The sequence below is a fragment of the Calypte anna genome, chromosome 1 (genome assembly GCF_003957555.1).
Source record: "Calypte anna isolate BGI_N300 chromosome 1, bCalAnn1_v1.p, whole genome shotgun sequence".
Classification (NCBI taxonomy): Eukaryota; Metazoa; Chordata; class Aves; order Apodiformes; family Trochilidae; genus Calypte; species Calypte anna.
In genome coordinates this window covers 156,126,577-156,414,934 of record NC_044244.1, presented here as the reverse complement: position 1 = coordinate 156,414,934, position 288,358 = coordinate 156,126,577, and the positions used below count along the sequence as shown (strand labels likewise).

Here is a 288,358-nt window from a genome sequence, read left to right as displayed (position 1 = left end):
CCGTGAGACCAAGTGAGGACAAGGGAGTTGCTGTTCTCCCCTTCTTCCTCTTGAGCTCCGTCCCCGGCTGCCCCTGTGCTGCCGCACAGCACCTGGAGCTGGTCCAGGGCCAGGACAAGCTTGGGGCGTGGGGCTCCGCCACGTCTGTAAAGAAGAGTGACAAGCAGTGTCCTGGAGTCAGCCCAGCCCGGGGGCTCCCCTCTGGCATCCTCCTGCCACGGGCATGGCCATGAGCGCATCCCCCAGCAGGGTGCCAGGGGCCCGGGGCTGCTCCTTGGCTGTCCCTGCCCTTGTGCCCTGTGCCAGGAGCAGGGCTTGGGAGCAAAGGCAGATGGGCTCCAGGAGCCTTACTTGGGCTTGGCGATGACCAAAACATCGCTCAAGAGGAAGAGGTCCCTTTCCCTCGTCTCACGGCCCCAGGTCACCCTCACGCGCTGTCGGAGCAGCACCTCGAGGGAGCGGATGGGCACGCGCTCCCGCTTGCTCCTACAGAGCAGACGGTGTCGGGCATGAGGGAGGCGGCTGCTGCGGGGCCCCAAGGGCTGTGCCGGCGTGTTCCCGGGTCACAGGGGGAGCCTACCTGGACCCATGGCTGCAGTTCAGCTGTCCCATCCTAAAAGCGTTGGGAAAAGCCTCGCCTGGGACACACTGGTGGGTTGAGGGCAGTGCCCAATGGCCCAAGCGAGGCTGCCAAGTGCGTCGCGATGTCAGAGAGCTGCGGGGCTAGAGCGTGGCTCTCACCAGTGCTGCTCCCTGCCTGCACAACACTCTCTCTGCAGGCACTGTGCCCGTTGCCAGGGGTGTCACCACTGGGACCCCAATGGCTCAACAGAGCCCTTGGAAAACAGAACCATGGAACCGTGGAACCATGGAATGCACTGGGTTGGAAGGGACCTTTAAAGGTGACGTAGTCCAGTCATCCTGAACTGATCAGGGACAGTATTAAACCGATCAGCTTTTGTAGAGAAACAAGATAAACCAGGTGCCTCGAGTTGCCAAAGAGTGGGTGTGAGTCCACCTGTGCCTGTTTAGGGCAGGCCCCCTATTACCAGGGGGCCAATAAAGGTGGGACACACACCCATAAGGAGGGAGCTCTCTCTGGTGTGAGGCATGGAGAGGCCAGCAGCTTGTTGAGTCCCAGGAGCAAGAAAGGCTCTTTCCACTAACATCTGGTGGAGAATGCGGGCATAGATCTCTGTCTAGCCTGTGCTTCCGACGAATCAGGAAAGAGGGAAGCCACGATAAGGATTCTCTCTTTGGAAACCCCTGAGCAGAGGGAAGCCAGGAGGATGGAATCCCATGAGGAAGGGTTAAAACCCACGTATGGAATCCCATGAGGAAGGGTTAAAACCCGTAATCCCATGAGGAAGCAGAAACCCATGAGGAACCAGCAAGCTCTTTGGAAACCCCTGAGCAGAGGGAAGCCAAGATAAGGATTCTCTCTCTGGAAACCCCTGAGCAGAGGGAAGCCAAGAGAAGAGCTGATACAGGAGGGAGAAGAACAACTCAAGTTGGAAAGGCAGAGACTTCGTGAAAAGTGCCTGGGCTGACATTGAACTGTTTGCCTAAGCTGCAGCAGTGTATGTTTGTGTCAGTTGAAGCTAGGGTTAAATCCCGTAAGCTATAAGTGCATGTTTGTATGTTTAAGTGTAATGTTCAGTGTTGTGTCAGTCTTACAAGCTAGGGTTAAATCCCGTAAGCTATAAGTGTAAAATGTTTAAATGTTTGTAAAAATCCTGTAATCAGTGTTGTATATTTGTAAGCTAGGGTTAAATCCCGTAAGCTGTAAGTGTATCCTGTAATCAGCGTTAAAATGTTTGTAAGCTAGGGCAAACTGGGGTAAGAAAAATAAGGGGGGGGGGGAATGTAGAGAAACAAGATAAACCAGGTGCCTCAAGTTGCCAAAGAGTGGGTGTGAGTCCACCTGTGCCTGGTTAGGGCAGGCCCCCTATTACCAGGGGGCCAATAAAGGTGGGACACACACCCACAAGGAGGGAGCTCACTCTGGTGCGAGGCATGGAGAGGCCAGCAGCTTGTTGAGCCCCAGGAGCAAGAAAGGCTCTTCCCGCTACAAGCTTTAGAACCATGTTGGCTGGAAAAAGACTTTGAGGATCATCAAGTCCAACTGGCTTCACCCAGCCCAGTGCCCAGTCTACCACTAACCCATGTCTCTGAGCACAAGGAACACGCATTTCCAATACCTCCAGGGATGACTCCAGTACCTGCCTGGGAAGCCTTTTCCAGTGTCTGAAATATCTTTTGGTGAAAAATGCTTCCTTGGAACAAACTGTGCAAAACTGTGGCAAAACTTGAGGCCCTCTCCCTCTTGTTCTCCAGCTTGTTACTGCAGAAGAATTAGTTAACGGTCTATACGGGACCTAAAAAATAGTCTTCTTTTAGAAACAATGTTTTTTTGCAGTGCTTTATTTTCTCCATTCTGTTACATCTGCTTTTTTCCACCTCAGAAGTGCCTCCTTACTTAGGACTTGCTTATGTTTGAGATCGCAGGATATCTTTCTGTTGAAAAGGAACTGGAGCATCCCTTTGTCAGTCAAATTCCACACTACATTCTCATTTCCAAAATGCTTGCGGTTTTCCTTTCCTTACTAATGAAAATTGCCAGATTTTGTGTATTGCTCCCCCGCAGGTGCTGGGACCCTGTATCAATCTGAAGGGGTGTGGCCCAGCATTACTTTGTGCAGTTGAGCTAAAAATCTGTGCCAAATTGTATCACAACCCAGCAATGGGTATAGTGGGGGAGACTGACTTGACATCTATTGTCTGCAGATGGTTGTGACCAACAGGAAACAAATGAGAAAAACATAGGTAGCTGATATTTCTGGTCTTTGACATCTCAGGAAGACATTTTAGCACTAAAAGTCTCCCCAATAGACAAAAAGATTCTATCTTTTTTTAACAGAATTCGCTCAGGAAAGAATTGAGAAAAAACCTGGAGTACCTGAGAGCTAGTGAAAAGGCAGGGTCCCATGCTGCAAAGCAAGGCCAACCAAAGATAGCAATGAGACAAGGCCTGCTGCCAGAAAAATAAAGATGAGGCGAGGCTCATTGCCAGGTAAGATAGTAAGGAATTTGGAGGACACCTTCTCTGAACAAAGGGATTATGCATTCTATCAACTTTTGGCCTTACCCAGGATCTGCCAGTGTGGGAGAGTGCAGTGTCTTGTAAGCAATGTCTGTAGTTGGAAAAGCCATGGTCATTTTTTTCTTGTATCTTGCTTTTAAAACCCTCTGCAGTATAAAAGAGCACTGCTGATGAATAAAATCAGACGGATTACCACAGAGTACATGTCTCGCCTGGCCTCAAACTTTTTTCTCCTTTTTTTTTCCTTACTGCATTTGCAATAGAAATGTAACACATCCTAATTCTCAGTTATAGAACAATGTAGTAGCGGAAAGACATTATCACCTATTTTTTCATTATAAGATGTAGGTACATAACCAGGAAGGTTTTTGTTGGTGGCTTTTTTTTTTTTTCTTTTTTTTTAGGTGCTGGTGGCAAGAGAGGCTTCTTTGAAATCCACCTCAGTGACAGGAAATGTCATTGAAGTTACACATTGTATACATTATCCCTCCTGGCTGTTCAGTTTTCTGGTTTCTAAATGAATCTTCAAGTAGTTTCCTCTGGATGCTTACAATCAGCTGACCAACCAGAGCTGATGAGCTGCTAGGAAATGTTTTGTCATGGTGTCTGAGTTTTTTGCTTTTGCATGATTTCATGAAAATTTCAGAAAGGACAATTTTTTATTTATTTATTGTTTTATTCTTCCTTTTTCCAATTTTCCAGTGGTTTCAAATTTACAAATTTACCATTTGTAAATTTCCTGTTTGCCAATATATGTTTCAGATATAATTGCAGCAACCCTCAGTGCTGCCACTGCAGTTTTTACAGTTTACCTGGTGTGGGCTAAGGAACAAAAATTCACATGTACACAACTACAAATCACAGCCCCATCTCGATGCTGGCAGGGATAGGTGCCCCAGGGCCCCTTGCAGCAGGGCCGACTCAGGAGAGGGCTCCACGGCTCTTCCCAGCACCCAATGGATATGGATTCTAGAGAGCAGGTGGAGAGATGGTGGTGAAGGAGCACGGGGGAACAGCGGCAAAGCGAGGAACGGGAGAGAGAGAGGAGGGGCTGGGTTCTGTCTGAGCTTCATGGAGTATGGGCAGGGAATGGGAGGGGATAGACCCCTCTGTGTTCCACCTCTCTCCGAGTCTGAGAGCCCAGTGTCAAACAGGGAGCTGAAGGACCCCTAAAACACCAAGAACCTCCTTCTCTCTGTCCCCCCCATTAAGAGATTCAGCTCCTGTGATACCCTGGGCTCCCTGCCTGGGCTGTCCAACAGGGAGCTGAGGCCCAAAAGATCCCCAAGAATCTCCTTGTCTCACTGCCCCTCATTAAGAGGTTTAACTCTGCTGATACCCTGAGCTCCCTGTCCAGAGTATCAAGCAGAGGGCTGAGGGCCCCAAAGACCACCAAGGATTTCCTTCTCTCCTGGCCCTGCTTTAAGGCGTTCAGCTCCTGTGATACCCTGTGTCTCCCTGCCCAGGCTGTCAAACAGGGAGCTGAAGGACCTGAAAACCACCGAGGAGTTTTTATCTCACTCCCCCTCATTAAGAGGTTTAACTCAGCTGATACACTGGGTGCTTCCCTGTCAGGGGTGTCAAACAAGGAGCTGAGGGTCCCCAAGAGCACCAAGGAGCCCCTTCTCTCCTTGCCCTGCTTTATATCACTGCCCTCCCTGCACTCTCTATGGACTATCAGCTCCTCCATGGAGTCTGTGAACTCCCTGCTGAAACTCCTGACAGGGAAGAATCAGGAGCTGGTGGGTGTCCAGGCAGAGGGGGAACAGGGCATAGATCCCCATGGGTGTGATGATGGTGGTGAAGAGCAGCAGCCCTGTGAAGCAAGGCAGTAACACGTCCACAGGACTGGGCAGGAGCACCCGGCAGAGACCAGACGCTGGGGACAGCTGCCCATGGGCAGGGAGTCCATGGCCCTGTGGGCACGAAGCACTGCGGGGCTAGGGGGGCCTGCAGTGGAACTCACCTTTCTCTGTCTCTCCCCCTCTCTGTTTCATTCTCTCTCTCTCTTTCTCACAAAAGCCTTGCCAAATTTCACTGGGTCACATCATATTGCTTGCAGTATTTGCTGTCCACCCAATAAAACTTTCTATCTGTACCCAACCCCTCGTGGCTGGACTTTTTTCTTGCACAATCTGAATAATAAATTACATCGACCCCAGGGTGGATAGTAACAGAAGGGAAGGCAAGTTAATTTTCAAGAAGCAAGCTTAGTTTGTCCAAGAAAAGAGGAAGATGAGAAAGAGAAGGAAGAGATGGAAAATAGATGTCTTGAAAAGGGAAGAGATGAAAAGAACTGTTGGAGAGAGCGCTGGGAGGGAGGTACTGTGGGTCTAAGGAAGGAGGTGGGGTGGGCTTGAGGCATTGAATACTCAGACATTACAAGACTAAGAGTAGAGTAGCAAAGATACAGAACATTACTTTTCCCATGTGAGGAAGCCACCTGCTGGGACTTCGACTGTCAAGTATTTTTGTTTGGAGGAGCAGGAGTTAATCTGATGTTTTATTGACATTTTGTAACAAACAGCTTGTTTCTCTCTCTCTCTCTCATTGGTTTGCTACCCATTAAAAAATCACAGTTCATTCCTATAGAAAGAAAAGAGAGAGCATGGTGACAGAGAGAGAGTGACACTGGTGACAGTTTGACAGTTTCATGGATCCTTTTACCCCTCAGTCTCTTAATGTTCATGGATCCTTTTACCATAATTTTTATCAAGTTTTGATGGTCCTGCAGACTGGCTCTCCAGAGCTTTACTTCCACTTGCCTTTCAGATGGTGGGAGGTCAGATGAGTAGGACCCACCATCCTCCTGTGAAGCACCATATGATGTCCAAAGCCATGCACAGGATAGGGGTGAGGATGACACAGCTGTAACAAGCACCTGCTTTGGGCCATTGTCCCAGTTCTTTCTTTAGGAATACAGGGAGTACTGTCCTGCTGCAGTGTCCTATGTGCCAATGCACAAGCTGAACCCAAACTCCTCTTCAAAAAGCAACGAAGGAACCTTCTCCTGGGAAGGAACTGCTCATACAGCCTGTTCATACAACTGTTCAACAGCCTGGGCATTTCAAATCAAATAAACACTCATAAAGCATAAGACAAATGACACGATATAAAGCTTGAAAGCTGAAGTTAGATCCCAAACAGACTGCTTGCATGCAGTTACATCAACAGGAAACATGATTAATACTGGTGTGGGTGACAGAGCACTGGCACAGGCTGCCCAGAGAGCCTGTGGAGTCTCCTTCTCTAGAGACTTTCAGAACCCACCTGGATGGGTATCTGTGTCTCTGTGAGGTTGACAGTGCCAATCTTCTTCTTCCATCATGGAGCAGTGTGTTTTGAAACATGTCATCACCTCCCTCATCTCATGCAGATCTATAGGCTCCCTATATTTTAATATCCTTACTTCTTGCATTAAGTTTTCACATGAATAAGAACTTTTTGTTTTAAAACTTTCCTTTTTAGGACTATTGGGTCACATTATAAAAAAACAAACAAAACAAACCACAAAACAACGCATTCTGTCTCTCTTGATTGAAACAGAAAACGTCTCAGATATGGGAGCTCAGATCAGAGCCTCTCTTTGTCTGATCTGAGCAGAAATTTGAGTGAGCCCTTGTAAGTTGGAAACTAATGAGTGCCTGCAATCTTATCAGTCCACTTTAAAAGGTTGTAAGGACAAGTTCAGGTGGCTTTTTGTGTGAGAAAATCTAACCAGGATCATTGTACATCTGTGCAGAGTGCAAGTCCTGATCATGAGATGCTCTCTAGCCCAATGCAGATGGGGAAAGTCTGGTGTTAGTGAACTGCCTGGAAAAGGACTGATGGGCAAGAGCTCCTCACAGCATTGTAACCTCTCCCATCTCAGCTGAGAGAGGAGGAGAGGTCTCTTTGCATGAGACCTCTCTGAGGAGGCATCTCCTGTTTCATCTTCGCAAGAAGGTTTTCCTGGTTACTGGAATGGATGGGGCCAGGATGAGAAGGCTGAATGGACTGGTGCAAGCAGCACCCAGGATCTTTGCTGATGTTGGGTGTGATAGTGCCAGCACCCATTTCCCAGACACCCTTCCTCTCTCAGCACGTGGGGAACACACACAGATTTCAAGCCAGAAGAAAGAGCTGTGAGTCATGTTTACTGTGTGCTTATTTTCAGTAAGAAAATCAGAACTGCACATTTCACAGGCATCTAGTCCTTAGCATAATGCAGAGCATGACCAGTGAGAGGGCACCATGGCCACAGTGGTCATGATCATGCATTCCAGTTTGCTCCAGTAGGAAGAAAACATGCATAGGGATGAGGGAACATGTTTCAGCTCCCTTGCTGCCCTTGTGTTGCTGTCCCTTGATGAAGTAATGGTATGGGAACATTAGTTCTCATATATCAGCATATTGGTTTTCGGGTTTTCTTTTGTTTTGGTTTTGGTTTATTCTCCTGAGGAAAAAAGGAGTCTTCCCCATTTTTGCCAGATGATAGAGAATAATTTTCAACTCATCAGCTACATTTCAGGTGAGATTTGAAGTGTCTCTCCTCTTGGTAACTTAGCAGTTCTTTCTATCCTCCAGCTGACAAGAAAAAACTCTTCTTTCTACAAATAGCAGCTCCCGGAGGATCTCTGTACTTTTCTCTTCCTAACAGGGTATGGTATGATAACGTAGCCAAGAGGTTTAGGCCTTTCACACTGAAGGTGATGAAGTACGAAAGCATAGCAAGGTAAAAGAAATATTGACTAGTGGCCTCTGTGGTGGGCAAGAAAGTAGTGATTTTCTTTCCCAAATCAGAAGAAGCAATTACATCCTCAGTTCTTTCTCCTTCTCAAGATCTTCTCTTAGATGCAGGTTTTTGCACAGGTTTCCCATTTAAAAAAAAAAATACTGGGAGAAACAAAAGTCTCACAGAAGAGCAACCCTTGCATAACCTTTCTGTCTTCCTGGACAGCCAAATATCAGAGAGACAGAGAAGTGAAACACAGAGGAGGAGAGAGAAAGGAACTCATACAAAGCCTGAGACTGGCCAGACATATATTTGACACTTTATTTCTGTAAAGAAACACAAAGAGCTTCCAGAATATATACTTAGCAATGCAAAGAAAAAATATTTTAACTGAAAAGTATTTGCATTTTTTTAAGGTGCAGTTCCTCTCTGAATGGATGGACACAGATATCCCACCCAGCCTCTACCCCATCATAATAACCCCAGCACTTCTTCACATCCCTAGTGCACCCCAAGGCAACAAGAGGCAGCAGTGCTGTCCTTCTCTTAGCCAAATGCAGGGGTTGAGGCACCCACAGGTTCTTCAGATTTCTCTTAGCTGGGCCAGTAGCCTGGAGCTCCTTTCCACCCAGGCATCAGTGTTCATTGCAAGGGTGGTAACACAAGTGTCTTTGAAACTCCCTCCTCTCTTCCAGTTTGTTTTGACATGGGCCAAAAGGACAAAAATTTAACAGGGAAAGGGAGGGGATGTCTAAGGAACAGTTAGTGAGTTCTTATTAAAAAAAAAAAAAGAGAGATTAAATGCACACTCGAAATCTTAACATTATCAAAACTATATTAAAATTATTGGAACAAACAGCTGAAAGAACATGAAACAACTATTTTCTGAATTAAAAAACAACTAAACCAGAACTCCTAAAATTGTTCCCATATTGGCTTAAGGAGAGGAAAGGGAGCCTAAGACACTACATTTGTAACAAAGTCTATTCAAAAAAGCATAAAGAATGACTTTTGTCACTCTTTATGCTTTCTTACTAATCTAGCTGAAAATACACTCTTGACTAATCTTGTGAAACAAAACAAAACGAGATAACTAGAACTGGTACATGAACATGAAACAACTCTTTCCTAAATTCTAAAATGACTAAACAAGAACTCATATGATTATATCTCTGCAGGCTTAAGGGGAGGAAAGGGAGCTCAGGCTGTTCAGCATAAATGCAGTCCTTCCTAGCAGTGAAGACTGCTGGCCAGAGCAGAAGGGCACCGGGTGTCTCTCCTTGCAGCCGCCGAGGTGGTGCTGGGGCTGCATCCTGCGCCTCGAGGCCCAGGTGTCAGAGCTCATCCAGGGAATCCAAGCATGGGAAATCGGCACCTACAAGCAGAGATTCAGAAAGTGCTGAAGAAACCAGGAGAGCAGGAACAAGAGTGACTTTGTCTTCCAGTCTTCAGGAAGTCCCAAGTAAAATGGCAGAAGCATCAGTGCTGCTTTGGGCCCTTCCTTCTCAAGATGTGGGGTACCCTCAGACCCTGGCAAATTGACCAACATGTGAAGTGTCCCCATGCCAGGCAGAAGGGCTTGGCATGGAGCCCCTTGGAAGATGGGATGTGCTCTTTTCCAAAGAGCAAGCAAAAATCTGGCCTGCATTGGGTCAAAGAGCCCAAGGTGGTGAGTCTTGTCACCTTGCTGGGGCGTGTGCTCCGCCTTGCACAAACAGAGCTTCAGCAAGTGCACAGTGAAAACTGCCAGCAGTGGAGTGGGAAGTTTCTCCTGACAGACACATTCTCCCAAGGGAGGTGCATGCTTCCTCTCTGGGACCATCTCTGTGCACCTTGGAAATAGTTCCCAAAGAACTGCAGAGCAGTGTTCAGAGCTTTGAAAGGCAGACAGCAGAACCTGTTACACACCTGAGCTGCATGAAGTTCCTCTTGCCCGCTTGGATCTCCTTAGCAGCCTATGGATCCTGGAGAGCTCTGGTTTCACCCTCCTGCTCTTCTCACCCAGTCTCCTGTGGTGCCTGACTCTCCACATGTTGGCTTTCTGAGGAGAGTGCAGGCACCTGCAATGGAAGTGCTGAAGTTAAGAGCTGGGGAGGAGCTACCTGCCTGACTGCTGCCTAACACAGAGACCCCTTGGATGAGTTTGCTCAGCACAGCCGAGTCACTTCCAGTGGGATCACCCCACCAAGTGTGATGGCCAACATGCATCAGCCTTATCAACCTGCACTTGTGCAGAGCTGCAGGCTGCTGAATGTCCTTGCTTGTCCCTGGGGCAGCAGGCCCACTTGCTGAGGGTGGAGGCTTTTCCTGTCATGCTGTTTGGGAACCTCACATACCTCTGATGTTTCTCCTTCTGCCTCTGCAGCAGCCTCCTCAAAGAGTTCCCTGTGGTGGTCAATGAGGTACTCCACCAGCTGCATCACCTGCATGGAAAAAAGCAGTGGTTTCCAGGTTTCCAGGATCTGTCTGAAAATGCCATTCCCAGCCCTGAACACAAAGCTTCAGCTGTGGGGCTGCTCTGAGCAGCAGCTCCAACACAGCCTTTCCTGAAGAGAGGAGGCAGCCAGGTGCCTCTCAGCAGCCAAGCTCAGGTGTGCCCAGAAGCCTGTGGCTGCCTGGGGAACACAACGTACCTTCCCTGTCACCTGCAGCAGCACATCCAGGGGAAGGGTCTGCTCCTGGGGTGGGCTGAGGAGGCTTGGCCCCAGGCAGATGGCCAGGTGGCCAGCAGTCATGCTGGTGGTGTCTGCATTCCTGCTGATGTCTCCAAGCAGGGCCAGCAAGCTCCTGAGGAGCTGGAGGTTGGCCTCAGGCAACTTGCTGGCCACCCTGAGGGAGCAGGAACACAACATTACCAAAGGGGATGTTGTCAGCCACACAACTCTCCCAGCCTCATCTCAGCCAGGAGCGGCCAAGGGAAGGCTCCCTGGCCAGCCATGGTCTGCAGCAAAGAGACCACCTCACTGAGATAGCCCTCCCTGCTCTTCTGCCAACATTCCCTGCCTGGAGCAGCCCCACTGCCTCTGGGAATAGGTGCCAGGAGAGAAAGGCTTCCCTGTGCCCTATGCTCCTTCCCGCACACCCCCAGCCCACAGCAGCAAGACAAGAGGTGGCTGACAGATAACACAGCTTTGGCCACGAGGCCATCACTCTCCAGGCAAGTCCCTGGCTCTGCAGTCCCTGTGGAGGGAGCAGGCAGGCTGCTCGCCACACTCACTCCTTCATTGCTGCCAGCCCCTCCTGACTGCTGGTCTTCTGCAGGGCTCTCATCCACTCCTCGTAGAGCTCTTCCTGAAGGAGCTTGGAGGGGATGTTGCGGAGGAAGTCCTGCAATGCCAAGGGCTGTGGCTGAGGCGGAGGCTTTGGCCATCGCTGCCCGGAGGGAGCACAGGCGGCATCCCCAGTTCTCTGGCCGACTCGGAGCAGGCTCCCAGCTTTGGGCTGCAGCTCTGGCAGGTGCCCATCAGCAGCCAAAGAGCCAGGAGCTGCTGGGCTCCATCTCAGCAGTGCTCACCTTCAAGATGGCAGCCAGCAGGTGCACAGGATGGCTCCCAAGGGGGACTTCTGCTCCGCTGTTGAGGGCCTTTCTCAGCTGGCGGCAGGCACGCTTTTCGGCCGCCAGCCGGAAGATCCCCTCCGTGGATGGCCCTTGCTGGTGCAGGAGCGCCAGCAGGTCCTGCAGCAGGGGAGAGAAGAGAAGAGAGCTGGGCAGATCTGGCTGGGTTGCATTGGGTTAAGAGGGAGAGATGGCTGGAGGGGGGACCGTGGGCAGGAGAAATCTTGGTACACTCTGCTGGGGACACCACCTCTGCAGAGGAGCCAGAGGGATGGATGGGGATCCTCTGGCCAGGTTTGCTCACCTGGATGGGCTGGGGCAGCGTGCCGTCCTGGCTGCAGAGAGCTGCCAAGGGCTGCCCAAAGAGAGCAGCACTGCTGCCAGAGCCCCAGCCTGGGGCTGCCAGGCAGGCACTGCTGTCTTTGGGCGCCTCTGCAGCGGCCGAGGTCCCTCGCCGCCCAAAGAGCCGGGGCAGCCCCCACCTCCTCCTCCGGCTCCCGCCTGCTGCCAAGGGAAAGAGAGCAAAGAGCCCTGGAGGAGAAGCACTGGGAACTGCTGATCCCAGAGCCCCTCGCAGCGCTCTCCTCCCACACCCCACCAAGGGCAGGGGAGAGGCAACGTTTGGGAAGAAGGGGCATGGCTGGGCAGCTCTCTGCTGCTGCTGCAGGGCCGTGGGGATGGGGCCGTGGAGAGAAGGGCCACCCTGTGTCTGTCTGCTCCAAACTCACCAGCCACATGATCGTCTTTCCCTCCACTGCCAGAGGGGATGGGAGGTGGCTGCTGCTCTGTACCAGCCTGCAAGAAATGTGCTGTGCTCACTGAGCAGCCCCAGAGCAGAAAGGGCCATCAGGGAACTTCATCAGTCCCTGGCCCTGTGTGGGAGAGAGGTGGGGACAGCTGACATCCCTCCCCAACCCATCCGGACCTTTGCCTGCTCCTCCAGCAGCCTCTCCAGCCTGCTGGTGTTGAGTGTCTTCTCCTGGGCAAGGGGAAGAGAGCAGAAGGTGAGAAGCAATGCAACCAGAGCTCTGGCGGGGGATGGAGCAGTTCCTGGGGAGAGACGGGAGACAGGAGGGACACTCACAGCGTTGAGGCCACTCAGCACCTTCAGCAGGAGGTTGATGGAGGGCAGCTGGGTCACCTTGGGTCCCTCTCCTTCTTCTGGTATACTGTGCGTGGGCAAGAGGCAGACCAAGAGATGTGTGAGACACACCATTTCCCTGTCCTGCCAGCCCAGGGAGCACTCCCAAGAAGCAGAGAGATGGCACTCAGAAGTGCAGCACAGAGCAGTGGCAGTGGTGAGGACAGGGATGGGAGTAAGCTGGAGTCCCACAGCCACGTGAAGCAGCTCAGCCAACTCTGCCCACTCAAGAGCTGCCCACAGGCATGAGGGCATGTATCCCCAGAGCAAGGAGCAGTCTTTTGTACAGCTGCAGGTGGAGCTTTCCTCTCAGGACGTGACCACGTCCACCCAAGGCTTCGCTGCCAGGCAGAGCTTACCCAAGGAAGGCGCTGACCCAGAGTTCCTTCAGCATCCAGGAGCTGCAGAAAGAAACAGCCCCAGTGTCCCACTGCACCTGCAGGCTGGGGGCAGGGGCGGGTGCCCTATCCCGTGGGGAAGGCCACAGAGGCAGGACAAAGCCCCGTGGGGCAGGACATGTCAGCCAGACTCACGGGAAGGTGACGATGCAGGAGCCATGGGACCAGGTGAGGACAAGGGAGTTGGTGTTCTTCCCTTCTTCCTCTTGAGCTCCGTCCCCGGCTGCCCCTGTGCTGCCACACAGCACCTGGAGCTGGTCCAGGGCCAGGACAAGCTTGGGGCGCGGGGCTCCGCCACGTCTGCAAAGAAGAGTGACAAGCAGTGACCCAGAGGCAGCCCAGCCCGGGGACTCCCCTCTGGCATCCTCCTGCTACGGGCATGGCCATGAGCGCATCCCCCAGTAGGGTGCCAGGGGCCCGGGGCTGCTCCTTGGCTGTCCCTGCCCTTGTGCCCTGTGCCAGGAGCAGGGCTTGGGAGCAAAGGCAGATGGGCTCCAGGAGCCTTACTTGGGCTTGGCGATGACCAAAACATCGCTCAAGAGGAAGAGGTCCCTTTCCCTCGTCTCACGGCCCCAGGTCACCCTCACGCGCTGTCGGAGCAGCACCTCGAGGGAGCGGATGGGCACGCGCTCCCGCTTGCTCCTGCAGAGCAGACGGTGTCGGGCGTGAGGGAGGCGGCTGCTGCGGGGCCCCAAGGGCTGTGCCGGCATGTTCCCGGGTCACAGGGGGAGCCTACCTGGAGCCATGGCTGCAGTTCAGTTGTCCCATCCTAAACACGCTGGGAAAAGCCTCGCCTGGGACACACTGTGTGGCTGAGGGCAGTGCCCAATGGCCCAAGCGAGGCTGCCAAGGGCGTCGCAATGCCAGAGAGCTGCGGGGCTAGAGCGTGGCTCTCACCAGTGCTGCTCCCTGCCTGCACAACACTCTCTCTGCAGGCACTGTGCCCGTTGCCAGGGGTGTCACCACTGGGACCCCAATGGCGCAACAGAGCCCTTGGAAAACAGAACCATGGAACCGTGGAACCATGGAACGCACTGGGTTGGAAGGGACCTTTAAAGGTGACGTAGTCCAGTCACCCTGCACTGATCAGGGACAGCTTTAAACCGATCAGCTTTAAAACCATGTTGGCTGGAAAAAGACTTTGAGGATCATCAAGTCCAACTGGCTTAACCCAGCCCAGTGCCCAGTCTACCACTAACCCATATCCCTGAGCACCAGGGACACGCATTTCAAATAACTCCAAGGACAACTCCAGCACCTGCTTGGGAAGACTTTTTGTGAAAAGTCTGTTGGTGAAAAAATGTTTCCAAGGAGCAGATCAAAAAAACCTGTTGCATAACTTGAGGCCATCTCCCTCTTGTTCTCCAAGCTATTACTGCAGAAGTATATGTTAAGGGTCTATACTGGACCTAAAAAATAGTCTTTTTTTAGAAACAGTGTTTTTTAAATTTATTTATTTTTCTCCATTTCGTTACATCTGCTTTTTTCCACCTTAAAAATACCTGCTTACTTAGGACTTGCTCTTGTTTGAGATGGTAGGATATCTTTGTGTTGAAAAGGAACTGGAGCATCCCTTTGTCAATCAAATTCCACACTACATTCTCATTTCCAAAATGCTTGCAGTTTTCCTTTACTTACTAATGAAAATTACCATATTTTCTATATTGCTTCTCCCCTGCAGCTGCTGGGACCTTCAAAAAGCAACGAAGGAACCTTCTCCTGGGAAGGAACTGTTCATACAGACTGTTCAACAATCTTGGGCAAAGACCCAGCTTGCAGTGCTTGTCTCTGAGACAGCTCTCTTTTTCTGGGCTTAAAATAATGTCTGGTTTGAAGCAAGATCTCTTCAGAAGAATTATCTTCTCTGAGCATCTCCCTGATGATTTATGCAAGTGAGAATACTTTGGCTGTCTGCAAGGCTTTGGTTATTTTAACTTCCTCCTTTAACTGCTTTTTTTTCCCCTATTTTTTTTCAATTCATCTAGTTTCTTTTTCATTTCCTTTCTCTTTTTATTTGTCTATGATTTTCTCCAGTGAGGAGAATGGGATTTCATCTGGGGATGTAATAATGGGTAAATTTATCAGTTATTTTTACTTTCTGACACTGGATTGTGTCTCACAGTCATAAATGTTTTATTCATTTTTGTGTTGGAGACAGTTAACTATTTATACATAGAATGTGTAAGACAGCTACAGAATACCTCATAAGGCATGACCCCCATGAAGGGCCTTAAGTGTTAAATATGGCTGAATGGACAGGCTAAGGTTTATGGCAAGAAATGTGGAGCTGAATTTCTTTGACTGTGCAGTACTCTGAGATTTTCGAACCATAGCTCCTTCAGATAACACAGTCACCTTCCAGTGTTTTCTGTTACCTGCCTACCAGAATGAGCTTTGCATTGGCTGAGTGCTGGCTTCATCTGATGCGACCCAACAGATAATATTTTTAAATACTTTTAGAAATTTATATTGGGTTTTGGATGTCATGTTTGGAAAGGTTTTGTGGGGTCAAAGGCCTACCAAGTATTGCCAGCAGGACCCAAGATACATAAGAAAGAGAAAACCGAACTTCCTCAGTCACAAAAAGTAGTAGGCTGCTGGCTGCTTATATAAGTTCTGTTGAAACTCACTGAATCACACAGAAAGGAGAACACTGGGGAAACCTGTTGGAGTAAAAATCCACCCTTTTTGGAAACAGTGGGACCTTCCCCTGGAAACAAAAGATGCTTCTTAATATTAAAATCCAAAAAATACAAATCTAGGTAATTTAGCTTGACTGCTGCGAGTAGAAAAAAACATTAAATATATATATATATAACCAATGTTATATATCCTTTGATTCCTAACAAGCTGTGGGAGAGGAGCGGAGCTGTGCTTGATAAGTAGAGCAGATGTGCTTTGTGCTGACAAGAGCACTAACTTTGCCTGCACAGAAGGAGATGGAAAGTTACAAGAAGGCTGTGGAAGAATACAAGAGAACATTTGGGAGGGGGACCCTGGGGTAGGGAGTGGGGGGGACGCTCAGCTATAAAATGCAGCTTGTGATTTGATAAACTTTGATTCAGATTGTCTCAGTTTGGAGATACACTGGGTCCGTGTTTCATCGCGCCACAAATGTCACCCAAATCAGGACTTGAACAAAGCAGACAAGAATAAAGCAGCTTATCATCCATACCAGCGTCAAATCTTGGCTGAACTTAAGGGATCTGTGAGAGAGAGAAAATTTTGGTGAACACTATCAACTGCCTCACTGCAGGAGAGGAGGCAAGCAGCTGAGAACAAAAATGGGGAGTTATATTACAAGGGAACAGAACAATGTTTTAACTGTGCTTGGACATATATTGGGAAAACAAGGGATTTAGACAGCAGAGACTTGAAGCATTTGCTTTTATGGGCCAAGGAACAGGAGCCTTCCTTGAACACACAGAACATATACAATCCAGAGAATTGGGACAAAATCAGGGTCCGATTGTAGGATCTAGCAACGTGGTATGACAAAACTGCTAATACGTTGCTGGGACCCTGGAGAACACTCTATGAAGCCTTAAAAAGCTACGTGGGCTCTAAGCCTCCTAACCGACTGCTCCGCGGTATCAGAAGCAGCCCAGTTGCCACAGTCTGATGAGACTGCAGCCTTGAAGTGTGACACCAATCCCGCCGACCCTGACCAGGTGTGGGATCAGCTTATCCCTGTCTTTGGCACAGTGGTGTTAGATCCACTGGAGATGCCCTAAGAGCATTTTGATGATCCTTTTGCTCCACGAGGGACAGACCCAAAGCAGGAGGCGGAGCTCTTTTCCCCTGATCCCTGTGATCGCTGGGCTGTGGTATGGCAGAAAGCCCAAGACATGGGGGATTTAGTCAAACTGCAAACCATTCCTGTGATATATAGCCCCAATCAGCAAAATCCTAAGTGGAAGCCTCTCAGTTACAAGGCCATAAAAGAGCTGCACAGAGCAGTTAAAGAGAACGGCTTGTCTGCTCCTTTTACAATCGGTCTGCTGGAGGAAATTGCAGACTCCTGTTTTCTTACTCCTTATGACTGGAGAACTCTCACCCATATTACCATGACCTCTACGCAGTTTATGATCTTTGTCATGGAACGGCCTTAACAGGTGAGGGACGCTTTCTAGCGCCCTTGGCACAAGCCACCATCCCACCTGAGGGGCTTGCTCAGCTCACCAGACTAGCCCTGAAGGTTTCCAGAGGAGAGATCTCCACTCATTTCTTTCCTTAATATAAGGCAGGGGGCGACTGAACTTTACACGGAATTCTTAGACCATTTGAAAGAGGGGTTTGAGATACAATTGCGTAACACAGAGGCCCGTGATATACTGTTTAAACAGCTCGCAGTTGAAAATGCTAATGTTGATTGTCAGAAAATATTAAGCCCCTTGCAAGGCCAGAATCCTACTATCACTGAAATGATGAAGGCCTGCCAGAATGTCGGGTCCATTTCGCACACCACAACTCTGCTCGCTGAGGCTTTTGCGGCTCTAAACTTGCAACAGGGTCCCTGTTATTCCCGTAGAAAACAGGGTCATTTCATTTTAGACAAAAAAATCCGTTTTCACAGGCTAACAAAACAAAAAAAGAGCCTGGCATATGCCCCGTTGCAGAAAAGGAAAGCATTTGCCAGTGTCTGCCGCTCAAAGTTTGATAAGGACGGATGCCCCCTCCCTCTTCATCGAAACCAGGGGAAGAGCAGATGGGGGGCAATGACACGAGCAGCCCCTCAAGAGGCGCTGGCAGTGGAAGCTGATTGTGTGCCAGCAGAACCAGGAGTGCAGGGCTGGACCTGGCTGCCTCTCACACAATCCAACTTAGTAACACCAGAGTACAGACTGTCCCTGCTGGCATTTGTGGACCTTTGAGGAACGGCATGAGGGAGATCTCTGTTGATGGGTCTGTAACTCTGTTACTAGGCAAGCCCTCTGTGCTTCCAGGACTGATTGATTCTGGTTTAACCTGTGAAATACAGATAATGCTCTGGACCCATAGTCCTCCTCGTACTGTACCAGCAGGCGAAAAGATCGCCCAGCTCATGTATTGTAGAACGGACTCTAAAATCCGGAGAGAAGCCAGCTTTGGTTCCACTGGAATGCCTCAAGATGTCCTGCTCCTAACGATCACACCACCTGAGGCCGCTGCTGCAACGTAAATTGCGCCATTCTCTGACTCACGGTACGGCGTCTCTTATGGGTATTCCCCGTAGTGGTGCGGACGGCACCGTAGTCGCCTCAGCTCAGCGGGCGCCTGGTGCGGCCCTGGGGGGGGGGTGGTGGTTCTGTGGCGCCACGGCCCCTCGAGAAAGCAAAGCTCTGCTTTTGATTTATGGACTTTTGATTTATGGACCTGGCTACAATCAGGACGTTTGTTTTGCCTTTGCCTTCTACTTTATGGGGCAGAGACTGTCTTGCGCAATGGGGTTTGAAACTGGGGGCGGGTTTTTAATAGGGGCTGCTGGCACGCAGCACGCACGCTCCGGCCCTTGGGTGGACGACCCCGGTTTGGGTGATCAGTGGCCCCTGTCAAAGGAGAAGCTGCGTCATCTCCCAACCCTGGTTTCTGAACAACTGCATGCAGGTCATGTCGTCCTCTCCACAAGCCCCTGGAATACCCCAATATTTGTGATTCAAAAAGAAAAAGTGGGAAGTGGAGGCTCTTACAGGATCTGCCCTGCGGTAATAGAACCCATGAGGTGCTGCAACCTGGTGTACCCTCCCCAGCAATGATACCGCAGGACTGGTCACTATTAATCATAGACCTACAAGAGTGCTTCTTTACAATAAATACCCTTGAATTCTCAGGATGCTCCACATTTTACCTTTTCTGTTCCCTCCATAAATGCCTCAGCCCCTCATGATCAATATCACTGGACGGTCCTGCCTCAAGGCATGCATAACAGTCCCACCATCTGTCAATGGTTTGTTGCCAAGGTACAAGACCAGTTTCCAAGTACAGTCATTTATTATTATATGGACGATATTTTGATAGCAGCAAAAAAGCAAAAACAAGTAGATGATGCTCTTACAGCAGTTGTTACAAACATACAAACAGCAGGACTTTATGTCGCACCTGAAAAAATTTGAAACATGGCTCCATGGCAGTATCTTGGTTGAAGGATACAAAATAAAATAAAAAAAATGGTCTGCAAAAAATAAAGCTTGCAGCAAGCATGCGAACTCTCAATGACCTTCAGAGACTACAATGGGAATAAAACCCCCTTAATTGTTCTGGCAGGGGTCTTTTTATCCCATCAGTTTGCAAAGACTGCTGTCACTAGACAGGAGCTCATAGCCATGGTGATAGAGCAAAGTCACTCCCGTTTACTATTTTTGATGCGTTGTGACCCTGCCACTATTTTTCTACCTTTTACACAGCAACAAATCAATTGGCTCTTACAACCATCCCTGGCTGATTTTAATGGGTGCCTAAGTAATAATTTCTCTCTTCACTGGTTTTTTTAATCCCTGGTTGACTTAGGGCCTGCCTTAGATCTTAACGTCAGCTCTGTTCCACTATGACAGGCCTTAAATTTATTTACAGATGGGTCAGGCCAAACTGGAAAATCAGTCATTGTTTGGAGGGACAAGCAGGGGCATTGGCAAAATGATATTCAAACAGTGCCTGGCTCCCCCCAGAGAGCAGAGCCAGCAGCAGTCGTGAGATGTTTCAGATGTTTTTCTCAAGCTATTAATATTGTCCCTAACTCTGCCTACATAGCAGGTATTGTCACTAGGCTGGAAGGTGCTTATCTAAGGGAGATTGCTAATCCCCGTCTTTTGCCTTGCTAAAGAAGCTTCAGTATTTGTTAAATCATTGCACTGCTCCTTATTTTGTGATTCATGCCCATTCTCATACTAACCTTCCCGGCCCTGTAGTAGAAGGCAATAAGATTGCTGAGCTTTTAGTAGCTATGGTTCGGGTGCCAGATTTATTTCAACAAGCACACTTGTCACATGAGTTTTATCATCAGAGTACCCATGTGCTTAAATGCTCTTTTTGTCTCACTCAGGAGCAGGCACGTCAAATTATTGCTGCATGTCCTGGTTGTCAGCTTTTGCTGCCTTTACCACATTTAGGCACTAATCTGTGAGATTTAAGTCCCTTACAGATCTGGCAAAGAGATGCCACACACATTAGGGACTTCGGCTATCTAAAATATGTTCATGTTTATTGACACTTTTTTACCCTGTATCTTTGTGTCTGCTCATACTGGTGAAAAATCTCATGATGTTAAAAGACATTTTTTAGCCTCATTTGCAGTTCTTGGTGTTCCAGCACAAGTCAAAACGGACAATGGGCCAGCATAAAAGTCAAAATTCTGCTCTTGAATTTTTTCATCAATGGGGTATCACACATGTCACTGGATTCTGTCACTACCTGACTGGCAAGCCATTAATGAATGAGCACATGATACTTTAAAAGCCATATTAACAAAACAAAAAAGGGGAAGCCTGGGATATTCCCCCCCAGGAACGCTTACAAAAAGCTCTCTATGTCTTAAACTTTTTAAACCAAACAGAAAATTATGTGACCCCAACAGAAAAACACTTTAGAAAGATGCTAAGTATACAGCAAGGGAAAGCTTATGTTAAAATTCAGGACCTTAATACTCATTTATGGGAAGGCCCATTCCCTTTAATAGCCTGGGGGCGAGGGTATGCTTGTGTTTCCACAGATTCTGGACCTAACTGGATTCAAGCAAGATATGTGAGACCAGCGTGACCTCCTATCTTGTCATTATCACTGCTCTCCCAGCAGAAGGACTAACATTCTTTTGTCTTTCTGTGCACCCCAAGGAGAATGTTTGGGTAGCCTGGACCAATGTAATAGGCCAGGATTTTTTGTGCCTTTTGGTGGCCACACCAGCAAACCCTTTCAGTACATGTTTGGTGGGCCTTCCCATAGACAATTGGGCTGTGCCCCAGCACCAGTCCCTCTTCCCTTTTGAACATAGTAAACCTACTGACACCTGGGATAGAAAGGCATCCCATCTGCCTTTTATCACAATGGAGCCCCAGGAAACTGTTTTATTAGGTTTAAATGTATGTATTATTGATTGTTTTTTAATTGTGCAGGCAAAAATCAATCCTTAGTTCAGAATGTTAATTCATCACTGCTTGTATATAGAAATGCAACTGCATGGTGTAAATACAGTTGGGCTAAAATTTCTCACTCTTTTAACACTCCTATTGCTTTACCTAGAAGTATTGTTCTGATCTGCAGTGACCATGTGTGGCCTTATATTCCTTCTCATCAGAGAGGAGGACCTTGCAGATTAGGTTGTTTGATTCTATTAGCAGCAGATATTTCTCTGCTTTTCCGTTATACACAAATTCACCATTTCCGCGGGGCAAAGCAGTCTATACGCATTTTTGAGGCTGACTGTAAGGATACAGTTACCTTTTGGAACGCTACTGAAGTTACTGCTGCTTCATTTTTTATTCCTGGAGTTGCTGTCGCACAAGCACTAACAACTGTTGGCTTGCCAAACAAAATAATGCAACATCTAACACACTTTCTGCTTTGTTGCTTGATACAGATTCAGTAAAACATGCTACTTTTACACAAAAATTGAGCAGCCATTTATTTTTTATTCCTTGCTCAGGAACATGGCTGTGAGGATTTTGATGGCTTGTGTTGTGTGACCCTCTCTGATCATAAAAGCGTTCAAACTTGAAGGACCTCACCCAAAAACTTGAGGTTGAAAATGGTTGGAGCCCTTTTGCAGGGTTGCTGAGGGGAATCACTGCGTTGGGAGGTTTGGTTTATTGATTTTTCTATATCTTTTAGTTTGTACTCCATGTATAAACTTAAGCAAATTCTTACCACCCGAGCCCTTAAGGAGGTTATTCTGACATGCTTGCAAAGCAAAGAAGGGAGAGATGTGGAAAGTGATAAAGATGTTATCAGAATGGCAATTCTGCAAAGTCCTTGGAGCAAAAGCAATGATCCTTTGATTCCTAACAAGCTGTGGGAGCAGAGCTGAGCTGTGCTTGATAAGGAGCTCAGAGCACACAAAGAGCACACAAAGATGTGCTTTGTGCTCCTAAGAACACTAACTTTGCCTGCACAGAAGGAGCTGGAAAGTTACAAGGAGGCTGTGGAAGAATACAAGAGAACATTCGGGAGGGAGGCATATTGGGGGGCGGAGGAGGCTCAGCTATAAAATCTAGGTTTTGAGTTAATAAACTTTATTCAGATTGCCTCAGCTTGGAGATACACTGGATCCATGTTTCAGCGTGCCAAATACACATTCTCTTTCCAGTGCAACTAGAGATGCCTGCAATGGAATTGCTGAAGCTAACAGGTGGCAAGGATCTACTTGTCTAACTGCAGCCTAACACATCCAACAGATCCCTCAGTGCAGCCGAGTCAGTTCCAGTGGGATCACCCCACCAAGTGTGATGGCCAACATGCATCAGCCTTATCAACCTGCACTTGTGCAGAGCTGCAGGCTGCTGGATGTCCTCGCTTGTCCCTGGGGCAGCAGGCCCACTTGCTGAGGGTGGAGGCTTTTCCTGTCATGCTGTTTGGGAACCTCACATACCTCTGATGTTTCTCCTTCTGCCTCCGGTGCAGCAGCCTCCTCCTCAAAGAGTTCCCTGTGGTTGTCAATGAGGAACTCCACCAGCTGCATCACCTGCATGGAAAAAAACAGTGGTTTCCAGGTTTCCAGGATCTGTCTGAAAACAGAGCAAATGCCGTTCCTAGCCCTCCTCACCAGGCTTCTAAACACAAAGCTGCAGCTGTGGGGCTGCTCTGAGCAGCAGCTCCAACACAGCCTTTCCTGAAGAGAGGAGGCAACCAGGTGCCTCTGAGCAGCCAAGCTCAGGTGTGCCCAGAAGCCTGTGGCTGCCTGGGGAACACAACGTACCTTCCCTGTCACCTGCAGCAGCACATCCAGGGGAAGGGTCTGCTCCTGGGGTGGGCTGAGGAGGCTTGGCCCCAGGCAGATGGCCAGGTGGCCAGCAGTCATGCTGGTGGTGTCTGCATGCCTGCTGATGTCTCCAAGCAGGGCCAGCAAGCTCCTGAGGAGCTGGAGGTTGGCCTCAGGCAACTTGCTGGCCACCCTGAGGGAGCAGGAACACATTACCAAAGCTGTGGCAGCCACACAACTCTCCCAGCCTCATCTCAGCCACGTGCAGCCTAGGGAAGGCTCCCTGGTGAGACATGGGCTACAGCAGAGAGGCCACCTCTGCTGAGATAGCCCTCCCTGCTCTTCTGCCAACATTCCCTGCCTGGAACAGCCCCACTGCCTCTGGGAAGAGATGCAAGGAGAGAAAGGCTTCCCTGTGCCCTATGCTCCTTCCCCCCACCCCCATCCCACAGCAGCAAGACAAGAGGTGGCTGACAGAAAACACAGCTTTGGCCACGAGGCCATCACTCTCCAGGCAAGTCCCTGGCTCTGCAGTCCCTGTGGAGGGAGCAGGCAGGCTGCTCGCCACACTCACTCCTTCAGTGCTGCCAGCCCCTCCTGCCTGCTGGTCTTCTGCAGGGCTCTCATCCATTCCTCGTAGAGCTCTTCCTGGAGGAGCTTGGAGGGGATGTCGCGGAGGAAGTCCTGAAATGCCAAGGGCTGTGGCTGAGGCGGAGGCTTTGGCCACTGCTGCCCAGAGGGAGCACAGGCAGCATCCCCAGTGCTCTGGCCGACTCGGAGCAGCACCTCGAGGGAGCAGACGGGCATGCGCTCCTGCTTGTTCCTGCAGAGCAGATGGTGCTGGGCATGAGGGAGGCGGCTGCTGTGGGGTCCTAAGGGATGAACCATAGAATCATGGAATGCACTGGGTTGTAAGGGACCTTTAAAGTTGATATAGTCCAGTCACTCTGCACTGATTAGGGACAGCTTTAAACCAATCAGTTTAAGCCAATCGACTGTATTTCTTTACTGATGCTGTTAGAACTTTTGCTGGCAGGCATAGTTGCTATTTATTCCTAAACATTAAAAATAAAATGGTGCCACTGTTGTGTGAGCAAAAAAAAATGTTCCAGAATCACATGATTAATTAGCAATCACTTTTATTTCATCTTTTTTTGCAGTAGTAAGTACAGCAGCATCGTTTACAGGAGCAAGCACTTCCAATGCAGTAAGGGTAGGGCTTCACTACCAGAAGACAGTCAGGGAGGCTGTAGATAGGATGCCTGGCCATGCCTTTGACTTCTCCAGGTCTACAGACTGTTTTCAGTCCATGAGTCTGAGGTCAAGTGAGGCTGGCTGGCTCATGTCTGCTTTGCTAATGGCTTAGGAGCCATTAGGTTGTCTTGCAGATAAAGCTAACTGAAGCAATCCAATACAGAAACAAAACACAAGATTGAAGCTTAAGCCATGTAGATAATTAGAGGTCTAAAACCAGAGCTGACCACTTCACACTTTGGCTTATCAGAACAGACATGCCAAACAGAACATCTGACTCCAAACAGGAGTTTGGGGGCTGGACTGGAGAAGGAGGGGAGCAGGGACAGTGTGACAGCAGCTGCTGTAACTTGCTTGACAGGGATGAGGAAAGGAATGGCTTGCTGGAAACACAAAGCAGGAATAAGCCACAAGACTTGGCCTTCATCATGAGTGTGATGAGGTACATCAAGCATGGTCATCCTCTCCTTTTTTGCATGTATTGTAAATGACTGTGACAAAAGCAGAACTAGTCAAGCCAAGAAATGTCATCTGTGTGGCCTCTGTTAGACCCAGAGTACTCAAGTGAAGGATGAATTAGGACTCTGGAGCTCCAAGACAGTAAGATGAAAGACAGAAGTATAAACTGAGAAAATAAGTGAATTAAAATATTTTTCTTGGAAAGGGTGAGATGTGAATCACTGAGATCAGCGGTTTCAAGGCATGCTAAAACTAGAGGCCTGAACAATCATTAAAGCATTTCTGTCAGCTTCTTTATTATATAAATATAGATCTGTTTTTATCTTTAGTTAGGACTCCTCAAATGGGACATCTAAGTAACCTGATGGACTCTATATTTGGTGCAGTCTCAACAAAATAAAGAAAATCCCTGGTTGGGCTCAGTTCTGTTCAATATCTTTATTGATGATTTAGATGAGGGGATTGAGTCCATCATCAGCAAATTTGCAGATGACACTAAGCTGGGGGGGAGTGTGGATCAGCTGGAAGGCAGGAGGGCTCTGCAGAGGGACCTGGACAGACTGGAGAGTTGGGCTGATTCCAATGGGATGAGGTTTAACATGGCCAAGTGCCGGGTCCTGCACTTTGGCCACAACAACCCCATGCAGCGCTACAGGCTGGGGACAGAGTGGCTGAGAGCAGCCAGGCAGAAAGGGACCTGGGAGTCTGGATTGACAGGAAGCTGAACATGAGCCAGCAGTGTGCCCAGGTGGCCAAGAAGGCCAATGGCATCCTGGCCTGTATCAGGAATAATGTGGCCAGCAGGTCCAAGGAAGTGATTCTGCCCCTGTACTCAGCCCTGGTGAGGCCACACCTCGAGTACTGTGTCCAGTACTCAAGCACAGACCCTATGAGGAGAGGCTGAAGGAGCTGGGGGTGTTCAGCCTGAAGAAGAGGCAGCTCAGGGGAGACCTCATCGCTCTCTACAACTCCCTGAAAGGAGGGTGTAGCCAGGGGGGGGTTGGTCTCTTTTGCCAGACGACTTTCAACAAGACAAGAGGGCATGGTCTTAAGTTGTGCTAGGGGAAGTTTAGGTTAGATATTAGAAAGAATTTCTTTACAGAGAGTGATCAGGCATTGGAATGGGCTGCCCACTGAAGTGGTGGATTCTCCATCCCTGGAGATATTTAAAAAGAGACTGGATGTGGATGTGGCACTCAGTGCCATGGTCTGGTAACTGCAGCGGTAGTGGATCAAGGGTTGGACTCAATGATCTCTGAGGTCCCTTCCAACTCAGCCAATTCTATGATTCTATGATTCTATACACCCTGAAAAGGTATACTCGTCAAACTGGAGACACTGGGAAGTTCCCCCCTGGCATTTAATTCTTGTAAGTAAGGGTGTCTTATGCAATGTGTTTTTCAGAAGAAGAGGTTTGGTTGAGAAGTGGTATTTTTGCGAATCAGCTGAGGAAGTTATTTCTTCCACAAGGGCAGACAGAAGTGGTAGAAGGAAATGAGCGGAGTATGTTAACCCAAGGGTCACAGCCAGGGACTGAGAAAGTCTTGAGTGAAATTTAATTAAATGAAGACACACACAGAGGCCTGTATGAGTTGCAGACCCATCTTCAGGATTTTGTTAGCATCTTGCTCTTCCCTAATCCATCTATGAGCTATTGCTGCCCTTCCCATTGAATGATCCCTATGATAGAAATACACCTCTCTTCAATCAGGCAGTCACACCTGCGTGTCACAGTGCTGAATCAGGATCACAGGGGCTCTAGAAATATGTGACCAACAACAAAACTTCAGAGCAAAAAGTACATGAAGCACAGTGGGTCCTATAGAAGGCACAGAAAACGATTAATTTATGATGTGTCTGCAGACTTCAACATTCTCACACGCAGATGGAAAGAAGATGCAGAATGAGGAACAAGCTGAAAAATAAATCATGGTACATGTCATAAGAGGCTGTCAATGCAGCCTTCTGACTAGTTAGCTCACAGAGGAAGTGAACTCTTTTGAAGTTTCCTCTCTCTCTTTAATCAGTCCCTTTAGAACAAGCAGATCCCAGCTTCAAAGGTAGCAGTCCTTGCCAAAGAAGAAAGCTGCCTGCTCCTCAAACAGAAGATGGCAGCTTTATGTCCCCTAGTGGTGGTTCCCACATGAGGCTGCACAGCATCAGCAGGGTGGACGGGATTACATGGCAAGTTCTGTGCTCAGATTTCTTTGAAGAGCTTAAAGGCTCTCCCTAAATTGTTATTGATCCTCTCCATTTACCAAGACTTCCAAGGCCTTGAAAAAATGCTTCCTAAAGCATGTTTCTTAGCTTGATGCCTCGCATGTGAAATCTAAATGAATTCACAGACTTCCTGCATTTGAACTGTTTTGTCTAGTTTTTTAAGTTTCTTAGATAATGAAGTTTTATTAATTAAATGAAGTGGTATATTTTCTTAATAAATGCCTGTAATTTTTTTCTTTCTTTTGTCTGTTCTTCCTATGAGGCTTTTCCCAGAACTTCCCTATAGTAAAGGGAGTAGAGAGTTTTGTATTGAAAAGCTGTGCTACTTAGTTTGTCCACAAAATACTTCCCTAGAGAACATATTTAGTAACAGCACTTACTGACTAGTGAGAGACAGAAGGTTAAATGCATGTCAGTATCTTCCAAATGTGATTAATTGATTCTGCATCCTGCCATCTCTGAAAAAGTTTTCCAAAAAAGAGAAACAAAACAAAACAAAAAAGGCCTGGATAGAGCACATATCTGTTTCATTTTAACTCCACTCTCACAGTTCTGCAGTTTGAATATCAACATCACTTATACTTCAACAAAAATAAATTGTTTGTTTTCCTTCTGCTATATTAGTGAAATTGTATATCTCAGCACACACATTTCCCAGTTGGTAACCTTACTTCCAGTACATGCAGCTGTATTTCCATCATGGTTGAGCAAATACTTGCAAGTGTTGCAGTCACATTTGTGGTCTGAATCATAAGCTTGGGAACCACCTCTGAAGTCAGACTTATTCTCCTGGGCTTATTTTCATGGTATATTTAAGGACCAGTTATGCTAATCTAGGAAGTTCTTCAGAATACAGAGCAGATCATGAACAGTGTGTCCGAAAATGTGTCCATGGACAGTGAGTTCACAGATGCTTCTCTGGTCCTCAACAAAATATTAGTCAAGGAGCAGTCTTAGAATCTGACACTGTTCTTGATAGAGCCTTTTTTCCAAGTAGCACTGAGTTCAATTAGAGATGGTTCAGGCAGGATGGGTGAACTTTGTAAATCATAAAGTGAGAAAAAGGGACAGATGGAATTAATTTCAAGAGACCACCATCCAATCCACCTCTTCACAGTCAGGATAAGAAACCTTGCACTAAGCCTGGCAGACATCAGTGTAATACACTGGTAAATGGTTCCAGTGAAGGAAATTCCACAATATTCTTATGTGAAGTGGTTTAATGTTTCAGTACCCATCATGCTGTAAAGGGTTGTTCTTGGTTGTGTGGGGTTTTTTTCATATAAACCAAGAATCTTTGATAGATACTTACCATATTTCGCTTTGTCTTCTTTCTCAGTGAATACAACAAAGCTGCTCAACATCGTCTTCTTCCTAAAAGATACAGATTGTATCTCTGTATCATGTACCTGTATATGGCACACTTTCTCATTAAAGGTAGGCCAGTCTGAAGGTTAGCTGCTCCCAGAGTGAACCACCCTACTTTTTTCCCCATTCAGGCAGCCCTTGAGTGATTGTGGTGAATCAGTTCAGAGGATGGAGTGAAGAAACTTTCAGTTCTCTATTAAATTCAGGTTTGAGCTGACTTAGTTCATCAAATCAAGCCTCAGGGAAGGCATCAGAAAAGTGCCAGTGGCTGGACTGGATTAGCTGTGTTGTGAAACAGCACAACTACTCTTTTATAGGCTAAATATATCTCCTTATGCCTCTTTCACAGGCCATGCTTTCTAAGTCTATTATTGGTTTTAAGCTCCTCTGAATCCTCTCCATTTTTTTACTGTATCTTGTAAATACATGGTGCGTTTAACATATTTTTTAATCTAAAGATTGTTCAAACTTTAAGACTTGGTTATGAGCAAGCAAGTCATCAAATAAGATTCATTGGTATTCATATGCTCTTCTGCCCATTTTTCCATGCTTAAGTGTGTGCTTACCTACCTACTGTGACTTTACCTACCTGTGTAATAATTGTGTCCACAACTGGATCAATAAACACAAGTATGTCACCCTGTTCTGTGTTTTTCACTTTAAGGAAGGTCATTCTGATCTCTACCCTCCCCTCTGTGGTCATTGCTCATGTGCCAGCTCATCATGATTAATTTCAATTTAGGACATAATCCAAACTGGAGACCTTTTGGCCAGGTCTCTCCACTACAGGCTTCCTTGTAATGTAATGAGATAGAGGAAAGAACCCCACTTACCTCTGTTTGCTCTCTCTCTTGTGAGAGCCTAGTGTTCATCTGAGACTTATCTTTGCATATCCATACATTTCTTGGGCACTGACCAAAATTTTGTTACAACTCAGAATCAGATTCTCCAACTCAACTTCCTTTCTCAGCCTTGTACTTTTTTTCTTGAATGCCCCTGAAGCTTCAGGTCCCCTGCCAGAAGCACCCACCCTAATGGAGATGGTGACTTTAGGGGCAGGAGAGAGAACAGAGCTCACCACTTTCCAAGTGTCACCTCCATCACTGACTGCCAGCCCCATCATTACTTCATTCCAGCATGTGTCACATACAGTCTGACCAAAGATCACCACTTTCCAGCTTCAGTTTGAAAAAACTCCTAGGATATAAACTGATATAAACTGCAGTGGACTTTCTTCATAAAGTCATGGCAATCTGGCATCTTGTACTGGTCTCAGGTGAGGCAGGCTGCCACCCAACCTATGAAAACAGGAAAGGATGGAAGGAAGGACAGACAGATGGACAATTTGACCAGGTAGAAAAAGGGTACAATACCAACCAATAATTGCACACTATGCTGAGAGTAGCATCACAGTGGCCATAGACCTATCAATATTTTTCACTTGGAGTCAGAAAGGAAGCTCACTTTACCTCTGAAGCAGCATCGCATGAAATGTTATTGCATTTTATACAATAGCTACAAATAAATAGTCTTCCTGCCCCTAGACCATGACTTCTTTCCCACCTTTTTTGTGAACACATGGAGAGCATGCAGAAGTCTGACCAACATCATCTGACCTGCAAGCCCTTTCTCCCTCTCCCAAACTCTTGAACATTTGCCCTTTTGCTGATCTACATTCTTAATCATAGAATCATGGAACGGTTTGGGTTGAAAAGGACCTTAGAGATCATTTAGTTCCACCCTCCCTGCATGGGCAGGAACACCTCCCACCAGACCAGGTTGCTCAAGGCCCCATCCAACCTGGCCTTGAACACTTCCAGAGAGGGGGCAGCCACAGCTTCCTTGGGCAACTTGTGCCAGTGTCTCACCACCATCAAATGAAAGAATTTCTTCCTAATGTCTAACCTAAATCTCCCCTCTTCAAGTTTTAAACCATTTCCTCTTGTCCTCTCACTACACACCTGTGTAAAAGTCCCTACCCCAGCTTTCCTGTGGGCCCCATTCAGATATTGGAAGGTTGCTATAAGGTCAGAGTTTCCTTTTCTTCAGGCTGAACAACCCCAAGTTCTTTAGCCTGGCTTCATAGGGAGGTGCTCCAGCCCTCTGATCATTTTAGTGGCTCTCCTCTGGATACATTCCAGGAGCTCTATATCCTTCAGGCCTTAGAAGTCCTTGAGGAGGACTTCACAGCAAATGTCCTCCAGGGATAAAAGAATGAGAGCTGAGTTTGGATGACCTAGCACATTGACTCAGAGCAACCTTTACCAGAATATGACCTGACACTCCCAAGATTTGCTGTGAGGAGCCTAAAAAAAGGAAACAAGGATGTTGTAACTTCTCAGAGGTTGTGCTGCCATTGTCAGTAGTTGTGCAAGCAAGCGAATAAGAGAACTACTGTAGGCTAGAAATTTCCAGAGTTACAGATTTTGTGGTGCAGTCATTGCCTATCACATTTGCTGTGTGTTACTGCTGGCTGGCTCAGTAACTGCTGTTGAGGTGAATATAGGAAAGAAGGCTCAGGGAAAAAGGCACAGGAGACTGTAATGGTAATGGTGAACAATTATGGGATCCTAAGCTTTATGGCTACAGGGCTCTTAATGGGATTTAGGTCAAGCCACCTATTCCAGACCATTCACTAAGATTCTCTCTTCTTTACTGAACTGAAAATATCCCAGTAGAGTGGAAAAGAGAAGGTCCTGCACTTGTTTTCTGAACCTCAGCAATAGCAGGGCATCTGCAAACAAAGCACATGGACACCTACCCCCCAGTTTCTCCTCTTAGCACAGCCCAAGGAAAAAGTTACCTTTTAAATGCTGGCTTAGAGAAAAGGAAGTTTGGAGATCATATTTTTTTCTATATTTCTTCAGGACAAAAGGAGCATAAGGCTGAGGCTAAAAAACATTGCAAACATACAGCTTGCAGGTGTGGGCAGAGGTAAGCCTAAAATAACAGGAGGCAAAAGGAAAGAAAAAAACAGATTAAAAATGTGATAACAGCAGGAAAAAACAGACTCTGTGGGGCACTGGGTTGTAAAGCTTTATTCTGTAATCAACACAGCTCATTACTGTAGCTGCACACAATGGTGAGAATGGCATTTGGATTAACACATTTTGTCTTTCCATCATGCTTGCTAGTTAACAAATTGTCTGCCCAAATTGCTAAACCATGCATATTGTGTCAAAGAAGGGGAAAGCAGCAGATTCCATTTGTCAGGGTGGTCAGCCTGTGCCAAACACCCTCAGTCACTCATTTTCAGCCTGCTTCTGTTTAGGCCCCTACAAATTCTCCTGTGGAGGTTCCCCTTCTCTCTGCAGTGATAATCATACTGCTTTCCTTTCCTCCCCAGTCCTCCCTGTACACTTGACTCTGAAGCCTGCAGACCACGTTTTGGAAACTGGTCTCCCAAGCAATTTAATTTCATGCATTTACCATTTCACTGTTGTTGCTTTTCTTAAAAAAAAAAAAAAAAAAAAAAAAAAAGGTCACTTTCTCATAATATGTCAGTACATCCTTAAACAGTACTGATGTTACTATTGCAATGCATGGGACAACCCATTCTGCAATCAAGGCTACAGGAGGAAGTGACAGCCTGTGTGAGATCAGCTTGTGGCACATGACCACACATCCCATTGCAAAGCAGATCACAAATCCTGGCTCCCATCTTCAGAGTCTTGCTGTGGGATGAAGGGCAGCTGGACCTCTGCACATCTTTCCTGTAACAGGTGTTTCAAAGTGCTTGGGAGAGAAATAGCACATTGTAAGCTGTAAGCTCTTGTGAGACCTTGTTTTGAGGCATGATGCAGGCTGAGGATGCTGTCCTAAATGCTGACACTACACTGTGTCTTCTAGAGATAAGAAAGATTATGGGATGGTTTTGCTCCATTCTGATTGTGGGCTTTCCAGTATAATGCCACTGGTATTACAGCAGTCATTATAGCAGTAATTTATATTAATCAGGAATTATGTTGCTACTTACTTTTCTCGTACTTTTCAGCTCTTCAGGTGTATTCTCTGTTCCATCCACTGGAGCTGTCAGAGGAAATTGAAAAGGATCCCATATTTCTTCTTATGTTGGGAAAACTCCCCTTAACTGATTGAGTGGATGTTTTTTCTCCTTTGTGCCATCCAGAAGCACAGAGAGATCATGGGGATATCAAAGATCCCTTCCAACCTCAGAAACTCTATGATTCTGTGATCTGAATTTCATTTCAGTCTCACTAAAGAAATGAGACACAAAACGGGATTACAAATGATATCCCAAAGGTAAAGGGGAAAAAGATGGACTTTGAAAGGAGATGGGCTTTGAAAAGAGGACTGACCGTAGGATTTTGGTATCATTTATTTAAACTGTAATTTTTTTGGTGGTCACTGGACACAGTGCTGGGTAACCTGCTCTGGGTGGCCCTGCTAGAGCAGGAGGGTTTGACCAGATGATCTCTGGAGGCCCCTTTCCACCACAACCACTCCGTAGATATTTTCTTCCATTTTTTCTGGAGGGAAGAAGAAGCTGAAAGAAAAAAAGTGAAAGTTAACAAAATTACTGCTTACAACCTGATAGCATTAACTTCTATTAACCTTTCTAACCACTGCCAACCTTGTCAATGCAAGCAATTCCATTAACCGGACTGGATTTTATCAGCACCAAAGATAATTCTCCAGCACATCCAGGCTACCTCTGAGGTTTTCCTTCATGTGAAAATGGGGGGAAAAGAAAAAGGGATACCAGAAGTAAGACACTGGAATCAATACATCAGTTTCTATCTGGTAATAAAATATCACATGTATCAACTTACATGACATGTGAATGTGACTGGGAAAGTCCTACCACACATGTCCCAGCAGTTCATAGCACTGTTAGCCAGAGGAAAGTTGAAAGTGAAGCAAAAAGGAACAGTTCCAGGCAAAGGAGGAAATAAGCAGGAGAAGATGAGCAATAAAAAAGCCCAAATATTTCTTCCTCCACCCCAGACATATGCATATAAATAGTGCAAGAGAGATTTACCCTGCTCACTGGACACCGCTTGTTTGCTGCATCTCTCTGGGACCACACACCAAGATGTGGGCAAAGGTACTGTCTTGTTTCTTGGCACTGTAAGATGCTTTTTTCTCTTTAAGCTTTTGTATCTTCACTCTGTATGTTTCAGTAGCATCACACCATGAGACATCTTGTTCAGCTGCTTTAAATGACTTGTGTCCCTAAAGACAGTCTTAATGCTTAATAAAAAGCTGAGTGAGAAATTGGCTGAAATAATGGGCACAATTCTGGTCACCATTGCCAGAAATGAGAAATCCAATTGGAACAACACAATGAAAAGTTATTGGTATGGCAGGAGTGAGCCTCCATTATACAAGAGAGAGCAGCACAGTTTGGTTTGTTTAACTTAGAAAAATGAAGGCCAAGAAGAAATATCACTCTGTGTGGCTATGTGAAGGGGAGTAGAGGAATGGTAAGGATGAGGGGAAATAGGAGAGAAATTCCAAAGAGGGACAAAAGATATATTCAGGAATGCCAATGTAAGTGTGTGTATAGACTGGTTGTAAATAATGCATGTCTCTTCAGGGGGAAGTTTTCTAATGGTCAGAGGTGGGCAGTTCTAGATTAGTTTCTAATAGAGATATTAACAGGAGCTAACACCACCAGCCAAGCAGGAGCAGGCTGTGTTTGCATAATGGCTCAAAAGGAAATGGCTCAAATGCTCAATAGGAAAACAAAAAAATAAATTAGAAATATAATTTCCAGATCAGCAGGAGACAGGAACAAGGAGCCAGTGCTTTTCAGAGAGGTGAAATCTTATCTCAGAGAAAAGCTGAGAATCCAGCTAAGCATGAATTCAATAAGAGCTGGGAGCCAGGAGCAGTGGGTGCAAGGTAGTGCTGCCAAGTCCCATCTCCCACTGAGCTCCAAGCTCACCAAGACCTTGGGATAGTAATTCGGCTGCTTGTGGAGGTTAAATCCTGCGTCCTTGTGTGACAGTGGCTGCACTGCATTGAAATTCCACTTGCCCTCTGATTTCAATAACAATCAGAAGATGCTATGTAAAGCCAGAAGTTTTTGCTTCTATTAGTTTCATATACATGTGCACCTGTGTGTGCTTATAGATACAGATTTAAATGTATAGATACAGACATCCTGCAAAGTCACATCAGCTGCAGTGCTTACCCTCAAGGGCTCAAGTCAGGAACAAGGCAGCAGAAATGCAGAACAGAAAAAGACACTGATGAAAATATAAATAAAATATAAATATCACTGTGGCATTTATGGGAATTAAAAGGGGAAGGATTCAGACTTTAGTTTTGCTGATGCAACAGCTGTAAGCATGCTAAACAGCAGCTCAAAACTGAAAGCTAAAAAAAAAGGAAGAAGGGGGGGGAAGTTTTTTATTTAATGAAATATCTAGTTCTTTTTCTTTCCTTTAAAGACAATTACAGGAAATTTTGCGAGTGTTATTCATGGTTTGAATGCAAACCACTTGACAGACCAGGTTGTTCAGAGGAGCAAGCGAATGATTCTGGATACACTTGGAGTGGGGCTTCTGGGTACCAGCACGGAGGTCTGCCACAAAGTGACACAGTACAGCAAGGTAACATGGCTGGAACTCATAAACCCTAAGGTTTAGCTCTAGGAAAACCAAAGGAAAATTTGGGCTATAAGGGGAAATTTTGTCATGCTAAAATTCTTTTGGGGATAGAAAGAGAAACTGTGTTCTTCCCACTGGAGACAGGGAAACTTCGTTGCTCAAGTTGTTTTTAGTGCTAGATGAGGAAGCTCTATGTAACACATTGCACACTAAGACCCACTACTGCAAACACAGGTAATAAAGAATCCCTTCCCTTCTTTCATCTATGAGATTGCTATTAAAAATTACTGCAAGGCAAACATCACTTAACACCAGACTTCCCAAAATAAGGGAGTGTTAAAAGGATGGACAGGTAGCAGTGGGTTACTTCCAGGCTGTAAAACATAGTTGTCTGAGGTACATGGCCCATGTTTCTCCTCCAGTCTTGCTATCTTTAAACTAGAGGAGTAGTTGAACTTGAGGAGGAGTTGAGCCCACTGTTTTATGGGTCAGACCTGGCTAGTTAGACTCAGGCTCCAGAGCTCTGTGTGCAAACAAATCTCTTCTCACAGAGATCCTCCCTTCCCTCCCTTCCCAGTTTCTGTCCTTTTACTTAATTCTGTAAAAATCTCTTCATTGGCTGAAAGATTTGCACAGGAAAAGGGCAGAGGCCTTTACAGCATGGAGAAACCAGCATCAATAGGCTATGTGTCATCTACCCAGGGTCTTACCAAGCTGTAGAAAAACAGAACCTTTAAGTGAAGATTTTCCCCAACAAGATAATGATAGTTCTGAGGGAACTGATGGGATGTCAGTGGCCAGAGGGTGTGTGAGTGTATTGAACTGCCAAGCAGGCAGCATTGGTCTTTCCCCTGAGGTCTCAGGGTGGAAAAAACCTGACTTAAGCTATCAGGAAACAGAGTTTCTTTTCATACTTTCTGATAGAACACTGTTTTTCACGTGGAAGGGAACAGTTGAGTCCTGAGAGGGTATGGTCTGCTCTCAAGATATGTCAGAAATACAGAGCACATTTATCCTTGGAGTCAAGACTTTGAATTAATGGATGCCAATTTGTTTCAGACCTACAGCTCAGATGTATCCAGCACCATCTGGGGCCACTTGGATTTCCGACTGCCTCCTGTGTATGCAGCTTTTGTGAATGGAGTGGCTGTAAGGGATGCTCTCTTGTTTGCTCTTAAATCACACTAATTGATTCCAGCTCTAGAGATAACAGAATGCTCCCAAAATCTTAGTTTACCTTATTCTTCTGGAAAAAAAAAACTTTCTTAGAATGTTCTCCTAATGTGTCTCAACTTTGTTCCAATGAAACCCAGCTCAAGGTTCAATATATACCTGATCCAACTCAACATCATCCCCTAGTTTGGGATTTGGGGCTGTTTTCAAAAGTCAGTACTCTGCAGCTTGTTACAACTTTGCTATGTCCATATTACAAAGAGGCTGTTTAGCTCTCACTGATTTCACCAGAATTGAAATTTCATGCAAGCTGGCAAAATATAATTACATAAAAACCCAAATACAGACAGAGGTACATACACACATGCAATATCACTGTAGGATTTAATCTTCAGTTACACAGTTTGCAAAAGCCAATTATATATTTCGGACACATACTTTTCATTGAAGCAATAAGTGGCTCCTCAAACATTTGTCTAAATGCAAATTGAGACTGAAACCATTTGAAATCAAAAGATGCACAAGAGGTGAGGTAGATAAATCTGGCAATTCTGCAAAACTAGAGAAGGTGACCAACCAAGGAAACGATATTTGGCCTATCTAAATTAGAATGGCAACAAGATCAGAGATCAAATTTTCACACCTGATTTCCAATGTAGGAAAAAAATACCTTGGAAATAATATCTGGCACCTCTCAGCCCCAACAGCCTGTGAGATATTAAAATCTGGCTGCTAGCATGTCTGTGATATCTTTACAGTTCACATCTCAGTCACAAGTCAATTCTAAGCATTTATTGAAGATTCCAGAACCACAGCTTACTTACTGGGTACTGGGCATAAGTTTCCTTATTCCACAGAATTGGGCACCTGCCCAGCTGGCATCAGTATTCTTCAAGGCAGAGACTGGGTTTTCTTCTGTCTGTTTAGGAACACAGTCCTCAAAACTGTGTATTCCCAATATTATGGGGCAAGACCTGAGGGCTGGAAAGCCTGATCACCTTCCCAGTTTGCTCTGAGGTAAGACACATATTAACAGGCATAAAAGTTCAGCTTTTGAGGCATTATTATGTTATTAAAAATGCTATATTTGATGCTCTCAAGAGGTTTTCAAAACTCTGAGGGGGTTTCTGACAAGCAGCATATTGCAAACACTGAGTGCAGTGCTGGGAGTAGTCTGCTACCAGGATGGCAGCCTGGATATTCTGGATATTCTGAAGGGCTAAGCAGCTCATCCCCATTTTAAGATTGTAGCTTTCTCCTACCCCCAGCAGCCCCAAGGACATGCTGAAAATTCATGCTAAAGCCTGACCTACATTTTCAAGCTTGTGCCTGATGCCTGTGGATGGTGGCACCAGAGAAGTTCTGGTACAACTTCCATCAGCAGGATGAATTCAACAGCCACAGCTTCAATGGTGCAGGCCCTGATGGCAGCATCTGTTGCAGTGCTGGGGAAGTAAATTAATTATGCTTATATACTTGTCTTGGGGAAACTGAAAATTCACCATTGACATGGTGGACCTAGAACTGCCTCTTTAATTACAACAATCTGATTAAAGAAGCAGAAGCCTAATTTAAGAAGGAAGATCCATTGTCATACTGGTTCTAGATTGGTGCAACTTGAATTAGAATTACACTCCTTCGAGGCAGCATTTGTATTGCATTGCCACTGAGCATGGAGCCATGTTGGCTGTAAAGGTCTTTAAAGGCAAGATTTTTTAAGTTTTGTTTTCTAACAGAAAAAAATACTTCTTCAGTTCCTATTTAAACCAGTTACAGTAGTGTCATTTGACCGAGCCAATCTGGCAAAGTCATAGTTTATTTCTGAATGACAACTCAAGGTTTCTCTTTCCATTAGGTGCACTCAATGGATTTTGATGACACGTGGCACCCAGCCACACACCCCTCTGGGGCTGTGCTCCCTGCTGTGATTGCACTCTCTGAGGCCCTTCCTAGGAAGAAAAAAATCTCAGGTCTTGATCTGCTCTTAGCTTTCAATGTGGGAATCGAAGTGCAAGGCAGGCTGCTCTGCTTCTCCAGTGAAGCCAAAAACATTCCAAAAAAGTAAGTAGAAATGTTTCAAGAAGAAAGTTGAGCAGAAGGTGGTTTTTTAAATCTTAATATATTCAAGTAAGTGCCAGCTAAAATACGAATTGCACAACTGATCCTATTTTCTGGGTTGTTTGTCTGGAAATTTAGGAAAGATTCATCTTAAACATCAATACACGTGATGTAGCTAATGGATTTCTTTTTGAGAGCATCACTCAGTTTACAAGGAGGTGATGATCGCCCTGTCAATTAAAAACAGCAGCAAGTAAGGGGAACGTTTACCAGCACAGGTCCTAGGCTCTCATGGATACATATGCCCATGCCTTGCAAAAGGTGGCTTGCTCTCAGCAGAAAATGGAGTCATGAGTGCTGGGCCCAGAACAGAGCCCAGGAAGACTGGGAGTGCTTAGGGGAAAGCCTTGAGGTGTAGGATGGGCTAGGTGTCTTCTTGATAATATCTGTGTGTTCCTTTTACATATTTTGCAAAACTAGTTCAGAGTAACAAAAATTGCCACCTTCAATATTTATTATTTATAGATGACTATAAATTATTTACAGATAATTTGTAGAGAACTATGAACTGTGATGCTTTTGCCATTATTCTGTTCAGTATGCCTTGCACTATGAGCTGTTCTACTGTTTCAATTGGTTTCTGAGGAGTACCTATTGAAGTTGTACTCTTCCAGTCTACTTGTTCCTGGGAAAAAGTGACATTTTTCCATTAAGACCAGACATGAATGCTGAATGCATGTTTCTCTATGGCCCAATTCACCTTCCACATCAGTGAAAGGAAATTGGAGTGTGTGTATATGGTGAATTCTGGTGAATTTTGGAATCACAGTAATGGAGAGATTTTGTTTTCTCAGGTTCCACCCACCAACTGTGGTCGGCACGATGGGGAGCGCAGCAGCTTGTGCCAAACTTCTGGCTCTTGACCAGCTGAAATGTAAAAACACTTTGGCTGTTGCTGCCTCCTATGCAGGTGCCCCACTGGCTAATGCAGCAACCCAAACAAAGCCCCTCCACATTGGCAATGCTGCCAAGCATGGACTGGAAGCAGCTTGCTTAGCATCCCAGGGCCTTCAAGGAAGCAAACAGATCTTGGACATGGAGTCTGGGATAGGTGCCTTCTATACAGATTACAACCCACAGAGTCTGCCAACCTTGCAGTCATACCCCTGGCTGCTGGACCAGCAAGACGTGGCCATCAAACGCTTCCCTGCTCATCTGGGAACGCACTGGGTGGCTGACGCAGCATCTTCTGCCAGGAGGAAACTTGTGGAGAGCAGTGACAACTTGCTCCCCGTTGATAAAATTGAGAAAGTCACTCTTAAAGTCCCAGAGGTCAAATACGTGAACAGACCCAGCCCCAGCTCAGAGCATGAAGCTCGACACTCCTTCCAGTTCGTTGCGTGCTCTGCTTTGCTGGATGGGAACATGTCAGTCCAGTCCTTTGCCAGTGAGAACATCCACCGGGCAGCTTTACAGGAGCTCCTCTGCAAAACAGAGCTGGAGCACCCTCCTGATAACACACCTAGCTTTGAGAGCCTGTACTGTGAAGTGAGTGTCACGCTTCAGGATGGCAGCACCATCAGCGACCGCTGCGATACGTTCTACGGACACTGGAGGAAACCGCTGAAAAAAGAGGACTTGGAAAAAAAGTTTCAGTCCAATGCCTCCAGCATCCTGCCCTCAGAAGCCATAGAAGGCATTATAGAAACTGTGTACAATCTGGAAAAAGTAGAGGATTGTTCTGTATTAGGTACATTTTTATCAGGACAGCGAGATAGAGAGAAGCTCTCATTTTCAGAGAAGCTGCACTTCCTCTGAACGTTCCAGCCAACAGGTCAATGATGTTCACACAGCAAAGACAGAACTCAGGACAAACTCTCACTTAGTCACCCAAGCACTTTTAAATTGGACTGCTGTAAGACCAGAGCCCAATAATGTCTTTTTTGAATAAGAAAATAACTTAGCAATAACGTGCCCAGCTCAATCAGGCTGAACAGAAGATGCTCTGCTGGCATAGTCAGCTTAAACTATCTTAAATTATCCTTATACCTCTAGGGGCAAAACACTGCTGGTGCACAGCACAATAAATTCACTGCTCATCTGACAGAAAAAAAAAAACCAAACCTGTATGTTCTGCTTTTGCTAAATAACTCCATGAAGGAAATCCAAATTCTGGAGGACCACCGAAACACTGTCTCTACAGGAAACATCACTATGAGATGGACAGAAAATAAAAGCCTTTATGTATTTATTTTTGTAAATTTAGCTCTAAAGCCTCCTTGGAGAGGCCACCTGTTACATCTGAGCTTTGGCATTTGTGCTAAAATAAACATGGGATATATAGGGAGTAGTACAACTTGATACTCTGCAACACGTCAGGCACTGCTGTAGGGCCTGGCCTTGCATTGACAGGGTGAAGGTTGGCAGAGCAGCCTTCCTGACCACTCCAGCTGCTGACTCAGAGGAACAACTCAACACTCCAAGTGTTCTTTCCCAGATCCATCTTCTCGATGCTGTTTGCTCCTGCTGGATTCCCACTCCAGTTACAAGGCACTCAGTCAATAAGACATGATTAGCATTAATTAGTGACGACATGTTTAGATTATTTCAGGCACTGCACAGCATGGGCTACACTCATTATGACTGACAAGAGACCTGTCAGCACCAGAACACTTCTTATGCAGAGAGAATTAAGTGTCCACAGTGACTATTAACTTGCCATGATTATGAATTCTGGGAATTTTTAGTTCAGGAGTACAAAGCTTTGCTAGATTGTGCTTTTAAGAGAGCCTTTCCTTACCTGTGTTAGATTAAAGTATGTGTTCTAACACACACAAAACAGATCCTCCTTAAGGCATAAAAAATATGTATACAAAACATCACAAAATAAAGCTAATTCATTTTCTAAGCTTCAAATTATTTCATTTATTAGAGCAAAATTTGTGTATTTTCAACACAGAATGTGTTAATTTGTACTTCACCCTCTGACTCTTCATTTATAGAGCTGGATAATCCAAGGGGCTCTGCAAAAATTCTCCAAGTGCATTAGTTATACTTGTGTAAAGACTTGCAAGGGAAGAAATAAACCCAAGTAGCCACATTCTTTTCTTTTTCTCTTCTGATTAGGAAGCAGAATTGAATTATTCACCTATACTGAAGGTATACAGACTCATTAACAACTATTTCATCTGTAATTATAGCTGGGCAACACCAAATGGGAATTACTAATAAACAGTAGTGCTGTGATAAAACCCCAATGGACAAGGAGGGTTCCTGCATTATCAACATGCGCTTTTTGTTTTAAAAGAGAAATAAATAGGATAAGCTTGGCAATAACCATTTGGATGTATTACAAATTAAACCTTCCCTTCCCTCCAAAATGGCAAAAACCAAAAAACAAACAAACAAAAAAAAACCACAAAAAAAACCCCAAGAACAATGAAGTTTGATAGTTGCATTATTTTATTAGTCTGTATGCTTCCAGTCAGGCAAGTTTCAGGACTTCTTGTACCATTGTTCCAATTCCATCAAAGATTTCATGCAGAGGAGCCTTGCACATGAAAGCACAGGTAGTAACTATTTTATTAGCTTTATCCACATGGGATTCATTTACATTTTTGCAAACGTGCTTGCATCCGAGCTCTGCTATAGCAGATGCTGTTTCAGCATCAGGAAATCTGTAAACAAAAAGACTGGAATTAACATAAAGAGATGATACATCCATAAAGTTCTGGCAGCATAGCTGACATTAATATTTAAGTGACTAGTTGATGATGACAAGGGATTCAAACAGTCTGACTCTGTCACATTCTCCCTCCCATCCCCTATGGACACAACAAGAGACCCAATTTCTTTGGAAACATCATCTGAAATGAACCACAGAATGGCTTAGGTTGGAAGGGACCTTGGAGATCATCTACTCCAGCCTCCCTCTCATTGGCAGGGACACCTTATGTAAACAAGGTTGCTCCAACCTGGCCTTGAAGAGCCACAGTATCAGAAGATACAATTTTGTTATTAACCATCTTTCAGTAAGTTTACAAAATGATACTACACACAGCCATAACTTGTGGGAAAACAGTCTGCAGAGGCTTAAGGATTCCATGTGCACACCAACATGATTGTATGAAATTGTTTATTAACAACTTGCACTCACTTTATATAGAGAAGCCTTGTTTACACCATCTTATCATGCAGATGGCTTTGTATTCCAATTACACATTCCATTCTCACGGAAGGATTCTTCTCACATAATTATTTTCCTCTTCAGTTGCCAATTAAGGATTAATTTTTCCAACACTGTAGCACGCAGGTGTCCTGACCTCACATACTCTGTTCTGAGAATTCTGTACCAACTATTACTATGCAAGTGGAAATCTGAAGTAAGTGGGAAATGTGACTCTTAAGTTATCAAAAAGTTACTGGCACCAGAGGCCTCTGACTGGCACTACACCCCTCTGTTCTTTTGCACAGAAAACTAGCCATTTCCTAATCCCAATTCTCATTAAAATTATCTTCACCCAATTCCTTCTTACCTTCCATCTACATTTTTGTCCTGGCCGACTGTGACCTCACAGCCAGGAAAGACTTTAGCTGCCAGGACTGGAGATATACAGCACAAACCAATGGGCTTTTTAGCACTGTGGAAAGCTTGGAGTGTGGATTTCACATGCTCATTGACAGTACAGTTCTTCCCATCTACAGCCCAGGAACACAGGTTCTTTGCTACACCAAAACCACCTAAAAAAAAATAAAAGAAGTTCAAATGTAAGAGATTACTAAAAGCCACTAAATTCAATCCCAGAGATTGTTATCCTTTAGTTACACTGTTATCCCTAGATAGTTTAGTTTGTTATCCTTAGAAAGTTACCCTTTTTTACATCATAATCATGGCATAAGTCAGACTGTTAAGGTACTACAGTGAAAGCTTTCAGCATGTAAAATGTCATGGGTTTACAATGTTAAATGTTTAACTGCTCATTTTTTATATGACATGTGCTACACAGGCTAGAAAGCTTAATCTTGCTCTACTGAGCAATAAATAGATAAATAGAATAGTGAGCAACAAACAGAAAACCTCACATTAATGCTTTGGTGAGGTGCAACATCTGACATGCACCCCTCGATAAGTAAGAGAAAGACCAGAAAAAAAACCAATGCCAGTTAAAAGTATAAGAGGGCAATTCACAAGAATAATGCAAACAGTGATTTGCCCCTCTCCAGTAATTCATTCTCAAGTTTTACTTCAATACTTAAGCAGTCATTGGAGAGTTTTCCACTCTCCTGAACTGTTTCTGAACTTAAATAAATAAACTTGACACAATAACCTAAATTTAACACAGTAAACCTGAAATGGATATTACATAAAAAGGCGATGGTAGCATATGATACCGAGGCATATCACTTAAGAAAGTGGTTATTATTCACATTAAAAATAAAGGTGAATTTGCTTCTAGAAATTAGTTATAGCAATCATTTACTTACATTTAGTCCTTGTTTAATTGTATGGGCAGATTATATTTCATAGCACCTTCATTTGTTAGATTTACAACCACCACAATGGTCAAAGTAAGAAAGTTATTAGTAAGAGTAGCCATCCATTATATTTTATTCCTTATGGAATGTGCACAACGTCAATTTTTCTACAATAAACCAACACAAATTTCCACCATTATTTCAATGGACAACCCTGAGAAGCTTTGCCCTTTTAATATTCTTCCTTTCGCTCTTTGCTCAATCTGGAAAGTTGTCTGGAATCTCTGAGGTAAGATTTTAATTTTCAAGCTCAGTAGGGTTTATTTCCCTCTAACAATTATTATGGCAACACCCCCGTCTGAGCCCTGGTTATAACAGCATAAAATTAATGTGGAAAATATCTGCTAGCCTCTGCTCCCTTTCATTTTAGCTCTTCAAGTCTGTTTCGTTGGGTTACGCAGACACTCCCTCTGCTGGCCTTGCAGCAGAAGACAGTGTAACAACTACAAAATTAAAATGCTTATTAGGCACAGAAGTAAAAGCAGTTATTTAACAGTACGATGCATATTCCAGAAAGTGATCTTCAGAAAGCTGTAATTTCCTCGTGACACTCTCCTTTATTCACTTCTAAGCTAATTACAATTACCACCATCTGAAAGGCAATTTTGATGTTTACAAATAAAATAAAAATCCATTAACATATTTAGTAATCAGATCAGATATATAATTAAAGCAAAGTGTACTCACATCTGATGGGGAATACAATATACTAGGCAATGTACTATTCTAGCAACAATTTCAGGGGCCCTTAAAAATAAAGCATTGCCACGTACTGTCAAATTCTGGCCTTACTTTTTTGTGTTCTTGTCCACAAGTAGATACTAAAGCCTTCACAAACTTTAAAAAGAAGGAACAGTGCAATGCACCACCAAACACGAAAAGAACCCTCTGGCATTTTAATTTAGTGAACTAAAATTAAAAAATAAACTGAGATGACCTGTCAGCCCATGAGAGCTTGTTAGAACACTTTTTCATCCTCAAAAGTAAAAAAGAACAAACCAAAAACAAACTCATATGCATCTCAAATTCAGGAGTGTAATGTATCCTCTAAACAGATTTAAACACAAAAAAGTAGCAGAGGCAAAGCAGCTACTTGAAACTGAAAAAAAAAAAATATTTTCTTTCAAAAGCACTTACCAGGGAAAATGACTGCATCAAATTCACTCACTTTCAGTTCAGCCAAATCCTGAATGTTTCCTCTTGCCAGCCTGGCACTTTCAACTAACACATTTCTCTTCTCTTCTGTTGGACTTCCTTTTAGGTGATTGACTACATCCCTCTGCTCAATATTGGGGGCAAATATCTTCACCTAGAATATAGAGATGAAACAATTTTGTGAAGATAAACAGAACTTACACATACCGGTCACCATGAAGAATATTTAATGAAAAGAGGTTTATTTCCCACATCTTTCAGTCACAACAAGTAGATTTCACAGGACAGATCTACTGTATTAAAGTGAAGAGTGACATATTAGGATGGGTAAAGCTGGCAATCCTCCCCATTCTATTTCTGCAGCTTTTTTACAGCACGTTCTTATGCTAATATCAAGCTTACTGGTTCTGACAGCATTTGCCTTCTCTCTGCAGATAACTCCAAGGACAAACAGCACTATAATTTATACCAGTTCCTTGGCTGGACACACAGCCAAATCTGCAAAAAAGCTTCTTTTAACTGTTATAGAATCAGTTCTAAGAGATAATCTTGTCAACTTCAAGTGCATTTCCAGTGCAAACATTAGCTACCTGTTTTCCTAAAGACTGGAAATGAGAACACTGGAAGAACTTAGAGGAAAGCTGCATCAAAAACACACAGCTCTTTGAAAGGTGTACTGCAGAGGCTGTTTTCACACATTGGTTTGGATGCTCGCTTTGCAGACTTCACACAAAGTGACCACCATCTGAAGCCAGAGAAGACCAAAGCATGGTCCAGCCTTTTCCTAGGAACTGTGGTTACAGAACCCGTGCAAGGGTGAAAAAAGCGATCAGAAAAGCAGATCAAGAACTTCAAGCAGGCCCCATCTTCAGCTACCTGGAGCCTGGGGCGGACTGTGGGGGATGGAGGAGGAGGAGGTTCAGGTCTCCTGATGCTCCCGGGCTCAGCGCCCTGCCTGTGACCACTGCACCGGTCAGGGGGCCCTCTACGTTTTTGGGGTGAACAAAGAAAAGAGTGGGAGGCAAGATAAGGAAAGAGACGATAGCTGAACAGATTTTGTGGTGTGCAGTGGAGGGGATGTCGGAAAGGGCAGGTCAGCCCGAGGAATGAAGGGGTGCTTACTGAGCTTATCTCTGCGTGAAGAAGGGTGGGATGGCACACGCTATCCGCCAATGTCTTTAGCCTTAAACACTAGGGAATAGATGGCAGGAAGCTATGACTAATAAAACTCACTGTGAATTTATTAAAATATTAAAATATCATCCCTCAAGCTGGAAGGACCCTCTCTGCTCACCCAAGACCAAGAGCTTGCCCGGTGAAGTCAGCAGAATCGTTACCACTTTCAGTGTAAGCGATGAACTGGTTCACCAACCACGCAGACGAATGATACCGGTAGGGATAAGGTAACTTTGTAATTTTAAAAGTAACCCAGTGTTACGGGGGAGGTGCGATAGCCCGGTGTATTTACCACCTGGCCCCTCCTTCTGCGCAGAACCGCGACGAAGAACTAACTTCGCTGTTGTGTGCGGACTGGATTACTGCTCACCGCGTAAACCGCACCCGTTTTGTGGGACAACAGAGGCAAAACCAGACGGGGCAGACACCCATCCACAGCCCCCCGGCTGCCGGCCACACACGGCCCCACACATCCCTCGGGGGTGTCGGGGAGCGGGGCCCTGCCGCCCCGCAACCCCTGTCCCCGCCCCCCCTTCTCCCCGTACCTCCGCGCCGCCGCGGCTCAGCTGCACCAGCACCGCCGAGGCCTCATGAATCTCGCTGCCGTCGAAGACGCCGCAGCCGGCGAGAACCACGGCCACCCGCTTGCCCATTGCTTTCTCCCGCTGCCCAGCGCCCGGACCACGGGACACTCGGCGAACCCAAATCCCCCACACCTCCTCCTCCTTCCTCTTCCCCCTTTTCCTGCTGCTGCGCCTGCGCTGCGGGGCTCCCACTCGGCCTCCATCTTGGAAGTCCCGTGAAGGGACTGCGCCCCAGAGTCTCCCCCAGGGCTTCCCCCCCTCTGGCCCCGGGGATCGACACCATGGATCGCGGTTCCTTGCAGTCAGTTTTTCACGAGGTTGCTTACCCCCCTGCCCACAAAATATGGGGTGGGAGGGGGGTGCGTGAATTTCAAACGTCAGGGGAAAATCTGTAGGAAAAGAAAAAAAAAATTAGCTGTGCTTTTAGGTTTAAAGGAGAGGGTCTCGGCTGTAATTTAATTTCTCCTCTGGGATGGGTACTGCAGGGGAGCTGTGGTTTGCCTGAAAATCACTTTGCTTCCAGGGGGACCTTGGAAAGGTTCAGCTGTGTACACGAGAGGTTGGAGTTTTTTTGTTTTATACATAGGACTGTAATATGTTGTAAGGAATATGCTGCTTTGAGAGCAAAAAAAAAAAAAAGTGGAATTCAGGTAGAAGGCAGCATTATTTGTTTCAGTGATACACATACCAGATCTATGTAACCTTTTTGGCTCCCCTAACCTTGTACTGTGCTGTAGAGAGTGGCTCCATTTTACCACGAAAAACCAAAGGGTTTGGAATACCAAAGCTGCCTACTCCCAGTGTAGCCATTAAGGCTTCAACCAGGGAATCAAATGGGAGTTTCTGCAGGGTACACAACGGTGCATTGGCTGGGAAAACCAAAAATGGTATATGAAAGCAAAGTCTCTGTCTGTGGCCAAATGCATTCACCTGTATACTGCAAGGTAAGGAGTCTGCCTGGGATGATGGATAGGGAGATTCTTGAACAGGAAAGGGCCAAGATAGGGAAACTCCCTGCATAAAGGCAGACTGCTGTCTGCTGGGCAATGCCTTGCTCCAAATAAATGCTGGGCTACACCCCTATATCCACCACAGCCCACACTCGCACTCCTCAGGATTGAGCAGAACTGCAGTGCAGCTCTGCAGCGTAAAAATACCTGTATTGCTTGGCCATCTAATCCACAATCATATGCCAGAAGATTCCTCTCAGCTCAAAACACTTGTGGTGTTAGAGCTCCTTGGAGCACCAAACCCTCATTTCATCTCCAGGCTGAGTAGAGGTCCCAGGAAAATTCTAGGGGAGCTATATCAACCCAGAGAAATACAAATTGTATTTGGTGAGAGTGTAGTGGCTGACATGCTTACTGGCACAGGTCTCCCTGGCTTTGCAGGAGAGCAGAAGGGTTAGTTAGGTCTGGGGGTAGATGAGCAGAGTCTCCAGAGCTGGAGTCTTTCTGCAGTCTTCCTCATGCCTGAGAGCTAGGAAGAGGTTGCTGTCTGGGTGGAGTTTAAGTTCAATGCACCTTTGGAGATATAAGTGGATTCCCAAACTCTCCTGTGTGTTAGGACCAAGGTTAACATTAGAGCTAGGCAACTGAATGCCTTCAGACCTGGTATTCCCTACTTCTTTCTGCCCTGACTTACTGATTAATCTTTGCAGGTCGACCCTGGACTTCAGTTGTTGGTAGCCTCATCTGCAGTCTTTTTTCTGGCCCTCTCTCTTGGGTAGCCCTCAAACTACCATTATAGGTAGCTCTTTCCTGAATGGATCTTGGACTTCATTGTGATGTGATCTTTCCACCCCATTCAGATACTCCATGTCACATCTCTCCTTCCAGCTCCATAACTGCCCTGGCTCTATGCCATGGTGTAGCTCCAGCTTACTCATGCCGTGTCCCTGCCTCACCTCTGTGACCTTGTCATGGCCTTCTGTGTTTGTCTTAGGTTCATGTTTTCATCCCAGCTTACGACATGTTCCTGCCACGGCTCTGCATCACCCTGAAACAGCCCATGATGACACTTCTCTGTCCTGACCTCACAAGAGCAAATAACAACTAAAGCATTTCACAAGCAGTACACCTCTGAAGCCGGATCCTCTAAGGTGTGAGGACTCACCTGGATGGGAGGAGAAGCTGTGGCCAAGGCCTTGAATGCATTAATAATAATCCTTAATTACCTTGGCCAGCCTTTTAGCTGGGACCTCCATACACCCTCTGGCCACTGACCCATGGTCTCCAGGTAAACTTAGGCCTGGACATCCAGACATGACCTGGGCTATTGTGGAGGAACTCCTGAAGGAACGTGGACACCCAGAACTTATGTCCAAACCATGCTTTGAAGCTTATGAAGCAGACTGGGGCCTTTGGTTCTGAGAGCAGTAAACAACTTGTCCTCGAAAGAAGTCCTTGAGGAGGCAGTTTTGCTGATATGAGAGCAGTTCTGTAAAAACAGGATAGTGATGTAGCCAGCTGTAGTTCTGTGAGAACAGGATTTGTGGCCAAGATATAGCCACCTGCAAGATTTTATTATGTAAACAAGGGCTCTATATAAAGCAGTGTGATGGTGAATAAAGTGAGCTGTACGTTAATCACGTTGGTGTGCTGCAGTCTCCATTGTGCTCTTCCCAACAGGCTATGTTGTAGGTGTGCATGTCCATCCCTGTCTCCTGGTGTCCTGATCTTCTGCACAGACTGGGAACCTCTGCTATAGGTAGCTTCATCTTCAGTTCTGCCCCCTGGGTGGACCTTGGCTACTTGTTATAGGTAGTCCTGTCTCTTGGTTGGACCATGGGCTTGATTCAACCTTGCTGTCACTGGGGTTGGTGGATCCAGCCACTCCTACATAGCTGTTCCCATTCAGATACCTCAGGACTGCATCATGGTCACTGAGGTCACTGCCCTTGCCTGCATCATGGTCACCTCTGCTCCTGGCTCACACTTCTGTGCAAAGCAGCCCTGCTCCTGCTGCTCCCTTAGGGCTGGCATAAATGACAAAAGTTGTTATCTAACTACAGATAAATGTGTGTTTGAAGTGGGGAAGAGGATTCACTGCTCTGCTGTGTGGCAGCATCAGTCAGGTCCCAGGGCACAGCATGGGCTGGCTGCTCCCCAAGGGGTCACAGGGGATGTGGAGGCAGGAGGCCACCAGCCTGTCCCAGTCCCACCTCCTCTGAGCAAGGTCATCAGGGCTGCTCTGCTGGTAGCAATGAGGTTCCACCAACAAGCCAATCACCTGGGAAGTCCGGGGGGATGAGGCAGATCCAAGGTCAAGCTGGGGAGATGGGATCTGCTTTGATGGGCTACAGGGCTGGGCCAAGGCGTGGCTGCAGTGTAACAGGTGAGAAGCAAGAGCTTCAGCTTAAAAGCAGCTCCCCAGGAAAGGCACAGGGAGTCCTGCCTGAAGAGTTTCAGCAGAGATGTTTGTGAGAGTCTAAAGGTTTTCTCTAGTGGAAATGCTAGTGTGAAGGGTCTTGGTTGCCTGACAACAAATTCTCAGATTAGTTTGACTCTCTCTTTGTATTTCACAGGTTGCATCCAGCTGTCTCAGCAATTCACTTATCTCTGCCCTGCAGCAGATCCCAGAGAGTCTGTCTTAGCTCCAAACTTATGATGAGCTTCGTCTGTATCCTTACGGCATCCCTCATCCTATCTCTCAGGCTTCAGTAGAGCCCCTCTGAATTCCAGTTTGGAAATAGATCATTTCCCTGACCTGCCTCCTAAGCTGCCAGACAAAACAGGGGCTGCCCTGCAGTCCCAAATGCTCACTGAGCTTCATATCCATCCTGAGCGCAGTCACCATCCCAGCTCTCAGGTTGAGGAGGACTTGAGGGAATCCTTAGCCTTACCTTACGCTGTCACAAAGCCCATCCATTCTCCATTCCCATAGAAAAAGAGATGGCTTTCTCCAACCCCAACCCACAGTTCAGTTTGCATCCGAAGCTACGTAGGAGAGTACAGGTAGAGAGGAGTACTGTATGTGGCTCCTTTTCTCAAGATTTATTTCACACCCCTCAAAGGTGAGGAGGGTGGATTTCAGAGTGATGAACTATCTTTCAGACTGGCTTCAGTATGACTTCAGGTAATGTTTGTATTTCTTAGTGTGCATTCAGCTGATTCAATAGCTAACATATGCCAGCATAAGGGAAAAAAACCGTGAGCAGTAAAACTGAAATTTTCTCTACTGAAATCCATATATATAAGCTTAACTTTCTTGCTGAACTGCGTATTTCCAGTATATAGGCTGGCAGGTGTGCAGCTGAGAGTGTAAGCACCATCCAGAGTAGCCCATTTTTGTGGGATAGGAGTGGTTACTCCAGGTTCAGCAGCCTCCTAGCTGTTACTATACAGTGTGTTGACTCATGTAAACATTCAAAAGCAAACCAGATGTTCAAAACCACAACTTCTGGCAGCAAGGTTTGTTTTTCCCCTTTCTCTCTGTTCCATCCTGTCACTCTCAAAGGCAGAGATTATACTGGTTTATAGTGGAAAATCACTAAGTATCTTCTTCATTGTTTCACAAAAATGTTTGAATTTCACTAAGAAAAAGAAAATACTGTGGGAAATGAGAAAAAATGAGGAATCCTGTCAACTCCAGAAGTTGATCTTTGTAGCCAGGCTCAATCTCTCCTCCAGGCCTGCTAGCGGACAAAGATGCAGATGAGCTCTGTGGCTTTATAAAAGGCACTTTGATGTGTTCCTAAATAATAAACAGGGCAGCTGCTGCTGTCTCAGAAATTGCTGATATACATTTTTGTCTCAAGTATATTTATTCACAAATTTATTAGTTGGTTTTTTTCTATGTTGAAAAGGTTCACAACATAACTTAGGTTGTATAAGAAGTAGAAGAAGAAAAAAAGAGTACTGTGTTGCAAGAGTTTCCTACAACAATGAAATGAGATACAAAAATGCTACTAAAATGAAAAACAAAATTAAAAAAAAATCAATATCTGTGCCATCTTAGTCATGCAACCACAGCAGTGCCTGGATGGAGACTAACTGCAAACATATGCTGAGCTAAGACTAAGAACAAGTTCATATTGTATTTCTAATTTGACTAATGAGCAGTTCCAGCACCTTCATTATGTCATTGCACTTCCCCACATCTTGGTTTCAATAGAAGGGATAAATTATGCTTCCCTTACTTCATAAAGCACTTGCAGAGTTACACATCAAAATCTCTAAAACCAGGAATTGTGGCTATATCCCACCTAACATGTACCTTTCTGAATAGATGAAGAGCTGGCACCTTGTATTACACTCAAGCTAAGAAACACAGATGAGTAGTAACACACTTTATAAAATAAAGGACAAAACCAGTTTTACTTTAAAGCTAACACAAATAAAATGCATGAGATTAAAATGAAATATGGAAAAATAGGTATGTATAGATTATAGACTATGTGTACACATTTGAAACTAATGTATAGTGCTGAATGGAAATGATTTTACACATAAAGCAGTATTGAATTTGGCAGCAGTGACATGAAACATAAATGTTGCTAAATCGAAGATTTTAATAGTTGTGACATCTTGCCATTTTCTAAACACCTTTACTACCTCCAGTGTTATCACAACTGATATTCAGCAGCCTGTCCTGCATTTTTATGTAGGATGCAGGGGTTTCCACCTCCAGTTCTGCTTGAATGTAGCTTAGCATTGTGCTAAGGGGAGAAAAGATTCTCCTTTAGGGGCTTATAGGCAATGGGCAGGGATATTTCTCTGGCTCCCAATAGTCAAAAGTGCACAGCACAGTTCGTATTTACTCAGTGAACAGCACATAACAGGGCTCTCAAAGCTGATGCCAATGACTAAACTTAGGCTCCTGGACCCTGATGGGGTCCCATGGCTGGTTTTGAGCTCTACAGAGCTGGAGAAAGCAGTGGTTCCTTGCTGCTGGCACACCCGTCCTCACTGTTTGTCCTAGCCAGAGTTCCTCTTAAAGGCAATTCTTGATCTCATCCTAAAGATGGGATAATGAGCTGCGGTATGATCCCTGTCATGTGAACAACCTGGGTAACTACTCTGAAAAGGCCGACAGGTACACCGACTGAGCCTGAAGCCCTGAAAGGCTTCCAACGAGGCTTCTGGGCAGCCAGAAGATGCTCAGGGCTACCTGGTTCATCGCAGCAAAAGCCTTTCTGCCATCGGGTGAGTTCTCACCTCTCCGTGCCGAGGTGGTCAGACCCAGAGCTCATCCCTCTCTGGATTCTGGTTGCAAGGGCTGTGCTCAAACCGAAGCAACGCCTGAAACTACGTACCAGGCTGTTTAAATATACTTTAGCTAAGTGACAAAAGCGTATAGTTGTCAGGGTCTCCAGAAAACTGAAATCGTAGCTCAGCAAAACGTCATTTTTACGGGATGATTCAGCACACAGCCGGTTTTCCTCAGGATGAAGGAAGAAACTCCGCTTTTGCCCAGGACCCCCTAGCCGTCCCGGGCCCTGTGGGCGGGCATGGGGGCGGCCTTTTTCCTTCCTTTTTCCCCGCCCAGCCTCCCTCAGCCCCGCCGCTTCCCTTGCCCGCCCTCCCGCCGGGTAGCGACTCGGAGCCCCACAGGCCGCGCCGCCATGGCCGCCGCTCGCCGCTCCCGGCTGCTCCTGCAGGTGCTGTTGCTGCTGACAGCGGCGGCCTCGGGGCCGTCGTTCTCGGGGGGGCTCCCTCCCCCGCAGCGGCGGTGGCCGGTGCCTTACAGGTGAGTCAGGCGGGGAGGGGACCCGGCGGCTGGAGCCGGGGTCGGGTACGGCCCCGCGGTTGTGCGGCACCTCACCGCCTGCCGCCTCCTCTTCCTCCTTCTTCTCCGGTGCCAAGTCCCATCCGCTTTCTGCTTGTTTATTTAATCTTTTAGATTAAAAAAAGGCCGCGAATTGCTTCCTCTGTGTTGTTAATCGTGGGAGTATTTGTCGTTTTCGCGATATTTGGTTTATTTATTTATTGAGGTGCTGGAGCAGGACCAGAGGAGAGCAAGGAGGCTGTGAAGGGATCCAGCACAAGTCCTGTGAGGAAGGGCTGAGGGAGCTGGGGGTGTTCAGTCTGGAGAAGAGGAGGCTCAGGGGAGACCTCATCACTCTCTACAACTCCCTGAAAGGAGGCTGAAGCCAGGGGGAGGTTGGTCTCTTTCCCAAGCAGCTACCAGTAAGACAAGAGGGCATGGACTTAAGCCCTGTCATGGGCTTAGGTTGGATATTAGGAAAAAAATCCTTACAGAGAGGGTGATCAGGCATTGGAATGGGCTGCCCAGGGAGGTGGTGGATTCTCTGTCCCTGGAGGTTTTTAAAAAGAGAGTGGATGTGGCACTCCGTGCCATGGTCTGGTAACCACAGTAGTAGTGGATCAAGGGTTGGATTTGATGATTTCAGAGGTGCTTTCCAACCCAGATGATTCTGTGGTCTGCAGAAAGAGGACTTAGGACTTGCAAATGCAAGTGATGTTGTACACAGTGCTGATAGCTGAGTAACGGACATGATGCAGACACGAGATCTGAGACACAGACATGCTGGGTGGAAGGTGGTTTGAGATCTCTGTCAAGAATATTCTCCTAACAGTTTTTCTGCACAAGGATTGACCAATTTACTCTGGGAAACTATGCTACAGTAATAGGTCCCCAAACAGAGCTACTCTAGAATACTGCTAATATCAGAAGGAAATACTCTTTTCCTCTCTGCAAATTCAAATAAAAAAAAGCTTAAGAACCTACGATCACTCTTTCCATTCTTCATTCCTATGAAACCTCAGGAACTGAGGACGAAATGCAATTTTTTATTTGAATTTGCAGAGAGGAATAGTCCTTTCCAACCTGGCTGATTCTGTGATTTAGCTCCCGAGGGAACGAGTGTCCCATTCCAGGCCCAGGGCTGGGCTGGGTCTGATAGCAGTGGGGTTGCTGCCCCCCAGGGGGATGCCTGCACCTGGCTGAAAGGTGCTGCTTTCATTCCTGTTACAGCAAAAAAGTTGCAGTGGAGGAAGCCAGGCTAAGGTTTATGTTACCTTTTACGCTTTACTTTACTCCCTAGATCTGGTCACGATTAACGAAGTGGTGTAAAATCCCATTCACTGCTCTGGAGCTGCCTTAGGTCCAGGGGAAGTCCCGGTGCTGGTGGAGAAAGCAGAGCAGTGCACAGCATCTCCCGTTGCTGAAGGGAGTGGCTACACCTTTGGTTATGCTGAAAAATAGAGGCTCTTCAAGAGAAGGACTAGGCTTGCATGTGTATTTTGTGCGGGCTTTCTGCTTGTAAAGGGAGGTGTTAGAGTTTAAGTCCTCTCTAAAGCATGCCTGAAGTTTTGAGAGCCTGCTGTTGCATAACTCCTATCAGTTAAATTTCTATCTAGTGGTGCCTGAAGGAGCTGATCTTGCAGTCACGAGGCTTTGGGGTTTTCCAGCAAGTTAAGTTCTTGAAAGCATGGGTCTTGGGTGGTCAGAATTGGAGTATAAGCCTGCCAGTGTGAGGCACTCAGAAATATATGATATTTTAATGCTTCTTCACATGCTTGCTATCTTCTTATCAAATGAAAGTGCAGTGAGATGGGAGATTGGGGATTAAAGTTGTGCAATTTTGAAACAGGACTTCAAAGACTTATGCCTGCCACATAAGTTTGAGTTTTGTATGTTCTTTTTCCAGCCATACTTTCTGCTCCCCCTCCCCCCCCTCTTTTTTTTTTTTTTTCTTCTTTTTTTTTTTTTCCCTGGACCAAATGAAGACCAACATTCTGAAGTACTCAGCAAGCTTGGAGAAGAAGTCCAGGGAAAATCCGTGGTGTCTCAGCAGTGTTACTGTCCTTACTACATGGCTCAGGAAGTCCCATGTGCCTGAATCATCTCATGGCTGGGGTATTCGTGCCATTCAGTAGCCCTGGGCAACTGAGTGTATTTGACTCTGGTACTGTGCTCTGGAAGAGCTGTGTACACCAGTCTGTCTTGGTATCAGGAATATAGGAACCTTGTATTAAATGAAAGGCAGTGAGTGAATTTGAAAGAAACCAGGAAAGAAAGACTTGTTAGGATTTTTTTCTGCTGTTTGTATATAGAGTGATGTGCAAGTGCATCAGTTTTTGAGGGGTTATAGGGAGGAAGATTGATCGTAGGTTCTTAAGCTTTTTTTATTTGAATTTGCAGAGAGGAATAGAGTATTTCTTTCTGATATTAGCAGTATTTTAGGGTAGCTCTATTTGGGGACCTATTACTGTAGCATAGTTTCCCAGAGTAAACTGGTCAATCCCTGTGTAGGAAAACTGTTAGGAGAACATTCTTGACAGAGATCTCAAACCACCTTCCACCCAGCATCTCTGTGTCTCAGATCTCGTGTCTGCATCATGTCCATTACTCAGCTGTCAGCACTGTGTACAACATCACTTGCATTTGCAAGTCTTAAGTCCTCTTTCTGCAGATCACAGAATCACAGGATCATCTGGGTTGGAGAGGACCTCTGAAATCATCAAATCCAACCCTTGATCCACTACCACTGTGGTTACCAGACCATGGCACGGAGTGCCACATCCACTCTCTTTTTAAAAACCTCCAGGGACAGAGAATCCACCACCTCCCTGGGCAGCCCATTCCAATACCTGATCACCCTCTCTGGTAAGATTTTTTTCCTAATATCCAACCTAAGCCCATGACAGGGCTTAAGTCCATGCCCTCTTGTCTTACTAGTAGCTGCCTGGGAGAAGAGACCGACCCGCCCTGGCTCCAGCCTCCTTTCAGGGAGTTGTAGAGAGTGATGAGGTCTCCCCTGAGCCTCCTCTTCTCCAGACAGAACACCCCCAGCTCCCTCAGCCCTTCCTCACAGGACTTGTGCTGGATCCCTTCACAGCCTCCTTGCTCTTCTCCGGATAAGATGTGTCCTTAGCAGCATTATAAACTTGTCCACTCCAACTGCTGCAGCATCTGGTTCACAGAATCTGTCTTTCAGGGTGGCTGCACATCTGAGCTTTCCCACTCAGGCTCTTGGGAAGCCATGAGGCAGTAACTCCAGGTGTGAAGCTGTCCTTACCCCTCTCTCTGCTTCTCTTTCTCAACACAGGCGCTTCGATTACCGTCCCCAAACTGATCCTTACTGCCAAGCCCGTTACCCCTTCTGCCCCGCTGGCTCTGGCATCCCAGTTATGAAGGAAGAGGATGTCATTGAAGTGTACAGGTTACAGGCTCCAGTTTGGGAGTTCAAATACGGGGACCTACTGGGACGTTTGGTAAGGTGATGATTTTGTTTAACAAAGTTAATGGTGGCAAATTCAGCTGAAGTCAACAGCACGTGGCCAGGATGGGAGCTGTAATCTTGGGTTATGCTTATATGGAAGAGTACTGGAGCACACAGGGGAAGCTATCTTTAGGAAAGATACCTAAAGAGCAGTAAGTTTCAAACAAAAGTTACAGAATTTAGCTTGGCTAAAGAAAAGAACATGAGCAGCAGTGTTGCTGGGTTTGAGTGTCTGCCTCACAGAGCTGCATAATGGGAGCATTTTTTTATACAATACAGCAATATATTTTGGGTGTCTTCTTTTTTCCTGTTTTGCATCAAGAAAATAAATACTTTTTTTTTTGTTCCTTTGTGTTAGATGAAATGCTTGTGTAGTGTATTAACTTCTTTGTTGTTAAAAACTTACAGATTTGCATGAGCATGGATATCCCTCAAGAGTGGGCAGCTAGCTGATCAGAGTGATGAATGGTGAATCGTGGGGGACTGGTTGCTTTTATGGTGTTTTCTTGAATGTTATGATGAGATTGAATTAAAGACTCAATCCATAGAGTCATGCAAATATAGAAGAATCTCAGCTTTAGTAATATTATACCTACAGCAGTAAACTTCAAAAGAACAGTTCTTAATGAATGAAGCAATAGTGAGCCTGAAATAGTAACATCAAAATCAAGCACCTGGAGTCAAAAATGGAAATAGCTTCAAATATGGTTATCTCAGTTATTAAACTAAGGTAGAATATATGTATCTACTATACAGCTTTAAAATATATCTTTCTTTTGTGGCTTTCATTACTTAGATGTGGTGCTGGCAAGTCAGATTTCCTCTTCATTCCTTTGACAACCCCTGTGAGGTTAGAATTCAGGAGATAGCCTATGTTTTCATGGTGAGCTCCCACTGAGTATCTGCCTCCAAGTATCAGAATTTGTGATGGATGGATACACAAGCAGTTGAGACAGTGTCACCCTGTGATGAAAATACATGCATGACAGTCTAGTGGGTTGTGCATCAATGCTACTAAATCCAAGATATTACAGGAACTCCTTCCCTTCTTCTCACTCTGTTACACAACAGCTCTGAAGTAGCTTATCTTCCATACAGGTCAAGCTGAAATGAGTTTTATGTTAAAGTTTTTATGTTAAAGGGTTTTTTTGTTTGTTTGTTTGTTTTTCTGTTCCAGAATATTATGCATGATGCTGTGGGTTTCAAGAGCTCTCTAACGGGTAAAAACTACACGATGGAGTGGTATGAGCTCTTCCAGCTTGGGAATTGCACATTTCCACATCTCCGGCCTGACATGGATGCACCATTTTGGTGTAACCAAGGAGCTGCTTGCTTTTCTGAAGGAATAGATGATGCACACTGGAGGGAAAATGGAACTCTAGTTCTCGTGACCACAATATCAGGTGGATTGTGGATGCTTTGGGTGGTGCCAATACTTTTAAATACAGGAGCAGCCTTGTCTTCATGTAAAGCAGCTTCTTTTGGTTTGTTTTTTAGGTTATTCCCAGTGTTAGCCACTGATGCTAATTTCAAGCTGAAATACTATCTTTGCACTTTGTTCAATAGAGAAAGCAATATGAGGCTGCTGCCTTTTGAACAACAGATGCTGAAGAGTTGTTAAATGAGGGTCACTTGGTGTTGCTGTACAAAAACACTTGAGTCTTTTAGCAAAGCAGCTTGTATGGATCCATTATGGACTCTTCACAGGGCTTCACTAAAACAAAGACTTATATTGTTGAAGTGGCAGATAACTGCTGAGTCAGAACTGGTGAAAATGTGTTTCTTACTGAGCAAACAAATAAGGCATATTTAGAAACAACCTCAAAACTATTAAAAATATTAATCTCTGTTTCCATCTCCCCCATTATGTGTCATAAAACCTGCAGATGTCCCCAGCAATAGCTCTCTGCCATATATCATAGAACAAAACCATGGTTTAGATCTCTACATACATAGGTGGTGACCAGAATAGCTTCCCAAACACAAAATCCTAAAATGAAAAGGTCAGTTAAATAAACAAGTTTGATTGCTACAGTAATAGAGTGAATAACTGAGGAATAAAGTCCCCAAGGACTTGGAGAGTTGCATTTTGTGTGACAAAACCCACTTCTCTGAAGTTAGCATAGCATACAAAGAGAGTCAGAGAGTGCAGCTGGTGTGATGTGGTGCTTTATGTTTGCTCTCTTCCACCCTTAGCAGCTTCGCTGGACTCAGTCTCTGGGCCAGTGCTAAGAAACACTGGGCTATTCTTTAAGCAATGAACTAAGCAGAGCTTCCTTCCTGTGGGTTTGTAGCTCACGACTGAGGTCTTTGCTGCCTGATACAGATGGATTCTTTTGCAGGAATAGCAAGTTAAATATTTTCATACATATGTGGGGCTTGCAATGCCTCCTGCCTGTGTGGATTATTAGAAGCCCAGGGAGGGTGAGGTAGCCCTGGAGCTTTGTGAAGCCTCTGTTCTGGTCCCCCTTTTCTCTCTCCTGAAACTTTTAGGAAGGTAGCACGTCAGAGACTTTGGGTTGTCTGAATTTGACTAGGATTTTGTAAGTTACTGTGGAAGATTGTGAACGGGTGTGAGCATAGATGGACAGCATCAGGCAAAAAGCATCTCACAGGAGAGGGCTTTAAGGTGTGAAACAGATAGACTCTCTTTGCCCTTGTGTGATTCTGCATTTGTCAGCAGTGTCAGAGACCACATTGGTGCATTCTTACTTTCTTTTAACACCCATTGGTCTGGTTGATGTTACTTAGGGTTATGTTTCTTTTGTGAAAATAGGGCAGAAATTTTCAAAATCTGATTTTTTTTACTGTCTTGTTGTTTCCTGACAGATTACTTTGGACCCATATATTAACCTGTAATATTTTTGCTTAATTTGAGACATTAAGGCCAGAATTTTATATTAAGTCCATCTTGGTCTTGTTAAGAGAGACAATTTTCAGTAACATGCTTTGCAGAATACATGCTAGGAAGCTTATCTTGTAGGAACTGGAGAAGAAAAAGGGGAACTTCAGGCCCAGCTATATATATAGTGTATAGTAAGTACAGTTCTTGATACAGATTTAGTGACTTACTCTTTTGTTAAACCGAGTCATGGGTGATTAAAAGAGAGTGTCCAACACTTTGACTAAACAGAATGATATTTATATTTATCACGAAGCCCAAAATCTCTTAACTGTTGCAATGGGGTAGCCTGAGGTAGCAGCTAGCACTGTGCCTTACCTGAGGGGAAGTGTGAATTGTTTTCTCTGATGAAAGCAGACCCAGCAATCTGACCTCTGCAGCTTGTTGTGAAGGGAAAGGTGTGGCAGGCTGTGCTCTTCACTGGTCTTCACAAATGCAACATTACAGTGAGTTCAAACTTAATGCAGGAGGCTGGGTGTTGTGTGCAGGGCAGTGTTAGTGACAACCTCTCTGTCTGTCACCCCTGAACTGTGAGGTAGCTGCTGTCAGTCTCTCAGCTGGCAACACTCTTGCCTGTCTTTCAGCAGCCATCAGGCCCAGTTACTGAGTCCAGGGCAGTGAGGCTTGCAGCTAAGGGGAGATCACAGCTAGCAACACTGTCAGAGCTGCAATCTGGTTGTGTCTTCTGGTGTGTGGCAGATGAAGAATCTGCAAAACTTGGCCATGCTGTGAATGTGAGGTGCTAGACGGATCTGAGTCACAGGAAGGAGAAAGGTGGGGAAGGCTGGGCTGAGGTGCAGTGCTGGTACCACAAGAAAAGCAGAAGGAAGATTAGTCCTGTGCTTCAGCTGACATCTGGGAACACAGATGCATCACATTTATGGAGCTACCAGAGGCATGAGCTGAGTTAGAGATATCTTCCTCATTCCAGTTGTAAAATCATCAAAATGCTCCAAACATGTATTCTAGATAAAAAAAAAAGATCCACAAGGTCTTTTAAGTTTACTTTACATCCCACTCATGTAATTTTGCTTATCTCAACTTTGCTGGCTTGAGGAGCTGTTAGAACAGCAGGGGGTCTCAGCCTAAGGTCTCTGTTTTGGAGAGGTGTTGAACTCTTTTGCCCTGAATTTAATTAAGTTTGTTAATTAAATTAATGAATCTAATTAAAACCTGAGGTGCAGAAGGGCTTGTTGCACTTTGTTGGCATCTCTTTTGGATTGTACTGGGTGCCCTGATTGTCTGCATGGGTAAAACAAAATCAGAAGTGTCACCATTCTCTGACATTTGGATTTTCTGGCATAGTAGCAGAAAGTGGGACTTTACACTTAAGTTTAAATAACTTGTAAATATAGCTTATTCAGTGGGGTAGCAGTTCTCCCTCCAACCTAAGCCTTGTGTCTTTGTATGGTTAGGGGATGTTTCAGGTAAACATATGTAGAGGAGGGAGGTGAACCTTGAAATGGGTGTAAAACATTTTGAGTCACGCATTTGTTACCTTGTCTCTGTAAGACTTTATTTTGTTCTCTTACAGGAACCATGTTTAATGAAATGGCAAAATGGGTGAAATATGACAACGAGACTGGAATTTACTACGAGACCTGGACAGTTCGAGCAAGCCCTGACAATAAATCAAGAGTATGGTTTGAGTCATATGAGTGCTCTAAATTTATACTGAGAACATACCAGAAGTTGGCTGACTTAGGAGCGGTCTTTAAGAAGATACAAACAAATTATACAAGCGCCATTTTATTCAGCGGAGAACCTATTTATTTGGGAAATGAAACATCAATTTTTGGACCACAAGGAAACAAGACATTGGCTGCAGCTATAAGAGACTTCTATTATCCATTCAAACCTTATCGGACACTCAGGGAGTTTTTTGTGGATCTTCTAAAAATAATCGATCGCGTTGTCTTGAATCGGCAGTTTTACCTCTTCTACAACTTGGAATACTGGTTTCTACCTTTGAAGTTCCCTTATCTCAAAGTAGTTTATGAAGAGGTCCCTTTACCTGTCGGAAGCAAAACATCCTTGGGTGTGTAAGTGCTTGCTGAAGAACCAAACTTGCTGTTGTGCCAGAATATCCTTCAGGATTTTGGGGTGCTGCCGAGATGGCACTGAAGTGCTGAGTGTTTCACTGCAAACTCTAAAAGTTGTGCTGGGAAGGTTTTGTTAGACCACGTGACAGACTATGCCTTGTTTTCATGTTACCTGTATTTATGAACACTTTCACATCTCCAACTCAGCCAGCTTCTGTGTGACCATGGACTCTGCTGGCTGAAGGTAGCCTGGTGTGGCTCCTCTTGGCTAAATTTGGCAGTGCCAGAGGGTGGATGTGAGGCAGCCCACTTGCTCTGGCCTTAGGCAGCTCTCCGTGGCCATGTGGCAACAGGCAGAACCTGGCCACCAACAGAGGTGGGACACAAGCATTACCAAGGGATTTCTGGTCTGACCAGCTCAACTAATCCATGTGCTGGAGCTAACAAACCTGGGTGTCTGGATGTGCCCAGCTCCCTCAACATGTGCCTTAAGCTTGGCGTTTCTGTGTTTCTTTGCTTTGTGCAACTGGGACCTGTAAACTCTTCTCTGGTTCATGAAGCAGAGGTGTTTAGCAGGGGGGAAAGGGGCAGTGAAACTGTTAGAAGATGGCATGGGTGGTATCTTTCCACCACTTTGCTTCCTACACCTGCACTGTAAACACAATACAGATGTCTCTTCCTAAGATCTGTGTGTGTCTTTTCTAGCACAGATGGAAGGCAAACAGCCTGTTTTGATGTCAGCTTGGATACACAGCTGAAATGTTGTAGCAGTCTCCTGTCTCGAAGTCTCCTTGAGGCTTCAATTAGGTCAGTTTCATAGAAGTCATGTTTGTATTCCCTTAAAATTAATGTGAAAAGCATGGAATCCTTAATATTGACAGTTTGTGTCAAAGCCACAGTTAAAAATCTTCACTTGTCAGAGCTTTGCCTGTAAAAAAAAACAAACCAATTGCAGCCTCTTGCTGTCAGTGGTGCCAGCAGGAATGGTGCTGTGCCAGCTGCTGTGTCCTTGAGTCCTGCTCCAGGCTATGCCTAGAACCCCGGGACACTTTGTTCCCTTTAAACCCAGCTGACCCAGAGCTGAGGGAGCACTGGCTTTCTGGAGATCAATGAAGTGCTTGCTCATACACAGCAAATGCACCTGCAGCAGCATCTTGTCCTCCAGGTGTGTGCTCCTAGCATTGTTGTTTCAAGCTGGTTGCAGAAGGAGCAGCACTCCTGCAGAGGTTGTGGCTGAAGTTACCACTGGAACCCAACTCCTCAGTTTGATTTGGGTTGAGCCCAGTTCCCAGCCTGCTGCGGCCACAGAGGTGGGTACACAGTGATTTGATTCAAAATATGAGTGGCAGAAAAAGTCACTAAAGTGAATCACTTGAGTTGCATTATTATATAATTGGATGAGTGTAAGAGGAATGAGGTGATGAGAGCACTCATTCTGCTAATGAATAGGGAAGGGAAAGCTGCTGATTAGTTCCATTGTTTTGTGAAACTTCATCTTCTGCCTCAACTTGAAAGACTTAACTCTTTGCAGCCAAAGTCACAAACCCCTGCTTTAACCCAAGAAGGTAATCCAGGAGGCACTAGGGAAGATAAAGGGGAGCAGCACAGCCTGTTCACAGAAGGTATGTTCTTGTTGTGCGTTTTTATGACTTCAAAGCACTCAGCATTGTTGAGTCCACGTTTATCTTCTCAGCAAAAAGCCCATACCTCAAAACTAATGCCCAGAGCTTATGGAAGCAAGCCAGTAGAAGCCCTAAAAGCTTCTTTTTCTAGCATTTGCTAAAAAGCTGGTAGCAATGATGCAGCTGAAGACCTTTAAGAGCCTGAAGCAGATGTCATGTCAGATGGTGGAATAGGTCATGCTTCCTCACAGCAGAGCAGAGGTCTCCACTCAGCTTGATAGTGCTGTTTGTGTATAGCACTTTGTCTTCATAGGGCACCCAGGGAACCTAGACACCAAAATAATTATTTTCCCCTAATATTTGGAGTATTTTTTTGCATAGAAGAGCCCTACAGAACCTGAAGGACACAGCTAACAGGAGCTGAATCCCACATGTGAAAACTGCCCTAGTGCAGCTCCTAACAATCAAAAAGATGAGTCTTGTGGACAAGTAATGCCTGGAGACATTATACAACAATTTGACCTAGCTAGTTGTAGGGGTAAATCTTCATAGTTTATTAAAGAACTTATCAAGAGTAGTGGGTGTCTATGAAAGATGTAAGCACTTTTTGGATCTTTGGTCAAACTTAACATCATGGTTCTATCAGTAAAAGCTTAAAATATCGTGGGATTTTTGTACCTAAATAGCAGCCCTTCTCACATTTCCCTGTTCCATCTGTAAAATCTGCTTATTTTAGCACATTTTACTCTAACCCTAATACTCTTATGGTACAAGGAGTTGCTTCAAGGAGAAGCACTTACATCCAAGCACGCATCGGTTGCAAGTTAGAGGACAGTAAGTTTCTGTCAACAAAAAGAGGTTAAGACAACTGTACAGTTATTTGTTAGGGATACTGTATCCCTTCCAGGCAGAAGCAAAAAGCAGCAGCTGTTTGAGACAATCTGTGAGTGTATTCATTAGTAAGTCACACTGGTGATCATCTGATGATTTCTTAATGCAGCCATGTGTGTATAAGAAGTAGTTTTCTCACTTTGAACTCCTATACCTTTGAACTGAGGACAGAGTGGTGTTGTAGTGCCTGCCTTTTTAAAACCTACATTAATTTCTTCTGAGGCTGATATGTATTACTTCGAGGCACAAGTGCTGGGGAGAGAGCCCCTCACCTTCTTTGCTTCTCTCAGTTTGGGAGTTTTTGGAATCTTAAAAGCCAGCTGTTCAGACTGAATACACAGCAGGGTGGAAATGGACTCCACTAATGAGAGGTACAGTTGCTGAAGCTGAACGATTATTGCACTGAAAATACTTCTGCTGTTCTGGATTAGGAGAGCTGCCACCTTCAGTACCACAACTGAGCATGGTGTCAGTGAGGTGGAGGTCATTCTGGTTAAGTCGCCACAGCTAGGGAATAACTTGAAACCAGAGCAGACTTCTGCTCTTGGACTCGGTCACAGAAAGTCAGGGGATGAAGGGACCTTGAAAGATCGAGTCCAACCCTCCTACCAGAGCAGAAATACCTAAAGTGGGTCACACAGGAAGAGGGCCAGGTGGGTTTTGAATGTCTCTTAGAGGAGACTCCACAACCTCCCTGGGCAGCCTCTTCGAGTGTTCTGTCAGGCTCACGCTCAAAAGGCTTTTCCTTATGTTTAAATGGAACCTCCTGTACTCCAGTTTGCACCTGTTACCCGTTGTCCTATCATTGTACAATAGGAGAGTCTGGCTCCATCCTCCTGACACTCACCCTTTACATACTTGTAAAGATTAATGAGGTCACCCCTCAGTGTCCTCCAAGCTGAAGAGCCCCAGCTCCCTCAGCCTTCCCTCCAAAGGGAGATGTTCCACTCCATCATTTGAGTTGCTCTCTCAGTCAGTTCCCTGCCCTTGAACTGAGGGGCCCAGAGCTGACACAATATTCCAGTTGTGGCCTCACCAGGGTGGAGTAGAAGGCCAGGAAAACCTCTGCACCTTCTAGTCATCCCCCTTCTAATGCACCCCGGGATGCCATTGGCCTTGGCCACAAGGGCACATTGCTGGCTCATGGCCATCCTTCTGTCCACAAAGATGCCCCCCGCCTGCCCCAGGTCCCTTTCCCTTACACTGTTCTCCAATGGGTCAGCCCCCAACTTATACTGGTACTTGGGACTGTTCCTTCCCAGATGCAGGACTTTACACTGGCTCTTGTTGTATTTCATTAAATGTCTCCCTGCCCAACTCTCCAGCCTGTCCAGGTCCCTCTGAATGGCAGCACAGCCTTCTGGGGTGTCAGCCACTCCTCCCAGTTTTGTGTCACCAGCAAACTTGCTGACAGTGCACTCTGTTCCCTCATCCAGGTCACTGATGAATACATCAAATAGTATCAGTCCCAGTACTGACCCCACAGGGACTCCACTAGAAACAGACTTCCAACCAGACTCTGTCCTATTGACCACAACTCTCTACCCTCTACCACAACCTCACTACCTGACCATCCAGACCACATTTTCTCGGTTTAGCTGCAAGGATGCTGTTGGGAGATGGTGTCAAATACTTTACTGTAATCAAGATAAGCCACATCCATCACTGCACTGCACTACCATCATCTGTCCAGCTGGTTATGTCCTCATAAAAGGCTATCAGGTTGCTTAAACATGACTCTGCCCCTTGGTAAAACCATGTTGAGTACTCCTAATGACCCTCTTGTCCTTCACATGCCTAGAGACAGTGCCAAGGATTTCTTCCATCAGCTTTCCAGGGATGGAGGTGAGGCTGACTGGTCTATAGTTACCCAGGTCTTCCTTAGCCTTCTTGAAAACTGGAGTGACATTTGCTTTTCTGCACTCCTCAGGCACCATTCCTGTTCCCCACAGCCTACCAAAGAGGATGGAAAGTGGCCTAGCAATGACTTCTGACAGTTCCCTCGGGTGCATCCCATCAGGACCCATGGATTTATGGATGTCCACATTGCTTTACTGATCCCTAACCCAGTCCTCATCAAGCAAGGCACACTCCTCCTTTATCATGATTTCCTTTGAGGCCTCAGGGGTCTGGGGCTCCTCCAGCAGTATAGACAGAGAAAAAAGGCACTCAGTAACTGCTGCCTTTGTATCCCCTACCACCAGGGCACCCACCTCTCCCCGGTGGGTCTATACTACCTGTAGTGTTAGTGTTGTTTGCAATGTATCTGAAGAAGCCCTTTCTAAAATGGAGTCTACATTTTAAGACTAAAGCACAGAGAAAGCTCACATCAGCTACTGATTACAAATTAGCAATATTAGTGAAAGTAAATCTCACCAGCCACCTGGAGAACATCGTGTTTTCAGTCTAGGAAAAAATGGATAGAATTAAAAGAATAATTTCATATATCATGCTTGAGGTATTAATGGTAGGTGCAGTCCTTGGGGTTCTGTGGTTAAAAAATATTATGCATGAGACTCCTGCAAGGAGTTTTATCAACTAATACCATGCCATCACGCTGGTTGTAGCACAGGGAGCATCACCTCCTGAAGAATTTAATTTGTAGGGCTCATATCACCATCAAGAGGCAAGATCCCACATAGAGCTCAATGCAGGCCACGGGAGAAGGGTCTGTTCTAAAGCTGCGTGAAGGTTGTCAGAGTGCAGAGAATAAGAAGAGGCAGCCATTAGGTAAGTGTACAGAACAGGTCTTCAGCCCAGATACTCTTTTATCCCTGCCCCAATACTCAGGCCTTTGTTTGGAGGAGGATTCAAGGAGAGCACTTAATGTCTTAAATCTTGCTCCTTGGAGATAAAACAGTAAAACTGGTATGATGCAACATCCAGGAAAGTTCTTGCCTTGCTAAGATTTAAATCAGATTTCGAGATCCAGGCTGCCCGATTGCCAGTTCATTGGCTTTGGTATGGATTAAACGTCCCTTTGTATCCATACAAGATCATGTAACAGATCAAGTACAACACAAGGAATCACAAGAGTCTTTCTCTGTACTCATAACAAACTGAGAGCTGATCCTCAGCCAGGATAATCCTGAAGTGGAAAACTGAAGTTTTCTGTCAGGCTGCAAGACTGGAAGAGGCATTTTCCTCTGACAGGTCCAAAGTTGTCCCAGTTCCTCAGAATTTGGCAAGCAAATGTCATCTCACAAAAGCACTGGTGTAAGACAGAGCAGAGAGCACTCTGCAGTCTCTGTTCCAAAGCACACAAACAGCAGCCAGCAGAAGAACCTAACAGAACAGGATGAGCAGGTGAACATACAAAACATCTAAGTTTAATTCTGCTTAATTTTTAATTTTGCTGTCCTAGTTTTGATTCTAATAACCTCCAGCACATCTCCAAGGAACTTGCTTCTGTAGCACTCCTATTTTAGGAAAATTAATCTATGTCAGAACTTCAGACACAGTCCCTTTGATATATTGAGGAAATCTGTGACATTTTCATGTTCTAGTTTTACACTAGAACAGTTTTTATGATTTCATATGTGACCAACTTGACTGGGCAGCAATGAAGACATCTCTCTCTGAAGTAATGTAACAAAGTTTAGATTTTAGGCAGTCCTACTCCAAATACAGAGGCCCTGCTTTAAATTCACAGGAAATCAAATTGGTACAGATCAAACTTATAACAACTGGAAAAGTTGTTACTAATTTATACCAATGTAGTCAGATCTGTTTGCATAGCATTAGTGAAAGTTTCTGACTAAAAATTCCTGAAAAAAAAATAAAAAACCCCCAACCATTTAAATTCACTAGTTCATAGGTTTATGTAAATCACAGGTAACTACGAACTCAATGTAAGCAGCTGCTCTTAAATCCCTCACCTTTTCACTTCGAATACATCATCTCATGGTAAACCAGCACAACCAGCCAGGATTGCCCCAGCTGTCTGCCATCACAGCTTCCAAGAGTAATTTTAAGTCCAAAACCTAAAGCGATGCAGTACTTGGGTTCAGAGGCAAGATTTGTGACTGCAGGCACAAAACAACTCATAACCAAAACAGGACAACCAAGCCAATGCTGAATTATCTTCTGGAAGCCAGAAGAAAGGTGAGCTCAGGGAAAACTGTATTGTACAGCTGGAAGACACCAGTGTTCACATTTCTAGTGAACTTCATGACAGTCTGTGGTGCTCCTGTTACTACTCATGGCACGGAATTTAAATTATAATTGCTTTTTTCCAACGTGTAGGATGCAAAATAAGAATTTTCCAAGATTTGCTAAAAAGGACCATTGTAGCTTTGCATGAATCTATTTGGGAAGTTTGGTTTATAGCCAAATTATTTAATCTAAGAATGCTGTAACTGGTTTGACATATAAAAATTGCAGAGCTAGGGTGGAAGAGAGAACATTCTGGTAACTGTTACCACACTGCATTGCACCTATGAAGGACTTTCTGAAGTTTACACAACAAAGCAGAGACCTTCTCAGAAAAGGCAACCCAGTTACCTTGCTGGGAAAAAAGAAAGCATTTCCACTACAATTAAGCATAAAGCCTTCAGCAGTTAACTTGTTCCCCACCTCAGGATCTGCCAGAACTCTCTCCCTGAGAAGCAGAAGGCTGGGTTTCAAAGACCTGAATTCCAGAAGTGAGGGAACTCGGGTATTAGATTGTGTCTTGCCCTTCAGTCAACCCCACTGCCACAGAAGAAAGCAACAGACCAGCTTACCTTGCCAACATCAGAACACCAGCAGTCAAGGTTCAAAGAGGTTTTAGCTGCGTTACTAATGAGATTACTTCACACATTAATTTTGTGAAAACATGGCCTCTTCCCAGATTAGTAGTGTTAGCCCACCTGTTATCACACAGGCAATGCAGAGAGTCAATATAAAAAACACCAAGCTGCTTTTTTTACTTGTATGGACTAAATGTATTGACACCTTTTATACATATAAAAGCGAGTTATAGTTTTACATTAATTTAACAAAATCTAATACAAAAACCGCGTATTTCATAAAATGCGATTTTTAAATCGGAGCTCCACTGAGACACACAACTCCCCTATAAAGGTCTCCAGTCCACTGAGCAACGTTTGCTCAAAACATAGTTATAAGTGTGCTCAGAAGTGTATTACACTTGAACTACACGTGTGGGTAGACATTACTGAAATCAGAGCTGAAGAAAAAATCTTATTTATTACCAGAACAAGCTCAAATGAGAAGCAGCCACGGGGCTCAGTCTGGGACAGCCCCCAGCTGGAGCAGCTTCCCCTCCCTCCCTGGTGTGTCCGACCACACTCTCTGTCCAAGCACATTCAGCGGCCACGTGAGCACTTGAGCGTTACCCATCCAAAATGTACGAAAAGAACATCACTGTTGGCTGTCAGAAATGATGAAGTCACAAGCCACATCCAGATCACAGGCAGTGTGTTGCCTTTACACCACTTGACAGACTAAAAACTTCCTTCAAGAAAACCGATTTAACCAAACGTTCAAAGCAAATTTTTGCCTATTGCTCTACTTCACGCAAACTTACTGCTTTTAGGTTTTTAAATATTCTGAAATGATTGAACTAGCTGAATTAAAGGTATACAAAATTGTCTTCTATCAAACATTCACTTTATACATAAACATTTCTGAAACAGATTTACAATATACAGTTAAGTTTATACAGCCTAAGCAACTGCTGCAATGTCATTTCTCTCAAATTGAAAGCGGCCAAAAGGCTGAAGATTTTGGTAAAAGGTTCTTTGTTACCATTCCAATTTTAACTTTCTTGTCTCACTCTGTCTATCCATGTCGTCATATTTAACACTGCAGGGTTCATTTAATAATCTATACGTTATCCAATCAACCCATATGCTACAAAACCAGTTAATGTTCAAGAAAATCTCATTGCCTCGTTTTGTTTTTTTTTTAATACAACGTATCTACATTTTTTCCCAGAATGCTTTAGCTTCCTGAGCTAGACATACAATACCTTAAAACAGGTTTAGGTGCAGATCTGACACCCCATAAGCAAACTACATTAGAGGGCATAAAGGGGAAAAAAACCACACCACTTTCGGTAGCTCACACTACTACGTGTTTGCACTCTAAACACATCTTAGATGCACCTAATAATCTGTTGAATAAGTGGCAAACTTAGGATTTTAATTGTATAAACTATACTATTGCATATTGCTCTTGCCTTTTACGAGTTCTATATAAAGAAAGTGTGTATTTTACAGCATACTAAATACTCCTTATAATTTTCTCATCTAGGTGACTGGAATTAGAAATGTTATAGTCTGCAACAGAAACATGCAGCTTTGATGGGGTTTTATTTTTCAAGATCAAATCCGAGTATCTCAACTGGAGAAGGACAACATATTAAAACTGGTATTTTACAGTTACGTTTTAATACTTTAGATACATTTTTTACTTCCATAAAAGCCTGAGGTCGCTGTCAATGAAAAATAACAAATATAATGCAGAAAAGCGGTTTTTGTTTGGATGAAAAAGGGGTTTTGAGCTATCCATGATTTCTGGTTTTGAATGAAAAATTTTCCAATCAAATAATGAAGTAGTTTGCAGTAAAAACTATAGAATTAAATAAGCTCATAAAGTAAACTGCAATACGGTTAGCTTGGGTTTAAGGTGCTATTCCATCTGCCCTAAAGTCTTTTCAGGACTTCACCACGTGGGCATCATGTCCGGGAACCAGACCCTACCGAGATGCTTCGAAACTTCCCAATGAATCTGCTCTAAGCTGTATTTTTGATCAGGAATCAAAACTTCCTCCATAATGGAGAGCTGAGAGAGACGACCACCACACATCTTCACAAACTCAACGAAGGCACTGCAAGAGACTTCACACTCTCCTAGGCCCACGGCCGACAGATACTTGCAGCGCTCCGCGATGCGGATCAGCTCCTCGTCCAGCGGCCGCAGCCCGTTGGCGCACACCACCAGTTCAACCAGGCGGGGACACGTCATCCCAACGCGGCCCAGCACGTCTTTGCTCACCGACCTTCCAAAGTACAGGTGAGTGACTGGGATTTCGTAGCGGAAGAAGGGGTCGAACTCTTCTTCGTACAAGAAGAAGTACATCACTAGGTTGACTTTAGGAGAATGGGTGATGAAAGCGTCCCAGCTGCTCTTCTGCATCGTGTGGAACTGAGTCTGTCCAGGGTTTTCGCTCACGACGTCGATACGCAAGTGTTCTAACCTGACGTGTTTCTCAGAAGACAAAGCAAGCAGGAGCTCGTCGCTCAGCAGGTGGTAGTTCAGTGCCAGCTCACGTAAACCATGGCACTGGTCAGCCACACACAGGATGCCTGGGAAAAGAGAACGTTGGGACAGGGGTTACACGGATAAATACAGGGAAGAACCCAGCAAAAAATGAAAGAGTGTTTGTGTCGAGAGAGTGCAAAGACCATGGATTTCAACATGCGATTAAGACTTGACATCAAAGCAAAATCATACTGGAAAACCAGGGCGTGAACCTTTCCACATAGGAATGGTCTTTTTACTTCTTTGTACCTTCCAGATACACGTACACTGTGTGACCACATCACTGCTTGCTAGGGAAACTGGGAAGTTAGCACACTGTGTGGTACGCTTCCCCCTGGGAGCTGATTCTCATGTGACACACATCTAAAAAGAGTAGTCCTGACTGTTCTGCCCTTTTGGAAGGCCACATAAGCTCAACTGCATCTTTGTAAAAGGGAAAGCAAGCATTCATAATGGAGTATTTCATCATATTCATAATTAGAACTATTCACTATAAAAGTACTCTCTGGAAGAACTTGGTGTCCCTCTCTATGGATGACAAAGCAGCCACGAACGACATCTGTCACCTAAGGAAAGCAATTGTTAAATGAATTCTAGGTCTTAACTAAAACCAGAACTTGCTGCTGTCAGTAGTTTTTCTTTCTAGCAAAGTATTTAAATTTGGAAAAGCAACAGCAAAAAAGAGGGAAAACACATTTAATGCATACATTTTGAAAAAGAAAAATGCAACACAGCAGCTTACCAGCTGGAGAAACATGAGGACAGCTGCTCATTTTCAACAGCTTAAGTGTGTCACTGTTGTTAGCCACTAGCACTTTGAGAGATGGATCATCTACTGGTGTATCATCAATCTTAAGCGAAGAGAGGGATTTGGAGTTTACAAACACCACTGTCAGTGCAGAAATAAAGTGAGACTGGAAAAAAAAAAAGTTTAAATGAAACAGTAGCATCCGAAATAAAAATCTCAATGGTTTTTCACAGTACACAGCAGTCTATTTTTATGTATTGGCAGCATTGGCTGAAAAAGCATTCTTTTGATATCACGTAATTAAAAATCAGTAATAAAAAAATGACATTTTTTTACCAGGGGAAGTATAATAATGTTTTGCTGTCATTCTATGTATTTGGCAAGTCAAAATGTCTAACATTAAATATTAACTGCTTGGCAAGATGAATAGGACTGCAACATAACCCTCCAGTGAGGACTAAGTAAGAGTGCTAAAACAGCATTCAGATTTAGAAATAAAAGAATATGCAAGAGCTGAAAGAACAAAGTATTTCTGACACATTGAAAGAGAAATGTTTTTACTACATTCCGGTTTTCCTACGATGACATCTCAAAGCACATCATAAAAGGAAGAAAAAAACATACAAAAAATGGTTCAAGAGCAGAAAAGCCTCTTTGAAAATTAGAAATAAAAAATACATATTCGAGAGCACTACACAACGTGGCTGTGATCATTGCCAAGGATAATAATTGATAATCCCTCTGTAGCTAACCTTACTTAAACCCGATAACCTACTTCCTTTCCTGAGGCTGTCCCTAGTTCTTCCTTGTCCCTGCTGCCATCATCAGCAATGACATCACTGAAATCCAGCTAATAGTCTGGTCGTGTCTGGCCCTTCACAGACGTCTGGACTGGATTCAAGAACGGAGGCTGTGAGACATCCGAGACGTCACTGCCATCACACAAGCAGCCCAGGTCACCCCAGCTGCTCCTCAGCAACAGTACACTTCTACCTCAGCAGCAGAAATTCATGTTTAGAAGCACACACAAGAGGTCTGCTGTTTTCTCTGTTAGGTGCCTTTTAACATAACCTAATTTCTGAAATTTTCCATCAGATTTTTTACATGTTCACAGAAATGCAGCACACTCTGCCCAAGAATCCAATGCCAGACTGCATGACATTGTGTTGCAAATCATGATTATATTGCTTTCTAAAGGTAGCTCATTGACAACCAAATCTCTACACCAAGTCCAGATGGGTAAAATTTTAGCACTCAATTAAGATTGTCTTCCAAACCCTTCCCCCCCATACAATTACACAGGCAGGAAGGAATCCAGCTGTCCCTCCCAATGCAGGGGGGTTGGAACTGGACGATCTTTAAGGTCCAGTCCAACCCAAACCATTTCATGGTTTTATGAATTGTCAGGCCTCCTGACTTGCATCCTGTAACTCAATGTTGCTTAGAGGTTGGCAGCCAGGAGGACTTGGAAGAAGCTACAGTGAAACTGTAGTTATTCCATCTTAGCACAACATCTCAGCTCCTCCTTTAAACAGACCGCAGGAATAAAGTTTTCTTTATCAAAAATTCATATTATAGTAAAACTTTTCACAAAGCTATAGAAATACTGTATGAACTGCTGCAAAACTTCGCTATAGAAGAATATAAATATTAAAATACCTTTGGTAAATCCATGAAGCTTGGCCGGGCAGTTGAAATTAGCCCAAGTGTTTTCAGAGAGCAATTCACAAGCTGAGATAAAATATCACAAGCTGCTTCTGCAGATTCCTTGCTACTGTCCACCTTAAAACAAAACACATTAATTTGTTCAGAAAACACTGCATCAAACAGACTACCTAGAAGCAGAGAAGAGCAGATGTGCTTTTACTTTTTTCCACTTTGCCTTCTGAAATACAATGTCATAAAACACACAAAATGCTTCACAGGGAATCCCTCAATGTAAATTTTTGCCCCCCAGAAATACATACCTAAGGTCCAGGATAATTTGCTATAAATTTACTAAACACTTTGGTGAAATTTAGGATGGTGAGGAGACAGCTAAACAGTTTGTTCCAAGGTACACATCAAAAAAGAAGGAAGTGGAGGTTCATTTGAGGCCAGAAATGAGGTCCATTTGAGGCCCACTTACTCTTTACATTCTTCCTTATCACAATGCAGGAATTCTATAAACCATTTACTGTGTGAAAAAGCTGTTACTTTAATGGTGATTCAGCTCACAACATAGAGCTGCTGGAGAGTTAAGTGCATTATCACATGCACCTGTATGACTGGGCCTTCATTATTAATATCACAACAGATATACATTGGACACTCTGGAAAAAAAAGATTTTCATTAGTCAGCTTGTTACAAACTGAATCACTTGATGTGCCTCCAGTGGGTTTCTCCCAACACTCAAATATGCTTTCCAAATAACCTATAATACAGATACATATATACACAGTAGACATGAGAGCTCTGAAACCCTACAGCACAGTAAAAAGATTGATCCCAAGATCAACTTGAAGTCTAGCTAAGCCATGCTACCTTGTCAGCAACTAATCTAAGTCCAATTAATGATAATGTTCTGCTTCAACACAAGCTGAAAAACGTTGATTTTCAACAATCCAATCTTTGCTTAGAAAAAAAAATAGTTCCAGGTTTTCAGCCTTGACAGAGTAACAGTCAGGGTTATATTCACTTCCTTGTGATTATCCTTGCTACTTATTATTTCCTGTGATACAGAGTTCATTCAGCAACACTGAAGGACAACTGAAGGGACACATGCAAGAAATGACACAGGCACCTCCCTACCAGGGAAGGGTTTCTGAAATCCTTCAAAAACATTTGGTGCAAAGCAACGCAGGCTGGAGATGGACACTGAAAGGCAATTCCAATACTGCTATAAATTTTCTTTCTTCAGACACTGATAAAACCCCTGCAAACCTTGTGATAACCAGTTTGCATCTTCTATCAAGCAGCATCAACACACGATTAGGCAGAAGCACCCCAGCTACTCACAGGCTGATGACTCTTACATTAAAATTGCCAGATCTCAGAAGCCAACAACTAATATGTCCACCTTGCTGCAAAGTCATTTCCTTTCCAAATTTGTCACATTGCTGATGCATTCACAGCCCTGACTGTTTCACAGCACACTTTCAAAACAGAGTGATACATGGGCCAATGTTAAAGGTCTTCATCTGCTGAAGGTAATTCCATGATATTATAACAGCCAATTCTGACCAAACAGTACTTCTCAAGCCAAGCACCAGCAGCAGACACACCATCCTTTGTACACAATCCCATGTACTTTTACAGCTAAAAGGGAACACAACCATGCTGAGTAGATGCCATATGCAGACAATCCCATACAATGCAGAACTAAAACCACTGGCTGCTTGCCAGTAGCACTCAAGTCCCATTATTAATTAGGTATTTTCAAATCATGAATATTAGGTCCAACACCATACAGGACATAAAATGAGGAAACACCCAATTTCTATATCCCACTCAAATTTAGTTCTGAGGCAGGTACCCACATGTACAGCAGAGTCAGAACTGAAGTATTTCTACCCAATGATACAGACTTTTAAGCAACTAGCGTGCTACAAGAGAAAAAACAAACCCAAAAGCCAACAAAAACACTTTAAATGAAATTCTCACCTAATGGAATGAAGGCAATAAAAAGGTACGTTCAGAACTGTTCTTACAGGTTTTGGTCCCAAAAATACATTCAAATAAATAAATTACTTGGGAGATAACCTCTATGTCTACCTGCCCATTTAAAGAACTGGCTTCTTAGATCTACTAGGTCAGAGAACAAGGGCTACCACACTGAAAGCTGTCATATTTCTTTTTAAATAGATGACAATCCTTATCACAGAAACAGAATTATAAGCCTTTCCTATCATTTAGTGATGTTAACTTTCAGCACGTTAAAAATGGTTTGAATATGACTATCTATTACCACTTAGCATCAGTACTTCAGTTACTGACATTAATTAAATCATACTTCTCACACTTTAATATGCATATGAATAAAACATCAAAACTGTCAAGTGTACCAAGAGATGTTTCCTTAAAATACTGTAATAATAAAAATAACTAAATTAAGAGTTTAACTTCTAAAAAGCCAAAGAACACATTACCTTGAAGCTCACATACTGCAGGTGATTGGAATGCCTCTTTATTATCTGCTTGATAAGCTCAGGATGTGTAGCTCTCAAGTAAGATGTAGCTGGTTGATTCAGTTCAAACTCAAAACACCTCCAGAGGTCAGGCATATGAAACACTTGGTTCCAGCTTCGGCAGACCTGTGAGGCATGAGCACGATCCAGAAGGGGCAAGTACTGAAACACCTGCAGGATAATGTCTTGAAGCAGGTTGGCCCAGTCAGGACGCTGCGCAGCTATGGTTTCCCCTGCAATCTTGTGCCTCTTGGATTCTTTCTCACTTCTCTCCTCAGATGCACTGCTGTTGGCATCATTAGTTTTCCTTCCTCGTTTCATTCTGTAAAAATAATATGAAAAAAACCACCCTACATATTTTGTGAATGTCAGAGACCTGAAAAGAACAGTATTAAGAGAAAACCGTGGAGATGAAAAAGCATGTTTTCTGTAACCACTTTTTTGCAGGGCTTAAAACCCAAACCCCCCACATGAAGGGAAGAAGAAAAAAAGTTACAATGAGTTCGAAGTAGTAGTCTAAAAATAACATTACCATCTAAACAGGTACTTTTCCTATTCCTTTGTTAATCATTACCAGTGCAAATCCATTTGTAACCGCCATTCTCCCTTCAGTGTTTCACTTTTGTGTTTGAGAACACTTTGGACCTAATTTGTTTTACTCTCTTGCTGATTATCACTCTACTTTCCTACTAATGGAAAGATTCTTGTGACATTCATATTGCTCTCCCACTCCTATTTACCAGAAACGTTTGAAACTGGGGAAGGCAAAAGACAAATAACAAGTGTTTGTTTGCCTCTTGCAGATGCTGTATCATTTTATTTGCCAGAAAGGAACAACCTTTTATTAAAAAAAAAAAAAATATATATATATATACATTTCTTCAATATGAATCTACTTTAAATCCTTAAAAACATATTTCATCAAGAAATGTGTGCCTTTATTTTTCTGAATAACTAATAAATATTATGAAAGATTACATTATTACAGAAGATTACAATATTACAGAAAAGCCAGCAAATTTTCTTTAAAATCACATTAAATTCCACAAGTCTGAGGCAAAAGGTTCTTTCATTCTCAGTAGCATATACTTCTTACACAGTGATCTCACTTAAGCACTGCCTTGCATTACACATTATTAATAAGGAAAAAAACCCTTACCACTGTGGACATCTGGAATATATTTAGCACTGGGTTTTGATTAAAATGTGGGGTTTTTTTTGCACATGCCAGCTTAGAACTGACCATCCAATCATTTATTTTTAAAAGCTCAAAGTGATCCATGTAATGTCCCGAAGGACTAGGAATGAGATCTCACACTAAACTACAATACACTCAATTCTAGTACCTAGAAAGCTAATAGAACCCCGGGGGTGGTGCAGGCTTGGTATGTAGAAACACTCCCAGGCACCACGATTTCCAGAAGTTAAACATGGACTTCATACACAGCAAATCATTGTGGTTTAACATTCAAGTACAGTTGCACATACGAGGTTACATTGTGCTCAGTCTGCATTCTGGGCAATTAACTTTCTCTGCTGTTAAAAAAAATACTTAAACATTTATATAGTCACAAAGAGTAATACACTGGGTATACACGAAAAAAATTACACTGTTTACCATCCAATGCACCATAAAGCATTTTCTTAAAGCCAGCATCTCCTTACCTATCTTTGAAATGCTTTAATGAAATGCACTTCTTCACATGACAATAGCAAGCTGTCACTTAAGGGCTGAAGCTATTCATAAAATGATGCAAACTAACCTGTCATCAAAGACTGATTAAACGCATGCGTCTTAATTTTTTCAACTTTATGTCTTAACCCCAGTAGTTCTTGGCTACAATGGTAAAATGAAAACACTACTGAGCAAAAATCTCTACACACTTCCTGAGGACTGTTTGCTGTCACTCACAGCTCATGAGTTAGAGACCATGCAAAACATGTCTCCTGTGCTGGAACAAGCTTCCCACCAAGAAGAGAATTTTGTTGCTGAGCCACTAACTTCACTGGTACAGAACCAAAGCCAGAAGCACTGACTTAGAACCATCTGCTACTAACAGAAATATGAAGGAGCTGGATTTTGCAACAATAATGGATGTATTCAAGAGTATGGTTGGCAAATCCACTGCAAATCTGTCATGTTTGTGTTGGAGGTAACTACTAAGCATAATCTAAGAATACTGTCTGTAGAAGCTAGTCTGAAATGCTATATTCCTTTACGCTTTAGGCTAAACAGACATTCCAAACAACGAGGTTATAATGAGCAACTACCAGACACAAGCTATTCACTTGCCAAATTTGGGACAGCTTGTTTGATTGTTCGAGTCTTTTCAAAGCCTTGTTAGTCTGCAAAAAACTACGTAAGGTAACTGACAGACTTGCTTCTCTGAGTCCTTCTTTTACAGAGATCCTGACTCATCTTTTGCTATAAGGCAATGTATGTGTGTAATTTTTGTAGTTAGGTAAGCTATTTTCTACTTTTATCACTGCATTAGGGGTCAAGTCCTGGATTTTCTCCCCTAACATAAGTATGGGGGCTATTGTGCATGTACAGTAAGGCTGACTCACATATACAGCTACTACAGCTGAGCTTTCCAAAGACAGGAGCACTCAAGCACAGGAGCACAAAGATCTGGCACTTTATTTTTAGTCATCCAGAAAAGACTAGGAGCGAGCTGCCACCAACAAAACTGAATTTTTCAGGTGGAAAAATAAATCCCAAGACATGGCTGGCAGAAGTCAACCAGGTCACCAAAACTCAATTTACAAGCTGCACCTCTGAGTTAGCTTTGGTAAGTTCTAAGCAGCTGATATATACCAGATGCAAATCAAAATCCAGTCCTGAAGTTGTGGGGTACAATACAAAGTTTTTATAAACAGCCAATTGAGAAAAGAGAGAATGGCCATCACTAAAGCTATACTGATGATGAATTTAATGTCACAGTTTCCCAAGAAAACAAGATGCTACGCGTTATAAGTGCCATGGCTTGAAAAGAAGGAGACAGGAAAAGACATTTCCAGATAAAATTTCTGTTGTCGACATCTCAGATGCTTCTGTAATTGAAAAGAGTGACTAATCACAAATTTGAAAAAATATTTCCTTGTGGAACTTTTCAAAAGACGAAAAAAAAAGGTTTTAGCTCAAGACTGTAAAATATTAAGAGCAAGATTACTGTTTTGTCATCTAACTCCTAGTTAATTTAACTATTGTTTGTGATTTTTGTGTTCTTATTTCAGCATTCAAGTGTCAGAAAAGCTTTTTAAAGACATACCTGGTTTCAGCACCTTAACACAGGTAACAATAAAACATACACAAAACTGAAATATTGCCTATTTGCCCACAGAAGTTTGCAGAATCATTTAAAAAACATTTATAAAAAATAAGGCCACTTTACAAGAGCAAACCCTTCCGCAACTATAGGAACAGACAAATGCATTTAGTTCAGTTTGCTTTATTTTATATATCTTGTAGTCCAAAGATCTAACCATTTTAAAGCCAAGGTCAACAGAAATAACTTTTCAACGCTGAAGACACTGATGCAAAACTCAATGCTAGCACAGTACTGTATAGGTACAGCCAATTTTTCAATGTTTGCTTATCACTTCTTATGATGCTTGAATCTTGCTTTTAACTCCCTATGGCATATTCAGGACACACTTATTACTCATCAGTTTTTTCAAACTGCTGCTATAATAAACTTTACAATCTAAGATCTTCATAGAAAGGGGGGAAACAAACCCCAAAACAACGAAAACACCCAGCTCCACCAGGACAGAGAGAGACGTGAAATCAGGGTGCCCGACTCCTTTAAGATTCTCCCTGTCAATTTCTCAACCCATTATAACAACTTGGTTCTGAAGGCAACGTTCCGAACTCCGCATCTGGGCGCAGCCCACGCTGTGGTGCTGGCAATACACCCGTGTTCAGCCGGAGTCACCACAGTTCAGACACCAAGCAGGAGGAGGAGCAAAGCACATGCTTCACGTTGTTGTTACCGCTGAGTAAGGTGCAGGTAGAAAAAGCATCGGCACCACAAACAAACAAAAAAATAAAAAAGAAAAAGAAATAAAAAAAAATAAAAAAGAAAAAAACCCAGAACCCCAAACCAAACAAAAACACAGCAAACCAAACAAAAACACAGCAAACCAAACAAAAACACAGCAAACCAAACAGCTGTGCACGGCTGTTTACATTCTGCTGGTAACTCTCTCACATGAGCAAGCCAAAGCGAGCCCGCTGTCTTGGTCTGCACGCCGAAGAAAATCTTAGAAATTAGAAACCAAACGAGCGGGTGCAATCAAGGGGGAAGGGGCTGCAAGAGGCGGCGACTCACACGCAAACCTCTCCCCTCACCGCCGCCAGCAACCAACGCAATGCGGGGTATACACAATTTATCACTGCCCTTCAGCGAAGGCTGTCAGACAGCCATACTCCGAGGGGAGGTTTTAAGCCCAGCTACTCCCGGAGACGCTTCCCCGCTCTGGTTCGGCTCCTTCCGGCCCGGCCCCAGCCCTGGGCGCTGCGGGGCTGTGACAGACCGGGAGCGGGCGCTCCACTGCCGGGCAGGGCCGCAAGCTCTACCGCTCCCCCAGTGTTGGGACCCCCTTCTCCTCCCCACTGCTCCAGAGGTCCCGCCACACCACCAGCACCACCCAGCTCCCCTGTAGTCCCTTCACCTGGCGGCTCCCTGCTGCGCTTCGCATTAACCGGGACTCGGGCCGAGCTGGCACCTCCGCTCCGGCCACATCAGCTCTCTCCACCGAACACAACCACAAAGCCTCCGTCGTCGTCGTTGTCGTCCTCCGGCTGCCCGCCCCGGCCCGTTCCGCCCTTGCCTCCGCTTCCTTCCTTCCTTCCTTCCTTCCCTCCCTCCTCTGTTTACTTCCCCGCAGCGGAAGCGACGCACACCAAAGCCAAAATGGCGGCGGGCAGAGGGGTGTGGGGGGTGCGCGGCTCAGGGGCGGGGTTGCCCCTTGTCATGGCTGCCCTCCAGACCTAGGGCGCTGCCGGCGGGTATTGGTGCCGCCCAGTCCCGCTGCCGAGGGAAGCGTTTGCAGGCGGGACAGGCGGCTCCTCCTTTTCCCGCCTCGGTGTTCACTGTGTCGGTGCACGGCGCTTCCCCGGGCAGCCCGGAGCTGTCGGGCTCGCCTGGCTCTGTGGGGTGTGCAGGGCCCGGGCTGCCCACAGGCTTCTCAGTCAGGTGCTCGGCGGCCTGGAAAGGGAGGAGTGAAGTCCAGGAAAAAAAAAGACCGTGGGTATTACGGACAGCGGAGTCGGATCCTCACGGCTTCATCATCTCCATCACCCACTACCTCAGTGGTTTGGGAGCGCTGTGCCAGGCTAGGCTGTGGAGTACGTGTGGGTTGATAAAGCAAATAATGCTTCGTGGGTCCAGCAGGTGCTGGGAGCAAAGTGCTTGGGATATTGACAAGCAAAGAAGATAAAACTGCTGTGTGACACTTCCTTGGAGTTGCAAATGCGGTGTTGAGATCAGTTCCCTGCATATGTGGTGCCTCATAAAGGTCTCGTTCATTAGGGCCTGTATGTGACTGAAAATTCTAAAGTTGTTAGGATTCTCGAAAGTTAATTTTTTTTTCAAGTTCTTATAAATTACTGCTTGAAGCTTTCAGGACAGTCGGTCCCAATTCCAATCAAGAAGTTTCTGGGAAGAAGCTGGAGATGATCCACTTCTCTCCCCTCTCTTGAAATGCCTTTGAAACAGGATAACAGTTCTTCAGTGATCTCTGAAATGTCATCAGCCCAGAGCTGCATTCCAGTCTTTGAGAAGCACTTTGAATAAAAAAAATTTTTAATTTTCCCCTTGGTTCTAAATCTAGTTCCTTCAGCTTATGGGTGGGAAGAAATTGCTTGCATTGGAACAGCAACATTTTTCCACAAGAAATTTTAATCTTAATTTTGAATTTCTATGAGAGAATTATCTCTTTTCTGGAATTCTGAATGCCTTGAGACATTTACTGCAGCTCTGCCATTGTAATTTGATGTCTATGGATCTGCACCCAGCCTTCAGCTTTTGAGGCAATGCAACCAAAATCTGTAGGTAAGGGATGGGTTATCACCTCAGCTTGTACAGGCTAAGGGGCATCTCAGGCTTGCTTGTAATAGCATATAACAGCACATAGGTGACTGTGTTGTACAGAAGAGCCACACAAACTTTGGTAGATAATGAAGTGTGTTTATAGCTGAAGCCAATACTGTGAATAAAACTGAAGTAACTCTGTGACTGTCCCCTACCTAGAAATGTTTGTTGTCTTCCATCCTCTCTGTTTAGGAATTGTCCTTTTAGCTCCACGTTCCAGTTCCTAATGGCTGGTTCTCTAAAGGTGGGAAGACAACAGCCCCCAGTTCAGAGTTTCTGGTTGTGAGAAGTTATATTTGCAAAGATACAAACTTGCAGGCTTCTTGAGTAGGAAGGAGAAGAAGATGGTCTCCAGCTGGTTAACCCAGACCTGGGGAGAAATGGTACTCAGAGGAATGAAGCTCTGATTTCCTCAATAGGATGTTTTTGGGTTTTTTTTTCCCCAGAAGAGGAGAAGCTCACTGAAATTTAAGTCTTTCTGGTTGGAGAGTCACTCATTTTCACTCATTTATGGCAGGGGTTTGAAGATTCACATTTGATCATGTGAAAAGGAGGAGGCAACAGATGCCCTTCCATAAAAGCCAAGAAGGGAATGATGGCCAGTAACAGCCTGATCTTCCTAACTGGAAGGTCTCACCCTGTCAGGCTGAGGACACACAGATTCACCTCTTCACATCTGAGCTGACAGGCTACCTGCCTGATGGTGCCTCCTGCAACTACGTCTTGGTGGTAAATGCTGCAGCTTTTAGCAGTGGAAGTCTCACCCGTGATGATTTTCTGGCTCTACTGAAGTATTTCTGAAGAAGTCACAGGGCAGCTGTGCTCCAGCCTGGTAAGGAAAAAAATGTAGGGGGGGAAATAATAGAAGGACTCAGAAGAGAGTTGAGTAACAATAAAATAGACCGGATCCAGCTATAATGAAAGTACATGGGGCTTGCAGGACATGAATGACCCACTCCAGTTCAATGAAAACACAAGCTGTGAAAAATATGGGGAGGTCAGTGTGATGTCAGTGGCTGGAGGACCTGTTCTAGACTGCCTGTGACTGCCTTATTCCTCAGCAGACTGCTGAAAAATACAGGAAAATGTGACTTGTTCTTTAATGATGTTAAAGAAATCTACTGTTTTTCAATAATGGGTATCATCATTAGAGAAACTTCCTTCTTAGTATGTTTACACAGCAAGATTTTCTAGGGGGAGGGAAGTGGTTACCCTGTTGGAAGACAGTGTTAGGGACCAGTAAGTATATATTATCTATCACAAACAAGGCCCTATAGAACAGAAGCTGAAACTCGCCTGCTTTTCAAAAAGTAGCCACACATAAAATGAGTGTTTCAGTTTAAGAGCTCTTGGCCACAGAAGAATAAAAAGATAAACTAAAATAAAATGTTAAAACTAAGCGAGAGACAGAACAGGGGAGGGTGTGGCCTGCAACAGGCTGGTACTTGACATTGTTACTCATACTTCAGTAAAAGCTGGGAATAATTGCCTTAAAAGATTCTTCAATACTCACTGCCAAAATATTATTTCTGTCTCTGGAAGCTATGGTGATTCTTCCCAGATGAATGGCTCAGATGGTTCCTTCATTGGTAAAAGCTGTAGTGTCATTCTGCTGCATTTTGGCAGGCAGCAGGGTGAAAGCTGCTGTTTGCTGGAGCACCTCTGATACAGGAGTCTCATGGCCTGGCCTTGGCTAGGACTTCCATAGCAATGGCCTGACCATGCTGAGCTCTAAAAATGGCAGCAGAGACATGAACTGAACGTTTGCCATGGCGTGGACATGGATCACCAGCTGGATCACCAGGAGAACAAAACTGCTGGAAGGGAGATAGCACTATCATCAACAGGTTGACATGTTGAGGTCTCCTCTCAGTAGAGGAGATTTTTGGTCTACAGGAGCCTCTCTCTGTGTTTTGTGAGTCTCTCTGCAAATCACTTTGGTTGTCTCTGAGGGTGGGTGAGGAGTTAACATAATTAACATGATTAACAAGGTAAACTTCCAATCCCAGACAGGTTTGTTGCTAAGGGGGGGCTGGTGTTTGGGTTAGGATTGGCCCTGGTACTGAGGCACTGAAGGAGGGTGCCTTCCATACTATGTGCTATGCCTCTTGCATAGACACCCAAATGCTGCCTTTCAAACAGGGCTCCAGCTCTCTGTTGCTAACTCTGAATCCCAGCACTGGGGCCAAAATCCAGGTATTATTCACCAGTTCCTTGAAGTGTGCTGGAATAACAGTTCAAATGTTCTTGGCTAGTTCAGTCAGTGGTCAGGCACTTGGAGCTTGCCAGAATGTAGGATTTGACTGGTGGGATGTACATAGTGGTGCCCAACCTCAACCAGGGGGGAAGTAAAGATTTATGGACCCAAGCTGTAAAACTGGGAGTATGGAAAACCCCGAAGGTGTGGAGACAACAGTCTTGTGAGTAAGAACATCTTACTGGGATGTTATTGCTCAGATCTGGGGAAAATGGGGACAGAGGTGGCTGCAGATGCCGTTTATCACGTTAAGTACTTTGTATCTATTACAGAAAAACCCACAGGGATGAAGTTGCATTTGCACTGTAGGAGGGATTCTCTCATTGTACTATGAAGGGGAGGATGTACACAACCCCCAGTCATGCTGTCTCAGGGAAGGAATATTACTGAATGACCAGCAGGGGAGGTGTAAATGCTAGCTGAGAGACAGCATGTGATAAGGATGTTGAAATCACCTGGTCCATCACCCAAGCAGGAAGCTCCTTCCATACCAAGGAGTGGTCCTCACTCATGCAAATAGCTAGAAGCTAGAGCAGCACAAGAAGACAAGCTACAAGCAGGTAGCTCCCTGGGGTATTCATGCTAAAAGGGAGCACACTGGCTAAAGAACACATTCCCAATTGACCCTCAGGTGGTCAGTGTGCTTTCCTGTGGCCTCAGGTGAAGCAGTAATGGGCTGCAAGGAGAGCTGGGGGTTCAGGGTCTATCTGCACCACTGCCATCCCTGCCAGATGAGCAGACTGGTTTGCTCCTCTGCCACGTGCAGTCAAGGAAATCCACAAGCACAGCCCTACACTGGTGATTTTACTGATGTCAGAACAACCTGAAGCTGTAAATAATTGACAATAATTATGGATGCTACCTTTGCCATTCTTGTATTGTCCATCTTGTAGAGCATTGTTTATCACCCAGTTTGATTTACAGATAGATAAGCAATGTGCTCAAGGAAGAAGAAAAAAAGTGTAGTGATGAATGGAAGTGGTGATTTGCATATAGCAGTGGTCACACTGGTGTCCAGGGGTATCCCAGTGTGTGCAGAAAGGTGTGGGGCTGTAGAAGCAATGCTATGATGGTGCTACCAAGTGGCACTGTCTGTGCTGCTCAGTCGCTGAGCAGGAGCAATACCCAAGCACTGTTTAAAGCTTTCAGTGGCCAAACCCCAGTATTAGGTACAGCATGGGAAGAAACTCTTGCATACAAAGTGACTGAATTTCAAATATCATCAGGCAGCTGAAATGAAACCTTGTGACAACAGCACAGAGCACCATCTCAGGTGCCTCCTCAGTCCCAAGAGACCACAGGGCTGGCCATTCCCCAAGACAACTCACTGGCTAGCTAGCAGGGGATGTCTTTGTGAGGATTATCAGTAACTCAAAATGCCCCATTACATCTGACATGTTCTGTTGTTTGTAATCACTTTGTTTTTCTTTATTTGGCTGCACCTGGTGAAGATCTGGAATGTTTGGTGGCACAAGGTCATCCTTACTGGACACCAGCAGTGAGAGCAGGGGGAGCAATAGCAAAACCCTTCCAGCATGCCTTGGGCTGAAGGACACGGGGCTGCTGAGGCACAACTACTGCACACCTGGCATGGGTTAAGGAGGGAGCTGTGGCAAAAACCTGCAAAGGTTGAGTGATATCATGAATGTCTGGGTGGGCCTGAAGCTCCCTATCTACCCTCTGCGTAGGTAAAACAAGAAAATAACTTGGCACAGTGTGATTAATGACAACTGTGTCGTAAGGACCGAGATTATCAAGCCCTGATAGGGAGTGGTTAATTGCCTGTGCCTTATTAACTTTTACTGTTTATTTCATGCTCACTGGGTGGATACACCTGTGAAAGTTGAAGCTCTTTGTATCCTAATGATGGATGATCCCAGAGGGAGTACCATGGCCTCGCAGCAGAGCCATGAGCAGAGCTCGGTGCGGATCGACGGAGCGTGGCGAGCTGCAGCAAACGGGGCGGTGCAAACAAGAGCTGGGGATTTCCATTGCGTGGGCCATGGATCAGGAGGTGACAGGAAAGCACACGAGACTGCTGGAGAGGCACAGGGCGGTCTTACCAGGGACTGAACTGATTAGTGGCCTGTGCTGGCATCTGCCTCTAATCAGCGGGAGAGATCGGTGTGGGGGGAGATGCGGTGACGTGAGTGTCCGGCAGGGTGTTGGAGCTAAGTGTCTGCAGTGTAACCATCACACGTGGGAGCTGAGCTCTGCCCCAGAGCCTGATGCTCACACTCAGACTTGCCATTTCCTTGGAGCTGGGAATGGTTATTTGGGTGTAAAAGAAACATTTCCCTGACATTGCTTATCCCTTGCTCAGTCCACTTGAGAAAGAGAAGGAAGCAGTGTCATGTCCTTCGCCCATTGTAATCTCAATTTCCTAAGTTAATACTAATCTAAAATTAAGAAAAAAGGGCATAAAATTAAAATATAGAATTAATTGGTAGCTGTGGTGCTACACTCAATTTTCAAAAAGGATAATGGGTCAGACACCTCAGACTTGTCTGCACTCTATTAACTCATGTTTCCAGAATGTAAGACCCATGGGGACTTATGCAAAGAACCATAAAGATATAAACCACTTGAAATTATGTGTATTAATCTTCCCCTGTTGTTAATTAGTCTTTCTTCAGTATCCTTTTTGGGCAAAATTTTCTTTTTCTATTTTCTTTTTAGTAATTCCTCACCAAGCCAGTTTCAAATTAGAAAGATGACTTTTCTAAACCAAATGCTCTCTGAATTAAGTTTCTGTTACAGACATCAAATTGACGACCTGGGAGTGCTGAAATCCCTGGTGTAAATGCAGCTGTTCCTTTTATTTGCTTGTTCATGCCTGTGCTATGAACACTTAAGGTTCCTCTTTGTGTCTTTACAGAAGAAAAAAAATATCTCTAGTTCTGTAAAATAAGTTAACTTTGAAATGGCAGAGCACACTGGACACTGCACACTCCGTGTGTCAGCTCCAGGTTCTGTGCTGCATAGGGACAGCTGGGAAGAGCAGCAGGGCCCAGCTTGGGTGGGCTGCTGCTCCTGCTGCCCTGCTCTGCAGCAAATCTGCTCTGGCACACTGGGGTGCAGAAAGAGGCTCCTAAAATAGAGAAACAGGAGCCAGAAAGCAATAAAAGGAGAAAAAAAACACTTGCCTGTGTTGCAGGGCAGAAAACGGCATCTGAGAGCACTGGTGAAGAGCAGCGGGGCAGTGACGTGGGACTTTGAGTAGGCAGTGAAGAAGGGACTGGGTTGTGAAGGAGAGGTGTCTCTGATGAGCTTGTTTAGGAGATCTTTAATAAATACACTGGGCTCTGCTTTCCTCCACCTTCTGTAAACCCTGCTGTACTCTAACCAATGGTTTAATACCACTGGTATAATCCAAATATACTGTAGTGCCTCCCAGCTAATAGCTATATATTATATATATATAAAAATAAATATAATTCTGATATACTACACGTTTCTTGTGTAGTATACAGTCGAGGAGTCTTTAGAATATCATTCTGCATCTTTCACCGTACATCTACCATTCTGAAGTGACACGGTGTGTTCACAGGAATGCACAAGTTGCACATAAGAGGGTTGTCAAATATTTATCAAGTATGGAAATTCTATTTTCAAATAAAGACACTTAGGCCTTTTTAAGGTCCCCAGGAAGTCACTGGCAGCATTATCACAAACTGTCAAACCTCAGGCTATGCTGTCTACCCTTACCTGCCAGAACGTGCAGAGCACTATGCCAGAGGAAAGGCAGATTCTCTCTTTAGGAAAAAACCACATGAACCAGGGAACAAGAAGCCACAAACATGAAAGAACACTTCAAACGTTGACTTTTCACTCTCCTTATTTCAACAACCACTCAAACAAACAAACAAACAAACAAACAAATCTGCCTTGGTGCTGAAGGCTGTGTTGTCATGGGTCCAGAACATTGTTTCAGTTTCAGACTGCAGAGCAGATTGTGATGACTTAACTTTAAAAATGCACATTTGTCATCCAACTCTGAGCTACTCAGGTGGCTTCTGCTTTATATCGAGATGAAATGAACCACACAAGTCCCTGCCCCTCCCACTGAAGATGACTACACCAGAGGTAAGCATTTACAGCAAGGACGTATTTTGGACAGGTGAGCCATGCTCTGTTTCTGTAAGTGGAGTACTATGTAGGAAGAATCTTGGTTCTTCAAGATTTTGAATAAAAACACCACAGTGGCTTCCTCCTGACAGTCACATAGAGGGCTTAACATCACTTGAAATTGTTGGGCAATTTTTTTTATGGAATGAAAAGCTTTATCTGTTTAATCTGCTGAAGTAACTGGAAGAACCAACCCACAACTCCCTCCATCCCATTAAAAAAAATTAATTCTGAAAATGGAGGCTCACACATGTATTAGACTTTCACTGTATAAAAATGTACAGTGGCTTTATTGACATGTACATTCCATTATGTTTACAGCTGCAAGATATGAGGCACACTCAGTATTGCACTTCATTAAAATTTCAGGCTCAAACATAACCCAGAAGTTTAAATGAAACTGCTGTTGTAATTTAATAATTCTTATACAGGACAAACATTGATACCTTTATATACAGTGTGATACTTGTTACATTTATGCCTTCCTAACACATTTTTTTTTTTATAACAGTCTAGGAAATAAACCAGAATATTCCTCTTTCCCATCCCCACTTGTGATGCGTTACAATTGTACAAGATTACAAAAAGTCAGTATACAATAATCAATATTTTTTCCTTTCTCCTCAAAGGCAGCATCATTCATAGTCCACAGACACACAGATCCTTTAATAGCAATTATTTATTTGTAAATGTCCAATGTTTCCTAGCCAATGACTGTAATGGCCACATGCAAACACCTCACAAGTTTTGATGTCTTGGTTCAAAAAATGTCAGTATCTCACAGCAAGAATTATGTACATGGTATTTGGCATCCTTCTTGCACTGTAAATTGTTCCTTTTACCTGGGTTATGAAATGGTCCCATCCTCATCCCAGCTTGACTTTATTTTCAGGACACTGGAAGGATGAGGGTACCTGTTTTGCTCTGGTAAAAAAAAAATGCTAGTCTAAAAAGTGTGAGCATTTCTGCAAACCCCACAACCCAGAGCAAATTCTTCACCAGTGGGTGGATGGACAACATGAAGTGGACATTCTGTTCCTTCAAGTTGTTTACCTTTGGGACCTACAGTGAATTTAAGGGTCAAGGGGGGAAAAAAAAAGGAAAAAGAAAAGATTAATGCTTACATATGTTGTAAATAAACGTTACATTTCCTCAAAACTTGCTAAGTGAAGGTAACACATCTGTAATATGAATTTATAAGGCATAAAAAATAAAGGCTTAAGAAACAGCAGATAGGTGCTTTTACAAATTCAGGAAGTCTAAAGGCTTAGTAGGTCAAGAAAAAAAAAGACAATTAGATCTGACAAACATGTTAAAAGAGTTTGGACCAGATGACCCTTGAGGTCCTTTCCAACCTGACATTATGATTCTATGTTCAAAACAGGTTGGCTTCTTGAAACAGTTATGTCAAATATTGAATTGGTATTTTAAAAAAATTAGCCAGGTGATCAAACTGACATTTAATTAAAAACCAAATCCAATTAGAAGTAAAAAAGGCAGAAAGTTTACAGGAAAGAACTAAAACAGGTTTCATCTCATTATTATTGTGGAAGAATTTATCACAGTCTAACAGCAAAATTGATAAATACAATCAAGAACTACACTTTGAAGTAAACAATAATTCTAAGGTTTTTTTTTTTACTGCTTTCATGTAAATTTCTTAAATAAAAAACTCTTATTTTTTCCAACAAAAAAGTGAACTAGATAATTTACTAAGATCAAATCAGTGGCACATGAAATTAGAAACTAAGGCATCAGAATTTTTTACAATAGAATTGTAACACATCATTACACATCTGGAGTCTGAATCTCTATAGGTAACTGGAATGTCTTTCTGCATCAAAGTTTAAAGATCAGTGTGATGACATTGCCTGTATTATTGGCAGAAAAAAACAAGGAAAAAAATCAAAAGCATCCAGAGAAAAAATCTATTCTAATATTCAAGGTACTGAATTTAAAATCTGTATGACTGATCCTGTGGTTTTCCTAAAAATTATCGACAAGAAAATATAAGAGTATCAATTAGAATTAATGACTCATTTCAGAATTCAGTGTGGTAAATTTGCTTTGCAAAAATATTACCTGCAGGACAGTGTGGGAGCTCTTCTTTAGGGATGCTTGTCATTCTTTGGAAATCATCATGGCAAGCATTGCAAAAATGAGTTGTCCCAAAACAGAAAAAAACAGCAACTGAACAGCAGTAGCGGCATTTGTACTCCAAGAAATCTGTACCGTGTTTGGGACACATCTAAAAGGAAGAAAACAGATGCCAAGAAATGGAGTAGCTGTGCTGTAACAATCTGAACGACTCATTCCTACATCCTGTACTATACATTAACATATTACATTATTATGTAGTGCGTATAACTACAAACAACTGTGAATTATTGTACAGCTCAGGTACTCAGAGCTTCAGAATGAAATAAAACCACTGAAACAGTTTTGCTTACCTGAGCCCTTGAAACATCAGAGCATGCACCACAAATGAGCTCTCTTGGATCATAGTCATCTCCTTGTCCAGCCTCAGCGTCACAACGAGCTTCGCCTCCAAAATATGCCTTAATTTTATATGGAAATGATTAGACATTGAACCAGAGACAACTATTATTTTAACAAAATCAAATTTGTAAGGGGAAAATGATGAATAACAGCCACTACAAGCAGGCTCCACTGTTCTGATATTCTGATATTCTCTTCACTTTGATTCTAAATACATCTTTGAGGCAATGAGACAACGTCTCTCCAGCTCTGCAAGCCTAAAAATTGTGCCAGGTGCTGGGGCCTGTGCAAGTGACTGCAAGGCTTCTGAAACAGTATTTGGATGCTCTTCGAGCTGTGTGTAAGGAAGACAGGAATGAGGCTGAAAGCAGCAGGGAAACATTCTATCAGAAAGGCTTTTTACTAACCAAAAAGGAGCTCTTCAACTCATATGGCATTCCCTTATAATTAGAAGTGTGCTATTTTCTACAGATTCATTCCACTTTTCTCATCTTATTCCACCAGGACACAAAAATGCACCAAGTAAGACTGACAACTCTGATCAATTTCTCTTACATTACAGTGTTTTCACCTGGAGACAAAGATTCACAGAGAGTGAGAGGAGGCAAAAGAGTAAATTCCCTTCCTCCTTTGTTACCCTCTTATGAACGAGCACACAAAATTCTTGCTCTCAGCAATTCTCACCCTTTTTGCAGTGATTTTAAAAGGACAGGGAAAGTGGTCTCAGAGCAACTGTGAAGATGGAAAAATTTAAGAAGCTCCCTTTCCCCAAATTCTGGTGACTAAAAAGAAAAAGGGAGAGTTCTATGGAATATATGTCAGGGAATTCAGGTAGTAGTTTGGGGTGAGGCAGTGCTGGAGAAAGGGAAGAAAGGTGGTTGAATGGTGCTGTTCAGATATATGGACACAGTGTGAAAGGGAGTAAAATGAGAGACATGGGAAGAGGGCAATAAGAAAAACACTGAAATACTGAGTATTAAATATTGGAAAGAAAGCATATTGAAAAACTGGGACTGAGAACTAGGGAAAGTAAGATGAAAAAAAAATCTTTGTATGGGAGGGGAAAAAAAGGCAGTAGGCAAGCTGAAAAAGGATGAGAAGTGAAAATCGACTGAATGTGGGAGGCAGGAAAAAAAGTGAACTGAGTTAACTATAGTAATGAGCTACAGGGATTAATTACTGCTCTTATCTGTCATCTGCAAGTTAATCCTTTCCCTTCTGATTTCAAAAGCACCTCTATTTAACAAAGAATTATTGGTGGTTCCCTTGAAAAACATTTCATGAAATTGCCTTACTCCATTCATTACTAAAGGAAAAGGATAATTATGTGATCAAGGTGAACACTAAAATCAGCTTCAGATGAAAGAAGCCATGGGAGGGGTTCAGTGATTATCCAGAACTTCTCTAACCATAGATAAAGAATGTTTGTCTCTTCTCTGTTGGTGGGGAAAACAGAGGCTCTTTGTATGTGATTTTATTGTTTTTTGGATAAATTTCCTATTCTCTACCTGAAGAAAATTGCACCTAGATACCCCAGAGCCTGTATCAGGCTAGATCACACATTTCCTCTTTCTACTTCTTTTTCATTCTTTTAATGTTTCTGGCATCATGTCCATAGTTGCTGTGCTTCAAAGGCACTGACTGGCAGTTTCCTTAGCCCTGTCTCAAACCACTGCACTGTCATGAATCAAAATTAGAGAAGATTATTCCTATCTTTTGAGACTGTCACTGAGGAAAACCACAACCACCTGTTGGCTTGCAGCAGAGGTCATTTTTCTGCCCTAAATTCATGGTTTCCTGCACTTCCAATCAGCTCCAACTTGGGTAGAAGTAATAATTAGGTAGAATCTTACCAAGGAACTCTCCATTTCAAAGAGTCAGAATGAAACCTATGGTTATACTATTTTCATGTTCTTGTAAAGTACGAGTTGGAAGTGGGACAGAAAGTTTGTTGGGCTTAAAGCACAACATCTTCTGCACATTCTTATAAGGACACTAGCACCTCAATATGCTTTTGATTTCTGAATTGTTCCGTGTATGCATTTTAAGCCTGATAAGACACAATGCACATCTAACTTGTTCAACACTTCTAAAATTACAACATAACGACAGAATTTCTTTTCCTGCTTTCCTATTCCACACATAATACGCTAAATATTCTTGGAAGAAATTACTTTTGAAACTTGTGACATGCATTTAACTTGAAAAACTGCTAATTGTGATACCTTTTTGCACTTGTAGCAAACATAGTAAGCATATCTGTTCATGGCATAGCCAGCTGGGTCGTTATAAAATCTAACCCCTGGTGTTGTGATGGCCTCACTCTTGTGCAGCCCTTCATACTCCAGTCTCATTAACGCTTTCCTTCTTACATCTTCATAGAGTTCTTTGATTGGATCAAGCAAATCCTTTAATACTGTATGATTGATTTTGTTCTGAAAGAGAAAAACTGATTTAAGTATCTTGCACCCTCATTACAATGGCTGTGATAATTTATATTATGGTCAAACACAAGGAGCGTAATGGATGTCATACAAACCTAAGGGCTCAGGGAGTGGAAATTATAAAAAATGGCTGATTTACTATACTTTATTTGCTGCAAAAATAATAACCAGGAATGCTTTTTCTATGGTCTTCTGTTATATGAAATCAACAGCCTTCACAACAGACTGTAATAACCACAATGGGGATGGCTAAAGGGTACACAAAATACTCACCACAGCACAGAACTATTCCATCTGTATTTTCCTTTTCTAATTTTGGCCCTTTTGGACTTACTGCTCAGCAATTAAGAATGACTGACAGTCCTCTATGCCAGGTCTTTATCATATAATAGTCACAAGCTATTCCTATAAATTACCAAAATGCAGCACCGAAGGAAGAAAGACAGCATACAGAAATGGATGACCATTCAGAGATTTCATCTTCCAAGGGTAATTATGTGCTCTTTTCCTTCCCAGCAGCTATTGTATCCATTTGCTTACTGCAATTATGATTTTTGCAGAGTACAAGACAAATTTTTTGTAATTTAAGCTAAATTAAGTATCTATGTTCTTCAGCTCTGCCATCATACTGAAAAGCAAAGCAGCTTTAAAAGGGGTTAGGAAAACAGATAAGCCAAGTTTCCTGCTTCAGGAAATTAAGATTACTTCTTCCTCTCAAGCCGGCCCCAAATACTGGGAAATTTACAAGCTGATGTTGCTAGAAATAAAGCAGAGTTAAGATAATGTCTGCATTATGTTTTCTTTTTAAGAGAAGCCTTACTTCAGGGAACTTTTTCTTTAGTGGCATGAGAAATTAAGGAAACAAGTCACGCATAACTCATTTATATTGTAATAAACAATATACAATTAAGAAAAGGTAAAACCAAAAGAAAAAAAAAGAAAGTGTTAGGTAACTTGTTTGACCTAGGCAGTAAACATGTAGCTCATTTACCTTGCAAATAGGACAGGACATAAACCCAAAAGTTATCCTTGGCCCCAGCCATCTGTTTTCTAGCACTCGTTGACAACATTGCAAATGGAAAACATGGCTGCAGTCCAGCTTTAGAAGAAAATACATGTAAGTGAGCACTGAAACAGAAGTAGTTACTTAAGTCCCAACATATATCAAATTCAAAAATTAATTTATTGAAAAATCCTAGAAGGCCCCTATTTTCCTAAAAAAGCAAAAGAATATAAAATAGTCATGAAAATTATAACCTTTCCATTCAGATACCACTAGTGAATATACGAAATACATATGAAGCACAGCCATTAATTACCTCTGTCTTGTTTTTCTCATTTATAAAGTACCAAAACACAGGAAACTAAATTGATGCAGCATGCTTTCTTAAATATCAGTAAATCCAGATAAAAAGGAAGCTCTTAAATTAATTTACATACTGTAAGAATGTAAGAAATATTTTAAGAATATAATTTGAGGAACTTCTTAATTTGAACTTCTTCCACACTTAACCACAATACTCTCTTAAAAAGGGGAAAAAACTGAAAGAGAAACCTGGATAGCTGGTGCTGCTGAAAGTGCTTCAGTAAAGCAGATCATGCACATGTCATCAGCATCTTGTTTCAGAGTTGTAGCATTCTTATCACAGCCATGCAAGCATGGCAAACAGTGCTCTTCGTTCTTAACGCCTCCACAGGGATGGCCACAGGCATGTGTCTTGCTGCAGGCAATTTTAGCATACTCCTATTAAAAGTAAATAATTATTTTTTTTCCCTTTCCACTGAATGGTTCGGTACAGTTATGCTTTCTTAAGGATTGATGGTTTGTGCAATAAATGAAGACAAAAAAAAATCAGGGTACATCTTGTCCATTGCCACAGCAGGTGCCTGGGAAAAGCTGCACATCTTGTGTTCTTGAAGGAGAACCAGCACCTTTGCTTACTTACATTACTCCTGAATAGCAGTGGTATAATGAAAACATAATTTTTAATAATTTTAATATAAGGAAAAACATCCATGCATACTCTGTATGTTAACTCCTTCCTGCACAAACACTGCTTGCCCTGTATCAGCAGCCTTTGAGACACCTGCAGATTTAAGTCCTTCAGGAAAGGAGTGAAATAACCCACTCTTAAGACCATGTTATGAGCTGATTATAAACCAGCATAAAGCACTTTTATCTAGAAATGGTATTTTAACCACCTCTTACTCCTATCCCTAGGTAAGTAGGGAACTTGAAATAGTTGCCCAGAAGCAAACAATTAGCTGAATGGAATTAATTAACAGATGAATTTGCCACACATAAACAGAAATAAACAGGGTGGGATAAGAAACTGGTTAGGATTTGGTCCTCTACCAATTCCACCTGTACTGTGGGGCACAAAATAACTCAAGACAAATGGATACAGTTGACAAACCTGTCCCAAGTCTTACATGTTCTGTGCTTACATAATAAACTGGTTTTGCACAAACTGCTTTTATCAAACTTTCTAGTACAGGAGACTTGATGTTGACAGTGTGTATTTTCCTTTAAACTTGAAATGCTGTTGTGAAAACTTGAGATAGATTTGAAGATGATAATGAAAATACCCAGTATTTTCGTTGACAACTGGTGTTTGTAGCCTGTAATTAAACTAATCATTTACAAACTTGGAAGTTTTTGAATTACAATACAGAATTCAATATTTAAACCTCTTCATGTGAGGAGTCTGATCTAAAATGGACCACAGGGATGGACAATGTTTACTCAAAACAAAAACATGCATTAGATCCTTTAGTCCCCCTTCTACTTATGTAATTAATGACCACAGATATTTGTTAGTACACACCTGGCAATCTGTATCAGAACAAACACTTCCCACTGCTGATAACTCTGTTCCACTCCTACAGCCACAGAAACGACAGGCTTCAGAGCTGCTGGTTGTTGGTTTGCCTGGGTCCACAAAAATAAACAAAAATGAAAATTGTTGTAATGAAACACAAGGGACTGATATGCTAACAACAGACACCTGAACAACAATCACTGTAAATAATGAGAAAAAATAGAAATCCTTACCCAGGTAAACAATTTCATTTTTATAAACAATTAAATGTATTACCCTAAAGCAGGTGAAAACCCCCAACTGTTTTGTTGGTTTGTTTTGGTTTTTTTTTTTGACAAATGCTCATGTAAAAAGGCAGAAATCATCAGGAAAAAGAGCAAGTAATAATAGATGTGCTTTACCTGTCTGTTCTCGGAACTCCACCATAGCCTTCATAGTTTTAGAATCTGCTAATGCCATCAGCCAGAAAAGTTTGGTCCTACCACAACCCTCATGGAGATCAACTTTGATAGCTTCCTCCTCTTCTTTGAATACCTGTCAGGTTAACAGAACAGATAATAAATAGCATCCCTATCTTATTTTTGTCACTTTTATTTTTCATCAGATGTCTTACAGATCCTGTGGAGTTCGTTTACTCCAAGCTATTTTTCTTCTATGAATTCCATAATTTAGATTAGATTTTAGGAAGAAATACTCTTCTGTGAAGGTGGTGAGACATTGGTACAGGTTGCCTAGATAAAACTCCTCCCTGGAAGTGTTCAAGGCCAGGTTGGATGGGGCCTTGAGCAACCTGGTCTGGTGGGAGGTGTCCCTGCCCATGCAGGAGGGCTGGAACTGGATGACTTTTAAGGTCCCTTCCAATTCAAACCATTCTATGATTCTGTGGTAGTTTGTATAATACTGGAGAATGGATAAAGGTTTTGTGTTTTTAAAAATAAAAATAAATAAAATCAATGCTTGAGCTAACATGACCAGGAAACAATAGTGCAGCAATGCTAAGAGAGCTGCACAACATTTTTTTCTAATTTTAAAAATATAGAGCTTGGGCTTCCTAAGTACTATTCAATTCATCCAAAATGCCCCAGTATAAGCACAAGATAACATTAGATATATGTTCAAATAACTATGCTAGTAGTTTATCAAAGCAATACTGATAATTATGGATTTAATGATACATACCATGTATAATTATATAACTGTGTAATACTAATTTTTTTTTACTTTCACATAAACACAGAGTAGATAAGTTCAGCTACAATGAAATATAAAATTTTTGCTAAATCAGAAAGTCTGCACAAGATCCTTAGTGGGCTTAAAAAAGTAAAGTCTGTATCTAGTTCTGTAAGCAGCTCTGTTTTCATTCACCTCATTTGCAATGCAGTAGAAGTTAAGATTTTTATGGGGTATGGATGCATATACCCAATTCAAACTTTGTTTTCATTCTTACTATAATCAGGAAAAAAAGCCCTAATTGCTTTGCAAAGGATTCACACAAGCAGGTCCAAATAACTTACAGGCTGTCTTTGCTTGGAGGGAGAGAAAATACATTAAGGAGGTATGTATATGACAGAAGTTGGAAAAAACCCAGGAAGCTCAGAGAAAACAGGAGACAGGAAATGTGACAGAACTAAAAATTTAAATTGAGGGGATTAACACGAGAGATGTAAAGGTACAGGTGGTGCATAAGAGCAGAAGTTCAAACATGCTTTCAGAAGTAAATAGGAAAATCTGATAAGTAGCTATTTTTGGACAGATTAAAGGAGAGATGTCAGGACTTCTATGAGGTAAGAACTTACTTTTTATCAACTGTATTCTGAACAGGCTATATAGGAGAAATCAGAAAAATGAATCAGACTAGACCATGCTGTGCCAAGACAGAAGAGTAGACATACAATCATCAACTTAGGATGACAAAACAGGACAATTTCAAAGGGGACTGCAAAGATTCTGGCTAAGAAATAGAAGATAACAGATCCACGTGGAACTGCTGCAAATGCTGAGGCACCAAGATCTGTAGAGTGAGACTCAGTGCCAGTGACCTGAGGTTTACATCAGACATGCTCTACAGTAGCTGATCCCTTGCTGAACCACCACTAGCAGTGTGTCCCTGCATCTCTCTTTTGTTGTTGTCTGTAGTTTCATTTGAAAGGAATGCAGTTCATGCACTCCAAGGCTCCTCTGTAACACAAATCAAAGCATGGTAATGAGATAAGGAGATCTGCTTCAAAAGCCCAAACTGAAAAGCCTGATCCTAACTCAAAAGCAAATGTGGATGCACTCTAAAAGAGGGAGAAGAGGAATGATTTCCATTGAATTAACTTTATTGACAAGGTTTATTACTTTAGCCTACAAAGTAATAAGTGGCCGTAGGGAAGGCGAAAATTAAAGACCCCAGAAAGCACAAGAGAATAGTGTCAAGAAAGAGGAAACGTTCGGTAGCTTAAAAACTAAAGGCATCTTGAACATTAATTTCTATGGGAAAAAGAAGCATTTCAAGGAGAATGTAGTTTCAGGTTCAGAGATGAAAAGGATAAGAGAATAACACAAAAGGATACTAATTAGCAGAATACAAAGCAAACTAAAACTTATCTAGGGAAGTGAAAGAGGAAGTATCTCTTTCATTCCTAAAAACAAACCCAAAAGAAATCAGGAAATTTCCAAGATTATGGATATGACAGCATATTTTTCTGTAAAAAGACAGTGAGAACTGGAGTAATGCTGAAAAGTTAAGAGAAGACTGACATAAGGAAATCAGTAGGAATATTTGCTGCCAAGTAGTCTCCCTGGATATTAAAAAAAGTATGTACCCTAAAAATAAAGGGGTTGACAAGCACTGATTCAGGTGCTTGTCAGGTGCAAGTACAGAAAATTGAATTTAACAGGAATAAAGAACCAATAGATAATTAAGAAAAGTCTTTACACTTCCTAGATTTTCCTATAAAGTGTTTCTAAACAGTGTTAAATCAAGACTGAAGGAAGGTGATGTAGTTCAATGCTTAGAATTAGGGACTGCTACATGAGTTTCCAATCTTCTTCAAAGATAAAGGAGAATTTAACTAAAACCAACTACAAAGAATTAAATGGAAACTTATCTATCCCACCACAAGCACAAAAGAAAATACTACTTTCAGATTTGGTTCTGCTTATATATTAATTGGGAAAATGCACACAGTGTATGCAGTGCATACAACATATCACATCCACCCTACCTGTCTCTGATGAGTTTTTGTTCGCCGGTGGAGATGAAGGAATCGGTCACAGTCTGTACACAAATTCCCACAGACGTTACATAAAATGATTGCAGCAGTTTCACCATCATCGTGGTTATCACACATTGGCTGAAAAAATTAAGAAAAAAATTAGAAAATAATTGTCTCTTTATTAAACCCCTTTATTTCCTTTCAGCGTCTATTGTTATTGTCCCCAAGTCAACCCCACCAATTAATAAGGGAAAATAAAGAGTTTGTTTAGACTATTAATTGTATCTTTAGAACAATTACGATCTAAACAATTACTCCTAGATGGAAATAGTCCAAATTTACTGCATCAGTTCTTCTGATATTCTTCATCTGATAGTTTCACTGATGTAACAGAAACATAGTTTTTCAACAATGCAGTTGAGACATCATTTCACCTAGTGTATATTTATGTGGTAACAATGGGTTACAGTCATGTTAAGAGAAACGTTTGGAGATTTAAGTGCTCAGGTAAGTCAATATGCATGATCCCCTAATTACTTTGCTATGGCATGTTATTTTGCTGAAACATCTTATCAAACACATAGGTTACCTATAACTTGGAGAGAATACAGTCAAAGTAACAATTTTCAAAATGCACCATAAGATTAAGTTGCTCTATGATTTACATTAATTTTTAAAAATAATATAATTATGTACTGCAATTCAAAGTATCTGACTGATTTTGATATGCATGTGTCTGAGAACAAGTTTCCATCATACTCCCAGAACATGTGGTTTCCTTGATACTGCTCATGCAAACTAAACCAGAATCCTTCCATCAGCAGTCCTGGTAAGGGGAGCACAGTCCACACCCCAACATCTGCAAGTTTTGGTATAAGACAGGACTGGGCAATTTCAGTTTCAGACTGGGCAACTGCAGCTGCTGCTGCAGCTCTGTCCCTCCTGTATTCTCTTTCCACCTACACTAAACTGCTTTGGAGGCTTCTTTGCTCTAAGCATCCTCAGTTGCTAGCAGGAAGGCACAGTCTTCCCTTGCCTCACACAGGGATCCACCTAACCAAGTTATAAAGAGATTAACTTCATTATTTTGTTCTTTCCAGATTTGTATTAAAAACAAAATAAACCAAACTTTCTGTGATACAAAAAATATAGACAGAAACTCAATCAATCCATTATACTCCGTATTGAATTTGTAAATTTTCTGAGTAAATGTTAGCATTACTAAATTCAGTTAGAAAGAGTTTCTCTCTCTTGGGGCTATCACTCTCTACTAAGATGGGCAAGAGAAACCAAAATTATAGAAAAGTTACTGAGGAATATAAAAGAATTTACTTCATTATGTGAGAGAGATGCAGATAGAACGAAGAAAGCTGATAAGAGGATGTTGTATTGACTGAGTTTATCTACTCTCTAAATTCCACCCTACAGGTAATGAGGAAGGCCTTGCTTCATCCTGAATACGAGCAGAATTGCTTACTGTTTGAACTTGGAATTCTTGTTTCCTCAGGAGTGATTGTCTAAACCACAAATACTTCAAACATGTACATACAATCTCCACTGGGGAAAACAGGGAGGAATATGGTTAGGCCAAGTCTACCTTTCCCTATTGCTATTCTAAATTATTTGACTACTGAATAAATAAAAATAAAGATACAATTTTCAGTCTTACCATCTGTTTCTGCTGTCCATCCTTTCCCATCCATCTTCCTGAGGATAGTCTATCAACATGGTCCTGATCAAGTACACAGAGGGATGCTAAGGCCAGCCACAGCTATTGATAAGCAAAGTAGAACACAATGGTTTAGAAATACCAAGAAAAAAAGCGCCAAATACTAAAAACTAACTTTGGCAGACAGGAACATCACTGTTGCCTGCAAAGTGTATCAATGTTGGCTAAAGCTCACCCACAGAACAAGATTTTTCTTTTCCAAAAGAAGTCAAGCACACAATAGAACTTACTGTACTTTTGGAACCTTGTATCTTTCAGGTGTCACTTTATGGTCATAAATGCAGTAGTTAGCACAGAAGAGAGAAAACGTGAAGAATGAACAACCAGAGTGCATTATAAATATGGCAAATACAGACTTGCATATCACTCCCCAAAATTGCAGGCTTTGGGGGAGAGGAAGAAATTGATGGGCATAGACTAAAAAAGCAACTCTAAGCAACAAACTTTAGCTCAATGAGATTAGTTTCGCTATGTTCTCTATGTATTTCTCTATGTATTTGAGATTACCAAGAAAAGGGTTCTGAGCTATCTATTCTTCAGAGGAAGTTTTTGTCTCTTCCTTCCCCTTGACTGAAAACCTGAAGAGATGAGCTACATGAGCATCATTTGTTCATAGGCCTGCAACCCAAACTAAATGCACTTGACAGATGCATTTTACAATGCTACTTGATCTAAGGTTTGATTTGAACAAAACAAAATTTAATTGAAGAACTCTACTGTACTCCCCTCAGATATGCAGACCTCTGGGACAGAGCTAAGTTCCTTCACAAGGAGAGTTAGGCTGATGTGCAGAGCTCCTCTGAGACATGATTGAACTAACAAAGTGACAGCAGGAGCCAGTGGTACTCAGATCATGCCTTCCAAAGAGGAGAGAATACAGGAGTCCGGAGGTAAAAAGGACATCTGGCACTGCCTTTTAAGCTGGAAAACTGTGTCAGATGCTTGTATTCGTGGCAAATCTCTTTTCTTTTTTCCCATGTGAGCATGTTTGAGAAGCCAAAATCTAGACTTCCTAACATAGTAGGAATGTCATAATTTAAAAGTATTCTTTTTGTGGTAATTCAAGCAATCTATTAAGGTTAAGTTAGTCCAAGTTTCTGTAAGAGTTGTGGAAGAAGTAAAGACAAAAAAAATACCCTAGGTAAATATGAAAATTGATCTGCAAATAAGTTTTCATTTTGTGACTAAAGCACAGGTGAAGCTTAACTTAGTTGTCCTACAGAATGTAGGACATTTGTTACTGTATTTGTAAGAGCCTTGAGATGTGGCAGCTGATAGCCTACAAGTGAAACCACTTAAAATAATCCTGTAGAGAGCTGGAAAAAAACAGCTGATACACATTGTGCAATTTTCCACCCAGATGATCTCAAACTTAGTGAAAGGGAAGTACCACAAACTTAAAGCAGAGTTCCCTCAAGGATAAAACCCCAACTAAACAAGTGTAACACTCAAGTCTTCAGTACCTGGGAGGTACTCAAGATACATATTTAATAAAAAATTACTTTTACTGGTGTATTTCTGTCACACAGAAGAAAACTCCAACTGCTATGACACAGAGAAAGCAAAACTTTGATTAGGAAAGGGTGATTGCCTTAATGAGGATACCTGTCTATTAGGCACAGAGATTTGGAGAATATGAACTGGATACTGTGTGCACTGTTTTTGAAACAACCTGTAGATGGAAGATTTTTCTAAAATAGAGAAAGGGTCTTGGAGGGACTCCTACTGCATATTTGCAATAAACTAGTGTCAAGTTTAGTAAAGTTCTTACTCTGGTTGTTGCAATGCACCTCACTGGGGATCTGTATTCTTCCTCCATTTTGGTCAGAGCTATGATGGTTTCAGCAATTGCATTTTTTGTCACACGGGACCAAGCTTCTGACAGGTGACCCTATTAAAGGAGAAACCCAGTTTATTACAGCTTTTGTTAAGACAAATTAAAACTGTAATTAGAGCTGCTACAAACAACATTAGGTTAGGATCTCAAGTTAGAATAGAAAAAGAGGAAGTCAGGGACGACTTTGACAAATCAGGTGTCTTCAAATCAGATGGATATAGTGAAAAATACACCTCAAGTAGTCAGGTGGCTGACTGAGGTAGTCTCTGAGCAACTGTTGGAATAAATGAATTGGAGTAGGTAGAGGGGATAAGATTTGAAGAATAAAAGGGCAGATTCCTCTTCTCGCCCTCCAACCCCTACATACAGCACCCAAGAAAGAAAGATGCAGAGTTGGAGCACAAATAAGAGACTGTGAACAACACACAGATTACAGTAAATTCCTAAAGAGATCAGCTTCACTTGCCTAGCTTGACCTTCCTGAATTCACTCCACTGTTTCTATATTTGAAAGAAATTAAGGAGTACACAGGAAACACAAAAACTTTTTCCTTTTCAACTGGAGTTCTGAGTGCTCATGACATAAAAAAATAGGTTTTAAGTTAATTATTAAGAAAATGACACATAATTAATGCTTACCTCTTAAATTTCTGTTACCAGTGTCTTATTTAAAAACTGAATTTCTGTTTAGCAGAATCAGTAACTCTCTCCTACTGCCCCAAAGCCTGGACTTTACCCAGAATAGTGTACCTTTTTCTTCTTGTCACTAATATTTAACAGCTCAACCCAACAGTAACTGTCTTAGAAAGCAATGAAAAAAAATGTACTTTTCATTATCAGAAATATTTAAATATCATCCACACATTTAAAGGATAGAAACTTACTGCTGCCATATCTTTAATGAGTTTAATAATTATCTCTGAAATCTGTGTAGGTGTTGAACCCTTCATCCACCAATGGCTCTCACCTCGCCGAATGTAGCTGCAAAGGACATATGGTAACAACACAAAGTCAATCCAAGTAATTAATTATTTGTCAAAAATCCACCACAAAGAAACAGTACACATATTCAGCATATGGTAGGTTGTGTTTTTTTTCTTTTTTTAAAATGCAGCTCACTTAATAACATGACTCATACTGTCAAAGCATTACACAATTTTTTCCATTTGTGAAACAAAGATTATAAAAGCCAACATAACTTACTTCAAACAATGTAATTATTTTGTGCCTTCAACTTAAAAATATATGCATATCTGAAAACAAACCTGGAATTGAAGATCATTGGAAGTGTGACTGTAGTAACTCCTTTGCCTGCAGTAGTGCCAGCTGTCCCTGTTATAGTAGTTCCTTTGGCTTTTAGCTGTACAGTGAGAGCTTTGGCAATGCATCCCAAAAACATGTCCAAGATACCTAGTTTATTCCAATCCCCTTTTTCTGTTGAGTGGATGATATCACTTATATCTGCTGGTGGGAGAGACTTCACTCCAATAATACTTGCCAGGCGACTGGGGGTTACCTCGGGCAAAACGCGTCTCAGCAATGATGTGACCTGGAGAAAAAATCAGAACCCCAAAATTCTTACCAAGACAGATGGAGCTTTAAAGAAGAATCACAAAGGGTTTTTTCATCTCAAGTTATGTCACTAAGAAGGACTGAATGCACTTGCTGTACTTAAATGACATTCGTAAGAAATTCTCTAAGTTTTCTGCCTTGAAGTTTTTATTAATATATGCAAGTGAGACAAGGCCTAAGAGTCCAAAAATCAATCTCAAACAAAAGTCGTCAAATATTAACAAAAAATGCCAGGTAACAGTGACAAAGGTGTTTGTACAGATTTGCTTGTACATTACAGACATTTTACCCACTTTGCATTTAATCTTTACATATATATGTATATATGTACGTATATATGTATTTTGAAATTATCTTCAGATGTCAAAAATTCTGTGGTACAACTATCAGAGACACTTGAGGCTTCTGGCAACAAAGTACTGGCCTCCAGGTACAGAGAATCACAATACTCCTTCCCCCCTCCTTTAGTTTTAATTGTAACATTCTAATTGGAATTTTTTGCAATGGAAATCTGTGCCAATTGCTCTGGATCTAACAGGAGTTGCCTTCAAATTAGATGCTCCAACCTTAACAGCTGGTGGGGCAGGGACTGAAATTGAGTGTATGATGCAAAGGTTGACCCAAATCAGGGATCTATGAAAGCTTAAGGAGTTAACATTTCAGATCTTATTTCGCAAGCCTTCAATGTTCTTTTGAAAAATAGGACACATTTTTAGAAAAGAACACCCTCAGTATTTTGCATATCTGCATTGTGTCAGAATTACTACGCAGGGCAAGTTGAGATGTGACACTGTAACAGTTCAGAAAATTGGAAAAACCAGGGTACAAGACAACTTCTAAAATAGGAACTATAAATCCACCTGGAGGCAGCACACCAGCTAGCAACAAGCTAGTGTGTTGCTGTACTACAGCAAATGTTATATATTTATATATTGATACGTTTATGTTATGAGTATATACACACACATACACTCAGACATCATTCTAGTTCAGAAAGACACCAATATGAAAGCTCTGCCTGAGGATATCAAGAACAGAATGGAATTGCCTGGTCCTACACTACAACACTCATGACCTGAGAGCAAGACAAAGACAGCAAGGACTCCTGCTAGATCACTAACATGTGCTAACTAAAAAACTCTTATCTTGCCTATAACAACCTATATGGGCGTTACATATGCATCATATGAAATACTCAAACAGCACTGGATTTATAGATCCTGTCCATTTTACAGACATTTCAGCCACGCTCTATTAATTTCAAATCTCATCTCAACCACTGAAGCCTCTGCTTCATTTATTACCATATTTTAGCATGACAGCCATTAACTGTCCCATAATTCTGGCTGTCACTGTGCCTCGAGGTCAAACATAATATTAAAAGTGCAAGAATTAACTATGGCCTCCTCAAACCATGCAAATATTTACTGGGATTTGAAGTACATGTATATATAGTACATATAAATGGAGATATCTCTGTAGCTCTCCCTCAGACCCTTTCCCCATAAAGAAGTGGTAAAAGACCTTACCAAAAAATAGGCAGCCACTGTATTAGCTTCTTTCCACACCAAAAAAACTTAATTGCTTTTTATACAGAATATTTATTTGCAATAAATAATAAATCAGCTTTTAGAGTTCATATATTTGAGAAATGGGAAAGTAACAGCTGACATTTAAAAGGAGCACCTCTGGTCCTTCCAATTTTATGTAGTAATTCTGGATGATGCTTTTATAAATAGACAAATGCAATACATGAACTTTAAGAAGTCTCTTTTTTTGGAATGTAATACATAACACTGGCCTAAATTTAAGTATTGCCAATCACAAGGCAATGCCAATCTCAATCTCAGAATCTGAATTTTCCTCTTACAGAAGAGAATTCTTAGTTATTGTGACAGAAAGGAAATACCTGAACATACATAAGAGACGGGTGAATCTGTTGAAAACTTAAAGAGCAGAGCTACCATGAAGTAAGATTCACTGAATACTGTAAAGTATGGTTCACTGAAGAATCCTTTATAACATCACTCCAAAATGAATGCTGTATGGTCATGCTTAAGACACAAAGAAATGACTGATTGCTCTTGTGCATCCTACATCATTTCACCAACAACCCCTGACCAAGCAAACCCTATGTCCCTCTGATGAGGTTGAGAAAGCAATTTATCCTGCCCTATTCAAAATCCTCCAGAGTAAGGCCAAGAAAGGTGAAGAGTGCTACTACTCAGACAATTCAGATCAGTTTGCTGATTTAGGCTCATGATGATGTTAAGTGTTAATTAAGAAATTTTGGGTTCCTACATCTCAGTTCTACCTCTTGGAGATGAAACATTACAACCACTCAAAAAAGTAAGTTTGCTTTAATTTCATAACTGTAGCTTTCATTTTCTTCAACACTTTGTGTGTCCTAAGAATAATTTTATACAGTCAAAGTGTGCTGCTGCTGCAGTATGTATTTATATATCAAACCCACAAAACTATAATATTAACCCCATTCAAAAACTGTGGAAAAAAGCCCCAAACCTGACACTTAAATTACAAAAAGAGATTCTGGGATTTGTTTTGAAGTGTTCATAAATGTCTACTTGCCCTCTCCTCATGACTGCAGTAACAAATTTAGGTGCTTTATTTACAGTTATTCCCCTCTGCATAACATAGGGACGATGTGATGGGGAAAAGATTTTTGAAGTGATACCCCAAAATTACGTTTCACAAAAGAGTTTAAATGCATATGTCATGATCATGCACACAATTATAGGATTTCTGAAGACTTTTTTCTAGGAGTACCAAAGCAGACAAGTAACAGCCAGCACTGACCTGTCTCTGCACCCTGGGAGAAGCAGTGTGTAGCAGTGAGAAGAGGTCCTGGAGCAGAGTCAGCTGCTGAGCCAGGTACTGCCTGCCTACATTGGAACCACTCAGTGCCAGAACCATTGAGAGCAGCTCAAAGCAATAAGCATCAGAAGCAGCATCTTCATCATTAGGCTGTGAGTTGGCATTCTCTTTGCTGGATATGGCATGCTCCCACTCCTCACGCACACGGGTGGCTTCCATCCGTATGGCCTGGACGATGTGAGCACAAACCTACACACAGAGGTTCCAAATACACAGTAACTCTTAAAAGACTTTTAGAAAGTGAAGGAGGTTGTGTTTACAAACCTTCGTAACTATAGCTATAATGTGAAAGTTCATCTGTGATGAAATAATACATTTAAATTAATAAAATTAATTTTTAAATTCGGAGTACAAATTCAGTTCTTCAGAATTAAGAGCTGAAGGTTTAATACTGAGTTTGCTCATCTTCATTCTGGAAAATATTATTGAAATAAGTCTTTATTATACTTCCCGAATTTTAACTTGCTTTTTATAGAGAACCCAGGTTAAAAAAACCCACAAACACACAAAAAACCCCTCCAAGAAATATATTTACTGAACACCCACAAAGAAAAAAAGAAGAGACATATTGAAAGACTCTCTTTGCTTAGTTTACTATTTAGGAAGCTTAAAAAATTTAGAAATCATGTCTTCATTTTATGAATAGCATGTTAAAAAGTATTTTTAAGAGATTTTAAAGTTTGAAGACAGGTGACAAAAAAGTTGATTCTGAACGACTTACTAACCTAACAAACTTCAAAATTACTCTAATACCCCTTGTACTGCTGTGAAAGTCTACACAGCAACATTTGTCTTGTGATTGGTGTAATAAAGATAATATAAAAGATACTTTTAGAATAAAGTATTCAAAAGAATAAAATGTACTCTAACTACTGCTTTATGTTGTTCAGAAAAACCTGAATAGTTTTTGATAACAGGAATTGGGAGAAAATGTGCAAAACTAAGAACCTAAACATTGTCACTGAATCTGTCCTATAATTTGGTAAGATCTACTATTACACTATTATTATCAGCAAACACTAGTAATTACCATTTTCAACTAATTTCAAAAAGGTTTCTTTTTAAACAAAGTCTAATGGGAAAGGTTTTTTTATCATAGTAAAATAGACTTTTTCAGTGTCAATTTCAGCAGATTTTTTCATACAAAATGCACATTCGAAGTACTTAAAATATATATAAAAAAGATTACAAAGAGCAACAAAAGAACTTAAAGTACCAAGTAAAAGGTACTATATTAACTGAAAATTTGCATATTTATTACAACACAGAAACATTTAATTCTCAAAGCACTTAGAATGAACAAACCTGTTTCTGCAAATTTGTCAGTTTGCTCCGGCTGAATATGATCCCTACCATGTGCTCCTTCAGGTCTGCATCTGATGTTGCCTTCATAAAAAGCATAAATATTAGTTTTAAGAACATTTTTTAATTACTGTAGCAATTAACATGGAATAGCAACAAACATTTTTCTAGAAGTCTGTAGCTTTCTGTTACAGAGATCAATTTGACTGTGGTTAATAAACACCTTCTAGATATATCTATTTTCTTTAGAAGAGGAAATTTGAGCATGAAATAAAATAATATGATTAGTACACCAAAGAAGTGAAGTAAAATTACAGAAGGTTCAGCCTCTTAAAGTTATAGGATGGCTTGGGTTGGAAGGGACCTTAAAGATCATCTTGTTCCAACTCCCCTGAGTGGGTATTGTAGCTTCGTGTAGTTTAACAGAATCAATCATTAAGTACTCATAAAGCAGAGCAGGGAATGTGCTTTTATATATTCCACAATAAAAGAAACAGGGAACACATAATTAAGCTACCAATTAATTAAGTTAGCAGCAGATATGAGAAAAATACACTTTTACAATGTAGTCACGGAGTTCGTGGTTACAAGGTACTGGGCAGAGCCAAGCAATACTTCATCTGAAAAATGAAGTTAATTTCATTGAGGACAGTCCAATTCTAGCTATTAAGCATGACAGTCCAGATATAGTCACCTTTTCAGGATCATTTCTTAAACTAATCATTGATGGAAAACTGTAGAGTACACTATGTAAAAGGATACTAGTGTGATTTCTTAATATTTTTTCTCTAAACATCAACAGAGCCACACTTGAGGCAGAAAATAATAGGCAAGGACTTTTAAGTTGACCATTACTGCAGCTAAGTAATTCTGTAACTGGAGGTTTAATTTGTGCCACCATTGCTATGAAGCCCAATCATCATTTGCTAATAAAAAAAAGTTGATTATGATTATTGTTTTTTAAAAGCAATTTTGACTTTTACTTCTGGTTTGATTTCAAAATTACGTAGCAGAAGACACAGGACAAGTACTGAAAACCATGCTGGATAATTTTTTTCAGCAAAGTATTATTGATAGAACACAAATAAATACATTGTGTACTTTTTCTTCTCCTTCTGGTGAAGACAATAGTGCTTTTTCTTCTTGTTCTGGGGTTGGCTCAGCATCTCCGGAGATGAGTTTTCCAAATACCTGGAAGAAAGACAGTTAAAATTACCTTATCTGAAAGACTAACTTGTGCAGATTTTACACTTATCATTAAAACACAGAGCACTGAAAGTCTACAGTTTATAATAACTTTCAGCATATAGTACCTCATTAAAATCCCACCTGTGATGTAATGAGTCGGAATACTCGCAGCGTCTCTGATTCACAGTTTCTTTGTTGAGCTACACTAGCAGAAATCTGGCCTGCTATCTTAATGCTTTCACCATCTTTCCACCCCAGAATTTTCACTTGTCGAACTCTCAGTGTGTTCTCTGGACCCTTCAATTCAATTTTGATGATGTGATTGTCACCCCCTGGAAGTTCACTTGTTACCCAGCCGATGTGTCTGGAATCCAAGTCTACCTATTAAACAGGAATATAAAGATGGGAACTGACAGTACATCAAATTAAAACAGTCACCTACCTCTAAAATAAACCCATCATATGTCACTGGAACCAATACAGTGAAATACTATGAAAATATACAGTGAAATAACTATGAAAAATACAGTGAAGTACTATGAAATTTTCATTCTGAGCAGCAAGACTATCATGTCTAATTATAAAAATATTCAACCTCATGAATTCAGATGAAAAAAATAATTCTAAAACTTAAAAAAAATACATATAGCCATTTATTTTTTGTTTTCAAAACTATCAGAAATAGTGGCCTGTCCAGCTTATCCTTCAACCAACAGTTCACATATTCAAAAAAATGTTTTGAACTAATGTTTGCTCACTACTTTTAATTAAAAAAAGCCACCATAACTGAAAATATAACATACGATTACCAATCATTATTCCATCCCTATTCACATGAACTCCTTACCAAAGAACCTGTAACCCTGTGGATGCCAATTTCTGATATCCTTATCAAGAGATGCAGGACTTAATAATTTTAAGACTCTAGGAAAACAGATCTCATACCCGTAGGCTGGTTTATTCTTTCACATTTCTGTGCTGATTCTCAGTGTGTCTGCATTGAACTGTGCTGCAGCAGACAGCTTTGTTGGGTTTTTTTAAATACCATGAGCCAGGGTATGGATGATTTAGGGTGTAGTATGTGGGTGTGTTTGAAGATAAGCTTGATGAAGAAGTATAAGAAGGCTACTTGGCAAAGAGGAAGGAAAGTTGAATTAAGTCCTGTCTGTCTTCTGGATGTGAAGCATCCCTGGAAAAATGCACTTTAGGCAGACAGAAACAAGGCCAGGGAGTAACAAGCTAACAAGCTGTATGAACGATCGTAAGTCCAGTGCCTGAGCTTTGCTGTGGCCTTCTTTGATTTAGCTGGATAGCCACACACGTCAAGTCAATCTTCTCACAAAAAAAAAGAGCTCTTCAAGAGGGGCATGTGTCTGTCTGTATTTTACATCTTTATATATACAGACTCACAGATTAATACACACACAGTAACTTTGTCTATGTACATACACACACTCACACTTCACTGTTTAGCACATGCTCACTGCACCAAAGTTTTGTTTTTCAAATTTGTAACATCTTTTAGAGATGTATCTTTGCCTTGAAGACTCAGAGAATATCAAGAGAAAAGCAAACCACCTCTCTGTAACAAAACAATGCTCATTCTTGAAGAATTTTACCACTGATTGTCAATAATCAAACTAGTACAGTTTTGAGCCCAAAATGGTAGTCTTCAGCTACTTGGTGTTAATAACTAACATGGCAGTACACTATAAATGTGTACTAGACCAAATAACTAGAAAAACTCAAGTTGAACATAAATTACTGATTTTCTACTTTCTCATGGTGTTCTGCTTCAGTTAATGCTTTAGATACATTTCTCTGATGAAAAATGATTCCATGAAGCAGATAGTGGAATGCTAAGAAGCCATGCATCAGTATATCTAACAAAGTATAATGCTACTTAGTGGAATTATTTCAGGTATATTCAGAGACTCTAGAAGAAATCAGCTTTTTGGACCTTATAAAATGAAACCTTAATTGTCCTTTCTTCTTGGAAAATTTCTATATGACCTCTTATCCTTTCAGCTGTAGTTATAAAAAAAAAATAAATCTAAGGACCATTTATACTACCCTGTTCTGCTTTAGTGTAAAAACCTCATGAATATTCAGCACATATGATCCAACTCTGTCATTAATAATACGCTATTTTCCAAGATTATGATATTTATGAAATAATTTATCTACCATAAGAAACTGAAACTATTTGCATAGAAAATCTGCTATATACAGTGAAATATGTTGACAATTTTTCAATGTCAACTTTTAAAATGTTTACCTGTTTTATTCTGCAGAGGTCTTCTACTGCCTTGCCAGTTAGGAAGGTCATTGAAGTCACTTTGTTCTGTAACAGACAAGCAAATGAAGACCAGAACACTAAGGACCACTGTATTTCTTCTGTATTAAGAGAGCAGGAATGTAAAAGACAAGTTGTTTCATTACAAAAAGAAAAACATAAAATTATAAAGTGATCAAAACCAAGGGACAAAGAATTCCAAAGCAGCTTCCAAATTAGAATGACAAACTGAACTGGACAATGAAACCAGTGGTTCTTGAGTGATAAATCTATACAATTTTGACTGTGCACCTTCAGTAATACATTTCCCTTTCCTCTTACCCCAAGATCTCTGGAATTGTCTACATGAACACAGACGTAACGTGCGTTGATGCCTTTTACACAGTTAATTGTGATGTTTTTAGTTTTGTTTTTATCTTCATCTCCTGACTCCCAGAAAGTTTCTGTGGACCCATCTGTCAAACTACCGATCATGGCAGGACGGCTTGAAGTTTTGATGTCAACAATGCTGGTGAGGTCTTTCAGGCAAACCACTATACACAGTTCCTGTGTATAATAAAAGCATTTAAAATAAAAGCATTAAAAATCCAAATAACAAAATACAAGTGTTTAAAATAACTGAAGGAACCCCCAAATACAGGCAGTACTTAATTTTTTTTGAGCATACAGACATTTCTGTTCTGAGGAATATGTTCCCTGAATTAAGGAAGAAATTTGGCATTTATTTGTTGAAATCACTCGTCCCTCTAAACAAAAGGAAATATTAATAGCTAATAGGTGAGTATATTAGTAAATACCTAAATGTATTAATAAATGGAATAAAACACTTCAAAGACATTTATCAGGAGTATTTACTTGTGCTTCTCAAGAGTAATAGAAACAAAATACACAAGAAAGTAAGAACTGGAAGTACACAGGATTTAAATATTAACTCAATTAACTGAATGACTGCCTAAATGACCTATAAGAGAGCCCCAAACACTGCAAACAAGTACTTACAAGCACTGCTCCAAAATTTAGGTTTGAGTGACATATAGATTTAGGGTCAACTTTTGAACTGCTACAGCTAAATATGAGAACCAGACTATCAGCAAGAAGATCCCAAACTGAGATATATTCAAGAAAATATGACTTTGCAATAAAAAAGTTCAGTTCAAACAGAGAGATCAAAGGAAGTACAGGCTGTTTGCTTTTGATCTCTGAGAAAGCAGTGGAATACTTGCCTGATTCATGACTTCAAACCCAGACTGAATACTGATACTAAAACTCTCTTCACTATCTCCATCATCAGATTTAGACAAAATATTGTTGATATGATGAAAAACATTGCTCTGGTGCAGGAACTGGTGATCAGATTGTTTGAATTTGAGACTCCAGCACCTGAAACCAGTGGATTTTGAAATGTTAAGTAGAGAAATTATTTGTACTTATACAGTGAACAGAATTATTACTCAATTTATATATTTAAGTGATACACAGGAAGAATTTCAGTTTAAGGCTGCTAATCAGATGACAGATTTCTGAGTATAAGGTATTCCACTACCTTGTACTACACACAGGTATTACAGTATTACTCAGTAACATTCTTTTTTTTCACAATGGATACAGTAGAGAACTTAGGAGCAAATATTTTTTATCTATAAATTATTTCATGCTTTTATTTATACGTATCAACACACGCATACTCTTTAACTTATATCTTTCCTTGCATAAGGATAGACCTGCTCCTCTTCAGATGCACACAGAGGTGTTTCAAACTTCCTATCTACATTGCAAAATCCTTTCATCTATTATGTTACAACATTTCCAGCCTTTCAAGAATTTTCTTATTTTGTGATTACCTCAAGGCCATTTGCTGTAATGCACTACCACTGGGAAGAGACATCATAAGATCAGAGATTGTCTGCAGAAGGCGATGAAAAGTGTGGGGTAATGGGTGAGCTGCTTCACCAGCAATCACTATGTCTGACAGAGGATGCTCACAGACTCTTGTATCTTTTTCCTAAGATGAAAGGCAATTTTATGTTGTTAAGAGACTTTCAGAGAAAAAAGGTTAAATAAATAGCAATAAAAATATTAATGACATTTGGCTTAAGAATAACTGCAACAATTCCACAATGAATGTGAACTTCAAAGCAGTTCATGCCTGAGAATTTTTACAACAACAAGTTATATGTGAACACTAAGCAAAGAATTCAGGAAGTATACTAAATACTACCACATATTTCTCCTGATTCAAAGATGTGAACCATCATATTACAATAATTTTCCAACAAACAAGCAATGCAACCAGAAAAAACATGCTCCAGCTGTTAATGACCTTTTTGATCAGGAAAACCCAATCTTAACAAAATTGTTAATTAAGCTTAGGTTATCAGTCACATTTATGTCACCACTCATGAGTGGTGAGAATGATTCCTAGTAAAGGTGTGTAAGTATCAGAAAGGCTGTTCCCTGGGAGCCAAGGGCAATTGGGCAGTGGGTATGAAGGCAGTGGCAGAGGACCAAAGAGGGTAGGGGTCAGCAAGTTGTATCATGGGGAAGAGTTCAAGAGAAAGAGAAGGAGGTTCTGATCACAATATCCAATTTCAGAAGGCAGAGAAAGAGTCATCTATGAAGGATACAAACTGCTTCCTCGGCTTTTAAAAATAAGATGGGATTCTCCTTGAAATAAAGAACCCAGCTGTGTTCCCCCAACACATTGACATCCAAAGCCCGATTCAGACTTTTTATTTTAAACGCATTAAATTATCTATGCATAGTCGCACAAGTATATTTCCCTTGGACCTCGACTGTTGGACTTTCTAGAAATTTTATGGTGCTATTTGAAATTAATTTTTGGTACCTGTTTACCTAGACAACAATCTTCAAACCAGACATTTCTCTGTATTTTCCCAGAGGGAGTAGTTTTGTCAAGAGCACTCAGCATATGAAGTATGAAGACTGAGATTGAACTCTACACTAAATATAAATTATTCAGAACAAATTCAAAGGCTAGGGATTCCCCTTCCCCTCAAGGATCCTATCTACACAGAGAGAATCCTGCTTCCCTGTTCCTTCCACAACTTATTTCACAGTAATTCTTGCATCTTGTTTTCACTTTAGCAAGGGCATTGCCCTTGAAACTACATCTCAGGTGCTAAGCCACTTGTGTTTCTAGATCCCCAGCATTCTCCATCCTTTTATTTTACATAAATTTTACAGAATTTATCACTGGGATTTCTCACCCTGTCCCAGTACATCAAAAGAATATGTAAAAATACTTCCTATGTAAGAAAATTAATCCCAGTCATGGAAAAACACTGAAGAGCATTGGTTTTATTACACTGGGCATGTATATTTATATGGGTGTTTTTACAATATGACCAGACTACTGAAGAAAGAGGTTATGATGTGAATATGTACCACCTGAGTGATAGTTAACATTAGCTAAAAACTGTTGCCAGTTTCTTATATGCCATAAAATTGCTCATCCTAGGCAAATGACCGTGGGGAATTTTTTTAAGTTCCTCCCCTCCATTAGAAGAGAAGCAACAGTCCCACCAGAGCTAAAATGTTGGATTTTAACATTCCTTTATCTTTCAGTAGTAATTATCCAAACTACAGGTAAGACAAAATTTATTTATTCTTTTACATAGTAAAGGTTCTTATTTTGGAGGCTGACCAGCTTTAAGGACCAGTGGAAACACATTTCCCTCACTCTCGTAGTGCTTTTGATGTAAAATTATCAAAGGTAAAAAATTGTAGGAGCCAAGCACAGAAATACTCAGAGTATAAAACACAGAGTTACTGCTGATCAGCTTTAATGTATTTATACAAGAATTTGGCACACTTGAAAATAAATAAATAAGAATTATAAATCTGCATGGTGATAAAGCAACACGGAAAAGTTTATATCCCACATAAAGTTTAGGACAAGATTAAAGTAGCTTACTAAAAAACTGTAGCAATTTACCGGAGCTGCCACGCTTAAAATACACATTTCAGACTTCTAAATTCAAATCTGGATTAAACTTCAAGTGATAATACTACCCTGGCCTTACTAACCATGCTACCACGTTTTTTTGAGCTGTTTGTTGTGGACATGATGTTTTTGATTAGCTAAATGCAGAAGAGGTTGCATGAAAATACTTTTTGGAGGAGTGGGATGTTCAGAAATAACTCCAGATTTTTCTTACATCACTAAACCAACTGTAACTAGGGCATATATAGTTACTTTTATATGCAATTATTTTTATATATATATAGAATTACTTAAGTAACTATAGGTTTTCAGAAAAGACTTTTCTTAGAGCACTGAAAGACAATGAAGACTATACAAAGCTCTGAAAAAGATTTTCTCTTTTCTCTCATCTTTCTGGGGGGCAAAGGCAGAAAAAAAGCAAACAGTAAATATTTTGTTACTGAATTAGCAACGTGTTTGTGGGGTTTTTTCTTCTTCTTTCCCATGAATACTGACAGAAATAATGCATTAAAAGACTGTAATTTGGTGATTTTGAAAAAAAATTTGGTGATTTAAGAAGAAAAATTTATCTGACTGTCAAAAGAGTTCATCTACCATTTAAGACTAAGAATTTTTATTCCAAAAATAAGGTTCTGTTTCAACGAATTCAGATTGAGTGTGTGTGGGTTTTTTGTGTGCGTTTTGGTTTGGTTTTTACATATAATAAAAGTATTTTTAAATTGACTATGAAATTCACAGAGATACTGTATTTACAAAAGGAATGCTAAACCTCACTTACTTGTTCTGCATTTTCTTTATTTGATTTATTTTCTTCATCCTCCTCTTCTTCAGGCTCTACAGGTGAAGGAGTCAGAGAGGCCACAAAATGCCATAATATATCATGAAGAGAAGTTGTTTGAATGACATTACAAAGAAGCCAGTTAAAAGCCTAAAATCAAACACACACAAGGAGTTATCAATTGGTTAAGCAAACCTGGAATAAAACAATGTCTTAAACCATTTCTGTGAAGACGTGTACTGGCAAATAACAACACAGAAGTCTTCAAGACATTGCTCTGGGGTTAAAATAATTAATCAAAATGACAGCTATTACAGAGGACATAGCAAAGTAATTCATAGGAAACATGTTCAAACCTAAATTATTTGAAAAAAGCTTTAAGCATTAAAAAGCAAGTTGTTATGTATTTTCAGAGACTAGTATAGGACGAGTTGGAAGCATTCCTTACTATTCAAATTGGTTAACAAAAGAAATCTCCTTTTTAATTTAGAATTCTGTAGGTTGAGATTTGGTTTCCTTGTTAGGTCTTTTCCAATTAAAAAAGAATTAACATAGGGAAAAAAAATAAAGATTGCAGCATTCTTATATTTTTCTAAAAGCAGCAATACTTTTGCATGTTGATGTTTGGAAATTTGATCAGTGGGGCTTTAACAGTAAAGGTGTTTTCTACTTTGTCTGAGAAAATCCAGCTGTCTTTTCACACATTACAAACACCTGAAAAACACACATTCTATGTACAACTACAGAAGACACTATACAAAATTAACTTAAAAAAGAAAAAATAAACCAAAACCAGGATGTTTCTTGCAGCTTTTACTGAGGCAACTGATTTTTAATAGATCTCTTGGTCTAGCTAAATAACAGGGGTAACATTCAAACATCTCAGGAGGCTGTGAAATATCCAGATGCTACCAGCATCATAACAATTCTGAGCAACAGAATACCTAATACAAGGTTTGAAAAGGAATGGCAAGGAGAAAACAGTATGTGCATAATTGATTTCTCAGCCTTAACAATACTTTTTTATCAGATATTTTCTACATAATAGGCATATTAAGAAGAAAGTCTACAGCCAATAATTTTGCATTCATAACTCCTGGAGTTAATTATACAAGTAAGCAAACTTTTAAAATATCACAAAATCATCATTTTTTAACCTATCCAAAAATCATTTTTGAAAAGTCTGAGAAAGAATTTACATGTCTTATTTTAATCATAAAAGATCCAGTAGTACATTAATACCTCCATGGCAAAGACTCTGCATGCAGATTTCCTTAAGGCTTGTTTCATTGCTATTTCAAGTCCTTCCAGATCATGATGCTGTATAACAAATGCCAATACTGGCCACTGGAAATTTCTCTCTCCTTTGGAAAGAGAGCTGTGGGCGGAGATTAACCGAGAAAGTTCAGGAGATGGATGTCTCAGGAGAGAGGACCCCACTTCTATTCAAAAGCATAAAAATACGTGTACATTAGATTCTTTGTGCATTTTAATTTTATAGCCACAGAAAAAGAAAAAAAAGCCACAGAACAATTTTAGAATTGGTATTTTTGCTCATTTTTTTCTATGAGAAAACTGCATTAAAAAAAGCAACGTGGAAAAAGAAAACACCTCTAACTTATAGCAAGCAGAAAAGATGCACCACGCATTTCAGAAAAACAGCAATTCTGAGCTGTTCTTAGGCTAATCCTCTGTAGATTAACAAAGAGCTAAAAATCCATTGCATCTATTTATAAAAGACTACATTTGTCTACAGTTTCCAAGAAGAACTGCAAATCCAGTGTCACATTCTTGAATGTTTTTTCACTGCTTCTGATGGCTGTGCTCTTACCCGCATCCCCGCTGTTGACTCTTCTCCTCGGGATTGCCTTTACACGCGCTGGCAAAATCGAGTGCTGCTTGTCATATTCTGATGCAACAACTGAATATGACCTTTGAAAAACTGTGCGCTTCGCAAGGTCTGTATCTGTTATTGGACTGGTTTCCAAACTACGAAGAAATCGGTGAAGTTATAGACATTAATGAACATATAGGGCATACTTGAATTGTAAATGAATATTAAATAAACGCATGCGTTTCATAATGACAGTGGTACTACTGCATAAAGATGATTAAGAGCCTTCTTCTACGCTGGCAAAACAAAAAATTCTGTAATTGTTTGAATTGGATCATAGTAAACATAGTGAGTTAAGAAACTGGTTTAATCTGACAGAAACCACCTAGTACTCTTGGTCCTAGATACCATTTAGTTATATTTCTTCAGTGGTATTTTTACTACCCACAGAACAAAATAGCAACATTTGTTTTAAATAAATATAAGGTAATGAAATTCCCTCCTATTCAAACTGCCCTTCAGAATGAAATCCTGAAAGGAGGGTATCAGCTACTTCCTTCCAAAAAGGCCATTAATCTGCACCACAGTCATTTTTATTAAAGAAGACAAAATCCTTGACCGTATCAATTCTCTTATCAATTCTTCAGTTCCAGAGATTCGTGAAAAAATTGTATTTGTCTTATACGGAAATGTGTAGGCCTGAAGTAAGGACTTTGGATAAATTTTCCTAAGGTATGATGAGAGTCCTTACCAATTTCTGAACAAACTTTTTTCACACTTGGGTTGAAAAACTAAGACTTTTCTGGAGAGAAGCAATTGACACGAATTACAGTCAGAAGTTTCAAATCTGATTTGCAAACTTGTATTGCCAGCAGTTGAAAATATACCTGATTGACATGATATGAGTCACTGAATACATTTTTCTAAGTACAGATTCGTGTATTTTTGGTTTTTTGCTCCCCTTTAAGAAATTGATCTGGGCTGATCTGATACTTCAGCTACTTAACTAGAGCAGCGTTTTCCTTTTTTTGTTAAGTTGGTGCTCTGGTAAAGCTTTAGCTTTGTATGTAGTAGCTAGAACAGTACCTTGGGGGCATGGATTTCATGTTACTCTCTGGCTCTTCAAAGACATTAGGGCTTGCATCAGGAGTAACTGAGATGTAGGGTGCAGGTACTGACGTTGAGCGCAGGTACCTCATCTCATCCTGGAACAGGTTGTCATCCTGGTACCCAACAAAATTTTCATGATGCCTACATCAAATTAGATTTTTAAATTAGTATTAAGGATTACAAACACATTCCTGAAACACAGGCATATACTAAAGCCCTTTGCCAACACTTTTAGCCAGCCAATTCTATTCATCACCTCATGTATTTAAGCTGATTGTGACTTACAAGCATTAGTGGAAAATGGCATTTTCAACAAGCAGCAAGTGGGGACCACCCCTTACTATATTTTAGAATTTTCATTAGGTATTTCAGGCCCAAATGTCCATCCATCATAAACATGAGACAGTGCAGTGAAATCTAGTTAGAAATACCAAGTAAGCACAAGCCATCTGGTTTGCTTTTATTATTTTTAACTGTCAAGAGAGACAAGTAGCACATGCATCTGCTACAAATACATGAAGTTAAACTCTTCAGGTAATTCTAAGTTCTTTGGGAAGAAACTAAACTGCTGTTAAAAATATTTAGCATCCAAAAGCTACTCAGGGTATATTTGATTCTTGGAGCAAATACAATCTAAGAAATTGGGTAAGATTGTAGAAATACAAGAGGAAGAAGAACAAAGATCAAATCGAGTTAGGAAACATGTATTTTTCTATGTTAGCTTCAGTTTAGTTTTATTCACACATTTTCATCCAGCAGTATAAACAGAAGGGTATTAAAATAAATATTCATAAACTTCCTTTAGCTACCTTGCTAGAGTCTGTAGATAGAGACATGGCATTTTAATAGGAAAGTCTTCAGAAATTCCTTCTTTGACACTGGGAAGCTGAGACTGGAATGTTTTTGCAGGGTGATAGCAGAGGATACTGGGCTCAGCAGCACTACTCAGTGACAGTAAATACAGTGCATTGGCTTTAATCACTTGATGAGCTTCCATAGTTGGCAAGGCACGAGGCGTCTTAACTTGCATTGGTTTTCTTCTAGATTGTTTAATCTAAAGACATTTAAAAAAGTCATATTTATATTGTACTTCATCACAGCAACACCTGAATGTCATGCTAAACGTGCTTAATTATTCCTGTTACACAATATTTTGTATTACAAAGTGGCACTTCTATCACTTCTAACTCTGCAGATTTTTAATAAGCAGCTAAAAATTTTGATGCTTGCTGCAGGATGAGTTTCATGTGCAAAAAGTTTCAAGAAACTTAATTTCAAAAATAAAGTTAGATTAGCGTTGCTCTTCATAAAATTAAAAATTTCTCCACTTTGCTTAGTGTTTGGCATGCAATGATATGGATGATTAAGATCATTAAGGGAATTATAAAAAATATAAAGTTCAAACAGTACTCATATTTCAGTTAACAAAACAGAATTTGAAGTTAAATAAACTGACGTACACTTAAAAAAATTAGGTACTACACTGAATGCTGATGTTACACTGAGATAAAAAAATGAACTACAAATTTGAAAACAGCACTAAGGGGAAAAAACCTCGTTAGAAGTAACCAACAAAGTTTCTGTCTCAGTGACATAAATGGATACTCCAAAACCTTCAAAAATTCTGAAATTCCTTTTTTTTTTTTTTAAACTGGCCATATTTTAAAATTGTAAAAAAAAAAAAAAGCATTGTTAAGCAGATAGAAAGCCACACATGTGAAAACCAGATGTGAATACCTTCTCTCTTGCTGCTGCTTGCTTTTCTCGGAGATATTTTTCTCTGCATCGATCGCAAACCAAGTACCAAGTGCTTCCTCCAATTCCACCATCACCACAATTACCAGCCCATCCACCACAGAAATGCCCAATGCTATTATAACCTTGGCCACCTGCATAACGGCCACAACCTACATCAGGAAAAAAGATGGAAAAAAAAGTTACTTCAAAGGAAGGATTATCATACTTATATTACTTATTACTGTATAAAAGGGACAGAGAGGGGGACGGAAGAACGCTTGTCTTTTCCAGGCCTAATTTTCTCCTTTTTTGCATCTTTGAACTGATTAAACACAAAGTGCATGACCATGTGTCCCAGCAGTATTTTCAACAGCTTCCTCCTCAGACAGCTAAGTGATGGTAGGGTCAGTATTATATGTTAGCCAACACTAATTTAACAAACATAAAAAATGTACACCCATAACAAAGCTTAAAAGGGAACGAAGAGCACTCCTTTGCTGATTACTGCTTCTCAAGAAGATTCAGGGCATTGATACCTGCTGAATAATAAAGCTCCCTAATTTTGCTTTAACTTTGCATACAGTGCTCATGTGAGCGCATACAACATCAGCCTGAACTTCAATTACTGGCATTATAATGTTATTTTTACAAGCTAGAAAACACAGAAGGCATTTTGTCACTAGGGCTACTTACTACCAGCTATATTGTAGCTAACCCCTTGTATTAGTGACCCCTTTTCTAAAGAAAACACAACCTAGGTATCCTTTGAACCAAGTTACTAGCTAAGATAAAGCCTAGCTAGCACTGATTTACCTCCTTTTCCTGAAATTAAATGAATTCCTGATAAAAAATCAGAGAACCACAAAGAGACACAAAACGGCAGTCTCTGTTTGTATTTCACAATACAAATTGTCTAGAGACTCAAACTGGATTCTTTGTATTTTTAAGATGCATTTTCAACTCAAAAACAAACAAACAAAAAAAAATCACTGATACCCAGAGCTGACAGAGCACATAAATAGATGTTCTCTGCTATTCACAGTTGAGTAGTTATAGAAAACTTTCGGCAACATAGAAACTCTCAATTTACCAATCTAATATTTTTAATTTTATTTCCAATTTTCTCAGCACGGTTTCAAGTCCTCCTGTGTAAGAAAAGGCATGCTTGTGACAAGCTACTGTAAAATCAGCTCATTATTCTGGCCTTGATTAAACCAGCTTTCTTCAGCATGTTTGAAAGCTTAGATTCATAACCACCTAGTAAATAATTTCTAAGTGTAAGTTTTGGTTGAGGTTGTATAGTGAGCTGTGTTAAAATGTTAGACAAGACAGCTACAAACATTTCTGTAACAGTTGCTACTACAAAAACATGTGTGTGCAATGTATTTTACAGATGAACGTGGAAATTAAAAAGTGCATAACCTTACCTGGATGAGCTTGCCTCATGTGGTAAGTGACTGGATATGGATGGGATTCTCCACACAGCTCACAGATGGTGTCTTTTTCGGGTCCTCCCACTGCAAGCTGGGCCATTTCACCAAAAAGATTTCCCCTCGGCCTAGTCTCAACCTTTTCTTTTTTCTTTTTCTCTTTTTTGGTTTTCTTGTTATCTTTGTCACTTTCTTTCTTCTTTAACACTGCACAAGAACCAGGACTTGGAAAAATCATGTTTTGTGACGCGGCTTTAATAGTTGCTAGAGAGATATCTTCCCAGAAAGCTACCAAGTGTTGCAGTGTTAATGGAAGAGGAGACTTGGATTTCATTGTGTGATGACTGGCTGTTTCAAAGGAGGTAGTTTCAGTTTTTCCATCCTCACACTTTTCATGCAGAGGTGGTTCTTTTAACATTGAGAGGACTTTGTTTTTATTGATGCTGCCCATTTTAGAAATATCGGGTCCATGAGGTGAGATGTTGAACATGTTGAGAGCAGACGATATTTCCAATGAATGTCTATTTTTCAACTTAGTTTCTTTTTCCTCTGCAGGCTGCTGTGTAAGACTGCTTCGTATCGGTGCATGCTCTTTGGACAGTTCTGGATTAAACTTCAAAAAAGATGAGCAAGCCATAGCATCGTGTACTATTCCTTCGTGCCAAAGAAATGCAGCGAAGACAGCTCTAGCGCATTCTGCAACAGAAGGTGACATTGCTTGCTTGGCTGGCTCTACAGACTTGCAGCCATCTCCTTTGAAAAGGAAGCCAGATTTTTCCTTTTTAGGTCTTGTGTGCCTACTGGCACATTTACGGCTCACTTTTGGAGATGCTCTCATGTCTTGCTCATCTTTCAGTGGTGCTTTTCCTATGCTGAAATGAACTTTATTAGAACCATCGTCCAGACTTCTGAATTCTGTGTTATCTTCACAGGTGCTATCTATAATGCTATTTGTCTTTAAAGTACTTGAAGTGCATACTTCAACTACTTCACTGTGAAGATTTTCTTGGACAACATGAGGGGAAGGAGCTCTGTTTTCAGGTTCTGTAGCAGGTTTCCCATCCTTTGCAGTAATTTTTGGTTTGGGTGAAGTGGACCTTCCCCTTAGGGGTTCTGTTAGCGGCACTTTCTTTTTGCGGAGGGTGTCTGGATCTAATGTGTAGGAATCTGATTTTGAGCGTTCTCGAGGAGGATCAAGCTTTGTTTTTACAGGGGATGGAGCTTTCTGAGGTAGAGTTTTTTCATGGGGTGATGAGGATCGTGGAGAGCTAGCACCAGATCTAACACCTGTCAGTGTCTTTGTCTTTGGAGATGACGATCGTGTTCCAGGCCCTGGAGATTCAGCTCTCAGACCAGTAGTTGTTCTTCCATCAGTTTTTAGTGTTTGTAAAGTGTTATGATTTGGAGACAAAGACCTGCTGTGAGAGTCTGACCGCAATTTTGCAGCATCTGATTTCAGCATAAGAGACTCACTGGCAGACAAGCCATCTGTGTTCCTAGGTTTCTTCTGGTCAGCAGCAGCTCTATTTATTCGCACATCAAGCTTGGGTGACCTGCTGTCAGCCCTGTGCTTTGATGACATCTCTGATTTTCCTGCTGGAGAAATTGGTCTTGCAGCTCCTGTGAAATTCATTCGGTCACCTGTTTAGTATATTTTAGAATTAAATTATTGTATTTTGACAGTGGTACCATCAATAATACAAATCAAGGATTAAACACTTGAACACAGGATAAAAATCAAACACACACTTCTGTTTCCATAAAAATGAGAGGAAATATATAGGGATTTTTTCCCCCTACAGTATTTTCAATACATTTCTTCTCCCAAAGATACATACAAACAAGTGTTAGGAAATATTTTAAAAGAAAACACTACTCTGGAGGTATCAAAAGACAGATTACTATTTCCACAAAACATTTGTAAAGGAAGCACAATTTACTTCCTTAAGTAAAAAGCCAGGATTTAATTAAGCTTATCATAGCTGCAACAGAAACCCAGGGTTATTTAATATTTGTGTGTGTCAGCCTGACTGCAACAAAAGAGTTGCAGAAAGATCAAATGTATTACCAGATTTATTTTCTTTGATGTTCAAGAGTCAGGAAACATAGGAAACTATAAGGTAAATTGGCTATGAAGCTTAACAAAAATGCTTAGAACAATTCACATTGATAATCTGAGGTATCCAACATTCAAGACCACAAACTATCAAGGTCCTGCTACAAAAACACAACCTCACTTTTTTCAGCCACTAAGTTTAACCATCAGTTCTAGTCTATGATGTGCTCTTATCTTGATAAACTAATTTATTGTTCCTGTGCACACTGCCATTGTACATATATCAATCTACAGAACTGTAAAAACTGTAGGTAGCTTAATATAAATAAATTCAAAATAAGTATATGCAAATAAGTAGCTCATTAAAGCAATCTGCTTCTAATAATTAAGTGAACACAGTCTCTCTTCTAGAACTGTATTTTGAAAATTAAGCAATGTTGAAATCACTGGCAAGAAATGCAGCAGTTGTGAATTAACTATAAACTGTCTCTCCAAAAGCATTACCCTGCAAAATCTTGAACGTGTAGTTAAGTCCTGATTTGAATGGGTTTTCATTAGTTAAACTAATTTAAGCTGTTTCTCTAGTAAAGCTTGCAGAGTTAGGTCACAGTACTTTGGATTATTATATTTTTCTAGACGCTAAAAGGTTATTTCCACTCATATGGTCAAATTTCTGAAGAAATAACTATTTGTTAAAAAGACAAGTTCCAATTAACTTGAGAATATTTTCAAGTTTGAACCTTGATTTCTGATGGGAACAGAGAGAATAGGCAGTCAATTTCTATCCAACACCATCAGTAATTACTTTGAAGGTGGGAAATGTGTTTACTTCCTTCTGCATAATGGGATCTGACCAAACTTCCAGTTCTCAATCATGAAGCCTCATCCCTATGCTAGAAAACATATAGAAGGATGGAGTGGCCTCAGTTCTTCCTATGGCTACTTCTCACAACACAAAAACAAATGTTCTTTTTCGAGCAAAGTTTAGCAGCTCAGAGGTTTCCTTAGGTTACAAAACAATTCTTATTTTGCTACCTCCATATTTAAGTAGCTTAAAATAAAAAAAAGAGCAGCAGGATAATAGAAGGATGCCTATAGCAGCGTATTGAAAAAGCTTAAAGATTAAGGTACTCTCCTGGCTTCCCAGACCATAGTAGGTAGAGAAGAAATATTTTGTCTATATTCAGGACCAATATGGCAAATATAAACAGTAGAATATCAGAACATCAAAACATTATAAATTTTGAGAGTCTGATCTGTCTTTACCCCTTTTTTCTTATGAGTTTAAAATTATTTTTTGGGTGGGGGAGGTAATGAGGGAGAAAGAGGAAAAGAATAAATGGCATGTTACATCATGATTTATAAAAATATTGTTCTTGTTAAAAGAAAATAATGAAAGGTTTCTTAAATAAAGGTCCAAGCATTTTGTTCATGCCAGCTAAGTTATTCAGTTCTACTGATGAGATATTTTGAGATGTCTACTTTGTGATATATGAATCCAGAAATGTAAGTTATTACTTAAAACACACTTTTCCCAGAAACAAATAAAAAGATGAATTTAAGGTATGTTGGATGAGAAAACACTCTATCTAGAATCTTTAACAGAATTCCTCATAAGGGAAAAAAAATAGTGAAAAGACAGTGGTCACCTTGGAGGACACAAAACACTGCAAGCTATTCAGCAATGTGTCAAATTCAAAGTACAGACATGACTAGTGAGTATCATGCAGGAAAACATTCTGGAAGAAAACTACTTGTGAAAGAGTAGTTTAATGGCAGCTTCCAGAAATAAATCTATTATTTTTTTAATTTAATGTTTTTTTTTAAAAAAAAAGGTTTGGATTTGCCCATACACAAGTAATTCAAATTAGCATTTTAGATTATAAGCACACAAAAAAAAAATCCCCAAAAGAAAAAAATGCATAATCTTGTAGCAAACTGCTTTATTTGTACATAAACAAGCAAAAAAACGGTACAACACATTTTTTCCCTTTCTTCTTCCATATTCCATTTGCCTATTGTTTGAAGCCAGGTGTTACTGGATGTGATTAAACTGTCACCTCTCTGTTTTTAAAGAAGGAAGAGACAGACAGATCATCTACCATGAAAATGCAGCAACTCAGGAAGGCCGACACTGAATGGTTGCATCAGCTGAGCTCCCAACAAATACCAAACCTGAATGATTGCTTTCAAAACGTTATTAAACGAATGAAATGGAAATCAATGGAAGGAGAAGAAAAAAAACAATGAACAAATTGAATGCCAGAATCTGAATAACCTTGCTATGTTGGCATGCATACCCACCCTTCAGTTTGTGAGAGAGAGATGAAATAGCAGAGGCAGGACCAGCTACATCACTAGTTTTGTAAATAGGCTCACGAGAAGCAAGGCAGCAGGATGGAGTTTCTACAGTGGAAAACAGTTGCACAGAAGCAGCAAAAATTCAATGGTAAAAGTAGTAAAGATAAAAGCAAGCATTTCAAATGATATGCATCTCCTTTGTTAAGTATTCTGAATTCACTGGTTAGACTCCTACCTTAGTTTTAAATGAGAAACAGTTACTCCAAAATGTTTTCCCTCATCTAAATTTTAAAAGAATTTACCATCTTGTGTGATGTCAGTATTAAATCCTAGGGTTTAGAAACGTGGTATGTGTAGATTAGCTAATATGGCACAGATTATTATAAAAGCAGTACCTAGTTTTCAACTGAAGTCTGGTTTTAAATGTGAATTTCTAATCTGTAAATTCAGATAGTAATTATTTAAAACTGCAGTATGTCCTTCTAGATGACCAATTCTCACATCTTTTTGTGAAAATTATAGAACACCAAGGTGTTTGTGTTGGAAAGTCTCAATAACCACTGCAAAGATTAAAGAAAAACATTCTAAACCCACCAAAAATATCTGCTTCCATATCTGAATACACTTCATTAACGCAGTATTTTGGAAAACTTCATATATAATGTGAATTAGATTTTCAATACCACCAAGGCACATGGCTAGCAGTAGAACAGTTTCTATCTAACAACAGACATGAAAACAAATCTGTATCAGCACTTAAAAATAATTTTGCCTGAAGAAAAAACAGAAAGTCCAAAGTTAAATTCTGATATAAACCAAGCTAATTTCACTATAAAGGCTACTAACACCAATCAAATTTGGAGTCAGGAAACAGTAGGAACTTTTAGTTTCAAAATTATTATTTTACTTTCCTATAATGTTATTTTTTAATTCTAATTCCAATTCCAAACACAAAGTAGAAGGCACAACTCTGTAAATACAAGTCTAAAAATGTTAATTTGATATATGACATTCCAGTCTATGAATAATTAAAATCTTTACTAAACCAAATGTCATGCATGCACACTTTTTGCTTCATTTTATGTCCTGAGAATCCTTATATTTTATGTTGTAATCTATCTTATGGAGAACACTGCCCCACTTCTCAGTCATTTTAAAGGGGCAGTGGGGTCAGAGAGAGTGAGTTTCCCACATAATCTCCCTACTGTCTTGCCCATGTACATCTGTCTAGGGTAAATCCTCAGTCACAGGGACCAGCTTCTTGGTATGGATTCCTTTTTTGTTAAAAAAAAACCAAACAAAGATGACTTTGAAGACAAACAGGCAAGCTCTCTCATGACAGCTCATCTTCAGTCACATTCTTGCCTTCAACATGAGCAGAGCTCTAGTAGAAAAACCACACAATACGGAGACAATACGAGGCAGTTCGAGTCCTGTGGCAGGATGCAGCCTTTTAAGAACCACGCCTGCTTCCTCTGAGGAAGCCAGTCCAGGAGGTATGACATGCCACCAACTAGTCCACACATTGGTCTTTTTTAAACTCTAGAACAGACTGGTAAAATGTCACTAAAGAATGGAAGTTAGTTACAGGTTTCTTCCTAAAAGGTCACTGCTGCTCTGCATGATGAGGAAAGCAAGGACTGACCTGCTTTTGCCTATTTGCCAAAGCAAGAAAAGAACACATTCCTCTTTTGTCGCTGTTAATAACATGGAAGCTACAATAGGGCTGTTAGCTGACTTCTCAAGCACCCAAAATCAATGTATCTTTTTTAACACAATTAAAATGCCAAATTTCAAACTGACAAAACTTGCTCTTCCCCCACGCCCCCCCCCCCAAGTAAAAGAATATACTGAAGTTGAAGAACACTTCAACACTTGTCCTGGTTTGAGCCAGGACAGAACCAATTTTTTTTAAGTCGAAAGGGAAAAGTCTTAGGCAGTTATAGTAAGGGAATGACTGATAGGCAAAGCTGATAGGCTGCAGCATTAGAAAAATATTAGTTATAATTACCCAAATGTAGGGTTTGGAAAACCAGCACTTGAGCCACTTAGATTTATAACTGAAATAAGTATTCCCATGCTGTAAGGGTAGACAGACACAATTCCATTATATTCTAATTTGTTTCTGAATTTGTGATAAGCCATATTCATTCTCAAAATAAAGCTTGACACAATACTGTGAACATATCAAACAGCACCTCAGCACTGCAGCTTCTGTCTGGGCTGAGATGTATCAGGAAGCAGCAGTTGTGCTGTGCAGCTGCTCAGTGAGCTGCTGGGGTGGCAGTACAAGAGGGAAAACTTTACAAAAGAGGTTAAGAAGGAGGTTCCAAAGCCTCTTCAGCCTACAAATCTGTGCTTCATCTGCAGTAGCAACTCAGATGTGAGGAAAAACAGCATAAAGATCTAACATTGGTGACTGCAAGGTCTCAAACTTCCACCCCCCTCAAAGTCAGAGTTCAAGAGCCAACTGTGAAATTTTGCTAAGTGATGCTGGACAGTATAGCAAGATTCTGCTTCCCTTCTATGTCACATCTAAGGAGTTTTATGACTCAGCACACACTGCTAAAGGTTGAGAAATGAGATCTTTATTTAAGACTCTTTATTAAGACTCTCCAGGCTTCTACACTTCACCTATACTCAGAATCCAAGCAGTAATTTGAATCTCCTCTGCTCTTCACAAAGTTCATTGACGAACTATTCAAGCAACCAGTAAAAACATTACAGCTACAGGAGGTTGTAGTCCTGAGTTAATCTGCTACTGAGGACCTTGCAAACTTCTCAGAAGCAGCCATAACTCAGGCTGAAGTAATTGTGGACTGTTTTTTGAAATTATCAAGGAAGAAACAAATAAACTTGTACTCTCTCTGGGAAAAAAAAAAAAAAAAATCTTGCTGAGATTCCAAGTCAATACAGCTGTTCCTAAACTCCAGGTAGGCTTATGCCATCTCTTTTAGCTCTTTTTGACTTTTAGCTGCATAGAAGACTGACAAGAAATTAAAATTCATGGCAAGAGCATTTTTATTTTGCTCTTTTGTCTGTCCCCATTAATAAGAAAGTGATCTTTCAGCTTCTGTCCCTTTTGTGTCCATGTGTGAAAACTAGCAAAGAAATCTAAGTAAGATAAATAGCTCAAAACTGCCTAATTTTTTAATAATGTGCCTTCTGTAATAAATTATTTGACAAAACACATAGGACTCCTGTTAGTTTACTCATATGTAATGCAAAAAGAATAACACAGGCATCATTATTTTTTTAAAGTATTGTATCTGAGGATGTGGTTGTCCAAAACTGTAGCACTTCTGCAAAAAAAATAACCGCACACTGCATTTAAAAACAAAAGGTTGTGAGAACCCCTTCCCTCTTTCTTAAATTAATCTGGAAACCAAACCCCAAGCAAAGAAACCATGCTTCAGAAAGAACAGTTAGCTAAAAAGTCTTATAAAGAAAAACTGCAACATATAATCAGACCAACATTTTTCTTCCTATTAAAAAAACCTACCTTAATAACGTAATTAGCTCTTGAGGACATTCAGCATGATCCTAAGAATTATGCTCCCATATAAAATTGCTCCCCAGGAGGACAGATATTTAAAGAACAGAAAATACAAATGGTAGACTAAACTATTTAGGCAGACTTTCAAACAAAATTCGTATTTAACATATAACTAGTCTAGGCTGGCAGAACTTAACTATTAGACTACCATTAGTCCCTTAAATATAGCATTACTGAATATAAACATTTATTTTAATTTTTAGACCTGACCTTACTACAGGAAGCATGTAAGAACAGAGAACACATTTGAATCTAAAAGTAAGCATGTCTAGGGCAAAAATCCAAGTGACTTGATATGAAGCCTTGGGATATGTTGTTTAATGGATTTTATTTTTACTTACCTGTTTGATAACAAAAGGCTTTAAAATGCTTTGGAAATAATGAGTGAGAAAGTTTCTGTTACAATTCTAGTACAGCTGCACTAGTGCTGAATACACATTAAAAGCCACACAGCGGAATTCAAACCAAACAGAACTTCTCTCTGTGAAGGCTTTTATTGCACAGTTGTCTTGCTATTTTAATTAATCTTGTATTTCAAATAAATCTACTACTTTATAATACGTAAAGTTTCAAGAAATATCATAATAACAGAATAATTGCTTGAAATGAAATGTTTAATCTAGGAAGTTTTATTTAAGTTTCAAATATGCCTGCTAATTTCCTTGACTATTAAATGAACAAATACATGAATATAATTTTATAGGCCTCCCTGAAAATACCCTGAATTTGGATCAACTTGTAAATGGAGCATTAAAAAATCTGCAAATGACTCAGTAAGTCTGAAAGGGAAATTTTCCCCAATATAATTATTAAATTTTGAGAGTGAAAACAAAAATGTTAGTATTTCTCTCCTCTATGCATAATTTACATTATTTGCATCAAATGCTAAACTAGATAATAAAATGTTTGGAATGGAGTGCTTGTATCAAATCATAGTTAGTGCAACGGTATACCAGCTCTATTTGACAATTTTTGCCCTGCTGGAAGGGCAAATAACTATATTGGATGAGATCTTTTATTAATTCTAAGATTGCAAATCAGATACAAACTTGACAATTTTTTCACTGTCATATATATTATTTTATTTGGTAGACTACCAGTGCTCCACTTTATCTGACATAAAAATCTTCCTTTGAAATTCGGGATCTTCATTAAAACACAAACCATGGATGTAGGTTTCTGAATACATTTTACCTACATCTGTTGGATAAACAAATCCATTGATTCAAGATATTGTTGGGCAGGCTGTAAAAAAGTGAAAACCTTCCTTTTCATAAGATACTATGATCTCGTATTCTATGAATACACTGTATGATCTAAATGTTAAAGGATCAATAATCTAAAGTTTGAAGTGAGAGTATTAGGGTTATTTTTGATGTAAAGTTGAGTAAGAAACTCTGACGTTATGACTCTGAACAAGAGAAGAAAACTAAAAGTGGTGGGAAAGAATACACAACTGACAAATTCCCTGTGATGGTGCACTGATGCCACTGGCAATCAGCTGTTTGGTCTGTGTAGGTTCTAGAATATTCTGCTTTGAGAATGTTGGTTTAAGTCCATTGTAAGTATGGAAGATCACTGGCAAAACATTTGTGATAAGTCTTTATAAAAAGTGAATTAGATACTTTAATCTAGTTCTCACATGCAGCACTGAATTGTCACCTTTTTTTATAAACTGAGGTTGATAGATCCAGGAGACACTGAACTGAGTGACCCCCAAGAAAGAACTGAGGCCTTTCTGAAGTACTGTCTATGAGAGACAGAAGACTATTATTCCTGTGACCCATGCTCTATCTAGTCTGTCTATAAGGATGCATTTACTGCAAGATCTGCTGTTCATCATGAATGCTGAGCTTTTATTTTTCATTAATAAAACCAAACAAAAAAGTTTCCTCTCCTCCCATCAATAATCAGGTCAATTACAGTCCTCTGGTGCAAACTTCAAGGTTCATGCCAATCCTATGAGCACCCAACAGAAGACCACTAAAGCCCCTTATGAGCAGTGCCAAGTTGTTCCTACTGCCCAGCTCCACCCCTAAAGTTACTCATAACAAAAAAACAGGAACTTAGGACGTAAGAAAATTTAATAACTATGAATTTACTTGCAGTCTGCTTTTGACGTCCAAAGAATCATCAACATTTTTTTACTGTATAAAATGTTTATCTTCATTAGAAATGTAGACTTGCATACAACATTGGAAAGGCACTTTCTCATGACTTACCTACACTGCAGAACACATACAAAAGCAAAATACTGCCAATATAGAAACTAAAGTTGCACGAGTCTTTAGGAGCATTAGCTCACATGCTTCTGAATCATGAAAAACTTTCCAAACAAAACCAGAAAGGTGCACTGAGGGATGATTTGTAGCTGGCAAGCAACTGAGAACAGCAATGTCAAAGCTGCAGAAATGGACTGATGAGGCAGGTAAGGCTGACAAACTTACTCTGAAGCTGTGGCTGAGGCTGCTGGAAGGGAAGGGGCTGTCCGAACACAAATGGACTGTGGACTAGGGAAGAGGGAGGTTTTGCAGCTTGATCAAAGATGGAAGGAGCTGGGAGATTTGGCCGTGACTGAATGGAATTCAGTATGGCACTCAGTTGGTCACCTGTAGTGGGCAAAACAGTCAAAACTACAACCTGTTACTTGTCATTGTCCAGATTAAAGTTTAAATTATGATAATAAAAAAGGTCAGAGATCTTATTCAGCCACATACAACTCTGGCTGTGGCTAATAAACACAAAAATCTCACCCCATGCATGCCAATGAAATTACTGAAAAGTAGAAGCAGGGTTTTTAAGAATTGTGGTTATTTTACTGCAATTATATAAACATTTCAGAAGAGAGATTTATATTTGCCTTGCTAAAAAATGAAGAGCAGCCAATGGGGAAAAAACCAAAACAAAAAACCAGCAACAAGTAAACAGATTCCTAGCATTTAGAATCACACATGCAACAAAACATGCAGAAAAAGATTAGAGAAACTGATGATAAGGGAAAGATAACATGTAATTAGGCTTTCGCATGTGCATTTCTGTGCCATGGCTTTGGTAAATATTTGCTTGGTTTGGCAAATATCTTCACAAGCATTCTGGCACGCTGCTTTTCAAGATCAGATTGAGGATAATAAAAAAAATAAACCCCACTTAGTAACTGAAACTGGTTTCCTCAAGAACTACATACATTTGTTGTGAGGAATATGAAAGTCTTAAGAAAAACTAGCATGTTAAAAACAGTTTTAATTTCTGAATGCCAATCTTCAAAAAGAGTGGCCATTAAAAATGTGAGCACTAGAAATATGCAAAGCCTAGAGTAAGAAGGCAGTTTAATCACATTGTGTTATAAGTTGAAGTATATTTAGTAATTTGAGCTGGGAGACATTAGAGTTTGAGAGCATCTCAGATTGGAACCACCACCAACCAAATCCTAACAGAGTCACTTTATTCTGCAAATTCAGATAATTTTGACAGCTTTTAAAAAATCTTAATTAAAAAATCCAGCAGCTAACACAGAATTTACAACTCACTGAATCTACAACATTTTTCAGTGATTATCAATTGTCATTTCATGGAATTAGAGAAAGATCAGTGGATGCATGGAACCCTGGATTACCTAAGAATACTAAAATGATATTCTGCACTTACTTTCTTGATACTGTTGTTTAAAGTTAAATTTTAAAACATAAAATATCTGAAATTCCTTTCTAAACAATCAGATATCAATATATTATCTTTATTCCTCTATTTTGGAAGTAGGATACCTAAAAATATTCAAATCTGTACTTAGGCAGCAGTAATTCCTACCTTAATAACCCAGAAGTGATTAACATGTTTGACAAAGAACTATTATTCTTAAAAATAACAGGCCTGTTTGCTAGGGGGAGTAATTATTTTAAAGGGAAAAACATGTCATCTGCCCACAAGAATTAGATATAAAAGAGGAGTAGGGCCATTCATAAGGAACATTAAAGATTTGCCTGCAATGCAGACAGCTGGAGTAAAGGTACAGCTAAATCAAACAATGATTGTGTGAGTTAAGTCTTATGCCTCACAGGTAATACTGCAAACATAGACCAATTGCGTGGGGATCTATACATCAGATTAGCAGTTTGAAACACTCAGAGACGCTGACTGTATTTGCACTGAAATGAGTGCATCTCTACTTAAGTAGTTCTGACAAACAGGCATCTCCAAACTTATTGCTCCGTTCAGAAATTCCTCTAGCAGATAGTGCTTGTGGTTTTAGTTTTTATTTTCTACAAAACTCAAAGCTTCTTAGACCTAAGGATGCAAAACAAATGTATAAAAAGAAATGATATAACTTTTCAGTGCAGTTGCCAACAAGTCTCCATTCTCAGGCAATTCAGAACAAATTGCAGTACGTGGAATGAGTAAAATGATCTTGAGTTGCTTGCTCACACTAAACATCACAGTTTAAGGGTATGTAGAGAGAATAATGCCTATAAAATGATACCAATTCAATGCTAGGAGTAGCTTCCAAACTTTCTGTAACAATAATATTGCAAAGAAACACCTCACAAACTGTTGAAAAAATAGGATACAGCAAAAATAATTACAATGTCTTCAGATATGCTATTAATAATAGCATATTGATCTCCCCAAGTTTTATCTCTGGACAACACCAGAAAAAAAAATTTTTTCCTAAGATGCTTCTGCAGGTAAAGGATAATACTCTTGCATCACTGCACAGTTGCCACTGAGAGACAAACTGTAATACTGCCTCACAAGCTGAACACCTAAACACTTCCATTTTGTCATTCAGTCACTAATTTGCAATGAGTACTGCTGGACTGGGAAAAACAGTTCTGTATAAAAAGCCCTATAAAACAAAAGAAAAACTTTTCCAGCCTTTGTCCAATAAAGGGTTTGCAATGGATGAACAAGCATGAACTGCTTCTTTATGCCGTAAAGCACCATGGAATGATATAAAGCTATTTCATGATATGAAACAGACTAGAACATTTAAGAATATTTTTTTCCTCACCTCTTCGCCTTTAAAAGAAGCCTTAAATCAAGTTGTTTTATTAAGAAGACCACTAAGAATACATACTCTTGTTAAAAACACACAGCACACCTTATGCCCATGTTCATAGTGGCATGGACAGAGTAGAGTGATGTAGTAGAATAACAAAGCTCTGCTTCAATAGTATTTCACAAGAGCATCTGCCTCAGAAAAAGTACCTTCTATATTATTAAATCCTTTAGATCTATTCAATCAATGAACAAAAGGAATGTACTTTGAGTTTACCGTGATGGCTTATACATATTACAACTTGCCAATGAAGTAAACAATGGTTAAAATGAACAATTTTTTCACATCAGTAAAATTGATAAGGTTTTATTTATTTCCCAGCATTTGAAACTGGCCTCTTTGTGACTGCAAGATAACTTCAGCTTTACAATTTAAATCTCATATGGTATATTTTCATTTTCAGATTCTGTCTCTATCTTGGATACTTCAAGTATCTATTTTTCATTTCTGCGTTACACTTTTGTGCCTACTACTATAGAAGGCCTCAACTGCAACTTACAAATCTTTGATCCTTTCTATATAGAGTAGTTAGAGAGAAATTAAAGCAGAGAAAAAAAACGTTACAACATTAAGTACAAGTTTTACAGAACACCCTGCAATTCATTGCACTACCGCCTTTGTCTTACAGAAAACATCAGATGGTGCCTAGAAGAGTAGGACATGAGAAACAAAAACGAGAGAAGAAAAACTTTTTTTTTTTTTTTTAAGATACAAGTGTAAAAACATACCTTTGTTATTTCCAAGGCCATAATCAAACCCTTGTCCATTACTGCAGGTTGTCCCCTTACTGAAAGCTTGTATTGAAAAAGGACTTGGGGGAGGAGTCTGAACATTCTGATCTAGAAGAACTTGCTCTGTAGAAAAAAACAAATCACTTCAGAATTAGAACTTCTTAGTAATTGATTTACACTGGAAAGATGAGGCAGAAGACCAAGGAGTGTTTTGATTTTTTCCCCTCCCCCTCCAGATAGCATTTTACCACTCTACCTTACATGTACTATTACACAAAGAAAAGCACATCTCTCTCCTTTAGAGCACATACTCTAGAGATAAGAAGACAGAAGACTTAATACCACTCCAGTTCAATGAGGATGAACTGGAGTGAGTCCAAAGGAGGGTCACAAAGATGGCCAGAGTAGTCAGACGGCTGGAGCACCTCTCCTATAAAGACAGGCTAAAGCCAGGCTGAGTAGGGGTTGTTCAGCCTGGAGAGGGCTCCAAGGCCTTCCAATACCTGAGGTTGCCTACAGGAAAGCTGGTGTAAGGCTTTTTACACGGGTGGGCAGCAAGAGGACAAAGGGAAATGTTTTCAAACTTGAAGAGGGAACATTTAGGTTAGACATAAGAAAGTCTTTCCTGTGAGGGCAGTGTGATGCTGGAATGGGTTGCCCAAGGAAGTTGTGGCTTCCCCTCCCTGGAAGTGTTTGAGGCTGGATGGGGCCTTGAGCAAATGGATCTAGTGGAAGGGGTTCCTGCCCATGCAAGGAGATTGTAACTGGATGATCTTTAAGGTGCTTTCCAACCCAAACCATTCTATGATTCTATGACAGCAGGGGTGCTGTATCCAGTTTTGGGCTCCCTACCAGAAAAGAGACTGAAAGGAGTTCAGCAGAATTCCACTGAGATAGTCAGGGCACTAACAGAACACAACATATAAGGAGAGGCTGAGAGATTCTGATTTGTTCAGTCTTAAAAAGTAAAGGTTAAGGAGAGATCTTATTGCTCTACTTTCAATACCTAATTGAAGGGTTCATGGAAGATGAAGCCACAGGTTCACAGTGATAGGACAAGAGGCAATAAACAAAAGCTGCAGTGTGGGAAATAGAAATTTGATATTGGGAAAATTTTCCACCCTGAAGCTTTAGGTTCTCCAGAAAGACTGGAGAGAAGTCAGAACTTGACTAGATAGGGGCCTGAACAACTCGCTCTAGCTGAATCTGCTCTGACAAGGAGGCTGGACAGATGATCTTCAGAAGTATAAATACTGACAGATCACACTGTCTCATCTTTCATGGGAATAGAAGTACCCCAAACTCTTGCAGAGGAGAACTTCTCCAGATGATTCTGTTAAATAACATTTTCAGAATACCTCAAGTATTCATATGAAGCATTCACAGTAAAAGAACTATATTTTAGCTCTCAAATGATACCCTGTTTGGAGGGAGATCCAAAAGAAGGATGATTAGAGAGGGCCAGGGAAAGCAATATAAAACTGCATTTTAAGAGAATGAAATAATACTTTGCTAACTAGAATAATTAAATAATCTGCTGTTAAAATACAACGTTGTAAAACATGTTTGCAGGTTTTGGGCAGGATGCCCTGTGTGATAGAATTGAAAACTCAACAATATCAAAAGGAGTATAAATAATTCATTCTGCTCTATCAGAGGCAGAAAATGGACCAAAGAAAGCTAACAAATATGCACAGTTATTTGCTTAAGGAAAAGGCTGGATGTGGCACTTAGTGCCATGGTGTAGCTGATGTGGTAGTGCTAGGTCATGGGCGGGAGCTGATGTCAGAGGTCTTTTCCAGCCTCAATAATTCTGTGATTCTGTGATTATTTAAAAATTAACTGCATAGCTAAAAGGAGGACAGTTAAAATTATGATCCATAACTGGTACAGAAGAAAACATGGTGAAATATTTTAACTGTTCTTTTGAAAAACATTTGAACAATGTTTGTTACCAACTTTCAAGTCAGACTGTGTAATGCAACTCATGTAAAGAAGTGTAAATTAATGATATACCTGTTTAAAACTCAGTTCCCTCTTTATTTATTTGTACAGGTTAAGGTCCCTTAATTTTTTCTAAGTTAATATAAAGAGCAAAACAAAACAACAACTTGCCATCTTCATGTCGGAGGTACTGGTTCCCACCTCTGTCTCTAGCTAATGACCAGGCCTCGCCTTCATCACTTTCACAGAACTCTACCATGCTGTTCTTATCCATCTGCACCCACGTACCTTCTGCATTAGTCACCTGATACACACACATAAAAAGCACAATTTATTGACTTTTCAGAAAATTCAATAGCATGATTCAGCAGCTAATTATGGTATCTCAAAAAATACACCCATCATTCCCATCGTTATATTACAAATCAAATACTAAAAAGTTTCTTAAATTAAGGCCACAAGCTGAGGCAGACTGAAGGATCAAAAGTATTTATAGTACATTTACAGTTAGCAGTATTTCAAAAAATCTTAAACCTTTTTATGTTCAAAAGAAGCAAAATGCCAACACCACAACTTCAGAAAATTCAAACAAGCCTATATAAAAAAGTTGAACACATTAACCATATTATGCTTTTTTACTGGTGGCTGCAACAACAGAGTGATAATACCAACTTATATATGTAAAGTTTGTACAAGTACTAATTTTATTCTTGACATTGTATTTAGGAAATAGCATGACACACTTCATCCTTAAGCCCTTCTTGACCATAAAACAACACAACAGCTGGACAACTGGGAACAGTAACAACAGCTCAGCAACAAAACAAATAAACACAATCAGTGCAGAGAAACAGAAAAATTTGTTAATTGGTTAGGTCCTAGAAAAACATTTTTTCAATGAAACATAATTCTTTCAAAGAATATGAAAAAAAAGTGTAATTTTGTACAGAATACTGTAACAGAAATACATAAGCAAGCATATATAACTGTAGCACAATTTTTATATTATTCCAATCAATGCACACATCTAAAAGGGGAAAGACATAATTGCATTAGTATTTATAAAATAAATCAAGCTCAAAGGTTAGTATTTATCATGAAGGTTGGAAAAGCAAACCTGTACAGGTGCAGATTCTTTTGTTGCGTTTACTACTGTTATACACTGGTATCTATGAAGATATGAACTGAAGCTACAAGGATCCATACCTCGCCCACTGCCTTGACTTTGTTTCCCAGAACTAACATTCCAATTGGGATACCTCTAAGGTTAGGGCAGCTTCTGATGTTGTGACCTGATGGGCCAGTCTTCACTACCTTGTACACTCCAGGTCCACCTCGAAGGAATGGCATTTCTTGTTCTTGTATCACTGCTTCCTGTGGGCAGTGTGAATTTAGTTCTTTGAAAAAGTCATCACTACTAGACCTAGATTCCTGAGAAATTAAAAAAAAAAAAAAAAAGGTAAAACAAAACAAAAGCTATTAATAATGCCTTTGAACTCTTTATATAAGAAATACTTATTTCAATATTACAATAGCTTAATTTCAAAGCTAAAAGAGATACTAGTTACACTGCTAGTTTTAGCATGCAATGAACTATTACTAGTAAACAGCACATTAAAGTCACCATATTATAACTGTAGACCATTTATATGAAAGAAGAATCTCATATCTACAATTAGAGACAAATCACTTACTCTAACTACTTTCACTAAACCTTGTTTCATACTGGTATTTATCAGAATACACAGTCATTCCCTCCTGCTGTACTTGTGGAATTTTGTGGGAAAACCTGTGGCTATCAAAGGGGAATAAGAATATTGTATCTTTCCAAAGGATACACTTCTTGTTTTTGTATTTCCCATTTAGAATACACTGTTAATTTAAAGTTAAAATTACAAAAAAGAGTGACAGCACCACCAGATTCTTAAATGCACATATAAATATTAGAGCATATTTACTATTTTCACTATGACAATAAAAACGTCTTCCAACTTTATTATGTCTTGTACCAATTACATTTGAAATGTATACCCAAATCTGAAATGAAAAAACACTTCTTGAGTTTTTCTCATCAAGAAAAATTGGTAGTTACTAGAAGAAGAAAAATATTAGCACAGATTTTTCAGCTAGCCATAGCTTAATAAAGGGTATTATACAGAAAAATATAAGGGATAGAGTGATGTAACACATATCTATATCAGAAGAAAGCAAGAGAGAAGCAGGAGTCAGCTCTACTATGCTTATAATGCAAGTCGTAGGTGCTTTAAAAGAACATGTACAAGTTAAGAACTAAGTAATGTCCTATGGGATGAAGCTGGTTGTTCACTTAGTCAAGTACATTGTGTTCAGCAATGGTAAAAGAAGATGCTCTTTAGAAGTGACATACAAATCTTTATTAGTGGTTTTTAAGATACCAGCAGCACTTATAATCTTCTTATTATGGATGTTAGAGTGCATACCCTTTTTCTTTTAGGTTTTGTTTATTAATCTGATTTCTATAAAATTTATTTCTTCTGAATGTGCAGATGCTTTCTGCATTCACAATGTCCTGTAACACATTTCCAGGAGTTCCTGCTCTGTAAAAGAATACTTTCCTTCATCAGCTTTAAACTAAACTTCTGCGTATGCTATTTCCTTTTTAATTAATGCAGTTTCCTCTGATATCTTTACCTATCATACTTCCAGCTTTTTTGCATGGAAGTCTGTGCACAATGTCCAGACTAGTAGAGCAGTCTTTCCAAGAAGTCTTTATACAAAATTTTAACTCTTCTCTAAATACCTAACTTTAAAAGCAAGTTAATGCAAGCTGAGGTAAACTGGTTCAAGGAGAAAATAAATCTGTATGTTTTAAACATTGTCTAGCTCTTGATACAAAAATAAAGAATGCTGGTATTCAGGAGAAAAACATTAAGTAGAAAGATAAGTTTTTTAACCTCTTAGCCATTGTGTACAACACTGAATATCATCTTCATTAAAAAGTTTGTATGAAAAACAATTTAATTGTGAGATCACTGCAGGACTGCAAAGAGACATACTTTTGTACAGAATTTAAACTTCTTAACTTTACATAATCTAATTTTCTACATTTGCATAATTAGAAAAAATAGATTAAGAATGTGTTGAGTACTTATTAAATATCTGTGGCTTTACTCATATGAATATCATCCTAGTAGATACTGTGACTTGATGTGTGCCATCCACGTAACAGAAAAAAAATTTACTAGTACATTCTGAATCAAAAAGAGGATGAAAGCCTTTGTTATGTTACTGGGCCATCTGTTGGAAATTCTAATTTTGGTCATTAAAAAATAAATAAATAAATAAATAAATAAATAAAAGTGCTACTTATGAATTAATGAAAATTCAATAACCTGTCTTGGTATTTTTTTCTTACGCTAAAGAAAGAAACACAGATACAGCTTTCTGTGTAAATTTGCTATTTCCTGTTCAAAGTAAAACAAACTTCAGAGTATTTAAAGTTGACTCATAAGTTACAATCTGAAAACATGAGATACAGAGTGACTTTTCCTGTCATTTAACTCACCTTAGGGGGTAAAGCTTTGGAAGTCCATGAAAAAAACTCCAAATCCCTTACTCCTTGGCTAGCATTAAAGACATTCTGAGCAACAGAGTTTAAAAAAAACAAAAAACATATATCAACAAAGAAATGGGAACAACGAAACACTGGAGGAAGAAGCTCAGGTACTGTAATGCAAACTTTCTCCACAAGTAAATTTACTGGTAGAATGTTTTGCAAAAGGGGAAAACTTTGTTTTTCTAATCCAATCACCTGAGTCCATTGCTCACAAAGGCAAATCATCCATTAAACAGAAACAGTTTAGTATATCAAAAGTTCAAAATGGATGTAGTGTGTCATGCCATTTACTGAAATTAAGAGTCAGACATTTCTTATGAAGCCTGAGACTCCATGCACTGAACAATCCCACACTTCTGGTACAGTGAAAGAGTAGTTGGTCCCACCACAAACCACAGTTTTATAGCAAGACAGTCTGCTGTTCTGAAAGATAATTTCAGTTACTGTAGGTTGACTGCACATGGACTTTAAGTCACCAAGTCAGAACTGAAAAGATGCAGAAGGGCTAAGCTCACTATTGGTGAAAGCACAGAACAATTTGATCAGTTTGCACACCAAAACCTGCACTCTACCAGAGCCAAAAATTTTAGTGCTGTAAGGAGAATAGATTTTTTTAAATATACAATGCAGTTACTAGTTTGTTATGAATTATAAGCCAAATGGAGCTGCCAGAGAGTTTACTAATTTTATAACCCATTGCCTGTGCTACAGGAAGGAGCAATCCTGTTGCATATGTTTTTTCTCCCACAGAACAGCTAGGACAACATTTTTAAATCACTGGAAACCATGAAAAAAAGAAGCCATCTTTTCTCCGTAAATTGTTGTTTATTCACTGCAAATAAAGTTTTACCATTCCTCTCATATGAAGACTTAATAGCACATACACAGTAGCACTAAAGATCAGTACCTATGACAGAATGTCTTTGGCAAAGCCACCGTTTTATCTGTATGAACAAAGGTATCAAGACCTTATTTCCTATCCCAATGCTGATAGGGAAACCAAGTGAAATCCCTGGAGAGCAGTCATGCTATAATTTACCAGTCGTTAAAGAAAAGGTAACAAATCCCTTTAAGCACGAACACGTACAAAACACTCTTGGCACAATCCCTCTGTATTCCTTGAAAAAACATCAATTCATTAAAAGTAAGTAAATCCACACTTCCATCTCATGATTGAAGCAAATCTAGCTGTCCTGTTTTCAAAATTTCTGCTTACAACAAGTTTTCAATGCAAATTATTTGAAATTTTGACAGAACCAGAGAAACTGTTGAACACCAGCCATTTCTTTAGAATTTAGTACCTCTGCTCAAAAACAAAAGAGGTACCAATGCACTAGGTGATACATGTTTTGGGGCACTGGGTAAGGTGGGAAGTGTGTAAGATGGAAAGAATGCCTGAGTTAAGGCTTATCAATTGGACATAAAACTATGGCAACTATAAAAAGCCTACATTTGCCTACTGAGAGTGTACTTCATAGGTATCCATCATAGGTCAATGGACTAATTACCTTACTTTGCAGCATCTCTCTTAATTCATGATGGACCTCTGTAGAGAGAAACATGGACTACCCATACCTAAAATATTTCAGTGCATTTTGGAGATCTGTATTTTTATATGTTATAAAGCTGCATGTGTGAAACATACAAAAGAAATCAGTAGCAGTGAAGTGGGGCCATGCTGGCTTAGCAACACAGAGAAGATCAAACCAGAAGCTCTCCTCTGCTCTGGGATCTTTCAGGGCTTCCTGGCTACTAGCACATAGTACACCAGTTTAGATCAATAGATCAGACATGTATCTGAGTATTAAGTTTTCATTCTGATGTAATACTACATACAAGCTTTACATTTAGTCCTTATGCTACTGTCTACAGATTTAGTCAGATTTTTCCTTTCTAGCTTTCCCTTGCAGAAAGTAAAAATAATTTCTAGAATTCTGTAAAAAAAAAAATCACATTTTTTTTCCAATAAAGTTTAAGTGTCAAAAATAAAAAAAACAAGCAAACCAAGTATAAATTACTTGATCTCGCCACCAAAAATTACCAGACCATTATGAGAGCATTTAAAATCTCAATACTAATTTTCAAAGTTGAGGCTTCTTTTAAGGTACCATCTTGATATTTTATCCAACATAGTCCTACTGTCCAATTGATTCCCTTTATGCTTAAAATGATGGCAGAAATCTCCTGTGAATGTCCTTCCACAATCAGCTATCTGATGTTTTGTGATCAAACACAGCAGTCTATAGATTAATTTTGATTCCTTCTTCCACTGCAATAGTGGCTTGAAAAACTTGCATTTTTTTAATCCTGCTTACCTATGGTGATTGGGGAATGTAATAATGTAACTCGGCAGCAGGTTACAACACCCATACTAATATTTGATACTTAAAATCAGCTATGAAAAATATATTTATAAAATGATTTCAAAAAAGTCAAGTTTCAGAGCTTCAGTAAGATAAAATTATTTTTCTTCCTAGAGTGTGCTGTTTTATGCTGCATGTACCTTGCTACTAAGTACAGTGTATAAGCACGACTACGCTACTGTTGGTGTGTAAGGAACTTAACAAGTATTGTTTTCAAAAACCAATTACCTCATGTCACAAAACAGAAGAGAAAAGTAACTACCAGGAAAGGAAGCAGCATATAAGAAATGGCAATTATTAATATTCATACTCCTGTTCAAAGTCTCCATCTATTAAATTTGTAGACTCAATCATAAACCTGCTTGTATGGATTACTTAATTTTGGATGGCTACATACTAGCTCCTCATGAAAGAATTTGACTTTACAGCTTTTCTTTAAGAAGATAAATAACCACAGCTTAAATAAATAGTTTGGCAACTATAATGGATCTCTACTTTCCTATGATAATTTCTCCTTAAATATAATAGACTTGTTGAAAATATTCATAAACAGTTTAATTAGGAAATTGTAAGATACTGAGTAGTTGTGTTATTTTAAAATATATGGTTAATGTCTACAAAGAAAAAAAATAGAAGTACTATTTAAATGTCACCAGGACAAGATGCTGAAATTAACACTGCTGAATTTTTTTTTCTTTGTTCATTGTTCTACTAATACAGTAATGGAATAGAAAAATGCAAGCTTTCTTTAAAAAAGTATTCCTTAAATATATTTTACAAAAGGTACCAAGAGATTTTATTTACTTAAGAGATGACTAGAAAAAGCCTGCATAATTAAGCATTACAAAGTAATGTAATCAGATTTGCCAAGCCTGCACACTCATGAGTTGAATAAAAATTAAGTCTAATAAAAAGTAATATGACCTTCATTTGAACTGGGAACACATTCAGCCACTTAATTTTCCATTTGCATTTTCAGTGACATGAAAAAATTTTCCAGTCAGTTCCTTTCTTCTGAAATCAACACTAGTAGAACAGCTTTGGATTCCAAAAATCTTGTATATTAAGAGATTTGGGTTTGTTTTTTTTTTTACTTTTTTCTGCTCATTGTGTTTTCAGCAATTTAATGAAATTAAATAGCTTTGGGACATGTTAAGTCCTTTGAAAAAAACCTAAAAATATGAGAGATGCAAAGGAACCTTCTATATGAAACTACTAGCTTAAAACATATCTCTTACTATATGTTGCTACACTGTTCTACTACTTGCTTTTCTAAAACTTGCTATGCTGGCCACTGCTGCATACTGATTCAAGAAACTGATTTTTAGATTGTGCTAGTTAGCTGAAAGAGAACTAACAGTATCTAACAACTCCTAATAGTCCAACTGATACAGAAACTGATTCATAGCACTGTTTAAGAAAGAGAGGACCTATAACATTTTATCTGAACCTTAAAAAAGAATTGAGTGAAATGTATAAAAATTAATTTTTTTTCAACATTTTGTTGTACTTAACCTACTTACTGAAATTAAATTTGAATTATCAAGATTATACTATCAAGGCCAAACAGCCAATTTATATATATATTTGTGAGGCATTTCAGTCAAGTTCAGTCAGAAACACTGCTTTAGAGAATAAATTATTTTCTTTGCATGCTTTTCTGACTTTTTTTAAACTGTATCCAGTTGACAGAAAAGGTGTAAACTTCAAATTGTAGTGATGGTGATCACCACTAAGAGTTAGCCAGAAGAATAATGCTTACTCTTATTATAAATTTGATTTTTTAATTCAATTTTGATGCTCTGGGATTCTTTGATCAGCTAATGAATTAGGTGATCCAGGTGTAAAACTGGTAAAAATACACACAACAAACTGAACCTAAAGAACTTTCCAAGTTGTTCGTCTTGGTTTGTTTTATAAAAAGCTTCAATCACACTATTACACTGACTGCAGGCTGCAAGCTTCTTCTGAAATCACATAACCAGTGTGCCACTTTATGGACTATGGTTATCTTGCATCAGAAACACCTGGTGTATACCTCAATCTAATATGACAGCACTGTTGTACTGCTGCACACTGTTACAGAGCTCCTATTACTTTTGTTCTTCTCCTAGGAGAAGAGGCTTCAAGATAAGAAGTTTTGTACCTATCTACACTCCACCCTCATTACACAATAGCCCTATAAAAATGCAAACACATATAAGGTAGTATTTGGTTATTAAAATATTATTTACCTCAGAACTCATTTGCAGCCTTAATTAAAGAAAGTCTTGTAATGAGGATAGAGTGTACTTTGGGGTATTTTTCAAAGGCACCTTTTACTTACGTCAACAGGTACCAGAAGGCTCTTGCCAAGATGTTGGTTATAAGAGAGGCACCAGGCTTCAGTGTAACCATTCATGTTAGGAACATACTTCTTTATTGTCTCATCATTCAGCCTCAGCCAAACACCATCATCATTGTGGATCTACAGGAAACAAGCAACAAAAACGAGCCATGCCCTCCTGTAACTGATCTGTAGCCAGCAAGGATTAACAGATTTCAGACAACAGTAGCAAGGAAGTAATGATCTTTACTGCATCAACAGAATGTAGGAGAAGGCGAGGAGAAATATCAACAAAACCAGAGTTTCAAAGCAATTGTAGGCAAATCTTTTTAGAAGGCAAGGTGCACAGACAAATTTAAATCAGATCATGCAATGACAAGAGTTGCTTTCAGAGAAAAGAGGAAAAAAAGCCAAGCTTTCATGAGTTTCTTAAGTTCCTCACTTTCTGTTTTTTTCACTGCTTATGTAACTCAGTAAACTAAAAAAATATCCCTTGTATACGAAATTACATTGTAAGAAAAACACATGCACAGTAGCCTAAATACATTAGTGATCTTTCAGAACTGTAAGTGAAAGATGTAATGAAAACAACAACCACATCTAAATTTTTGTGTAGATGTAAGTCACGAACAGGGGTATTATTTTAAGATAAACTCTAGGAATTTTATTTGCTCATATCAGAGCCTCAGAAGTTGGTTACACAGGTTTTCAAGTAAGTAAATGAAAAGGAAACGACAGCTTGAAAAACTAAATTAGTAAATATTTAGATTTTTTTGCAATTTATACTTTGATGCTCTTAAGTTGTATATGCCAACATCAAAACATGGAAAAAACATTACTTGCATGTATTAACTTTACATCTTAGCTCAGTTTTCAACAGAAATGTCTTATTAATTACCTCGTCAATGAAAGTGATGGATCCATTGACTTTCACTATGCCTATTTGCTCACTCTGAAGGGAAGGGTGGCTACGGATACGAAGCCCTGCACTGTCCTTGGCCACAAATTTGCGAACCTAAGAGAAGCAAGGGAAGACAGTAAGGAAGAAAAAAATTGGAACAGAGCTCTCAAAGAGTAAAAGGAAACAGGTTCAACAGATTCTGAAATGCTAGTGACGAGATGGCAGTCTTAGGAGTTACAGTTTGTTGCTAGTTTCCCATGGCTGCTGTGTATAACTACACTTTTTTATGACAAAAAAAGTGAAAAAAGTTTATTTTTGCTAATAAAATCATAATGTTAAAAAAAAAACCTAAAAGCGCATTGACTCAGTCTTGGAAAGATTTCTGTTACACCATGCAATATTCAGTAAAAGTAAAAAGAAAAGTTTGCTTTTCAAATTGAATATTTTCAGTAACTTATCAACCTGGGGTTAGTGGTTCTTATTTGTACTACTATAATACTTTGTTTAATCAGCTTTTTGGCCAAAATTTTTATATTTTTCTTAGCTAAAGATTTTAAATGCCTCTTAAAAATAGGAAAAGAACAGATCTTTCTACTTGTTGTTTTTATAAATATATTTAAAACAGACACACTATTATTCTATATTATTAAAATTATAATCCAAAGCTATTTCAGCAGTTTCTCCTTTTTTTCACAGGAAAGTATATCAGATGCTGGTTGTTAGTAGCTTGATTTACTACAGCCCCCAGAATCACCCAGTTGTTATTCACTATCATTCTTTCACCATCCAAACACATCATTTCAGGCACCTGTCTGATAGAGAACGAACCTAAGTCACCCTTTTGGTCTCTGGTTTTAAGAAGTGCATAGTTTTATGCATGTGGTACAAATCCTGTTTCTTGGAATGTTATTTTCAAACTCCACAGGTAAAACTGGGAAAAACAGCAACTGAAGTATGGACTTAATCTTCAACTTAACACAAACCACAGAATGATATGGAAAAAAAAAAACCATTGAGAAAGAGATTACAGAATCACAGCACTGTTGAGCCTAGAAAAGACCTCTGAGATCATCAAGTCCAGCCTATGACCTAACACCACCACATTGTCTAGACCATGTCACTAAGTCCCACATCCAGTCTCTCCTTAAACACCTCCAGGGATGGTGACTTCACCACCTCACTAGGCAATTCATTCTAATGCCTGATCACCCTCTTCATGAGGAAGTGCTTTTTGATATCCAACCTAAACCTCCTCTGGTGCAGCTTCAGGACATGCCCTCTAGTCCTATCACTAGTTGTCTGGGAGAAGAGCCTGTCCCCCCCCTGACTACAACCTCCCTTCAGGTACTTGTAGAGAGTGACAAGGTCCCCACTAGAAGTGACTAATTCCAAAGGGCACAATAACTCGTGCAGCTCTCTTAAAGCACATAGCACTTTTCAGCTTTATTGCTGTGCCTTCTTTGGTGGATCTGAAAAGAGATGCACCTTGTTACCAGAGAAAGGGGCTTTCTATAGGTTAAAGCAACCTTAACAACGAGGTTAACCTTCTATAAAGGGATGCAAAAAAACATCCTTGCACACAGCTTTTGGGTTTGGTGGCAGCTTCTTTGCAATTGATGCTAGCTACTTGTTCTGTCAGGTGATGACAGCAGAAAGAGACAGAACATGTTAGTGACCAATCATTCTAGTACCAGTCTTGCCCCTTTTCAATTCAGCAAAATAAGGAATGCTTTCTTCTAGCTGGTTCCAGCTTCCCTGAATTACATTACATAGCTTGAAAGAAAATGCTTCCCTTATTAGGATGTGAAATGGAATTTCCTGCAAATTAGTGAAGTTTCACAGTCCATGAGGAAACATCAGTTCATATGGGTCATATACTCTAGGTTAGATACTGACCACTATGATGATCACATTTACCAACTTGGATGAGCAGGAAAACCAGATTTGCATATGAATTCAAATAACAAAGATGGAAGAAAACAATACAAAATTATAATACAGCATCCATTTTCAATGGCTGAATTAAGGCTTGATTACAAAATTGTAGCTATGTTTCACTGCCTTGATAAAAATACTCTGTTTTTTCTAGTTGATAACAGATCAGCACTGAGAATACATTGTTAGTATCCCTTGGTTACAACTGCCTGAAATTTAGGGCTGACAAAGAAGAGCTCAATTAATCCCCTTTTCTTAGGAAAACATGATTTGGCATATTGGATTATCTCTGATTGATACATGCCTAATCTGCATTCTTAGCTACAAAAGCATGAAGCATAGTGCAATAATTACATTTCTGTATTATTTATAGTACTGCTGTTCATACACAAAGAATTATTCTTAGGTGGGTTTTGTCTGAAGAAAGGAGACTGATAAAATGTCAGGTCCAGTGTACTCTCACAGCAGGCTCTACAGACACAAGAAGCAGGACAGAAGAGAGACTATAACTCGGAACAAGAAGGAAGAACAACACTACAGGGAAATGACTGAACACTCTGTAATGCCTCAGAACACCAGAGACCTTACTGTCAAATATTTCAAAGTGTCAGGAAGACTGCCACTTGACAAACTGTGTCTATCCTGTATGAACCAGTCACCTCAATTCCCACTGTCATAACTGAAAAGACGGACAGCAATTTATCTCATCTTAGACCACAAGTCCCTCTCATTTTAGTGACAACAAACAACCCATATGATGTTTAGCTTGGATGAAGATATCATTAAGTTGTGAGGTAAATCTCACCCAGTAAGAACAGGAAGTTTTAATGAAGGTAGTGAAGTAAGCAGGAAGCCTTCCTTCCAAGAGAGGAGAGAAAAAAAAATAAAAAAAAATTGCAATGAGGGATAAAAAAAAATATATGGAAATTGAAGGTAAATTTATTATTTATATATTGAGGTATAGATGCAGGGAAAAGAATCTTGTTAGTGGGAGGAGATACTGGATGTATTTACAGACTGGGGACCTGTACAAAGGGGCTACCTCTGTATTATTCGAAAAGTTGGAAAACAACTTGGACAAGCTGTACAGGTAAGAAGTTGGCAAATACCTGATTCATTTTGTAACCATGTATTTTGTAGCCACCTTCGCAGTTGTAGTAAGACAGGGAAGAATAACCTGTCTTTCAGAATTTCATACGTTTTCAAGAAGGTTTATCCCATGAGAAAAATATTGCCTCATTTAACATCCCTTCCTTTGCATCCCAGAAGAGCAAGTGAAAGATGCCCCCATCTGGGCATTTTCTGTATAGCACGGCCATACCACCTTTCAGCTTTCCTCCATTACTTTTCTACCTTTGTCCTTCAGGGTTGAATGAATGGTAAGTGAAACAAGGAAGCTAAAAGATAAGGGTAACTTTTTAAAAATAAAACAATTATATTCTAAAAAAAAAAAAAAAAAGTATCACCAGATAACTAATTTTGGATTTTACATTGACTGAAGCAAGATCCTTATCATAAAACAAAAAATATAAAATATTTGTCAATTCCTTTGTGTAATTAATATCATTGTATAGTATCAAAGAAAAAGATCTAAAAAAAGTACAGGTTGTAGTCTGTGGTCTTCCTAACAGTTGCACAATGTTTGTGTTACAAGCCAAGACTGAGGTAGTTTCTGAGAGCTTTTAAACAGTTTCATCAACGGATAGACAGAAATAAAACAGAATGAACATCTTTCATTTTATCCAGTAGAATAATTTCATTTCATTCAGCACACAGAAGTGATCTGCAAATAAGCTTTAAGTTCTGCACCAATATAAAATGATAAAATATGCATTAAGCAGCAATAAAATACCACTCAAATAACTATCTGGTCATTCGTTTTGGGATTCTTTCAATTCTCCCAACCTTGTTTGGCTGAGGCTCTGCTTTTGGTTTAATAAGTTGGGTTCCAGGAGGTATCATTCCCTTTGGAGGATCTTTTACTTTCACTTCTAGTCCAGCATCTACAACCAAACAAAGAGTAAGTTTAAAAAAAATGGGATATATCAAACAGTAACTACAGTTTAACTGTGTTCAACTCAACAGTATGAAACACAACCAATCACTTATCTGTCTGCCAGACACCTGCAGAGTTGCTTCATGGTGAAAGCATCCTTTTTTCAAAATCTGTACCTTCATATTTGGAAGTTTACAGATAGATAATTTCATGCTGTTGTAAGACATGTCACACTTTGTACCAAATCTTTCCACTGCATGCTATGCTATCTAAAAATACAGTCTCTAGGACTAGCAAGACAACAACAAGATTTTCACCAAGGAAGAAACCCTAGGCATTTAAAAATTAGTTCAAATAATTGAGACTTAGTTAAGACCACATTTACTCAATGTTCCACAAAGAAATGACATGATTTATTTCTGCATGGTCAGGAACAATTTCCCCTTTCCTTAGGTTCTTCAGCATTTGGTGCAAGCTGGTAGTACAGTTTAACCATATTATAAATACATTACTTGCCACATATGACCTTAATTCCATGACAGAATAACTGGTCTTTTTTTTTCCTTTTGAAAATAAAATGGAATTACATAGAAGGCTTCTAAACAAAAACCTAGGTACTAAGTGAACTGTAATAATAAATCTTTTAAGCACCAAGACATACATTTATCAGCCAAGTGGATATGTTTATGCTTAAGTATACTGAAAATTAAGTACCTATTTCAATGCCATCTATAGTAACATGAATGGTGTAGAGACCAACAGCTCCAGGAGTCCAGTTTGCACAATATGTACCATCATTATTGACTCTGATCAACATGTTTTCACTGGGTCTAGGAACAAAAAAACCAATTGAAATAATTAAAGAATTATTGTCATCTTGAAAATAACCTGTAGTAGTTAGTTGGGAACCTATTTAATAGTTAGTTGGGAAACTATTTTTTTATCAGATTATCTAAATACTGTTTTCTCCTATCAAATGTATTAGTCCCATAGTAGTTATTATGAAGCTATAACCCTTTAAATCCACACTTATTTGTAGCAAATTAGAAAAGAACACATTCAGAGACTATATAATACAAATAAGGAATCAACAACAGAACAATTAAGAATTAAAGACTTTTAAACACAAAATCTAAGAAAAAAATACAGTAACACATGTTTTTGTATTATTTCTACCCTTAGACGTGGTAGTAAAGGCCAGGTCTGAGTGTAAGTCTGAGACACAAGTCTGAGTGTAAGCAGAAGTAAGAGGATATGCTAATTTAAGTAATTAATTGCTTAATGTTTACCTCTTTGGTGTTGGTGAAGCAAAGCGTAGTTCTTCAAAAGAATAATTTTCATATGCCTATGAACATATTAAATTCAACAACTGAATTCAGCAGTTAAAAGGAACAGTAACAAGTCACAAATAGAAGTAAGCAAAGTATTTTCTCAAATAACATACTTACCTAACTTTATACTCATCACCAGCAGTGATCAGGGAACCAGAAACAAATTCAAAAGCACAGAAAGAGAAGCACAGACATCTATATATACACATACATTAAAAAGATGTCTGCACTTTCTCTTGGAATTGCTATTAGATAACAAAAATAGCTACTACTAACAAACACATTTGTTCATGTATGAAAAGATATTCATCTTTGAATATCTTCTAATACCACTTTTTATAAAAAGCCTTTGAATGCAGGCAGTGAATTGTAAAGATTAGAAAAGTGAAGACCATGTGAAGATCAGAAAACTAGTGTGTTTCAGGTCAAAAACTGCAGAGCAGCCCAGTGGATTATCAATGCATTTTTTGGATCTTTTTCCTTTTTACTCAAACTGTGTTAAATATAAAAGTCAAGAATGTTTCAATAAGAAGAGACACTTTTTGTATTTTACCTTGGTGCATGACTTTTCCACTTTTATCTTTATGAAGGTCTGTACTGCTACTATTTACCAAGATGACTTCAACTGAATACTTAGGTATTCATTTTATCTTAGATTGATTGAAATGAAAAACAACTATGTGCTAACTAGATAACATCAAGCATTCCTCACTCAAAGGGTCATTAAAATCTAGAAATTAAATTCTGGACACACTGCACTTGTTCTACCATCACGTAGAAGATATGTCCATCCAAGGTATGTCTCCATAACAGTTATGTGAGCAGATTTTACACCTGCTATGGAAAAAGAAGAAGCAGGTACCTGTGGACTATACTTATGAAAAATCCTATCTGGGTTCCAAATCTGAATACATCATGTATTTTTTCCCCCTGCTCAAGTTACTTCTAAAATTACCAAGCAGCATCAAGCCAAGAAGTTATCTTTGCAGTACCACAAGTGAAAAAAAACCAAGCAAAACCAAACCCCAACAAACAACTCAGTCACACTCATCTCCTTGATATGCACTCTCTGGTTGTAAATATCTTTTCATACATGTGATTTAAGAAGCTTTAACACCATTTCTTGTATGCCATATTGATTTTGTAGTACTTCCATTGATTCATTAAAATATTACATAGTAGCCAGCTGCACTGTTAACACATAGCCAACTGCAGCAGTATCCTGTGCAGAAACAACCCCGTACTCTCTAAAAGATGCCATTTTTTTGATGTTTCCCTTTAAAAGATTCTATCTTGTTGATTGTTACACTCCATAAACCCAATATAGATCATACAATGTATTATCCTTTTCCAAATCCTTATTTGTCATGTCTTATTAAGTTGTCCGACTGCTGGTTATACACATCATGTCACATCTCTTAACCAGGCCAAAGTTACATGCATGTAAAATACCACAGGTGCTGAAGTACACTTGAATCAACACTAATTAGTCAGTTTTCACCTCTTTAAAAACCATTCCTGGCAAAGTCTCCAAGCTGACCCATTTGACAATGGCTAATTTCAACAGATGCTTTTTAATATTTATGCATTGATATATAGATAATTTGCATGACCTTTTTACTATGTTAAGATCTGATTTTTTTTTCCTATGTTCATCAGTTCTGTTTTCTAATATAGAGTCACTGCAACTATCCAACCCAAGGTATGGACACATAGGTTTGAATTCCCCTCTGCCATTTCAATAGCTCTTCTCATTTCTCTTGAGTGACTCATACTGATTTGCTCATCAGTGTAATCAAAATCAAAGACAACTTTTCTTTCTAGATGCTAATCCAGTTTACAACTGCTTTAGAGATCTGGCAATTAGCCCTTCTGATGCACCTAGCTTTCTGCTGAAATTAAACAATTTCACAGAAATTTTTAATACATTAGAAGGTGATGAAACCATAATTATATTTTCGCTTTTCCCATGCATACTTCATACACTTTGAATGTTGAATTTTATAGTTAGATTGTCAAAATGATGGCAACTTACCTTCATCATTGTAATAGCAATGTATCGAGCTTCTTTCACTATCATTGGCTCATAGGAAGAATCAAGCTTTGGTGAAGGAAGTCCTCCAAAGGTCAGATCACTGCTAGGGGAAGCAGCTGTTGCAGGACTCCCTGGTATTCTTTGCACCTTTTTAACTTGTTCTTGTTGCAAAGATGTTTTTTTCTGAGAAACAGGAATAGCTTTGACTTCTACCTGTAATAAGACACGGAATACAGAAGGTGATTTAGGGAGAACACACACACATTCTTTCAGATCTGATAAGGTACAGTGACAAATTGCTTGGAGCACTCACTATAAATTCAGTGTGTCAAAAACCTGCCTCTGCATTTGACAATTTGCAAAGCCAAGTGCAGCATCTCTGAAAACTGTAAACATAGAAGAGAGAAGCACACAAATGACTTGGCACATGATCAGTAAGGGCCAATGTGCGTCCTGCCTGTACCAGAGCACTCCCTTGGGAGACAGCACGTAGTCTGCTATGCCAATTTTTCCCACAACATAAAATGCTACAAAGGAAGAAAAAGAGCCTTCCAGATAAGTACACAGGTTTCAGAGTGAATCATCAGGGCTTCTTAGACCAGTAAGAGCAGTGGTCAGATTGACTCGATCTCTGCTACCCTACTACATCAGCTCTGTACATTTATACTGTGCTCTTTAATGCATAGTTTAACTGAATTTATTTTGCCCAGAGATCTTCATTAGTGCAGGTAACACAGTCAGCTGTACACAGCTTTATCAGAGAGGTCAGACTATCTGGAGAATAAGTTTCTGAATTACTATCTTTAAATTTGCAATAAACTATGTTAAATTAGTGCAGATTTAATGTACTGTTTTAGCAAAATTTCACTTAATTTACTGTAAGTTACCTCAGTGTGTTGCACACTGAATTAGTCCAACAGAATGATGAAACTGAATTAAGGTTTCTGTTCATTTAATACATTTGTGAAGGAAAACAATAATTAAGAACTACAGAAATAATTCTGATGTTACTTTGATGTATCGTTTTCCTAAATGATAAACTTGCTACTTAAAGAGTTTTCTACTTCCTCTGCCTCAAACTTAAGTCAGTAGCCACAAGTATTAATTAACCCCATGTATAAATTTCACTCCAGCTGTTTTTGTGACTAATTGTGTTATTTTTGTTGACTGACTGCTCATTAATGAGCTTACAGCACACTGTATGATAACTCTCAGTTATACATGCTCTAGTCAAAGAACAGATTTAAGAGCTCTTATGTAAAATGATGGCTTTGTAAAAGGTATGTTATATACTTTCTGGGCTTGAACAAAACCAACTATTCCACAGTAACAGCCAGCTTTAAAACACAGGTATAACCTAATTCATTTTGTATTCATGAAAACCATTTTGTATTCAATTTGTTTTGTTTGCATGCTTCATCACTTCATATCAAGCAGCTAAAGTTTATACATGTAACACAAGTTTTACTCCAAAATGTGCAAAGGTTTTCTAAATCTACCTGAGGCTGTCAATGAACACTTCCTTTCCAGTACTTCAACAACAAGAAGAAAATCAGTAATTAACTGAAGCAACTTAAGCAAAACCCAAGAATCCCAGACCTTGCCAGTCATTTAATAAATTAATTTCAGACTGCAGGAACTTCCAAATATCAGAAACAGGAAAGGGGGAAATGCAGTTTCAGTTTAAAATAAAGTGACTATAATATAGTCTACCAATGTGCTTCCGAATCTTTATCGCATCACATTTTTTCAGACTACAATTTATAATACTCTTTCCTGGCTTACAAATTAATTAGTGGATTCTTATCACCATATAAATCATAACCAGCTTTGGCAATGTTTAATGGTGACTTCCACAACTACACATATACAGCTCATTACAACCAAGATACAAATCACATTATATTGTATTGATGCAGAATATATGCAGAATATGATAATTTTAGGTATTTAGAGGCAAAAAAAGAGTCTGACTACAATGAATTTACTAATGTCTCTTTCTTCCGTATAGAAGAGTAATCTGTGGAATATCTATAAAAATACTAAAAGATGGCATGATGAAGTATAAGAAGAGACATGATTAAAGTAATTACCTTCATATTAGGAACATGAACAACATCCCCATACTGGTCTTTTGTTTGTACTGTAATAACAGTTGGCCAGCCACATCGAATGTCATCCTTATTCAAAATCAGTGATGTCTTTTGAGGATCAGCATACGAATCTGGCTGAAGCCACCTGCAGCAAAGAAAAACATCTAACATTAAAACTCTTACAGCTGCCCACAAGATAAATTCTTACTGTATAAATACGACTTCCAGCTAAAAAAAGATGCAGCAAGTCTGAATACATAAATGCCTTTAACTAGAATATTAATAGAAACAATACAGCTAAATAGTTTTATTTAACTAGCATTTGATAAAGCTATCAAAGTTCTACAGCTAGTTGTACAGACAAACACCAGTTGCAAATACTTTAGTTTTGCAGATAACCAAACATTTTCTACTCCGCTGCAAAACTTAACCATTACAACTATGAAGTACTGGGTTTATTTGTACAGCACACAAACTTTTACCTTGCAAGTCGTCCACCACTTGATCCTTGTACACAGGCAATGAAATCCTCCAGAAATGATTGCTCATTGCTTTGTACCTGCAGTGGAAGGCTTCCTTCAAGAGCTTCCAAAATGGTTGGGGAGTGAGATAGTGCCAGGCCTTTCCCCAGAATGCCAGAGTGAGATTTGCAGACCTTTTTTTTTTTTTGCAGAGGTTGGGGTGGGGATGAAAGGATAGAGAAATAAAACAGCATTTCAGTATATTGCATGTAGACACTTTCCCATACTATAATTCAATTGGTATAGACCTTTTGTACACTGAAAGCCACAAAAGTAGAAATGGATAAGCTCTGATGAAATAAAAAAAAAATCAAGTCAGCTCAATCTAGAAAACAATAATTTATGTCAAAAGAGATTCACAGATCATATAAAGGTTTGTGTTGGAGGGCACCTTAAAAGATAATCTCAGCTCCAACCTGCCTGCTTGAGCTGAGGGAGAATTTCCATAATAAAAAATAAGGTGGGATGCATTTTTATGTTATGAGTATCCTGAACTGCCGAATTGTGATCAGAAAAAGAATCAAGTGATTCTGAAAATGCAACCAATAAGCACATTCCAAAAGAAAATAAAAAGCTTAAGATTAAACTTGTAAAGTGCAGATTCTCTTAAAGAAAGAAGGGTGGATCTCAGAGAAAGATATTTTGGGGTGAGACAAAGAAAAAGAAATCCCAACTTTGCATAAGAGAATGATGGGACTAAAAGCAAAATCAAATCCTTTACTTCCATGTGCTCCTAGCTCACATTTTGAATTACAAGACAGAGGGTCCAAGAACAGATTGTTGGAAAAAGTATTAATTGCAAGGAACATCTGATTCCTGCTAGACAGTTTCTGTTCACTGTTCTGTCATCTAAGGCCTACACAATGGTGTCAGACTGTAGCACTGAACTGTTTTTCCAGCAAGTACTGTGACAGCTTAATATCAATACAGTTGTCCTAAAGATAATTAAGAAAGAGTGAATGTGAAAACTCATTTTTCAATATTCATCATCAGCTAAGAGCTATAAATAAGGACTTACAGACAAGCATCAGCAAGCATCACAACAAATAAAATACCATCAAAGCAGAACAACTGCAGTCATACTATCTGGGACGTGATAAACATTACTGAAAAAGTGATTTTATTTCTGCAATCTTGAAGACATGTGAAGCATTAATTTTTGTAACATTTAAAATTTGCTAAACAGGGCAACCTAAGCCATACAGATATTTTGACATACACTTGGTCGTCTAACTTTCTATGTGACATTTCATGCACTTTTTTCTAATCAGATTTATTATAAAAAAGATTTAATGTAAATACTAAACTTCTGCACAACTTTCTTAAGCTGTTATGCAACAAGCTGGATTTCCTTTCATTATAAAAACCTTACAAGTGATTTTCTTCTGTAGCAAAGAGGTTTCATGCAATTATATGTGTAAGTATGCTGTAATGAATAAAATGCCAAAATATACCTGTAAGGCAGCCTCCTCAAGTATCTCTAGATCTTCTTCAAACTCATTACCTGCTGTAAAAATATAAACACACTTTTTAAATAACAATAATGTTGACATTTATTTATATATTAGAATGTGAAATTCAGTTCTTTTTAGCGAAGCCTTTTATATTACAAAATTTAAGTTTGCATCATGATGTCTAACAGGGTTGAAACAGCAGTTAAAAGATTAATATTTTCAAGTTACATGGAAAACATGCAGTACTGTGTAGTTTAGTGCACAAGCAAATCAACATGTTACACAAAATAAAAACATAGTACTCATCTTCTTATATCAAGACAGTATGTCTGGCAAATCTTTGGATGTGAAAAGATGCTTTCAGAAAAAGATTCTGAGAAATCAGTATGGTTTCTGGGAAGCAGTAGCTGTAAGTATGCATCACCTGCTCCTTTTTAAGAGTTTACACTAGTAACAAGATTTTAAACCTGATAAAATCCACACAGGTTTTTACACTGATTAAAACATAAAATTCAAATACATTCTATTATACAATATTTCTTTCTCACAAATACAACTGAAAATGTCTGATTCCCAGGCTAAGAGAATTGCCAAACACAGTCTTTTAACAGAAAAATAACACAGATAACATTACTGTATTTCTACTCTCTCTCAAAAACATGTGAGACAATTCTACCAGACAGGAAAGAGAAAGACAAAGGAGAAGAATAAATTCTGAAGTAAATGGTAAAGTTAAATATGTTAATCGATTCCACATTGCTGGTTAAGTTAGATCACAGACCAGATCTCTCCAAATATTATTTGAGAATATTCTGAAAGATAAAGTTTTGCCAATATGTGAAGAAATCACTGCCTGGTCCAATCTTCCTCTGGAGCAAAAATTCTTCACATTTTTTCAAAACACTTTTCCCTAATGGCTTTAGAGGAATGCTTACAAAAGTAGTTGTCTACTTGTATACAGAATATATCCACTACAACAATCACTAAAAAGCAAGCTACTTCTTTGTGAAGGACAACCTCCTTCAAGTCAATACACTCTGATAAAGTGTGTGAATAAAGCTGAAGATGAAAGGGTCCCTATAAGGATGCCAGCAACAACCTAACTCTGATATGAACCAGTTCAACCATCTTGTTTCCCTTGACAGAAAGTTCATGCATGAGGTTTCTTACTGTCTTCATTAACATTGCCAGGTTTTAAGAACACTGAGTTGGATGCAGAGGTCTAAAGGGCATCTGGAAAAGGGAATGGGATTGACTTCATGTAGTTTGGGGCAGTGAAGCATAAGATAATAAGCTCAGACTTAGGTATTACAAGCTATTTTCATAGCAAATGGAGGAGAAACAGGCTCCTCCATTGGGTGATTTATTTTTTCTTATATCATAGGACAACATGAACCATCCTGCATATATCTAAATTAACTCTAAAAGAAGGTTAAGAGCTACTAACAGATACAGATGCCCAACTTCTAACTGGCAAAGTTAAGGCATTTTAAGTTGCTAATTATTTTGTCAAGTGAGCCTTCTTCTTAGGTTACCTTTTCTAGCCTGTATGCATCCACACATAGAGCAAAGGTAAAATTGTCAAAATTATAAAATAAACTATGAAAAGTCTAATAAAAAGGGCCCCCCTATGTGCACACATCACAAAACAGTCTTTTACGATTGTTCAGGTTTTTCTTAAAGGACACTCCATTCCATGAATAAGATGATCTTACCCTACTAATACAGTATTTTTAAAGAAACTACTTCATTTTCATCAGAAGGTAAAAGATACATAATCTAGCAAGCAATAAAGAAAAACTATTCTGATACCAAGGCACTGAGATGTTGCTCTAGAAAACTGCATTTTTAGCTTTTTCTAAAACATCAAACAGAACACTTAAACACAAAATTACAGACAAATGAAAAATGTCTTAAAAAGGCTGCATAGTGGTTTTCGTTTGCAAGTACTACAACTGCTTTCTTTAATTAATCAGTTTGTTTATTTATAAGGTCCAGTGGTCTTGCAAGAGAAACAACACACATACTTGTCATTATCAGCAATGGTGTCAGGAAAATGATCAGATGAATATATTTTAATTACTTCTGTACTCAGGAGGCTCTACAAGCAATGCCCCTCTCCCTCCTCTCTTGCATGCTTATCATACACAACCCCTTTTATAGGTGGCTGAGACTGAAGAGGTAACAACTTCAGGTTTTATTTCAGATACTTTCTATCTAAAAGCATATAAAGCCCTTCTACATACAACCTACTTTCCCATCTTCTTTTAGACATTCAAAATCAGAACAAAACAAAAAAACCACTTCAGAGAGAGGTAAAAAGTATTAGAAAATAAAGGAAATAAAGTTAGAAGCGTTTCAATTGCAGCTACTTTTTTTTTTCATAGGAGAACGACAGGATAAATGGGTAGTAGGAATGTCAACAAAACTAAGGAGTTAATGTGGCTGTTTGGAGGCTAAGGGGGCACTATTTAAACAATAGAATTGCCTTACTTTTGAGAGAGAAATACAGATCTACCAGTGCAATTGACGTGCCTATTTAAAACAAAGAAATTTAAAACAAAGAAATATATTTGCACATTCAAACACAAAAGCAAAGTACTGGGTCAAAAAATTCAAATTAGGTTTTGTGGTTATAACTGCACACTGACCAGTGCCCTCCTGCTCATTAATACACACTTCCAGTCCTATTAACAATATTTCAGTTCTCATTTGTGCTCCTAAAATGATCCAAAAGATATCCTGTTACAGATGATGAGCCTGTTTTTCTTTTTCACTACTGGATATTAGGAGACAAAGAGTACAGCTGCATCATTAGGAGTTCTCATGCAATGTCCAGATCAATTTATTTTCATATACTCACATATACCCATTCATTTTAAATTGCATTTGGGTTGCTCTAAACTTTGCTCTAATGTAAATGCATGTAGTATTTTTTGTAATTGTAAAAAAACTCAACTACGGCAGTAAAAGCAACTGTGGCAGAAATATTTCAGGCTGTTAGGTCTTCAGATGCAATGGTCATTTTCAATTTTAAACAAGTAACTTTAAATTTTGCAATTTAATGCTGGAGGTATTCTTTTTCAGAAAGGTGTGGAGTGGGGGGAGAAGAAGTGAAAGAGAAATACAAATAAGATACCTGCGCATCTGTGAAGTACCACAAGAGAACTGTAGGACATTGCTCAGACTTTGATACATTACCTGTGGATGGGGTGAATTGTTCAGATTTAAATGACCTGGTTTTCCTCCACCTCAAATACATATTATGGGAACAGCGTAAGCAGAAAACACCATCACTTTATTACCTTGTTTGATTTAGTTCAGTTTTAAGAATAAATTTCTTATCATAATCTCCAACTAAAAGCAACATTAAGACATATGTAGACACACACAGACACACACATATACTTCAGAAAATCCAAAACAAGGATAAAAAAACAAAGTATGTTCTTTGAGGACTTACCAATAGGCAGTGCTAGATCTTTCTTCATCAAAGCTGCTGCACATGATCCTCCTAAATTTGCCAATTCTTTCTCCAGCTGAATAATACCCTTCAATTTGAAATAAAAAATAATGTCTCAGAAAATAGGATAACGAATGTTTCCCTGACACTATACAAAAAAACTATTGATATACAGATTGCAAAGTACTACATCTTCCAAGCTGTACATATATACATGCCACACAAGCTCAAATTCCTATCTTGTTTAAATGTATTTGTGTTCATAATTTTTTCCCTTCTTCCCTATCTCTAGTTAGAAAGGCAAGGATGGTAAAAAGAATCCATAATTCCCCTTTAGCCACTGAAAATCCTGGAAGATGCCTTTGACATTCTCTCCTTTCTATTTGCACTGGAAAGTTATTTCTTCCCATCAATGCTGCTGTTATGAGAAGACTCCTTTCCCTCCCACCAGACTTGTCACTGAAAACGCCTGAGTGTCTCCCCATCAGTATCTTTCAACCTTGTTTGCAAGACAAAACAGAAGAGACCATGCACACAGTTTTCAAACACATGGCAGGAAAGAGCCTGGATGCAAGGAATAGGAGAGTAGTAAGGCCAGGCAGGTTGTAGCTACTTTTTAAGCCCTACAGAAATGTATTTTATGTTTTCCCTTCAACTTCTCCCAGCAACATGCAGGCACAACCTCTTTTACTCTGCTCACAAAAAGGTACTGACACACCAGCTTTAACTTTTAAAGATATCTGTGGGTGATTCAGAATACCTCTGATACATGCTTCTCATAGAGGAAAAAAAACCAACATAAAAAACCAGTGGGGAAATGGGGAACTTATTATACTATCACAGACTAGTTTATTATCTATAGCATTTTAAAATCCGATTTGCTGCAGGCCAGTGAGACCATCATAGCTAATAATCTCATGGTATATTTTATAATCTGGTATGTTACAAAATTCAAAAGAATCTCATATTTTAAAAACCTGATTTAGCTTGAGCAGAACCCAGGAATAAAATGAGATAAATCTTCTGTGAGGGCTGTGTAAGCAAGATGCAGACCTTAAGAAGTTCACATGAAGAAAGAGGCCCAAAGACTCCCAAGACAATGGAAGAGATTTATTATAAAGCCTATTAAGTACTTTCAGTAATCTCTTAAAATAAACCAAAATAAAGCACTGGCCCAGCTACATGAAGAAATGTTATCTTCCTTTAGCAACAGGGAAACTGGAAATGGCTCATGTCCTTAAAGGTAAGATGTGGTGACCATTGTGCAAAATCTCAGGTAGTCTAAATCAAAACAGTATTTCCAGGGACTCTGAGAGTTCAAGTATGAGTGAAAACTGAAAAAATAACGCAAGTTTGTCATCCAATAATTGTCTGTGACAGTAAAATATGAATGATGTGACCTTATAGCAACCTTCTAATATCCGAAAGGGGCCTACAAAAAAACTGGGGTAGGGATTTTTGCATGGGTGGTAGTGAGAGGACATAGCATCTTGGTTTAAAACTTTAAGAGGGAACATTCAGGTTAGACATTAGGAAGAAATTCTTTCTTTTTGGGTGGTGAGGGTTGGGTTTCTTGTGAGGGTGGTGAGACACTGGCACAGGTTGCCCAAGGAAGTTGTGGCTGCCCCCTCCCTGGAAGTGTTCAAGGCCAGGATGGATGGGGCCTTGCGCAATTTGGTCTGGTGGAAGGTGTCCCTGCCCATGCAGGGGGGTTGGAACTGGATGATCTTTAAGATCCCTTCCAATCCAAATCATTCTATGATTCTGTGAATCCTTTGGATTTATGGTGGAAGACTAGATCAGGATTTAAAGAAATTTTATAACACACTGACAAATCATGCTAGGTATTTGCAGACTGTCACAATTATTGAAACAAAACAAATATAAAGCCATTCCAATAATGTTCTGAGTAAAGAATTACAAAAAAAAATGATGCCTGTGACAAGAAACATTGAACACATATGAAATTAATTTTAAATATTTTGTTAATATTATTTAATCCGAAGTGGAAAAACAACTATTCTCACCAAGAAACCTGGCTTTATAGAAGACAATTAATTAAATACAGCAATTGTAGCCACTTTATTTTTCCTTACCTCATCAGATCCTGGACTAAATTCATATCCAATTGCATAACATTTGAAACCATAAAAGCAAGCCTTTTCATCTTTTACATAGTCTGATGCAGTCTCCAGAGAAAAAAGAGCTTCATTTCCTTATAGGAAGTAAGAAGATACACAAAATAAATTCTTTAAAAATGTTCATATGTCTTGTCTTTTCTTACGTTTATTCTGCATGAGCATATATGAAAACCTACACTTTTTAAGTAACATGTAAAGGAAAACCACAAATAGCATACAGATCAACCTTTTAAACAAGAAACCTAGCATAAGCAGAAACAGCTGATGTACAACCAGTGATTCATAATGAACTCTTGCCAGCTTGAAGATACTTCTGGAATTTGTTTTTCAAGATAATTTTGCAGAAAAATCAAACATTACTAGAAATTACTGCAGTGTCTATTACCTGGCAATACTAATACCATGGTAGGCCATCCTGAAGATCCAGAGAATTTTTTCAGTTCTATCCATGAATTAAGGTTCTCATGAACAGAAGCATGCTTTGGTCCAAATCCCAGACTCTGTGCAATTCTGACAGGAATTAGTAAACGAAGAACATCCTCAGACTGAGCAGTGCCACACTGAGTGTCAAACTCTATTGTTATCCACCTGACACATTCAGGAAAAGTCACCTAAAACAAAACAACAGTAAAATTATGCTCAAGTTGGGGGTTGTGGAGGATTTTTTACATTTAATTCTTCATTTCTATTTTGTTTTAACTTTCTAGGCTGGGAAAGTGATTCAATTATGTAAATCTGCACAGTTGTTTTGATACGATTTAGATTGACATCAACCTAATTTATTCCTTCCAATTCAGATACACCTGAAATGCTTTTCACCTTACTGAATTATAATTATGTATTACAGCTTATATTCAGATTAAGTATTTTAACTTAAGATTTCACTTTGAAACTCTGCAGAGGATCATTATGCAAAATAACCACCAACTACTACTATAAACATTTAATCCTCAAGTAACTTTTTAAATGCACAAACACACTCAATATATGTTTCTGCACTCCTAGAAAAGCACACAGAAGTTGAATCACACTTGCAGTACATGTGAATATGGCTTGCAGTGCAATAGCATATAGCTACAGAAATTCAAAGGTAGCAACTACTATGTCTAAGGCTCCAGATAAGCTTCATAAACTTTTAGAACAGTAGTAAGAATCATTCCTTCAGGAAGTTCATACAATTACTACATTTCTACCTTTTCTGCAATTACCTTGATGTCTTACAGGACAAGCAAGTGGAACAGTAATTACTGACCTCCTCAAGCTCTTCCTTGTTTCCAGGTTTGCTACCTCTAGATTTACAGTCATGGAGTCAATATAACTACAGAAATCACTGTATTTCAAGAACTGAAACATAGGATTTCTCTCTCTAATATACAGTTTATGGCTAGAAAAAACACTGACTTTACTGATGTTGAGGAAAATCTGGTTTTACTGCAACAGTCACCTATACAAGGGAAAATGAATTCTACACAAAACAACTTCACAAAATTCTGAGGACTTTAGAGACTTCTGAGATGCCAAACCCTAGTAAATTGGTCCAAGTAAAACTAATTAAAGAAGAATTTTGATAGATCAGCAATACCCAGCACAGGGATCCCTACACTATAATGCATATTAATTTGACTAGAATAGATGTTAAGTATTTTTACAAAGCATTGTTTTAGGACTAGATAATGAGATGTAAACTGAGATGTAATCAAATAATGTATACATAAAGATTTCCAACTTCCACAGTCTCAAATACTACAGCAAAGCAACTGTGCATGACATTAGGAAAATCTGAGCAAATTTAGAGACTTACAGTAGATACCTGCATTACGGTGTTAAACTACACTAGTTTCTACTAGAACTTCACTATAGTCACTGGACACAAGTTTCTGCAGAAAGCTGTTTGCTATCTCCCACATTAGACAACATGAATTATCATCTATAGGAACATTTTTTTTCAGAGAGTAAATGTTGACAAAACAAAACCCAAAACAAAACAAAAGCTTTTAAGAAACTGTACACAGACTTAGAAGGTGCTTACCTTGTAATGTGTAACACAGGCAGGTTTATAGGGATGCTCACTTTCTACAACAGCATAGTGATTGGAGGTAGTACAAGCTGAAAGCCCTTGCTCCGGTTGGTTCCCAGTGGTGCTGTCTGTAGACTGATTTGGATTAAAGGCTGGAGGGGCATATTTCTGATTCAGAACAGCCACCGAGGGAAGTAACTGTTGTACAAGGCCAAAGACCTCAACAGCAACCTGTAGCATAACACCACACATTCATGACTGGGGGAAAACAACGCTCACAAACTTGTATTTCTCTACATTGGTTCTGTATATTCTCAGAATATGACTACCACAATTCACTCATCTGTTTTCCAATTCTGTGTCTAGGCAATTGTGACAGAAAAATCATCACTAAATTAATCTCAACTACTCCTAGAGACTTGCCAAAACTGAAAAAAAATCTGTATGCAACTGAGAGATACCTTCACGAAAACACATTCTCTAATAAGAAGCGATAACATTCACAATTAACATGAGTTGAGAGAAAGCAAACACTGTACTGAAGTCATATTGCAGTTATACTTTGTTTTAAAACATCAGTACTGTTTTTTTTTTTCAAATATTCAAGATTTTCATGCACGTAGTGTTAAGTTCATGACTATCTTCTGTAATCTTCATGACCTTTTCAAACTAAAAGGACCCTTCTATAAGCAAAACATTTGGTTCTAAATTCCAGCTCATCACAGTAACAAGGGAACTAAAAGTTGAAACTATTTTAATGAAATGAATTTGTTAGATTTTAAGTGACCTGTCCTCTCCTGTCCCCTTTTAAAAGGAGTTAGAAGACAGCTTGCAGTTCCTGAAAAAAACAATATAAGGCAACAATGCATACTACCTAAGGATTAATGACATTTAAAAAATCTAATAATAGATTCCATGACTGTTCCAGACCAGGCACATGGAAGAATGCTCTGCCACTGACAATTAAGCACATTTTTATTTAAAGCTGAAGTCTTCCTATCTCTAAATTTAATAATGAAAATGAGCAGTTACCACTGCTTTGTATAAAAACATCTCATTCTATCATTATCAACCAATGAGTCATAAACACAGATCCTTCTAGACTTCTGTACTTTCCTATTGTTAAGCCTGTCATCTCTCCCCCTGCTTCCTTAAAGTATTTCTTTTCATAATGGCTTTAAATTAAGAGAGCAATTTTTAAACAATGAACTGTTTTCAAAATTGACCCTTGGAAAATTCATGAGTAACATGGTGAAATATAAACTACTAATTCATAAAATCTTAAGAAATCAAGAAATTCAGATTTTCACAGTAAGACTTCTTGTAACATTTGAAAATTTCTTCAAGGATTCAGGAGCATACCTTGGGAATGGCTGCTGCTACTGGTCCTATGTAGGCTATTATGAGGGGAAGCAGCATTGAAAACAGACTGGAAGAGCTGAGTAGTTCTGGAATGTCTTCAGCTAGACAAAGACAATTACAACACAGGCATTAATAAATGCACCATAGTTCAAAACCCATCTTACTTTTCTGGTTTGATTCTTGGAGTTAAACTAGTTTATAAACCAGTTTTTCTTCAAATTATTTTCATTGTATAGGCATTATCAAACTCTAAACCTGCAAAGTTCAGCTGTGATAAAAGTGGCATTGGTCTCTGTTAAATGGTCTGGTCTCTGTAAAAAAATTTCTTCCTCTTGGAGAATAGTTTTATTGCATTTTTTGACATTTTGTGAAATAATTCATACTTTCTATAGTATAAAAGCTATCACAATAAGCTTCTCTTAGCCCCCTAAATCAATTTCCATAGCATCCTTTATGTAATATTCTGGACATTTTGACTAGAATGGCAGAAGATACTAGCTTAAAAGCATACAGTTTTAAGGCTAATGCCTGTATTTCTCAAAAATGGATGTTTAAGTGCTTAGAAATACATCACATTCAGCAGTCTCCCTGATTACCACCACTGTGCAAAACATACTATAAAATTTGGAACTGACCTATCACAGCAAATGTTTTGGAGTCAATAAAGAATCCTAGCAGCTTTAACGTGATACCTGCTGAGCTGACAAGCAAATTTATAGAGGTATTGCTTATGATATCTCAACTGCAACTCAGTGACTCAGGAAGTTACTCACTTTGATACCTGAAGTAATAACAGACTAGAAAAATTTTCTTCAAAAAGCAGAAGAGAAATAATTTTACATCACTAATATTCTACTATTATTTCCTGCTAACCAAGAAAGAAGTTTCAAAAAGTGTATTTTGGAAGTCAATTTTCAAAAGCCTTACCATCTACAGCAAGAGCCCTGTGCAACAGGTCTTTGGCTGCTCGTACAACAGCACTCACAACAGAAAGAGCCCTGCTACAATTTTTATCTTCTTCATTAGCTTTGTTCAAAAGCTGTGATTGCAGATCTCCATCATACTCACTCCTGAATGGTGGATAAATTAAAGTAAGGTCACAAATCACAACATTATACTAGAAAAACCATGACAGAATGATTTTTGACAGAATAAAACAATAATAGTTTTATTTTTATTTAGCAGAAAAAATGAAAAGCTTGCTTCTGAAATGTTTGTTTTGACTAGCTGTCTTTCAAACCACAGAAATGCATAAATTCCTGTGTTCTTCCTAGCCTAACCATGTTTCTTGATAAAGAGACTAATACTAAATGCAACACAGAAATGAGTAAAATTCTTGCAATGGATATTTCTGCAGTGTCATAACTAGTAAAAAGATTTTCCATCCTTGTTCCAAAGCTTTATTTTGGTTTTGAAATACAGCCTTAGGCTTACTCATATGCTGCAGCTTTTCCTTTGAAACCCACTCTGTATGTCAAATTAGGATCTGCTAAATATTACTCACAACACTATTTCAATAGGCATAAAAAAGATCTGGTTTTATTTGCTTTTTCAAAGCATCTGAATGATGAACTAATTCAAGTTCTCAGTATGATAATGATTCAGATTTCACACCGATAAGCAAAATCACTTAGTCAGTATTTAAAGCAAAATCCCCCTTTCTGCAATCTCATTTGGATTACTTATGTTTGTCCAGAAAAAATTGATTGTTCAGACCTTCATAACAGATATTAAGATTCCAGGACTGTCAGCTCAGAATGCTCAAAAATGTTACTTGGACAAGTTCAGAGAACAACAAGGATACCTGTACTTCTTTATAACTTAAGTTAACCACTCTCACAAAAAGATTTAAATTTGTTGTCTGGTGGGTATTTTTTTGTTGGTTTTTTTTGTTTGTTTGTTTGTTTTGTTTTTTGTTTTTGTTTTTTTTTAGCCTCCTATATGACATATTTAAAGCAGTAAACAATGGACCTCTTAAGAGAGGTCAACCATCAAATCTTCTGTCAAGTCAAAGAAAAAAATAAAATAAATCTAAAACAAGCCTTGAAGAGGCACCAATGAAACTGATGTCCTGAGAACTATCTTCACTCAGTAACTTTTGTCTGAAACTACACTGGGAGAATATGATATTGCTGTTAAAGAAGCTCTTTCCTCAAACACACTCCAGATGCATTTATTTTTGTTACTTCTCAAAAAGAGCACTACAGTTGCTTTATCACACAAACCTGTAATAGAGGATCTGTGGAATTTGTCCTCGTGTTTGGTTTGTGCCATTACTGCTCAGACTGCATGTACTGTATGTAAATGTGACACCATCTGGACACTGAACTGTGGTCATTCCCCCATCTCCATTGGCAGTTCGGCTTCCGTAATTCCTCAAACGAACTGCATATTTCACATTTTCCTTAAAAAGGAGAGCCAGAAACAGTGAGCAGGATAAAATAAGTACACAAGTTAAACTTCATAACATTTCATAATATTAATACTGTAAAAGTATTAATGTCAAAACTCTGAAAAGTCCTTTAAAGCACTCTGCAAATGAAACGAACGGAACAAGATCCAGCATGTAACGAAAACCAAAGCTGTTCTGTGTTCCCAAACTGAAGACCATAACTTCAGTAAAATATTACTTCTAATTACTTGAAGGTAGCCAAGGCAACAAGAAAATGTGCTACCAAACTGCACACACAAAAAAGTTTCATATTCGAAAATATTCTAAATTACTAAGCAATTACAGTCTATCTTGTGCTATTAAAAAAATGAAGATTTTTTTGCTGCTGGTATTTGAACGTTTCAGTTGCAGGGTCAAATTGAAAATTTTTATAGCAAACATATCAAGATTAATTCATAAATGTCTACATACAAAAACATGATTTACGTTGAACATTCTGGGTTTTGTTATCTGAAGAAGTCATGAAACCTACACATGCACACATGAAACCTATACTTCTTCTATTTACCTTCAGTGGCACAACTTTGTCAAGTCTGATTTCAGCTATGTCACTGGGAGAGTCATCTGTGGTGTAAGTTCCTTTAACCAATTCTAGAGATGTCCATCTGTGAGAATGAGTTGAATCTCCAGTATGATCACTCTGATTCAAAGAAACAAAGTAATTTTAATCACTCAACTGTGCCATTTGTTTTCTTGTACACAGCATTACAAATAAAACAAAGCTGAAAAACCTGCTGAGAGCCAGAGAAGTTTTTATGCTACAAAAGGAAATTACTGAGCAGAGAAGCTAATTTTGCATAGCAATCTGTGGTTGCCCTTTGGAAGAGACTAGAACAGCTGGTTGAAGTGAATAATTGGCTGTAAAAGAATGGAAGTCTGTCATCATTGCAAAACCACAAGTTTTAAGCTTATTTTAAGAGAGTACTTGAACAACTTATGAAACATCTGTACCTACAGCCTGAACATGATGATAGGCTGCCTTCCTTCAAATTTTGGTTTAAAATGTTTTAACTTGGTCCCCCTTATTCCTTAACTTTCTTTCACAATTTAAAGAGAGATAACTAGTAGTAATTTACATTTAGTTCCAGTAAGTGAAATGTCAATTATACTTCAAAAATTATGTGTAATGAAGGAAGATGTCAAGACCATAACCAAAATAAGGACCCTACTGGATACAGTATACAGCTTGCTATACCACAAAAATCACCACCACAAGCAAACAAAAAAAAACCCTGCTACCACTGCTTTAGTGGTAACTTAGACTGTATAAGAATATTACAGTATTACTTTGTAATACACATTATGAAAAAACTGAGATTAATTTTGTTCAAACTATTTTTCAAATGTAGTACTTACATCATCAACTAGTACTTCCAACTCATACTCATGAATTCCCCCTCCACCATAAACAGAAAATCCTACTACAACTACACCAGGTTTGTCGACAGAGAAGCATATTGCATCAGGGGATCCATTTCCAGTATTCCAGCTTCTTCCCTGACTTGTTTTAGTGAAACGGTTTGGAGTGGATTTGACAGAATGGAGAGAGTTGAGCCCATCAACCTGTAAGAAAGTTAAAGATAAGCAAGAGAAAAAGTTAACACTTAGGCTAAACACTAGCTAATTCTAAATAAAGCAAAGTTAAGTAAATTAAATTAACAGATTTTCAACTGGGTAAATTTTAAGTCATCTGATAAAACATAAGAGATGCCACTACTGACACTTGTATTAAATATTGGCTCAAAAGAAAACACAATTTCTGGTAATTAGGAATTAACCAGGTATAATATATAACCTGTTTCCTTACTTTTTCAAGCATTTAAATACACATTTCATAGCATGACTTAACATGAAAGAAAGCTAAGATAGCTAAAAAGAGTTACATATTTCTGTCTTGATCAGAGAAATAAACAGTCAAAATCAGAGGAAATAAACAGTTCTTACCTAATAGTTAAAACACCTTCAATCAAGTTGTTTGCAAAAGTTAGGTTCTTTCAGTTAAAAAAAAAAATCTTCTAATAGTATGCAGATTGTGGTACTTCTTTAGTGAAACCAAATAAATTTCTATGCTTTACTGACACAGTTCCACAAAAGGGAACTTCTGTGGTTACGTATCTCTGGACTTCAGAAAGTTGAACTCAGTAACACTTGATTTTTAAACACCAAAGTAAACAAACTGTAAATATTCTAATGAAATATTGTAAGTATATTTTAAAAGAATGCATATGTTATTTAACAATATATAAAGAAAGGAGTAAGGAATATCTTAAATAGACAGAAGGAGGACACTGCATAAACATTACTAATTCTGACAGGCAATTGAAAGCACAGAGGGTTAGAACTCAAGAGGCACGGATGATACTGCCAGAGGCACACAGATGCTCAGGCGTGGCATTGCTTCCAGAGAGCACTGAACAAACACACTTTGAGTGTGTACATGCAAAGACATGCATGAAAGAAGAACGGTACTCCAAACAAAATTGCTATTTTTTAACCACTTCACAGTATTCTTAAGCCCTAATGAAACAGTTAACCAACAGTACTTCCTTAATACAACGTACACATTTTTCAAACAATGTTAAACATCCGAAAGCTAATGAGACCTCAAGCACCTGTGCAAGATGTCCATACCTATAATAATTGCCATCACAGCCTGTATCACATTCTTAATAGACTTATTATAAAAGACTTGTAGCAATGATTTTATAGAAGCTTTACCTCAGATCCTAGTGCTGATGCTGTAAGCTCGCTGACAATACTAGCAAGCAGCCCACAAGTATTAGAAACCAGATGTGAAGAGAAAAGTTCATTTTCTCGTCTAAGGCTGTTTCGGACTGGTAAAACAACAATGACCAACATCTTCTCCAGGACTTCCCGAAAGCTTGTCATCCCAGAAACATTTTCTTCGCTCTACATTATAAAGAGAAAAAAAAAATCAGTGGCTTCTTAAAAATAAGAAATATAGAGGTTAAAAAATAATTAAAACTTCTCAAAGTGATCATTATATGAATTCCTTGGTCAAAAAAATGGTTTCATTTTCCTAATTTCCAGAATGAGGTGGCACTGACTTCGCTTATTGCATTGAAGGATATATGTGTCCTTCTCATAGGGGACTTTCTTACGGTCCTCCTTGCCATAGTATTGATAAACCTGTGTTAGAATACAATAGTTATATAGGTGCTCATGGTATTCTTCATATTGTTGTCTTCCACGTTGTCTAAAAAGAAACACAGCTTTTTGGCATTAATGGTAGCTAAGTCTTCCGTGCACACAGATAAAATAAAACCAGTGGTGGGATGCTTATGAAAACAGTGGGTTTTAGGCAGTCAAGACTGTGAAACAAATGTAAGCTTAGACATCTAACGTATCTTCTACTTAGCAGTGACATTCATATTGAAGTCATTCTAAAGAAAGAAAGAAAGAAAGATGAAAATAAACTCTACAGACAGAAATTGAAGATTTTTCTCTCTCACCATTTTGTCCCTCAAAAATATCCTAGTAGTGAACAGGTAGCAAAGAAAACCAGGTCAAACAAACCTGTACAGAAATCTGCACAGGACTGTATCTTAAGCAGCAAAGAGGCAGTTGTATCCAGGATGGAAATACTACATTTGCATGTAAATAGCTTTCTGTCAGTTCTTAATTTGTCAACTTGTGCAGGTGCTTTCTACATCTGTGAAAACCTTTAGCATAATAGCCTGCAGGAGCACGTTCCACAGCTTAATTGCAGCTACCTTCTGAACTTACCTTTTGCTAAGATCTCTGGTTGTTCAGAAGTTTTGGACTGAACAGTTGTATTATGTTTAATTTTCATCCATCATTGACAATTTCATAAGAACTTACCTCCCTGTCTTCTAAAGTGAAGAATAATATTTAGCAGTTCCATATCTTTGAGTATCACCTCTACCCTTTTTTATTCAATATATTCTGGAAAAACAGAACTGCAAAAATACAGCATTCAAGAGCCCTTAGGGAATTGTTTTAATAACCTTTGATAGAATTACATGAACTGTGCTTCTCTTGTGCACCCACTTGCTGACCTCCTTAAAAACTCCAATTAGAGACATAACTTTTTTTTACCAACGCTGTGTTAACTCTTCCTTAAAACCAATTAATCTATTCACATGTTCATTCTTGGCATCACATGAAAAAGCCAAAAACTGTTGCAGAAAACTTTGCAAGAGAAGATAGCTCTGAACTGTATTTCTGCCAATTTATTAGTCCCAAATAAATAAGAATGATATTTGTTCAGGCATTCTCCAAACAAGCAATGGGACGTTTCAGACTGAAAGATGAAAATTGGGTTAAATAAGCTTCTGAACCAATCCTCTTAGAAAGAAAACACTCAGGCAAATTAAGTTTCACCCTTATAAAGCCAAAACTTCAACTTATGAGACTGTTTTTTGCTGCAAAGCAAAACAAACAGTAAAATTTTTAGAACGTATCCTGACCTGACTCAGTTTCTCCATGTGTGCAACCAAAAGAGGAAAACGATGGGCAAGAGCAGAGTCATTCTCAGTGCTGACTTGTTTGACCATTGACCGCAGCAAGGCCTCTCCGTCATAGGCGATGGGGAAGATGGAGGTCAGCTTCACTGACGTGTGGCAGAGGGCAGACATAACAGCAGCAAGAAGTCTGCTACTGGAGGTTTTGAAGTTTGCTTCCTGGATGTCCTAAAAATATAGATACAAAAAAAAAAAAAAAACCAAAATATAAAATATAAAAGGAAAAAACAAAAAGGCGTTGTTGCATTTAAAGTAAATGAGGGAGAAACTACTTTTGAAAGGAACTTTTGTTTTACAGTAAATATAAAAATAAGTTAGATAAGGAATTTCATGTACTGTTAGCTTTTCTGTGAGTTTTACATTATCTTCTCTTAAGAGATTCCATTTGGATCTTTTAAATCGGAGTAATTAAAACTCATTGGTTGGCACTTTTAAAAATAATAAACCCTTCTGAAAATTGGCACCCTTTGAAGACAAAGCACTTAAAATAATTAAATAAAAATTTTCTTAGAGTAATACATTTAATAACTGGTTCTTCCTTTAATTTTTTTGATAAATGAATTTTCCTGCAAAGAAAGATATTACTTCTATTTCACTGCAACCAATGCAACTAAATTGTTAAAACCCAAGCAAGATACTTTTAAGAAAGTTGTTTATTGCAGAATATTATCAGTTTTGTACTTTGCTCAATCAGAGCATTGCTGTAACATTTAATGATGAGAAATTACTCAAGTATTAGTGATGATGATAAAAACATGCCATGTGTATGCTCCTAAGAAATGTGCAGCAGGAGTAATTGCATACAAGGCACGGCCTCAACACTGAAAAATCAAGGTGTTGACAGTTACCAGCACTATAGATTTTACTCATTGTCTCAGAGAGGATCTTTCTGCTGAGACACTGAAGTTTGCAGCACTTGGACATGTTTTAAAAAATAAAACTCAATTATTAAAAAAAACAAACCACAGCAAAATTCAAGTTGCAAATCAGAATAAACACCAAAAAAACCCCACCAGGAATAAAGGTTTTTAATACTGCTTGGCTTCTCTTTGAATAAAAGGTAAGGCTAAGTTTTAATATTTACTTGGGTCATTTTCACGTACCTGGTCCAAACAATTCAGTAGGTCACAGAGACATGCCCACTGCAGAGCTGGTGTTGGATAAAATGAATGAAAGCAAGCTGTGAAGGTATTATGGCATTCCTGAAGAACAGCTTCTAAAAGACTCAGGGGCTGACTGAGATATCCTTGTGGATCATTGTCCAACTTGATCATGCAATGATCAACTCCTTCAGATAAAATTTTTCTCAGCAAGGTCCTGGTTTTTCCAATGCAATCTGCTAATTTGCTGGTTTCTTCTACAACTGCCTTAGCCGTAGCTAAAAGGTGACAAAGAGGAGCATTAAATGTAAGTAAAGGAAACATTTTCCTATTAAAAAAATGCAGATTTTACATGCAAATGAAACAACTAGAATTCAGCAACGCTGATCTATATTCAGTGAAGTTAATTTCACAAGGACAACATTGACAAGTGTTAAATTACAATGAATAAATCTGAACAACAGGAACTTCTAATTTTCTGGTCTTTAATAATATATGCTGTACTTCAATATGAGCATTGTTAAACTACAAGCATGAGAAACAGAAAATGTCTTTCAAGTTTAAATTGGGCTTACTGCCAAGGCACCTACTATGTATAGAAATGGGGAAAAAAGAAGATAAAATAGTCCAAAAGAACAACTCAACTGTCAAGCCAAACAAGAAATTAGCTTTAAAATACACACAAATTCCAGTGTAAACATGTAGTATTGGACACTTGATTATGGAGATGGTTACACATATCCATTTTCTGACAACAAGTCTCTGAATTCCTCCAATAAAACCATTGGTATAAGCAATATCATCTTACAGCACACCCTGCAAGAATGCTTAGGATCAAATTTTGAATGATCTATAGATTATTATTTACTCATAAATATGAAACAAGTGCATTAGGAGAGATACCTGATATTGGGTATATTTCACAGGTATAGACTCTCAGCAACCTCAGACAGCACGTGCCCACAAAACGCAACCTTTCTAAATCTAAAAGAGTAGCAGTGTATTGGAATCCTTTAAGTCCACGAAGTTCTTCAACTCCCAGCACCAGTGTTGTCCAGCTCCAGTGAAGAATGCTCAATAAAGATTCAAAGCATTCCTATTTAAGAGTATGAAGGATACGAAAGACAGATTTTGTGTTAAAAAGACTGTATTTTCAGCATCAGAATAAAATTAATATCAAACAGGATCTATATCCTTGTTTATTATGACATTTATGTTTATACACATCTACCACAGAACACACAGATCTTACTTGCCTGAGAATAAAAAAATAGCACTGAGAATGCAGAAAATACTTCACTGTAGTACCACGCTAAAAACAATTTATAATGTTTTGAGTGTTAAAAGTCTCAGTTAAGAACTATTTGTACGCACCTGTAATACAGATTTTTCAGTAAATTTTACTTGTTTCATCTGCCTATGAACAGTGTAATACCTACTTTTAACAGAATACATCCTTGTTGTAACATTAAACTTGTCAGGGCCCTCTTTGCTTTGTTTTTTAACAGTTATGATCTGTAGACTCAAAACTGCATCAAATTTACTGTACTTAAAAGTTCAATAGAAGCACAAATAGTACGTAAGACATTTAAGAATTTAAAAGTTTTGTCAAAAAAATTGTTTCTATCATTATTAAACATGGTCAGTACCTTCATAGAAGTTGTACCCCAGAAAGCAAACCAATTATTCAATATAAAATACCTTCAAGCTACAAGTATACCTTCCAGTTGCAAAAATCATGCTTACTGTCCAAAGTTAGCTATAAAACAGGTAATGCTCTGGAAAGCCAGAACTCTCCTCTTATACCAGTTCAGCTCCATGGTGAGGAGTAACAGGAGCAAGATAATGAAGTGGGAGGATACAATGAGAAGTATCAAAAGCCATGAAAGTTCATAACTTAATGCAAATATTTTCAAGGAAATATATTAAGAGTAGCTACTAATATGCTGATATAGAATAGTGAAATGGAGAAGACATAAATCAAGCTGCTTAAGAAAACTGGGCTGTGAGTGTCCACATGGAGGCAATCAGTTTAAACAGAGAATACTGACAGTGCATGTAATGCAGTAAAAAAATATAGTCCAGAATTAAACTGAAAATAAAACCATAATTGCTTTTAACAGATAAGGAAGGGACTGTACTTCAAAAACATGAAGACAGAATTGGTCTTACTCTGCATGATAAAACTCCACTTCAACTTAAGTGCAGTATTCCTCAAAATTTGACTAATCTCTTAGTGAAGAACAGCAGACTATATTAATAGTTGCAATTCAGTGTGCTTAGTAATACAACTTACCTCAGTTTATTGAACTGTGTGCTACCTGATCCTCACTGTATATTGGAATACATTGAAGAGGAAGATGAATCTTACCAATGACTAATGACAGTAATTTAAAAACCATGGAAGAGAACATGTAGTAGCACAACTCCCTCAAACTCTAAAATGACTGCTAGTATTAATTTCTCTGCAGGGAGTAAGTCTTATATATTGAATACAACCTGTAAGTATGAATTTAATCCCACAACCTCCAAATCAAACCCTAAAACTAAGTAGCTCACACATAAAAAGTCAATTAAACCTTTATAACCAATATAAGTCTAGGCTCTCATTTTCAGGGTCAATATGAAGCTTAGATTTAAGCATCCGTATTCTTCAGTAAAACCAAAATGTTCTATGTATCAGTGTAAGTAACTACTCCTTGAAAAAGCAGACAGAAAAAAATCATTACTTATGTACACATGTACATCTTTCAGTTTTCTACATATGAGTGAGCTTATACAAAACACAGAAGATTTTTGATAGTACTCACCACTGAGACTGTTCTGGCAAAAGACCGTTTTAAAATATGCACAGGTTCACTGGTTTGCTGCTTTCCTTTGGAGGCACTGCCATCACTTGTTGGCAGCCTGGAAGAACAAGTTAATAATTGGCTTGAAATCTGTATCAACTATTTTTTTTTTGTATTGTTCAAGCGGAATAAAATAAATAAAAATAATAATAAAATAATAAAATAAAAGCAGAAGAAAAGTTTATGGTAATTATCAAAAAAATGTTTGACATAATTTCCTCCAGTTCCTGATTGTTCTAGACCAGCAATCAAATATCTTGAATTCTATTCAACTGGCAGAACTGTGGCAGCTGACAAAGTTGAATCTCATTACATATTAAATTATAATAAGTATTTACTGTATTTCTTCAGATGACATTCTTAAAACTAGAAATGTTGTTCTTCAAAGAACATTAGCTCCTTGGCATGTTTAGAGAGCAAAAAGACAAAAATTTATGAACAACAGGAAAGAGAAAGAAGGCAGGGGGAGGTAGGGAATGAAGCAACACACAAATATCTTCAAAAACTCTGGTTCCTGGTAAAGAAGAAGTTTTCTCTCATTTGGGTCCCCGTGCCTATCAGTAACTCTGAAGTGTATGGGATATTGTTCAGAATAACAAAATTTGAAAGGCAGGCCTCGAAGTCCTTCACAATGAAAGCAAAACCAATGTAGGCAGCACCTGTAACTGCAGCACCTTCCCTTCTGTGCCACTTGAGGCTCTTCAGCCACATCCTGGCTTCAGAGGCCCCAACAGGGCTTGTCTCTGGCTACAGCCACCTCTCCATAGAAATGACCCAAATGATAAGAGTGTTACACCAGGACTTGATATGCATCAGTCGAAATACAACACTGCTTTGGAGAGACAGGACTCTTTGAACACAAAGCGTATCTGCAAAAGTGAGCTGTTTTGATAAGGGACCCTGAAAAGGACATGCTGAGAAGCTATGAGAATGGCAGGAAGTAATTCCAAGTTTCAGAATCAATGTGGGTGCAAGAGGGAATATGTGTATATATACATACACACATGCAAAGTGTAAAAATTAGGTCATGTATTTATCTGAAGGAAATCTGGTAAATATATTAGCAATACAGTGAAAGATTTCTCGCTTTTTAAAATGCAACATTTTTATATAACATTTATCATGGGAATAAATTAATGCTAACTTTCTGTAAAGTGCATTTTTTTCCATTTGGTTGATAGTAATTCTCCCTAAACTGAGGCCTACTAAATAAAATACTTCCCAACAAGAAAAAAAATTAAGCATATTAGAGGAAACCATGAGGCTCTACAAAGCTAAATGAAGGTCTCAGAACAAAATATGTGATGAATGATTTTTTAAAGAAAAACTGCAAAAAAAAAAAAAAATTTGGTTAATGGACTTAATAATCTTCTCAAAGGAATTAAGTTTTCCCTAAATTTTTTAGATACTGATTTCCTTAGCTTAATACAATAATAACAACATTAAACAAATGCTTACTTTACTTTTTTTAAAAAAAAGTCAGTAAGCTGCTCTAAGTAGAGGTAAAAACCTTACCTGTATAATAACTGCGGGATCTGTCCTGCATTAACATCTGTACCATTATTTGATTTCTTGGAACTTTTAAACTGAAACACAACACTGAGAGAGAAAAACCCCAATTATTATCCAAGCAATATTAGATTTCTTCTTTTGCATTAAAACACATAAAGAAAAACATACCCATCATCTGTAGTAATAGAGGCCTGTCCATGAGATCCACAATCACTGCTAGGTCCCGACACTCTTGCCCAGGCTACATACCACCAGCCAGCTTGTAGGAGTACTGGTTCATCAAACATCATTGCATACTTCTCCCTGGGAGAAGTAAATGTTGAAAGAGATTTCCATGAATTAATTTTTAATGATTTGTACCCTGCTTGTAAATTAAAACTTATGGAATTGAGTTATGAAGTATCTTTTTATATTCAACATTTTAAAATATTTGGTTGGACACGACCGTAGTAACAAAAAAAAATAAAAATTCAGAAGGACCTACAAATGCCCAAATCTCGCTTACTCTTGCTTTTGAAACAATCAGGTATCAAATGCCAAACAGAGGAAAGAGAGATTAAGGTAAATTAAAACACACAAATCCAATTCAATTTAGTATGTAATACTGCAAGTAAAGTACTAACCATATTTTTAAAAGTCAATTTCAGAAAACCCTGGGTGAATTTCTGTAAGTGATAGGAGCTTACACATTAATTCTTAGGAATTACACATTAATATTTAAGAAAGTTATGACAGTTTTGTATAGCAATACATTTAGTGATAAGTCATTTAATGCAAATACTTATTCGTGCTTGACAGCATCTTTTTGATAGAAATATTCAAAAGAACTGCTGAAATATTGTGTATGTCTATTTTGTTTCTCATCACAGTGATATGGGAGCTAACTGATTTATACAAGACCAATTTTGAGACGATTTTTCTTTCTTTTAATTTAGTATCATAATGGTTTGGTGAGGTATTTGGTGTTTTACTGCTTTACCCAACACATTTTGAGTTTAAGTTATACATCACTTGCTACAAATTTCTTATTATATAGATTATCTCCAGTGATATTTAAAATAATTTTCAAATGGGCATGAAGAAAGTAAAAACAAAGACCAAGAAGTAGGTAAGAGAAACATCTTACCTAGCAGCACAATCATATGCTAAGACATCTGTTTCAGCAAGAAGGTCCCCATCAGTCTCATGGTCTCCCCCATCTGGACCCAATTCAAACAACTGGTAGAGTAAGAAAAAAGGTAAAAAGCCTGGCTTAGCTGTTAGAAACCTCCTAATACCACTTTTCCCCATCTAGCATTCTGCAAAGTGTTCGCTATTATTATTTCCCCTTATAAAAAGTAATCGGTAGTTACCACTGAGTGGCAAATTCACATCTGAAAGTCAGGATTCTGTAACATCATCAACTGTTAAAAAGTAGCAGTTGATGCTGATCTCTGGGACTTAGGCCCAGATATATTCTTAAAGTGGAAAAAACACCCTAAATCTTGCAGGCAAGTCAAATGACTCAGAGCATCAAAAAGGCAAAGCTGGATATAAGGTGCAGGCTTTCCAACACAGATTGAAATACACGGAAGATGTATGCAACTTCTCAAAACAGACAGCTTGACTACTTAGGAGAGCTCGTGTCCTGGTTTGGGCTAGGATAGAGTGAATGTTCTGTCTTTTAATTTTGCCTTCAGCTAAGTCTCTCTTCACAGCAAGTTTCTCAGTCAGTGTCTGCTTCTAGGAATGATAATGCTTGATGTTTGTGGTTACAGCTAGAAAATGGTCTGCAGAACCAAGGCCACTGCTCAGTTCTGAGGAACATCTTATGGTCCAGAAAGAGAAAGGGAATGAAGAGGTCACATCTGCAACACTTCCTTGGGGAGGTGCGGACAAGACAACTGGCCAAAACTGATCAAACAGCGTATTCCATCCCATATGCCTCATACTCAGTATAAATTTGAAAAAGGAAACTCAATAAACTGCTAAATGACAAGTAACAACAATAATATATTTGAACATACATAAGAAAATCTCAGACAGATCCTTCCTGTAATTTGTGGAGTTTCTGAAATCCTTATTAAATGCAGGAGCAGAAGCTACTTATCAGAAACCAGAGCTACGTGTGTTTATGCAAGCCGTTTTTAAACAAACCCAGGTTCATTTCATTTATTTCCTTTAAATCAGCACACGTGTTCCTTAATTGTTGTTACATTTGGCACAGAGTGTTAAGTACGTTTGGTGTCATTTGCTTAGAAACTCCCCAGGGAGCAGTCTGAGACAGAAGTGGCAGGGACAGGGGAAGCAATGGCTCAAATGGCAGTACCCAAAGGAACTGCACCTACTCATACACGCTACCTGCACTTCAGAAGCATCAGTTGCTTATGTATCCTGACATCTGACAGGATTCTAATATGAAGCCCACAACACCAGTATTCTACAGGTGGAACTCTGAGCTTTGTGTAAAAAGATCACAGCGAACAAGTCTTAGAAGGAGTGGCTGAAGGAACTGGGGTTTGTTTAGTCAGAAAAAAACAAGGCTGAGAGAAGACCTCTACAACTACCTCAAAGGAGGTTGTAGCGAGGTGGGATTTGTCTCTTTACCAAAGTAAGAAGTGACAGAACAAGAGGAAATGGCCTTCAGTTGTGCCAGGGGAGGTTTCTGTATGTTTTAATATCCAATCTAATAATAGGAATATTAGATCAGTAATAAACTTTTAGGAAAGATTTCTTCACCGAAAGGGTTGTCAGGCACTGGAACAGGCTGGCCAGGGAAATGGTTCTGACACAACTGAAAGATGTGTAGCTGTAGTACTACATGTGGGACATGGTTTAGAAGTGGACTTGGCAGTGTGCTTTGTTAATGGTTGGATTTGATCTTAGAGTTCTCTTCCAACCAAAATGATTCTATAAAACGTTCTACCCACTGCAGTATCTACTCAATACACCTGTAAGATGACACAGGATTTAGTAAATGTAAGAATAGACCATTTCTTGACAATCAAAAATAGTAATTCTCAGATTGCTACTTCACCTACATTAGCTACATAAGGTTGGTTACTTCTCACTGATAAGCCTTCTTCTAGATCTATTACAAATGCTTTTCATATACAATAAAAAAATTGTTCCTCAAGAAATAAAATTTATCATGGTTTTAGATGGCATTTCTGAAGTCCTGATGTTGAGACATCATATTGTTTTTAAAAAAACAAAACAAGAAAAAAAACCTTACCTTTATTTTAGCAGTGTATTCACCTCTACCCCCAAAAAGGCCAAGACCACCTAACAAAATATCTGTATCAGCACAGAAACGGATAGCCTCTACTGAGTGGGCTGAGTAACCCCAGCCTCCTCCATGACCTGCAGAAAATATACACAACAAAAAACCCATGATAGTATATCTTAAGTCTTTCATTCCACAAGCCTGATCATCTTATATTATAAAATTTTACTCTGTACATACTTTCAAATCTGTTAACAACACTGTAGTCTTCTTTAGAATAAACTTTCATTACTGCTTGAGTCTCTTCCTCTGTATTTGCTACACCCATTTTTAAGTCCTGCATAGCAGCCAAGGTATCAAGACAACCTAAAACAAAGCAAAACCAAGAAGAACTCAGAATTTCTTACTGTAGATTATAATCAGTGAAATGGAAATGAATATGAGTTTTAAAAGATCAAAGAAACCTAACTGCTTTTACTTTGTCCCTACACCACTCATTACTAAATATCATCATAACTTTAATTAAGTCAAGGGTCACTGCTGCAGAATCTCAAGGTTTTGATTTAATTTATTCATTTATAATGTGATTAAATCTACTTTGCAACTTTGCCAACATTATATATATTGCCAGCAACACCATTTTTTCCCCTTTTTTAACATTTCCCATATAACCAAGAAAGAGTTTAAGTAGTGACTGAATTATGGGTGGACTCAAAACACTTCATTAAAAAGCATTTTGTTTTGTATGCATGGGTAATTAGATGCCTTACTCTGATTCAGACAAAAAAAAAGTACTGTTTAAGTTAAAATTTAATACATCTCTAAAATACAATGAAGGGAGTAGGACAAGGAACTGATCACTGATCACAACCAGCGAGCAAGTGAGACAAAAAGAACTTCTAAAGCTGTGCTTTGAAGCACTAGGTATGTTGAATATTGGCCAGTTTATGCATGAACACAGTGGGAGCAGTTTTTGGTTTGGTGAGCTTTTCAGATGATAAAAGGAGATCATGTTACTCCTATCACAGTCACACAAACCTGGAAAGAGTAAATTCTAATTTTAGATACTGCATTTACTTTAAAATAAACGTAGTTTATATAAAAGCACTTTTTTCCCCTGTGTATTGGAGACTCCAGGTTAACTTAGCAGTACTGATTATCTTGTAGACTGTTCAAAAAAGATCACTTGGGAAGGTCTCTTAATGCATTCTCCTGACATCGAGTAGCAGCTTCCATCAAAACTCTAAAATCTAGCATTATTAATATGACAGATGATAAGTATTTTCATTAAAATTAATGCATATCAGCCAGATCATAAGTGCTAAGAGCAATGGTGAAAGATTATTTTAACTCAAAAAAAATCAGAAAGCTGTTACAGAGTACGAAGCATTACCTAGTGTATAAATGAGTTGTACTCATAAGCTTCTGACTTATGAATTATAAATTGGTACCTAGAATGTGCAAAGCTGCATGAGATCTGGTGGTCAGAGCTTTGGAACCTGTCGGAAGAGCAAGTTCTGGACTCAAGATACTACACCGGGATTGCATGTCTGGAGCTGAGGGGAGTCTGGAATCAGCAACTACTGCATTGTAACTCCACAGTTCCCTCGCATTTGGTCGAAACCTAAAACAAGATAAAACCAGAATAAAAAAACCAACCCTTTTACCTACTAAGAAAAAACCCCCACAGAATCTAACTGATAATTAAATTTTATAAGTTATTTAGTGTAAAATGTAGGACCACTAGTACAAAGTCTTAAAATTGTACATCATTACACCACGTATGTATAAACTCTACTTACACTAGCAAATGGAAAGACATAAAACCATTTATTGTACTTGAAGTTAACAGTCATATGATCAGTTTACAAATTTTGGAAAATGGTACATTTTTTTAAAGCTAATGAATATTAAAATGGTACCATCTACTAAGAAGCATGAAGTAACTAGCAAAGTAGGTGATACGCCAGATGTGCTCAAAAATTCTAAAGATGCTCAGTGAAAGTAAAAGGGTTGTTCACCTTTAAATAGTGAGTAACAAGATCTTGAGAAATACAACATATTTTGTCTAAGCTTTTTAAAACTGATAGCATCACTGAGTTTCTAAGGTATTATAGAAAAGGGCAGCATAAACAGAGGGAATAGGAAGACTTATGCTATAGATTAACATGAAGAGAAAGAAAATGGAAAACACAAAGTCTTTGGTATCACTATGTAAAAGTAAGAAACAAGACTCCCTATGGGAGTGCTCTGAAAACACAGAAGGAACTTCCAGTTCCTTCTAAAAATTCAAATGAGGCTAAGATAGTCTAACTAATGGAAAAAGAAATAGTTTTAACTAAAAATACGATAGGACACCATATGTATTCAGGATTTCAATGAGTTAGAAATGTGCCAGTTTATGCACACAGAGGTAAAAAACTCCTTAACCACTTGAATTCCACTATTATTTCAAAAAGCACATTACAACGTTGTGAAGAAAATCTTCAAAATCTATGTACTCCAGAATGCTGCCCCTCCATACTGTACAGAGAAACTGCCTCCTTCATCCAAACAGGTATGAATAAAAATGCCCAGGAATCGTAACTAGAACACAAAATATGTCACTACTATAGGCATATTAATTAACCTACCTCTTCTTTAAACTGCTCTACTACTTCATATTAAACAAGAAGTATTAAGCTTTATATTAAACAGGTATAAATCTACAGAGTTTCTAAGAATCCACTCTCTTGTTTAAGTATTTAAGCTGTACAGTTAGCTCTACAGTCCCCCAAATTCTGGAAGACACTAGAACACCTCCATCCAGGTTTATGCATAATAATATCTTTAACATGTGACTTTGAACTTTCCCAAGTCAAATAACCTTTAAGAGTGTTAAATCAGGTCATCATAGTCATCGACTGTCATCACTGTTTCTTCCTTGAAACTTGGTGATTTCCTATGGCCTCTGATAAATGCCTTTTTTGGAAACTGAGTCTTTCAGCATGTCTTAACCATGCTGATGCCAAGTAGTGTATGAACACGATTTTTAAAATATATGATCTTACATGATACTGTCTTTTCCAGACGAATGCAGAGTAGCTGGTTCTCTGCTTTGTTCTAACTAAGTGATTACTCTTGTTTTTTAACTCTTCAAACAGTAAACATCATCCATCATTTGCACTCAGATGACAGTTCAATTTTCTCTCCCAAATCCTGGCTAACACAGCTTCTAAGAATTATAGAACTGGATGTTAAGATTCTATTTTTTAAAAAAACGGCTCATGACCTACGCGTGCTCTCAAAATTCCAATGAAAGTTATCACCCCTGAGGACTGTGAAATAAACATAATAATTTGAATGTCTGTGTCATTCAAACAACATTACTTTCACCTGTTCTTCAGCCCTCCTCCCCTTCTAATCTTAACCACTAATGCTTGAGAGAAGGATGAAGATTTAAATATGGCAAGAAAATTAAAGTAATTCAGTGAAGTGTTAGTAAAGTTCAGTAAAGATGGAGGAAAGTAAGGGAAGAATAAAAGGAGTAAATAAGCAGAACAGGTGGGGTCCCCCAGATGTGAGATTGGAGTAAGAATAAGGCAAAAAGGAAAAATTAAATTAAAATTTAGGCTAAAGAGTAGGGTTGGTTGGCCTGTACTTGAACAAATAATCCCCAAAATGTGAAAAAAAAAAAAAAATAAAAAAATATATATGGAAGACTAAAAGCTGTTTTTCATTTACTAGGGAAAATGAAGATAAGCAAATACCGAGCCTCTCGGAAGTATTTTAAAACGGATTTCTATACTATGACTTTAATAGCTATAATACACACTTGCCTCCAAATAACATCATAGACAGGATCCAGACACACACCAGAACCTTGAAGGTCTTCCTGCTCAGAATCATTGAATGTTTTGCAACTGCCATCTACTTTGTTTATCAGAAGACATTTAAAAGGAGGGGGTTCTGATATTGAAGCTGGTACCAAACCTAAATAAGGGATCAAAAAGCAGAAAATCATGAAGATTCCACTTGTTACATGGCATTCTCTATGCATGAAGCACTACCCTAGTAGGAAGGAATAGTTATACTGCTACGGCAGAAAATAAATGGATTTAAGTCAAGAACGTTTAGACCTTTAGAGTCTAATTTTTAGTAAAATTAATTCCTAAAGGAGCTAGGATCACAATGTGCATTATAACTAGAAAGTAAAAATACTTTAATTCCCTTCATTCACATTTTCTACTTATTGCTCCTCTATGGTTTGCAGGAGCAAAGCTATTATTTCTCCAAATGATTCTACAAGCATTTAAAATATTCCAGAAGAGTTCTTGCCTATTATATGCCTGCTTGCAAATATTTCTGATGTAGCAAGCACATGAGAATTAATAAGAGCTTCGTCGATCCTGAGAAAAGTCTGATCTCCACTTGCTCCAATCCACGTTGCCTTGCGTCCGTATTTAGAGCCTATGTTAGGCATAGGTGCTGGTTTGGCATTCCAGTAGGGCACATCCAGAATTGGTCTCCCAAGTTGACCTTTCTATATAGAGAGAATGCAAAATTTAGGATCTAACAGTAGGTCTTGAAAGTGAACATATTTCTTCAATAGTTTCAATGTATGAAATTGGTAATCTGAGTGAGACGGCTTACTACAAAATTACCTTCAAAAAGAAACAGTGTGAAGTGTTACACATTCAAATACAAGGAACAAATGACTGAAAGATTCTGTCCTCCCTACTCAGTTAGTTAGGTTTTTGAGTGAATTTTTTTTAATGCAATTCAACCTCTCCATGATGGATAAGCCTATTTTCCATCTTCAGAAGAAATAAAAAAGCATTTGTTCTTCCTTCAATACTCAATATACAAATAACTTGAGTGCTAAACCAAGGAATTAATTAATAGGGAATAACAAAAAAAAACCAAACCCTACATTCAGATTCATACAGTCTAAATTCCTCTCAGTTTTGAACTTATATGGACTGTAAAAAAAAAGTACTTAAAAATCCATTAGCACAACAAACTTTAAAAAAAAAGAGTAAGGTGTCTAAACAAACACCTCTGCACATGCTCACTGTCCTCCTGACCTGGAGATTTTGGGCCTTATCTCCTACATATGTTATTGAGAGATGGACCAACTTATACTGTATCTAAGTATGCAGTAAGAACTGCTGCAATAATCCTGTTCCAGCTCCACCTACCTCACTAAGGCAAAGGAAATGCATCGCAGGCCTATGAAGTCAAGGTAACCATATTTAAAATTGTATGGGAGAAGAAACAGGCATATAAAGCAAATACCCTCTGTTGTGCATGTTATTCATCTCTCTTACATAATACAGTGTGGAAGGAAAGCCAGAGAAGACAACTTGAAGAAACATGCTTGCTTTTGAGCTTGTCTTGACCCTATGAGGCTTTCAACAGACTGCCAAGCATTACAATACTAAAACCAGATACACAGAACAGGCAGTCTAAATATCATGTAAATCTATTTTTTTCTCATAGAAAAAGAAAAAACCTCAGTCAACAGGAAGGCTTTTAAATTCTATTTCTGAGATTGAATTTGGTTTTCCAGGGGCCATTTCCACTGCAGTAAAGAAAGCTTGAACATTGCGTCCAAGTCACTTTCGACAATAACAGACTCAACATATCTTACTTAAAGTTTGAAAAACAACAAAGTATTACCTACTGTAAGAGTCAGCTTGTGGTACATTTTTAATTCAAAGCACAATTTGCCAACTCTAAAGTTTCAGACTCTATTTTTTAAATGTTTTTGTAAAATGTAATTTCGCTGGTTTTGTCAGCACATAGTTTTTAAAGCATATAACAATAGTTCAATACCTATACACTAGTTTTTGCCAAAAAGACACTAGTTGGAAAGCATGAAAAACAGACAGCTCTGGAAAGACTGCAGTGTGGGCACTTGCAAAGAGAAGGAGGCACAAAGGCATAAATTCAGGACAAAGGGGAACTAAATGATGTTGAAGTGTTTATTCAGTGAACACAAGAACAGATTCCACATGGACAAAGAGTATAGGCCATGCAAATATGAAAGAAGAGAACCAAAGTTATGCAGTTACACTGTGCTAAACACTATGATATAATCTCCCCTAAAGTGTAAGCGTAACTTGTGCAACTCACTGCTTTTTCTATGAAAGAAAATATGACACTTCTTTTTCTAATGAATGAAGACATACAGGTAATCAAATGAGCACTAGATACTTATCTGCAACCAAGCTTGCAACAATTAGAGTTTGAGAAAACCGCTGCACCTTATAAAATAACACCTTTAAATCTCCATCTTCATTAAAATGTAAAAACCACCAAGAATTTCTGGCATCATAATTTGTACTAATACAATGTTAGAGGCCACATTTTTAAATGTAACAGACACCAAAGATAGGCAGAAGTCATGAGCAGTTCTACAACAGCAAGTAAGAGCTAACAGTTTTGAAAGATCTGTGAACAATACATGAATTACTAACTAGCTCCCATAAGTAAATATTATTTCCTTACTGAGAAGCTTCCAAATGTGAAAACCTGTCCATCCATTAGGAGAATAGCTGTATGGTTGCTCCCAGCAGTAACTTGTGTACTAGGACCTGGTAATGCTTGAACCAAAGTGGGACATCCCCTATATAAAAATAAATTAATAAAGATAGAATATAAAAAAAATTCTATCAATACATGCTTATGCAACATTTAACACAGACATTAGTATAAGGATTTAAGTAACTATGTAGAATATTCACTATATTCATAGACTACATAAAACCAGAGTCAAGGAACTTCATATATGCACCAGATATTTAAGTTTACACGCTCCTGAAACAGTGAACTGGATTCAAGATTCCTTCTCTTCAGAAACTGGCATAGAATAAAAATGGTTAATTTAAAAGATAACCGTAGGATTAATGTTACTGTAATACTAATTCATGTGTATGTATACATACAAAAATATATTGCAATGAACTGTAGCAGTAAGTAAATTCTCTAGTAAGGATGCTGGTTAAGCACTTAACATAATTATTTGCACTATGAAGCTGTCAAAGCATTATACAGTTGGTACCCTAGTACCATTAGCAAAAGCACTATTGATATAGCCCTCCTGGTATCACTGTCTAGGGAATAATAAAAGAAAAAGGTCTACCCACCTCCACCAGCTTTCTAATAAAGAATAAAGCATTAAAAAACTGATCTCCATCAAACTCATAGACTCAAGAAAGAACAATGTTCTCTAAACTGCTTTCCAAGATGATATAAAAAAGTCTAACCCATATGCTTCCCAAATATGGACAGGTATTTCGAAAATGAACTTCCCATTACAGTAAAACTAAACAAAAAACAAACAAACAAAAACCAACCAAAAAACCCACAAAACCACAATAGGATGACCAAGAAGCAAAGGAAAAAACTTGATGGGATGACTCAGAATAGAAATAGTAGAAAAAAGAAAAACGTATGAGGTATTAAAACTAGCATTTTTGTCTCAATCCCAACAAAGTCAACAGTAGCCTACAAGAACTGTAGCAGACTTTGAATTCCATAATGAATGTCTAGGTAGAGTTTAAATTTGAGCCTTCAAAAGACGATGGATTTCAAGAGCAAGCTACTCCCAAGTAACTCTGTGCTTGAGAACGCTGACCCCAGAGAACAGCAGCACTATTTAAACTTACTTTTAAGCACAGTGTTTCAAAAGTAGGTTAATCTGAAGAACAGATTGTCTATTCTGCAGTAAAAAAAAATTCAGTCCAACTGTGTAGCAGCTGATGTACAAAAAGATGTGTTATCTGCATATTCTGTTTTTGGCTGAACTGCAGGTAAAACAGAAGTCAAGAGAGTAGAAGAAAGGAGAGACATCAGCTGTTCAGTAAGGAAATGGAAAGGGTAGATGGGAAGATGTGAACAGACGGAATTGTGGAACTGAGGAATGCAGCACAAAGATAGGTTGATGACCTGAACAAGAAGGGAACATGGAACAAGAAGAGAAATTATTCCTGCATGGTGAATGGAGCTTCCAGAGTGTGACTCTAGAGGAGATGGAGAGATTGCAGGGTAGCATAAAATTTGGTAGAGGAAGAACAACATAATATTCATAAATTTAGAAGGCTTTGTTGGTCTATAAGCACACTGGGTTTAGACATCAGCAAGACTATGAACAGATAAACAGAACAAAGTTTAGCAGTACCAATCATGAAACATTTTAAAACCAGGAAGAAACATTACATTTGCCTCCCATTCACCTTAAGGGAGGTCAAAAAGGCAGCGAAGCAGAAACAAAATGTAACTAAGAACTAATCTAAAAGAACTCCTGTTAAAGGAAAGTATTTTGAATAAATTTTTTCTCTCCCTCAAAATCATGATAGTCACAGTACAGAATTATCCCATGCTTAACATTTCATCTATTTGATGCAAAACAGCTATCATCACCAAAACTATTTATCTTTCTGCTTTGCAAGTTGGATCTATCAGCAGTGTTAACTGAACTTTGTGTACGACATTTCCTTAGCAGCAGAGCAAAACCAGACAAGCAACTGATGTAGAGAGATATGTTACCCTCTTAAATAGTTCTTTTATTAAGATCACCCAGCTTTTGGAATGGCCAACTGCAGCGTAACAGCTAAAGAAACGAAAAGGAAGCTTTAGTCACTTCAATATGCTATAAAATAAAGTACAACTACAGAAAAATAGTTTTCACTTCACAAAAGGAGTAATTATTTGGAAAAATAAAATATGCCAGTGTGACTATATGTATAGAATTAAGAACCTCAAAACTGTTGAGTATTTCCCTATCCCTCTTTAACTCAACACAGAAGAGCTCAGCATAGACACTTAAAAGCCTGAGAGACCCTCTGGACAAAGTTTTCACAGCCAGAGTTTCTCCATCTGAATGGGAGAAAGCAAAAAATATTATTCTGGGATGGAGCTGAAGGACACACTGGTCTCAAAGTCCGATTCTTTGGCTTCTGGATGTGACACATGTAAGTGACACAGATCAATTACAAAAGATGAACCTCAACTGCACAGAAAGTAAGTTGAGATCCCTTCAGAAACTGCAGCATTGCCGAATGAAAATCAGCAGTTCTGCATGACACCAGCTAACTCAGGATCCAGGATCAGGATCCGCACTGAAACTGTGTTCCATCCCAAAGGTTAAGCATTGTTGGGAGGAGATTTGGTCTTTGAAAACTTATCCCTCATGAACCATTTGACCAATCGCTGTCCATGGTGCTTATTCAGCTCCCTGACAGGTCCAGTAAGATGTCACTTGTGTCACTGGTGTCAGGTTAACCAATGTGCTGCACATCCCAGTTTACCATGAGCTGATACTGTGCAGCGAGTAACAGGAAATCAATATGAATTCCTGTCAACTGCAGGCAGAGTTAGACAGTGTGGAGTTCAAAAAAACACCAGAGATTTGGTCATTTTAGAGGTAACCGAAAGATGAAAAGATGTAAATGAGACCTGCACTTCAGTGATGAAGTAAAATAATCAGACAATGCACCCAGAAATACGGTCCTATCAGTGATGACAGAATGCTTTTTTTTTTTCCCCTAGAAATGCTAATAAAGTATAATCTCTACACTTTGTCTTCAAAGGTCTGCTTCACTTTCTTCTATGTTTATGTTGAAGCTTTGGAAGTGAAATCACATCAGGATTGTCTCATTGTAGTCATTCTGCTTCTGGAGCTTGACAATCAAACTACATGCTTGCTAACATAATTCTGTAGTCAACACTTTGAACAAGAAATGCAGGAAAATTTTCAACAGTAACAGAAAGATCCTGGAGTTAAGTTCCAGCTTCTTGAGAGAAGTATCGGCAGCAAACAGGCCTAACCCCAAAACAAAACATACTGGTTTTCATCGAGACTAGATAGTGTAAAGCATTTCTTGTTTCCAGTAAGTTTCTGGAAGTTTCCAGTAAGTTTCTATTTACCAGCATCTAATCTGAGGAGAATATAATCCTTCAATGTAGCGAATAGCTCATCAACTTCTGCCACTGTGGATTGTACTACAGAAAGCCTACAAAGTCTAGTTTAATGGCTCCAGTGTACTGACATGGAAATAATGGACTCCCAGGAACCAGATCACTTGTTATTTTTAGTGGTACTTCTGTGAAAGGCTGAAGTAGTTGCTGGAGAGATAATTACATCACCCTGTGCATATCATTTGTTCCTTCATACCATTTCAGTTTTATGAATGGTTTATTAAGAATCACATCATCCTGTTCATCTGCTTTTTTTGTTTGTGTACATAAAAAGTAGTCTGAAGTCCTTCTGCGGCATTTAATGTACCTCATTCCTACTAAAGTAAGATGAAGAATTTGTGATGTTCATCATTATTTTAATAGATGAGTCCAGAATCCCCTAAGAATAAAGGCATGTCTAAACAGGTGCACAGAATTCAGAAGAGCTAAGCATTTTGAAGACCTTTTAAAATATATAGACTCACCACTAAATCTTAGCACTGCCAGTCCAACGTCTCTGGAAAGATAAGTCATCAATCACTGCTTCATCTGGCAATAAAGATGGCTCTCTTGGATGAAAATGGGAGTTCCTGCATTTTTCCTGACATTTTTCCTCTTGATTTCAGTGGCCCCCATGTTTGGCTATACTAGCTAGGCTGCCTATTATTAATTCCTTTTTTCTTTCCTCTCCCCTCTCTCTTTCCTGTAAACACAGCAGAGTATCAGCTCCTGGATTCAGAAGATGATGGTCTTCCTGAGGTCAATACAGGCAATGTGACACACTGCATGACTGACATAGCACTGACCTGGCTGGAGCTGGCCGTCTGAGCACCACTGTATCCCAACTGAGGTGGAACTCTGCATAAGGAATCCCTGTTTCCTTCTCTGAATCCCTTACTGTCAGGACAGAGGAGAAATCTCTACTTAAAGCTGGAAAAAGAAGTACATCAATGAGGAAATCATCAGTTGAATGATGTGGCTAAAGAGCAGTATTGTACTATAGGAAGTTCTCATGCACAGAACATACTCCAAATTTCTTCAAGGCTTTTTTCAGACACTGTCTAGAGTCTGTTGTAGAATGATAAAAAAGGTCAGTGCCAAGTAGCTTGTGCTTCCTCAGCTTCTAGGCCTGGCCAAGCATTATTCTTTGGCACAGGATGTTTCATGTTCTCTTCTAGGATCTCATTTGGAAGTAGGTTTGGTCTCTATCCATTTGCTGTCTAAATAAGCAACAGATGTGAGGGATACTGCCTGAAATTCTCATAGATAAAGCAGATCTCTCTGATGCCTTCATAAAAGCCAAGTGATTTCATCAAAGTTGGAAATAAGAGACAGGAAGTTTCCAGCAAAAATACCACTGCTGTTTATATCTATTCAGTCTTTAAGACAGAAATCAGTAGTGACTTGAATTGCCAGCTAAAGTAGTTGTAGCTTGGCACAACTGTCAAAGAATTTCCAGGAATGAAAAAGAGTAATAATGTGTGATATGGCTCTACCACAGGCAGAAAAACTGACTGTATTCACCAGTCCAATGCAAACTGAGTAGGGGTAACAGTTTAGAGAGTACCATTAAGCACAGAAGTGAATATGAAGTAATACTTCCAGTGAACCTGCTTTCTTCATGCCTTCCCTCTCCTCTTGTTTAGTGAATCCAAGGAAAGTTTTAAGATTATGAAGATTTCTATAGAAACTTGACAAAAGACATGATTTGGAAGTCCCCAAAGAGACTGGAAGAATAGATGTTCACTGATTTTCATATCACTGCCACAAGAGAAACGACAGAACTGAGGACTGGTCATGAATGCTCCCCATCTGAATGCCTGTCACATAAAGATATTGGGCATTATTGTACATACACAAAGCCTCAATGATTCCTCCTATTCAAACTGCCCTGTGTGTTAGATGATATATGTATGTGCACAAAGAATATTATTACATTTCCTTCTATGGCAGGACACCAGTATTTTATTTTAGTAACTTGGTAAGATACTAAGGATGAGATACTAAGCGTGAGATTGAGCTTCACATTAAATACACCTATATTTAATTATCTATGCTCTCACTGTAGTCAATGGAGATGAAATCCATGAAGTTTACAGAGCTACTGAGCATACTGGAAGAAACAGTCAGTGGTTTGTTCAAGTAGTTCTTGACACTCTGTTGACTTCTCTATTTACATTGACCACAAAGAAAGCACACATTGCTTGTGCTGACATCCAAAATAAATGTCTACAAAATGCAGCTGAGACCAGAGATTAGTGACTTAGTTTTGGAGAATAACAATGAACAAAAATTGGATTTTACCGTAACTTATCTACTTGCTATGGTAGAAACAGGATAATCTAGGTTTACAATATATCATTTGAATTTTTTCACATATAGCATTTTATGGAACTAATGAAATCTTAAGATTTCAGTGTCATTTTCTCATACATGCAGGGAGAACTGGATAGAAGCATTTCAAATACAATTATAAAAGCTCTGCAATTAACTAGGCACAGAGGCCTTAAGTAAATTAGTTATATAGTAGAACAGTACTGTTACTATATATATATATATATATTCTGCAGGTTAAGGGGAGTAAGTGCAAAACAAGAGCTTATCAACTTCATTTAGACAATATTTGAGTTTTCATAGTTGCTAGGCTACAAAGAAATAGAAATTTAGTCACTTTTTGTGCAGCAGTAAGTAGAGCAGTATACAATAGTGTCCTTTTGTTACCAGCTCACCTAGAATTAACATCACCATGTCCAAGTTGCCCATGCTGCCCATATCCAAATGTGTAAACATCACCATTCTCCATCAAAACCACTGAAAAACAAACAAAAAAGAGAATTTTTCTGACACAGGTACACATTAATCTGGTGGTGCTCCAGTTGTGGTTAGCCTTTCTGAGCAGCAGAGTTAACAATTCCAAATGAAAAACTAAGACATCTATACCAGATTCCGTAACACATCACAGCTAGCATCTATATGCAGGGCTAGAGGTGTGCCATGTAAGTTCTTTCAAGTAACTAAAAAATTGCTTAAAAGCTCTGATGTGACTAAATATATGGTACTTGAAGGCCTTTTCACTGCTGAAGGACATTGTAATAGGCAACAAAATTATACTGTAACCTTTCCAACTTTTAACACTCCTGTGTACATCCTTATCGGAAATTATAAGCAAAGCAGTGAAACACATACAACAATAATAATAAAAAGAATTATATGCTATAATTAATATTTATTTGGTTTTACCTGAATGATGAAATCCACAACTGACTTGTACAGCTCTCAATTCACAGTCAAAGCGAACAGCCCCTGGTGGATAGGTTGTGATTTTGCTGGCATCCTTCTCACCTCTTTCTCCACTTGCATCTACAAATAAAACTTGTAATTATATCCCATTTCTTCTAAAAGTGGTACATTAGAAGAATTAATACAACAAAAAGAGTCAATAACTCCCCATCCCATCATTTGGTAAGGCATGAGAAAGGACTCACAGAACAGTCAGAGAGCGAGCTCAATATGTAACAGAGTAGATATGAAAGATGACAGAAAGACTACCTCTAAACAACCAACTCCAAAGTTACACACTGGAAAATACCACATCCTCCAAAGCAGAAACATTCAGAGAGCAGTCTAAAGTATTTCGCATAACAGGAAATTCAAGCAACTTCAAAAGTTTTGCTTAATAACCATCACTTTTGTTCTTCAATAAAATAGCGTTATGAAGTAAGCTGAAAGCACTGCAGTTAAACTCAAGAGGAACAGCCTGGTCTACATTTTTTCAATTACTTCTTGTTAAGGGTTTTACTGAACTCCCACTTGGCCCTTATAGACCTTGTTTTAAATAACTAAAAATCATTTATGCAGCTCACTTCTCACAATGCCAACATACTACTAGCATTTTAGACACTGATTTCTTTTGGGTACGAAGTGCATTATTGGCTCCTGCAGTCAAAGTGTCCTCACATCAGATAAAAGCACTCAAGTGACAAATATGTGTATTACTTACAAACTTCTTGAAAACTGCTATATTCCCCAGAAACTGGAATGGTTGTCTTATCTAGCAATTACACTATAACTAAACTATATGGTCACAGGTTCACAAGGGAAGGTGGTTTCATACCATCAGGAAACCAATGTGTGAGAGGAACAGACAACTCACACTCCTCACCATTAAGACACCTGTACCTGTGTAGAAAGCAGGTAATGAAAGCTCTAAAGAAAGTGCATTTTCAAAATGAAAAATTTCATACATGACCTTCAGTCATGCTGTCTCTAGCAAAGAGAAATGACAGAAAATACATTAAGCGAAAAATAACTGCACAAAGGAGTTTCCACATTCCTTCTGTGATAATTCAGACTGATTACTACTTATTAACTGAATTGATACTGGGAAAAAATTGCTGCTCAAAGCATTCAAGGTGTTGTTAATTTATATATATAAAACTATAATTATAGTTTTTACACATTTTCCTGAATAATTTTTAGTGGAAGTCTGTACGCTGAGACTTCACTATCCACTGTGTGCAACATAGTACTTATAGACTTACAAATCTTCAAACATAATTTTTCTTATACATACTGCTCAAGATCTCTTTCCTTTTTATTAAAAAGAAACTGCTGATACAGTAAAGTCATTTTAATACTATTATTACAAATCAGTTTTAAAAAAAGTCTTACTGTTCTGGAAATAAATTTTCTAGTGATGACTGAGTACAGAAATTAAACGAATCTCCAGTAGTTTACATCTGTAAAGGAACAGTGGATATAGATATTAAGCAATGCTTCTAGAGAATTAGGTTTAATAGAACAGGTAAAGTATTGCTTTAGAAAGGTGGAAGCTCTATCTCAAAACTTGCACTATGTATTTGACGAGTGTGAAATGGAGACACATTACCAGAACTGACTCTCAGAACTGGCATGGGATTTTTGAGGGTTTTTCCAACAGTATCAACTGGGTACTACCAGACTACATGCAAATTTGAACAAATGTTTCTGAAGATTTGTCTGCAGGGGGTTTTTTTTGGGTTTGTTTTTTTTTTTAATTATTAACAATACAAGTAAATTCAGAGAAAAAGAACCTGCTATTTAAAAACTGAAAAACCCCCAAAACATTGGGTTTTTTTTTCCTCCTTGTCATGTAATTCTGCCTCAACATGCTTCTAGTAGTTTAGTTAACAATTTGGCTATTCCTCAAATACAGTACCTTTAAACTTTTGTGTCTACTCTGTATGTATGCACTTTTTATGTATTCCAAAGTAACCAAGAGGTGGGCCTAAGGGCTAATATTGTCCCCAGATTTAGTTCTTCTAATTCCTTCTCCAAGACATAAATTTACTTTAAAGGAAAAAGTTTTACAGCGTTGGCATTTTAGAATTTCCAAGCTAACTTCTCAAAGCCTTTAAGAATGCATAAATGGAAGCAACTCTCTTCCATACATATCTGCTTTCCTTCAAACAGTTGTACACTTATTAATTTCACTACAACTCATTATCAAAGCAACTATTCCTAAAAGAGAAGCATGGTAAGATGACTACAGAAGCAGTGACTCCTGGTTTAATGGGTGGAAACTTGAAAGCAGCACAGATAAATACTTCCAGTGTCATCTAAGTGGACTGCCACTGAACAAAAACTTTGATGTTTTCATCTCTCAGAGAGAAGAAAGCACCAAGGAAAAGCTGCACAGTGCTTCCTGCTGTCATCTCTGAGGGGTGGACTCCATGAACAACTTTACAGTGATGGGTTTTCATCTTGATTATGTTGTGGGAGAAGTAAAATAATGGAACACAGCCAACCTCTGCACTGCACTGCACCACACACACACACACACACCCCTTTAATTTTCCTCAGTAAATTCTTAGCTCCAGATGCCAATTTTTCACTCTGTGAAACGTGCTCAGAAGTTCTCTTGGCTAATATTGCTACCATAAAGAAAAAGAAAAGGCTGCTGCTTCCTGGCAACAAAGGAAGAGCTCATTTAGTCCTGACAGCCACTCAAGTAATAAGCTATAAATGAGACTTCTGCTGTAAAAAAAAAACAAAACAAAACAAAAAACAAACCCAGCATTGTTACAGAATGGCATCTTAGTCCCGATGGATTGCTTCATTTGAAGAAATCAGCCTGTGACTGCAGCTTTATGGCTGTCCAACACAAGCTTCAGTTAATATCTGTAACCCACTTTATAGCTACACTGCAGGGAGGAAAAAATCTTATGAAAACCATCCATCCTACAAGGGCATATAAAAAGTAATTCCACTGGATTCTTGAGAGGCTGCTACAGAGCTTACTTGAGCTTATAGGTGAAATTTGGTATGTATAATCAGAAATGCATAACACTTGTTACAGCGTGATAACAAGCTTGCATTCTTGTTACAAACTCAGTAATTTTTGAACCAGTATTGGCTTATCTGTTCAGCTCAGCCAAAACGTAATTTAAAACAGGAATTTACTGGCAACACAACAAGACTGTCAGACTAAGGAATGTCAATATGGAACGCACAAGGACTCCAGTAGCATTCAGTTCTTTTAAGGCTTAGATTTAAGTTTTTCATTGTCAGTTTTCTCCACTGAGAAAATATATATAGCCTTCCTCAAGGAACAGTAAATGTTCAGTTCTACCAAGTATCTCTGACAAACTGTTTCACCACAATACAGACCTTTGCATTGTTTTTGCAACTCCAAGAAGCAACAGAAGCCTCAAACTGAAATTACTGAATATACCTCTTTGTAAGGAGAAATTTGATATCCTCTATGAGGAGAGGCTGAGGGAGCTGGGGCTGTTCAGCCTGGAGAAGAGAAGGCTCAGGGGAGACCTCATCACTCTCTACAACTACCTGAAAGGAGGGTGTAGCCGGGTGGGGGTTGGTCTCTTTTGCCAGATGGCTTTCAACAAGACAGGAGGGCACGGTTTTAAGTTGTGTCAGGGGAAGTTTAGGTTAGATATTAGAAAGAATTTCTTTACGGAGAGAGTGATCAAGCATTGGAATGGGCTGCCCAGGGAAGTAGTGGATTCTCCATCCCTGGAGATATTTAAAAAGAGACTGGATGTGGCACTCAGTGCCATAGTCTAGCAACCGCAACGGTGGTTCAAGGGTTGGACTCGATGATCTCTGAGGTCCCTTCCAACCCAGCCAATTCTATGATTCTATGATTCTATGAAGTGAGCTCTATTACCAAAAAGGTACAGATGTAGGCAGGATAAGCATACTCCTTTAAGCACTTGCCTATGAGGTCAAGGGCTTGCAAGCAGTACAATTAGCTGTAGTATCCAGCTCAAGACTACCAGTCATCAGCAAATTGTCACTCAAACAACAGCATTTAGGTTCTGAACATTTTGTCTTTCAGCATCCAATCTCTCCCCCAGGAAGTTAATAGTTATTCTATTTAATCCCTCAAGACTTAAAGGTCAGATGATATGTTTCCCAAATTGACTGAATATGTGTTATGCATAAGACTTTCCTTCCAATGAGCTTAAGATTGATTTTATGATTCAGTATGTTCATAACCAGGTAGACCTATCACCCACATCTATTAAAATCGTATCTCAAAAGGCTTCAAATTGTCATACAATACATTTGCATCCATGCTGAATACTTTCACTAACTTCCATTAATTCAACTGAAATGCCATTCTAACAACTCTATTCATATTTACTTATTCTTTAAAAATTATTCAAGTGTTCTGGGCCCTCAACATTTTAGAAGCTTTCTACTTACTTCCATAAGGTCTGTAATCTTATATTTATCCTTTGTATATAAATACATATGTACAGACATACCTATATAAAGATACATACAAACTGCAAGCAGATTTGATACAGCTCATCTTCAATAAATTCAGTTGAAATTTTTAGTAATACACTACCTTTTCCAAAAAAAACCCCAAACACTTATATCTGAACATAACACATTTAGAAATTCTTAGTATAATGAACTGATCTTCCAGACTTGCAAAAACAGAAATATCAGTCACCTCCTTATTTACAGTCTGCAAGAGAATATTTAACTCAATAATACTGCAGCACAAAACCTGTACCTTGACTTGTATTCTCCCCATTCAAAACCAGTGAAAAAAGAAGTGTTGTTTACATTATTTTAAATATTTCCTTTCTTAAGAAATGTTTGTTAAAGATAACATACCTATGAAAAACTTAGTGCTAGAATTAATAGGCCTGGAGATGTGATATGGTTAAAGCAATCAACCCAGATACACAACACAACAGTTCCAAAAAAACAAACACAGATGCAATGCGGAAGTCTGAGTCACTTAAAGCTGTTGAAGTTTCCTACTGTAAAATTTAAGAACCCTAGAAATGAGACAGCATTAGAAATGAAAAAGACACAGAAAGACAATGCATATTTCACAAGAAAAAAAGAAAAAATAAGAAAGAAAAAAAAAAGAAAATATAAAAAAAAAAGATGATGCAGACTACCAAACATTTACACTTTTAAAAAGGTTAACATTTAAATGCATTTTCTTTCTCCTCAGGTAACAAGATACTAACAAGAAGAAAGGCAGAACTCATTTTGTGCAGTTCTTTGAAAAGACAGATTCAGTGCATGGAAGAAGTAAGTGACTGGGAGGATGGGCTTATTTCCACCCTAGCCAACAAGGAAGACAAAATACCTTTGTGCTTGTCCCGTTTATGCTTTAGCTGAGCTGGATGGGGTCTGATTCTGGCTAGAGCCTGTTCTCGATGGTTGATAAAAATAGGAGCAGGAAATACAAGGGGGCCTGAGGAGAAACATTTTGCACATGCATAGGAAAGCTCACAAAATGGAAACAGTGTGTTAAACAAAATTCAAATTAAAAGCAATGAAAAAATAATAATAATAATAATAATAATCTTGTTTATTTAAAACCCTAAATAAAACGAAACTGTCATTTTTTTAATAAGACCACTAAAATATTGTGTAGAGAAATAACTATCCCACAGCGACCATTTCACCTGAACTTCTAAGTATGTAACTGCAATACAAACACTGGAAATACAGCAGACTCACACTGGAGTCAAATTTAATAGCAAATATCCATTACTGTCTTTAACAGTTAAAAGGAATTATCTTACATCCTACAATATTACATTTAAAACAGTAACGTGGAACAATATCATAATATCAATGCTAAAATTAAAAAGCTTAACCATACAACTGTTTGTAATTGCTATAAGCAAAAAGCAGAGTTATCACTTAGAAAGAAAATAACTACCAAAACCACCTGTTACATGAAGAAAATTATTCAAATCATATTAATTTTTTTCTTAACTACTTACTAATTCTGAAATATATTTAAGTTATTTTCATAATATTTCCCACCTATGAAAAGACCTTCAAAAGAAGATTTGTATTTGAAGAAAGAAATTATGTATGTATTTAAAATTTTCTCAAGACTACTTTTTCTTTTTATAACCCAGACCCAAGTAAAGCCATATTAAGTTTAATTGAGGCCGATTATACGTAGATCACCATAGACCAGCAACTTGTTCCTTAAATCTGAATTGCTACTTTACTTTAAAGGTTGAGCATATCACCAAAAATTTTTCTGGGGACATCTCCTTCTTCCACAAGTCTCACATTGAATGGAAACCATGAATCAGGAGCAGCTAATTCTGCCAAGAATTCTGTCAAGCGCCACTCTTGCCATTCCACAGGTTCCCAGAACCAGTCATTACACAGACTTTCAAAAACCTTATCAATCATGTATGTTCCTACACAGAACGAGAATTTTTTGTTTGGTTTTACTGTATTTATCTGGACTCTCTATTGCAGAACAGCTCTCCTTGTTAACCAAGAACTGAGGATGATCAAGGTTTATCATTTGCTTTTGCTTCATCTGCATCTTACAGATTCTTCCTTCAACTGTCTTGTTATTGCTCCCACTTTTCACAGTCTTCTCTCCATTGCAGCTTCTATTTATGGATATATTTTTTGTAAAGGCCACTTTCTGCCAGGTCACTTGGTGTATTTAACATCCTACTTCCCAGCATTTAGAAATACACAAAAAATGATACCACAATTTCTTGATCCTTCTGAGCTGGCTGGTACATACTGAGGAATATACTGAGACAGACCAGGAAAAGGCAAGAAATGGGAAAGAGACAAATGACAAGCAGATTGTCAAAGCTAAAAGTGTTTTAAGGACAGAATATAGAGGAAAGTTGGATGAAAAGCAGCAGGAAAAAAAAAAAAAAAAAAAAAAAAGGAGAAAAAAAGTAACAGCACTTGCCTACTGAGAAGTTCCTAGTGATAGTAAAGACCAAGAAATAAGAGAATGGATATGACAGTATGACAAAAGCAAAACTCAGATGAGAAAAGTTGCAAAAACAGATGGAGGCCTGCAAAGAATGTGGCTTGAAGGATTTTAATCTAAGATACTTGTGGATGATCAAACAGAAGACACAATTGAGATAACTTAGGCAAAAAATTCTGAAATTCCAGCAAATACAACAAACAGCCCCATGGACAAGACAGGGGCCACAGGGCTAACATTGCCACAGGGCTATGGTGTAGCCAAGACACTGTCACAAACATAGCCTTTGGCACTTGAGTTGTAAGAGCAAAGACAGCAAAGTAAAGAGAGCATTTCAGGAAATCTGAAGGAAATTAGATACGTAAGTAAAAAACTACAGAAGATTTGGGAGATAATGCTGAAGAAACATAAAATGTTGAAAGGTTGTTAGGTTCAGTATGGTGCTAGTACACAGCTGCCTTTAGCAGCCAAGTCACTCATCTGAATTACACTACCCTTCTCAAGGTGACAAGTGAAGCAGTAACTTTCTACCAAACCAGTATTATCTTTACTTCTAGTTGTTCCTATATACTCTACATTCCCACCTAGTATGTAAACAACTTAAATGTCAAATAAATGCAGCACATCTCCCTTTTGCAATAATTTGTATCCAATTCATGTAACAGGATCTGCAAGCCTGTCATCCCCTTCGGCTTTTTATGTATGCTAAATCTGTAAAACTATCACAATATCATCAGGAATGCCTATACTTTAATTACAATATGATGCCTGAATGTGCAGTCATGTGCTGGCAAGATGTAAAATACCTCCTCTCCCTCTAAAATGACAGCACAGGAAACAAAACACTATTAACAATTGATACAGACCATATCTGCCTTCTGCTTACATCTGAGGTTTCCTGTTCAAATGGAGCAGAGTTTTGGTATTATGAATTATTCTGGTAGAACAATTCAGTCATGCATTAGACACTTCCATTATTTAAAAAAAAAAAATGCCTGCTGAGTGTTATTTGAAAAAGTCTTCCAGAAACCCCTAACATATCTATATGTAGAACAACATACTATTATTCTAAGTTCCTTTATTAGCTCAAGTTACAGAAATAAGCAGAGTCACTGATAGACTGCAGTGCTACTATTTTAAATGACTTGCTACATGATGCAAGATGACATTCACCTTCTCCCTTTATTTTTAATATTTTTCTATTTTCATAGAATGTGTTTTCATAGCTAAGCTGTGAGGTTCAATATCCCTAGCTTAGGCCCCGCAGAATTCTGGCCTTTCAAGATTGTCTGGCAGTGAATAAAACCAATAAAGGGGAAGAAAACAACCCAACCACTTACCTACAGAAATAATTTCATCTTCTAGCAAAATAAAATGCATTTATGAAATAACGCAGTGGACATACACAGTACCATCCTATATGCACTAAAATGCTTTTGCATTCTTGACCACCTAAGCACTTCAACAGAGCTATGAAAGAGTTTACAACCCAATTTGAATTTATGTTATACATATTTTGATTTCTGCTAGTACTGTTCCTTAAACAAATGCTATTTGGCATATAGAAGGCTGAAATTAATAATGCCAAACAGCAGCTTCTACACCAGTGCACCAAATGCAGCCAGCTACCTGAAAAAACAGTACTTGCCCATAGAAAAGTATTACAAATAAAGGCTGCACAGCAAATTCCTAGAGTGGATGGCACTTTGTGTTGTAAGATCTGATTTTTGGCTTCTGGAAAACTTGTTAGAGAAAAAGCAGCCAGGTGGTAGGTTTTACTTGTGGAGTTATTGGGTTTCTTTAATAATAAATGAGGGAAGCAAATACCTAATACAGAAAAATAGGTACCTTATAGGTAATCAGGTGGTAAATTTTAAAGAAAAATATTTCTGAAAATAAAATCAGTGACAAATGCTTAGTTTCTGTTCCACGAAAATTGGAAAACATTATATTGAGATAATGTCCCACCTCTACATACAGCCTTAAGAGAAACTCAACTTCATATTCCTATGAGGCAGGGATAACAATTAAGGTGTATATTCTTTAAAATGGCATTTTTTAGACTACGAGTATGAATTTAAAATTATAGCAGATATATTTGAAGCGCATGTCACTGTGCCATGCAGGCAACTCAGATTATTTGTAATTTGCTTCTTTTATTTGAAACACTGCAAACAGAAACAGGACACATGCCTCTTCCTGTGTTCTTAAAGCTCCTTTCTTCTACTACTCAAACAATACCAATGAGATGTGGAAGAAAAATTATTCTGGGTTTTCATAGGGAGAAAAAAAGAGACGCAGATGGGCAGAAACAAGCATGCAGGGCAATTTGGGTCTTAGAATGAGATGAAGTTTTATAATAATTGCAATTTTGACACTTTCTTCTGAATGCTTGACTTTGCATACATTGTTTAAAAAAATCTGAAAAAAACAATTCTTTATATATACACATATGGTAAACTCAAACACTAAATACAAACCAGGACTGTTCTCATTGCCACCTGCGAGTCCAAGTTCTAAAACTATAATAGAAATACTTCTTTAAAAATCATTTTGCTAAAAAAAAAAAAAAAAAAAATCACATCTTTCAGATGGCAAACACAAATTAAAGAGCAACAATGTAACTTCACAGAACCATTCCTGCTGGTCAGTAAGCAGGCACAAAAACCTACTGGTCTCTCTTGAAAATGCTCTTAAAAACAGAAACTGGTGTATGGATTTGGTAATGTTTCAAGTAAAGAGAGGTTTTTTTGTTTAGCTTTGTTTTGTTTACAGAAAGTTTGAAGCAAGTCTCCAGGTTCTGAAAGAATTAAAAAAATAGCTAAAACTAAGAAAGAAGCTGCCCTTATATTTAATGAAAAATACAACATTTGAATATATAGGTCTGCTGTTTATTTAGGTACATGCTCAGTAATACAGAAATAGTGTTACTGAAAAACTGACTCCAAGCCAAAACTGGCTTGTGCAGATGTTGAACAGATTTATATGATACTCAGCCTACCACAGTAAAACTAATTTCTGAATCAGTTACACCTCCAAAAAATCAAAAGTTGCCCAAATATAGGCAGTCTCAGATAATATTGCCTCTACAGGTAGCCGTTTTGACTAAAATAAATCAATTTCTTGTGCGGTGTTTTTTTTTTTGTTTGTCTTTGCTTTTTGGTTTTTGTGTGGTTTGTTGGTTTGCGGTTTTTTGTGTGTGTTTTGTTTTGGTTTTGTAGAGATTTTTTTTTTGTTCCAAGTAGGCTAAGATTGAAAGAAAGTAATTTCCTCCTTCAATGAGAGCACAAAAAGCTAAACCTTGGTTAATAACACACCGTATCTGTACCTCAGTAATGATCATCCAAAGATTTTTACATCATAGGCTGAAAAGCAGTGAAAATACCAGCAAAGCATGAGACCATTTAAGAGTTACTACTGTAATTTTTTAGCTTATCGGTTAAATACTTTTTCTTTAAAAAGCTACCTTCTCGTTCTCACAGCCTTCTGAAAAAATGTAAAAATGTATCTTCAAGTGATAAATTGCAATCTTTGACTACTTGTAAATTCTATTACTAAAAACATCAATCTGAAAAAGCTGGAGGAACAGCTCTTGAGATTAGATCATTCAGTAAATGGTAATCTCAGTGTCAGCATATCAATTATTCAGTACGGACCAGGGATTTCTGTAAACCACTAAGGTGTAATTTCATGTCCCTAAGAGTAAAAAAAAAAACACCAAAAAATTGATAGGAAAGGAAAAATAATATCAATATTATCCAGGCACTCAATAAGGACTTAAGAACAAAATTGTCAGCTGTAGTTAATATTTGCCAGCAGTCTGCAATGCAGGTCCACTGTGACCTGGACGAAGAACAGCTTCTCCTCTCCACAGCTAAAATTAACCACAAATATTCAAAGATGAATAAATATCCCATTCTTTTCCACATACACAGGAAAATAAGCTTTCTCCTCCTTGCTCTTTACTTATAGTAAGACTAGTAATTTCCTACATGCAAGTGAAATAAAGCTGTAATTTGCCCCATTAGGGTGACTGGAAGAGTTTAGGAACTAAGTTTGATTACAATGCACATTCTGTACCTGAGGAAAACCAATATCCAATTCCTAAGAGAAGAAACAAAAGGGTATTTACTAACACAGCAGGAACCTGAAGAGCATTACATTCCATAAAGTTGTCTCTCTTTTCAGCAAACAATAATCTTACCAACAATATCATTATGCTTCACTGAAGTACTATGATTTCCATCACTCTAGAAGTCTCAGCTTTAATCAGGTACCATAATAAGATACTGAGGTATTTTAAAAGAGTCCTGAAAACCTGTTCAGGTATATATTGTTTGTGTGGAAAATAAACCATTCCCAAGGCAGGTAATACACAAAGCAAGGAAATTTTTAAGTCATAGTCATACAGTGTTTAGTACTGTTTTAAATTGAGTGATATTTTGTCATGCCATTCAAATACAGAAAAGTTCATTAAAAAAAAAAAAAGAAATTCTGCTTACTATTAAAACACCATTAAAATTCTGATTCTTACAAGCAGCCTTTGTTAAACTTTTTTTTTTTTTTTTTTTTCTAAAATCCTGCTAAGTAACAAAAGCTTAGGTGCTGATTTTTGTTTAGCTACTATACTGACTCTCTGGAGCAAAACTAATTATTTTCCCTTCTTAGGAAACAGCCTAAGAATCTATTTAAACTATTCAAGACTCAATCAGGTAGTTACCTCTTCCATCTTCCAATCTATGTCTCCTAATTACACGCTGCCTCTTTTCTTCTTGCCGTAGCTGAAGGTGTTCTTCAATATTAACTCCAGGAACAGGGACAGCTGGATAGATTAAGAAAATAAGTAAAATTAGCTTTATAAAATTGTTATTATGGTAACAAACCCTAGAACAAGGTAAGCAAATGAAAAATGAAACATACTTACTAGCTCCTCTTTAGATGGTTCTGACACAGTATTTAGAAATTCAAAAAGGAGCTGAGTAAATCTGGAGAAGAGTTTTAGGCCTTACCTCTGAATTTCCCTATTTTCATCAGTCTGCCACAATTCCAACAACACTGAGCAGTATTTAGTACTAGCTCTCTATTAGGCATATACACATTTATTCTTTTTAACAATAATATACCAAAACTGTTCTGTAACTCTGAAGTTAATAATTTGCTTAGAAAGAATCAACTGCATTATTAAGATACAGAGTTTTATCATACAGATCAAAATACTGGCTGAAATATTAACTTGAAAGAAAAAAACTATTTCTAAACTAACCTGTCTTTCCAATTCAAGTTTCAAAATTGAGCAGTGGGATTGAGTTTATTGAAGACTGTAAACAGATGTAGTGAGGGGAAAAAAATAATGCAGTAACAAAGAAAATTAAAAGCTATTTTTCTCATTTCACACTTACCCAGTAAGAGATCTAAAGGTATCATCTCTTTTACAGCATCAAGGATTCCTCTTTGCCTTGCTTCCTGGCCATCCAGTTCTCTAGCACATGCCTTGCAGCAGCCACATACAGCACAGCCTGACTCTCCTGAGCCACAGCCACAGATTCTGCAGCAAAGAGAGTTGCTTTATCACTATCTGTAATTTGCATGCATTACTGATGCCTGTGTAATTAAAACATACATTACTACCCTGTTCTGTCTATGGACATGTTTTCCTGAGATAAATAGAAAGTATAGTTTGTTTAAAATCCTAGGGATTTAATCCAGGGAGCCCACACTGACCATACATACCTGAACTGATTTCTGAGCTTTAACTTTTCGTAATTTAATTAAACATACAATACATGAGAACCTGAACAAAGAAACAGTGTACACATCATATGCTGGAGAAATTGTAATGGCAGTATGTAAAGCCCTTTATACAGCACAACCCTGAAGTAACAGATAAAAGGAAGTGGAACAGCAAAATAAAAAAACTTCCATCAGAGGACTAAGAAAGGTAATCCCAAAGCAAGCAGCTCTGTCAAGAGACATATTAGTGTTCATATTTTACATCTTCATATTCAACCATCACAAGCCATTTGCAAAAATTTTAACCTACTTCTGAATTTCAAAGCACAGACTCTTCTTAAAGGCAATGTTATCAGAGACTGAAGTTTAAAAAAGGCATTAAGTGAGATTACATTCCACCTGTGCTTTATCCATTCCACAGACTGTAAGAAGCATATTTCCATATGCTTGCTTACCCTCCAGGTACTCTGTCAGGACGCCCACTGCTAACACAGCTCGCTCCATAGCCTGTGCAGTCCCCACACACAGTGCACACCATACACTGCTCCAGCTTCCATTTATGCATGCCTGGAGGACACATCATGGACTTTTCATCTTTTTCATCCAGTTCCTCTTCTAGATCTTCATCCATTGCTGTTGCCATGTTCTCAACTCCAAAACCTAATTAAGATATTGAAACAATAAACATCTGTTTTCTGAGGCCAAGAGTGGCTGCTAAGGAAGCTCTGAAAAACGCTCAGAGATCAGATTTTAGACATGCCTGATTTGCATGCTCAGCCAACACAGTGACACTTCTGAAACCTCTCTGACAATGGGCTGGGATAATCTATGTTTCTCAACTAAAAGGGAAATGAAACATTTCTATTCAGTATGCAAGTAACAGGTCATTTACTTGTCATGTATAAAATATGCCAATCTGGCAAAGGTGTGATTTTTCATCCCTGTATTTAGAAGTAACAGAAACATCCATTTGTGTGGAGACTTGCATTCATGCCCTGTTTAGGACAACAAGAGCCTCAAGACTGAATGCAAACAAAGAAAGGCAGAAATTTTTTTTCTCACTAGGACAATGGCACAGTAAGACAAGGAGTGATGATACTTGGTGATGATTTTTTTTTGTTTTTAAAGAAAAGCTTTTTCATTGACAAAAGTAATTGAGTTGGTTCTTTTAACACAACTAAGTTTATTAGTATATGCAGAACATCAAATATCTGACAGCTGAAGTGAAAGCATCCATACCTGTTTACTGAAATAATATTTTATAATACAATGTTTAGCTATGCTTACACTTGTGATATTTTCCAGCACAGAAAACAAAAGGAAAAATCGAGGTCCCTCACCTTTTCCTCCTTGGCTCATGGAGCCTGTGTCTCGTCCACACTGTCCTTTATTATTTACACCAAATGTCCAAACTTCTCCGTTCTTCATTAAGACACAGGTGTGAGCTTTGCCCATGGCTACTTGAGTCACAAAATGGCCTTTCAAATCTGTTACCAAACCTGTGAGACATAGAAGATGTGAGCGGCAACTGCACTTCCTACCTGAGAAGGACAACTCAATGACGTGGTAAAAGTGCCAGTGGATGCTGATAGTTTTCAAATTAACAGCAAGGGAGAGAATAGATACAAAAAACAAGAGCAAAAATGAGAAGTGAAAGGAAATTAGGCTTACGCTATTCATCCTGCAAGGAAAGGAAAGCCAAAACCAATCTACACTCTGCTGCAATTTACTTATTTGAAAAACAATTCTAAAGGAGTCATAATGCCACTGAAGTTTATTTCTTTAATATTTCACTTAAATTGAGACATACTGTCACATGCAAATTCAAAACAGGTTGTCTTGGGACCAGGTAAACATGTAAGGCCTGGTTTCCTGCAGCCTTTATATGAGAAAAAAAGTTTTATTCTCACTGCGTGGCCTTCTAGTGTCAAACTAACACAACAAATGGCCCCCTGTTTTTTTTTGTTGTGGTGGTTTTTTTCCCCTCCTTACTGGGAGCATTCATTCAGTATTTGTCACCGTTCTTACAGAACTTAAGAAAACTGTCACCTTTCGTCTATCTTGTCATATTTGGCTGAATCACCAGAAATTCAGAAATCTATTAGGAAAGTAAGAAACATAATTTCTACAGGCTAAAAACTTCCAGATTTATTTCAATTAGTCTACATGAGAAATCATTTAAAAGACAAATATTAACTTACTTGTACTATCGGAGTAAATGGCATCTTTTCCAAACATGTAGAGTTCTCCATCTTTTGAAATTACAGAACTGCTTCCATTATTGCATGCTGTAGATATGACAATCTTTCCTTCCATTTTAATTATTTTTTTGGGCTTGTATGGTTTTGACTGCCGTCTGCTTTTAGCTGTACATAAATAAATAAATTACAAGTCATTCTGCCAAAAAAACCTTGAAAGGCACAGTAACATCTGTTTTATAATTAGGGATTAATTTTCAGGCTGCTGCTGAAAAAAAAAATCCATCAGTATGATTTGGTCTAACTTTTATTGGATTGCTCTGGATTTCCTCAAAAAAATTCAATGGCAAGAAAAGTCATGATTAAATAGGTATCTTTTAGTAATGATTCTTCAAATTTTTCTTCTATGCATATAATGTGAACTAACTTTATGAACCTAACAAAGCAGTGCATAGCAGAAAAAGTCCTCACTGCCATCTGAGAAGAATTCACATGACAATACATGCACAAAAAGGTTAACAGAAAAATGTCTGGGGTGTTTTTTAAATAGAAATATTAAATTCTTTATTTCTTAAAAGCATATTTAGAGTATATTTGAGTCATAACAGATTCCCACAAGTGGAAAAAGGGAAGAAAAAGTACTAACAAACTCCCCCCTCCAGTCATTGTTTGTAACCTGGTTTTAAACAAAAAAAACCCCCCAAACCACAAGTTGGGCTCTTCAGTTTTTCAGCCAAGGTCCCAGGCAGACAGCATGGCCTCTTGACAAAACTTATGACTGCTTTTTCTCAGCACAACTCTTAATTACTGCTGTCACCACACCATCTAAACTGTACCAAACCTCAACACACACCTCTGTCTGGGAGAGGCAGTGGCACCCATGCCTGCTGTGAAATTCAAACCCAATGGAACGCTCACAAGTTATAACCCTTATCTTCAAATTATGAAGGTGATTAATAGGCTTTTATCCACCAGTTACCAAGCAAGCAGAATACATACTTGATTCACCATCCTCTCCTTTACTAGCAGAGCCTGTAAAGAATATGCTTCCATCTTCAGCAACAAGTAAGGCGTGAGAACCATCGTGTCCAACAGAGAACTGAATTATCTTTGGAGATTTTGTGATTGGGAGCTCAACCCATTTTCCTGCTGAAGGACCACCTTGCTTGATTCCAAGGCTCTGATATTTGCCAGTATAATAAATCTAGGAAAAAACAGTTCATCACTTTCAGTTATTCCACAGCACTTTAAACTTGCATGATTTTTAGTCGCATTCTTTTTAAATCTTGCTATTTCAAACTATACAGAACTTTCACTGACATTGTTTACACTATTTCAGTATCTCTAGCCTAAACCCATTAATTTTGACTTAATGGAGGAAACATTGTGCCTAAATTCTGTTTGCTTTGAAATGTGCTTTCTACTGTGCCACATAGTTAGTTTTTAATATATAATTGTTTGGCTAGATGAGTTAAACACACATGGAAAAACTGTTCAAAAAACTTAGAAAAGGAAACTTAGCATGTAAAACACTTAAAAAAATGTCTGGTATGCATGAAAAACAAGATGGTATTATAACAATAAAAAAAAATTAAAAATACTTAATTACTACACATTTTAATTTGCTTCAATAAGTTTTAAAAGCTTTATTTTCTGTAAATGTACAGTGGCCACAGAGTTCATAAACAGTAATGACAAGATATTTCACCATGAACAAACACAATACTACTGATATGGATGAAAAAGCTCTAGAACCATGCTACTCAACAATACTATAAAAATGGGTGTGGGCACCTAAGGCCATTTTTCATTGTCTTATAAAATGTACTTCATACCTTAGTACAGAACTTGACAGATCAAAACTAGGAAATGGGTTAATTTTATATTGAAGAGGCATTTGTTAGTCTGAAGATCAAATAATGTGTCTTCTATAATGTCTGAAGAATTCTGCTTGATCAAATAATGTTTCATAGTATTAAATTTCATTAGGAAAAAATAGTAAAGTTGATTTATGAACATTTTCACCAATTTCACTGTTTTGAAAGAAGCAGAGCAAAGCCCTCATTCCAAGAAAGCAACACAGGAAAACAAAAACCTATGCTTATAGATGTAAAGAATTAGTTTCCCAAACCAAAATAAATATACAGTAAAAAATACACAAAGTCATAGTGACAGTAAGCAAGATGATTTCTAAATTTCAATAAATAACCAAATTTCCCCAAAGAACAGTGTCCACTGAACAAACCCAACATAATAAACCATTAAGAATGGTTTAAAAAAAAAACAAAAACCCAAAAAACCCCAAAACATCAACTGAAAAATTTGCATAGGGGAAGTCAGTAGGTCTCTGAAGGATCAGAAAAATTGGGCTGGGGTTTAAATAAATTACTACTATCAGACTGTTGGATGTCATGATGCCAAAAATTTTGTAATTGTGTCAATGTATTATTTGTAGACAAAAGGTAAGCCCTCTTCCCCAAATCTAAAACAAAGCCTCACAAGGCCTCTAGGAGAGACTGTAGAAATTCTTGTATTCATCCAGTCAAGTCTCAGATTTCTCAATGTCTGCAAAAGCATCTGTTAATGTTTTCAAATAATCATTTGCCTTTTTCACTTCAAAGCAGGCTCTGAAAACGTATTTAAATACAGTGATGTAAATTTATTCTAACATACTAAAAAGGCAAAAGGGAATTATAGAAAATAATCAAAATTTAAAAATATATTGCGAAATACATTGATGCAATTTGCTATTTACTACAGAACATTTTCAGTACCTTTCCACTAGCAGTTTTCATTAGTGCAAACTCTCTTCCAGCCCCAAGGACAGCTGACTCCTCATCAAACCCTGTACCTGTGCAAGTAAGATTGCGTTAACCGGACAGTTTAACCAGGCACTTTCACAGACCAGTTTATGGACCTAATTCTGCCAGGGAGAGCTCATCATAACAAACGTTCTAAGAAACTTACAAGTGTAACAAAGCTTTGGTGCTGCAAGAAGGCTTACAGAGCTAGACCTGGCAGTGTTATTCAAAGTGGAAAAAATCATACAAGCAATGGCACTTGGGTCAGACATAAGGTCCATGTAGTCAAATATGCTTTTGTTCCAACAGTGCCAAAAGCAGACATCTAACAGAGCAAAAAAAAACCTCAAAGCAAATGCCAAGTGGTTCTTCTCCAAAATCTCTCCATAGACACCAAGAATTTTGCACCTGAAATTCTGATGCAATGGTGGTTTCCATGTATTAATAAATTTCAATGCATTTTTTTATCAATTAACCCAGTCAGCAGTCCTTTTAACTTTTGTTGACTTTGACCCACAGCTTAGCTACTTGTTATATGAGCAGTATTACAAAGTCCACGCTTCAAACAATTATATATTTATTATAGTAGAGGAAAATACAACAAAAAAACCCACTGATAGTGCTAAAGGCAGCAAGGGAGTTCAAACTGGGTATGGATTCCTCTTAAGCAGTTTCAAAACCCTTCTACTTCTCCAATTGTTTATAAGGAGCTATACCTTCTTTCACTTAAGAAAAGGAAGGACACCATTTTGATTTTATTATTATTTTAATTACCAGCTTGTTATTAGCCTTCAAAGAGGAGGACTTACTGATAATGTGCAAGTCTTTCTCCAGATCAAACAGTGAGATGCCACAGGCATGTAAGCATTTCCTTGCAAGCTTAAGCTGCAGCTCTTGTTGCAGTACTGGCTCAGTACTTGTTGCAAATATTCGCACAACAAAGCCATCCTGCAATAAATAAAAAGGTATAATAAATAATGTATAATAAATGCAGTCATTCACTCTTCATGGCCTAAGTGTACCAATATAATACTATTTTAGAGTAAATTGTCAAAGAATAAATTTATAAAGTAACATCCATTATAGAGGAGAAAAGCAGAAAGTGCCAAGTGGGGTGAGCTGAAGATAAGCCTCTGATGGACCTAAACATATACTGAATTCTAAAAAAACCCCAAATTTTGAGAATAGTGAATTGTCACGCAAACAATTGACTCTGTATGACACTATAGAAGTCTTGCTTCTATAACTATTTACACCTGTTAACCCCTCAACTTCTAATTCAGAACCCAAAATTTTGAATGTAGTTTAATATTGTTTCAAAGAAGAGCTAAAAAAGGTTTCTGTTTACAAGTGCAGATGAAACCTCTTCACCTGGTGACACTGAAAAAAGTTAGTCTGTTAGCATGGAAATAGATTAACTCTTACTTTTCTTATAGTTGCCTGGCTTCTCCTGACAACCCTGTCTCACCTCACCTCTCTACATCCCTGCTTTACAGATTTCTCAGTGTCTAAGAGTGACCAGTCCAGAACTAAGAATGTAGTAACAGCCTGCCAAAAAACTGCCCCAGCAGAAGGACTTATTTGGGTTTTTACAGTGTTAGCCAAATAGCAGTTTTCAAATAAAAATCTATTGGAATGTAGTATCTTTCATGCCTCTACTACAAAATCTGGCTGAAATCTTCCAACAAGTACTAAAGCAATTACATAAAGTTAAATTAGAAAAAAGATATATAATTAAGCTCTAATAAGCTTATGCAAAAGAGATCCTGAGAATAACCTGTTATAAAGCCATCATTCCATGTACAGGACTTCCTTGGAAAAAGGAACAAATTGATTTTTAAAACTTACCTGAAAAATAAACCCTAAAAATTGACCAAAAATCAAAATTGTCTTGGTAAACCCAAAAATACTACTCCTTCATGCATAAATGTAGCAATTTCACATTATCTCTAGATACATGGATTTCTTCCTTATTTGTGTTAGCAAAGAAAAACAATAAAGCAAAACAGTAAGCAAAACCAGGAAATTCTAAGTACTGTAAAAATAAAACAATGTAGTTGCAAGGAATAGCTCAGCAATCATAGACAACACTTACATCTCTAGATGCTGCTATTTGATTAATATACTCTCCATCAGTGAAGAGGATATTCTGCCCTTCAGTATGACAATCTGTGAGACAAAGATGAAGTGCATCAGTTTATGCTACCATACATACACTGTTCTCTGCTTCTGTCTAACTCATTCTCATTACAATCAGACTATGAGAGTTCCAGTCTGTTTAGAGACAAAACACCAGTCTTGTAACACTTGATTTTATGCTAGGATCTCCTCACCCACCCAAAGCTGCTTTGGGAGCTCCAATATTCCTTTGTCACTTTAGGAGTTATTACAGCACTTTACCATTGTATGAAATTAAATGTAAGGGTCTTGCCCAAGATGTAGCTGTAAAACATGTTCACTTGTGAGGGCTAATCAGAACTATTACAACACAACTAAACTCTAACTTTCTGAAAGTGTTAGCTGCTCTCCTTCCCCAAAGACTTTTTTTTTTTTTTTTTTTTTTGAATTTTTTTATTTGTTAAGGGCCATTACCTTTAAAGATAACTTTACGCAGACCAGCATACAAAATCCACAGAAATTAATGAAAAAGAACAAAAAATTTAATTTTTAATCCAATTTTTCCATTGTTGATAACTTCTGCAAAAATCTGGGGTTTTGGAAAACAATAAAGCACATACTTGAGTGCATTACATAGCTATTGAAAACAGGTCAATTTCCAAGAAAAAAGGTAGGGAAAAAATTCCATCCACATTAGGGGAAAAACAAAAATTCGTTCTTGACAAATTTAAAAATATGTCACTATACCATTTCTTATTCCCTTCTTGCTCTGCTGATGGAGCTACTAACAAAGAGACTGGCATTACATAGCTTGTAAGGTGCTTGCTTCATTGATTATACACAAGAAAAGAGATCTCTTCCAAAAATACTACAGAACAGCTGTTTACATGTTAAATATCTGCTTCATAACCTAGATACGGTATCAGTTATTTTATCCAACAAATTTAATTCTAAATGAAGCACATATAAATACCCTTCCAGCATAACCAGCAAGTTTGCTATTTTTCAGTAGCTAAGTGGAGTGTTTTATTAAAAATAATGTACGTTAAAAAACACCCATAAAGTTGTTTATTTTTTCCTGCTATACTGTCCAGTCCACTGCAGTGTCTTACCAAGAACAGAATACACATTCAATTCCCACAACTTGAAGTTAAAGACCTAAAATAGACAACCTCTCCCTTAGAGCACACACACGTATGAACTGGAGAGGGTAAGCAGCAAGCAGGTGGGAAAATGGCAGATACACCGAAGTTTGAAAATAATCTTGGATTTAATGTCTGAAGTCAGCTCATGTTACTAATTCTCTATGCTGCAAAGTGATATTACCAACCAAACAAAAGAGTTATCAGTGAGTAGAAGTTCCAACAATAATCTAAATGACCTTTTTGAAAGACTACAGGAAGTCAGCAAGTATTAAGATCCTCTGAACAGCTGAAAACTACATAAGCAGATCTGTCAAGGAAACAGGATATTCTGGCCATCACTGGGTCCATATTACATTTGATCTATTTCTTCAGTCATTTCAAGTAGAGGTGAGACTCTCAGTAAACATTTTTGAGGGTAGTTTGTGTGTTTGGTAGGTGTTTTCAGAGAGAAAAAATGGAACAGAAATGTGATTTTGTATTTTGGGGTTTTTTTAAAATATATGTTCTTCAGATGACTTCCTAAAAATTAGCACTAGATTAGTTAACATCCAGGTTCAACATTAAACACAGAGACAGTAGAAAATGAAAAGTAAATATCATATCTGAAAAATAGGGTAGTATAATGTCTCAGCTAGCAAGAATGATCAACTGCAGCTTTACTCAATTTGACTTTGGACAATACTAGTCTTTCTTTCTTGAGATTACTGTAACAGAAATGGTCTATTTTTTACTTAAAGGACATAGCTACAGATATCTTTTAATCACAGCCTCCCCAGAGGCTCAAGAGAGCCCTAGAGGCTGACTCTTAAGCACCACCTTCTGTATTCATGTAGTGTGACCTGTGCCAACTTGTAAGTACTCTTGAATTTGTCTAGGTTACCCTCAGTGAGCAGAACTTTTCAGACTAAGCAAACAGTCCTGAGCTCCAAGATAATCACATGCAACTTCAAAGAATAATGAAACCACATGTCAGAGAATTTCAGCTTCTTCTGCTGTACACAGCCATCTTTCTCTAGTGTACACAGTAAGCATTACTATTAAAGAAACAGTCAAGGTCAAAAATCTCTGCAAATTCAGGTCCAATCACCTAGATAATCTCACATAACTTGGGGGAATTCTTTTATCAGGGAAGACAGATCCACAGCTCAAGGAACAGTGCATGAAGCTTGGCAAAGGCACTGCATACAAGAATGTTAACACACACACAGCCTGGCAGTTCCAGATACATTGTCAGATTTGCTAGATGGCCTACCAGAGTGGAAAGATTGCCCTTTGAAATACAAGTTTGTGGTTTCCTTAAGCTGGTGGATCCTATTGCCAAGGAAGGACAGTAACATTCTAGTTCACTGAGTTTTCCAAGGTCATGTGACAGATAGGATGAACTCCTAATCACATCTACTAATCAACTCCTAATCTCCTACACATCCCTGTACGAATAAATACCTTATTTAAAGGCATTATCACCAGCCCAGGCATTTGAAAGAGATTAAGTCCAGAGAGAGCCATGTCTGCATATCATACCAACTATGAGGAAATAATTGGAGTCAAATCAGTTTTCAGCTGTTAGCAAGGTTACTGCCCTCCAGCTCTATCTATCTAGGATTTTGATAGAACTACAACACACTGCAAGTCATTACTAAGATTACAGTGGGGCAGCCACTACTAAAGAGTTATGTACCTAATCAGGTTTCCTCAGGACTGATCACATACCTTCACCCCACCTTTATTTCCTTCTAATGGGAAAGGATAATAACTAGAAGTGTACCACTTGAAATTTGTCCTAGCAAAATGAACAAGGGCTTATCTGCTCACAAAATAACACTGTGATAAATGTGTAGAAGTGCAGAAAGTAAAACAGCAAAGTTCAAGGGCTGAAATACAAGAGTACCACTTATGAAAAGAATCTAAACAGAGACCCAAGTTATGAGGCTGCTCTGCATTAAAAAAACAAAACAAAAAGCCCACAAACAAACAAAAATCAAAGCTACCAAAAATTCTAAAACAAATAAATGTAAGTATCAGAAGCATGGTCCATTACTCCTTACTAGCCTCCTTTGTTTTTTATGATACATTTTTATCTATATTGAAAACAAAATTCTTTTGGTCATAGTTTGTAACTAATTACATGTAAGACATACTGGAAACAAAGTCATATCAAGTTCAAAGGACAAAGAAATAAAAAGATAGACATTCTTTAAGACAGACATTAAGTTCTTGGATTCCTTATACTAAGATGACCACACACTAAAATGGTAAAGTATTCTTCCAGTAGTTGGAGTAACATGCAAGATCTCTGAATGAAATGCTGCAGCTGGTCTAATGCAGCAAACCTAAATCACAAAAAAGCAGCCTTTTTGTGATGCCAAAATCTATCTCAATTTCTCTCCATCTTACCTAAAAATACATAGCATGTAAACAGTTAATTATAACAATCTTCTCATATCTGGAGGTTCATACCTGGCAAAGCAACTGTACCGTCTTGTTCCAAAGTTTCTGGGTTTATTCTTATGGCTGTCATACTGTGATTATTCGCATCTCTATATAATAAATAACCCTGGTAAGAGTAAGAATATATAGATTGGTATGAAAATATTCTTAAATACATCCAAGGATATTGTCAAAAGGGAGAAAAATTAACCATTATTTTAAGTTAAAAACTTTGAAACCTTTTACTTTTACATCAGACTTCCTTCACTTTGCTAATCAACTTTTTTCCACTGGTTAAATTCTGCAATAAAAACCAGAAAATTGACTGACTTCCTCTATACTTTCTAAATACTGTAGATCAACATGCTGAAACTCATACACAGCTTTTGAAGACATAGTAATTCTGCTATTCATACGCATATACAATTACTGTTAAAAGCCACAGGAAAAACTAATGTTCCTGTCTCCACTTTCCAAATCAATAAAAGATCCACAGGAATTCCACGAAGGGGATACATATATTGCCCTATAAAGAAGTGATCATTAATAAATATTAATAGGTATATTAAAAACTAGAGAGTTTTAAAAAATGTTAACTACTTTGATTCCCACACTAAGAAGACTCCATGTATTTATCCTTTCCTCAAATAAATTCACACCAAGTTTAGGTGATTTCAGTGAAAGCTGCCACAACACAAGATTGCATACACTGAGTTCTTAGGCTCTTCGTATCCCAGTTTCTAGCCAACCCTAGGGGAAAGGAGATATTCAGGACTAATGATTTCCTCTTTCTATTTCTCCATGTGTAGAACAGCTCCATATCCCCAAATTTGCCTATTCTGGCCAGCAGCCACCATCAAGAAGTCTCCATTGGTATACCAAAACAGTAACTTCATTCATACATTCATTTTTAAAGGTTTGATTCAGTCACCAGTTCAGATGGTTTCTTGGTTAAAAGTTGTACCTACCTGACACTCATATTTGAGGCTTACTGTTTACACCTAGAACTTTGAGTTTTCTTCTAAACACAGTCAAATAAATGGCTGTTGCTTAAATTAGATAGGTTGCATTTGCCCCCACTTTTGTGTTATGAATACAGGTCCATAAGAGAGGCAATATGGCAGCTTCGGTCCTCTATTTTTTTCTATCCTACAATAACTTGAACCCTTAAAAGACTTTAAGGGAGGCGAGTAGAAACACAGTTTGAGAATTTACACTTTGAAAGCACTTTTGATATAAAAGGAAAAAGATTACTTAAGGGCACTTATGAACATACTCATTGAAGGTGACTGAGGCCAAGCAAAGCAATATTCACTTACAGGAAGGTTGCAGAGGCCAATCAATATCAATAATGACTAAGGAACAATTCTGACAACAGCACTGTCATACCAGGGGACATGACAATGGCTTGCAGTTGCTTGAAGCATGACTGGCCTCAGGTGGGAATTCTACACAAATCAACAAATGGATGCATTTCCAGGGCTAAGTCTCTAAGGCTTAACCTCAGGATAACTTCATTTTTTCAAAGAGTCAGAGGCCCTAATTACAATTACCTAACATCAACAGAAAACTCAAGCAAGCCTCTTCCGTACAACTAAGTACTTGAATTTTCTTGGATAAATCAACATCCGTGAGGAAAAACAAACCCACGCAAACTAGGATAAAATTAATAAGGAACACTGAAGTAGACAGAAAAGCTTCAGTCTAAAATTATTCACATGATGAAGTAAGAAAAAACACTTAAATTTGAGCTGACTTAACCAAGCATTTTCTGAAGTGAAATGAGAACAAGGGCACATCTTACCTCTCTTACAGATATATACTTAGCAATAAATGCAAGTTACACATCTTCCTATAAACACAGCCCCAGAGTGACACTTTTGCAACTAGTAATGCCATTGGGTACAGTCACAATGTGAGTGCATACAACCAGCAGAGGCACTCAAATAAGAATGTCAAATATATTTATAGCTATGTACAGGATGTCCAAATGTGTAACTTTATATAGGGAAGCTGTACAGAACCTCCCTCTTTCCAAACTGGTAAAGCAGGCTCTTAAGTAAATGCATCCACATACATTTGTAGTGCTCCAAGTACACCTTTTGGTGATCCTCTGTTTTGATACTGAACAAAACCAGATTTCATATTTTTGATAATAATATAATACACATTTGTAAATAACAATATTAATTCAGAAGCATGGGAAGGAGTAAACTTAATTGCACATTGAGACAATGAGATCATTCAGTTTATCATAAACATACAATTAAAATTGCTCAGTAGCTTAAAAATGAAGCAAATTCATTATTCTCTGTGAAATGAGTTTGGTTGCTTGTTGGCTTGGGGTTTGTTTTTGTTTTTCTGGGGTTTTTTCTCTGTATTCTCTTTTTGTTTGGTTGGTTTTGTTTTTTTAAATAGAGCACTCCGCGGTAGTAACAGAATTCTAAAAACTGTTTTTACAACCAATTGCCAAGGTATAAGAAAAGCTGGTCCATATTCCAGAAACTAACTCTAAAAGACAAAAACATCCAAATACAGCTAAGTGCAGTGGTAAGGTCAACAATTATGTCAACTTATGGCTTATACACTTCTCAATGCACAGAACAGCACTTACTTTACTGCCAATGTTTTAAAAATCAGTTAATTTTCATAGATAGGTATTTCAACTACTTTTTTTACACCATTTTTCTACAGCAGCACAGTTGCACATCCACCAACTTCATTACTTTAGAAGGACATATCAGTTGACAGTACAATTCATAAATCTGTGTTTGTCATATTTTAAGGAATCTTACAGTAACAACACAACAACCATGACATGGTGACACTTTTTGTTACTCCTTTCTATATGCCAAGTGCCATCAAATTTTTTTCATCTTCCACAATTTAAATGTTAGTACCAAAAAATTTTTTTAGAAAGAACAAAAGCCAAAGAACAATACAGTATCCATGTAAGCTTACTCTAGGACAAGGTCTATTTAAATTACTCGTGGTAGATGGGGCACAAATTTTGTGGTTTAAGTTTTCACTTACCTGAGCATAACCTAACCAAGACTTTTTTTCCTTTCTGTTTTTGATGCGGGATGTAGAATTGTATATATGGCCCTGAAATACAGAAAACCCTCCAGTCAGTATTTTTATTTTAACAAATATCAGCAACTATTTTACACAATCATTCACAATCTAAATAACAATGTCTTCAACCATATTGAGAAGAGAAAAATGTAAGAAAATGCTGTAAAATTCTCATAATCAGAATAATTTAGACCAACTGTAGAAGAACCTATCATCAGTAAGCTACAAAAGATTCTCAATGGCAACAAGACATCATAAAAGTTAAAATATTAACTATCATTCATCAGACAAGAAGTCACATTACCCTCACTGTCCCACTATATCCAGAGCCAATTTTGTAAAGTCCATCTTTACATAAGAGATACAGGAAAAAACCATCACTCTGAAGCAGGCACTGGTCATCTTCATCTACAGATATTTCTTTCAATGGCCATTTGTGCATCAAGGCTGCCTTCTTTATCCCATTACTGAACCAGTCTTGGATTTGGATTTTGCCCACCAGAACAGCCTGTACACTCCGCTGAAGAGAGTTTAAAATGGTTGGCACCTAAACAGCAAAAGAAATAGTGAGTGAAAAACATGACTGCTTTTTAAATGTTGCATTTTCTGTTCTATCTCAACTCAAGAGACACAAAAAGTTACTCCTATTTCAAAAACAGTGAGGCAAAAAAATCTAACTGGATTTATACACTAGATCTTAGAACTCAAGTACACATCATCTACATAAATTCCCAGATACAAAGAAGTTTTAGTGAAAGACCTGAATAGTCTGACAAGCATGGCTGCCATTATTGGTGAGGATAGCAGAGATTGCTTGCAAGGTTCTTCCTGTCTCTCCCCACGCTGCTACCAAACTGAAGAGGCAAGCACAGGAAAGTGCTGTCAAGGACTGTCCTGTACTGTCATTCATTCCCGTGCTACGAACAGTTATCTCCAGAAGAAGCTGGAACAGGGATTCTGCAGATAAAACACAGCAATTACACAGACAAGTCACAAAGCCATTCCAAGCAATCTGCCAGTCAATGGGAATTTAAACTATGAAATTAAGAAATACATGATAGATCTTTGCTCAGCCATTAAGTTTAATCCTATTTTCAGAAAGAAAATAAAGCCTATTTAAATAGGCCTACAACAGCCTAAACTTTTCATTCTTTTCAGACAGAAAACCTTGAGTCTTGATAATCACAATGGCTGGAAAATAAGAAAAACTAAGTCCTTCTGTTCCAGGAATAAATGGAATAAAATATATTAATAAATATATTTTGTAGATATGCAAAATAATAATGGAATAAATAGATAAAAAATGAGTCAGAAGGAATTACTTAGCCTGCCTATTCAATCCACTTCATCACTGAGATGTGTAGGTCTTGACCAACCTTGTCTAATCTTTTTGACCACTACCCATGTTGAAATACATCCCGCTTCTCAGAAACGACCATTTCAAATCAAAGCTTAAAAATTATTTTGATCATGTGCCTCAACCACCATTTAGCAGCTGAACATCTGTAATAACCAAGGTGTGAACAGAAATTCATTTCATAATGGATACATAGTACATACAACCACTATGGCAGTAATCAAAACGAGGCCACCTTTGTAGCTTTTAATAATCTCCATCAAAACAAACCAAAAGCTTTCTGTAGCAAATTACTATCAGCTCTGGAAACAGAATACTACTGAGCCATAGCATAGGAAAACATACATAGGAAATCTTGAGATGGATTTTTAAAATTATTTTTAAATAAGAGATGCTACAGCTTAGCCTTCTTTGCAGTTCTATAAACCAGTAAAACCTATTAGTGAAGGAGAACTGGATTTTAACATAAAGGACAGAATAAATTCAAAGCCATCAGGGGTTCAACTTTTATTTTCACTATCTTTAAAAGCAAAGGGATTTTTCAGGGAAACTGCTGAATGGCCAGAAGAAATAAAAGCAAAAATTCTGACACTTAGTTTAGCAACTTTATATAAATTACAACATTAAATAGCTTAACTAGAGATCACAACAGCAGATGGCAAGACAAATTCTTTGCAATAAGACCAAGTATTTTATAACTTTGGTAAGACAAGCTCATTACAATGTAAGATTGTAAGGCTTACTATTTTTCAGTGAAATTCTGCATTAAACAGCAATAAAGTATAACCTTTATATATATGCACACCTCTACATGCCAGCATTCCTGTTCTGCAAATGACTAATCTTGAGAAAGCACTGGTTACATACACCGTAAATTTACACACTAGATTAAAGTTGGTGTGTTGAGAATAAGCATCTCTCACTAATACTTGCTAGAAACCATTTTCTCTGTTCAATACAATAACAGATGTATATTATGCAAATACAGTAGGAGATGTGACATTACCTAAGACTTCAGGAGGCTCTGATTGTAGGCCTTCTGGTTGCTGACCCTGAAGCACATTAAGTAGGGCTTGTAGGCTTCTGAGACACAAGGATGGATGAGAAAATCTTGTCTCCTTTATCAGTTCAAAGACTTCACATAATCCTACTTCAATGATCTAAATATTACACAGAAGTAACATCATTATATGAAAGAGCATGTCTAACCAGAGCAACAGTTCCCTGAGAAATATGGAAACTTAAGAAGTGTTTGGACAATGTCATAATACAAACTGTGCCTCTGAGCCCTTCTAATTTCTATCAAATTCACTTCCTTTGACAGACCTCTCTTGTTCCTTTACTTGCTTATTAATGTGAGCCAGCAAGCTAGAATTGGTTTGCAACCTGACTTCCTACCTCAAGTAATGATACCTTTAACAGCTGATATTGGCAGTACTAGTGCTTTTCCCTTCAAAGCCTGAGATTCATCTTGTGACAATATAAAAAACAGAGATTAATTACTTTTCACTAAAACTCCATACATATTCATCACTGACATACATTATGCTAACTAATAACAACATCTGTAAGAACACTGTTACTTCTAACTTTCCCTTTTAGCATTCTTGAGTATTCTGAGATTACAATTATGCTTCTTTCCAGTGAATGTTCCTTTCGCTTCCTTCTCAAACTCCACATGTAATGAGTATGAAAGAAAAGTGAGCAGAGATAACTCATTATGAATAAGCAATTGTTTCTTCAAAACTTCACTAAGTGTTTTTGTCAGAGCTCCAACATAAAGAGTGTTTAATATAGTTTCACCCTTGAATAAAATAAAATCTAAGGGAAAAGAATGAAATGTGTAAACAACCAGAATTGTAAATAGAACTGTCAATTCATGCTTAAAATAGATTTAACGTGACAGTAAGTTGTAGGTTCTACTGGATGCCCTGTAACTGTCTTTGCTGCCATTCAATTTATTTTGATCCCTGTTTTTCAGAATTTACTTTACCACCCATTTTATTTACAAATATTTGATTTATATATTTGAGGAATGGATACATAAACAAATAAAGACTTCTAAGTGCAACAGCATTTCTTGAAAACTACACATTTCATATCTCCTATAGAGTTGGGGTAAACACATGCACGGAATCTACAGGGAGAAAACCCACTCTGTCTACAAAATTACAGCCATTAAAAAAAAATTTAAATTGAAAGTCAGTTTCTTAAGAGTAATTATCTTTCTTCTATATTACAACATGAATTATTCATTTTTGTTTAAAACTCATTGGTTAAAGAGCAAAATGTATGTCACTGAAGAAACAAAGAATATTTTGCCAGTTATTTACACCTTAATCCAACATTTTTTCCTTTTAGTACAGGACTTCTACAGATCATCCATAACCCAATGTTAAGTTTAGTACTGGGGGACATGAGGGGAAGCAACTGCAAATTAAATTAGTAGAAATGAGCCTGCCACATTTCAAGTAAAAAGAATTCCCCATCAGTAGTAAAGGTACTAAAATAACTAAAAATAAATTAATAAAAGCCAAGTATGTCATATAAATCCCAAATTTTCAAACAAGCAAATTACTAAACTATTTGAATACAACCAAAATACAAACTTTACTTTGCTAGTATCTGAAGACCAGCAAATTGTGTCTGTGCCACTTCTAAAATCTATGAAAATCATTGTTCTCAATCTCATTATCGGAATAGTACAGAGCAACTTTTAATTCCCAAATGTATTCTAAATAAAAACTTGACTTCCTCAAGTTTAAGATATTACCTAAATAGTTACTAAAGACACGTGTACGAAGCATCTAAGCTGTTATCAAATCAATAAAAATTCTTAAACTCTCTGATATTTTGTAATTCTTTGCTAAAATGGAATACCTTGAAAGCACACTGATTTTCATTATACAATTCATGTATATTTGCTGTATTTTATATTAATGTATTAAATATAACATATAACATTTCATGTACATGTACTGATCATGTAAAATGTAACAAAAGCTCACTGATTTTCTCTTTCCAGAAAGTTTCCCTCCTAGGGTTTCCACACAATTTTTTCCAAACCACCACCTTTTAAAAACTGCATCACAAAACACAACCACATACAAAATTGTAATCTTCTAAGCAAAGTGGACATTCTAGGCAATCACTGTTTCGATTTTCTTAATTCCCTATTTGTTTTGGTTTTAGAGCGATAGCAACAAGGAAAGTTACTCTGAATATACTTTTTAGACTCAGAAGAATAACAAAAGGAAAAAGGACTCAGCATTAATAGGCTAGCAAAGACAAGATTGAATGCCCAGAAGTTATGTAGTACAAATGAATCAGCAAATTAAAAAAAAATACAAGAAAATCAGCATGAACAAATCTACTCCTATGCAGATCATTTCTGACTTTCCACAATTAATCCTACTATAAGAATGGAATTAGTAAATAGTAAAAAAACCTACTTTGTTTCACTCTAGTGTCCAAAACCTTAATGTGCATCACTAATTAGTTATAGTGATTAGTATGAAAAGGCCCTAAGGGTAAAAAGGGGAAAGACTAAAATACTAAGAAAGTAACAGTAATTGATAGTTATTGCAATTACACATGTAACTGGAAAATCATCTTAGAAATCATTCCACCAGCTCCACTTCAACATCAGGAAGATTTGTTCTTTTTTTTGGGACAAAGCAGAACACACGCTTTATTGCTACCAGCTATTATCCTCTAATAGATGTAAGAAATGCCTTATTTAAATTTTGTGTAGACTTTTGAGGCTGTAGGTTACTTCCAAGTACAAGTACTTGCTAAAGGAGTCCAACTTGAATGCTTATTTGCTATTTAATCATCTTTAAAATTAATTATTGTGCAGGAACTTAGGTATTCCTACTTCATAAAAACAGATTATTCTGGACTACATGCACAAAAAATAAAACTACAGCTATTTTCTAAACAGCTGGTTTACAACTGTTCTTTATTCCTTCCAGAGAAGATACGAACTTCAGATCACACACATGGCACATGGTAAACAGTATCCATTTACTTGCCTTTGGAAGTTTAATAGGTGGCTCTTTGGATTCTTCCTCTTCATCACTGTCTGAATCCCCACTCTGTACACTGTTCTTTGATGCCAAGGATACAGATGCTTCTTTTTTTTGCCACTCCAACACACAATGGCGGACATTGCAGTAAACATTAAAAGCTGAAGGGTTGCTATGTAATCTGATATCTGGTATGGTTATTGTGTTCTCTAGGTTTTCAGTCTGAAAAACAAGATTAGTTTTAAGTTTATTAGAAGTTTCAAGCTTTTGTAAATACAAGTCATCTCAGTAATTTTGGCCAACCTAATGATTCTCAAACTGGAGACTGAACTTTCCTATTGAAATACCAATTATATTTCAGGAAGCAAAGAAAGCAGTTAGAGGAAAACATTTCAAACTCTTTCATCTGATTTCAGTCTACCATTCATAAGTTGATGAGGGCACTGAGACAGACAGTGAAAGAAGCTCAAACTACAGAATGGTCCAAGACTGTGCCACAGTCAATAGACTAGCAGAATGCAGAACTTAACTTAGAGGGATAGGTTTAGTTTTGGCTTGGTTTTTTTTTTTTATTATTATTATTATTATTATTACATTTTTAGTAGTGATTTTTAAAAGGATGTTGCTTGTTACTCTAGCTGTTAACGTACTGGTAAACAAAAAATTTTTAAGCTGCTTGCTAACTATATAAGAAATCAAAAATACCATTAGTTGTTTTGTCCTTAAATGATAAGAGATGGCAAGGCCAAGAACTCCCTGTGCAGGATACTGCAGATGATAGTAATTTTGTGGAAAATAAAAATCTAATGAACAAGGTATTAAATACAAAAATCTAGCCAGATCTCTGAATTAAGAGGACACCACCCTGCTTTCAGGAGCCCTGAACCACAAAGTAAGAGTTTGGAAACTGTTCTGAGAAACCACCACTACCTCCCCCCCAAATGCCTGTACCCTCCCACTTCCCTATCCCACACTTTCCTTATTATCTTTTACTGGTATATTACCATCAGCCACTGCCAAGATACAGAAAAGCCTTCAGGTCGCTGTCATCAGACTTGGAAAAATATTAAGAAAAAAAAAAATTCAAACACCCACATTTGTTTGTTTTAATTCTGTCCCATTCTCTCATTTTCTGCAACAGTAAGATGGGACAAGATGTACTCCAGTCTTAACAAACAAAGTCCCACAACAAGAACAAAAAGTCCTTTGTCCTTGTTTCCATACTACCAAAGACCAGGTCAGTTCAAACACAGGCTACAAAAAAATGGACTGCAACCATATGAGAGGGGAGCAATTCCCTACAATACCTCAGCAAACAGAGAGAGCACAGAGACTGCATGAGAGAAGGGCTTGGCTGAGAGTGCAGGATCAATGTGCTTGAACATGCAAGGTAAACTCTGGAGGAACATCAGGCTGCACTGACTAACTCCACAAGGTTATTTTGGTTTGTTAACTGTATTCTGGTGGGGCAGTGAGGATGAAGGCTTTTTGTCATTTTCTCTTTTTATTTAAAGGGGAATAGATAACTGCAAATGACCACATTCATTCAGCAGGAGAGTACGTAGAGAGTTATTTTATAGTGATCTGGAACAGGTAAGAGTGGAAAGATTCATACATCTGTGAAATCAGTGACAGGAAAGAAGACTTTAAAGTAACAGAGAAGAGTGGAAAAGAAGTTTCAGAAGCAGTGAACTAGATAATGTTTTAATGGGGTGATTTATTTTTCTACAACATAGTAGCCACAACTTTGTACATCAAAACAGAGCAACGGCTCACAACACATTTTTATTGGCATTTTTTATTATTACCAGAAATAAAATGGGCTTCTAAATTGGATCAGTTAATACTACATTACAAAACTTCACAAAAATTTGAAAATAACTTCAAAATGTATAATGGTTTACATACTTTCTTTCATTTTTGACTACAGAACTACTTTAACTGCACTGTTAGATATTTGAGTATCCTTTCCTATAGTTATTGCAAGCTAAAACATTAAAGAGCAATTATGTTCTCTGTAGCCCACTTTATTCAGCACAGCATGTTGGTTTTTCTTTTTATCCATGTCAGTTGTTAGCATAAAAATACAAAGATAATGGGGGGCAGAGGGGGAAGCTGGAGCTGGCAAGGTTACCTACATATATACTGAAAGCTTAACATTTATTTTCCCCCTCTTTTTTTGTGTGTGTTTTGTTTTGGTTTTTTTGTTTTTCCAGGTTTTTTTTTTAGAGCAACAGAACCTCTCTGCTACTGGAGCTTAAGACAACATAAGTTTAGTCCTTCTTCAACATGTGTATCCTCAAAAAAATGAAGCTTTTGTTAAAACCCTGCAATATTAAACAGTGCAAGAACTCAAGATGCAAATTCATATGATACTCCACCATCATAATGCATCAAAATAGATTTGGACTGATGCCAATGATAATGAGCTACTACATACTTTAAAATGTATTTGGCACCAGAAAACCAAACAGTTACAACATATGACTCTTCTGCATGTCAAATATCCACACATATACCCCAAGAGTTTTTGCAGCTGCTGTTAAGGCAAACATACAATATCAGCTTTCACCTTAAGCTAACTCAGATGAACTGTACAGGTCAGAAGAAAAAAAAATTAATACATTAACTGTAAACAAGGAAGTGTACAGTAAAGGGACAAGAAAAATATTTGGATCCTTTCAAATATCTCTGAAAGTCGCTCATCTAACTAGTACCATGTATTGTACTTATAAATTCTATGAATAGTTTCCATTCCAGTCCTTCCTTGTCAGGAATTCAGCTTAGCCTTTGTTCCAGAAAAGCTTAAGTTCTATAGCTCATATAGCCTCTTTTGAAACAGGCTGGCCAAATTGTTTAAACAGCACAGATAATTTTAGACATTACAGTGCTAGATAAAGTATCATTGTAAGTTTTCTTGCCTATTAATAATAAGCTGACTAATTTTCAGAAATAAACTCCTTCCTTATTCCCAATACTTTCCAAATATTAAAAAGCCCCTAACCTGATTTATATTAGTAATATCTAAACATTATTTCAAGTAATATAAACATGAAATACAACTAATACAGATATTATAGATGCAACATCTAAATAACAATTAATGCATTCTAATGCTTTAGCTTTTAAACAAGAAAGCATTTTAACCATTCTTTGTGTTTACTAACTTTTCTACAGTAGTGCATGAATTGTAGTTATACATAATAATCTATCTAGATTTAAGTACAGCACATTCTCCAGAAAACCCTGTTCCATCTGAACAGTGTAGCCTTAGCATATAGGACTCAGAATAAGGGAATAATTCCTAGCTGCAACATTAACCCACTATTTAAATTTCTCAGTTCATACTTCCATTTGCCCTTCACAATACATTATCTCTGAATATCTTAGACTCCTTTCTGTTATACATAGAAAATATAAACACTTCAGAATAATTTTGAAATTTACTACCTGGTTTTGTCAGGTTAAAGCACTGCCCTTCTGACCATACTAAATGAATCTTCTTTTGAACATTAAGTTGTCAGGTTAAACTTAACAGGTTAAACTTAAGGATAATCACAGCTTTCACTGTTTACTGTCTTTCATTTGGGAGGGGATAAAACCTCAACTGAATTAACATTAGAGGTATAAGTATACAAATGCCTAACATGCCTCAGGCAAAAGAAAGGTGCTGAATGACAAGACACATGGTTTCTGGTTGGAGAGTCGGAAAAGGACTTCCGATGCCTATTATTCTTTCTCTCTACTCTCACCCCCCTCAAACTGGTGCTAAAAACCACTGACAATTTATATGTGATTGATTTTGTCAATTTTCTGAGGGGGTTTAACTACAATATTTATAATTTCCAGTTCTTAAAAATATCTGCTAAAAAGTGGAGGTAAAGGAGCAGGCGGTATAAACATCTCTTTCTTAGACTGCATTTACAAAAGGCAGACATGGAGTTTATAAAAAAAAAAAAAAAAAAATTCCCCTGTAATACAAATATTCCCCTGTAATACAAATGCTTGTATTTGTATTTTCTGAACAACCTTTTTCCTTTTTTTTTTTTTTTTTTTTTCAATTTTCTTTTCTTCAACAGTGGTAGTGGGAAGAATTCAAAACAGTCATGAGAAGCTTTTACCAGATGAGGCAAGTTTTTCCTTTCAAGATTACAGATTCCTACTTTCACTGAGGTCAGGTGCAATGAACAAGTTAAGAACCTGGGACTTAACTTCATCCCGTCATCAACTGGAAGTTTCCTTTCCTGCAACTAATGAGGGCCATGGCATTGGGTCACACTTCAACACAGTCATACAAACACCCCCGATAGTATAAGATTTCTGTTACCATCTGTACAATCTTGCTCATAGATTTCTGAGATAGAAGAGATCACTTTAAATATCCGTGCCTACAAAACCCCACTTAGTAATTCTTATATCAAGCTCATAAAGCCCATTTTAAATTACAGTTCTCTTAATGATACTGCATTCCACGCTGACATGAAATACTTCTGCATCGCCAAGGAAAACAGTGGAACATTAAGCCAAAATGTTAATCAACTTCTAAGAAGTGATTTACTAATTTTGCACAGATCTAGGATTATAATAATCCCATCAGACTGCTCTTGAGCTATGGGATGGCTACTGGAATAATGTGATCCATAGCACCTGCTAACTATACAAATCACCATAAACCCAGTTTCTAGGATGTTTGAGCCAAAGTAAAGATGATAGGCTTCTTTTTGTTTTTTTTTTTCCAAAATGTTTGGTTTCTCAAAATATTAAATCACTATCACTTCTGATTTAAAAAAAAACTTGAAGACTGGAAAAGAGGATTATGTTTATTGATTTAGCAGTTTTTCTATGAGCTGTAAGAAAGTGAGCCATTATGAAACTCTGTGTTGTTTCACCAGGTATCATCATAAATTGTGAATTTATAAACCATCAAAAAGCATCTTCTTAAACCAAGATAAGTCATGAAACATACTTTGTATATTTAACATCTACCCAGTATTCATCACATCTTCTGTCACGAGTAATTTAAAAATTTTTTTGTTCTAGACAGAAAATCTACAATTAAAGACTGGTGGAAAGGAAGAGCAATTTTTAAACATGATGTCATTCTTAAAAAATGTGCAATATTTAACTTCAAAAAGGAGATTCTCAGTGTAATAGTGATGAAAGATCATTTCAATGGTCAGAAGGACTGAGGCACATTTTTCAGAGGCACAGATAATTTGTAAAGACACTGAACTTAATTAAATCCCTCGCAGAAGTCTTCTGTATTTTAGGCAAACAAAAGAGTAGCAGATTATGTTCTCCAAATATTTAAGATAAAATTAGAAAAGTCTTCTCCTTAAGTTTTAAAAGACACTGAAGTAAGAACAATTCAATAACTACAGGATAATGAAATCTAAATGTAAGTCTGAGAAACTGCAGTGCCAGTGTAAGTAAAGAATCATGAGCATAGTTTTAATACATGCAAGTATAATTTCATTTCTTGTCTGTTACTTTTTCCCTAAAAGAAAAGCAACTACCTTATGAGAGAAAGAATGAAGTGCAGGTGCCCATACCCTGATGTGTGACTTGGCCTTGTACACATAGTCTTTCCTGAATGGAAGCATGCCCTATGGAGCAGAGGTTAAATGGCACAAGTCTGGTTCATGAAACAGAGCATCCAGACTCACAAGTGCTCTTCTCAGTCAGCCTTTTGTAATGCTCCAGTACACTCAAGAAATGGGGAAAACAAAACCCTCTGGTTTTGTCTCACACCTGAACAGTTCTCCCAAAACATGAAATCCACACACAGCTTATTTTTTGACCAATTTATTTCTCTCCTTTTGAATCAGATTACTGCAATACTGTTTTATTCTCAGATGTGACGGAAATAAACTATAATCTAGGAGGGTAAAGTTAATCTGTTTTAAAGATAGGTAAAGATAAAATAATCATACTGTCTGATTTAACCTATGCATAACAGAGCATACAAGCTCACCAAATTCTTCTTTGACCAGTTCAGACATCTCTTAAAGGGATGCCCTCTTGGGGTTTCGTAAATAACACGAAAGCTGTTGAAAACAGCTATGTGGAGCTACTTATGTTTTTCGTGGGAAAAGTATTTATACCAGTTGACCCACCTTATGCCTCTAATAATGAGATTAGAATTAATTTGCCTTCTACATGAGCTGTCCTTTCCCAAGGTTTTTTTCCCTTCCATTTGTATAAAGCTAAACAAACCATAGTTTAAAACTTTGGCACACACTAAACAAGTGGATGCCAATGACTGAAAGTACAGTCTTCATCTCTGTCAGACTCCAAATTTTCAGTAATAAATAAGTAATTTTAGGAGAACAAAAGATGGTGAGCTCTGGCTTTCAACCCAGTCTCAGCTGGGTGTCCCAATAGCACTTTGATGATTGTAATAATAAAGTGGGAAAACTTCAGGGGATGAAAAGGGGGAAAGGAGAAGCAGCAATATTCATTGAGAGGTTAAGTTACACAAGTTACCATTTCCTAGTTATAATTGTTAGCATAAAGAAAAATAAATAAATAAATAAATAAAAATTTAAAAAGCCCCAAACAAAAACCAAAACAAAACCAAAGAAAGGGGAAGGGGGAAAGATGGGTGACACAGGACACAGAGAGGCAGAAATACAAGGTGATATAATCACATTTGCTTTCTATGTAAATCTCACTCTATTCAGCATTGAAATTCTAAACCCAAAACATACGTAAAAAATATGGAAAATTTTGTACCTCTGTTTTAAAAACAAAAAAGACACTGAACCACAAGGCCAAAAGTTAACAATAGTCCAAATATAATGATCATAGCATGATTTCAGCTTTGAAGAAGAATAAAGCTCAAACTACTGGGCTTCATTAAACATAGATTGATGTTTTTTACTTGAAATGTTGTAACATTTAACGCTTGGTAGAATTTTTGTCCAGTTGCTCAACAACTTTTTAATGTATTCTCCTCTTGAATTACTTAATTATAACTTTAAATAAATGCAGGGTATTAATAAAAAAATTTGGGGGTTCCTTCAGCTCGTTATTAAAGGGCTCTCCCTGCTTCTACTAAGCATATTAGGAGAACTCAGTAGAATTAAAGGCCTTGGGTTCTTAAAAAATAACCTGATGCACAGAAACTCTTCTGCTCAGAATGTCCAGTAGTGATGGCCTTTCAGTCTGCCCCATTATATGGCTTCAGATGGAAATTCACATTTTCCTACAATACACATATCTGTTGTCTAACATTCCAGTGCAAAAATTATGATTGCACTGTTAAGTATGTGGATAGATTGAAAAGAATATGGGGGGTGGGGGAGGAAACAACAACAAACCACCAACCTACCCTACTTTGCCCATAAACAAGGTCTGATAACCTTAAGATATGAAACTGGTATTACCTTGCCCTTTTCAGCTACATGTTTGAGGAAATAAACAATTTCCTGCTATCATGAAGGAGTAAGATTTTTCCTCAGAACAAATACCAATGCTCTGCTGGTCAAACCTAGCGTACCTCAAAGACTACCCAGAATACACAATTCACTAAAAATCTTTCAAAAATTCATTATGCTTTTCACAGGCAGATAAATTTGAGCTAATGCTTCAAATAGAAGATGCATTAAATACAAGAAAAACCCTGAAAACAACTTTCTATTGGCAGGAGGTACAGAGATGATCAGTTCCTGCCAAAACTACTGACAAGAACCAGCCTTCAATCTGCTCATGTCATTTTTGGCCATTCAGAAGGGACCCTGCCAATCCTTTTATCCAATGCAACTAAATCCAAGAAGCACATCTGACTGTCAAGCTTGTGAAGAACAACAGTTCTGGATTTAGCTTCCTACTTGGCAGTTCAACTAGGGCATCACTATCCAGAAGCACAAAATTCTCTTTATATAGTAACAATGATCACAGCTGAAGTGTTACTTCAAAAACACAAGTTTCCATCACTTAGGCAGAATACACAAAGTCTGCCTACGTTCTGCAAAATTTCTTCAAATTTCTAGCTTGGGTTTCTGTGCTGACAGCACGTCTGATAAAATCATGAAGGGAACAGGTCTAGAACTTCTACTATTATATCAAGTGAAGAAAGGGATGAAAAGAATATGGAGTCTGGATTGACAGGAAGCTGAACATGAGCCAGCAGTGTGCCCAGGTGGCCAAGAAAGCCAATGGCATCCTGGCCTGTATCCGGAACAGTGTCGCCAGCAGGTCCAAGGAAGTGATTCTGCCCCCATACTCAGCCCTGGTGAGGCCACACCTCGAGTACTGTGTCCAGTTCTGGGCCCCCCAGTTCAGGAAGGATATCGAGGTCCTGGAGCAGGTCCAAAGGAGGGCAACCAGGCTGGTGAAGGGACTCGAGCACAGACCCTATGAGGAGAGGCTGAGGGAGCTGGGGCTGTTCAGCCTGAAGAAGAGGAGGCTCAGGGGAGACCTCATCACTCTATACAACTACCTGAAAGGAGGTTGTAACCAGGTGGACGTTGGTCTCTTTTGCCAGACGACTTTCAACAAGACAAGAGGGCATGGTCTTAAGTTGTGCCAGGGGAAATTTAGGTTAGATATTAGAAAGAATTTCTTTACGGAGAGAGTGATCAAGCATTGGAATGGGCTGCCCAGGGAAGTAGTGGATTCTCCGTCCCTGGAGATATTTAAAAAGAGACTGGATGTGGCACTCAGTGCCATGGTCTAGCAACCGCAACGGTGGTAAAAGGGTTGGACTCGATGATCTCTGAGGTCCCTTCCAACCCAGCCAATTCTATTCTATTCTATGAAAATTTCATTTTGGACCAAAAATATTTCACTGTACAGTACTAAGAACAGAAGTGAAGATAAAACCCTTGTATACCATGGTCTGGAGCTGCACTGCTTGAGATAAGCAGAACAATCTGGTAAGTATCCAAAAAAGCAATACCAAACTAAAAGATAGAGGGCTGGTTTCACCCTCCCAAGGTCATCTGTCTCGAGATAGAGTAACTATGGGAGGTTTGGCCAATAGGGATAAGATGGTCACTTTGATCTGCAGTGCATTTGTATTATAGGGGCATTCAGATGCCTACAACGTGTTTTCACTGGCTATTTCAATGGTTCTGTCCTCCAGAAGTATTCCAGAAAAGAGTTTATTTTTTTCTATACTGACTACAACAGGAACCTAGGAAGAAGCCTCCACGCCTGCAGCATTTTTTCATGAAAATTCCTCCAAAAATCTGGCTTACACAGAGAAAGATTGCAGTAGAACAGTATGTTAAAAAATACTGTTGCTTCTGCCTACATTTCTTCTCCTCATGTAAACATTATGATGAATTTTATCATATTGCTCCCATGCATTTAAAGTGATGAAGGCAGGGGATATGCAGGTGAAAAAATATTAACAGAAACAGCTATGTACTACCTATTCAATTATGGAAGAATTTTCAGAAGTAACTTTGGATTCCATAGACAATGCATGCTCCCCTTCTCCCTTAGTCTATATGGACAGAACTCTTTGCAGCAGTAGTTTCTAACTGTTGGCTATACATGCATCACAGAATTTAACTATAAGACCAACATGTTCAGTTAGATTTACAGTTTAGGAACCGAAGAAACACAAATGCTATTTATATTGTTTCATGTTGAACATTAGTAGCAAACAAAGGTGAGCAAGACTAACATTGGTATCAGTCATGTAGAATAAAGTAAACAGATAATCTATACCAGCCTATAATTAACTTTTCTAAAAAAATAAATTGCTAGTTACACTTTTTTGTATTTCTGTCAATTGGAATTACTTTCATTTTTGAGTCAGGATTTGTCACAGTAGTTAAAGATTTACCTTGTTGCGTGTTTTTATTTTCAATTTAGTCTTCTGTTTCCTTTTCAATTTTTTCTTGCTAAAAAGTTTTTTGCACCTGAAAAAGAGCAGAAAATCCATGAGAACGAGGAATTAAAATCCCTTCCATACTCCATGTTAAACAGCAGCACAGAGAAAAAAATGTCAGAATTCCCCTAATTTTTTTCTCCTAAGCAAAGGGAACCAACACAAGCAGAATTTCAGAGTATAAATCAGAATATAAAGCACTTAAAATTATACTTTCCTAATGTTTCACTGAATTAAGGGCCCCTTACTCTTAATCAATTTAAGCAGAATATATGCTATGGCAGACAAAAAAATCCCTTGTATTTCATAATGTTTTTTACCCTACTTTTTCTCTTACAAGTCTATAAGTGCTACACCAATCCCAGAGGCAAGATTTATTGATGATTCTCAGTAATGTAACTTGTTAGTAGAGAATAAATATGTTTTGTGAAGTCTTTACCAGACAAAGATTCAAGCCATCCAAGACAATAAGGAAGCTTTAAAAATGTGTCATTCGGCAGAAAATTCAGCTGATGGAAGAAACTGCACCATACAAATGCAGCTGCTTTTTGTTCGGACTTTTCCAACTTTCAGCTTACACACAATTCATTTCCACCCCATTACAGCTCTAGTTAACACAGTCCTCTAATCCTCTTCCACCCACACCTCATTACTATCATGTTCTTTTTCTACTCCATTTTACTACTCAGTAAAAAACAAAACTACAAAAAAAAAAAAAAAAAAAAAAGGCCAAAAAACCACTACCACCAAAAGAAAACCCAAGAAACTTTTAGGTAACAAACAGGGATGAGATTGGAAATCAGAAGAATCTTATAACAAAGCTGTTTGAATAAAATAATAAGTAAAAACTTTGAGGGACTAAGACCATTCTGCTCACTACTCTCTCTGTACAACATCCAGACTGCAAGTCTGCCGGATCAGCAGTTAAAAGCTAGAAACTGAAGCCTGACTAATGGCCACCAGTGAGAAAATAAGTTCAAGCAAAGAACCCCTGCAGAGTATCTCAAGAAAATTGCCTGCTAGAAATTTCTTCACCTTTCCCATCTCCACCTACTAACAAAGAGGGAGGTATATTCATCATCAGGACACCTCCTACAGAAACAAATCAGCTCTCTACTTTTCTAATAAGGAACCACCATTAGCCTGGAGTTAACAGTAGTGATACAGTGAGGGGGAGCCCCTCACTCTTCCCAGTAAATCAAAGTTTAGAAAGAGAACTCACATGACCTCTTAGGGTTCCTTCAGTACGTGAAGTTTCACTACATAACAGTATATAACCCACCTAAGAAGTGGAGGAAAAAATTCCTACAACCTTTATTGTCCAATTTTCCATAATAAAGCTCTTTCACTGTTTAGATAATTCTTACGTCAGACAAGTTTTTCTTCCTTATTAAATGTTAATGCAGTTAATTATTATTATGCTGCCAAATACTAAGAACAGTGCAGCCCCTTCCATTCTGTAGTGACTCAATCTTCTGCTCTGGACCAAATAACCTTGTAAGAAACTTCTATCCTAACTTAAAGTGTAGAAGTCCTGACTTATTTTGGAATACTTCTGTACTCTTCCAGTCCATATGACAAGCAAACTGCATTGACCAAAACTGAAAACAGTACTTATTATTTCCTGCTGAGAAGATGGAGAATTGCCTCATATTTCTCCAAGGTCACACTTGGAGACCTTGGTATTCCAGGTATTATTTGGCAGCTTCACAGCAATATGGCATGGCAGACCTATATAAATCAGAGTAGCATGAAAATATATTCCTGCAAATATGCAAACTGAGTTTCCAATACTCCTCATCCAGCTCTGCCATTTATGATGCTTTTTAAAAACGGTACAATTTGCACTTAGCAGAAAGAACTTGATAAGCATTCCTTTTTTTTTTTTTTCTTAAGGACAGTAACTCTAGTTGCCAAAACATTTCATATTTAATCCTGCCTGCCAAAATCCTTGCAAACTCTCCAAATTTGCTATAGTCTGCAAACATTATAAGCACTTTCTCATCTTGTAAATATTTCACAGGATCAGCTCACGTATTTGAATATGTATTTCTCTATGTGTCTGTATACATCTAGAAACCCTCAAAATTAAGCCTTTTTTTCCCCCTGCTAAGCCTGGGCTCATTTCCAAAGTGATAAAACCTCCACCATTTTGCAGACTAACTTCATCTGTCAATGATACCTTGACAACACCTATTCCAATTAGCAAGCAGGAAAGATCAGCAAGAGGGTTACTTCCTCATTTGGATTCCAAATAGTGGTACTATTATTATATCTCTCTCATTCATACATCAGCCATTAAAGATGCTGCACGTATAAACTTCTCCTAGTTATTCCACTATAGCAGTCATTATCTTTAACAAGTCTGAGGCTTGAATGACTTTTTACATGGAAACAACTTGGACACACAAATGTCACGCTGAAAATCCACATTTGTCTCCCTATTTTTTCTTAAAATAAAACCTCAAGGACACCACAATTGCTTCATTTTTGTTATGAAGTATATTTTGCCCCTGTATCCAAATGAAACTTCAGAACTAATAAGCAATTAAAAGATTACCTTTTTTAATCTCATCAACACTAACTTTATAAACTGTTCAGAGCTATCTTTCATTACTATGAGTAATACTAATATGCTTATAATGCATTTGCATATAACAAAGATATATATGATTGTCCAAACTTCTGCTGTCATATACTACTAGTCCAAAAGGTTTTGATACACAAAAAGGATATAATATGGTCAAGTATATTCATGAAAAACAACATTAAGCAAACAATGAGTAATTTCCTGCTGGAAACCACACGTGTTAATTATAATCCTGATTCTTCTAGTTCCTGAAGATTAATAAGCCTTGATATGGCTTGATTGTTTTTTTTAAGCCAAATTATTAATTATGGTTTTATTTAACAATTGCAAATTGATGTATGCTGTCATTCATAAAGGTCCTGAAACTCTATGCTGACAATCTCCTTTAGTGGCAGAAGGCCTTTAGCCTTTAACACAGCTGTTGATACAATTTAGTTCACAAAAAACAAATTCTGACTGTCAGGAAATCTTAGGCAGGTTTTCTGGAAAATTCATCAAGCTATTCCAACATCTGAGACAAAGTTAGCAGTTTTGAATTGGACCACAAAGGAAGTGCAAGTCAAATAAGCTCAGACCTTGCAGATACTTTGATGGAAAAATGCTTGTGGCAAATGAGCCCAAAGAAGGAGTAAATAGTGCTATTACAGCCTTCAAATACAAATACGTTGAGAATAAAAGCAAAGACCTGAGATATTCAATTCTGGAATATGGAAAAGCTGTCTCAAACCAAAGGGGGGAAAAAAGGGGAAGAGTGGGCAATAATTTTACTTTAATAACAGCTGTTAAACAAAATGACTGCAATTTCTAGTCAGCTTTGTAGCACCTGTAGTAAAAGGAAGTAAAAGCATGCTTAGTTTATTTGCTTTCAAAACAGAAGAAGCATTAGATACCATCATCATGTTTCTGTCATCTTTCAGCACCGAGTTCCTTAAAAAGCTTTAAATCCACCAACACACTTAACTCAAGGACAGTGAAACGTGAGTATTGACATGTGGACATTGATATAGAAGTAATGAACTAATTTTTGAATACTCATATAGCAACACTTGATTACCACAACTTAACAAAGACTTTTCTTTACCCAACAGCTCACAAAAGCACCACTACCCCGAAGTCACCATTAGAGAACTTAAGTATCACCAACTTGGTTACAAAAGAGAGGTGGGAAAGAAGAATCTATTTTGAATAAACAAAACTGTATCAACATAGAATGACTGCCCAGAAAACGTGATTACTTCATTAATCTTTTTTTCAGTCTCTGGGAAGTATTAATTATACTAGCAAATACAGTAGTTTCAATTTTCTACCGTTTAGTTTTATAATTTTCCTTCATCTTCTTATATCTGAACTTCACCAGAACTTCTCATAGTTGTTGCAGAACATCATCTAGATTGTGCTTGTCCTAGAGATTCAAACATAATATGAAACTGATGATAGCAACCCAATTGAAAGCTCAAGGATTAGGACTGGAAAACAGACCAATATGACCAATATTGTCTTGGCTGTCTACTACACACTGCCTGACCAGGAAGAAGTAGATGAAGGCTGCAAGAAACCTCACAGGCCCCCTTATAGGGGATGTTAAGGACCCCAGTATCTACTAGAAAGGAACACAGCAGGGCACAAGCAGTGCAGGAGGTTTCTGGAGTGCACATATGGAAATTTCATGACACGTGATTGAGGAGACAATGAAAGAAGGCACTTTGATGGAGCTGACATTTAAGAAATAATCAAGTGCATGAAGGCTGATGGCAGTCGTGCATGCAGTGTCAATGCATGTGAAGTTCAGGATCCAGGAAAAAGGGAGCAAGGCAAAATCAGGATCACAACCCTAGATGGTCAGAGGAAGAGATTCTGACCAGCTCAGCAACCTACTTTGCAGAGTCTCATGAGCTGAAGTCCCCTGGAGAGAAAGGGGTGCAAAAGAACTGACTGACTTCCACTGATCACTTCCATGGCCATTAATGGTCTGTTCACACATGCATGAAGTTGAACAGAAGGCCTGCACAGATGAACAAGGAGCTCCTGACAAAGCTCAAACATAAACAGAAAGCATACAATAGGTGGAAGAGGAGTCACATCACTGAGGAGAAACACAAGACACTGAGTGTTCAGGGATGGGACTGGAAATGCCAAAGTCCAACTGGTGTTCAGTCTGGCAGCTGATATGAAAAACAAGGTTGGCTTCTATAGATGCAGTGGTAGCAAAATGAAAGCCAGAAAAAAACGTGAGCTCAGCACTGAATAAGATCCTGGTCACAAAGACACAGGTCACCTACATGTTTACTGGTTAATGTAAACATGGCAAGAGTAATGATGTCTTACTCTCAGTGCAGGAAGCTCGTATTAGGGACTTATTTAAGCAAGTCAACAGACCTGAGAGAATGCACCCACAAGTGCTGATGGAGGGTGCAGATAACACTGCAAGGCCACTCTCAGTCCTTGAAAGGTAAAAGCCATTAGGCAAGATTCCTGAAAACTGAAGAACACAAACATCACTCCTATCTTCAAGAAGGGCAAGAAGGAAGATCAGGAGATTGAAACATGCAAAGGATGATATGGTGATAGTGAACAGTCAGCTTGTATTTAAGCAAATCATGCTTGACCAGCCTGTCAGCCTTTACAATGAGAAGACTAGCTTAGCACATGACTAGAAGGAAGTGGATTTTACTTCAACTTTAGTAAGGTTTTTGACACCGAGTTACAACATCCCCTCACACAAGCTGGATAAACTGGTCTGAAAACAGGCCAAATTGCTAGGGTCAAACGGTAGTGAATGATGGAACATAGTGTACCCTGGAACACATTGCCCTCAAGAGGCTACAGAACCTCCATCCATGAAGGTAATCTAAATCCAACCAGACAATATTCAGAGCAACCTGCTCTCCTTGATCCTACTTTGATCAGGAAAGTTGGACTAGATGGTCTCCAGAGGTTCCTTCCAATATTAACTATTCTGTGATCCTCACAGTTTGTTTACATACTAAAGTAAAATTTGACTGCACAATAAATGTGTTTGTACATTGTGGAAAGTGTACTTTTTTTTTCTCATTCTGAGTTTAGCATTTTTTCCTGGTGTCATGCCATGTTTCTGATGATGCTTCCAAGTAGAGGCATACTGAGCTTTTCATCTGTTCACCATCTGGATCAGCAAGCATACAACAAAATCAGGTATAAGAGCAGAATTCTGTAGGAATTACTGAGCATGATTAAAACTGCAATACTATGCAAAGCTAACAAGAGAATAAAGGATGGAAACCACTCCACCACACTTAAAACATATGCCTGTACTAAGACAAGTCAGTCACTTGAATCGATCCACACTTTCCTGAATATAACCCATGCCCAGGGGTATACAAAGAAGTGCATGATAAATAACATGCTTATACACAACAAGCAAGAGCTTCTCTGTGCACAACGTGAATGCTGTGTACAGGATCTTTATTAAGACTCTTCCAATCTTCAGAGGTACAGAAAAATTGTCCAAGTCCTCAAGCAATCTAAAATACAATTTCACAAGCAGAAAGTACTCTAGAATTATCTGGGGTCTGGAAAGGACCTCAAAAGGTTGTCTTCCCATTCCCTAGTCCAGCACTGTAATAGTCAAATTCCACTTCATTCCTGGCAGATGTTTTCCCTGTGGAGATATTAAACACTGGCAATGATCACATTTCCACCACTTCCTAAGTAATCCTACTAGAAAGCTCCTTGTAAGGTCTGTTATAAATCACCCCATCCCCCCCTGCAGCAATTAAATGCTATTTTCTCCATCTCCTTTGTAAAAAAGCTAGCTTATTTTCATCTTTTTTTCCATGACTAGCTTCAATTTGTTTAATTTACTTCATGTCTGAGGAAAAAATAAAAGTCTTCTATTAATTAAGTGGTCTCAATTCCTTCAGGCTTCGTGACAAATCATTTACATCCTGACATCTATTGTCAGTATTCTCTTATATTTATATCTAGTCCTTGTTGAGAAAATAAGACTATTAAAAAACCAAACAAACTACAATGCTCAACTGCAAAGAAAAGATCAAGAATAATGCTTCAGGTTTTCCTACATAAGAATCTGTCTCACCCAGTTTGAAAAAAAACAAAAAAACAAAAAAAACCATAAAGACAATCTGAAACACTCCAGGAGCATGAAACTGTTGAATTCACATTTGAATGTGATCAGTCTGTAGCACCTGTCCTGAGGAATTTTTACCTTTCCTTTTGTTCACTGGTAGTTTTTACATCTGTGCTGGTTTTTTGGCTGGGATTTGCTTTGCTTGTTTTTGTTTGCTTGTTTGTTTGGGTGGGGAGGGGTTGTTTTGGTGAGGTTATTACCTTCAATATATCTACAGTCTTTCCCAGTTTGAACCTTTCCACCTGTAACCCCAATTCCAAGGCTGAAGCTGCCAAGGATGGGACAGAAGGTTCAGGACCCAGGACAGATCCAGACGCTCCGGCCTCTTCTCCCTGCTTCTCCTCCACAGCTCTCCACCACCCAGCACTGCTCAGGGTTGGTCTGCTGGGGAAGCTTTAAACCCCCCCTTACAGTAGTTCTGTCTAGAACAGGGGTAGCCAGATTGACAGGTGGAAGGCAACACATCCCAAAAATCCACTTGAGGAAAGCCACAGTCCAGCCAGTCAGACAGCAGGGGCAGGATAAGCAGGATAAGCTTTTCCATTTGAGGAACAGACCATGCTTCTCAGTGCAGATCCAATGTGAGAAGCAGAGCTCTGGTTTACTCCTGGATCTGCTCTAACAAGATATTGTAAGGTTTGGTCCAGTTGAGAGCAAGCCCTGAGCTGAAGTACAGACTATGTGGCACTGGATCCAAACTCAGACATTGTCTGATTTTAGAACAAGCTTAGCACCTAAGATTTCTTTTAGTGAAATGCTAATTATTTTCCATAATTTTGGGAAAATAAGTTTTAGACAACTGTTAATAGTGACCAAATATTAAATTTCCCAGACAGAGTTCACTATGAAACTTTTTTGCCACTAATTTATAATCTTAATTAATAAAACATTATTTTTCCAGTACTTTCAGAAATGTAGTCAACATAAACTGTACTAGAGCACTTTGAGTCTTTCTTTATCCATTTTTTTTAGTGAGGCACTATTTACCAATTTGCTTAATACTAGGCTTCTAGAACCTTATATCTCCTATAAATTCTCCAAGGTAATTTCTAATAATGCTGAAAATGCCTCAGACAGTTTTTCCAATCATTCTAATTTAATCATAGTTGTGAAAAAACCTAGCTACTTCATAAACTAGTCTTTCTCCATTCTTCATAGAACCACATAACTTACTATACATCAGAGCTACTTTTTCTATCAGATCTGCAACAGTTTTCAGCCAAGCAGAAACCCAGGAGGTGCTCTCTTCTGATGAACTACAACAATGTGCATTTTGAGGTTTTTTTTCCCTTATGCTCTGTAAGCAGATATTCTGACACATGATCACAAAGATGAAGGCCAGAGCCATTATGGAGAGACATTAAAGCAACCACAGCCTCTGCTGGGCTCCTGGTCTCCCATGCCATTTACTGCATTCTCCAAAGCACTCCAGATCAGCTGTTAATTTGTAATGTAGCTTCAAAGCATCTTAATTTCATAACGGAGAACCACAGCTGATAAATATCAGTGCACTTGTCAGCAAAAAAACTTACTATTCATTGTGTTGTTGCTACAGAAATTCACTTATAAGGGGTTCAAAATAAAGAAACTGGAATAATAAAGAAAAAAAACTATCAAGGCTAATCAGAAGACCTGAAGAGATCTCAAAACTTTGAGACCATATTTCTTCCCTTATTGGAAGAAATAAGCTGGTTTTTAATCATATTTTACAGGACATCCAGACTTGCTGTTAGCAAACATAAAGCCAAAGGAAAAACCAAGGAAAGAGAAAGTTCAACAGAAGTTTGGGACAAACAAAACAACGTAAGTGGGCAGCACTTTAACAGCCTCATCAATAGATAGAGAACAAGTTTTATGTTTAAAGAACTAAAGAGCAAGAAACAATGTGGAGTCTGGATGACGGCAAGGATATGAAGAGGTACCAGTGACAAAATGCAAACTGTGAATATTGTTGTAAAACACATTCAAGTTGCTGCTTGTCTTCCAGGTTCCTTATTTTGTTACCTCTCTACATTTACAGCAGCTAACAATCTTCAGCAACCTTACTTCTACAAACTAGAGGAATACTTTTTCTTGAAAGCAACTGTGAGCTTCCATGTACAAAACCATCCATATTTAGCCATACAATCTGTCCTTCAAATCAAAATCCCCTCTGATTTCTCCAGCCTCTATGTGAACTCTGCACTACTGCAGTGTCCAAGAATCCCAAGTATCTATAATAAGAAACTGCCTTAAAACAGTCTCCATAAAGCAAGTCAAAGTAAACAACTCCCATAAACAAAATGCTATATGCCTTCTACAGAGCTGGCATATAGAATGTGTCACTTAAGGGTAGAGGCTTAAAGATGATATCTTTAACTATAAAATGAGAGATTCTCAAAAAATGGCTCAAGTACTAGGTCAAGTCTACACTAAAATCATAATTATGTCCTTAGTGCACCTGTGGGTTACTCCATTCAGCTCCCTCCAACAAAAATTTACTAATTAGTGTGAAAGTGGTTTGAGACAACTGGACACAGCATGTATTTCATCATGCCTAGAGGTTGCCCTGAAGTACCCTACAACTGAACTTCCCTCAGGCTTTCCTTGATTTACTTTTTGCCTTTGCAGATACTTCCCTTTCATGACTAAGCAGCCCCAAGCAATTGTTCCTTCTACTACTGATATATCCAACACGCTTTCAACCATGGGGACAGTATCAGTAGACTGCAAGAGTAAAGAAGGAAAAGGTAAAAAAAAAAAATCCCAATCTGTTCTTGGCTTAAAAACAATATCTCCCAAAGCTTTTAAATGCTTTATTTTTCCCATCACAAATTTATATGTACCATATGAATACACATATACTCTCTTAGTGTTATGCAAAACTAAGTATTAGGAAGCTTTATGAAATACGCATGCATTTCATTTGTACAAAAATGCCTTTTGCTAACACTGGTTAGTATTCCTGAGTTTTAAAATATCTCCAATAAGGAAATGTTTGCTCTGTGAAGTACTTACTGACACATACCTCCCTGCTTGACCTTCCCTTGCTCTCTGCACAGTTGCAGGCAGGGTAGGAAAAAAAAAAAAGTGACTGCTTCTGCCAAAATCACAGCCAAAGTTGCTTAGCTGCATGACAGCTGGTGCACAGACTATATTTCTGCCTGTTATGATACATTAGAAGTTTGAATACCGCGTTTGCTAGCAAAAAAACAAAAACAAAGCTGAAAGACAGGCTGCAGAAGAGAAAAGCTACGAATTTTGCAATAATATCCCCAAACTGGGGACTAATAGCCACTGGACACCTACCCACTACCCCAGCAACAAGACCTTAAAACAGCTGAAAAGTACTCAGAGCAAGTTACTTACATTTGGATCTTGTTATCATACAGCCTTCCCTACAAGAACATTATGACAAATTCATAGATTTACCTCATTTAAAAAAGCAAGTGTTGCTAGCTTTTCAGCTGCCCTCAGTCTCCTTACTTCTACTGCATTATAGTATGTATGGAGGTCCCAAACATGTTTCCATAACTATATTAACAACAAAAGGAGAGCTAAAGAGAATCTCTATTGGATGCCAAGGGAAACAGTGAAAAAGGATGAGGAAAAGGCTAAGGTATTTAATGCCACCTTTGCCTCAGTCTTTAATTACAAGACCAGCTCTTCTCGGGGTACTCAGTCCCCTGAAGGTATTTAAAATATGTGCAGACATGGCATTTAGGGCCATGGTTTAGTGGCAGAGTTGACAGTGCTAGGTTTACAGTTGGACTCAATGACCTTAAAGGTCTTCTCCAACCTAAATGATTCTGTTTCCAGCAACATGAGGACCATATTTTCCAACACAACTCTCCTGCAAATTGCTCAGCGCACTGTGTGTTTTGTTTCCTGTGACAGCTCCTGTCAGAAGACAGACATGTACACCTCATATAGATCATTTCTCCTTATAGTCTATTTTCCTAAGAATTATGGAATCACAGAATCTTTGAGGTTAGAAGGGACTTCTTAAGAAGGTGAGGGTGACCAAGCACTGGCACAGGTTGCCCACAGAGGTTGTGCAGTCTCCATCCTGGGCAATATTGAAAACTATCTGGACATGGTCCTGGGCAATGAGCTCCAGGTGGTTCCATATGAGCAGAGAAAGCAGATCAGATGAACTCTAGAAGTCCCTTCCAACCACAACTGTTTTGTGACTGACACTATGTATCAAGCAGGGCCAGATAAAATAGGTTACCCAGTACTTTGTGCAGCTGGATTTTTAGTATGTGCAAGCACACATTAAACCTCTCTGGACAACTTGTGTCAGAGCTTGATCTCTCCCATAGTGAAGAAATGCTTTCTCTTGAAATGCTCTGCCATTTCAATGACTTTTAATTTGTTCCCACTAGCCCTTGTCCTGTCAGTGGGCACTACTGGGAACAGTCACGCTCCCTCTTATCACCTCCCAACATTCATTAGCCCAGTCCCAGCTCTCTCAGCCTTTCCTTGTAGGAGAAATGCTTCACATCCTTAAATTACCTTTGCTGCTCTGCACAGGACTCTCTCCAGTCTATCTCTTCTGTACTGGGAAATCCAGAAATAGACACTCCAGACACAGTCACCAGTGCTGAGCAGAGAGTACCTCCTATCTGCTAGCAACACTCGTCCTAGCCTAGCCCGGGAGGCTTCCTGCCTTCTTTGCCATGGAAGTGCCTTGCTGGCACATGGTCACGTTGTTATCCAGCACTAGGCTACTTCTCTGCTGAGCTGTTTTCCAGATGGTCAGTGCCTCCCTGGGGTTATGCCTCTGATGCAGGATTCTGCACTTCCCCTTGTTGCACTTTGTGAGATTTCCTCTCAGCTCAATTCTCCAGCCTCTGAGTGGAAACACAACCACACGACTACGTGAGCGATTCCTCCCAGTTCTGTACCACCTATGAACCTCCTGGGGGTGCACTCTGTCCCAGCATCCAGCTCCTTTAATGAAGACACTAAACAACAGTGCCTCTAGTATCAGCTTCCAGGGTCTACTACTGATGATTTACCTCCAGCTGGACTTTGTGTCACTGATCACAAACCTCCAGGCTCAATCATTCAGCCAGTTCTGAATCAACTTCACAGTCCACTTATCTAAATCACACTTTGCCAGCCTGGGGATGCTATAGGAAACAGTGTAAAAAGTCTTACACAAGTTGAGGTAAAGAACATACACTGTTCTTTCTGCACTGGAGGTATCTGTAGATTACCCACTGTTACTGAAAACTACTGGAAATACTATTACCTTTCATCAAGGGCTACAGATTTTTAAGGAATTTTGCAGTAAGAACCATTGAGGACAAAAACCGCTCAGCTTGACAAGCAGATCTCAAAATAACACTAGACAGCACAAACAATTTTCCCCTAAAGACTAATAGTTTGGTATTTTTGTATTTTTTGATTGTCAATAATGACAATATATAAAATTACTGTGCTCATCATCACTTAGTATGCCTAGAATCTCACACTTGAGGAACACCAGTTCTTAGTGAGGGGGAAATAGCTCAGCTGCCATTCTAACAGCCACATGTGCTGCCCTCCAAGCATCTACCAGCCTGCATGCTATTTTTTGAGTTATTAATCAATCATCCTGATGTGAATTTTCATCCATGCCAACATAAAAGAAAACTCATGGCATAGGCAGTATATTGACAAATAAAAAATAAGTTAAAAAAAAATAAATCCTGTCATAAATCAGGGAAAGGAACATCAACTGCAATCCAATTAGGATGTGCTTAGGGGAAGACAGAGACTGACCAGTAGGACAAGCTACACTGGGCTCCTAAGGCATCTGAAATTGTTAAGAAAACTCAAAAGAAGACTGATGAATTTGAGAGAACACTGCCTGGAGAGGAATAGAGAGCTAACGACAGCTAAGACATCAAACATCCAGAAGTCAGGAAGACAAACAGTTACATTACACAGTCCAACTCCTCCCTGCACACTGATGCAGAAGAAAAAGGTCATCTCACTACCTGATTGCTCAGTTGGGACTCTGTTGTGCTCCTGTTGTGAGCTGAAACTGCACATCTTTTTAATCACAGCTTTAGTTTCATAGTTCAGCACTGTTTTTCAAGCCTATGATATCAACCCGCATTATCTTTACTATCATGTGATTTTTTAAAAACAAGTAGGTTCATTAAAAAAAATAAAATTGTGGAAGCATAAGAAAGAAGTGGGTTACTCTAGCTGCTGGAATATCCTTTCAAAGGCCTCTCCAATGCACTCTAAAAAGCAAGTACTGCAGGTTCTATAAATTAAATTAAACACAAGTACACAAGTAAAATGGATCCGATTTTCATTCAACTACAATAAAAGTGAAAAAATATTTAACAGTATCTGGATATCTTCTATAACTGAAATGGCTTCTGAAACAGCACAGATCTATCTTGTATAATTAAAAAAAAAAAAACGCACAAGAAGGCATCACTACAAAGTTTTCTCCATACAAAGAGAATGGTCTCTTGGGACAACCACTGACATTTTCAGTTTCTTTTCAGCAATTATCTATTTTTTTTCTTTGTTCCCTGCATTACATCTCTAAGAACACATGCAAGAAAAATATTCTACCTCACATTTTTCAGTGTAGAGGAAACTATTTCTGTATCTCCCACCCTTAAGTATTTTCAGGACTCTATTTAACTTCGGCTTTTAGCCAAAAAAAAGTCATTCAACCATAACAAACATGACAATATCTTCACCTCTGGCCACTTTCCTGATTAAATGCAATCACCAGAACCAAAGTACATACAAAGCTATTTTACACAGAATCATATAAGCAGAATTTTAATTTAGGGAAGATGCTCCATGAATTTTAGGAAGAACTGAACTTAAGAAAAAGCACATTAGCAGTGGCTAATGAGAGTTTATCAACCCAAGGACGACTACAACTACAAGTAAACTGAATAAATTCTGCATTGTCTTCACTGAAACAACCAAAAACTCAGAACTTTACAACCCTGTGTAACAGTTTATTCTAGAAACAAAATGGGATAGAGAACGGATTGAAGAGAAAGGGAATAGAGACATTACTACTATGCAAACATACAAATGTAACAAAAATGTACAAGCACATCTGCTAGAAAGAATACAACATTGGCTAGTGGGAGAGAAAGGCAAGGCAATACCAGATAAAGGCAAGTCATAAGCAACAACAGATCTCATGATGAAATCACCAAAATAATAAAGAAGAGGTTGCTATAATAAGAACTGGATAATAAGATATGTATTTCATAACAAGTTCATGCTGTAAATGACTAGTTTCAGATCTGTGGAAAGAGAGTTGTTCTCTTAAAGGCTCAGCAAGAGAAAAAGTTATTAATTGTGACAAGAACAATAAATATAACAAGAGTTCAGTCTCTCTTAAGGCAGACTTGCAGACTGACAGAGATCACGGCCAAAATAATCTAAATACTCTGGCACTGCAGCACAAGTTAGGTAAGAGGCTTCATTTTTAGTATATAAAATATATAGCATGTAAAGTAATGTATATAACTAAGATAAAATAATAAAATTCCCAGTAGTGGTTTGTCTCATTCCAATGAATTTAAACTGTGAAAACTGTTTTAAAAACAGGCTTGTAACTTCTGACTGTATCTTACTTTGTCTTCATATTGCCTTTGACTAGGGTGAATTTTCTTCAGAGTAGCTGGTATGTTTTCAGTTTGTGATGAAAATAGTGTTGTAACACGCAGAGTCAAGGCCTGTTCTGCTCTCACACCATCCTGCCAGCAATCAGGCTTGGGGTGCACAAGCAGCAGGGAGGGGACACAGCTGGGACAGCTGACCAAAGGGATATTCCATACCATATGATGCCATGCTCAGCAATAAAACCTGGGGCAAAGTAAAAGGAAAAGTGTGAACAATCACAGTTATGGGCCTTGTCTTCCCAAGTAACCGTTATAAATGATGGAAAGCTAATTGCCTGAGGATGGCAAAACATTGTGCTGCTGATGGAAAGTAGTTCATCACTCACTTATTTTGCTTCCTTTCACAGAACCTATAAAGTATTTTTCAAGAGTTAAAAAACCTTAAGTTCAAAATCCACTACCTCAGACACTTACGTGTGGTAACGTAAGGCAAGGAAAGTTAATGGAAGAAAATGAAAATAAGGAATGGCAATAAAACTTTAGCCCAGTGATTTTGATAATGTGGGAAAAAGGAAACAGAATTTTTATTTATTTTCTAAGGGGCACTATTTATTTTCTAAGTGGTATAGATTAGATTTCTAGAATTAGCAAGAAAAAAATAGATTTCTCAAGCCAAAGTAGTCACAGATATAACAAATACAAAGAAAGAAGCATCATTCAGTTATAACAAAAAAACCTAATTAAGTCAATCAACACAGTCATCAGTCTGAAGGGAGACAGTGGGCTATAACGTGCTTTTTACTATTAAATACTTGCTCCTAAGAGCGTGTTAATATGTTTTATAATGGATGAAACATTAAATCTTAACACACAGAAACCATGTACCTTGAACCACAAGGAGCCCATTCACTTGTGCCAGTTTATAATACTCATTCCTTAGAGGGGCACAATGGTAGGAACTGTCTCTGAAAGACCACTGTGAAAGATTATATTCAGAATTTAACAACTTTAGTGAACTATACATTAACTATTTTGACTGGTGTGAAGCAGTGTTTATGGCAAGCAAGGTAGAAAAAAAAAAATGCAAAAATGAAACTAAGAGATGCTGGAAGGGATCAAGGTTCCAAAGTACACAAAGGATATGGAAAACAGTTTGCATGAAGTACTTCGATACTAACGACTGTATTGCTGATATGTCATATGTGCTTTCTATAATGACATCAATATGGTGAAATGCACATAGCCATATGTCAGGAGAAGAATTTACTGTATAAACACTGAGATATTTTAGCCAGAAGGAAGATCATAGTATGGGAGTAAAACAAAACCTAACCCTCAAAACTGACGGTCAACATAGTAAAAACACAAATTCAACACCAAGTTTTGAAATCTGCAGGAAAAGCATTTACTACATTTAAGACAGCTAGCAGTGAGGAAATGTAACTTCTAAAATTGCTCCGGCCTAACTTTAACTACTTATATTTGCCACAGACCAGACCATCAGCATGTTGTAAGTCTAATATGCTGATTCCTCTCCTGTCCCATTTAGGAGTTTTATTTAGTTAGGACTGTATATGAAAATTCTGAATTCCTGTGAACTTCAGCAGAACATTCAGGCAATATCACTGGATTAAAGTGGAAGAGAGCTCATTATCCACAGGGAAAACCAACAAAAATCATGCAATGACTTCATATGGTTTTAATTACTGAAATTATAACACGAATACCGATGGGTTGCTCCTGCTCAGAACTTTGCCATTGTATAGATACCAACACCTACAAGCACGTGCCCATAAATATTCTTATCAGTAATCCCTAACCTGACATTTGGAAAGGATAAAGTATTTTTGAAGTTTAAAACACCTTAAATATAGTATTTTGGAACACAGATGGCAACAATATCAAAACATTACCAAACATCAAGGCAATCAGTTTATCTAGCAATAAAGTGAAATGGCTAAGGTCCTACCTATGCTTGAAGAGCATCTACAAGAATGCCAAAACCCAAGAGTGGGAATTGGAAAGAAGAGGCAATACTCTGCTGTAATTTCTATTTACATTACAAAAAAGACACTTCCTGAGACAATTACCATATGAACATCACTGTAAGCATCACTAGAATTTTAAGACTATTTCAGTTGCTCTTTTTTGTGAGAAGGAAATGCATTTCTATCAACTCACAAAACCTGAATAATCACCACATGGATTCCAAGTTTTGTAATTTTTCAAATGGTTTATACAAATTACAATATATTATTTATATATAAACGTACAAATACACATTAAGTTTCCTAATATATATATAACACTGCGCTAATAATAACCATTTTAGAGCAACTACTACAGTATGTAAAAAAATCAAAACTACCATGTAAAACTGTTTTCCTTATCAGAATATAAGGTAAAGCGGCTAAAATATGTTTTTTTCAGTTAATCCCTCTTAACCAAGAGCACAATATTAAAACATTGCTATAACACAGCTGAAAAGCTGAAAGCAGCTCTCACCAGCTTTTCTAGCTTAATGTAAGACTCAACAGCACATTGATTTTCCAATGAAGTTTAAGTTTACATAAGGACTTAAACTTTTTTTTTTTTTAATGATATTTACAAAATGTAAGAATTGAAAAATAGAGGAGAGTAGACTAAACTGCAGTATTTCTGTAGGAAGGGACCTATGAGCAAAGCTTTTAAAAGGAATAAGCAGAAAATTTTGTTATGGAATGCATAATAATTCAGAAGAAACACCACTATCATTTTACTAGTCTTTATGTATATAACTTTTATTTCCTCAATCAAATAAATACTTTCAAACTTTCTGCAATTGTAATTTATTTTTAGAAAGGATCAAGACTTAAACAAAAAAAAGCTTAAAGCTTTAGTAAAGGCTTCAGATCTGAAGAAATTACGTCTGTTTTACCAACAATCAAATAAACACAAATTTCACATATCTAAACTTGCTAAATATGGTTTCTCCAGATTTTTAATAACTTTGCGGTGTAAAGGTGAAGTTTTAGTAGCATTTCTTCAATAAATTTTGAAAAATTACTTAAAATATCAGAGGGTAAAATAAGCATTGTATTACTGAGCATAAGAAAGGAACTAAGGGAAGACTGCATTATCATTTTGAAAAGCATAAAGACTAACCTAGTGATCAACTTTCTTCAGAGGATGAATAATTTACTACTTAGGAGCGTGGATGATCTGGCCTACTTCCAAAAATTTCTTTTATCATCCAGTAGAAAGAATAACCACAAAATGAAAGAAAGTTGGCTGTCTTTACCCAAAATGGCTGGAAAAACAGACATCTGATTTCTGGTTAATAGCAGAAATCTTACATTCCAGTCACTGCTGAAATCGTCCTTGATCTTGATCTCAATCAAGACACTTCACAAGATTGGATTTGTTTGGGTGTTTTGTCCACACAATGCAGATAGGAGCTTTCCTGCTATGAAGAGGCAACTTTACCAAAGAAGTAATGGACAAAAACTAACACCAAAAAGAATTTGTATTTTCAATTAGTTAATGTTTTGAAACTAACTGATAGAACGTTTCTACTGAACTTTATGCAGTGAGTACATGAAGCATCTGACAAGCTCAGGATGTCTCCCTCTAGTAAGAAGCATAAGAAAATTTCTATATTTATTATTACTCAAGAAATACTGCTGCAACTCTGACACCTGTTAATACAGACACAGTCCTCACAAGTAATTTAAAGTGGAACAAAATGGAACAAAAGAACAACCTATTTAGAAATGATTCTTGGATCTGCATTAATTTAGTTTTACAGCTGCTGTGAGCTGATGCCCTAAAGATAAAATAAAATGAAAATAATAAAAAAAAATCTTTTTGGTAAAGATCATTTGATAAACATCAAAACAGATGAAAATCACTCACATGAGTATGAAATTACAGATGGTTTAGAGCATACTGTCATTGTAATATTAAAATTTGAATTTAGTCAAAATTACGTAGTGAACATTTTCATTACAAAGCTGGTCATATTAAATCCATTACAAATTTCTAATTCTACCAATATTTGAAAAAAAACTCAAAGAACAAACTGAACCCAACTGATAATTCCAGTACAAACACAGGTGAAGGAAGAGTAGCAAAGGGACGGAGAGTTCCCAGAAAACCCTGAGATGCACAAGAAAAAAGCTGCAATCTTACTGGATACAGAATTTTGTTAGGACTAAGTTATGCAACAGAAAAACTATATTTGAATTCAGCAAAAATGTGGAACTTGGAAATACTTTTCAAGTACCTTACTTAGCAAAAACAAAGATTCAGAACTGACAGCAGTCAACAAGTGACTTTACTATAGTAACAGAACAGACTTCCAGTTTCATCCTCTCAGAAACCCTCATCTGAAGCAACACTCCAACAACATGAAGTTTTGCTTCCTCTCTGAAGAGGCTCAAACTTCCTACTAGTATTTTACAGACCTTCATAGCTACACCAGCCATGATGCCACTACTATTCACCATCATTTATTTCAGTACCTACAAAGCAGAGACTACAAACTAGGCACACTCAGAATAGATTTATCTTCCAAACCAATATTGACTTGACAAGCTTGTTTCCCACTGTTAGTAGCACTGTAGCATATTCTTAACTTTGTTATCTGAGCAAAGAAAGCTGTATGTTAAATTGTGGGATTAGATACTTCTCTTCCTGTTTTCTTTCACACAATTATTAGGCTGGCACTGTTGACAAAGAACACCTCTCTGTACACAGATCTTTGTGCAGCCCTTCATCTCACGCTGCCACAAGCACAATCACAAGGTGAGCCAGATCAGGGAATTAGCCTGGATTACAAGAAACCATATTTCCCAAGTTAATTTTAACCCAGAGCCAGTCTGTAATCTGTTACTGCAAAAGACTATATAAATAATTATGTCAACGTGGCAGTGGGCACAAGCACAGCAAGTGAACTGCGTCCTTTGGAGACCCAAGTGTTCACAACACTGCAGCCAGTATCACATGAGGAAATGCAAAGCACCAGTCCTGGTTCAAAGCCAATTACTGCATCCTCCTCAACACGTGACATTCCTCACGTTCAGATGACAGCCAGCACAAACCCCCTGCAAATGTCAAATTAATCCTGCTTGTGACCTCCAGATAATCTCCGCAGTGTTTATTTTTCTTGTTTACACACAACGCGTTCTCATACCCCTTTCTAGTTCTTCATGAGCTGACTCTTCCTGAGTCAGGTTTGGAATAAAAGCACTCACTGAGGCAGGCGTTGGTCACACCACCTGAAGTGCAGAGTACAATTTTGCAGACTTGAAGCAAAAAATTCTAGGTCAGCATATTGCAAGCAGGTTGTACCATCATTCCTCAAATCAGTCTTCTCTGAGCACAGGAAGAATCTTGCTAATGCTAATAAGCAAATTTATTCAGGTTTTTAAAGCTACTTCAAGATATTTTTTACAAACATTCTTAGTGACAGAATAATAGGCTTCAGATTTTCTGCACAGACAAAGAACCCACTACTGACAGTATTATTTTATTTTAGCCTCTAAACAATTTTTCTGGCACTATCATCTACCATAGCAACCAAATGCAGTCACAAATTACTTTGAAGCATCTCTTTAGAAAACATTTGGGATTTCTACCATTTTTGTAAGACAGCATTTTGACCATTCCTACTCAAGTTTACCAGGCAGCTGAAGTGCTCAAACCTTAAACTTGAATATTTTGACCCTAGTAAGGAGAAAGGGTGGAGACCATGATCTTGGTTGCTATGAGTCTGACACAAAAGAAAGATGTTTCGGGTCTGTACCAAGAGATAGCGGGCAACTGGCTGATTATTCAATATTCCTCCTCCCAGAAGTTCTACAGTCCAATCTGGCTGTATTCACCAGTATCAGGCAGATGCTATTTACCTGACAACAGCTTAATAAAATATGTTTCATCTATACAAAGGTGCCTGGCTTCTCTGATCTGCCCTAAGATGACAATGTAGCAAAAATACATAAATAAATCTAGCCTTCCAAAATTAAGACATGCATTAACTTTGAATTTCACTTGCTTTTAATTGACGTTCTTAAAAGAATCTGCCGATATGAAACAGATCCCAAAAGAATGCAGTCTTGGAGTTAAAGGTAAATATTTTAAGAATATCAATTAATGGAAACATTAAATCTACACATATGTACAGACAGTATTTTCTACAAGAGCAAGTACAAGACATAACAGCTGAATTACCCCGAAACTAGAAAACACTCGAGGACATAAACAACTGTCCTGGTCTGGGATAAAGCTAATTTTCTGTCTTGTAATTCTGCTTTCACCTAAGTCTCTCATAACTAGCTGTACTTGCTGAAATTCACAGCAAGTTTCTCAGTCAGTGTCTGCTTCTAGGACTGATGATGCTCAATGTTTATAGTTACGGCTAGAGAATGGTCTGCAGAACCAAGGCCACTGCTCTGTTCTGAGGAACATCTTATGCTCTGGAAACAGAAAGGGAATAAAGAGGTCACACCTGCAACCCTCCTTTAGGGAGGAGCAGACAAGATGAATGACCAAAGGTGACCAAACAGAGTATTCCATCGCATATGCCCCATCGTTGGTATAAATTTGAAGGAATCACAAGAGTCAAGCCCTTTACTTGTTGTCCTTCCTTTTGCCCCTTCTTCGCCTGTTCGTGTTTGCTTTGGCATCCTGGGAGGATGCCATCCCTTCATCTGCCTCTGGTCCTGATCCGTGCCAGCCTGAATCTGAGTGTTCCTGCCTCCAGCTCCCAACTGCTGCTGACTCCAGGACTCCAACCTGGACTTTCCCAGGGCTGCCCTGCAGCCTCGGTGGTGATGTGAGCATTATTGGGGGAAAGGAGGGAGGAACATGGTATAATTTTTCCTGTATATTTGTATGTATTTAATAATTTTCCCTTTTTTAATCTCTACTGTTTCACTAAAGCCTTGTATTTTAGTTTCCAACCTGTAAGTCTCCTTTATTCTCTCTCCTTTCCTTATCAGGAAGGGGGATCAATAGAGAGCATCTGTCATTCAGTTAATTGCCAGCCCAGAGTTAAACTGTGACGACAACTCAAAACTACAGCTTTAAAAAATACAGACACCTTAAGACAAAATCGTGACAAATACCTGAACACCATGGATGCAAACACATGGTGGATTAAAGCTTAATGCTGTTTCCTAAGGAAAACAAGATTGGCAGGAAAAAAACACAAGCCCTGAACTAAGAATTGTCAGGGATAAGAAAACTCTCACAGGTGCTCTATGGGGGGGAAGGGAGAATTAGTGCCCCCCAGCATATACTCAGATGCCAGTCACTGCAAAGATATAAAATGTCAATGTTAAAAAAGAGTCCATGTTTTCAGCATTTACCAATTCCATTCCTTAACACAGCCTTTCTATGATTCTTTGATTCTATGATTCTTTCTGTGGGGGTTGTGTGGAGGGGTGGGGAATACGCCCTGCTGCCGTTACAGTCCGACTGAAAAAAAAATAAAAATAAAAGCAAACCCAAACCCGAAGAATCCAACCACTTAGTGCTCTGCAACCGTTTGCAAACTTTAAACAAGGGTGACTCAAAGCTCTCCCTACGATCAGGCCACCCACATCACAGCTTTAGGCCGGCAGGGGCTGAGAACACAGGAAGGTGCCGGTTTCTTGTTATCCGCATCCCCGGCGACCTCCGGAGGGAAACAATGGGGAGCGCCCGGGCACAACGGGGGAACCCGCCCCTCGCCCCCCTCACACACACGCACACAGCAGCCGCCAGGCCAGGGCTCCGACCAGACACCCCACCCTCATCTCCGCCGGCGGGAGAGGCTGCCCGGGCCCGGGGCGACGGAGTTAAGGGCCGCGGTAGCCACGCTCGACACCCGCCGCCCCTCCCTCTGCCGCGGCCCCTCATCGCCTCAACCCGCAGCCCCCTCCCCCCTGTCTGTCACACGTCCTGTGAGGGGAGGGCGGCGAGGCACCCCGGGAAAAAGGCGGCAGGAGCAACAGGCACCCTGCTGAGGCCCGGAGACAGAGCCGGAGAGCCGGCTATCAGGGCAGGCAGCTGCCGGAGGGAATGGAAGCCCCGAGGGCCACCATCCGTCGGGATTGAGGGAGGAGGGAGCCTCATGGATTTGAGGGGGGCGGCACACGCCCCTCCCAACCCTCCAGGCCCCCCTGGAAGGCGCTGCCTAGGACGCAGCCTCCCTCCAGACACGGGGGCCAGCGTCAGGGAAGAGATTACGGAAAGAGCAGGAAAAATAAGGCAGGGCAGCTAAAGGCTGCTCTGACACACGGCAAAGCACCGAGGTCTCTCCGCCGGCGGCCCCGCTAGCAGGCTCGGCGGGTGTCCTGCGCAGCCGGCAGCGGCGCCTCTCTACCGGTAGAGACCGCGGGGCTCAGCCCGTGTCAGTGTCACGACAGGCCCGGGCCGGAGCGAGGTCCGCCCGAGGTCTCAACATGGACACCGCCGGGAAACCCTCCATCCCCACAGGCGGCCGCGGAAGGACGGGCGGAGCGGGGTTTACATCCCCGCTTTCCGCCTGAAGGGCGTGGGGGAGCCCACCGGCCTCCGCGCTGGGGGAGGGGCGCGGACACAGGTAACACTCCCCCCGTAGCCCGGGTAGAGGAGGGAAGAGGCAGCGCCATCTGCACCGTAACGCCGGCCAAGCTAGCGGCAGGGCCCGGGCAGCGGGAGGGGGTGGGCACCTGAGCAGCCGCTGGGTTACATCACCGCCCCCTCTGTCCCCCGTGGACCGGCAGCGGCCACATGGTAAAGGCAGCGGGGGCAACGGCGCCGCCTGACAAGAGGGCCAGGAGGGAGGATAAGTGGAGCGGCCGCCGGGGGGGGAGAGGCGTGCCGCTGCCCGGGGAAAGGTGTACGCACGGGGCCAGGGGGAGCCGCTGGGGGAAGGGCCGCTCCCAGCCGGCGATGGGAGGGGTGAAGGCGGCCGCCGGGAATGCCCGTCTCGCCCGGGAAGGAGCTCGGTGCGCGTTACCTGCCCGGGTGTCCTCCCAGCTCTCGGTCGCTCAGTGCCGCCGTGTAAATCTTCCGGTATCTGTCGGCCAGGGCCTTCCCGGAGAGCAGCAGCTGGTAACGGCTCCGGCAGCCCAACGACGGCGGCACCAGGGCGCCGGGCAGGGCTCCCAGCCCGCCGGCCGAGCCCTCTTCAGGCCCCATGGACCCCACCGGACCAGAGCCACTGGAAAAGTAGAAGAAGCCGCCCTCGGCCCCGGTGCAGGCGGCGACGGCGGCTCCCGCAGAGGCGGCGGCAGCGGCTGCGGCGCTCATCCCCCTCCCCGCCCGCCCCCTGGTGGCTGCGCTGCCTGGCGGCGCGGATACAGGCGGCTCCCGCTGCCTTCACCGCTGGGGCCCAGCCATGGAGAGGCCGCAAAAGCCGCCGCCGCTGTCCTGGAGGCTGCTCATCCACCCAGTCTGGGGCCGAGGGGTGTGGTGGGGAGGGGGAAGGGCGGGAACAGCCCTCTCCTCCCTTCAAGAGGCGGCTCGGGGTCCCGGCTCCTCGCCCTCCTCCCCGGGCGCAGCGCCGGCCGTTCCTCACTCCCGCCGGCGGGCTCGCCGAGCTGTGAGCAGGACCGTGTGCCGCGGGTAGGGGGGGGGTGCAGCCGCCCGCTCGCTTCCCTCTTCCCGCTACAAGGTGTGTGTGTGTGTTGGGGCGGGGAGGGGAAGGAGAGGGAGGCGGAGGCCGGCGGCTGCCGCTTCCCCTCCGGAGTTTCTCCTCAGCGGCGGCGCCGCCGCCCTCTCCCCGCACAGCCGCCCCGGCCCCACCTCCCTCCCGCCGCCAGCCCGGCCGGCGGGCGCATGCGCCGCCCGGCCCCGCCCCCCTTTCCCCGCGGCCCCCGGGAGATCCGGAACCGATCGGGCCACCACACCTGCTGCGCCGAACCGAGGGATGGATGGGGCAGTGGTTGCCACCCGGGGCCGCAGGTGCCCGCGGGGTGTGTGTGTGCGCGGGCAGTGTTCGGATTCGCCGCGCCTGCGGGTCTCCGTACGGAGCTTATCCTTCTCCTCGTGGAGAGCGCCGGTCTGTCACGGTTTATTTAGATTTATTTGGACTCAGAAACTCCTGGGTTTTAAGGGGTGCAGCCCTTGCAGCATCTCTGCATCGCCAGGAGGCCCTGCGCCAGAGCTTCACCCGTGGGGCTGCAGGGCACGAAGTCAGCAGCCACCGGGTGCAGCAGCCGAGCCCCGGTGCACCAGGGCCCTGCACCCCGCTTCTCCCCTCTGTAAGGAGGTGAATTGCTCTCCCCCAGGAGCAATCGCCTGCCTCTCTTTTCATGCTCAACGCAGAGTTCACAAAATGCAGCTGCCACATACGGCCAAGGTTTCTCTGTCTTCCCTGGCTCCAGGGTACCTTACCTTCTTTTAGAGGGTAAGGGAGGCCTGGCAGTGGGCACTCTTACAGTGAGTCTTGTTATCGTGGAATAATCACAGAATCATAGAATGTTTTGCATTGGAAGGGGCTTTAAACATCATTTAATTCCAACCTTCCTGCCATGGACAGGGGTACCTCCCACTAGACCAGGTTGCTCAAAGCCCCATTGAACATGGCCTTGAACAGTTTAAGGGATGAGGAACCATCTTCCTCTCAGATTACTTTCCTATTCTTACGTTTCTTACATGGCTACTTTTTATCTGCTGCAACTGTAGGCCTGCAGTTTTGCCCTTCGTAATGCTTTGTACAGCTGAAAACTTCTGGTCTGTACCAGAGGACATGTTAAAAAAAGTCTGAAGCCAAATGTAGCTTGGATTGCAATCTGTAAAAAACTCATCCAAAGAAGGTGCATAGCGTTGAGTTTTCCTGATTTTTCTAATTTCCAAATGAGGGCCTCAATGAAGCCTGGAATTCTGCTGATTCTGAACACAGATAAATATTTTTGCAAAAAGTTTCTCTCTGCATAGCAGCAAATACAGGAGAATTATGCAACTGTCATCTTTCTTAAGCTTGTGTATCACCCACCATTGTGTAAGCGCTCATGCCAAATTTCAAGTACTTTTTTAGGGAACTAGGGATGTCAAAACCAACAAGTTCAAGCAGGTCTTTTCAAAGGTAGCTGTCCAGGTAGCAGAAAGAAAGCCAAATATGGCTTGGATTGCAGTCTGCAAAAACTCTTCCAAAGAAGGTGCATGGTGTCATATTTTCTTGATTTTTCTTCTTTCCAAATGAGGGCCTTAATAAAGCCTGGAATTCTGCTGATCCTGAACAGAAATAAATATTTTTGCAAAGATCCAATTAGTGCTATCACTGAGGAAAAAGCTACTTTCTGAATGCAGTTGGAGGCACCGGAGACCATCCAAGAACTATTTAAAATACTAACTACATAAAAAGCTTTCAGTTTTAATTTTTATACTGTAATGGAGTGGGAAAAATAAAATAATAAAAAAAAGAATAATCAAGCAGTGATAAAAGGAGCCTCAAGAAAACAAGCACCATATCTTAAAGTGCTAAGCACCACCAAATTGCATTCCCTCTGAGAATAAGTTAGTAAGTCTTTGCAGCTTCTCTTTACCTAAAATCATTCCTTCAGACAGAACCAGGAAGGAAAAAAAAACCACAAAAAACCCCACAAACTCAAACCAAACCAAACAAAAAACAACTAAACAAACAAAAACCCCAGAAACAGACCCTGTACCTTTTAACTCATTTGTGTGTTTTATTGTAAACTGGTACTTTATATCCAGGCTGTAATAGTTCCTTCACCAAACACACAATGCCTGACAGTCTGTCTTCTGGCAAACTGAAACCAATGACTTCTGTTGGAGACCTGAGGAAGGGTGAAGCCCAAACTCATTGGAAGTGCAGGATTTTTGGTGCCTCTTAACTAGAATTTGCAGAGTGTGTTTGCCAGGCCGGCACAGTCTGAAAGCACACGGGATGGCTCCAGCTTTGGGTGAGTTTTGGGAGGCAATTAACTGCCAGACCTACACTGTCTTGTAGGAAAGTTGTTGACTTTGCAATAGTCTGTGAAGGTGGAGTAATGAGGGAAAATCTCAAAATTATTCTGCTGCTCTAATGCCATTGTAGCCATCTTAACATGCGTGCCATAAAAGCTAAGTGCTGCCAGACGTTTTTGAAAAGTGATGCAATTTATTGCAATTCTTGCGTATTACTCCAAACTCTAGAATTTGTCTGGGCTTGTATTATACAGAGCCACACGCAGCATGGTATTATTCTTTGCAAGCTGCAACTGCTGCTCCCCATCTCTTTTTATCTCAAGCCTTTCTCTTTTTGTGAGGGAAAGTTGCAAGATGTCCACAATACATGGTCCTCCTTCTGTAAGCTTCAGCCTGTGAGGAGTAATGGTGTGACAATATAATTAGGAGCTGCCAAGCAAGAATAATTCTGGACCTTCTTATAGTCCTCCTCCAAGCTCTCTTTCTCTTCACTTGAAATTCAAAGTAGTCTTCAACCTGGGAGGCTGCTGGTGGCATCAGTTGGGCCTTGGATGTTCAGTCATCATTCATTCACAGCCATGTTTTCACTTCTTGTTTGGTACTTGGAGGAAGCAACCTTTTTTTTTTTTCCTTTTTAATTCTTTAATTTTATTTTATTTTTATTATAATTTTTTAATATGACTGGGGTACTTAAATTTCATATTCTTTCTATGAGACTCATTCTGAGCAATAATACCAGTACTATGCCAGGTAAAAAAATTCAGAAGTACACATTTTGTCCAGATGAGATGAGATGAAATGGATCCATATCCCATCCATATGCTATATCTGGTATTGACTATGCTCCTGTAGTTAGCATAGAATTACTGTATATTTGAATTTGGTGTTTTATTAAAAAAAAACACAACAATCACCTGGTAATGTTTTGGACACAGTTTGCACCAGATTAGCCCTTTGCTTTATGTAGCTGAAGCGTTTTTGACCTAGCAATATATTTGAAAGATAGATTATGTTTATTATTTTTATTGATTTAGATAACATCAAAACAGTCAACTGAAAGCCACCATTAAGTGCTTTGCAGCCAGCATGTGTTTTACTCCTGACAATACTCTAACATCTGCTTGCTGTTACAGAATGAAGCACTCTGCCAGTCAGCCTCTCCCTTTTACTTTAAGGTGGGGTTTTCATCAGTTGTGTTCATTCACTTGGCACGTTTATAAGTAACTTTTAGCAGAATTGCTCAGAAGTCATCCAGAATTAGAGTCTGACAGTCGGTCTTACTCACTGTCACTGCTCACACAGATCAGTGTGAGTTTCAACACAGCAGAAGAAGAGTTCCCACCAGGTAATTTGAAAGGTCCCCTATCCTGCATGACTGGATGTAATGGAGAAAGTTCCATGGTTTCATAACCTAACCCTTATACTTTTGAATTATATTCCCAGGCCTTTTTTTTTTTTTTTTTTTTTTTTTTAAGCTCTCAAAAATGATACAAATGAATATAGTAATTTCTTCACAAGCAAGCATGGAGACTGGAGTAAGATAACTTCAAAGTATGTGAGCTAGACAGTTTACATATTAAACTGCAACCAGAGAGTGATGAACCACAGCATTCAGTACTCCAATAAAATTTGCAATTTACTACAATTAGGTGATGTTAGAGTTCTTTGTTCACCTGAAGCAACTAGCTCTTACCATCACATTTTTCCCACAAACAGGACTTTAACCAGAAATAACAGAGAAAAAAAATATAATCTCTTGGTTACTAAGCTTCTGTCACTGTTAAGGTATGTTTTGAAGCTGATAATATGACTAGTTAAAGGGAACATTTTTCATCACATAATTCCAACAGATCTAGAGTCTATTTTGCCACGTTTACACTGTAACATACAGCTTTAAGTTGTCAGCATTTTGAAAGTTCATTATTACTGAGGGGACCTGGGGGGAGGACAAGGAAAAAAAACCTAAACAAAAAAACCCACAAAAATTTACAGCGTAATTCTTGTCCTATACTTTTCCATTACACAAAGTTCTTTAACGATAAAAGGCACAGGATAGGCACTATACTGCCTGCACTTTAGAGATAAGGCCTTCTCCTTTCCTACAATGGAGATGCTTGTTCCTCCCTATCCAGTTGGTTTGCAGGTCAAACAGTGACATGAACTTACTTATGTTTATAGTTTCTATATACAGGACAAATAAGGAAAAACAAAGCTCACATATTCAAAAAATAAAAATAATCTTAAAAAAAGGAAAAAAATCAACTTTCCAAATTTATTTGCTTTGTCATGTTTTTTATAAGTCTCTTTTTGTAGAGACGTGCTAGAGGAAACCAACCAACCAAACCTCACTTTATTTTGATGTGAGCTGTCACAAATCCCAAGAAGCTTTCTACCCAGAAGGTCCATCTGTGCACCCATTTGCCCACTTTTGTCTTCATAATTTTTATTACACTGATGTTTAGACTTTAATTCTGCTTTAGCCAAACTGTGTCTTCTTCTTTGAACTTTTTCTATAGAATTCACTTTGTGCACACACACACACACACACACACACAGATTGTGCAATGTAAAATCTTACAGCTCCAGCATTTCCTAATGTTAAGCCATATGTGTCAGGTGGGGAGATCAACAAAGAAAACCCCAACAACTTTCTTTTGCTATAGTGATGTGACTGGCATTAGAAAAAATAAAAATTACACATTCAAGTAAATGTGGTATTCATGAGTAATTTTTTCCTTTCAAGACTGTAGCAATTAACTAGTTGAGTATTCTACCAGATTTCCCCCGATGTATAAATTCAGTCTTTTCCTATATGTATTTGTCTAAACTTGCTATGCATCACATGAAGACAATCACAGCTGAAGAATTATTACCAGGAAGTAATCTGTAATCACCCTGAAGAACAAGAAAAGTTACCTAGAATGTTTTAACCAACAGCCTTATAGTGTGTGAATGAAGAGGGAAAAAAAAGAAGAGCTAAAACCAAAAATCACAGAATTTCCAGGGGATGGAAGGGACCTTTAAGATCACCTAATTCCAACCCCCCTGCCATGGGCAGGGACACTTCCCCACTAGATCAGATTGCTCAGAGCCCTGTACAGCCTGGCCTTAAAAGCTACCTGTGCCAGTGTCTCACCACCCTCATGGTGAAGAACTTTTCCCTATTATCTAATCTAAATCTACCCTCTATTTTGAATCCATTCCCCCATGTCCTATCACTGCCTGACATCCTAAAAAGTCCCTCACCAGATTTCTTGTAGGCCTCTTCAGGTACTGGAAGGCTGCAATAAGGTCTCCTTGGAGCCTTCTCCTCTCCAGACTGAATAACCCCAACTCTCTCTGTCTGTCCTCATAGGGGAGGTGCTCCAGCCCTCTGATCATCCTCATGGCCCTTCTCTGGACACGTTCCAGCACGTCCATGTCTTTCTTGAAATAGGGGCTCCAGGACTGGCTGCAGAACTCCAGATGGGGTCTCACAAGAGAACAGTAATGGAAAGCCACAAAGAAGACATCTTAGTGATGTTTCATAAGATATTATTGGTTTGAAAATATTACCTAGGTTAAAAAGAAGATACAGTGTGGTTTGACATTCAAATCTACATATGCCAGTAAGATTCAAAACCAGACCTTGGACTGAAACTTGATTGGAGCTTGGAAACCTCAAGACTTTCCCCATAAACATTTATTGAATTCCCACATAGGATAAAGGATCCAATCCCATTGAAAAGTCCTATCATAGAAACACAACACTGGAAAAATCCATTTTGGCCATCAAGACCAGTCTTCTGCCATAAATGAAGCCATAAACATGAGAACTAACAATTCTGAATTGTTTACAAAGAATGGAACACCTGAACTCTGTTGGAAACTAAATTGGCTTGGCAGTTCAAATAAGCTAATCTAAAATCTAAAATCTAAAATCTACCATATCAATAGAAATAATAAATAAATAAATAAACAAATAACAACAATAAGATGAGCTTATATTTCTCTTTCTACCATGTTTTCACACAAAATTGAAATCACATTATTGGGTCTTCTCAAATGGCCAAAACAAATGAATTTTAAATTCAAATTCCAAATTTGCATCAGGATGCCAGAGATATATTTAGGACAATTGTGTTGCCAATTAAACCTTAAGAAGTCTAGCTAAAAAACCCCAAACAGGCTAAGGTGCAACTGTTTAGAAGCCCACACAGTTACCCGAGGACATATTTTACTAACTATAAGTTACTTAAACAAAGTTTTCTTGAGCAACTATAGATCAACTTTTTTTTCAGGTTTTGTGTTGTATTTAAAATGCAGAGTCCTAGGGTTCAGTTAAATTAGTCATGACTTCAAACACAGAATTTCTCTCCATGAATCATCATTTACTGAACTCAGATGTCTATGGGTATACCTGTTGCTGCACTAGCCATATTATTCCCTGTGGGATTTTTTTTTTCCCTGTAGACTTAGAATTACTAAGGACTACTACATTAGTCACTTGACAGATTATTTTCTTACTAATGTATCAGCAGAACAGCCAAAAGAATTTTCCCATTTCAACTGGTCCTGAGAACAAGCACTGTTCCCAGGAGCATATAGTAAACAGTTAAACGAAGAGGCAAGCATGCAGAACACCATTTATTATTCTACATAGATTTCAACATCTTTCAAAGCATCTGGAAAAAACCTACCTGGCCATCATTCATAGAACATTCTCCATCTCTACTGCTTCCCATGCTGGAGTCTGCATCTTTGTTCTGGAGGTTTGTGACTGACTTGATAAGACAGGGAATGCATCTCAATCCTTGGTCTAGCTAGCATCCTCAATCCTTGGTTTCCCTTCTGCTCTCATTCTTCTAACTCAAACTTAACAGTCCATTTAATTTTCATCTTTTCTCCCCAAAATTCTTGTTCTACAAATATCTTTGCTCACCTGCATTTAGAAGCATCAGGTGCTGTTCATACACCAGTTTAGAAGTCTGTTTTGAAGGATTTACCTCATCCTCTGATACAGATTAATCCAAGTCCAATAGCTGTTGTATATTTTACCTTTTTTCCTTTTGTTTGTTTTTTCTTTAAAACTCAGCATAATTTATATAGAGGCATCACTTCTGGAGACTCTGAAATCTTAGATCATAGGGTTTCACATGATTTAACATCCACAGGTGCAGGATCCATGAACAGTTTATAACATGTCAAATCTGCTGTGGACAAATTACCAGAATCTCTTAATTTTTTCTGGAAAATTAGAGGAGGTATTCTCATAACCAGCATGGTACATATTTCTCAAAGGACATGGGAAAGCCTCTGCAAAGTCTTCTTCCTACTGCAAGAGGCGTGTTTCAAACTTCGTAGTCTGAGTGCTGGGCAACCAAACAACTACCTTCTTGCATCTTTTTTTTCTTGAGTCAGAGTTTTCTTCTGTTTCTGTGTGTCTGGCATGGAGCATAACTCCACCATTCCTTATTAATCTTCTTTGCTGTCTTTCTTACAAAACAAACAAGGCACAGATCCTCCCTGATAAGGCCGCTGTCACATTTAATAACACATTAAATTTTAAAAAGCGTTCATTTTCTCTCTTTTCCTCCAGCTCACTCAGGAAAAATTCCATTCTACTGGGGAGTAAATCTTGGGTAATACAACTTAATCGACTCGTGAAACTCATTAAGCCAAACCAAGAGACAAAGTACCAAGTGAAATAGACACACATGCATAGTTCAAAGCAGAGCTGTGCAGCTCTAGAAGCCGTGCAAGAGTCAAGTCCACTCACATTATGTGGGGATGATTTTCAAAGTTATCCAACTTCTAGGGGGGAGGAAGGGATGGAAGTATGTTCTAAATGCAAAAATAGTTTTGCTATCCAGTCATTTGTAGCAGCATTTAAAAAACCTCATCCAGCTTTGAGAGATTAGTTTAATGCTCACATTCCCTGTGGATGAATTTGAGAACGGATCATGTGCATCCTATGCCACATCTTCCACTTCCCAGGAAATTGTTCTGGTTGTCTTAAATGAGAGGTTATCTTCATGTTTGGTTTTTCGCCCACCCCTCACCTGAATTCTTGTTGAATTTGTTCAGTTTTTTTCATGAAAATTTTAAATGTATAGCCCTATCCGAGATGTGAGAGGGCAGAAGATTAAAATATAATTAAACCCCCCGCAAAAGATGCAGCAAACCTCCACTGCCTCTTTATTCATCTGACTGAAGAAATACAAGAAATAAAAGTTCTTGGTTCAAACTAAGCATTTGAATCAGAGTGTCCTTCAGTATCCTCTGATATTTACTCTTTGGAAGAATGCTATAATAACAAGGCTAATGGATCCCTAATGAAGGAACATCTACTCTGAGCTCATTCTAGGCACACCATATTTCAGCATGTTGTAGTGTGACAAATGAAATAATTTGCAGAGGTAGAGTTAACAACTTCAGATGTGTTACTTGCTTTCTAGCTCCACAGAAGTTAATTTCTTATGGTTAGAACAGATGAGCAAACAAAGAAACTACTTCCTCTTCCTACCCTCAAAAACCCGCTGAATGTGTCTAATCTCATAATTTCTTTCAAAAAAAGTTATCCATAGCAATATAAGAAAAGCAAGAAATGCAGAGATATGATGGATGTGTGTCTAGACTAGAGAAGACAGTATTCAGGATCCCTGTCTAACTGGAATTCTCCTAGAAGTTATTACAATGGGAGAGATTAAAACAAAAATCTAATTACATTCACCTTCAAATAGGTATCACATTCATAAACCAAGAAAAAACACAAAACCACCCAATCCAAACAACATAAAAAACCCAACCAAAACCAAAACCCTCAAGGACTGAAAGAACAGTTGTGGTTTTCTTGTTGTTTGTAAAATTATACCATCTGAGGCGTTCAATTTTAATTGTTCACAATGTAATCTATTTGACTAGTGTCTTGTTTTAAAAAAGCTGCTTTTGAAAGTTAATAGATTCATATAAGAAACCCAGAGGAGATGTTTTTTGAGCCGTTTATTAAAGAAATGAAAGTTCAGTCAGAGATATACTTATGGAGGACCAGGAAATACCTATATTGGGACCAGATTTGAATAGGAATCAGAAACCAACAAAACAGAGAAGAAAACTGTAAGGATTCTCCATCAGACTTAGGGAAAGTGTGAACTTCAGTTACCCAAGCATATCTATATCTTCCATTTCAGGCTCTGACAGGAAAATAATTTGTTGTCACAGTAGACTGAGCTAGCAAACTACGAAGATACATGCAGAGATTAAGTGAAATACATACACCAAGAGTGAAAAATACAAACAAAAACAGCTTTACAAGAATCAGAGCCTATAGCTTGAGAAGAATCAGTCTTAAGCACCCTTCCACATTTAAACAGAGCTTTTATATTTGGGAGGACTGAAACTATATTGAAGAAATTTAGTCAAGCCCTAAACAAACCACACATCTTCTTAGAACATATTAAAATCCTTTTTGGACCAGAGTTGTAGCTCTAGCAAAAATTAAGTGTCTTGTTCAAGAAACAGCTATAGCCAGCACCTGAAATGTTCCTCTGAATACGAATGGCATGCATGCAGAATTTCTGATCAACATTTTAATACGTGTTTCAAACATCAATAAGAGTTTTAAGATAAAGAGTAATTATGAAAGCAGAGAGGCAACATGATCAGTCTTTGGAAAGATAAATCCTAATTTGGATGTCTGAAAACTAAATACAGCTTCTTGAGTAAATATTGGAACACCAGTTACAACCTACTAGACAGTTCTCAGTTATCATAGAATCATACACTGATTTGGGTTGGAAGGGACTTTAAAGATCATCTAGGTACAACCCCCTTGCATGGGCAGGGACACCTGCCACCAGACCAGGTTGCTCCGAGCCCAATCCAATCTGGCATTGAACACTTCCAGGGACGAGGCATCCACAACCTCCCTGGGCAACCTGTGCCAGTGCCTTGCCACCCTCACAGTTAAAAATTTATTTATAATGTCTAACCTAAATCTACCCTCTTCCAATTTAAAGCTATTATCCCTGGTCCTATCACCTACATGTCCTTGTAAAAAGCACCTCCCAAACTTTCCTGTAGGCCCCCTTCAGGTACTGGAAGAAGGCCTGTATAATGTCTCCACAAAGCCTTCTCTTCTCCAAGCTGAACACCCCCACTTCCTCAACGTCTTTTCCTGTGAGAGGTGCTTCTGTGTGCCTCTAATCATCTTCTTGGCTCTCCTCTGAACACACCCCAATAGCTCTATCTCCTTCATATGTTGAGGGCTCCACAAATTATCACGGTAATTCTGTTGGGCTGTCATCAGTGCAGGGTAGAAAGGAAGAACCACTTTCCCAAAAGAAGCAGCTGCCGAAACCCGGGATCGAACCAGGGACCTTTAGATCTTCAGTCTAACGCTCTCCCAGCTGAGCTATTTCGGCTGCGAAGTGCCCGAGCCTCCGCCCCTCTGTCTCACCCCCATCTTTTTTTCTGTCTTTTTCTGTTCCTCCTCTCCTCTCCTCTCCTCTCCTCTCCTCTCCTCTCCTCTCCTCTCCTCTCCTCTCCTCTCCTCTCCTCTCCTCTCCTCTCCTCTCCTCTCCTCTCCTCTCCTCTCCTCTCCTCTCCTCTCCTCTCCTCTCCTCTCCTCTCCTCTCCTCTCCTCTCCTCTCCTCTCCTCTCCTCTCCTCTCCTCTCCTCTCCTCTCCTCTCCTCTCCTCTCCTCTCCTCTCCTCTCCTCTCCCTCTCCCTCTCCCTCTCCCTCTCCCTCTCCCTCCCCTCCCCTCCCCTCCCCTCCTTTTCTCTTTTCTAGATAGATTTTGTTTCAGATGGAGTATCATCTGAGTAGAAAAATTAAAAAACCTACGAAGAAATAAAAATTAAGAAACCTACGAAACCTACCTGCCACAGGAAACAAAAATCTAAAACCCCTGCAAGTGGATAAAAATCACAAGGAAGAAATTATAGGACAGTAAACAGAGCCATGACAAACAAGAAAAAGTAAGGCTGCACGGTGTTATATCTACACATACACTCTAAAAAATGTCTGCATCCACTGACTTTTCTTAGTACTCAAATGCCACTGACCTGCCAACACTGAGTTATTGTCTTGGAGTGCTTACATTACCTTGAAGCATCCAGGTACTTTTCATTCCAATAGTACTTAAAACAGATGTTAGGAAGATCAGCACTAATAAGCTTTTAAAAACGAATTGATCATAGAAACTCTAAAAGACTAAGCTCAAGATTCAAAGATTTTATTTTCCTTTTTTTTCCCCCATAGAGTTTGTTCTTAAAAGAAGAGAACTAGAAAATTAAATGCGTGCTAATAAAGTACAAACAAAATGAAAATAATATTTACTCTGTAATTATTTTATTGCCACTCCTTAATCAAGTCACAGAAGGAGTGCAGTGCTAGACAACCAAAGATGAAATAGCATTAGTTATGCTCTTAAATAAAAGTAGGTCTCATTAACCAAATCTTCCTTCTCTCTTTGACAGAACTACAGTTATAGGCTTTTAGGTTAACACTACACAACATTCCAACTCAAGCATCAAAACCATATACCATAAAATAAATAAATAATTGGCTGATTAGCAAGTACTTTTTAAGATGTATCAATATATGTGATTTATCCTTTAGCAGAATTTACTTTAACCACAAAGAATGCCTCTACCATTCCAATTCCTAAAACCAATTCCATTATTTTAATAGATAGTAGCTGAAAAATAAATGTACAAAAAACAAACAAACAAACAAAAACATTAAAAAAAAACCTTGCACAAAGCTGCATGTTTTCATTTTTACAAGCGAGCTACTTAGCAGGGCTTTTTCCACAAAAGAGGATCTGAAAGAGGATCCTTTTAATAACAATATTTAAAAAAATTAATTACCTCTATTGCACTTTTTTTTTTTTTTTAATGAGAAGCGAGACCACAGAGGTAGCAAATCTGTGATAACTTCCAGCTCCTTACAACTACTGCAATTAAACAGAAATACTTTTATTTTAAAAACTCAAAAGTTCATCAGGTGGACAAAAGCCTATTGCAACCCTCTCACCATCTTTTCCTTCACATCATTCTCTCTCAGCTTGGGCTGCATTTGCACTCATCAGCTAAGAATCATACACACCATACCCAATTCACTGCTTTGTAATATTTTTCCACAAAGTGAAGCAGGCTGTTTTCCTAAGTCCTTGAAAAATTCATGCACTGTTACTACAACATCTAAGCACTGTGTTGTATTGGAAAGAACTTAATTTAACCCTTGATTTCAGAATGGAAAAGAGAAGAAAGTGGTTCTCTATATACTGTTTCTGAGTTATACCTACCTGGACTTCAGCAAGGCCTTTGATACCATCTCCCACAGCATCCTCCTGAAAAAGCTGGCAGCCCGCAGCTTGGACAGGAGCACCCTGTGCTGGGTTAGGAGCTGGCTGGAGGGCCGGGCCCAGAGAGTGGTGCTGAACGGGGCTGCATCCAGTTGGCAGCCGGTCACTAGTGGTGTCCCCCAGGGATCAGTGTTGGGCCTGGTTCTGTTCAATATCTTTATTGATGATTTAGATGAGGGGATTGAGTCCATCATCAGCAAATTCGCAGACGACACTAAGCTGGGGGGGAGTGTGGATCAGCTGGAAGGCAGGAGGGCTCTGCAGAGGGACCTGGACAGACTGGAGAGTTGGGCTGATTCCAACGGGATGAGGTTCAACAAGGCCAAGTGCCGGGTCCTGCACTTTGGCCACAACAACTCCATGCAGCACTACAGGCTGGGGACAGAGTGGTTGGAGAGCAGCCAGGCAGAAAGGGACCTGGGAGTCTGGATTGACAGGAAGCTGAACATGAGCCAGGTGGCCAAGAAGGCCAATGGCATCCTGGCCTGTATCAGGAACAGCGTGGCCAGCAGGTCCAAGGAAGTGATTCTTCCCCTGTACTCAGCGCTGGTGAGGCCACACCTTGAGTACTGTGTCCAGTTCTGGGCCCCTCAGTTCAGGAAGGATATCAAGGTCCTGGAGCAGGTCCAAAGGAGGGCAACCAGGCTGGTGAAGGGACTCGAGCACAGACCCTATGAGGAGAGGCTGAGGGAGCTGGGGCTGTTCAGCCTGGAGAAGAGGCGGCTCAGGGGAGACCTCATCACTCTCTACAACTACCTGAAAGGAGGGTGTAGCCAGGGGGAGGTTGGTCTCTTTTGCCAGACGACTTTCAACAAGACAAGAGGGCATGGACTTAAGTTGTGCCAGGGGAAGTTTAGGTTAGATATTAGAAAGAATTTCTTTACGGAGAGAGTGATCAAGCATTGGAATGGGCTGCCCAGGGAAGTAGTGGATTCTCCATCCCTGGAGATATTTAAAAAGAGACTGGATGTGGCACTCAGTGCCATAGTCTAGCAACCGCAATGGTGGTTCAAGGGTTGGACTCGATGATCTCTGAGGTCCCTTCCAACCCAGCCAATTCTATGATTCTATGATGCTATGATTCTACTCCTTTTGCCATTGTATTTATCAGAAGGACTCCTTACTGAGTTTAGATTGCCAGAAAAAAAGTTTGGATATCTGCTAGCAGGATTAAAACATCCTTCAGGTTGCAAAGGTGCTTGGCTAGAACAAGGAATACATCTGACTCTACCTCTTGTCCATACTCCAAAGATGAGCAAAGACATGAAGGCTCTTATAACACAGTGTATTTGTGAGTATATTAAAACCACTATTCATCTATGTATTTTGTATGCTTCTATGAAGACATTAAAGAAGTATTTAGAAGTGATTAAGAAGTGATTCATCAACAAGCATCCATATGGGTAACTGGAAGCTCTGGTCACAAAATTTAAGGTCTTAAAAATAGCAACTGTTAAGTTACAGCTGTGTTAACTACATTATAATGTTTGTTGTGCTAATGCAATTAGGAATAAAAATGGTGAATTCTAGAATATTCTGTGAAAAATAATGTTTACTAAACCACATTCTTGTTATGTAGAGAAACAAGATAAACCAGGTGCCTCGAGTTGCCAAAGAGTGGGTGTGAGTCCACCTGTGCCTGGTTAGGGCAGGCCCCCTGTTACCAGGGGGCCAATAAAGGTGGAACACACACCCACAGAGAGAAGCTCACTCTGGTGTGAGGCAATGGAGAGGTCAGCAGCTCGTTGAGCCTCAGGAGCAAGAAAGGCTCCTCCTGCTGCATTGTTATATAAATTTAATGCAAGGAAAATATTCTGTGTTGTGGAGACTATTAGATATCAGGTGAAGGAGTAGCCATGTTTTTTAAGAAGAAACATCTATTTGGGTTACATTTGTATCTTTTTTACACACCCTACATTTTTGCAGTTTACAGAGCAAAAGGTAGAATAAATCTATATATCAAAGAGTTTAATATTGATGTATTCCTCTTCAAGAACTTTTAAACAAACAATTTATGATGGACTCACATCTGAGTAGCTATAGAGCAGGTGAATTATTAGCCAATTAGTTTAATTTTGAATTTTGAATGCTTCTCTTTTTAAAACTGGTGTAGCATATATACTAACATAAAAAAAAAAAAACACCAAAACCCCCAGAAATTCAAGAGTGATATTCAGTGATATTTTACACAGAAATGAATCATCAGCTTTAGAAATGCCATGCACTTGAGTCTCTATAAATGCATAGAGATACAGGTATTTGGAGAGACATAAAAAAAACCCCATAATGAGTCATATAAAGATGGATCATCTCCGCTCCTTTGTACCAGAGCCACTTGCAGGTATTGAGAATACAATTGTTTGCAATATAGTGCTCAGAAATCATCAAGAAGCACCACGTGTAACTGCTGAATTTGGGATAACCTGTTGAACCTCTTTACTGCCTCCCTCCACTAAAACAAATTTTGGAACAAATGGTATTAACACATTTAAGTATAACATAAATATAGTTAGCTACATTTAGATGAAATTTTCAAGTCTTTCCTGCTCACGACAATGACATAAATAAGAAAAAGTTATCAGTTTTTGCTAATTCACCCTTGGAATAAGCTGGAGCTGACTTACAACCCTTTCTCTTGCCATAAAAAGTGAAATCTAATTTTATTTACTTTTAGTCATCTAAAGGCTAGGTATCTCAGACTAATCTGGCTTGAAATTTAGCTAAACATGTATCTTAGTTTATTACTAGTAGGTAATATCATCAATATCCTCCAGGCTGGATTCCCTCATTTTAACCTCAACCTATGTATGTATGTATGTACATATGTATGTATGTATTAGCTACATTGCCTAGATTAGCTACATTGTCAAGATCTTTCCATTGTAAATTAATCCAGAGCAATTAATCCCACCTGTTTTAGGTATCTGTTTTTATGGTGGAATGAATTGCCCTCCAGAGGTGCCCACCATATTTTAATTAGAGGTTGAAACTGATAAACAGTACTTAAAAGGTTTAGATGTCTTTTAATCAGGCAGTTATGATGCTTTTCCAGTTTCTTTGCTCATCTTGATGCAATGTAAACCAGCAAAACATGAAGGCATATTTGGCGTATGGTGCAAGTCTTCCTAGAATGTGGTGATGGAGTCAGACTTTTGGTTTAGAAGGCCATTTTATGATTATAGGAGAGAACTGAATGTATTTGTACCTTTGGCTGTAGCTCTCTTGTCTTGTAGGAGTCAGTAAAATCAAAGTGCTTTCATTCTCTTTAGCCCTTAAACCCTCCTCGGTCATTTTCACTGGAAGCCTTCCAGCACGCCCTATCAACATCACTTCTTGACATCCACAGTAGAAAAGTTGTTCTACAATGTTCAAGAATCTTTCTAGACAGCTACCGTAATTTATTTCCCACACCAGTTCACCTTTAGCTTAAGCTATATCCCAGTGTAGTCCTCAGACTTTCATTAATAGAAAACTGCTACAGAAAGCTACTATCTGCAGCTCATCTTACTAATTTTCCATTACAATTAAGCCAGTTTTGTTGTTGGTTTTGTTTGTTTGCTTTGTATAGGAACTGCTTTTGGCTGCTGATTGAAGTTGCTGGATCAGCTGATGCTCTCAACTTGGTACAATGTTAGCAAGTTCTGCAACTTTTCCTTTGCTTCTGAAATTTGCAATTTCTCTTTTGGTAGATCTTTTTTCCCTTGTGAATTTCCAGAATTTCACTGCTGCTATGTTCTGATAAAACCAGAATATATGCAAAGATAAGGTGATCCCTCTTGTGGACTATACTCTTCTCTAATATTAGAAAACAGCCCAGGAATAGTTCTTAAAAATTTTTGCTTGTTTGTTTGTTTTGTTTTTTGTTTTGTTTTGTTTATTTTATTTTTGTTTAGCAACAGCTCTCTATAAGAATTATGATGAAACTACAAAGATTATTTACCCTTGCAGATGTGTAATGAGGGAAAATTTACATTTAATAAGTTTGTCTATTTGGATAAAGTGAAACTACTCATGGGCCCAGTGATAAACAGATGTTAGTTTATTAGCAGAACGCCTCTAGGTACCAGTTAAAAATTTTACTTGATGTCTACAGATGGAAGAAAAGCTGTATCGTTATGAAGTTGGGATGTCTGGAATGCTTGGTAAAACTGGTTTGAAAGCACTCAAATTCAAAGTTAAGTTATAACTTAACTATGGCTGTTTGGTAATAGAAGCTAACATAAATAGAGTTTAAATGAATGTATCTAATAGTAAATATCTAATGTTTCAGAATTTCTTCAGAAAGCAGCATACTGGATACTTTAGGAAGTCTACAAGGTATGAAGAGAAAAGAAACATATTCCCCATAAATTGTTTACTAACATGAAGCTGTGCTTTCTGCCAGGTCATTCCAGAGGTAAACAAGCAACAAGGCTGGAGGTTTGGTTCAAGTAATTAAATATATTTAGGTTTGTTTGTTGATTTCCATGAAGTTAAACCTATAGCTTCCTTTAATAATTTTAAAGTGACTTTTCCAGGATGAATTTAGCAAAAGAAACAAGTGTTGACTAGATCTTGTCAGTCTAAACAGCCAAAATTTTAGATCTTTAAACACTGGTGTGGGAAGAGTCAGAACAGCTGTTACTGCACTTTGGGAAGGTAGATTAGGAAGCCTCATAAGAAAAATAAATGTATATCCTTATCTTCTTATTTGCCTTTTTTTTGTACTATAGTAATAGCACATAAGACAATCTAAACATTTGGAAGGCCAGTTTATGATTATGGGTGAGCATATAATGATAGCACATCCCTTCATCACCTTCCCTTTCCCCTTTTATTTGTTTATGAAAGCACAGGGAACAGGAACTCAACAGAACTCAGGTATCAACCATGCAGCCAGTGCTCCTGGCTACTGACATGCAGAGATTTTTTTTAGACAGCATGAAAAAATGCAACGTAATGTACCAGGGGATAATAAGAAACAAGGACTCTCCACAAGAAACAATTAGTAATTGAGAAACATATTAGTAAAATGTTAAGTGTATTAGCAGATTAAAGATAAGTCAGACAGTCAGTCTGATAAAATGAATCAAAGAAGTACATAAGCAAACTAGACTAGTTCAACTCTTTTGGGCAAACCTAAGGCAAATTTGTTAAAAGAAAATGTTGAGATTCTAATTAAGATATTCCTTCTAAGATTGCTGGTGATGACAAGAATGGAAAACTCTTAGGACTGCTGAATTTGAAACTCCTTCATCTCATTATTTGGTTTACTGGCACAGAAGAAATAGAGATATTTCTGCTTTTTCAAACTCTGCAGGCTGCAGTTCATTCTGTAAGGGTCAACAATAGTTTAACCAGCCAGCATGTTGAAGCATTTTAGGATGGAGTTTTTCCAAACTAATTTTGGGCAAATAACCAAAGATATAATATCAGGCATGTAATTGCCTTTGACTCTCCACAGTCAGTGGGTGACTCAGGTGATGTTTCCTATCTGGAGGTCATACTGAATATACTGGGGATATGCATGAGTCTTCTGTTTCTCCTGCCATGTCTTTAAATGGAAGCTATGATCACCTAAATTAAAAGTCTGGTTTTAGATAGGGAAAATCCACAGTCTTTTTCTGGTGTCATTTAGACTTCAGGATCTTCTGAAAGTAAGGAAATGTTTCTCAGGTTTCAACACTAGGAAGGTAAAATCTTGGTCTGATAAGAGAGGCCTTTCACTTAGCATCACAACAGAAAATTGTGTCTTTGGAATATTTCCTATGAAATAAGACTTCTTCCTGTCTCTCTAATCAGAGTTTGAATTGATGAGGAAATCTGCATGATGAATGTATTTTCATGTACAAAACTATTTTCAAATAGGTTGTACACACAGGGAATTCTTGCTCGAACACACAGTAATTGTTGCAACTGGACACAGTACTCACACCTTAAATAAACTGGATTTATCTACATCACTAGAGTCCTGTGATTTGAACTCTGTATCCCACACAGAGATGTAAAGACCAGATTCTCCCCAGCACTATTTTTTGTGCCTAATTTTCCATTTGGAGGAGAGAGGATGAGTTCTTCTAACTGCATTTCCTCTCTAAGAAACATGAGAGGAAACAGTAAAATAAAACAATGAATGTGTTTGGCTCCACATACTCTCCTGTATCTTATCCATAACATATTCTCAAGGATTTTATCATGGTTTCAGCTTTAATCTTAATTTAGATGTTTCAGGTGGTAGCCAGCATCTCATGCTGCTGGTTCAAGATCTGCTGCTGCAAGAGTACTTGAAAGAACTGACAGCCTTTGCTAGGAGTGAGATTATCTAGTTCTGGTTTCATGGCAGAAACACAAAGCTGTTGCCCAGACATAACTGGTAAGTGTCATTTGAGATGCTCTGAAGAATTCAGAATGCCTTTGACATCCTCTACTGATAGAATACCAGCAGGTTATGAAACCTGTCCTGTGAGAGATCTGCACCTTTCTTCAGTGGCAGCTGGGGCCAGGGAGATACTTTTGGTGCCTTTGTTTAGGTACCTGTGATTTTGGCCTATGCTGACCATTGAAATGGATGCATGCTCAGGATAGATCTCAAATCAATGAGCTGACACAGCAGATTTCTGTCACAAGCAGAAATGGTCTCCTGAAATGTTTTCTGGACCCAGAAGGTCATTCAGCACAGGTCAGAAATGAGGAAGCTGCAGTCTAGTTGAGTGGCTGGCATTGGGATAACTCTGCTGCAGGCGATTCTCCCTGCAGCTGTCATCCCAAAGATGATATCAGACTGTGAGATAAGAAGCCTTAATTATGTCATTTGATCTATGAAACTGTATACTGTGTAGGTTGCTCCCTATTTGAGTGAAAGCCACAAGTTGCCTATGAAGTCTGAGAGCAGACTGCTTTAATGGATTTTGATCAGTTAAACCTGAATAGTTAGACTATTTGGATAGTCATGATCTTATGACAGTCCTTTTGGGGGAATCCCTTTGTCTAGTTCCATGCAAGTTTAATACAGAGTTCCTGAGCCTCTGCCTGAGGCTGTCTGGAAGTAGTCATCTCAGCACTGCTCAGTGGTGGAATTCAGTAGACCAAAAGCAGTGTAATCAAGACCTTCATTCCACTTAGCAGGCTGGCAAGGTCAATCTGGTAATTTCACCACAGTTCAAATTGTGCAATTGCTGATAAAGAATGCAAAGAAGAAAAGGAACCACCGACTTCTCACTCCACATCCCCACAAAACCTCAGGATGAGTTTGGTCACATGGATGTAGATCTCATGTCTACTTCACCTTCTGAGTCAGGAGGATGTTTAGGATGTTTAGGACTCCCTTAGTGGCTAAGTGTGCATCTTTCAGCTGCTGCAAGCCAACTCTTCCTGGCTTGGCAATCATCTGCAATGCTCTCTAACCCAAGCACCACGAAGCTCAGCCCAAGCGTGAAGTTCAAACTATGCCACTGGACTTTTAATTCTACTTATGTCTTCAGGGAGGTCCTGCTGAAAGACTTGGAGTGTACAAAACTAACCTCTTGATAAAATAAAATAAATTATTTTATTTACATCCTTGTTACTTCTTTGACTGACCTGGGTGGTTTCAGGAAAGTAATAGAGAAGGAATTCTGCAACAGAGCCTTTGAAACCTTTGAAAGGCTAGCCTGTCCACAGCTGGATATACTTTTCCAAATTAGTTTGTCTTCCAGTCACTTCAGAGATAGGTAACAGCACATGTTATCCCAGAAGGCTAATGGACTATGGCATCTGATCTCTCTGTGAGTCAGAGGCTGTTCATGTGGGAGACTATTTGCTGAAGGAGTGCTTCACCATTTAATTGGGAATGGAATTTTTTTTTTTTTTTTTTTTTTTTACTGAAGAAGATGTAAACTTTTATCCAAAATAACCTTTCCCTTTTCTGAAGAGACCAATTAGGGCATTAATGACCAGATTAATAGGTGGTATTAGGACTTCTGCCAAAACCATATGAAGTATTGGACATACAGTTGCATATTCAGCTAGAGACAGCTGTCAGATCATGTGGGTATTTCAGACAGGAGGGCCAGGAATGGTTTGGGCTCTACATTTACCATTAAGAGCAGAGGGACTATAGGAAGCTACTAAAACTACTGCTGTGAAATGCACTTAATTCTCCGTGCCCCACTTGGAAGGCAGAATTAACACCAGATAGCTGGAAGCCAGCTGGGAGCAAATAGCTATTTCTTTATAAGAATGTAAACAAGAAACAACATTGTGGCTGATGTCTGTATCTGTGAAAACAAACACCTTTTGAATCCAGTCTTTGTGGGCCTAGCTTGGCCTCAGCTTTCTTCAGAAGCTGGTCTTAAACTTGGATATTTAGTGTAGAAAATATGTATAAATTAATGATTGGATGAAGGCTGGTATGTGGATCTTTTTTATGTAGTGAGGAGTAAAATGCTGACTCTGTAGTTATTCTGATCTGGTCTAAAATCAGAAATCAAGTTTTTTAGGACTTTTAGAAGTCGATGATTTTTAGTAAATTAAGAAAGAAGTCTGTGCACAGTCAAAAAGGACAATAAAAATGCCCTAAAAAAACAGGCAAAGAAGAATTCTTAAAAAAATATTTTCCCTTCTTTATTGGGAGATGTATTTATTTAGGAAAAGTTTCTCAGGATGTTAGGTTCTCTACAGTTTATCCTCTTCTTGTTTCACTTTGGGATTCATTAACTCACTGCTCCTGAGTGTGACTTCCTCAACACTGGATTCCATGGCACTACCTCTCAGAGAGACAAATAAGCAACCATTGTCATATTTTATAAAAATTTTTTACAACTTTATTCTCTAAACGTACTGTTAGGTAGATTTCCTCTTCTATTATGCCTCTTACATTTTTTCTTGCAAAAGTGCCATTCTTCAGCCATAGAAAATTCTTAGATTTTGCACTTAAAAGAAGAGAGGGAAGATGCCTAAGTCTGTATTAGATTTAAAACTAGTGAAAATGATGAAGCAGGTACCATGGATATATGTTCAGTGTAGTTCACATGAGCTCATCAGCTGGTTGCTTTTTAGACTAAATGTTGTTGTAATTTCATGTTACCTTGAGACCAAATAAGTGCAAAACAGAATATTTTAAAGGTATAGTGAACCTAGATGAATATAGGTTCCTGTATAATTTTAATTTGAGGTGTTTGTGAGAGAAGAATGTTTTTATCTAGCACATGTCTGTAAGATCTTTTTCCTGTTACAGACTTCAGAGAAGTATTTACCTTGGGAAGAAGAGATGTATTCAGCCACTCTCAAGCTGTGTGGAAGAACCATCTCCATAAAAAAAGAAAACAATATCCTTAGGAAACAGGAGGTTGACTGAAGTCAAAAAACCCCACATCAAGCAGAACTCTCCTTTAAATCAAAACAAAAGGCAAGAAAGAACAACAGGGTGAGACGTAGAGATGTTTATTCAGCATAATGGGTTTCAATGTGTGATACCAGCACTTCTGCTGACTGTAAATTCCTTCCAAAGAATGAGTCATAGAAATCATAGAAAGAATAAATCATAGAAATCATAGAAAAAACAAGGTAATTATAGAAGCAGGGTTTTTTATTTGTCAGTGAGCTTATTCTATATATTAATGAAAAATGGCTAGTCTTCAAAAAGCAGAAAAGGTTGAAAACCACATTTCTAGAATACTACCTTATCATTGTGTAAACATTTGAACTGATACTGACTTTGGTGTAACTGTGTTCAGTTACAAGGTCTTCATTGACTCTGAAGCCCTTCTGTGACCCTGAATGGTCGTGAGTTTATTCCAATCAGGACTTTTGGTTTCAACATTTAAAAAAAAGACAAAGATTAAGTTAAAAGTTTAGAAACTTCTAATTACCTCTCAACCAAATATTTCTGAAGCCTTTATAAGACTGAAAACTTTGAGAAAACAGGAGCACTAACTTCTCTGTGTTCTTGTACATATCTGGTGAAATAAAAGAGGGCCACAGAGTGATCTTGAGCGTGTTAGCTCAGCTGGTTGCTCTCTCTGTGGTGGATCCCCTCCACCCAAGACATGACCACCCCTCACCAACAGGCTAGCACTACACACTACAGATTCAAGGTGCCCTTGGCTTCTTGGCTCTTTCTGGAGGTTAAAAGAATGGGCCAAGTTATGGTTTAAATATATATATTTTTAAAGGTGTTAACAGCAGTGTTAAATGCTCTTCTGTTAGTGACCAGGCCAAATACATAACATGTATTATGTGGCTTTTTTAATGGTTTCCATTATCTTATAATCTTATCCACTTGTAGAAAAATATATGTAGGAGACTGAAAGCTTACAGAGCAGTGCAGAGCTCCTGAGAAAGCTTTTACTTGAAAATAAGCACCAGCAATGTCTCCTTTAGAGAACTCAGCTGGGCTCACTCTTTTCTTTCATAGGATAACCTCATGATTAGCACAGTTGCCAAGGAAATGAGAAACTTAGATCTTACTACCTCCTCTAGCTGTAAACCAAAACTTCCCTGGAGAATATATCAAAAGATGGGATATGAAGATACTCCTTAAAATCACAGAGAAAAATGTTTCTTAAGAGCCAAATAAAACTGGCATAATGATATTTAATTTTGAAGCCTAGTGTGTAAGGTACCTACTTGTGTGGCAAAACATCACAGTCCAAGTCATGGGACAGTTAATGTATTTTCATTAATGAAGGTTTCCCTGGTGCTGTAGTTCTTTCTTTTAATAGAACTGGCATCTTTTGAATGTTTGTTTTGGTTGTTTTTTTTTTCCCCCCAGAATTATTCCTAGAAGATATTAAAACTATGTCAACTCTTTAGCTGAGTAAAAATTTATTCTTTGAGTTTTGTATATATTGTCTAAGCCTCAAAATCCCATGATGCATTATTTCCCTTGCTGTAATAGTTTCTTGATTTTTCTCTTTCTCATGTCCTGGGTGAAAAATGAGAACTCTGAGGAATTTCTGTCCCAGTGGGAACTCAGAACACAGTCTCAGAGGCTCAAAAATTCTGGGCTTCCTGCACAAAGACTTCACCACTACAGTGAAGAGTTCCATAGTGTTATACAATATTACAACCTTTTCAACCTTTGTATGCAGTTTGAAGATGTACTTAGGTCCCAAACAGCTAAGAGACTGGGCTTATCAGTGTGTAACAGCTATCCTATACTACTTGCCAATAGTTACGAAGAAAACTGTTGTTTGATAACAAGAAAGGATGACACTGATGATGCTACAGTGTTAACAGGAACATTTTTTAGAGAATTTTTGTAACTCACATAAACATGAACAATGGGAGTGGTGTGTTTGTTGCAGACATTCCTTAATGACAGTCCATTCTTATTAATATTCATTGTATGCCCTAGATACCAGTGAGTTTGAATTAAAATGAACATCTAAAGATTGCTGTGTTTTCCAGGAAATTTCATGAAAGAAAGCCATTTTTATAGTTCCAAGAACCAAAAATGCAAAGATGTTCTTAAAGTGGCAGGTCTTTTCCCTTTTGGAACTGGGGGGTGGTAGTGGAATGAAGTAAATGTCTGCCTTTGGTAAAATAACCTTCATTTATTTCCCATTCACATGAACACAGAAATTCCTAAAGAAAAAGTTCTTCATTGAGCTCATTTTTATGGGGATATTTACCCTCCATTTATGTTAAAGGAGAAACTAAATATGTGAAAAGAGAAAGAAAAAGTTATCACTTTTAGTAACTAGATATTTAAATAATAATGGACAAGATTTCAATTAATTTTAACATCCTGGAAAATTTCAAAAATATGCTGTTCTTTTGTTAATATCATGAGGAACAAGCAAAGATGTAGCACTGGGTGCTGTATTTCTTGGGTGGTCTGTTTGAAACAATTTTTCATCCCTAACAAACCCCTGCATGTCTCATCTCTCCTCACAGAAATTGTTGAGCTCAGAGCAAGCATTGCTATGGTGATAATGTATTGACTTTTTCTCACAGAGCAAAGAAATGGAAATCCTTGCTATGTCTGAAAAAGATGTGTTTTGTATTGCTTACCTGTGACTGGGACTGAAGCCTTCAGTTTCTGCCAGGAAAGGCTTCCAGTAATAGTAATAGTGATACACTTGTGTTCAATACATCAAAAGTTATATTAAAAGCAAAGAAAACCATATTACTAATTATTCTAAATATTAAGGCCAAGCTTGGCTGTGAATTATGAAGCAGTACAAAATTTTTCAGGTTCCACTGTGACTCAGTTTTAGAAATAAAAAAACCCAAGGAAACAAGCAAACAAAACAAAAACAGAGAATAAAACAATTTACTGATAAAGATAGTCCATTTGGAGAAAATTACTTTGAAAAGTAGAAAGAAGGAGAAAATTACTTTGAAAAAGACAAATGTAGCAGGCAGAGGCATCCATTGTGAAAATGGGAACTCAGCTGCTCTCCACTTCCCCATCAGGAATGTTTCCATGCTGTATTAAAGTAATGAAACAACCCCATGATACAGAGAGGACTAGGGAATTTGTGTATTCCACAATTATGTTGTTGGCAGCTGCATGGCAGTAGTTTGGGATTTTAAAAATAACTTCTCAGTTTTGGCGAAGGCAAAGAAACACTTTGGTATAGAACAGGAGAGGTGATGTGTAAATTGTCAGCTCAGTGGTGATGGAGGTGGCTATTCCTGCTCCCTGAACTTTCCCACTGTAAACCTATGGCTGAAAAATTATTTACTAGGTATGAAGAATACCCTATGCACACAAAAAACCCCCCTCAAAAACCAAACCTAACAATCCAAATCCAAAACAGCTATGTTTTTGAAAGCTTAACTATTTTAATTGACATAAGTTGCCTCAGAAACTGATCTCCCAGTAGTTTAGAGATTCTAGTTTTATGCTATGGATA

At 39.0% G+C, this 288,358-nt stretch overlaps 5 protein-coding genes and 1 non-coding gene across 8 annotated transcripts; 2 read left to right on the top strand and 4 right to left on the bottom strand.

The window, feature by feature from the left end:
- The first annotated feature begins 33,078 nt into the window (after window positions 1–33,078).
- Window positions 33,079–40,754, top strand: ACOD1 (aconitate decarboxylase 1). 3 transcript variants are annotated; one of them, XM_008492514.2, is made up of 5 exons: window positions 33,079–33,167; window positions 34,519–34,680; window positions 35,737–35,826; window positions 37,706–37,911; window positions 38,763–40,754. In XM_008492514.2, exons 1-5 carry the CDS (start codon window positions 33,156–33,158, stop codon window positions 39,724–39,726), a joined length of 1,434 nt encoding a protein of 477 aa, XP_008490736.2. In that variant the 5' UTR covers window positions 33,079–33,155; the 3' UTR covers window positions 39,727–40,754. The 3 variants fall into 3 exon arrangements, with proteins under 3 accessions (XP_008490736.2, XP_030310644.1, XP_030310654.1); XM_030454784.1 differs by lacking the exon at window positions 34,519–34,680 and having other exon boundaries at window positions 33,088–33,167; XM_030454794.1 differs by lacking the exons at window positions 33,079–33,167; window positions 34,519–34,680; window positions 35,737–35,826 and adding an exon at window positions 36,805–36,867.
- Window positions 40,755–41,347: 593 nt separating this feature from the next.
- LOC103527334 (glutamine amidotransferase-like class 1 domain-containing protein 3A, mitochondrial) lies at window positions 41,348–46,521 on the bottom strand. Its single transcript, XM_008492512.2, has 4 exons — window positions 46,320–46,521; window positions 44,581–44,752; window positions 42,444–42,648; window positions 41,348–41,585 (listed from the first exon to the last, which is right to left on the bottom strand). The coding sequence occupies exons 1-4, from the start codon at window positions 46,425–46,427 to the stop codon at window positions 41,393–41,395; spliced, it is 678 nt and encodes a 225-aa protein (XP_008490734.1). The 5' UTR covers window positions 46,428–46,521; the 3' UTR covers window positions 41,348–41,392.
- A 6,325-nt stretch (window positions 46,522–52,846) lies between these two features.
- Window positions 52,847–62,301, top strand: CLN5 (CLN5 intracellular trafficking protein). The gene is made up of 4 exons (XM_030461306.1): window positions 52,847–53,048; window positions 56,374–56,539; window positions 57,725–57,950; window positions 60,984–62,301. The coding sequence occupies exons 1-4, from the start codon at window positions 52,924–52,926 to the stop codon at window positions 61,493–61,495; spliced, it is 1,029 nt and encodes a 342-aa protein (XP_030317166.1). The 5' UTR covers window positions 52,847–52,923; the 3' UTR covers window positions 61,496–62,301.
- A 7,605-nt stretch (window positions 62,302–69,906) lies between these two features.
- On the bottom strand, window positions 69,907–81,173 carry FBXL3 (F-box and leucine rich repeat protein 3). Its single transcript, XM_030453034.1, has 5 exons — window positions 80,866–81,173; window positions 76,150–76,510; window positions 73,681–73,803; window positions 72,016–72,187; window positions 69,907–71,317 (listed from the first exon to the last, which is right to left on the bottom strand). The coding sequence occupies exons 2-5, from the start codon at window positions 76,507–76,509 to the stop codon at window positions 70,674–70,676; spliced, it is 1,299 nt and encodes a 432-aa protein (XP_030308894.1). The 5' UTR covers window position 76,510; window positions 80,866–81,173; the 3' UTR covers window positions 69,907–70,673.
- Window positions 81,174–89,116: 7,943 nt separating this feature from the next.
- MYCBP2 (MYC binding protein 2) lies at window positions 89,117–263,049 on the bottom strand. The gene is made up of 85 exons (XM_030469141.1): window positions 262,274–263,049; window positions 238,965–239,040; window positions 229,172–229,387; window positions 226,144–226,297; window positions 224,541–224,737; window positions 224,085–224,327; window positions 223,739–223,810; window positions 220,736–220,832; window positions 217,111–217,184; window positions 215,825–215,963; window positions 214,989–215,065; window positions 213,214–213,418; window positions 212,218–212,382; window positions 211,357–211,515; window positions 210,472–210,676; window positions 209,686–209,831; window positions 209,007–209,108; window positions 202,664–202,771; window positions 197,287–197,406; window positions 196,776–196,857; window positions 190,597–190,714; window positions 188,422–188,626; window positions 187,923–188,076; window positions 185,556–185,728; window positions 184,345–184,470; window positions 184,114–184,241; window positions 182,026–182,117; window positions 181,068–181,202; window positions 180,903–180,986; window positions 179,349–179,445; window positions 177,442–177,634; window positions 176,542–176,816; window positions 175,385–175,606; window positions 173,652–173,843; window positions 172,290–172,496; window positions 171,442–171,573; window positions 170,707–170,885; window positions 169,409–169,551; window positions 168,482–168,582; window positions 167,132–167,350; window positions 165,488–165,713; window positions 165,058–165,176; window positions 162,962–163,049; window positions 159,499–159,551; window positions 158,006–158,178; window positions 157,524–157,668; window positions 155,431–155,643; window positions 153,354–153,409; window positions 152,779–152,894; window positions 151,974–152,071; window positions 148,131–148,247; window positions 147,233–147,373; window positions 142,493–142,567; window positions 140,155–140,379; window positions 139,120–139,252; window positions 137,002–137,127; window positions 133,668–133,829; window positions 123,305–124,948; window positions 121,878–122,047; window positions 120,950–121,194; window positions 120,117–120,281; window positions 119,028–119,185; window positions 118,439–118,638; window positions 117,197–117,346; window positions 114,296–114,456; window positions 113,678–113,834; window positions 112,776–113,000; window positions 112,437–112,502; window positions 110,300–110,539; window positions 110,063–110,161; window positions 108,974–109,054; window positions 107,591–107,857; window positions 104,467–104,750; window positions 104,086–104,182; window positions 103,137–103,256; window positions 101,306–101,407; window positions 99,646–99,774; window positions 96,838–96,970; window positions 96,443–96,546; window positions 95,170–95,358; window positions 94,606–94,713; window positions 93,396–93,605; window positions 91,122–91,229; window positions 90,754–90,919; window positions 89,117–89,733 (listed from the first exon to the last, which is right to left on the bottom strand). Exons 1-85 carry the CDS (start codon window positions 262,564–262,566, stop codon window positions 89,618–89,620), a joined length of 14,265 nt encoding a protein of 4,754 aa, XP_030325001.1. The 5' UTR covers window positions 262,567–263,049; the 3' UTR covers window positions 89,117–89,617.
- A 10,468-nt stretch (window positions 263,050–273,517) lies between these two features.
- Window positions 273,518–273,590, bottom strand: TRNAF-GAA. Its single transcript has one exon. It is a non-coding gene; the product is annotated as a tRNA-Phe (tRNA).
- Window positions 273,591–288,358: the final 14,768 nt, after the last annotated feature.

Excerpts from the sequence above, each read along its gene's own strand:
- MYCBP2 (XM_030469141.1), bottom strand. The coding sequence starts at position 262,566 with ATGAGCGCCGCAGCCGCTGCCGCCGCCTCTGCGGGAGCCGCCGTCGCC. Across the intron at positions 229,388-238,964 it reads AAATAAAAACACGCAACAAG|ACTGAAAACCTAGAGAACAC; the intron begins GTAAATCTTTAA and ends CTTGTTTTTCAG. Across the intron at positions 96,547-96,837 it reads GGAGTTCCGAGAACAGACAG|GCAAACCAACAACCAGCAGC; the intron begins GTAAAGCACATC and ends TTGTGGACCCAG.
- ACOD1 (XM_008492514.2), top strand. Across the intron at positions 34,681-35,736 it reads AAGTGACACAGTACAGCAAG|ACCTACAGCTCAGATGTATC; the intron begins GTAACATGGCTG and ends AATTTGTTTCAG. Across the intron at positions 37,912-38,762 it reads GCCAAAAACATTCCAAAAAA|GTTCCACCCACCAACTGTGG; the intron begins GTAAGTAGAAAT and ends TTGTTTTCTCAG.
- LOC103527334 (XM_008492512.2), bottom strand. The coding sequence starts at position 46,427 with ATGGGCAAGCGGGTGGCCGTGGTTCTCGCCGGCTGCGGCGTCTTCGAC. Across the intron at positions 42,649-44,580 it reads TGATGCAGTCATTTTCCCTG|GTGGTTTTGGTGTAGCAAAG; the intron begins GTAAGTGCTTTT and ends ATTTTTTTTTAG. Across the intron at positions 41,586-42,443 it reads GACAAAAATGTAGATGGAAG|ATTTCCTGATGCTGAAACAG; the intron begins GTAAGAAGGAAT and ends TTTTGTTTACAG.
- CLN5 (XM_030461306.1), top strand. The coding sequence starts at position 52,924 with ATGGCCGCCGCTCGCCGCTCCCGGCTGCTCCTGCAGGTGCTGTTGCTG. Across the intron at positions 53,049-56,373 it reads CGGTGGCCGGTGCCTTACAG|GCGCTTCGATTACCGTCCCC; the intron begins GTGAGTCAGGCG and ends TTCTCAACACAG. Across the intron at positions 57,951-60,983 it reads TCTCGTGACCACAATATCAG|GAACCATGTTTAATGAAATG; the intron begins GTGGATTGTGGA and ends GTTCTCTTACAG.
- FBXL3 (XM_030453034.1), bottom strand. The coding sequence starts at position 76,509 with ATGAAACGAGGAAGGAAAACTAATGATGCCAACAGCAGTGCATCTGAG. Across the intron at positions 73,804-76,149 it reads TGCAGTATGTGAGCTTCAAG|GTGGACAGTAGCAAGGAATC; the intron begins GTAATGTGTTCT and ends TTTTGTTTTAAG. Across the intron at positions 72,188-73,680 it reads GCTTCATGGATTTACCAAAG|TCTCACTTTATTTCTGCACT; the intron begins GTATTTTAATAT and ends TTTTTTTTCCAG.